The sequence below is a fragment of the Accipiter gentilis genome, chromosome 6 (assembly GCF_929443795.1).
Source record: "Accipiter gentilis chromosome 6, bAccGen1.1, whole genome shotgun sequence".
NCBI lineage: Eukaryota > Metazoa > Chordata > Aves > Accipitriformes > Accipitridae > Astur > Astur gentilis.
The window spans coordinates 29,899,990-30,119,029 of NC_064885.1; the positions used below are offsets into that span (position 1 = coordinate 29,899,990).

At 48.1% G+C, this 219,040-nt stretch overlaps 6 protein-coding genes across 30 annotated transcripts; 5 read left to right on the forward strand and 1 right to left on the reverse strand.

Moving 5' to 3' along the window:
- The first annotated feature begins 783 nt into the window (after positions 1 to 783).
- PPP1R2 (protein phosphatase 1 regulatory inhibitor subunit 2) lies at positions 784 to 16,093 on the forward strand. Of its 3 annotated transcripts, XR_007506320.1 has the most exons (8): positions 784 to 973; positions 5,699 to 5,806; positions 6,287 to 6,367; positions 6,672 to 6,775; positions 8,021 to 8,203; positions 9,467 to 9,675; positions 11,223 to 11,273; positions 12,601 to 16,093. XR_007506320.1 is itself a non-coding variant. In XM_049802565.1 (7 exons), the coding sequence occupies exons 1-6, from the start codon at positions 816 to 818 to the stop codon at positions 11,225 to 11,227; spliced, it is 639 nt and encodes a 212-aa protein (XP_049658522.1). In that variant the 5' UTR covers positions 784 to 815; the 3' UTR covers positions 11,228 to 11,273; positions 12,601 to 16,093. The 3 variants fall into 3 exon arrangements, 2 of the variants coding, with proteins under 2 accessions (XP_049658522.1, XP_049658521.1); XM_049802565.1 differs by lacking the exon at positions 9,467 to 9,675; XM_049802564.1 differs by lacking the exons at positions 9,467 to 9,675; positions 11,223 to 11,273.
- Positions 16,094 to 18,527: 2,434 nt separating this feature from the next.
- On the forward strand, positions 18,528 to 89,001 carry ACAP2 (ArfGAP with coiled-coil, ankyrin repeat and PH domains 2). 15 transcript variants are annotated; one of them, XM_049802069.1, is made up of 26 exons: positions 18,528 to 18,763; positions 37,990 to 38,047; positions 40,142 to 40,261; positions 41,584 to 41,637; positions 45,358 to 45,416; positions 45,922 to 46,105; positions 48,395 to 48,439; positions 49,561 to 49,656; positions 54,172 to 54,246; positions 55,608 to 55,619; positions 61,065 to 61,177; positions 64,997 to 65,017; positions 68,244 to 68,295; positions 69,709 to 69,809; positions 71,030 to 71,135; positions 71,574 to 71,782; positions 71,999 to 72,068; positions 73,452 to 73,546; positions 74,896 to 75,098; positions 75,432 to 75,536; positions 75,907 to 75,999; positions 77,314 to 77,501; positions 77,827 to 77,936; positions 78,964 to 79,074; positions 79,318 to 79,379; positions 84,219 to 89,001. In XM_049802069.1, the coding sequence occupies exons 1-26, from the start codon at positions 18,711 to 18,713 to the stop codon at positions 84,320 to 84,322; spliced, it is 2,499 nt and encodes an 832-aa protein (XP_049658026.1). In that variant the 5' UTR covers positions 18,528 to 18,710; the 3' UTR covers positions 84,323 to 89,001. The 15 variants fall into 15 exon arrangements, with proteins under 15 accessions (XP_049658026.1, XP_049658029.1, XP_049658028.1 ...); XM_049802072.1 differs by having other exon boundaries at positions 74,896 to 75,080; XM_049802071.1 differs by having other exon boundaries at positions 74,914 to 75,098.
- A 58-nt stretch (positions 89,002 to 89,059) lies between these two features.
- XXYLT1 (xyloside xylosyltransferase 1) lies at positions 89,060 to 126,827 on the forward strand. Its single transcript, XM_049803064.1, has 4 exons — positions 89,060 to 89,510; positions 96,218 to 96,365; positions 111,728 to 111,860; positions 125,670 to 126,827. Exons 1-4 carry the CDS (start codon positions 89,082 to 89,084, stop codon positions 126,064 to 126,066), a joined length of 1,107 nt encoding a protein of 368 aa, XP_049659021.1. The 5' UTR covers positions 89,060 to 89,081; the 3' UTR covers positions 126,067 to 126,827.
- A 55,095-nt stretch (positions 126,828 to 181,922) lies between these two features.
- Positions 181,923 to 183,303, reverse strand: FAM43A (family with sequence similarity 43 member A). The gene has a single exon (XM_049803579.1). It carries the CDS (start codon positions 183,045 to 183,047, stop codon positions 181,959 to 181,961), a length of 1,089 nt encoding a protein of 362 aa, XP_049659536.1. The 5' UTR covers positions 183,048 to 183,303; the 3' UTR covers positions 181,923 to 181,958.
- Positions 183,304 to 193,983: 10,680 nt separating this feature from the next.
- LSG1 (large 60S subunit nuclear export GTPase 1) lies at positions 193,984 to 207,128 on the forward strand. Its single transcript, XM_049803155.1, has 14 exons — positions 193,984 to 194,071; positions 194,153 to 194,270; positions 194,584 to 194,704; positions 195,296 to 195,382; positions 196,266 to 196,352; positions 198,417 to 198,477; positions 199,185 to 199,361; positions 200,568 to 200,993; positions 201,301 to 201,402; positions 202,207 to 202,359; positions 202,674 to 202,788; positions 203,355 to 203,434; positions 204,685 to 204,858; positions 206,195 to 207,128. Exons 1-14 carry the CDS (start codon positions 193,991 to 193,993, stop codon positions 206,372 to 206,374), a joined length of 1,962 nt encoding a protein of 653 aa, XP_049659112.1. The 5' UTR covers positions 193,984 to 193,990; the 3' UTR covers positions 206,375 to 207,128.
- A 2,080-nt stretch (positions 207,129 to 209,208) lies between these two features.
- TMEM44 (transmembrane protein 44) lies at positions 209,209 to 216,921 on the forward strand. 9 transcript variants are annotated; one of them, XR_007506310.1, is made up of 9 exons: positions 209,209 to 209,429; positions 209,520 to 209,643; positions 209,906 to 209,999; positions 210,288 to 210,454; positions 210,845 to 210,978; positions 211,266 to 211,431; positions 211,574 to 211,673; positions 212,188 to 212,292; positions 212,609 to 212,717. XR_007506310.1 is itself a non-coding variant. In XM_049802509.1 (9 exons), the coding sequence occupies exons 1-8, from the start codon at positions 209,296 to 209,298 to the stop codon at positions 215,632 to 215,634; spliced, it is 1,017 nt and encodes a 338-aa protein (XP_049658466.1). In that variant the 5' UTR covers positions 209,209 to 209,295; the 3' UTR covers positions 215,635 to 215,672; positions 216,191 to 216,306. The 9 variants fall into 9 exon arrangements, 6 of the variants coding, with proteins under 6 accessions (XP_049658466.1, XP_049658467.1, XP_049658464.1 ...); XR_007506312.1 differs by having other exon boundaries at positions 211,356 to 211,431; XR_007506311.1 differs by having other exon boundaries at positions 210,892 to 210,978; positions 211,261 to 211,431.
- The last annotated feature ends 2,119 nt before the right edge of the window (positions 216,922 to 219,040 follow it).

Genomic DNA, 219,040 nt, shown 5'->3' on the forward strand with positions numbered 1-219,040 from the left:
CCGCGTTTCAGCCACCAGCCCTTTAAAGTTCGAAACCCTAACGCCACAGTTCCTGCGACACAGACTCTCACACCCCACCCGCATGGATGAGGGAGGACGCTGCCGGCTGCGCGCTGGCTCCCGCGTGTGTCGGGTTTTGGGGGTGGGTCGCTTCATCGCTGCTCCATCAGGTTCCCATTTTCCTCCTCCTGCGGACGGCGCTGCTGTAGCCCACATCCCCTCGCAGCCGTGCTGCCAGCCCACGGCGGGGTGGCTCTGCCGGGCACCGAGCCCCCGGGGCTGGGAACCTGCCAGCCCCACCGGAGGACGGACACCTCGCCGCCTCTCCGCCTGCGTCACGGACACCCGTGACAAGCGGGTCCGCGCGCGGGCCAGCACCGCCCTTTCCTGCGGGGCACCCCGCGCGCGTCGGCCTCGCTGGCGGGCGGGAGCCCCGCAGGGCCTGCGAGAGCTCCCCCCGCGTGTGGGAGAGCCCCGCCCGCGGGCGCGTCACAGCTGCCCGTGGGGCCGCACGAACCTCCCCGCCTCCTCTCCCCTCCCCACACACGCACCTGCGCGCGCAGGGCGCCTCCCAGCGGGCGCACAGCGGGCGGGGATTTGCCGGTCCGCCGGCCGCCAGGGGGCGTGGCCGCGGCGGGCCGAGGCGGCGGTGGCGGCGCGGGCTCCCCTCTCCTCCCTTCTTCTCTCCTCTCCTCTCCTCTCCTCTCTTCTCCTCCCCGGGCCGGCGGTTCTGACGCGCGGCGGGGCGGGGTGGGGCGGGGCCGGCCGAGGCGGCGGCGGCGGAGGCCGGAAGCGGGCGGGAGGGCGGCGCGGCGATGGAGGCGCCTTCGGTGCCGGCCGCCTCGACGTCGGGCGCGGCGGGGCGCGGGCCCATCAAGGGCATCCTGAAGAAGGGCGGCGGCAAGCTGTCGGGGGGGGGAGCGGCCCCCGGGGCGCGGCGGGCCAGCCCGGCCCGCGACGAGGACGAGCACGGGTGAGGGCCGCGCCGACCCCTGCCGGGGCCCCGGTGGTAGTGGTGGTGGTGGTAGTGGTGGTGGTGGTAAGGCGGCGGCGGGTCTCAGCTGGGCCTCGCCGCCGGCCCCGCTCGTCCGGGGCCTCCGCGGAGCGGGGTCTGCCCGGCGGCGTCCCCAGCTGGGGGTTCGTGGGCTGTCCCGTGTTTTGGGGGTGATGTGCAGCGGGGCACGCGGGTCGCGCCCGTGTGCTTGCCGCGCCGTGGCGGCCGCGGAGCACGGTTCCCCCCGTCGGTGGCGGTCAGGCAGCGGAAGCAGCCGGCTGAGGCAGGAGCGCTGCTCGGGGCAGGGTGGTCTGTGCGAGGGAAGGGGCTGGCGGGGCTGTGGCCCTGGGGGGAGAACGCGAGGGCTGCCCGAATGGGGAGAACCGAGGAACTGTAGTCGTGACTCTTCCCAGGCGTGCAGTGTGGCACCTGGAGGAGCTGATGTGATTCTTTGCTGTTTAGGTAGTACTAGCAGAAGCAGTATTCGCCTTAAATGCTCGTTCGGAAAGACGAACAGAAGGGTTTTACAGTAGCTGCGAGGACAGTTTACAGTTTGGGAAATGCACTTTGCCATGGGACACTTAGTCGCAGCCTTCTCAAAGGTAGCTTATTTCTCTGTAACCAGAAGCGTGTCCTTGGGGAGAGGACCTCTTCTGGGTTGGAAACACAAGTAAGATGTATTCTTGCTTGTGCAAGATTCATCTGTGAAGACCTCACGCCTGAGAATATGCACTGGCCATGTGGTTTCTGTTTTGAATGACAAGAAAATCTTGGTTTCATTGTAACATGATGAGTTAGTCCAAATATGCAAGAAGTGGTCGTTAGCCAGCCAGCAGCTGTCCCTGACCAGTAAGAATTCTTGCGCTTTTCCTGATGTTAGTTAGCACCCAGTACGTGCTGCCTAACGTTGCTCTGAGAGTCTATCACGTTACAATGACCAGGGTTTGACCTGAACTCTATGTTTATGAAATAGCTTTTGACTGTTCTTTTCATTTGGGACCTCGCTCAATATTGCAAGGAGAGAAGTAATGATAAAATAAAATAGACATGCAATTATTTTTTTGTATTGTAATATTTCTTTCCTCTTTGCCTAGTTAAGTCATGAATATAGTCTAAAGTCAGCAAGGTAAGACTGAAATTTTTTGGCTTGCTGTGTTGCCTGTGTTAGCTGCTCCTGCTTTCCAGGAAGAAATTATTGCAACTGAAGAAATGAGATGATGTTTTTGAAGGGGGTGAATGTAAGTAGCCATATGCTACACAAATGTTGTGATTTTTCCCTGTTCTTTAGTTTTAATATAATGTAGCACAAGGTCTTTACTACCACACCAGTCTTAAAGTAAAACTGGCTATTGGTAGCCTCTATTTTATTTTCTGCAGTCTCTTATGTACCATCTTGAAGAAACTGATGAATTGAGTATATGGTGTATTGGTTATAGTACACAGTAATTTCTTGCGGAGCAGTTAAGTGGGCAGGAGTCCAGCTTCTGTTTCCTGTTTACCAATGTGAATCAATAAAGTCAATTAGATTAATTCTGAAATTGCCTTGCAAGTTAAAGGATATTGGCTGCATTAGAAGATTTCCTGGAAAGATCAGTATAGGGTATTTAAAGCTGGTTTATGTGCAGGTATTGTTTGTGGTTGGCAGCACTTCATTAAATCAGTGTTATTTCTGACTTCAGCAAAATAATTTTGTACTTAAAAGAATGATAAATAGTATAGCTGTGATTTTCTTTGAAGATTAAAAATTAGTTTATAAATTCAGGTATCTGCTTTCTTCATGTGCCTCTTAGCAGCAGCCTCCCTGCTTATTTCTAATATTGAAATTCAGGTCTGAATACCTTTAAAATAGCTGCAGATGAAAGAGCTCATTGTGTGAGCTGTCATCTTTCAAAGCACCACGTTCAGTAGAACTCTCGTGTATTTGCATCATTATTGACCTTGCACTGTTGTCAGTGATGGTAAAATTATTTGGAAAACTTCCTCATTGAAAATATGATGCAAGAGGGAAGTTTCTGAAATTGGCACACCACTGGAACTGGATCCTGAGAGCTGAGATCACAGTTTAATGGTAGACACGTTCTTGGCATTCCTGGTATACGGTATTTTTTGCCTTAAGGCTCCTGTAAGAGTCCCCGAGTGAGTTGATCTGATATTTTACAAAATAACTAAGTAACTCTGTGCACCTGTGTGCAAGCTCCTGTGTCAGAACAGGCAAGAGAAGAGTCTGCTATGGTAGGAGCAAGTGAGGTGTGAGGGTGTTCCTTTCAGTAATACTGCTGCAGAAACTTCTTGCCTGTCAAGGTGTGGTGTCAAAATAAATTATTATATATGTTTAAAGAAGTGAAAGAATACAACTGAGCATTTCCGAGTTTTTTTTCAAATCTGATTTTCCTAAGGAAGATTAGATTTCCTGTTTCTATGTCTGAGGGGTGTCAGGAAGCATTTTTCTGTGATGGTCCTAAGCTCCATCATTCACCTTACGCTGCTCAGGCATGCCTAAGCATGCTAAATTGGAGACGGTCAAAGGAAGTGTGGGTTTTTAGAGCACTTAGTCACTCTCCTGTGATGGCTTTTTACATGGAGAGGTGAAATGACGTGTTTGTCTGTTTGCCACTAATGATAATTTTTTTCCTTAGCTAAATTCTAAATTGTGCTTTGGGAGGTGTTCCACAGCCAAGGCTTTTAGTGTTGGAATATGAGTTTAAAGAAATGAGTGTGAAAAACTAAACCACTAAAAGCTTCCTCAATTTTCTATTTATAACTTACTGAATTGCTAGTTGTAGGTTGTCTAACTTCAAGAGCAGTGTATGCCAAAAAGGTTCTTATAAGGTTGCCAATATTATTATTGGGTATTGAGTTGTGAGCCCAGGCAATAAACGTTGATGCACTCTGGGCAAGTGTGGTGAACACAAAGCATGTGATAGGAGTTTCTCCCATCTGTTACATTTCCCCTTCAACTAAGCTCTGTCTATTTGCAGGGGCTGCGTACCATTGTCCAACTGCTATGGCTAGTAAAAATTCTCATGCGCTCACTATGTAACCATACGATCATCTTATGTTAGTCATAGGTGAACTTTAAGCAGGTGTTTAGCTGATGTTTAACTGGTGATTTTTTTGACTCCTAAATAGATAGGTTTGAATAACTGCCATTCCTAGACTAGAGCTCTTGCTTTGTCATCATGAAGCTCATGACTCTCCACCCTGCCAGAGCAGGCAGTCTGACTCACGTGTTGTCTGCTTAGGTTGCAATCCTTGTGTTACAGTTCCAACAAAATGATTAAATAGATCTGAAGCCTCAAACATGAGAGTTTGGCATCGGTTACTATATGCTAAGGCGATTAAGCTCACTTAATTTGTATTCATTTCTGGAGTATAAGTCTGTGGCATGTAGGATTCTGCATCAACTCCTACATCTGTTTGGTTTTTTTTTTTATCCCTTTAGGGTTTTTTTCCCATTGTATTATATACAGTGCTCTCTGTAAATGTAAAATTTAGTTTGTGCTTGGAATTTTGCTTTATAGGTTTTGTTTTACTTCTGCTCAAGAGCAGTTGCATTATTGAGATTGAATAAGTTTTTCAAATTTGTTATTGGAAGGGACTGTGTTTAAATAAGAGTAGTTACATTAAAGTCTTCCAGCCAACTACCCCCCTCAAACTCCCCCCTGCTCCCAAACAAAAAGAAACAACAAAGCTCTGTAACATTTGCTTCCTTAAATAGTAATTTGCAACAGGAATATGTTAATGCATAAGGTAATATTAAATAATGGAATTATTTTACTATTGTGAAGTTAAATTTCTTGGTTTAGTTGAAGGGAAAGACCACCTCGTATGAAGCTTGCAATACCCTTTATAGAGAAAATGTGGAACCTTGTAGTTTCTGTTGGTTAAACATTTCTGTGGCTTTTAGATCGGTGGAGGGGTGACTCTTCCTCTGGCCACAAGGCAACTGCTTTCCCTGTGGCTTATATATTTTGTCAGTCTGGGTAGGATTTTGTTTCTGCAAATATACATAAAATGGTACATTATCTGATTGATTGAGGAAGTTCTAAATAATGTAACATCACTGGTGCCTGTCTGTAAAATGTGAAACTTCCTCAGCTTAATTACAGCAGTGAATCGGTTCTGGTTTATGATTCCAATTTAGGATTACAAAAGCAGTATTAATACCCAGCTTGCTCAGTGCTGTTTATTTTACTGCAGGAAGTTATTTGTTTGTTGGTATTGTTTATGTAACAGTTTCGCCAATAATCATAGCAGCTCACTGAGCAGAGGTGAGGTGGAAGTTATGTGGTTTTGTTGAAGTGTTGTGGGTTGTAATAAGAGGAAGAATGATTTTACAGTAACTTGTAACAAAAGTGGACAGTTAATGGGACAGTGATTTGAACAAGACTGGTAGTCTCTTGAGAAAAACATATGTATGTACATGAATAAGAATACAGTTATAGATCACTGAGTTTATTTAGCTATGGTGAATTGTTAGGGAAATTAAATTGCACTGATAATTTGTCATGACTTCACTAAAGTATGTATAGAACAGTATTTATTTAATAGCCATACTTCGAACATGCCTGTGTGTCATAACAATATTTTTTGTGCTTAGTATGCAGCAGAGGTCAAAAGATGTTCTAAACATTCCTTCTGTGGCCAAACAGAACTAACTGGTTTTAGAATATAAGAAAATTTAACTTTGTTTTCTTATTTCAGTAAAAAATCCCAGAAGTGGGATGAAATGAACATCATAGCTACATACCACCCAGCAGGCAAAGATTATGGCTTGATGAAAATAGATGAGCCAAGTACTCCTTATCACAGGTAGGCTTGCTGAACTGCTGTCCTAAATGATGCCAGGTGACATAGTAGTTTTACAGCAAAATTGTCTTTGTGGATGATGTAGTGTTTACTATAGCTGATTGCCTGACAGACTGTGCAGACCTGCTGGATATATGCAACATATTCAGATTTACAAAGCTTCTAAATAAAAGCTTATAGCTATCAAGGAGAACTGTCAAAAAGGACAAAGTCAATTTTTAGAAGGTTTATGTCTAGCAGGTTTTAGGCTTTAGGCTTTGAATGGAATAAATAAGTCAGACTTGTATTGATTTTGGTTTTTTTCAGTTAACATCTATGTACTAGAATATAAAGTTGTCATATCAATATTTAAATTAGATTTGGAAAGTTTTTAAGGTGTTAAAGGAGTCTTTTAATTGAGTGTTGTAATGTTTTGACTGTTTTATCAAGCAATTTTTAAGCAGCAAATTATTGATAAAGGCTACTTTTTGTTTGCTCTCCAAGCATGGTAGGAGAAGATGATGAGGATGCAGTGAGTGATTCAGAATCAAATGAGCCCTTAAAAGCAGATGTCTTGAGTAAAAAGTAAGTATTGTCATAGAAAATTGACTAAATGTTAAGATAATTTGCTCTTTCCTGGAGTAGTTTTTCTTTATGGAAAGGTGTTGCTGGTTTCTCTAGAAGTCAGACTTTTGCTATTTTCAAATTAATTCGTTTTCAGTGTTTGATAGGGCCACTGGTACTTAAAACCTCTTGCAGGTTGTTACTACACATAAATATGGCAAAAAATAATGAACAAAGCAGTTTGTATGAGTGTTCTGAAATTTAATGTATTTTAAACAGTGAAAAACTTGCTGTTTCAGCATTTTGTATTGCATGATTTATGTAGACTGGCAGCTGCAGCTGAAGGTAAAGGACCCAAGATCATAGCAAAGCAAGAGGAAAGCAGTGAGGAGGAGGAAGAGGATGAAGAATTAACACCTGAAGAACGAGGTAGGCATAAATTGTTTTCTTTGTTTTGTTGTTTTTCCTACAAATGGTTTCAGATTTTCAGAAGAAATATTTGGGAAGAAGAAGTACTATCAGAAAAATGTTGTGATTTGAAAATGGAGATAAATAGTCTTTGAAGGGTAAGTAAAAGATTGAACAAATACACTGTTTGTTTCTGATCAGGACTGTTTGGTCTGGGATCTACATATAAACAGGAATTTGCTGTTACTGGCTGCCTGCTTGTATACAAGCCTAAGGTGTGGGAATTCCTCTTAAGAAACCTAGACTTCTCAAATAAGAAGCTCTTCCAGTTTTGGCGTGAGGGCATAGTTCTTAATCTGAACATATTTCAGGTAGACTTAACAATTCAATGAGTACCACTGCAGTCAAGATGCTACTAATTTCTTGCAGACCTACAGATGATATTTCTGTTGTTTTCAAAGCAACTGGTAGATGGATCCAGCAGGAAATCTACATTTATTCCAAAGCAAATTGCATCTTCAACAGAGATATTGTTTTGTGTTAGCTTGGGCTAGAACATTTTGAGGAAACAGTCAAACAACAATACTTCTAAGGTTTCAGGCTTGCATTATCTAGCTGTTCCTTCTCATCTTTCCTGGCCTCAGCTTTGAGCATCTAGCCTTACTATTCTAAAGGAAGAAAAAAAACAGCATTGGGGCTACCAATAAGAAAAGTTTAATTATAATGCGTTACTACTAGACCTACTAGCATTTAATATGTTGAGCAAAGTTAGGCCTCAGGCTGTGGGGAAAGTGGAAAATATTTTCTTCTACATGTGGTAAATATATCTCTTATAACAGGCCTTTGGTAGTTAGCCAGGAGTCAAGTCAGACATCTGCAAAAGTTCATCTTCTATCCCACCAGTACATCTCAATTTGTCCTTAAGTTTACTTAGAAACAAGGCTTGCGAAACTTTGGAATTTTGTATGCTGTTACTAGATGCTGCTCTTGGTTCAGACTTGCTCTTACTTGCAGACAGGTTCTTTTAAAAGTGCTTCAGCCATTCCAGTCCATTAATTACTAGCCTTTTTGTAAGTCAGGCTCATTTAAAAGAACTCTCTGCTGCTTGAAAATTCAGTGATTGCTTGATCATATAATCAATGCACTTTCAATAGTAGGAATAAATTTGACATAGGATGCAGTTAGTGCCTCTCTGAAGAGGAAATAAGTTGATTTTTTTTTTAAAAAAAAGAGAAGAAAGAAATATTCGCATTTGTTTGTCCACAGAGAAAAAGAAACAGTTTGAAATGAAGAGAAAAATGCACTACAATGAAGGACGAAACATCAAACTGGCAAGACAGCTCATTGCAAAGGAACTACATGGTGAAGAAGAGGATGATGAGGATGAGGATGAAGAGATGCATGATGCTGCAGATGTAGAAACAATGAATACAGAAGCTACTGAACATGGTGAGCTGCTGATTAATCAAAAAGCATGTTTGAGTGCTGGTGGTCCGTTCAGCTGTTGGGGAATGAGTACACTCAAGTATGAGAATAAATAGAAAGGGCACAGTATGTATGTAATGCTCAATGTGCAATACTGCATGCTGTGTTGATAGGTTGCTTTGTAGCATGGTACCAAAACCATCAGTATTGCTAAGTAGCATGTGGGCTTTTGTTTGTTGCGACATAACGGAAAAGCAAACACCTCTGCTTCATACTGTTTCCCCAGCATAACTGACTCTTGGTAGTGAAGTTGCCAGCATCCTTTTTAAAGGAAGAGTTGTCCTGTACAGAACACTTAAAGCTGTGGCCACATGGGAGAGCCTGGCCTTATGTTGTGGTTCAGTTCCCGTTCTGCTCCCAAACTATCATGTAGCCAGCAATGGGAAACTAGCATGCGTGCTTCCTCCCTGTTGAGAGGAGTGCATCTAACTTCTGAAGTAAGAACTTCTGCCTTTCTTACTGTAAGGTAGAACTGCTGTTAGGACTTCAGTAGGCGCTTGTCCTTAAGCAGTAATGTTCATTTCTATAGTATGGGATAAGATCCTCAGCTTTGCTTTTAGTGCAGCTACTGGAAGAAAGTCTGGGACTTTTAGCTGGGAGCTGTTTCTGGAACCTGCTTCAGGGCTGTATTTTGATAGAAAACTCGTAAAACTATAGAGGCTGACACCTTCTCTTTCATCTTTAAGCTTCTTTCTGGGTGAAAAGGGTAGACTGTACAATAAAAGTCTTTGGTTTTTGTGGTGGCCTTCTGGTGAATAACTACAGCTGTTCACTACCCACCTCTGTGTGTAACAGTGCTTCAAACAAGTTTTTGGCATTAAAAAAATTGACATTTGTTGCTTATGAGACTAGTGGCAATGAAGTCTAAGCCACCTTCATCTGTTGCTTGGCAAAACTATGAAATGTTAGCACAGTCTGCAGACTTGGGAAGATGCTGCATGGGTTTAACTTGGTTCACATTTGCTTTTCACAACCATGTGAACTAGAAACTCTTCTAAAATTAGTTTAAATTCCACACAATAAAAAGGTGATTTGCAAAGTTGTGTGTTTTTAAGTTCTGTGGATTGCACACTTTAGTCCCATTATCTATTACAGGAGGACTAATGCCTTCATAATTGCTCCAAAAGGGTCATTTGGTATGTGTCTGAGACCCATTGATGGACTGACTTTATCCAGTAACTTAACATACGCCTTATAATGGCTATTTACTAGAACTTCACTCTCCAGGGGAAAGGAGTGCTCCAATAGGCAACCTTATGACCTTTCTCCATGGCTTGAAGCTGCCATCTCTCTGCACTCTGCTGTAAAACAGAGGCAACTCCGCTCCCCAGCTGCATTCGCCAGTGGAAAGAAGGCACACCTTTGCAGCATTTTTCCATCTCTATTGTTGAAGTCCATTCCACCTTGCCTCATAACCAGCTTCAGAGCCACAACTGGTAATTATCAATTTTGGACTGCTCATGGCCAATAGATTCCATAAACGTAACTGTTTGCCAGTTTATCAACCCATTAACTAACTGGTTCACCTCCACACCATGGCATATAGAAATACTTTCCATTAACTTGATGTAGTTCTCAAGTCTTCACTTTTGTTTTGTATCATTCTGCTTAAACCTTGATATTTCATTATCTCCTAATCTCTGTATCAACTATCATAGCTTTTGGTCTGTGTACGTGATCAATTTTTCTGAGGTTAAGTACTGGTCTCACTTTTGTAGCAGCTGGTGACTTGAATGCCCTCAGACTGATCATGTGTGATTCTTTGTGGCAGGGTTGGTCAAAGGACAATGGAATATGGACAAAACAAATAATAAACCTCTCTGTCTTCTGCCACTGCCTGTGTTTTAAGAAATTCCTATGCTGAGGTGATAAATGTTCAGCAACAAAGCTGTGTTAAAGTAATGTCAAAGTTTTACTGAAGTAACTTTTTTGAGAGGACAACTCTTTATCACACTCTCATCTGTATTCTGAGGGCACAGAAGAATCTCCTTATTCATAAATGTTGATTAAACAGATATTAGGGCTACAGAACGTTTCTTAAATAGCTAGTTTTAACAGTAGCTACTTGGGTTTTTTGCTAGTTTGCTTTGGGCCATGCCATGCTTTTGGTCATATTAAGAAATTGCGTATTTAAAACAGTATTTTAATTTGGTTGTTTCCTTCATGGAAGTGGATTAAAATGCTATTAATATTCTTGTTCCTGAGGTTCCCCTGTTAGGACTGTAAGCGTGTGGAAAGATTTTTTCATCTGGATAGCTTTTGAAGAGCTCTTTGACTTCACATCATTGTATTTTAAAGTGCTTTTTTTATAGAGCAGAAAAGGAGGGTTTTTACTCAGCGTATTGGGTGATGCAGGAGCTGATTTTTGTGATGGCTTATTTTGGCTTCACTCCGTTAAACTGACTAACAGCTCTGACACTTGCCTTTAACTGCAAAGGAAATGTCTGTCTTTTTCTGCATGTTGTATTGTAGATACATTTTGATAGTTTCTTCCATTTGACTTCAGTTCTTCTGAAGTTACCGAGATCATCTGGTGATGTTGCTACCACTCACCTACTATGTCTGAGACTGTAAATCTACCTAAGTGAGAGCAGTGTCTTTTTATTCCAGTGGAATAACATGATTTCTATAGTACTGATGATCATTCCAGGTAAAGATGTGACATAAGAGGTATTTCTTAGTGGTCTGTTGTGACTCTAGGGCTCCACTGGCTCCTGGATTGTTTTACAGGCAATTTGAGACCCTCTTCTCACTTGGAATTTTATTTGTCTGTGAAGATCCCTTAAAGGTTCTGTCCTTCTCTTACCTGATGTTCCTTTCTACCCTCTAATCCTGTCTGTTTTGTATTTGAGTAAAACTAACAGTATTCTTCTAATCCCTACATTCCCCTTTTGAAGAAGGGACTAAAGACTTAGGACAGCTTTTTAAGCAAGTTTGTCAGATACCACCAGGTCTGCTAATGAATTGCGCTTCTTGGTTACAGACTGAGATTTCTTGCTGATTGAAATGAAGATGGCCAGTCCAGTCAGTAATGGTGAGAACTGTTTGTATGTTTTTGCCCGTGTCTTCATCGTGGGCTAACGAGTGTTTTAAATGGATAGGCGATTCTTTGCTTGCCTCAAGTAGCTGTACCTTTATCCCATGCACATGGATTCTAGCAGCCAAGCCTTTTGGTCGAAGAGAAAGTTAAAGTTGTTATAGACTGCATTAGGATCACTTGCTTTAGCGTTTCAGCTTCTCTTGATTTTTCTCTGGCTACTCCTTATTTATGACTCCACAAACGACATAAATAGACTTTGCCAGCAAAAGTGACCTTTGTTCCTTTCCATAAACGCTTTTCTTTTAGAAATTCTCTTTGAAATCACTGATGGAGAGATTCCTGATGTAGGTAGCTTTAAGCGTGATGATTTCAGCGCAGACCTGTTTTTACTTCTGCTACACAAAAGTATCAGCTACAGTGGTGTGATCTACAGCAGTTCAATTGACAAGCAGCAAAACTATTGTTCTCTCTTTTATGGTTCATTTAGCATTCATTGCTATGATAACTGCTCATCAGTTTAGCTGTCATCTGACTGGGTGTGCCCTTTTGGCCTTTGGTAGACACAGATTACGTTGTGTTTTCTTAACCACGGTGAGCATCACCCTAAAGATGATTTAAGTGAGAAGGCTGGGAGCATACACAAATTGGTTATGCTTGTTAGCTATGCTATTCACTTGTTATACTGCGCTTGTTACCAAGTCTAACTCATGCCTGAGCCTAACTGGCCTTTTTTAAAGATTATTATCATCTGGACGTGGTTTGATTTGACCTTTGCTTTATGCCACTGAATATAAATATATATAGTGGGCTTTTTCTTATGAAAAGCACTGATGAGAGAGAGCTTTTTCTGATTTGTTGCTGTTCATTGGCTCAAAACCATGAGTTTAATGACTTCCTGAAAAACACAACAGACTGTGCTCCTTCATTTATAAGCTTGTTTTATTTTAAAGTGTCTCATCTGGAAATGAGATTTGACCGAAAAGTACTATGCTTGCTTGTGTTTCAGGAACCTTATATGTTAGTTCTGCAAATTGATCTCTCTCAACTCCTCGGTTAAATCCTCCCAGTTCCAGGGGTGGTGAGCATTGAGTGCTTGGTATGCTGAACAATGGTGCTAGCCATTTCTTCAGAACATGAAGGTGAAATAACCGTTTTAGAAGTTTCCACACTCTCAAGCTAAAAGCTTGTGCATTGCTAAGATGGGTTGGCAAACATTACCTTTGGAGAAGCAAAGATGATTTCAGGAGGATATTTGTGTGCGTTTTGAAAATATTCAATGAGTGTGAAGAATTACCTATTTTTTGTAATCTTTCTTATGCAGCACATGCTACTCGTGACCAGCTGGAAAGTAGAGCACACAGCATAGAAGAAATCTGTCCAGAACTGTAACTGCTTGTCAAAGTCACAAATATAAACATCGCTTCATGATTTTTGCAATTAAGGCTCTTAAATATTGAGAAGCATATCAGTTACAATGTTGTATTGCCAAGAATGTTAATTTTAGACTTGTCCATTAGGCAGAAAAAACTGTCTAATTGATTTATTCTTGTGCCTAGTATTTCATGGAGAATACTGCTTCATAATCTGTTCAACCAGAATGGCATTCCCTGTATGTATAACACTTATTATCTTGCATAATATACTGTTACTCTTCATGCTTCAAAACAGACGGTATCTTTTGGTTTTTCACTATTTATTTGACAGTGTTCTAGGTCTGGTATCTGTTATGGAAAGGTTTGGGATTTAAGAGCCAAACGGTACAGCATATATCAGATTGACATGCAAGCTATTTATCAGATGTGTTGAGCAGTTTAAAAAGGGATTATTTAAGTCTTACAACTTATTTGTAAAGTGTTGACCTGTTAATCTAGATTTCAGTACGTTATTACCTGTACTTCCCCAGTCTTTAGAAGAGCTGTATTATTTTTTGAGTGGTGTTCAGAATCAGTTGTTAGTTGACTAAGGCAATACTAACATCTGGTGGAGGGAATGTTTTTACACTGGAAATGTGTTAACTTGAACTTTGCATTTAACTGTCATTATCTCTTCCATCGGGACTGGATGTTTTGTGGAGCTCTCTTTTGACTTATGAGAACATGGAAGTTCCCTCCAACTTTTCTCTTAAAACCACATCCACTGTCACTCTTCCAGCTCTTGTTTCAAACTTTTGGTCCTTTCCAGTTGCATGAAGAGTGCTTGTGCTACTAGTACTTGAGGAAAAATGCCCAACCATGAGCAAATCCACATCAGGACTGTGAAGATGAGCTGAGTTTAGGCTCTGGCTGTTCTTTATGTAAAGATAACTGCTGATGATCTCCTACTCATTTGGGGTTGGCAACCTGCGTACTGAAAACCACTGGTCTAGATCTTGCTGTACCCATTGCAACTTACAGCAGCTGCTTTTGTAAAATGAAGGCTGTTTGGAAGAATAGAAGGGAAACTGCCTAATTCAAATACTTGTTTACAGTGTGGTTGTACAGCCCCTGTAAAGAGGGATTCTGAATCTCCAAATTGCTGTAAACAACTTCCCATTTGGTGGAATTTGACTGGTGAATGTTCCAGTATTCAGAGTAGTTCCTGGGTTTTATTACACAAATGAAGTATACACTTAAGCTTTAGTTTGGTTATGGAATACAGTCTATATCATAATTTTGATCTGAATTTGATATGTTGCAAAAATCCATATAATTATATGGATCTATTTTAAAATGTCTTTTTGTCCACTGTATATGTGAAGTTTGAATAAAGGAATGAAAGTTATTTTACAGTTATATGCATTCTGAATTGTGAGCTTTCATGAAATCCCAGAGAGACCGAGAGTGAATAAAGCAATAAGATGCTGTCCTTTGAGAGATTTATACAGAAATAATTCATTAGAATGGATGCATCGCCAAAGATACCTGTGACTTGTGCTAATTGGGTGTTGTAGTGTGCCTTTCCCAACTATCTCTTCCCTTTAGTAGGTAATGGGGTTGTCAGTTGTGGGATATTTAGTCTTCTAAGGGCCTGAATCAAGTTTAATAGCATCTTTTCACAAGAAAGAGTTGAACTCTTCATTCAGTCCAGTGTGGTGATGCTAATTTTTCAATACGGAGAATGCTATTTCTTCCTGTATCAAACATGGTCATTTATGTAGAATAAACAGGGACAAAGAGTAAGCATTTAGATACTTCTGACTCCTGAAGTCACTTACCGTAGCTTTAAATTTGGCTCCCAAGAATAGGACATCAAAACTTAAAGTTTGCACCCTTTATATACCAGCTTGCAGTGTTCAGACTGTTGGAAGGTCTGCACCAACCTGTATTTCAAAGTGACCAGCTAGCTGACAGCCTGGTCTGCCCCAGCTAGGGCAGTTAGGTCCTATTGAGAGAGTGGCAGCACTCAGCAATCAGACTGGAGCACAAATGGGTCAAGATTTGACCAATGTGTATGGGTAATGCAGATGTCTTCTGCAATGCTGTAAAACAGATTACTTGCACTTTGTGATGAGTACAAGTGGGTACTTTGTACCCGCAACTGAGGCAGAATCCATCAGAAGCAGCTCTTATATGAGCTACTACTGTCCTGCCTTACTTCCCCCCGCCCTCCCTGCCACATTCTGTGTCCAAGACCTCATTTGCATTTTGGTGCTCAGCAGGGGTATTTTGTATCCTACAATGCCTGCAAAGCATTTTGTTTAACAAGCAAAAAAACCCTTTGCTAACTTCCAGTAAAGACCTTCCCTGTAATGGCTCCCACAATCCTGGATGAAATGGGTATGTAATTTTGAGGGAGATACGGTATATGTAGATCCATGAAGATGGTTTTAAATGAACCTCAGAATGTACAGTAGGTCCCTTCATTAGTTGGATGATTTTGAGCTCTCTGGGCGATCCCACCTTTTCCGTGCCACCAACCTCCCAAGTTTCAGTTAGATGCCATTTTGGAACTTGTACTCCTTTTAGTTATGGGTTTTATTAAAGGCTTTGTTCTGCTCTTCATTCTCTTCAGTGCTAGCAAAAATTCTGTTCGTGCTGCTTTGTCTCGCTCACTTGGGGTGCAACCTGATGTACCTGATGTACCTGATGCTGCTTTTAACTGAAAGGCTGGTTTACTTGATTTTATCGAGGCTTACACCTTCTTGCATTTTAAAAGCTAAAATAGGCAAGCTGACTTTGCAGTAACTACAGATACTCTGTATGGGTTTTTTTACAAAGGGATGTCCGCTTTCCTTCTATTCTGGAATAGCAATTATAGTTCCCTGCTGAATGGGGACAAGAGAAGAAATGCCTTTTCTCTTTTTACATTTGATGGGGACTTAGCTTGCATGCATGTCTTAATCATGAGGTGCATATGGTAAACGGTCATTCGTACAGTAAAAAGTGGTGTAAAGAGAAGACAAAAGACATGCAGCCCTTACTAATGTGGACATTGAGCTCCACAGCATCATCATTGTGAAGCTTCTTGCACAGGTTTAAGTCCTCAAACTGCACCCTGTTTAGAGAAAATATTTTCAATATGCTTCCAAAAGGAAGATCACTTGCAAATAAGAGCCTTAACTCTTTCTTCATAAAGTTTTTTTCTGTTCTTAAAGTTTCTTTCACACAGAGTTGTATGTAGTTCATGGAAACAGCAAATATCTTTTTCCACAGCTTGCTCTCTCATGTTAAACTTGTGTATCTTACCAGAACTCTTTGTTTCTGTAACATGCTTTTTGTGGTGTTTATTATGATACCACCTCACAAATGTAATGATTCTGTTTGAAACCAGTGTTAAGTGTCACAACATAAATAAAACCAATGTTTTCATTAGTGCCGTCTGGCACTAATACTAGATGTATTGGTTTGACTTCTTGGAGCTTTTTAGAAGAAACTGGCAGATATTGTAAGGTTTGCAGGTGTGTTCATAGATGAATACTTTATCCAATATTGCAGTTTCCTCATCGTTGCAAACAAGGAAGTACTCTATAGCATAACTTTGATATACATCAGTTTGTATACACCTTCACGTTTTGTGGTGGCTTGGCTACCTAGATGTGAGGGCAGGTATGCGAACCTGAATCATGAATTTGAGACAGCAGCACACCAGAAAAGGTTGCATTTTTCAAGGTAGTTTTCTTTGCATGTTGTAGGATTAAAGCAAGACTGGTCTGTCTCTTCACGGTCACCATTGAGTAATCACTCATTAGCATTGTGTAATGGAAAATGCTTAACACCAACTAATTCTTAGGAAGTAAAACTGTATTCCAAAAAAAAGATCTGGGCTTTCTTTTTCAGTTGCACACTGTACTTGAAAAGTGGATTTCACCACATAAACAAAGCCTAAGTGATACAAAAATATCTTAACTTGATGTTTTTTCTACATGGGTGTGATGGATGCACCTGACTCCTTAACCAAACTAGTGGTAGTTTGGTTAGTTTTGGTGAGGAACAGACAGTTCACAAAAATATACAATTGTTGCATCTGTGTAACTTGTAGTTTGGATCTGACATTTCACCAGTCTTAAAAAAACCCCCAGCCTCCCCCTCCCCCCCAAAACCTAAACCACTACTGACTGAACCAAAAAGCTTCCCTTCTGCGAAAGGACACCTTAACCAAGGGAGGGACAGTTCAGGGTACAGCAGGCATTCAGCTTCTTGGAAAGAAGTCTTATGTTCCCATCCATCCTTCCATGTTGACTGTTTATTCTTGTGAGACCAAAAAGAAGTCAGCGAGAGAGGGTAGGATAAGAAAGAGGGAAAGGGATAAAAAAATAGAGGTGAAGCTTGGTGTGGATGATGGGGCACTGGAGGAATGGAGGGTGTGAAGACTGCAGGGGGTGAGCAGGCTCGCTGGGGGCAGGTATGGCAGCTCCTCAAACTCCTGGAGGAGCTGAGAGTGAACGTCAGCAACTTGGGTCAGCTTCCCAGTACTGTGTCCCTGTAACTGCAGGATGGAGCCTGTGACTTGGTGCGACGTTGCTTCATCCTTGCCCAGTTTAACCTGAATAGTAAGTTGTACTCCTCTGTCACTGCCTTTGAGGGTGAGGGGATGGCTGACACTCCTTTGCCTTTGTCATTTTTACATCCGGGAACACTAAGCAATGCCAAACTTGTTAAAGCTGTTTTCTCTTAAGGGATCAGAAACGTACGATATTTCTGCAGTCCTTCCCTTACAAAGTGGGAGAGAACCAACACGGTCCTTTTCACTCTATCATACAGCCCTTTCACTGTCTGAAAAGCCTTCAGAAAGTATTCTCAGGCAAAGCTGCCATACAAAACCCAAACACGCACGCTTGATATTCCTTCTATAGACCTCCCCCCCTCCGCCCGCTGTTCGCGTTTCTCCTTCAAAGACGACTTTGAACCTCCCCCAAGTAACACCAATCTACAGTTATCACCAAGACCGAGCACGGAAACACGCTGCAGAGCACCCGGAATCCTAACTTCTCCACGGCGGCCCCAAAGTTGCCGCTGCACCCTCAGCAGGCGACACCGGCTGCCCGCCGGGGCGGCAGCCTGTGTGAGCCCCCCACACCGCAGCGAACGCCTCGCCCGCTGCCCGGCCCGGGGCCCGGCCGCCCGCTTCGGGCCTGAGGGCTCCTCCGGCGGCGGCTGAGGGAGGGGCCGCGCGCCAGCGGCCCTCACCGCCTCAGGGGGGCGCCGCGCCGGGCCGGGCCCTCCCGCGCCCCTCTCATCCCTCAGGGAAGAGGTCCCCTGCTTAATTAGTGGCTTTACTTTACAAAAATCAAGCAGTTAAAAACGATTAGCAGGGCGCAGACCGGAGAGCTCTGCCAGAGCCCGCCCTGCCGCCCCGCGACCCGCCCCACCCCCAACGGCGGCAACGTCAACGGCCGCCAGCGCGGGCGCACCCGCTTATCGCAGCGCTGGATCGGCCCCCTCGGTGCCTGCGAGCGCTGGGATTGGTCTTCCGGTGGCCGTGGCAATGGCGCTTGCCAATTGGTGGGAGGCCAACGGCGGTTTTCCCGTTGGCTTACCGGGCTGTCACTCTTTAGGACGCTCGGTGAGGAAGTAATCCCTGCGGCACCCCGCGGTTGGCTGCCTCCCCTAAGCGGCCCACTTATTGGGCGGTCTTCCTGTTATGCTCCTTCCTCTCGCCGTGTGATTGGCCAGAGGGCTCCCCTGCTGGAGGGGCTGGCCGCCCTTCCCCCGCCCTACGCCGATTCGGGGGAAGCCCCGCTTGCGCCAGCGTCTTGTTGGCTGTTTCTGCTGCTGGCTGCCGCCTATTGGCCGGCCGCGCCGTCAGTCGCGGTTAGGCGCGGGAGGGGGGGCAGCGGAGTTGCTCGGCGCGGCGATCCCGCAGTAGCCGCCCCGCCGCCGGGCCCCGCCATGAGAGCCGCCCTCGCCTAGCCCCGCCCGGCGGCCGGCCTCCGGCCTCGCCTCGGGCTCGCCCCGCCGCAGCCAGCAGCAGCAGCAGCAGCGGAGGCAGCGACGCGCCCCGCGGCAGGGCAGGATGAAGGTGACCGTGGACTTCGAGGAGTGCCTGAAGGACTCGCCGCGCTTCAGGTACCGCCGGCGAGGGGCCGGGCCGGGGTCGAGCGGCGGGAAGGGCCGCGGTGGAGCGGCAGGGTATTGGGGGCCGCGCAGGGAGGGGGGAGGAAGCAGGTTTGGGTGCCTGCGGGGTTGACAGGCCGCGGGGCGGCGTGGGGAAGGGGCTGCTGGGGCGGGCCGGGTTGTGGGGGCCCCGGAGGGTGACAGGTGGCGGCGAGCCGTGGGCAACCGGCTCTGAGGAGAGCGGCAGGCTGGGGACAGCGTTTGGGGAGTGCAGGGTAGCAGGGCAGGGGCGGTGTGTGGGATGGGGGTGGCTGTGCAGGGAGATGAGGGGGCCATGTGTGGGAAAGGGGCTGTTGTGGGTCTCTGTAGAACGAGGGGCCTGCTGGGGTGGGGGCTCTGAGGAGAAGGGGGGGATGCGGGAGGCGGGAAGCGCAAGGAAAGGGGGCAGCATCTGTGGGACTGGGTGGGCAATGTGCGGGGTCTGGGGTTCATGGGAAGGTAGCACAGTCTGCAGTGAACGCTGCTGGGGTCACCCACTTTTGGGCAGGTGTGTGGTGGGGTGAAGGGTGGCAGGCAGCTGGTGCAAGAAGCCATCAGCAGCCAGAGCAATGCCTGCTCAGGCTCAAGAGCGTGAACTCCCTAGTGGTCCATCTCCGGTTCTTCAGAATCGTGCTTATACTTCAGCTCCCAGTGTCTCTTGCCTGCGTCTGCTGCATGCGTCCATGCTCAATCTGCCCACTATTGGGGTGCCAGTACTAAATCAGCTTAGTATAATCCTACTTCCCGTTGTCAGACCAAGGCATGTACTGTTTTGTTTTTCCATGCTCGAGCAACCACTTGTCTGTCATTGCTGTAGGCTTACTTCTGCTTATGTTGGGCAACTCGCCCCTTCATCTTTCCCTATGCTTTTATCCATTCTATATATGTATTTTGCACCATTGTATCTGCTTGACATAATTCTGCCTCTCTGTGGGATGCATGGCTGGTCTGTGCACACAGGCCCACTTTCCGTGCCTGGTATCATCACCCTGCTAGCTGAGGGAGAGGCAAACAGCTCCATGACTTGATGTGATGTGTCACTGCTGTGCCCCTCCTGTCCTGTGCTGAGCCCGTGTTTGGAGTGCCTGTGGCTCTGTGGTTGGCACAGGCTGGGTGCGCTCTGGCTGTTGAGAGAAATAGTCCTGCTCTTCCTCTGGTCTCTGGCTGTGTGTTCATGCCACCTCTTTGTGTCAGCTTGAGCAATCGTGTGGTTCTGGGATGTGGAGGAAGTTGGAGAAGGTTTGAATGGCTCACCCCTGGCAGAAGTTGGAGTTCCTGTTCTTCCCTTCTTTGCTCCTGTCTCTGCTGCCAGCTTGTCCCTGGCTGCTTCAGCCACATGTTTTTCTGGTGACCGTGACTGGTATTGTTGGATCCTTTAAGGAGCTAGCTGCCCTGGCAGAAGAGACTGGGTGGGTTTTCTGCTAGGTTAGTGAGCTGAGTCAGCGTTGCAAAGGGTGCAAAACCTACTAAAGCTTATGGGGAGGAGGAAGAGGGAACTTCACTGCCAGAAGCAAGGCTGGAGGAAGGCATTAGGGAGTGAGACCTCCCCTGAGGCAGCAGGGAGCTTTTACATTGGCTTAACTGTTCCACAAAACTTTTTGCCCCGAGTTGGACATGCTTGCTAGTATATGTACTTTCTGGCACAACTATGTTTAGTGTGGGTCCATCCTATCTGGTGACAATGCAGTCTTAGATTGGCTTAATTTAACCACAGAACTATACCATTAAATATAATTTTGTGGTGGTTTTTTTTTTTAATTCCTGATACCTGCTGAAGTATAGAGTACACTTGAGAATGCAAGAAATTGTGACTAAAATTTGTAGAGACAGCAGCACACTTCTGCTCACAAGTTAAGACATACTAGTTCATTTGAACTCACTATCATTCTCCTTTTGTCCCTCTTGATTTCTTCTTTTCAAGGAGAGAAAGTGTGGAAAACCCTTTGTCAGGGTCTTCTACTACATTGTGGTCTTTTTGACAGTCTCTGATACTACTGCCTCTGAAGAAATTGCAGAAAATCTTATGGTGTAATCACTTGATGCCCACAAAACATCCTTCCAACCTTTAACTGATAGGAGGCAGTTAAAATCGTGAAGGAAAAATCTTGTAATATTTCTGAAAAAAGTTCATATCTTTTATTATTAGTCATTAGTACTTGCTGTTATAATGTTGCTCATGAATTGCCTAAATCAAATACTAGAAATCTTCTAAATGAAGTTTACTGCAATGGTTTTATTAAAGGATGGTAGAGACACTAATGCAGAGCAAGGTCATTACAAAGTCCTAGCATACTTGCAGGGAGCAGTGTGGACATAAAGCACTTTCTTGTGCTGTGTCCTTTATAGCAAAGCAGAGCTGCAGCTTTCTCCTGACATTGCTGTGCAGGTGGGTGTAGTCTCTGTCCCTTCCCATCAGTATACCTGTTGGAGCAGTTAAATAAACCTGTTGGGAGGCATATAGTGTATAGAAATGTCACAGTTTACTTTCTTATAGTCGTGGAGAGAACTGGGAGGACATCGGTGAATCAGAGTTCCTGAGTCACCAAATCGCTGTTTTCACAGGGAGCTATTTAAATCTTCTAAAACATGCTACTACATACAGCTTCAGACACATGGCTTTCTTGCTTATCTCTTTCTTATGAAGTTCAGGTTGGTCTCTTTTGGCGTTGAGATGTAACTGAGAATATCATAGTTACCTGAATCAAAGAAATAAAGGTTTGTTTACTTGTTTAAAATGCATATAAAGGGAGCATGGGTTGTTGCTGTTGAGTTGCTGATATGTGATTAGATAATAATGGCTATAAAGATTCATGTCAGAAGTATGGTGGGTTATTTCATAGTAAGGCATGCTTTTTTTGTTCCCCCAGTAGATAAAGAAGTCTTTGAGTTATAAAACCTGAAGCAGTGATGGCCTATTGCATCACTAGGTTTGTAAACTTATGACATACCAGATCAGTTTGAGGTTGGAAGCTTGAGGTTTAGAAACTGATTTCAAAAAGCGTAACGAAAAGGCTATGAATTCAGGCACACTTGCAAATTTGCAATTTTTTTTATTACTTTTTTTTTTAAACCTACTTTGAAAATAATCTCACTGAAATCACATGCTTTTCCTTCATGACTCCCTCTCTTAGAAGTGTGGACAGACCAAAGATCTAGCAAGGAAATGCGTTTGCAGTTCTCCTACAGTGTGTTGATGACTTCCTATCAAATGAAGAAGTTGCTTGGGGAGGGGCCTTGGAGCAATCCTTGAGTAGTAAGAACTGAGCTGTGCTGGCCAAGTTCTATATATATAATCAGGAATTCCTGGAGTGTTTTTTGATATGAAAATAGTATTGTGAAATAATACGTTCTCCTTATCTTTACACAATGAGAATTTCAGTTTCAGAGTTCAGAGGAACAGGCTTTTAGATTGATGTTCCATTTTTGTGTTTTTCTTGTAACTAAAGAACGTTTTCTCTTAATGAGTGAGGTATGCAGTGTAGCAACCATATGACTCACTCTGAACCTAGATTTTTAGAAAGGAGAAGCAAGTTTAAGTGGTGGGGAAATACATCTGCTGTAAGTAACAGTTAACAATCTTGATAAACAACAAATAACAGAAAAAGCAAAATTCTGTTGCTTGCAATGTGTGCAATTGTAAGAACTCTATAGAAAAACTTTCAGTCTGTTCCAGTCTTTAAAAATGCATCAGTAAAAAGCTGTGTATTTTTGAGATAATTTTTTTGTCCTTATCTGTTAAATTTTTTTTATTTAATTTTGTATTCACTTCCTGAGAGCCAGCTGCAGAACAGATGATGGATGACCAAGGTAGACTAAAGAATATAAATGAAACTGTTGCCAGCTACCATTCTTACTGAAGTATATAATGGGTAGTTTTTGCGTAGAACTGGTGGTTATAGTGTATTTCCTTCAAGCGACTTGTCTGAGGAATCTTCCACTTAGATTGAACTAAAGCACTGCTTTGTGTAGGCAGGCCTGCAGTGTCAGTAAGGCTGACTTGTCACTGAAGTTCCCTGCTTTTGTGTGTTGGTTTTCTTCTTCTGTGGCTTTGATTCTGGTCTATCTAAATGGGCCCAGCTGAGATGCACCTCATGCATATGTAGAGGATACAGGCTGAATAGTTCACTCATGCCACTTTATGGCTTTCTAGATTTATGAATTTTTTTCTCTCTTCTTTAGTACTGTGTAACCAAAGTTTAGTCACTAAGCATCTGTTTCCCAGGTAGCAGGAAGTGTTTTGTCACTTTAAAATATGAGTAATACAAGAAAGTGACTTATTTAACCTGTTTGGAGTAGGTCTTGTTCAGTGGTCAGAGAAATTATTGTTACGTGCCTAACCCATATGCTTTGGCCTGCTTATTACTTTCTGAAGAAAATGTAGAAATCGGAACATCAGTAAACTTGTCCCTGCTGTGTTGACTTCCAGTGGGTATGGTGCTGCAGTGCAGCCTGCTTCCTAACCTGCTGCATTACAGAACTACGAGTAGCAAGTAAACCGCTCTTATTTATTCAGCATGGGTTTGTAGTGTGGGCAATCTGTGTGTGGTTACGGGATCATTGAAATCACTGAGGTTGCTCACTTGGGTAAACTCAGACACATATAAAGGTGCTAAGAGGTATGTGACCAAGAACTCTGTCTGCACACAAAAAATCTGTTTGTTTTGCTGAGACTTACCTAGCTGTTCTAGGAGAAATTTCCAAAGAAATGTTTGGTCTAGGCTTTCTGCCCTCCGTGTTTGGGACTGAAAAGCAAGTTTGTAACTTACTTGGCAAGTCAGGGTGGAAAGTGTTGCAGAAGAACAAAAAAAAAAGATACAGTAAGTCTAAAGAGAAAGCTGCCAGACATTTGCTTGTAAGTTTGCATTTACCATTTTTCATACTTATACTGGAAATTATAAACATAACAACCACATGTGATTGTAGAACAGCACTTTTCATAGCTGACGTGTAGTGACGTGAAGGACAATCTTAGTGGGATGCTGGTAAGTTACACGTGTACAACATCTCCATCCATACTGCTAGAAGTCTGATGGAGTTATTTAAACGGAGTGCTTCTACATTTCTAATTCTTTGCTTTTGTGGAGATTACAGTGAATGTGTTGTTCTACTCAGACTCTAATCAATGATTTATTTATTTTTAAATCTGTGACTACATCTTTCAAATGTACATAAAGAAAATAATTGACCTAAGGAAAGGGGGATGTATTGGAAGATAGGACCCAGTGTTAGAGCGTTTTCTTCCAGGTAATTATACTAAAGAAGTTTCATCGAAGATCCCTCTCAAATACATTTCATCGAAATCTCTCACGCTGAAATCTTTTAAAGCCTTTTCAAATATAATAGTAAGTTGTTACAGTCCTTCCTAACGGAGATTAGAGAAACGTGTCCTGAAGTCAGGTTGTCTTGATTTGGTTAGTGCACCTACATTTTTTTAATGGTGATTCTGATTCTGTTTCTTTGTTGTTTGATTATGATTTACGGTAAGTAACAGCAAATTGAAAAACCTTAACTATATCTTGGATTGCCAATAGGAACTTAAAATGTTAATTTCCTTGATCTAAGTTTTTATCTGGGAATGTTTAAAAAACCCACACACACTGAGAAGGAAGCTTACAGTGGAAGTAGTACTAAAATCTGCTAGCTATCATAATGTTGCTGTAGCACAGCAGCAGGATCAATTGCTGAAGAACTGATATTAATTAAGCCTGTGCAAATGATCTTTAATGAGTACTTGCAGAATTACAAGGACAGCTTATTTATGTGTGTCTGTGCGCGTGCAATGTAACTGTAATTATACAAGCTCTTATAGTCATTCAGGTTTTAAATATAGATTTGAAGAGGTTTGGTTCTTTAGCCTGGAGTGTCTCATATGTTGGCTAAGCACATCTCATGTAATTACATTAAGAACTAAAGTTATGGAGAAGATAGTTTTATATTTAGTGGGTGGGGGAAGGAATATCAATGTTAAAATATCTGGAAAGCAGGGTTAGTAAATAGAATATTCATTAGGAAGTCAGCAACTATAAAATAGAAATCTGTCTATCTTGGGCTAGGTGGGCTTTGGTTAGCGTTGTTTTTTCCTTTAGGCATCTGTGAAATCATTGGCCACCGCATAGCAAATGTGCTGATTTAGCTATGTTAGCAGTGTCCTGTGATCTTTTTTTCAGGCTTAGCTTCTTGACAACCTTGTACTCAGAACTGTATTATTTAGAGTCAGCATTTTTCCTGTTTTTGCTTCGTGCAGTGAACAATATGACTTAAGTTATTGGTAACTTTTTAAATTTTTACTATAGTAAATCACTCTAAAAAGTCACCAAAGCAAACTCCATCCCGATAACCTGCTTTGGGAGAAAAAGGAAAGGAAAATATCTAATTTTCATTGACTACAGAAACATTCCTACTGAAATTACAGTTTACAGAGCCAAGAACCCTTTGCCTGGCTCTTGATGCAGGCCTTCCTGGCTAAATCAATTAGTTTAGTATCTTGGGGAGATGCAAATGCAGCAGTGTCATAAGGGAGTAAAAAAAAAAAAAAAAAACCAAAAAAAAAACCCACCAAAAAACCCTATGTGGTTACTTAATGTTATGTCTCATAGTGCCTTATGTTTAGGTGGGCAGGAAATAGAAAAACAAATTCTGACTGATTTAGTTACTTTGTTTTTGCCTCTAACTTGTACATGCAGAATTCAGTTTAGAAACATGTATAGAAGTTTAAACTGTGTAAATGCATTTGTGATCTCTTTGAGCAGGTACTATGCTGTTTGAGATATAGATAATCCTGTGAGTTTAGGTAATAATTTAGGTGGTTTGCTTTTTGATAGTGGCAGATTTGTAACAAAGATAACAGCTACAGTAGCTGTCTGTAATGGAAGACCATTATGAGGAAATGCAGATTAGTATGTGGACTGTAACATTATTTTAATATATGCAGGAGTTTTCCATGCTTCTCTCTGTGACAGTATAAATCCTGGTTTTGTTGCTACTCTTTCATATGACTGAAAGGTTAGATCAAGAACATGAGAAAGAGTAGATATTATTGTTATGATCATAAACTAAACAATTTTAAGCAGTCCAGTAAAGTAGACTAAACCATTGTTTTGCCTTCCTAATGATCTCTTCAACAGGAGTCCTTGCATGTGTGGCAGAATAATTACTTTACAGTTAACGTTTACTTTATGAATATTAAAAGTAGCCAGGCCTCAGACCTAGAGTAAATCAGTTGTTTTGTTTTGATGGGCTGTAAATAACTTATGCCTGTGTAGAGGAGAAATCTAATTTATGGGATGATGTCCTGTATACATTTTCAAACTGACAAGACACAAGGATAGACTAAGAAAATAATTTGCTGCAAAATAGTCCCTTCACATGTTTTATGAATGAGAGGAGGTTTTGAACAGAGAAAATGCCTGTCAGATGGTTGGCAAACTTGCTCGTGTGGCATGAATCTTTCTGTGAATCAGGCTTTCTGTTTGATATTCTAAGTTTTCTGTTTGAAATTGTAAGACTACAATATGCAGGCACGATGCTCTTGAATAATTTTTAGAGTTTGTACGTTAATAGTAAAAGGGATTTAAATAGTTATGGTTTTGCATGAGATTTAGTTTAACAGTAGTCAGTGCACACACACAAACTACCTTTTTTCTTTTCATGAATTTGTGATATGCCTTTAGTAACAGTCATTAAAGGAAGATCTGTGCTGACAATTTTGTATGAATAAACATAAAGCAGAGCTAGTGATCAGTTTGCACATGTGATTTTGGAGTTTCTAAACTTCCAAAATGTATTTTAAGCTGGATATAATACGAAGAGAAATTGGAGAAGCCATATGTAGTGAAATGTATTCCGTCTGACAGAATTTAAAAACACAAGTTATGTGCAAGAGAATTCCAGATTTCCATCTTTCTGGGTCCCAGATGTTAATTTAAGTAGGAACACATGGATATCAAACATACTCAACATTTCTGTGCATTTTAAGTATCCTAGTCTTCAATTAGGAGTGATCTTGTAATTATTTTAAAAAATGTGTAGCTTATGTAATGCTGTAGATCATGTAACAGATTTTTGTGTATGGATGTTTAGAATGACATTTTGTGGATTGAAATTTGAATCAAATTCACTCCTTTGGTACAAAGGAAAGGCGTGCTATATTCAGAGTCTGACTTCTGGCCGTGAATGCTATCCCTTCTTCCTGACAAAACAGAGGTGTGGAATTTGAGCTGGGACATGGGGTTTGGTTTTCTCCTCCATGGACTCTGCCCAGGGAGGCACTGAGCCTCTTCTGTCCTCTTCCTCGCTGCCCCAGTGATCTGAGCTGGGTTCAGGGGTCCCTCAACTGCTTTGCACGGTGGTGGTGGCTGGTGTGAGTCGGTGCCAGGAAATCCGTTCTGCTCTCTGATGCCTTCCTATAGACTCCAGCTCTCCAGTGATTCCCTTGCTGCTATGGCTGCTCGTCAGCGGGCAATAATGGGAAACTACATGTTGCTTATTGTTAAGATAGAAAGGCGCAGCTTGTGTGTTTGTTTGTTTGGAGTACTTTGTGAAAGTAGTCAGACTCTGCATTTGACTTGGATTCTTCTGGTGAACTTCAATGTAAAGAACACGTGGTGGTATTACAATATCATTGGGTTTATGTAACATGCTGTTGCTAATATACTTGAGGTTTAAGATGACCTGAGTAAGAGCTGAGTGGGTGAAGAAGAAAAATAATGTAGGTGGAGCAGCGTTGGGCCTTGTGATCTTACTGGGACTAGCAAAAGGCATTAAAAAGACTCACTGCTTAACTGGAAATGTAGGTTATATATTGCCTTTCCTAGACTTGCAGCATTCACGTAAGTTGGTTGGAATTGCTGTCTGTATAAAGAGTTCAGTAATTAATGAAATGGGCCCCTTCTTTCTTAACCTCCTTAGACAGGAGAGGTAGAGTTCATCTCATCTACTGTATAGCCATCTTTCTTCTTAAGGCAGATTTTAGGCTTAGGGTCCTTCAAATCTAGTGAAGATTAATAGTTGTATCCCAGGTGCCTCTTGATTTGTTTTAGCCACGTATGTCAGGATAAGGTAAACTGCGCCCTGGGAGTAGAGTGTTTCTACTCTATTGTTTCCAAAGGTGATTTAGATGACTAACTTGGGTATCTATGCATAGATATCAGTATTTGATCAGATAAGGCACACTACAAGAATAGAACAAATGTATTGGCTTTGCCAGTCAGAGTTGTTGTTGAAGACAAAAACTGTTGAAGATGACTGAGGAATCTCTGATGTTTCATTGAGGATGCAACTTCTGGGTGAATTTGTGTGTTGCTAAATTGAAGTCTGCTTAAAAAGTATATGCATATATGTACACCCTCTCTACAGGATTATTCTCCAGAGGAATCTCCAGTTGTGGAGAATGATTTTTTAAAAGTACTTGTTTAATTTTCTGGAGTACTTTCTTTTGTTAAGTGTCTGATTTTGAAGAATATATCTGCCTGTTTATTCTATCCTACTTGACTTATCCCAAAATGAATGATGAAAAATGACAAGATGAAGTGTTAAATGTGCCAACTATTGCAACGTATCCACTATATTGTAAGTATCGATCTTGCAAGGTTTTGTTTGAAAATATTTGCAGTTGATTTGAGATGAAAAATCTTTAGTATGTAATTAATAAAGGATATGTAAGCTTCTGTTTGGTTGAGAAATAGCTTACCTGCAGTTAGCATCGATAGATGAATGAAAGCCCAGGGTCTTTAAAATCTCCTGATGACTAAAAGTGGTGGGAGAAAAGATACTAAATGTACCCAAAGAATATTTAAACCTTTTCCAGGGTTGTGGGTGTACCATATGCATTTTGTAGTTTTTATGTTATAATATTCCACCCATTATCATTTGAGAGGGATGAAGAGGAAAGGAGATTGGCTTTTCCAAATGTGAAAACATTAAATTTGAGGAAAACACCAATATACTGTATTTCTGTATTCTCCTACTCCTAATGCTTATGTACTCTGTTATCTTGAGATTGGATCATTTGACTGGTTGCTTCAGTACAAAGGCATAAAGGGCAAACAAAGACTGTTTCTTTGCAGTATGAGGGAATAATAAAACTACACAATAAAACTATTAATTTACATGTAAAATACACTTATGGTAACTGAGTGTGAGATATGTGTATGTATATATACCTACAAGCTAAACAAAAAATTCAAGTTCAGAGTTTGTCTATTGCAACGAAGCTGCAACCTCCCCTCTGACTGTCAAATAGAGCGTTCTGATTTTGTGGAAGTGTATTACCAAAATATTCAGCTTCTGAAATGGACAAAGAGGGTAGATACTTGCTGAGGACTCAGTCTTCATAGCAAATCTGAAACTTTATTCTGGTTTTGGTAAAGCAGATCCACCCAATATAACTGGAATTGTAGAGAGTTAATGGTCCTTAGCTCTTCTGAAACATGGTGACCTCTTGTTATAAAGGCTTTGCTATCTCATGGTGGTTTGGACACAACAGTACTTTTCTAACTGTAGTAGGTGTAAGTTACCAACTAAGGAAATTACAAAAAGAAAGGGACAGATACTGCCTTAGTTTTCTGAAATCAAAGCAAAAAAAAAAAGATTCATATTAAGGTTATATGATATGTGTAAAGAATGTTCTTTGATTAATTACAGAGTACTCTGATCTCCAGTTGCCTCTACTTTATAGGAGGATTTCTGTACAGGTGGTTAAGTCTTGCTGTATCAGTTCTGAACATATTGATACTGAGAATCCTATACCAGGGGAATCTAGTGATATTTACTCTTTCTGTTTTTCAGGCAGTGCTACCCTGTCTTTTTATATTGGCTGCATTTGAGGTACATAAGGGCTGTCTTTCCAAATCAGGGATTAATTTCTTCATTCTTCCTCAGGTTGTTATTACTGATAGCTTTAAAAAAAAAAAAAAAAAGTTGACATGACTTCTTAGCATCTAACTGGAACTCCACATCTTGAGGCTGATGGGGCATAGTGTTTAGATGGAGGGATGTCCTCTCTTGTATCCCCTGCAGTTCGTTGCTTGATGGTTATATTTATGGTTCCACTTCTTGACCTTACTACATACTTGAGTTTTCAAATGTTGAAATCCTTCATTCATTCTGCTGCTTCTGTGTTTGAGCTCCTGGGTAGTTGCTGAGATTTAAAAGAATAAAACAGTCTTGTGATGTTTGCAAGTTTTCAGCAACAAGAAGTTTCTGCATAGCTCCACCAGCTTCTTGAGCTTGTTTCTGCTGCCCTTTTATTTTGTTGCAACATCTTGATACTATAGTCCTACTTCCTTATCTGATGGCAAGGCCTCCTAAAAAGCTTTTGACTCAATCTTGAGATGTTCGAATTACTAGTCAGTTGTGCAGGATAGGTATTGTGATGTGTTGCATTCCTATCTGAGTTTACATTTAGCAATGTTATCAACTTCTCATATGTGAAGCTTTCATGGTCACCTTTGTGTCCCCATCTTATTAACAGCCGTCCCATAATGAACAAAAACATGTAAGTTGAAAGGTGAAGAAAATTCTGCTTATCTTTGTGGAAGAAAAGGGTTGCTAATTTCCTACTTAGGCTTACTAACTACCAGTCTCTCCTGGGGTAAAAAAAGCATAGGGGAAAACTATTAGGCAAAACTATTGGGAAAAGAACACTGTTGGGCATTTCTGACAATTTGCTGCAAAAGAGTAATGAGAGAAAAAGCTTGAGAATTTAGGGCCTGCAGGTAGCACAGATGTCCTTACAGACTGTGCATAATACATTAAATGCTGCTGCAAGTTTGGTGGTAATCGGTTTGACTTTCAGCCATGTATATTAAGTGCAATAGAACTTGTTCCTTTTTGAAGGCTGATTCGTTTATAATGTTCATTATCTTTTGAGCCATGTGTAGTCTTGCAGTGAAGAACAAATCAGCTCAAGCATACATGTTGGAGGGATTTGTCCTGTTTGTTTGTTATAGCAAAGACCATATGAATTGCTGTGGATGAACTAAACTTTGTAGATGAAGACAACCTTAAAAACTGGTACCTACAAGCAGACTTTTGCTTAATGATTAAGTGAATTCAATAAATAGCCTTGTCTTATTTTATTTGATTGTTTTATAAGAGGAGAATTCTGACTTGGAAGGAATAGAGGAATGGCTCTTCTAATATTGAGGACTTGTTTCTTTTCTCTGGGGGAATTTGGAATGTGGATAGTGCTTGCTAGTGACCTGAGAAAACTTGGCTTTTTCATCACCATGATAATCTTCAGTTCAGGAAATGCATTTCTGTATTTCAATCCACCAAGCTCATAGAAAATTTCTAGGATTTTGGGGTGGGGGTGAAGAGGATGTCACACTTTGATTCAAAGTCCTGCTGTTCATGTTGTAGAGCTTTTCCAAGCGATTGATAAAGTGTTTTGTGGCAATGACTGAAGAACTAGTAATGTAAGGAGTACTAGCATGACTGAAGAAGTTTATCTCGGCATGTCAGGGAGCATTCATCATCTGTTCCTCAGCATGGAGGGGCTCTGTGCCAGCAGGGAAAAATCTCTGTGGTGCCAAACCAGGGCTTCAATGGGCTCTGTGACAGGCTGCAACAGCGTTCTTTCTTCAGACCATATTAATGGTTATGACACATCTCATAAGTTATAAAACTCTTCTTGTATGTATGTATCTGTGCTGTTATCCAAGGTTATTAGGCCTTATTGTTCAGTGTATGACTTCTTTGTCCCTCCATATGTCATGTTTCTTTTTTAATCTGTGTTTGCCTGGTGCCATTATATGTGTACCAAATGTATTCCTTTTTAGCATGTTTAAGATGCCTCTAGATACCTTTTTATATCTAACTATAGATGAGGGAAATCAAATGGGGTACGCAATGATTGGAGGGAGCGGTTGATATGCTGGAGGGTAGGTCTGCCATTCAGAAGGACCTCAGCAAGGTAGAGGAAAGAAAGCACTGGTAGAAAGCTCCTGAAGTTCAACCACGAAAAATGCAAATGTTCCTCTGAAAAGGAACAACCCCATGCAGCTGTGCTGGCAGACAGGGACCTTTGCGTCCTGGTGAACAGCAAAGGGACCATCTATCAGCTGTGTGCCTGTGCAGGAGTGAAAACTGCCAGTATATTGGGCTGCATTAGCGAGAGCATAGCTGGCAAGTTGAGGGAAGAGATGATTACCCTGTATTTAGCTGTCATGAGGTTAACTCTGGAGTGTTATGATGAGTTTGAGGCCCTGCCGGTAAAAGAAAGATATTACCAAAATGAAGGACGTGCAGCTAAAGGCAACTGGGATGGAGTACATGGAGTTCAAGGGGAGGATGAGGGCTGTGGCCACCTTCAGGTGAAGAAGGCTCATGGAGGATCTAATTGCTACCTTGAGTTACCCAGTAGATTATAGAGTTCAGGTAATAGGTGTAGGTGTGGGTTTTTGTTTTTAGGTGCACAGTAGGAAGAGATGATGATTGAAAGATGCAGCAATTCAAATGGCATGCACTGAGGGTTAAGCATGGGAACAGGTTGCCCAGAAAGGTTGTGTTACTTCCATCCTCCATTCTCATTCAAAGTGGAGAGGATCGGGAGTATTGGTTATAAAGTAGTTTCAACTTGTTTTGGGTGGAACAGCATGATCAAATTACTCCCTTTTTAGTGTTTTTGCCATAGCTGTGTTATGTTACAGCCTCTTGTAGGTGAAATGTGTGTTGATCCTTGGGTTTTTTAGCAGAGAGGGCAGTCTGGATATGGAGGCTTGAAGGGTGTCTCCAGTAGAACTGACTGTTTACTTGTTTGGTACAGTGTTGCTATTTTGTCTTTTCTGTGATGTTCATAACAGATCTCTAGTTGGAGGACTTTGCTGTCAACATTGTATTTCTCTTACAGTGGCATTGGTGGTGTGTGTGTTCCCCCAGCCTGATTTTACTCTCAGCAGTTAGTCTGTGGCTGTTTCTAAACTAATTTGTTAGTTGTTGCTTATATCTGGATTGTATTACCAAGGTGCAGCTGCTATGTGTGCAGAGAGAGCGAGCGAGAACACAGACCAATTAGGCAAGCAAGTATAGTATCTTGTGTGGTATACCTGCATTTTAATTTGCCTTTACATCATACTTACAGCTTGTAGCTCATCCTCTGATTAATGTCTGCTGGCCTTTTTGCTGTCACCTGATTAGGCTCTGGCATACAGGAGGAGACATTCCTGTAAATCATCAGGTGCATTTTCTTGTACTTCTGTATCTCATCCTATTTCCACTTTTTCACATTCAGTAGTACTTTTTTGCAAGTTGTCTTTAAGATGTTTTGAAGTTATCTTGCTTTGAAGTCTCTTATAATTATATGAAGCAGCAACTGATTTCCTATTTCCCTCTGTCACTGAGGGTGCTGAATGCAATCACTGTCAGGAGTGGTCCATAAGCAACTCCATTGCTGATTTTGTTTCAGTCTGATAATTGGGATCAAAGGTATCTTGTGACTATCTTGTTGGCCTTTTCATCTGACTCTGGTAGCACAGGTTGAAAACCAAGTCTGGTATCATGTAAAGCTATAGCATGAGGGCTTGGTAATTTTGATATAGTTTGATTTTTACATGCATCTAGAACTGTGATACCACTGTGGGATGCACAAGTAGCTTGCAGCTAATCTCTGCTAGTGTCTGTATTGGGTTTGTATGTATTATGAGAATTAGAATGATCAATTTCTTTTACTTTAGCCAGTTACAAACCAGCTTTATCCAGTTTTGGCCCTTGCAATTATTGAGCTGTGCATATCTTTGTAACCACTTTTCAGTTTTTGTCATGTCCTTAAATTTCAAAATGAAATGCAATTGAAGGGGACAAAGGGGTGCTAATCACAGTACCATTTGCTTGTTGGTTCATGTCCAGTGTTCTCTGTCCCTCCGAGGTTGGATTGTTCTCCACTGGCAGTGGAGCATGGTAATGCTTCTTTATTTACTCTTCTGATATACAGCTGGTCTCATGAAACTATACTGCAGTAAATGAAAGAAAATGTGACTGTAGTCATACTTGAATATGTGTACTCAAATACTTTGATTTAGTTATTGATAATTTGTGGCTAGTCTTGCACGTCAACTTATACTATTGAACTGTAGTGGATATTAGTTGAAAGGACATGTCATCTTCAGTGAAGTCCAAGTTGTGCATTAAGGGGCTATTCTGCACAGAATACGTGCAGGTAGGAGAGCTGTGTCTTTCCAAAATTTGAAGACAAGACTTCAGCAGTAATAGTATTGAAATTGTGATGGTGATAATCTATTATTCCTATTTCATGAGTCCAAATACATGAATGTATTCAGAAGTCCCAGTCTGAATAGCAGTTGATTTTGTGTGCTTGTTCCTATTCCTCTGAAAGTATATTCAAGAGGTGAATCTAAGATTTAGGCTTTAAACTTTCTTCAATTAAAAGTAAAAGAAAACCAAAAAACAAACAAAAACCCAACAAACCAAAACAACTCCAAACTATGGGAAGATACTTTATTAATGGGCTTTTATTCTTTTGAATAATTTTTATAGTGGGACGTGCTAATTCTAGAATTAAAAATAATTAATTGTTAATTATCCATAGCACCCTTGACTTCTCCAGTTTGTTGTTTGTCAGCATGTAATTTATAATGACTGCTGATTCCAGCCTCACTTTCAGGAATGCAGTCTAAAAATGCAAGGTAGAAAGTGATGAATGAGTGAAAGACTAAGGCAGGGTGTGACTTTGATGGCAGTTAGATATAATTTGAAGAATAGCTGACTTTAAAAGCATTGACCATTGCCACCTTTTACACTGTAAGAGTAAACAGGCCAAGCAGACACTTGTCTGTGGCCACAGTGTGGTTGGGATTACAGTCAGCAGTGTGTAGTGGTGTAGTCCAGACTTTTTCCTTAACACGTCTACTGCTCGTGGCCTAAGAGAGACCAACTCTTTTTCTAGAGGAGAGTTTAGCTGTCATCTTTCTGTTTGGTTCCTGGGACTCTTGGAGTCCCATAGTACCTTAACCTGGAAGCACGTCTTTCACTGGTCACTTGAGGGGGGTGCTGTGATGGACACCAGAGTTCAGCTTTCCTTTGTCTTATGCTAGGCTAGGTAACTGGTGATGTTATCCTCATTTAAAAAGGCTGTTAAGTCAGGTCTTGGGTTTTCTTCCATAATCTCCTATATTCCTCCTGCATTGCAGCTGCAGCTGTGGAGGAAGCTGTATCTAGCAAACTGAACTATGTTTTAGGAAGGGGGGGTGTGGTGTGTGGAGGACAGAAGGAACAGCAGAGGAAAGAAACACATTCCTGAGAGTCCTTGTTACGGAGCATGAAGGGTATGGGAGGCTGCTCACTTATAAAAGTTGTCCTCCACCCTTAAGCAGCTGTACTGGTTTTGTGTGTTGCCATGCCGTGTTTGAACATCTCGGGAAGCCACAGATGTTTGACTTTGATTCATATACTGAGGCAGATTTGATCCTTATTCCTAATGCCAGAGCCTTCTGGCTAAGATTACCCTGACGCAAATCCTGCTCCCAGCTCCCACTTCACTAAGGAGCAACATTTTTGGTACATGTCAGGTCTGGCATTTGGTCCTCAGCTGTTTTATGGCCACTTCCTGTGTTTATATCTGGAGATTTTGTCTTGGCTGTGGACATGAGATTTACTCGGAATTGTGACAATTTTCTGTGAACTTTAAGTAGTTCCTGACACAGATGTTTTAGAGAGAGAAATGCACCTTTCTATTCTGTGGCTTCAAGAAGTATTAAATTAAGAAAACCAAGTACATTAACAGCACAGCTCAGATCAGCTGTTCTTAATGTGTTCCAGTATGAAAACAACTTTTGTGACTAGATGGTGTTAATACACTATTAGATATAAGTGTCTGTATTCTGATAGTCTGAGGGCATCCTCTCCATTGTTCTTATGCTTGTAATTCAGTGTTGGTCTAATACTGTGAATATGTTTGCATGAGAATAAGTTTTCTACTAGTTTTTATATGATGGAAATAGTGAAAGTAGCCAATTCTATGCAATGAAAGAAGGAGTTGAAACAGAGTTTGGCTGGAACCTAACAGCTGTTTGATCTATATCCAACTGTAGGGCCCAGATGTGCCTTCCCTCCATCATGTGGTGGTGGTGGGAAATAGCCCAGAGAACCAGCCTGGTGCTTCAGGGGCCTGTGGTAATTCAAAGATGATCTGGAATGAATCAGGTGGTGGAGGGGCTGTATGTCTCCCTTCTCCCATGATATCTCTTTCTGCTTTGCTTTATACTTCTTTCTTGACCTGCCCCTCATCTTGTCAGTCATTTGATGTTTTGTTTTGTACTTCTTTTTCAGTTGAGCTTATTCTGTCTTAAAATTTTCCCTTTGGAATAGAGCTTTAATTGCTGAGCAGATGTGTTGTCTTCATTCTGCCTGTGCTAAGTGCCTTTATGTCTCTCCTTCATCTTGAATCTTAGACTTTTAGCTCATTAAGTCCTGTGGAGCTAGAACTCTTTGCTGGTTAAAGACACTAAAAAAAAATATTCTTATCAGATCTTGCTGCAGTTCTGTAAACAAGCTATTTAATCATGCTTTTATGCTAATGCCAAAGAAACAAATAAAAATTGGTTGCACTGTGATTATAAACAAACAAATACAAAATTGCAGTCTAAATATTGAGATACTTTTCCTTCCTTGGTTGTGGTTCTGCCCCCCCGTAATGCTTTCTGAAACAAGATTAAACTCTGGAGACTTTAAGATACTTTATTTTCTTCTCTAAATTATTAAAAGAGAAATTGATGTTGCCTGAAATCCTTCATGGTCTGAAGCTAGAGAAGAGGCAGAAGCCAAAATGTAACTATGCAGGAATGTGCTTAGATATAAAACCTAGGATGTAACTGTGGGAATGCCTTTAGATACAAAAACTGGAATGCAACTATGTGTTAGTGAAGTCTGCAAAAAGCTGGGAATGTCATGCTCAATGTTTGAGCACTTCAGGCAACTGGCAGTGTTTTTCGGAACTATTCTTATAAAAACTGCTTTTCCTGAGTTTGGGGCCTGATCCAGTCCTTTTTTTATTTTTTGTTCTTGGCTTGAACTCATGTGAACTAGAATGGAATTAGCAAGAGACAGTAAAGTTGTGGTTCTGGGTACTCTGTCCTCAGCGGTAGGGCTCACTTAAGAAATTCCTGTTCCAAATAGTACTTCCCTGTCTGTCTCACCTTTTCCAGGAAGAGTTTTTCGTAAGAGTGAAATGTATCCCATCCAGTTTTCCAAAAAGCATTACAGAAGCCTTCCTATAACTTTTTTTTTTCCCAAGGCGGACCACTACCAGGGAACAGTGTGGCTCCGTGAACAGTTATGCTGGAATGACTGAAAGAATGAGGCACCCTGTGATGAGAGCAAGGAATGGGAATACAGCTGTTCCTACCAACCTCAGTGTAATGTGAAATCTGAGCCTCATTGAATAGATTTCAGTAGTGTAGCATTCATTGCCAGAAATTAGTACATTTAAGCTATCAAGGCAATAGCCTGATGAAACAGCAATGTTTATGAATTCTCTGAACAAAGTGTCATCCTTTCTTAGTCTTCTGTTTTTGCAGGTAGCAATAAGCAAGGAAGGAGGTATCAAAGGAAACATGGGCTCTTAAGCAAGAAAAGTTATACTTTAGAAATGGTTCACAAAAGAAGTTTTTGCTGGCAAGTAAAATTTGACTGGCCTGAAAGTTGCAACAGTCTAGACTAGAAGCAAATGATATAAACAAGTGTGCCATCTGAACTTACTGCTAAGGCAGTTGACTTGTGGCAAATGCTATGTTTTTCATAATCTTGTTGCAAGGTCCTTCATTAAATAGCTGTAGGTTCGTAGGTTTTCAGGTTTGAGCCGGATAGTCACCAAAAGAATTACTTAAGAAATTTCACTCAGACTTTTAGTTTCTTTCCTTTGTTATTACCTTAAAACATATAGACCATTGGTTATACAAGAAGAGAGGAAACCTATTTCAATGGGACAAACGTTAGGATTAATAAAATTTCATCTCAAATCTTTATTACTAAGCTGTATGTTTTATCAGCAATGTAGTTTTTCTTTGTGCTGTCGTATTTCCTGCAATTCTTGTGGTTCTCTAAAATCTATGCTTTTTTATAGCTGATACTTAAGTGAAATTGTGATGGCAGTAAATGAGTTAAATTAACGTGTCCCTGCCCCTTCCTCTCAGTCCTAGAGTATTTTTATGTAAAGTTTTACAGGAAAACATTTTTTAACCATGCAGGGCAGCTTTAGAAGAAGTAGAAGGAGATGTGACAGAACTGGAACTGAAACTTGACAAGGTAAGCTTTTTAATTCAAGCATGTCTGCTCTGAAAAATATAAAAAGATCTGTTTAGGTTTTGTTTTAAAGTTCACAGCTGGGAAGTGGCAGTGGCTGTTCAAGCATTCTGCTCCTGCAGAGGGAACGGATTTGGGTCGAGGGCACAGCTGGGCCTCAGAGACCCAAGCTTGAGTAACAGCAGCAACAGCCAGTGTGAACTTGCTTTCTCCCCCAGCCGAGGTTTTGGATTGTGCAATACCCTCCTGACTGCATGGCCCCCTCACCCTCACGTGATTCAGCTCCACAGTGGGAGACACATGCAAACTAATTCAGCTTTCAAGTGAGTTAAAAGTCAGGGGTTGGCCATCCCTGCACTTAGAGCTTATGTTTTATGACAACTGCATACTGTGAGGACATCTGGATACTCTTTGTTTGAGAGATTTAAAGTCAGTGCTTTCTGTCTTTGGTAGGCTCTGGCACAGTCACAGCAGGATAGGTATAGAAATCCTTCACTTTCGTGTGGAGGACTTAACCACTGTAAAATTCATCCTGCTTTTTGTCATGCTTTGTGCATGTATATAAAAGGTTATATGTCGCACCTTCTCCGTGCCTTACAATCAATTATTGGTTTTGTTACCAGGAGTATTTGGAGGCTTTTGTTCCTTCTTTGCTAGTATTTCGAGGGTGGCTTACTTTTGTTTTACATCTGTACAAAGCCTCCTTTCCTTAGTGTTTTATGTGAAATGTTAAAAATTTTTTTTGCCTGTGTTTTAATATGGTAGGCAGATGTCATTTGTTCACCTCCTTAGCTACTTTTTTAATATGAACTTCTGTTTCTACAGCAGTGAGTTGGCTGCAGAAAAATAGAGACGAAGTCAGTGTCCAGTGTTAAGTCTGAAGACTTTTTGTTACTACTTGTAATATTTCTACCTTTTGTAGTTAATAATGTAACCATTTGCTCTTTCAAAATAAATTTAAGATACTTGATTTTTGATTTGGTGTGACTGTTGGTGAAACTGATGGGCATAAGACACATTTTTACTGTATGGGTGATGAATCTGTTTTGGTAGATTAAACCATGTAAGTATTTAAAGGATCTGAAAAAACCTATCTTGGAAGTTTGTGTTTTCCACTAATCTGAAAGGGTCATTTTGGGGGAAAAGAATTCTCAAATTCCATAAGGGGTGCTATTCAGGGCCTTGTCCCTAACCTCTTGCACGAAGCCAGTGCCAGGTATACCATTCTACCATGTAAAAGCTATAATTGTAGTATTACTCTTTGCCTTGAGATTGTATCCTAGTATTCTTTAAAACAAAAACACCCAAACCCATTTACTTCCCTGACAGGAAAGCAAGTACACAAGGTAAGTATTTAAGTAGTTCAATTGTAATGTGAAGTCATCTAGTATAACACTTAAGTTGAAAGCCAAGCTTCTTGTGTGAGCTGAAGTAACTATGGCCTGAGGGTAATGATTTGTCTAGACTGGTTGGTGACTTTTTCTGCTCAGTTATACTAAACTTATTTTTATTGTTCCACAATTGTGACTTTGGGCTATATTATCTGCATTTTTTTTTTCCCCCTCTGGAAGAAAGGACACTGGGTTCAGGGTTGTGAACCACAAGAAAAAGTGAAGGGAAAAAAAAGGATCATGTTGGTAGTGGTTTTTCTGTCCATTGTTCAAGCAACTTGGCCATTCATCAGAATGTGGGAGATGATGCTCAGATTTCTTCTTTTCCTAAGAGGGTCTGAGCCAATATAAAAATTACTGGGTAAATAAGGAAGGTCACTTGGGTGGTTTCTTTGCCCCAGCATAGGATCAAGTACTTCTGTGTTGTTCTTGATGAAAATTTGTCTAACATCCTTGAAGTAGTAGCCTTGAGTAGTAGCCTTTTCAATGGCGTATCAGTTGACCTAGAATAGTATTTTTATAGCTAGCACTATACAACAGAAAGCTTTTCATAGAATTTGGGGCTCTGTAAATTTGGAATTTAACTTCTGAAATCCTTGTTTCTTAGATGTAACTAAGCTCAGTGTGTTTCATGGTTATATGGTGATGTAACAAATAAAAAACAAACACCAAAGATTTCTGCTTTATCATTTTTTCCTCCTCTTAGCTGGTGAAGCTTTGTATTGCAATGATTGATACTGGGAAAGCATTCTGTATAGCCAACAAGCAGTTCATGAATGGAATTCGAGACCTTGCACAATATTCCTGTAAAGATGCATTGGTTGAGGTAAGCTCTTTGAGAGATGAAAATGGACGGAGAAAAACATAATTTAAAAGGGGTAAAATATAGCAGTTGGCAAGAGTAATAGTTGAAGTTTATACTATTATTTACCTCTTTGCTCTTTTTGTCTTTGAGATGTCTTAAGAGTGAGCTTTTTTGACTGTGGTGCACTGCAAGGGTCTGTGCTATTTACTTTGAGCTTTAACCTGCAATGTCAAGGGTTTTCCAAACTGCAGAAAATATGTGTTAGGTTAGGAGTAGTCATCTTGGGAGGAGTGGAGAAAGTCGGGTTGAAGCTGTGGACAGCTGCCCTGTTTACTTTGCTAAATAAAGGGGTTCTAGATGAGGTCCTAAAAGCCAGTTCTCTGCAACTAAATTCCTGGAGTTGATCTCTTGTGTCCTGGAACTTGCACTCTCTAATACACAGAAATTTAAATGTTTAAGCGTACAGAGCCCACTTTGATGGTGTAACCTCAGACTAATGTCTTGTTAGGCTAATTTGGAACACCTAATATTTCCTGTCAATGTTACTTTGAAATGAGGTATGAAATTGTGTAATATGCAGGTATAATTATGTGCACATCTCTGTGTATATTATCTATGTTTAATGCATGTTATGTAATAGGACATCAATTGAATATATGCATCTTCACACACTAGTTGAAATATGCCTGTGAACTTCAACATAGTCTATGTGGAACTGAAAGTGTTGTCTGGAAATTTACTTGCTAGAAACAGTGCGATGGCAAACTAGTAAAACTTATATTATTTGATTCCAAGTAGGTTTTTGTTACACTTGTGTAAGCAATAAGCTGTTATACAAATATATTAGGGGTTGTTGTTTTCTAACTGTTTGAGACGTTGATTCTATAGATTGATGTCAGTGTTGCTAAGCATATCAGCTGTGAGGCAGTAGTTCCTACAGTGTGTGTGTACTGATGACTACAACATGTTAAACAGGTTTTTGGTGTTAGAGTATTGAACATTAATAAATATTAAGTAGTATAATATTAAATATTGTAAATTAATGTGTTTAAGTTGACTAAACTATGGGAAGTTCACATAATTTGAATTTTTCCTACTTTGCTTCAGTTTGGTCCTTTATATATAGGTAGGTAGCAGTAACATTTTTGTTGCTTGTAGCTTTCATAGATTTACTTGATATTACCCGCATGTTCTCCTAGCATAATGGTTTTAGTTTAATAGTCATGCTAAGGAAAATCAACTCCCAAGTTCTTTACTGAAAAGCTGTAAACCTCTGAAACATTGGTTTTGTGCTGTGTATTTTGTAGGGCTTAACTTAAACCACTTTGTTTTTCTCTTTACAGACCAGCTTGACAAAATTCTCTGACACCTTACAGGAAATGATCAATTATCACAATGTAGGTATTTCTAGCTGAAACATGACTGATAGCTTACCTCCAGTTATATTTGATAACAGAATAATGCTAAAGTTTTTCTTGTTGATAGTATTTGCAAAGTCATGGTTTAAGTGGTATTAAATACCTCTCATTTTATACTTGTAAATATTTTATTTATATTTTGTTTACGAAGTATATAAATAGCCCCTTTTCTGCAGATTTTTATCTCGCTTTATTTTTTGTTTGGAGCTTGTAAGCTTTACTAAAACCCAGTGCTGTAAGACAGAGTAAATACTGGATTGTTTCATCTTTTTTAATCAAACTGATGGGCAGTAGTGACAAACTATGAGCATATTTCTTTGCTGGACTGAAATAATGATTACCTCTTCCATAATTTCTACTTTTTTCCCCCCATCCGTTATAATGCATAAAATGAAGCACCTCTGATTTGTGTGTAGTTTTCTTTTTGGAAGTATGACAGCTTTAGACAAGTGTAGAGAAAGGAGAAAATGCTGGGATTTAAGACTAATGGTGATTTTTAGCACGTCAGGCTTTATTGGAAAGCTCAGTTTTGCCTGGATTGAAAACTGATTTATTTTTTTCTCCTCTGAAGAGTTTAGTCTTGTATCCTGAAAGCCAAAGGGATGTGTTTGTTCTTCTGTTTTCTTCCTCTTTCCTTGGCCCGTATTGTTTTTCTTTCACTTTCCTGCAAATTGCTGGAAAGCAACTGAAGTGTCTCCAAAGTGCTGAAAATATGCAGGACACTCAAATTTTTTTTTATTTTTTTTTTAATACCACTAGGAGTTTAAAATGTAATGAGATACAGAGGATGCAGTTCAAACAGCTTCAGCTGAAAATAAGTTCGTTAGCATTAACTTAGCTTCTTAGAATTGTCATCTTAATTTTTTTGAAAATGCATGCTTTTAGAAGGGAAGGGAAATAAAGGGAAGCAGGTTAGTGCTGTTGAGTTGGATTTCCTTTCCATTATATGAGGTGTACATAGCTACACCTAATACAATGAAAACTGTAAAGAGGGGAGGAAGTGGACAATGATACTTTGATGGTATAGAAAAGCTAGTGCAAAGGTTCAAAGCAGCAGTAGTGGGAGAAAGTGTTACTTTCATGTCAGTGATTTCTGCAGATTAGATTGAGCAGATTAATCAAGTTGGCTGTCCCTATTTTAAACTCTTCATCACACTTCTTGCTGCTGGTTACCCTCTTAACCATGTTTTTGCTATATGGTATGCTCTTTGACACATCTGACCTAGGTCCTCTATTCTTGCTGCTGTTATCGTTCTACGTGATTGTGGATTACAGGGCTCTGGTAAAATTTGGCACAGCACAACTGTCCCTCTAGGGAAGCTTGAAGGCAGAAAGCAAAGAACAAGCTATATTAAAAGAAGATTTATTTGCAGACTTAAGTAGGACCACTCTGAGTTCTGCCCTGCTTTTTTTCCCTACACTTCCTTGCGGTGCTCGAGCACAGTCAGTAGAACAGTGCCTTTATCAAAAGGCACAAACATAAAAAGTGAGGCATGTTATGGTGTTCTGATGTAGAGCTTTGCCAGACAAGTTGTGGTCCCTGCATTGCTTTTTGTGAATCTATTTGGTTCAGCTGGACTTAATAGCTCAGAGTGTCAGCTCTGTTGTTGTCCTAGTTGGCAGGAGAACCATCATGAGTGAGAAGAAGCTAGAGGAAGAAAGAGGAGGAGCAGGCATCTTCCAGAAGAAGGAGGGAAGGGGTAGGAGGTGGTCCCACTGAGATCTGGATGATTGTCAGCTTTCTCATATGAGGCTTTGCTACAAATAAGGCTAGGAACCAGACTAGTGCAGCATCTTCACTGATTCAGTAGTGGGGGAGTAGCTTTGACAGCTTACGGCAAATAGCAGCTTTCTTAGACTTGGTTTGGAGTGTGTGAAAGGTAATGTGTTAGGCTGTAAATCTAGTCAGATTGTGGTCTGGGCACTTTTTTTCTGTTCTTTTAAGGGAAAAAATGTATACATATTTTTATGCCTAGCACTTTTTTTCTCTTCATTACTGTAAGCAGAATTTCAAGGCTCATATTTCTGGGAGTCCACTAATCAGTTGAGTTCCCATCTGGTTATACTCTTTCTGTATTGATCTTGATTGGTACACTCAGGCATTGGCAAGCTTAAATGTCAGCAGTGGGAGTAGTCCCAGCATGCTTTCCAGCTTGTCAAGAAGTTCTTTATTCTAGTTGTCTGTTTTTCTGGTTTCCCAAAGTGGGAATACAAACAGGATCTTCCATTTGTTACTGTTGGATATAGGACAATTCAGGTTGTAAAGGGCTGCAGGAGATGTCTGGTTCAACTGCCTGCCTAAATCGGGGTCAGCTCTGAGGCTGGAGCAGGTTGCTTAGGGTTTTATCCCATTTGGTTTTGAAAACCTCCAAAAATGGAGACTGGATGGAGGATATAGTACCACTGTTAATGAGTGACTTGGACTCAGTCACCTCCTTCCCTCAGTGTTTCTAGAAAAGAGAAAGAAGCTGGTAAGAGTTTTGCTGTCAGTACTTGGCATTGCATGGCTTTTCATCCCCAAATTTTGTGAATAGGGAAACTAAGACTGAGAATGTTTAAAGAAAACATTGTTTGACCTGAAACTTTGAGTTCTTGACTTGCTCTTTCAATAAAATTATTTAACACTTCAATATCTGTTGCCTTTTGGAAGAGATTCTATTCAATTGGGCCAACTACGACTTCCTTATATTCTTTCACCTCTTTAATTTTTGTGATCATGCCTTGTATATTTCCATAATGCAGAATGGGAGGTGTAGAGGAGTTGAAAATTAAGGCATCATTTGTGGTTTGCACAATAAGTGGCAAAAGGATTTGTCCCATAGCCATTTACATGTTCCATTCTGTCCTAAAACTCAGAGGGTAGATGTGAAGCTGAAGGAATGTGTTTTCATTCCTCAGTTAGAATTTCTGGGGTCATAAGAGAAAATACAAGTTGTCTAACATTCAGGTATGCTTTGGCCTTGGAAACTTAACAAATTTTTCAAGCTTTACAATTTGAATGAGTAGATTATATTCTACATCCCCCCCCCAGCCTCCCCAAATCATAAGAAATTTGAGAAGCATGGCCTAGGACATTTAATCTTAAAAAAGCAGCAGCCATTCTTCTTAGCAGTTCAACAGTGGGTGTTTTTTTACAAACATATTGTGTAGAGGAGATGGTACTAATTACTAATGTATGTTACATTTTCAGCATTAATTTCAATCTGGTTTTTTTGCCAGAAGTTAAGGGCATGTTCTTTCTATGGTTTAATATGTCTTTTAGTTGTTGGTTAAATTGTGAAAGTCTATAAGAATTAAAAAAGGTTGTTACTTAGCATTCAAAGTTGTTTCTTCAAGGCTGTTGGTACAGTAATATTCTTGACTGTTTAATAATCATAATAAATATGGTCTATGAAAGTGGACATGTCTTACATTGTCAGGATGAGAGAGTAAGATGCCAGGAGCTTTTGTCTCTCCTTATAACCACAGTCTTTAAGAAAAGACCACCAAAAGGTGTTGGGTTTGTGTTGTTTCCCTTACTTTATTCCATTTTTTTAAATTTCAAAACTACTTTGAAGGGGTTTATATTTTGATATTAGACACACATTGGTTTAGTAATAATTCTCATCTAATTCTGCATAATAACCATGTGTATGTCTAAGATGAAAAGTTATAAATACCCTTAAGTTATTGACCTACATAATAATGAGTTTCTTTCAGATCCTGTTTGACCAAACCCAAAGATCAATTAAAGCACAGCTTCAGACTTTCGTTAAAGAGTAAGTTAATTTGCACTTGTAATGGGAAATTTATAGGTAAAATAGAATTTAAAAACATCTGATTTGAGTGGGTTGGTGAAACAACTTTCCTGAAAATCACCAGCCCTAAACTGAGAAGTTGCATAATAAAGCTTGTCAAAAATCACCCTAAATCAATGAGGCTTTAGATCCAGCTGCAGGAATGTTGAAATAGTATGAATTACTGATCTTAATTACATGTTGTCATTGTCTAAACTTAGGGAAAAAAGTAATTACCAAAGCTCTTCCCCAGTAAGCATGAGATGCATTTATTTAAATTTCAATTTTGTCCTTTCCTCAGAAGAGAAGGACAGAGAAGCTTCTATCATACTTTGTATAATTTTCATTTGATCCAAGCATTTATTGAAGAATATGAAAACAAAGAAACTAGCTATAACAGTCACGAGCATGGTCTGTCTAATCTATCTTTAAACACATTTTTCATGCTCTGGAATTAATTTGTTATCCATCTTTCCTTCTTCTTTAGAGATATTAGGAAATTTAAAGATGCAAAGAAACAGTTTGAAAAAGTTAGTGAAGAAAAAGAGAATGCTCTAGTGAAAAATGCCCAAGTTCAAAGAAATAAGCAACATGAAGTGGAGGAAGCAACCAATATTTTGACTGCAACACGGAAATGTTTTCGACACATAGCTCTGGATTATGTTCTTCAGGTAAGTGCAGCAATAAAAGTTATTTAATCTGTTACATATAGTTAGAGATCTGGCCTCTAGCAGTTCTTATTGTAAGCTTCTCAGAAGCTGTGGAGATTCAGTGAAAAAGGAATAACTGCCAGTAATTTCTTTTTTTAATGAAATCTGAGCAAAATTAGTTTACTGGATGCATTCTTATTGCCTAATGCTTTGGTATTCAGTGCTGTTTCTGTAATGACACAGTTTAATTTTCAACTTGAACATTAATTTTGGAAAAACAATGTTTTCCTGATAGTTACCTAAATCCATTTCCTGAGTTGGCTATGTTGTAGTTCCTTATATATTTGAGGTAAAAATGTAACCTAGCCTAGGAGATACAAATTACCTGAACAATTCTGATATAGGATGTTGGCTACTACTATGATTTCAGCTGTTTGCTTTGGGTTTTATTTAACAAATCCTACTTGTCTAGAAGACTTGGGGTTTGGCATTGTGCCATGGGGAAATCAAGAACATAACTCTTTTGCTTTTTAGTACAGATCTACAGAGTGTTGAGAGGTGTTCTTTCTCCTACTACTTTGAATTCTGTGAAATAATAAGAAATTTTCTGTCAATACTTACAATTCATCTGTTTCATAGTTACCCACAACTACAGAAAAACAGGATTATTGTAACTCAGATGGTACAAGGGGTTAGGGGATCCTAAACGGGTCTGGGGTTCTCCTACGATCAGATACAGAACAACCCTTCAAAATTATGTTGGTTTTATATTAGACATCATCAACTTGATTTGCAACAGTCTGGTCAGTTATTTAAAGCTTAGTGTAACTTTTCTTTAAATAGCATGTGTTTACCTGCAAAGTGAAGTGGAATTTATCTGATTGGCCGATGCACATGTACAGATACAGTAGTCAGTGGTCAACACTGAACTCCTGCCTTTTGAACACTAAGGACAAAGTTCATTTTGATGTTTAAAAAGTCATGTGAATTATATACCACTTGATTATTTGTACTAACATCAAATTAGTAGCGGGGGGGAGGGGAAGCTGGCAGTCATTACTGTAGGCCAGTTCCTTGTGTATGCATTGAACTGCAGATCGTTTGCCTCTTGGAATTGGTATGTTTGAAGTGTGAGCAGTTCCTGTGATAAAGATGCATTTAAAGTAACAAGGAAAAGTTTCAGCACCTCTTAATTAATGTGAGCAAAAATTGAATTCAGCTTTAGGAATTCTTTTTACTTGGGTGACTCTTCTGGGAAAGTGGCTTCACAATTATGGTCTCTCTGTAGCTATACTTGTCTCTAAACTGTATTTCAAAACCTTTGCTTTCCTCTTAATTTTTTTTGCTTCACAAGTTGAGGGTTTGTTCTATACAAACAAATCTTAATTATTTTTGCTGCAGAAGGTTTTCCAAAATACTGACTATTTAGGTATGGAAGTACAATCTGGCTTTGATTATAGCTTCAGTAGTTTATTTCTTTTGCTGGAATTTTAAACTGACTTAGAGGTATTAAATTACAAGAGCATGCATGTTTCTGCCAAATGGGGCTTTTAAAATAAAATCTGTACTTCTGGATGACAACCTTAAAGATTAGGGGACAAAGAAGATAAAGGAACTAGGTGAATGTGAAAAACCAGTTATTTTTTCTATATAATGTGAAATTCTTCAAGTTCTAAGGTAACACCATTGATCAGTGGCTTCAGCTAGCTTAAAAGTGCAAGTATATCTGAAAAGTTACTTATTGAAGCTATTATGATCTTGCTTGTTTCATAGGCTGGGTCTGTATCCCAATTTTGGGACACCTTAGACAATGTCAGCCTGAGGGGAAAAAATAAACATACCCCTGTCCTTTCCTGTCCGCTGGCAGGAGACAGCAGTGGTGCTGAGTGCAGCTTCTTAAAGAAGTTGGTGGGCTGGGTTAGCTCATACTGTCAGATAGGGTATTTGAAACATGTTGAATTCAGTTTCTTGAAAATGGGTACCAATTTTCCTTGCTTGAAAGGTGTGTTTATATTACTTCCAATTAGCATGTGGTGTCTTATATTTTCCCTTCCAATATAAGAAAATTGTGACTATCACTGTGAAATTCTAGCTTTGCAAGCTTTTTCTGATTGCATCACTTTCATGTGACAAAACTAGTGTGCATCTTCTTCTTTTAAAAGTGCTTTGTGAAGTCTGATACTGAGTTACGTTCTTCCAATGTTTTAAGCTTTGTTATGATTATTTGGAAGTAATACAAATTTACTTCTGTAGGGAAGATTTGCAAGTAGAATAAAATAAGTTGCTTGCTTGTGTTTGTTTTTTTTCTAGATCAACGTTCTTCAGTCTAAAAGGAGAGCAGAAATCTTAAAATCAGTAAGATACACTTTATTTTCTGTATAGAAAATATTTAAATACATCTGAAATTAAAAATGTGACTGCAAAGCATCATATTAAAAATTTATTTCTTTTACCCATCAAAACATTACCAGCACACTTGGCACTTTGGTCACAGTTTGGCCTTTACTATAACTGGTCATAGATGCTTCACTGTCTTTGGGAATCCTTTTGGTTTGGAATTGAACACTTGAAGGTTTTCACTGCTGTTGACTCTTTGGTATGCGATTCATGGTTAAAATCGAGCTTTGCCAAGAATTCTGCTTTTTAGATCTGCTGTATTCTTTTATAAGCCATAAGTACTACTTATAATCTAGTCTAAGATGGATTCAGCTTTTTCTACAAAAAATTGTATTTTAATGTAAATAGCATATTGTAATAGCAAATATACAATAAGCTTCAGTGTAGTATCTGCTAAATTAATATTCAGCTGTATCTGCATGATAGTTTTCTTCTGATTGTATTCCCTTTTCTGCTTCACATTATCTCTGTAAAAAGCTTACTGAGGTAGAGACTGTCAAATTCAACGGTGCTTTTTTTTTTCCCAAAGGTCTAAAGTTGCACTCCCATAATTTCCTTAATTCCTTTAAATAGCAAAAACTTTAGTTGGATCACAGCTTTATAGCTGCTTGCCCTTCTGCTCTGCATCTTCCCAACTTGTTTTTTTCTTTAAGACTAGACAGTCTTCTCAGCTATGTTCATAAAGGTTGTGGTTTTGGATCATTAGTAAATATATCCTGTAGCCCCTCTCTAATTTACATGTCCTAGTTAAACAGGAGATAACAAAAGTTTCAGGTGACATGAATTAGAAGTAATTTTCTGCCCTTAAGTAGATTTGTTTGTTTTGTTAATGGGGTTAATCCTATTAACTAGTTTCTGAGATTTTTGGCTTGGTTCTTTGCTGCCTTTACCTTGCATGTTTATTTGCAACATTGGAAGCTCTATGTGATATCAATGTAAAATTGCCAGGACACAAGAGAGCAGAAATTAAGCCTGGAATTGCATTTTAAGTTTGTTCATGTGGATTAGTTAAGTGATATATTTATGGGATATCTGATAAATATTTGTCCTTTAAAAAATATACTTCTTTTTCCTTCTAGATGTTATCGTTTATGTATGCCCATCTGGCTTTTTTCCATCAAGGCTATGATCTTTTTAGTGAACTTGAGCCCTACATGAAAGATCTTGGTGCACAGGTAACAATTTACTGTAAAAATTTATAACTATATGCTGGAATGAATAAAAACTTGATATATGCATACGTATCAGGTACATCATAGATTAGTCAACAAAAAGGGAACTGTAGTGTGATAAAGGCAAAGCATAAAAATACACTGGAAGTAGTTTGAATGAAAATAGTTAGAAACTGAAAGTTGTCTGTTTACTAAAATTAATACCACGTTTAGGATTTACATACTTAGCCATGTAGTGATGTTTGAGGTACTCTATGGTATTCAGGAAACTGGATTATTTTGTTTTAAAATTTTTATATATGACTCATGTTATAAATATATTTAACAATAAAAAGTAGATTTTTTTTCCCTTCTGCTTATATACTTTATTTACTGTATAAATTATACAGTGTGCCAAAAAGAACATTGATGTTAGCAACTTAGACCATAAAACAGAATTCTGATTTTAATAAGTAGTGCAAAACTGAGTTCATACAGTGAGTCCTTCTTGTCCAGTTGCGGTGCTTAAGAACATACAATGGCAACTTCTGGGTTTTCGGTGAGGGACTCATGAAAAGGTTAGATGGACCACAGCCATCTGCACACAGTAGGCATTGAAAATGGTTATGCAAAATAGATTAAGAACATATAATATTTAACTATTTAACTGAAGATCTGTCTGTGGTGCAGGAATAAGGCTCATCAGTATCTTGACTTGTTTTCAGTGCAAGCTGAATGGGCCTGGAAATAGTTGTACACCACTTTTTTTTTTTTTTTTTTTTTTTTTTTCTCTTCTGAGGACTAGCAACAACTGTACTGATGCAAACCCCTCTATTGCTGCTTCCCAATCTGATCCACAAAACAAAGCCACCCCAAATTCTAAGTGTCTGTCCAGATACAAAAGTCAATGAATGACAGCAAACATTTATTTGCATTCATCTCAAGTGGATGTATCGCTGAATATCTGAGAAATGACATTGTTCTGAGCTGGTAATTCCTGCCACAGTGCTGTTGTCATCTGTGCCCCACAACCTGCTTCTGTGTCTGTGCAGTGATGCAGATTGGGAACTGTAGAAAACTCCCAACAATCAAATGTCCAAATAGTTACTTTTTTGCTAGACTAGTTGGCAGTCAGGTTACTGTGGGTCTTAATTACTTTTACAAACACACATCAGGGAGGTGTGTGCATGTGTGTGGCAAGTGATGGAGCTGAGAAGAGAGACAGGCTGCTTGAGCTGGCATTGCCATCAAGAAGGGAAGTGAGTGTACAGCTATAGCCCTCCGTGTTTGGTGTAATAGTGGCACTTGAAGGGTTCAGGTGCACATGACTGTCCTTAGCTTCTTATTCTTTCACATCCTTCCATTTTGGGTTGTAATTATTGAACTGTAGTATTTTGATAGTTTAGAATGTGTCCTGTACCTCTGTAGAAGAGAGGATGGGGAAAGGAGACTAAAACTATGGAGTTGGTAGTGGTTTATGCTACCAGCTAGCCTTCAATGTTTCCATATCATTGTGTTCCTTGCTCAAATAATCTCAAGGTTATTTTTCAATGGCTCGTCATCCTTTTGTCTGATGTGGTAAGGAGCATTGTGTAACATTCATTTTGGTGCTGGTATCATAGCAACGGAAAGAGTTAAATTTAGAAAATCCAAAGCTGAGAATGTTTAAAATATATTGTAACTGGAGCAAAGATAGACTGAAGACCCTAAAGTTGTACAACCTGCTGAATTATTCTTTTGTGGCAGACCTTGGCATTTAAGTAATGGATATTTTTCATGACAGAAGTAGACTTGTAAATAGCTTATGAAAGTTTAACAGTTAATGGCTTTGCAGTTTGTATTGGTTGAAGCTTCTGCCTTTAACAGGTCAGAGAGAAGGTATGTTGTGACATAAGAAAACAGGGATTTGCTAGATTTTTCTGAAAATACTGTCAGATTCTTTCTGTTGGTGAGTTTTCATTCCCACATAAATTTTGTGTATGATCTTAATTACAAGGTTTAACACCACCTGAAGTATTAAAATTGAAGTGATCTTAAATAGTATAGTTATAATTTTTAATTCTTTTGGTTTGCATTTTCAAAATAACTGGTTTACATGAATGGAATAGGATTGAGCAATTTTGCTTTCTGGATGTTTTAGGGTAGGATTACTTGTGAATCAGATCATTGTAGGGGAATTTGTAATGGCACACAAGTGTAATATAAACTTTTTGATGGAAATTATGTTATTTTGACACTTTTCACGTGAAATGTGGTGTTAGTTTAAAAAGAAAACCTACCTGAATTTCTATTCTGAGATGGCTATTTTAAAAGCTAAACATTTTAATCTGATCTAGTTATCTACAGAATACCACTTATAGCACTATATGTTTATAAAAATACATTTACTGGTAAATGCAGTGTTTTGAAAACCCTAATTTTTTTGAAGACCACCTGGTAGTGATATAATGACTGGGATTTTGGTAGTTTAGTGTGATTGGCCCCAGCTCTTGATAGTTGTATGCTGTTGGTCTTTTTTGTTTAAGACTGTTGATGTGCTGCTCACCTGAGTGAAAAGAAGAAATTCTGGCCTGAGCTTGGCAACTGGAATGATGCAATGCTGTCTTGATAGTAAAAAAAGTAAATGAGAAATGAGCTGCTGTTAAGAAATTTGTTTTGGCACTTACGCTGTAGTAAATGTGTCCTCAAACACTTGCATTTAAGATAAATTAGAGGTAATTGCCCTAATCTGAACGTGGCTACCTTCTGTTTCATCTAGCAGGGTAGGAGGCAGAACTTCTTGGGGGCCACATGCAGATTCCTGAATCTGAGGTTTTAGCAAGAAACTTGATTCCTATAAAGTCTTGAACAGCCCTTGGACCACAAAAGCCCTTTTATCACAAAAGAATGGGTTTCCCAGGGTTCTTGGTGCCAAACAGTCTTTGAGCACAATGGCAGCCCAGCCTCTGTTTTAGAGGCTCTTCTATCATTTTTAAGTCATATAGCTACCTAAATAGGACATCTGGACACTTCAGTCTTTGATGTGTTCATATTCACAAACACCTGTAAGGTGTGAAAGTGCTGCTATAGTCATTTGGACTAGAGAAGAAGCCAGGGAGAGACAAGTTAAGGAAAGTAACAGAGTATGAAATTGGATCCAGATGTCCCAGTTATCTGATGGCTCCTTAATTGCTGGAGGCTCTCTAGCATAAGGGCATAGGAGCCAGTTATTGTCTCTTTTCTTTCATTTGTATCATTTCAAGCAGGGGAAATACAACACTGGCAAAAATGACCAGAGTTGGCAGGGGTTCTCACTCGTGGTTATGAGAGTGGATGGAGGTGATCCTATTTGTGTGTGAACTGGAGGTTCTGTTAGTCATACTGTGCCCTCTGCCACGTGACTGACTTCAGCTGGAAAACTGGTGTTGCGCACTTTTCCGGGTCTACTTGTTCTAGGCCTGGAGTAGAATGAGGTCTGTCCCACAGATGTAAAGCTGCGCACTGTACTGCTGTGTTTGGTATTGTATCTGCATCGTTATTCAGTAAGGTACTGTGACTGGCGTTAATGGCAGTCTTGTATTAAAGGCTGGATAAAGGAGGAGTTCGTCAGATGCCATAGCATGTCACACAAGATAACTGGTCTTTCAGGCAACATCTGTTCCTCCACTTCACTGTATTTCCTATTTAAAGATCAAAGTCTGGAAAAAAATGAAACAAACACACACACCCTGCACCCCACCCCTAAAAAACCCCTGCAACCCAACCAAAAAAAAAGGGGGGAAAAAAATCCCAAGCAAAAAAACCTTACTCTCTTACAGGATATCTTACATTTCCTGCCTTTTTTTTCCTTCTGGTTTTAAAAGGAGAAAGTTAATAAGGTAGTGCTATAGACATGCTTGCAGCAAGTTTTTGGTAGTGTTTTTTTTAATCAGCACAGACTTTGTAAGGACGTTAACTTAAATCCTCTCTGTTGTGACACTCCGTCTTATTTGCAAAATTATATTGTTGTTATTTCTTAAACTAGAAACAGTTTGAATGATTCTACCGAAGATTTCAAGGAATCTTGCTCAAATACTGCTGGTGACCTGATCAAAGCTATCAATACAAAAGCCTGGTTGAGGCAGTTCTCCCATTTTGTGTAGGAGAAAAATCACTAACATTCACTCCTAGTTTTTGCTGCTAGTGCCAGTGCTGCTGCATAGGCCAGTCAGCCAGCAAGAGCAGCTAAAGCATGAGTCATTCTCTTCAGAGACTGAGCACCAATGCGGTATAGTCGCATATGCTTGGCACCATGCTGTTCTTTCAAACATTTCATCTAAGGCTTACAAGAAATGTACACCTTTTGTAGAGGTTAATTCAGGATGGTAGTGCAGTGCTTTAAACGAGGCTTCAGTGGTAATTCAAGGTAAACACTTTGTGACCAGAGAAGTAATTATACTATGCAAATAAAACAAGTCATGCAATGTCTAGACATGTGTTCTTTTTTGTCAGCATTATGAAATCTACTGAGCCAAATTTCTCTTTATATCTAAAGATCCAATTTTCTGTTTCTCTTTACAGCTGGATCAGTTGGCTGTAGATGCTGCAAAGGAGAAGAGAGATATGGAGCAAAAGCACTCCACTATTCAACAAAAGGTACTTGAGACAATGTAAAAGGCAGACTGCACACACATTTTTCTATCTCTAATATCTCTCCCCAGCAGTGCATCTCTGCATCGGAACTGTGAGGGGTGGTATCTTTAGTGCAGAGAAATAGACTTACCCATCATTAAGCATAGGGTTGGATTGTAGATAAGCTTTTTGTATTACAGAACAGAATATTATGGTTAGTTTTGAAACATAGTACAGTAGAATTTATTTGAATGCTGGGACTCAAACATTTCATTAGAACTCTTAATCCCTATTACATCTTGGATTCAATATAGTTGTAAAAGTTGCTATCTTCCCCTCTTGCGTGTCTGTAGAAGAGGTGTATATGCTGCACAGTCCTACAGTCATAGGACATGTTCTGGACTGTGCCAAATATGAGTGCAGCACTTTGAGGTAGTGTGGCAGCTGCTATTGCATATAAAGAGCAAAAGTAAACTTTTGTAAAGGTTGCATGGTGTTCAGCTGTACACAAATATGAAAATGATAATATTAAATTGCTGTTTTGGGAAGATTTGTACGTGCAATAATTCTTATTTTTGCTTGTTGAGAAAAATTTAGATAATTCATTGGGGGGGGGGGGAATGACTTCTGTTGTTTGGATGTTTCAGAAGCTCTAGATCAGTATTGGTTTTGCAGGTATAATGCTAGAAGTTAAAAATATTTCCACTGAACTCTCCGGTAGTGAGCTAATACTGCAGGTACATTTGAAAGGGAGTAGATACCAATTTAAAGGTAATGCAACACTTCTTACTCTCATTCAAATACATTCTGTATTGGTTCAGGTGGCATAAATTAAAAAAGCCTAATGTAAATGAAATCTGATGAGTAAATAAATTCAGGAATGAAAACATAATTTAGGTAGCCTTAATAGAAGTGAATATTAATACTAATGGGAAAAGGTAACATTTTTGGTTGCTGAAAATGTTTTTGTCACTTCATCCTGTCACTCCTGCAGGAGTTGGTGGGAAGCATTAGGATTGCTGTAACCATGAAATTGAGCAGACAGGCTGATGGGTTTTAGGGCAGTGTTGATGTGCTGTTTTAGGAGGCAGACAGGAGATAACTACAGGCAAAGAAGGGGAAGAAAGAGGGGAAATTGGAAGGAGATGGAACTTGAGAATTAACATTGACATTCAAATTTCAATTTGAGCTCAATAGGCCTAGTTTCAGGAGTGGGCAGTAGCTGAGGGTTTTACTGTTAGAGAACAGCAGTGCTTGGTGAAGGATGTAAGTTATGAGCAATTCTCTTTTGGCCATAAAAATAATAACTTGTTATGGTGAATTATGGTCATTGCTGTTGCCAATGGTGTTTACAGTCTTTGTTTTTTCTTCAAATGCTGCTAAAGGCTGCTTTACAGGTAAACTGTTTCTAATAGTATCAATGGTTATTGAAACTTTAAAGCTTCATGAAACTTGATAAGCTGTATCTGTGTGTAATATAAATATTCTTGGTTTCTAGTACAAATGGCAATCATAATGAGGTTATATTGTTCCTTATTTTAATTGAATGACAGTTTTATGCTGTCTCTAAAATATAACCAGGGCAGTCAGATTGTATCATATGTTGTCCTCTTAAAGTTCTGTGTTTCACGTTGTTTATGTTGTCTCCTGTCCTTATCAGTGAAATCACTGATGCATTTTTGTGATGATAATGCCTAGATTAATGCATTTAGGCTTTGGAGGGCATGCTTTATTGGAGATTCCTCTTATAACTTCTCTAATCATTTTCTTGGTTTGTTACTCAAATCATGTTGTCTGTTTGGTTTTTTGTCTCCTCCTACTTGCTTTCCCCAACCTTCCCACCAAGTTTATTTCCAGCTCATCAGGATTTCAGAATCTTGAACTGCCTTAGACCTTGGATCTGATTCTTTATATCATTGTTTGTCATCTGGTCAACTTGACCAGGAAGGCTACCTTGTTCTCTGTTCTCTTCTTATGGCTTCTCATGTTGCTTTCCACGGGGCTGCCTCTTAGGCATGTGTTCCCAAATATTCCAGTGCCAAATCCTTCCATGTTTTATAACTACTGAAACTTCTGCTTCTTGTGTTGAATATTCCATGAGGTATATATGTATTTAATATACTGAAGTTTTAATCTAATGCTTCAGAATGATGCCTTTTCTTCATTGTGTGGATAAAGAACAGTTCCTTTTCTGAAATGTATAGGTAAGTGCACATGTGCACACACCTACCCACCCACTACCTGTGTTTGCATATATGTGCATATGCATGCGGAATAATTGCACTAATTAAGTAACTCATGTCACTTTTCTTTATAATCATCATCCTATTTAATTAGGCTGTTGTCTGAGAGGCTAATACAAAAGTCATGGAAGGGCTTGGTCACCACTATAATTTGACTTCTATTTTAAGAGAACTGATGTCTGTTTTTTTTGTTTGTTTGTTTTAACTTTTGTGTTCTATTTACTCAGCAAATACGCAGGAAACGATTTTTTTTTTTTTTTGGTTTGTGGGGTTTTTTTTTTTTAGTGTAAGAAATTATTTTTTCCATATTAATCTGGAGCAACACCTACTATGAATGTAGAAATGTCATGATCATTCTGGGAACTTTTTGCAATATATTTTTACAGGGAAAGATTCATATTAAAAGAGTGGTGTCATGGTGTCAGTATCACTTAAGACTTGTAACTGTTGTTTTCTGATCAGTTTGCAGCCCATTGCTGTAGTAACATGTTGAATTAAGAAAATTTAAAAATGGGTTGAGCCTGTAAACAGCATTATGGCTTTTTGGTTTTGTGACAGAGCTAATATTTTTTTCTAAAATGGGGGAAATGATCTAGGAAAAATGTTTGCATGAACTTCAAATAGTTTTCGTTGTATTCAAATTCCTTTTTCATGAAAAAAAACCCCCAAAACCAAAAGCAAACCAAAAAACTGCATCCAAAGAACTGTTCAGGAAACAGCTGGAGTGAGAATGGTTTAAAATTTTTTAACATCTTGAGTAAACAAGGTCATAGGAAACCAGATGCTACCACAGTCATAAAGCATGCATAAACCAGAGCTGCTGATAAGTAATGCAAACTAATTCCTCTCTCAAAAAACCAAGATATGCCAGTATTTCAAGTATCTTGTATGCTCAATGACTCTCTCACCTTCTTTCACTTTGTCTTGGACTGTAAACCTTATTACTTGTTGTATCTGTTGTTGTTTTAAGCCCTGCCGCAAGGGACTTCAAACTTAAGCATGACAAACATCTCTTTTGCCGATGGGATGGGAAGGGAATGGAAGCAACTTTCTAAATGGGTGGGTTGTACAATTAAGGTCTTCTGTTTAGTAAATGCTGGAGTAACTTTTCAGATTAGTGTTTTCTTTAGTACTTATGCTTCCCCCATTTACTGCCTTTTTAAAAACTTTAAAAATTCTGCTTCTCTAAAGTAAAAAAACATATTGAATGTTGAATTCAATGTTAAAATGCTGATACTCACTCTCCCTAAGATGTACTGGTAAAATGCCTTGAATAGCTTTCATGACCTGCTAGCAATCTTTATATTGAAAGTACATCGAAAACGCTGCTGCTGAAAACTATGGGGGTTTATGTATTGGTAACAAAATGATAAATTGATAAGCTCGTGTGAAAACGCATTCACTGAAACACTGTCAAGAATAGTAAGTATTCTGTGACCCACCAGGTTAGTGTTAATTGTGGAAATGAAAGTTGTTTTTCCATTGTCAAGTGGTTTGCTATTCCTCATGGGCATTTAAAGAAGAAGATGGGAGGAAAAAAAAGGGCACGAAAGCATGCTGTACGTTTCAGTTATATAACCTACTTCTACATGTTTCTCTTCCAGTAGCTGGCCACCCTTGAAAAATGAGTATCAGAATAGAAGCCATAGATTTTTCCTTCCTTCAGAACTGAGTGAAATGTGTGATAATAGCACTTCAGTGTACCCTTCATAATACCGGCTTAATTTTCTTAGTTCTGGTTAAGTGAAATGTACTTCAGTCCTAACTGACACCTAATTAGTAAATAAATTATGTTTAAAATTCAGTCTTTATCAACTGTGTGTTTGCTTAAGGAATGTAAAATTCTGAATCATGTGAAGTGACTGGGTTTATTAACATGTGATTCTCTTATGCAGGTCACTGGAAAGATATGGATGTATTTCTCTCCACCCCCTGATTATTTTTTATGATTCACTAAACTTTTCCATGTGCCAAGATAAAAATAAACTATAATGTGACTGCTTTTCTCCTATTATTTAATTACAAAATAGCAGAGACTATAAGATCAGACACAGCTTATCGAGTTCTTTTTTCTACTTTTATCCTTTTAATTGAAATGAAGCGTGGGGGTTTTTTGTTTGTTCATTTTTTTTCCTGACCACAACTTTATCAATGAAGTGTTATGGATTAAAGCATATGGAAGCTTTATTCCACACCCCCACTCCACGCCCCACCCCCTTGAATTGGTAGCCTGCTATGAATAGTTAGAAAAATATTCAACATTTCTCTGTATGCTCTTGTGTCTTTATCTGTTCTATAAAGGTGGAAGTCAATCAGGGAAGCCATTAAAAGTGACACTAAGTGTACTTCATGAGGAAGGCTCAGTATTTTAGACAATTTGGACTGAGTGTAGCATGATAAATGATCCAAACGAGTTTCCTTGTCATGCTTGTATATGTCTTCAAAGCGTAAATCTGGATTCATTGGAAAAGACAGTTGCATTGTCTGCAGCAGTTCTCCAAACCTGGAGGAAAATGTGATTACGTAGTAGTTTGGACAGAAGAGACTGAGGGAATGTATATTGTCTTTCACTAGACAAGGAGTTGCAGGCATCACTGAGGCAGGAAGATGCAAATCTTTAGCAGGTTTCATTATGTTTGGGAGCTGGTAAGTTAGAGAAATTTATCAGTTTTTTGGGGAAGGAGGGAATGTGACATCAGTATTTCTAAGTCTGTGCTTACAGGGGTTTTCTCTCTCTCTTTCTTATCCTCCAAAAAAAAAAAAAAAAAAAAAAAAAAGAAAGGACTTTTAACACTTTGAGAATGTTTGTTTATGTCATAAGTTGTGACATACACCAACATTCTCTAAGTTAAAATTTTACTGTGATGTTTGTGCTTACCTGAAGTCTTTATTGTTCAGCATGTTCTGATCTAGAAAACAGAAAATCAAAGTTATTAAATGCTGAATAATAAATGCACAAATTTGTGATTTTTTAGAAGCTTTTATTTGCAACCTATATGTTTATACAGATGAGTATATGGTAGTGATACAATAGTTCCATTTGCTTTTGGAACTCTTTTGCACTGATCTTCTGCCAGTGAATTAATAAAAATCTAGATTTAATATTTCAAATTCAGTTAATCTATTCAGATTGATAATAGCTGAAAACACTGAGTAATTTTATGGAATTAGGTGCTGTGCTGGCCTGGGGGTGTAAAGGACCCATTTTGATATTTATAACTGCTTCACTGTCTTGTTTGTTTAACCTTGGATTGGACCAAACCATCTGCATGTATAAGAGTTAACATTGTGTGGAGCAGAAAATTTGTGTTCAGGCTGGACTACTACATAGGGCTAATGGTATTGTTTTGGAAGCTGACTTTTTTTATTTTTTGGTATAGCCTCTTTTCCCCTATGTACAGACAAATTCCTAAGGAGCAAAGTACAAAACAGATTTACAGACATGCTTTTCACACAAAGCTGATGTTTGCAGTTTACAAAAAGTACCTGCTGAAGGTATGGGAGAGTGACATTATGAAGTGTCCTGCATCATCAGTATTTAACCTGGGTTTTTTTTGTTCTGAAACCTAATTTTCAGTGATGTTTCTCTTCTGCCCTAGTTAAGGGGAAGAAGCTGTGTGTTAGTCTACTTTAAGGATATGTTTTACAGTGAAATTAAATAATAACGTTATTATTTTGGTCTTTGGACATAGCTTATGATAAATGATGTCACTCCATGTGTGCTTTTTCATGTACCCCTAGCAGCTGTTAGGCACCCACTCACTGAATACCTGAACTCTGTAGCTCCCTGGGAAGAGTCCATGCTGTTTCAGATGATATGAAAGCAAATAATCACCACATGTATTGCTACTTAGTTTACCTTTGCTGGAGATGTGAAGTAGTTAACCTTTCTAAAACTTTTAAAGCTGTTATTAACTGTTATTAGCGTTACTATTTGTTATTAGCTTGACTGAAATGTATATTCCCTTGTCTTGCTTCTAGCTTCATATTCTTGTCAGAGATCATAAAGAAAAAATTACTGCTAAGTTCTTGTCATCGTTGCCAGCACCCTGACTGCTATAATTTGGAGATAACTGATAGTGTCATCTTTGTTTGGTTACTTGTCTTCTAAGTTCTGATCCGGCTCACCTGTCAAGATGACAGAGCTGAAGAAAATGCTAAAGCATGACTGGCTCTATACAGTTGTCTGCAACAGGCTGCAATTGCTTTTCAGTTTTGACTCCTAACTCCCATTGCCCCTTTTCCTCTACCTTACTCTTCCCTTTCTTTGGAATATATGTGAGACCATTTGAGCAGACACTCGAAGCATCAGATGCTCTGTCAGTAGTGTTTGCCCTCCACTTGTTCATAGAGGTCACCAATACCTGAGCAAGAAATTCCCCTTGCGTGCAGGTAAAGTAAAAATCTTTAGCATTCTGATCTCTTTAAAATGCTTTTTAAAAAAAATTGTCAGGGGCTGAGAGAGTCATGGCTTGACTAATCACTGTTGCAAGCAAAACATTATTCCTACATGTTTACTTTTTGACATTAATACTGCCCATATTTGAAGTTTTATTTGAAACTGCAATATCTTTTTCTTCTCTTGTTCCTTTGTACTAGGATTATTCCAGTGATGATACTAAACTAGAATACAATGTAGATGCAGCCAATGGTATTGTTATGGAAGGTTATCTATTTAAGCGAGCCAGCAATGCCTTCAAGACTTGGAACAGGTAATTATTCAGAACCTCTATTTACTAGCTCATTAAGATACTGCTTGTTAAGCTAAATTCTGATCTGACTTATAACCTATGCAACTCACTGATTCCACAGTTTTGACAGAACACTTGGATGACTCTGTTAATTGGCATAGAGATGACACTTCAAAGCCGTTTTTCCTTATTTTCTGTCCTAGTTGTTTGCAAGCCTTTTTCTAAGAGTGTATCTTAGTCTGGAGAAGTCCTATGTATGGAAAATGTGCTTTGCTATGCGCGGTCTGGCTCTGTAATTGTGTTTTGGCCTTACTTTGGAGTTGAAACAGAGCAATCCTTATGATTTTATACAATAAGCTATCTGAATGTATATGCTGGGAAAATAATTACTAGAGGACAAAGTAAAATGGAAGTTGCGTAGCCATTGGAAACTGGGAAACACAGTGAAGGACTCTAGTACTCAAGAACTCAAGTTATTTTTCCTGAAAGATAAGCATGTAATTGTTAGCCTTTACAATTCCTGTCCTGTGCAGTGACTTCTGCTTAGTAGTGTTGATGGTCCTGTTGAGATTCAAAATATGTTGTTAGTCATGTCTCTTTAACAATGTATGTTTTACTATTTTTAAAATATTTTTGTCCCTGAACAGGATTTCTTTTGCATTTCCAAGGGTGTATGCTTTTTTCAAGGAAATATAATAGATGCTGGAGCATTCGCAGTGTAGCTGGAAACAGTTCTTGAATTTTAAAGTTAATTTGTTGTGATATAGAGCTCTTTTTATTATCTTATGCTCTGTAATTTTTGCAGGAGTGCTTCTATTAAACTATTTGCTGTGTTTCAAAGGCCAGAATGTACATTTGGATATGTGATCCCTTCTAATCTTAATTATTCTATAATTCCTTGAGCATCTCAGAACATCACAAGCCTGTAACAAATTGGGATTGCTTCACTTAAATCCGTAGACTGATGCAAGGGCCACTGGTGTCAATAAGACTGTATCTGTATTAGCAAGTCATGTGCAACTAGTATAAGAGATTTTGCTTCAGACTACTAGTCTGGTGCTGTGGTCTGATTATCCGTTTGTAATTGTAATGTATCTTCTGTGTTAGTTTCATCCAAGCAGAATTCAGAGTTCTCCCAAAACAAATCTGTGAGGCATCAAAGGACAGTGAAGGGAGAAAACTGGGAGATATGCTTCAAAACCATGTTCCTGGTCTGAAGTAAAATGTTAGTGTAAGCACACTGAGAAAAATCCACAGTAACAAGGCAGGAGATTGTCCTTTACTGGATTCTCAACAGGCTGAAAGGGTCCTTTTTGCTATGTGTTCTGCAGGATTGACTGCAGCCTCTCGATAAGTGACCGAAGGCAAAACTCTGACTCACTCTGGGTTCTTCTTTTGGATAGCTTGAAGATCTTGCTCTGAAGGGAGGTGGCAGGAGGGAGCAGGACAGGAGTGTTAGAAGGTAGCTGAGAAATACTATTCTTCCACATGGCTTCATACTTAGTAATACTGTACATGTATCTTACTTTAAGGTGGTTAGGGAGTAGGATTCAATTAAAACTAACTCCTGTATGTTGGAAATTTAAATGGCCACAAAATAAGTACAGGGAAGTCCATAATTAAATCAAGATACACAATGACATTCTTTCAGGTTAAGTTAAAGGTTTGAACATATATAATAAAAACATATCCAAACAATAAGTTATTTAAGTGAGCCAAGGTAAACAGCTCAGTAATGAGTCAGAGCTACCTACTTTTACTATATAATTTATATTTGCTTTTAGTTTTTTCTTCTGTTTGTCACAAGAGTATTCAATAAAGCTAAACCTGTAACCTTCATTTAATCTGAGATTCTTGGTAACTTATCTCACTGTGATAGGCTAGTTGGATGCTTCAGAATTAGGCAAAGAATAGCATTGGATATGCTATCTGTAAACATAGTTTAGAAATTGAATCAATCATTTTAATTTTGTACTTCACAAACCATTGCTGGTTGTTATGAAACTACTACTGCTATTATTATACATAAAATATATGTTTAAGACCTCCTTCATGAAGACAACTATTAGTTTCTGAATCTAGCCCTGTTTTTCATGTTTTAATAAAAATAGAGAAGTATTTTTGTCTTATTTTTATTTCTGAATACATTTGTAATTGCTTGCTATGTTGTAGGCACTGAAGTGGTCATTGCCACTTTCCACTGCCTGTTTCCAATGATGGAATGCTTTACTTGCGTACTAGTGCAGTTTCAGCTGCAGGGAGATAATACTGATTAAAGTTTAGCATATATTAGAGGTGAGTGTGTTTTTTCCAGTCACTAGGTAGAGTACAAGAAAGGACTGTGTTGTTGCATTGAACTGTTTTGTGCCTAAAAATATACAATGAAATACCAAAGGAGGAAACATTTAGAGAATTATGTATTTTATGTGAGGGAATTCAGAGCTGAAGTCAGAGACACCAAGACAGACAAGATATTTTCAGTATTCTTATCAGATAGGTAGTTTGCTGCTTTATTGTATGCCCGTCTTTGGGGGAGATGGGTAGAAAATCAACCAGCTGAAACAAAACTAGAAGAATTTGCCCAGAAGGAAATAACTGGAATTTCCTCATGTTCTGAGCCAAGGGTGACGGCACTGATCTTCCTTGCTAACTGCTGATTACGATGTCAGTAGTAAGAGGTATTTAAAATGGTAGTTTCTCTTTTCCTACTGTGGGTATCAGTTGGTGTTTTGATGGTTCTAGACCTTTTTAAGTACTCCTTTAAAACTGAATTAAAGGCACCAAAAATCATTGCAATTACCGCTGTTAGTGTATAATTGCCACCATTAAAAACATAAGAGAAAAGGAAACGGTACAATGGATTTTGTCTGGATTTGACACGCATCAGTATGGTTCTAGGATTCTAGCTGGCAAACTCGATAATTGTGATGCTTCTGTGTGCACATCTTGGTTAATGAATTCATGGACACCGTAGTGGATCATCCTGGGGAGTCTGGTTGCTGGGGGAGAAAAAATCAAAACCATGTAATGCAGCCCTTTGAAAGGGGGTAAATCTGTTCTGATGAATGAAAACTTATTTTGTTTCCAATCCAAGCTAATTTCTTGCTAGGATGTTGTAGTTTCTTCTTGGGCAGCTGGCAGCTTGGCTTTAATTGTCTGAAGACTAGTTATTTGGGCTTTTGCTTCAGGTTTCCTGTTCTTGGGATATTTCTGCATGACACTGGCTTGAGAAACAAATAGTGTTTGAGCAGGTTACAACGTAAGCCACAAGAGCTATTTGCAATTCAATGTTGCTGTGTTTTGAAAGAGCTGGAGATTTTGCAATCTCTTTTTATTGTGGCTAAATGGATAGTGTATAATGTACATGAGTATTTCAGATAATATACTTTAACGGAATCAAAATGATATCTTTATACTGGAAAGTCTTACAGTAACAGGTATGGAGACCTATTTTGTGAATGTACATCTGTCTGTTTGTAAACGATGTATCTTATTGTGCACAATTTTTCTTAAGGCATCAGGAACTGAAATCAGATGCATTTATTATTGTGGAGCAGTGGGTGGAAAGCTGTTTTAGTTCCTAGAAATTCAAATGAAAAATAAGTCCATATCATAAAGAAAGATATGCATCAATAAATGTGTATAGGGAGAGAAGCATTTATCAAACACTAGTATGTTCTAAATAGGTTTTAGGTTGGATGCATTAAATGTTTTCCTTTTTAATTCTGCTGTATTTTCAGATCATGCTAATTCTTTGCTTATTTTGCTCATTTTGCATTTTTCATTCCTTCTCCTCCTTTCCCTTATGTTTTAATCCTACCCCATTTTTTCACATGACAGGAAAAAGCCAGATCACATCAGGTACCAACCAGCTTCTTTTATACCTTCCCAATGTTTCTTTGGCACGCAAAAAGCTCTTAATTAACCCTGCATTTAATTTTGATTACTTGCAATGGATGTATAAGTGGCTCAGTCTAAGAAAATAACAGAAGGATTCTGCCTGGGATGCCAGTATACCTGCTGCTCAACACCTTTAAAAGAATTAGAAAGATTGAGTTAGTTTTAGCTAAAAAGGAATTACAGCAAAGTTTCTGCACACAAACTTCTGAGCTTACAAGATCAGTGTTTTGACTTTTTCCAATTGACGTTGGTGAGGTTTTTCTTACCAACTGCATTGGAAATAGAAGTGTAACTTTTAAATGTTGTGCATTCTTAATCACTCTGTTTTATTTGCATGCTGATAGCAACTAGTGAAGAAAACTGTTTCCTTTTGAGAATCAATAAGCATGAGTCATTTTTTTAATGTAAAACTCAATTTAAATTTTATATTTCTTTTTGGTATTACTCTCAGTTCTCAGAAACTGGAAATGTTTTTCAATGAATTTTGTATTGATTCGTACTTAAATACTCTTTTGGATTGTGTAGGTATAAATGATGGAAAACATTCGGTTTCTAAACACAAACAGCTATATTTAAACACTACTGAGTGAGGCAGTGCAAATTACTTTAAGATTCCCCAAGTATGTTTTTTCCTTCACCATGCTTCTCTCCTATTTTTGACAGAATGACACATTTAATGAAACTTTGATATAATGGTCAGTACTTACCGCACACATGTTGCATAAAAGTTTATGAAAGTTAATTCTTAGAACAGGATAGATGTGGTATACCCTATAACAGCACCTTCAGTACATATACTGTACCTCAGAAGTTCCTGGCTGTTACTGCTGTAGACCCCCAGCAGTCTGTTTCCTTATGGTAATGAGTTTACTGATGATACTTGGTTAATAAGAAATAATTCAAAGTTTTTGGCCTGAATAAAACTGCTGTGGTGCTGACATGTTGGGGGGAGTCTGCCACTTTTCTTTTTTCAAGCATACAATAAAATGTATTAACTTCCATTGACACCTACTTCAGAAGTGTGATCTACAAGTTGTACTACATTCTAAATTGTTGATCTTGTTCAATAAAAGTTTCTAAAAAAAAAAAAAAAAAAATAATCAAAACCCCCACACTTTGGCTGGACTGAAAAGTTCTCTTAGACTTAATTTCTGTACTAGAAAAAGAAAGGGGCTAGAATACTTCGAAAAATTCTAGACGAGGCTTTAAAGACGACACAAATTTGTTTTACAATTTGTGTGCTCACTTATATGCAGTTGGTCAGATTGGACCTTATTTACTTTAGTAACTCACTAAATATTTAGCTGTAGAACAAATGAAGCATTGCATTAATGAAGTTAATTACACTACCTAAGGCCATTATTGGGGTTTTGCTCAATTGCATGTTATCTTGGGGCAAGGCTCCGTTTTTTGGTTTGTTTTTTGGGTTTTGTTTTTTTTTTCCTTTATCACTTAGGTACTGCTTTTCATGTTTTTCTATTTGGTGTTACGTTCAAAAAAAGCACATTAAAAAGCCTGGGTTTATTTTCCTTTTTGACTCTGCTTTTTTTGTTGAGTTATATATTTAAATATTAGCAATAACCTGCCTTAGGCTCATATTTGAGACTTGGTTACCTCATCTATGGTTTTTTTTAAATAGATGGTAAAGGTGATACCTTTTAAATAGCAGTGACAAAAACTACTGCTGCTAATAAATTGAGAAAGTAGTTAACTTCTTGCATTTTTTGTTCAATTATTTTAATCCAAAAAGATGACTTTTTATGTTGGAAATCCAGTATTAAAAGAAGATCCTGTTGTTGCTTTTTAAATTAAATATATCTGCACAACATTTGAAAATATTGTTAAAAGGTAGAATCTCATCTGTCTACTGAGTACTAACTTTTCTAACAAATACTAGATTTTCTGATTTGTATCTAACTTTTCTGTATATCTTAATTTTTCTTAACAATCTTTGTGTGCTTCTTCTCATGAATGGCTTGTGGTGGTTGAATAAATATATGGAGCCCTCTTGTTACTAATTGTAGTAAACTGTAGCTTCAAGTTCAACAGCCTGTGGAGAATAACAAGATATGTTGCAATACAATGTTTTGTATACTGTTACTATTCAAAATAATTGGCAGTGCAGAAAAAAGTAGTGTGGCATAAAGTGGGGTATTAGAGATAATTGAGTAATTATGCGATGATAAAGACAGGTTCACATTATAACAAAGTAATAACAAAATAATGAACAAAACAAAGTAAGTGTAGCAGGACTGAATTATTTTTTATGTTACCTTGATTTTTGTCAGCATATCAAAACCAGTGATGATTGGTTAGCTTTTATTTTGTGCATCCCCAGAAGAGCTAGAAAGGGATGGTTATATTTGCTGCTTTTTTATATTCAGTGGTCTGATAAAATGCAGTTGTTAGATCTGAGGCCCTCATATTTTTTTCCACAATATGAATGATCTTTCGACTCTCCATGAATTGTATCCTATCTGAACAGTGAGTTTGACAAGGAATGATACAGTTCAGAGGAGTTTTTAAGCATTACATTATCTCTTAGATTTTATAGGATGCCTTCATTAAATCTTTTATTTGTTGTTTTCCTACAAAGCTGAGGCTTAAGTTAGGATCCTATGTAAAAGATTTTCCTTGGTTTTGCTTTAGTTTTTTGTATGCAATCTTTTTATTTCAGTGTCTAAAATTTTAAGAAATGCCAAGCATAGATAGACATTAAACATGCATGGGATAGCAACATGTAGTACTTTTAGTGCCTTAGTAAGTTATTTCTTAGTTCTACTCAAAAATATTTCAGGAGTAAGTAGTTTACATATTTTAAGTATCTTTGTTACTCAAACTATCTGAATTTGTGTTATCAAACAATTACTTGTAGCTTGCTGCTAAAATACAGCAGTAAATGTTCTTTGAAATGAAAATGTTTTGTGTGATAGCTTAACTAATGTTGCCATAACATGAATGCGTTTGTTTAGGACTCAAATTATTTGAACCTTGCTTTCTTTTCTGTTTTGTCTTTGCTTTCCCTTTTTTCATTTTTCTCACAAAATAGTTGCCAAAACTGACTGCGGCATTACTTCTGTGAATTCTTTTATGCAGTCTCTCTGTAGACTGTATGTTAGTGCATTTTGGTCAAATAAGCACTGTAAAATCAGTTATGTATTCTCTGGATGTCTCTTCATTTGAATAGGCGCTGGTTCTCAATACAAAATAACCAACTTGTGTACCAGAAGAAATTTAAGGTAGGTATCAAAAACTGGCTTGGGATAGTTTGGGGTGTGGGTGATGGTTTTCCTGATTGATCGGGGGAAGGAGAAGCAGTGCTGACATTGGCATCCTGGGTGGTCTTCAACAACCTACTGCATTTTCTAAATTACATTCTCCTTCGAGAAAATGAGACTTCTCCCCTTGTAAAATGAGACTAATTGCTACACTTCCAGATTTTGAGATTCCTGCACAGTGACTTGTAAGCTCATACTTTATTTGCTGTGGGTTTTGTTACCTTGTTGCAGAGAAGGTTTATGAAGAGCCTTAAAAGTTGTTGGTCTCAAAAGGCTTGTAGGCTCCTGATGGCAGTGGAATATTCCATACTGTTTTTTGAGCAGTTGTGTTTAACTCTTTCAGGACTTGCTCCTTCCAGTTGCTTACTGGGTTCACATATCCAATTTAGCAATTGGGGAGAGAGGGGGGAAAAGAAGGCATGAAAGCATTTATTATGAAACAGTCAAGGATGTTATGTACATGTATTTGATACTGCAAATGTGAGGCGGTTCAGCAGCCAATGTCTGTCTGCTTGCTGGTGGGAAAGTACAGTTGTATATTATAGCGATGAGTGCAGCTCTGCCCCAAGCTGTGGAAGCCAGCCTTTTCAACCAACATTTGGGCCTGTGCTCCTTTATTTACTGTTCTAGAATCTGCTTATGCACCACATGGCTGTAACTATTCTTCGTGTTGGAAAAACACAGAGAACTGTATGGAGATGGGGGGGGGGGGGGGGGGCAAAAGACAATTAATTTCTCTTCAGTGTTAACAGATCAGAGGCTATTCCTTGTTATCTGATACTATCTAATTCAGGGTTTTCATTTTTGTGGTTGGAAAGGAAGGAAACTGTTGACTTTGAGCACATTTGAGTTGGGCATTTTGTGTTTGTGAATTCCAATTACATTTTTATGTTTTTTAAAAACTCCCATTTAACATGCCATTAGCTTAGAATAGAATTCTTATGAATGGAATCAAATTTTCAAAACCACTGCATCCAGCTTCTGGGTTTTGTACTTGGCACTTATAATACTGCTGATTTAGGTGTAATCTTTCTGATTTATTTGTGATTTAATTGCATCTCTTAGAAAGTATCTTTGAATCCTTTGAATATTGTTGTTTAATTTAAGGTGTTGATTATTTAGTAGATTGGATTGCAGGTAAAAAGTAATTCTCCAAAGTTTGCATTAAATTTTCATTAAATATACAACTAAACACTAAAATTTATCTAAATACTTCGTGCTAAGTATCTCTGATTCTACCTACCTACAGTTATATTTTTGGAGGAAAAATTTGTGTAAACAAGCAAATATAATTCAATGATAAATAATTTGGGATTATTAGCAACTTTATTCTCTTTCCTCTATGTGACATTTTTGTTAATTTTTGTCTCTTAGGATAATCCCACGGTAGTTGTTGAAGACTTGCGGCTTTGCACAGTTAAACACTGTGAAGACATAGAAAGACGTTTCTGTTTTGAAGTGGTTTCTCCAACAAAGTAAGGAGAAGTGATGGAACGCATTTATTTAAAAATAAAAAAGTCATTGCATTCAGTTGTCTTGAAATGCAAGATTAACACTTCTCTTGGAATAGATCAAAACAGAAAAAGTATCTGAACAGTTCTCTGAAATATTTGCTAAGAGAAGTGATGCTGTGAGAAGTGTTCCTAGTATTCAGTTTACTTTGGCATTAACATAAACATGCATTCTTGTGCTTTAAGCATAAAAGGCTTGTGGTCGTGGAGCTGTTGGGGCTTAGTAGTAGCTGATACTATCAAACTGCATAGTAATGTAGAAAATAGATCTGCTTCTCCAGATTTCTGATTGGTGTAATGAGAGAGAAACATATTAACAAGCTGTTGTCTCCGGTAGTGTTATATTACATTTGAGAATGCACTACATGAAACTACCAAACAAAAATATTTTTCAGCTCTAGCAGTGCAATGTATTGGTTTGGTTGTATTTGGAGAAGCATGGCAGTCCTGCCGCAGGAAGGGCAGGACATGGATTTCTTATTAATGATTTTGAGATGTGACCATATTTAAGTTTTTTATATAAGATCAACCTGCTTTTAGGTCTGGATGTTATCTACACTCCCCACTCCTACTTAACGTTTCTCCTCTTAATAGATTGCTGTCCTAGTGTTTGCATCCTCATTTGTGGTTCGCTTTAACGTGCATTTTGCTCCTGCTTGCCTATGCTTTTTCAACCCATAAGTGTTGGAACACTTTTGTACTTCATGACCTGTTTCCTTTGATTGTTGGTGTGAAAAGTAGTTCACTCTTTGTCAGAGAGCTTTAAAATAATTTTCTCTTGATCTCAGTGAATGAAACTGTTTTCAGGGACTTGTGCCTGTATCTTGTGTAATTAGACATGGAGGCAAATTGCATGTGAGGATATAAAAATGAAAAATTTGCAATAAGAAAAGAAAGGGAATAGGAAACTAAGCCATTCCCTGGGTTACTTGAGAAGTCATATTTATATGTTTTAGCATTACCTGCAAATAGTTTTGAAACAAGGAGTTTGCAATTCATAAAGGGTCAGCTGCTTTGTTATCTCAAAATAAACAGGTTTATTAGATGATGCCTATTAAACAATATACTTGTGGTGATAGCGAGAAACTTTCTCAAGAGTCTGTATTTTATTGAACAATGTGTTATTTGATGTTAGCTGCTTGGTCAGTCTCTTTCAATCTGAGTACACATGTGATTTGTCACAGAAGCTGCATGCTTCAGGCTGATTCGGAAAAGCTGCGGCAGGCATGGATTAAGGCTGTTCAGACCAGTATTGCTACAGCATATAGAGAGAAAGGGGATGAATCTGAGGTGAGTTTAAAAACCAAACAAACAACAACTGCTCTTTAGATCCTGAAAATTAAAAACAGAGAAAACCTCTTTTTATGAGAGGGAAGGAAAAAAAGAATCCGTTGTTTGTCTTCTGGTGGAAATGCAATGAAATTTTGAAGGCTATGATTTATATCTAATCTATCTTTTACTCCATCTTACTAACGTTACTTTGGCCTATATGTTTTGATGGGTTTTTTTCTGAAGTGTGATTAAAATTCATAGGACACTCCTATATTCAGTTCTAATATTTCTTCTAAAAAATGAAATATTTTTTCAGTTCTATGGGTTTCCTTGTCCTTAAACGCAGAAGTTATTTTTTCTATGATTTTAGTGCACAGTACGTATCCGTAGGACTTTTATTTCTTTAATTTAGTGTGTGTGTCTGTCTTGTTTGTTTGTTTCTTTCTTTTCTTTTAGAAACAGGAAAAGAAATCATCCCCTTCTACTGGAAGCCTAGAGTCTGGCAGTGAGACAAAAGAGAAGTTGTTAAAGGGAGAAAGTGCTCTACAGCGAGTTCAGTGTATTCCTGGTAATGCTGCCTGCTGTGATTGTGGTTTGGCAGATCCTCGCTGGGCCAGTATCAACCTAGGAATCACACTGTGCATCGAGTGCTCTGGGATACACAGGTTGGGGAACTCTTTAGAACTGTATTTAATTTGTGCATTGACTTTAATTAGGAAGGGTGGTGTTTGCCTCTTCAAATGTATATTGAAGCACGATTAGAGACCCCTGTTTGTAGACAGAATTAAGGTAACTGCTTTATTTGCATAAATTATTGGTAAAGCTGTCTGAAGTGAGACATAGCATGCAGTTACAGGTTAATATTTTTTCATGCTCTTTAGGAGCTTGGGAGTCCACTTTTCAAAAGTAAGATCTTTAACGCTGGATTCATGGGAACCTGAACTTCTAAAGGTATGATAGTAGTTTTGAAACAAGTTTCTATTTGGTGCTTAGATTCTTGTTCTAAAGCTTCTGCATCAGAAAGTTCAATGCAGGAAACACGTGCATTTGTATCCAGTGTATGTCTTGCACTTTTGAGTAGAAAATGTTTATAGCTGTGTGTTGGTTTTGGGTTTGTTTTTTTTTAATTCACACTTTCTTATAATACATGCAGTAGCAATAGTTATTCTTGTTACAAACTTGTGAGTCAGAACAGCTTAGGACACCTTCAGGTTCACAAATGCAATTTGAGTAGTAAGTTTCATCTGATACTTTCAACATATAAAAAGGGAAGTCTGTTTACAGACCAATAATGTAGTGGGCTGAAAAATTTTGGAAGTGCTATATCAGCCTAAAGCATGATCATATTTGAAAATTCAAATGCCAGCTCTTACAGTGAGATCTTGATTTTGTACTCCTACTGGCTTATAGGAGAACATTCATGCAACTGCTCTTGTGTGCTATTGGTGTGCCAAAATTCTAGCTTGAAACATGGTTACGAAAATCATGTTGATATTGAAATACCAAAATAGAAACTCGTGCACCTACGCATGTGTGCAACTGGGTAACAGTTGCAAAGCATTTGTTTCTAGGTGTGATGTTCTGGTACTTAGGTATTGCTTCTCTGTTCTGAACAATCAGAAGACAATGTGAAGAGGGGTGTTCCTCTTGCAGTTTGACCTTAAATAGTTTTAATATCAATGTGTTCATGCTGAGGAAACAAAAAACAAACACCCCCCCACCCACCCCCCCAAACTATACCTCTTATCCTGTTCATGTAAATACCAGAGTTAAGTGTTCTATCTGGTATTAGAAGCAAGAAGTCTGTTCGTTGCCATCAGTAAGTTTGACTTCATGGGCCAAATTCTTTTTAAAAGTAGTATCTGCAGGCTGCTTTTTGTCTTTGATCTTTTTCTATAGACATAGCAGATTATGGTTTAGCAAAAAGTATGTTGGACAAGATGGTGTAGAGTTGATTGAATTGTCTCTTGCTGACTGATAGGATAAGAATAGCTACTGGCAAAGCTGGAGTACCTTTGTTAATGAGGCTTGCAGATGTCACTCTAGACAGAAAAGATTCTTGAATGACAGATGGTAATTTTTGCACTCCTTTTTCAAAAGGGAATGGCACTTTAAAAGAGTGACTATATTTTTTGCTCTCTTACTCAGAATTTGGTCTCTCTATTCACTGATTGTTTCATTATCATGATGTAAACCCATGCTTATTTCTGTAAGTGTACTTTTACCAGTGAAAATACTAGGTTGTAAAAATAGGCTAAGTGAGGTTAAAACCAACTGAATAGGTAGATAAAGCCTTTTGCAACTGTATTTGAGTTTGTTTACTTTGCTTCACAGCTTATGTGTGAATTGGGAAATGATGTTATAAATAGAATATATGAAGCAAAGTTGGAAAAAGTGGGAGTAAAGAAGCCACAACCTGGAAGCCAAAGGTAGTAATTTACCAGCAGTGCCTCTTACTTCCTTCTGTTGTTGCTTCCTTCAGCCTCCAGCTTTAAAAGATGCTGCTAGTTAACTATGTAACACTCCTTTGATTTAATCTTTGTTTCCCCTTATCACCAGGGGATAAACATATCACTAGTATGTTTTGCTCTCCCCCTTTTCTCACTCTCTGTCTTTACTGGGTATTGCTTCTCTTGGTTACTTTTGGCTTCTCTTGTTAATTTGTTCTTTTTCTGATCTCAATCCCTCCTTTTGGTGACAACTTTATAGCATTCTGTTCTGTCTCATCAATGTGGGCATGTTAATTTTGTTTCCTGTTTACTTTGTACCATTTCAGCCAGCTGTACTTTGTGAGTGCTCCTGGAAGGAGCCTTTGGCTGTGCCTTTTGTTTACAGTGACTTTGTTCTTGAGTTTGACTTTTGTTCCCTGATGCCCAGAATGCTCCCTTCTTTCTGCCTGCATTGTACATGATGAGCTCTGCTGCTTTACAGCAACCTTTTAATTGATTCTACTGCTGTCTTCCATTTCTCTGATGCTAATTTGTGTTTGAAGGTAGTTTCCTAATGTTTGGTTCTGCTGTATAAGATGTCTTTTAAAGCTTTGTTTTTTACCGGCTTTGCAGTTCTGTGCTGCTTGTTGTCAAGCAGTTTTATGGTATAGAAAACAGCGTTTTATAAAGCATTGGTAATTTGGAGGCAATGATAATGATATAAGTAATGCAAGAGATTTGCTAGATATTCCTTCTAGTGGTAACTGCTTTTCAGCAGTTTCAATAGTAATACTTTTATAGCCCCTTTCATCAGGTTGTCACAACTGATGTGTATGTCTTAAGAGGATAACCTCAGGTTACAAGAAGAAATATTTCAGTATGCATTATGGAACTGGTGGCTGTGCCTACCTGAGGCTTATTGTTGTTACTGTTCTCTTGTGCAAGCTTGATGTTCCTTTAACAAATGTTGCAATTTATATTTACCTAAGAAACTAAATATATGCTATATTAATTGGTTATTAACAATGTAAAATATGTATAAAGGATTAATGCCAAGAAGTAACATACAGTGACTAATGCTTATTTCTTCCACATACCACTTTCTAAAGTCTGCCTGAAAGGAAACATACATATATGAATTTAACAAAATTACTTTCTTTTGACCCTTATGCAAAATTTAATCAAGAATCCAGAAAGAGTTAGATAGTGTCCTTTTCATATTTCTGAAAATGTGCTGTAAGTGTGTCTTATGTGCAATGCCAAACTACAGTTTTGGTTACTGGGTTTAGTATGAAATAGATGTTCTTTTAATACTTAAAGATACTAAAATATTAGCTTACTAATTCCAGGGATTTTGTATATGACAGGCAGGAGAAGGAGGCATACATCAGAGCAAAATACGTGGAGAGAAAGTTTGTAGAGAGGCAGCCTGTGTCAGTATCTCTGCTTGAATCTGGAACAAAAGTTTTGCCTCAAAGTCAGGAAGAGAAAAGGCACAGTGGCCCTGAAAAATCCCTTTTGGCAGGGGAACAAGGTGCGGCATCCCTAAAAGGTATTTACATGCTTCTCTCCTTAGCTGTACAACGTATGTTCTTTAAGTAACATATTTTTTGTATTAATTGATTTCCTGCCTCATGCAGAGAAATCAGAATCTGTCTTCTAATGGGTCATAGCCTAGTTCAGAAGTATAAGGGAGAAAAGACTTGTTCAGAGATGTGTATTTTTAGGTGGGGAAGAGTTTGTAGTGGGGATGCTTATCCTTCAGAAATGTATTAACCACCTTCTTTCCTCCGTATTTTCATCCTTAATTTTTCCAATAACGTTCTTTCCTGCCCTATCCCTTCCTTACTGCCTGCTTTGTGCTTTGCTAACTTGCATGTCCCAGCGGTTGCTGTAAGTAGCGACGAGGCGAGGCGGGAGTCTCTGTTCTGTCCTGATGAACTAGATTCACTCTTCTCCTACTTTGATACCTCTTCAAAACTACGTAGTAGTAAGTACTACAGCTACGGCGTGTTCAGTATTTGCACTAGTGATCCATTGTGTGTTGTGGCCATCTCCCTGCCTTTAATCTATTGTCTCCCAGCTACTGGCATTGCTTAGTGTTTTCATGAAATAATTTAAGCTTTTTTACTTATCCTGATCTTTTCCTTTCTAATAATCTTTGACTATTATTATGGTTGCAATATGTGACTTCCTATTTTTCTATGGATACATTAAGAATATTGAATAATTATTAGTAATTTTTTTAAAAAAATCATGTATTCAGGACCAAGTATAAGAGCTTGCTTTATTATCATGGTATCTATGAAGAGTAGGTAACTTACGGTCTGCATAGTAATTACAGTTTCTCCCCAAAACAGTACGAAGCAGTGACAGTGGGATCCAGCAGAGTGCTGATGACAGCAGAGAACACCTTGTCTCTACTATATCAGCTAACAGTTTGTATGAACCAGGTGTGTTAGGCTTTGCACTTTAAGATGAAAATTTAATCATTTCTTGGTAGCATGTTCTTGTAAAAGGAGTTAGTACTTGGTGATATAATTCATGTCTCTTCTGTCCTGGTGGGCTGAAACATTTTTAAGAAGGGTAGTAATTGCTTGAGTGACCTTTCTCTCCTCCAGGCATGGTAGCAAGAATGACATTGAATTTTTCTAAATGAATGCAGAGAACTATGTTTTTTCCAGTCAGATGATACTGAGCCAGAACTTTGGGTTTTTTTCAGATAGAGCAATGCTGCATTTTGATACAGACAAGTCTCCACAGAAATGCATAATCCTTTTATAAATAGTTAAATCCTTGGAGGTAGAATTCCTGTTAAGTCACAGATAATAGGCTTTTATGTGTTATTTGAGCATTGTTGCTTAATTTTTCTGTTTTCTTCTTATGTGGAATTGACCATGTCTTTAAACACTACCCCCTCTTTATTCAAAGTTTTATAAATTGATTGATGAAATTATTTGCTATCTAATATTAGCATCCTGGTCTGACGGATATTTTGACAAGCTATACTCAATACATCTAAAACATTTATTTATAAAGCAATCTTATTCTACATCACAAAACTCCTCTGAGATATGTTTTAAATCCAGTAGTTCACAGCTGTGCTTTACAGGCAAGCAGCATGTGGGTTGGATCCTTTCTTTGACTGCATTGTAGAAACACTTATGATGCTGTAACTTATGAAAGCTTATATATAACAATGTCTTTATCTCCCAGACTTCACTCTCTAAAACTCTTATTGAGATGAAAAGAAAGATTATGCTTTAGTCCAGAAGATTATAGCCACAGCAAGTAATTGGTAAATGACAATGGTATGTGCTAACGAAAATTAGGTCAGAATGGTATTAGCCTCGTATTCAGGTGTATCAAGCTGTTGCAGATAAAGATATATTTGTATGACTACATCACTGCAGGAAACTAGTTTTATTCATATCTTGCAGTATAGGATAAAACACACTTGTAATCTAAAATCATTTCTTAGAAATGACATGGGATATGTAGATTGAATGATATTCACATGTGCCAGTAATGTAGAGAGAATGTTTTTCGGGCAGTAATAATTCTGTGAAGTGGCCATGCCTGAATGCTAGAACAGGCAAAAGGGATCTGTGACTTCTCCTGGCAGAATGGGGCAACAATGCACAGCATTCTGCAAAACCTGAGCTACCTTATGCTGGAGAAATGACATTTTGGTCAGAATTCCAGGAGGTACCTTGTAAAAACAGGGATTAGATAAGCAATTTTTTTTTCCTTTTTTTTTTTTTCAGAAGGCGACAAGCAAGAGTCTTCTGTGTTCTGTGACTCCAAACAGTCTAGTCCAGGATTGCAGCTGTATCGAGCTGCCTTTGAGAAGAATCTGCCTGATATGGCAGAAGCATTGGCCCATGGAGCTGAAGTAAACTGGGTCAACGTAGAAGAAAACAAAGCAACACCACTTATTCAGGCAGTGCGAGGGGTATGTGACATACAGCACTGACTGACATGGGAGGAGGGGAAGGGGAATAATAGGGATATTTCTGTGTCACTGTTCCTTTTGAACTGCTTGCATCACTAATGAATGATAATGTGGTGCTGAAGTCGTCTTTACAATGTTCTCTCAAAGTTGTTTATGAACTATTTAATGCTTTGTTTGGAATTATATAACCTAGTAGTGTTTAAATTTGATATGGAAGCAAATCCATTTTGTTTAACCACATGACTCAGTGGTGAGAAGGCAAAATGTGTTTGGCTCTTACTGTAGAGATCTGGTGATGAATTGTTTCTTTGCATTTATTCCATAGGGTTCGTTGGTTACTTGTGAATTTTTGCTGCAGAATGGGGCCAATGTGAACATCAGGGACATGAAAGGAAGAGGACCCCTGCACCATGCCACAGTCTTAGGACACACTGGGTAACTGTCTGCTCCAGAATTTGTAAATGGCCATCCTTTACTGTAGTTGTTAATGTGAAGCTTCTTCATTTCCCCAAATATTCTGCCATTTTAATATATTTCAGGTGATCCAGGTTTTTCTCTAAACTTTTGTGGTGAGAGAGGAAACAACGTTTTGAATTAGTAGTCTCATCTGCTAGCAAAACACATGCCTATAAACACACTTTGGTCCATTTTGTAAAAACATGTATTTAATAATGCTTTGAAATAGCATGAACTTTTGGTGAAGACTCATGAGATTATTTTTTTTTGTTTTCTTCAGAAATAAGATACAAATTGGAGACATAGTGGTGTGTGAGGGCCAAGGCTTTTTCTGACTCATCCCACCTGTGTGTTGCACTGAGAGTGTATCTTACTTCAATGTACTGCATTACATCTTGAGTTTTGGAATCATGGCTTTTAACTGAAAACCCTGTACCACCTCACTTCAAGTGAGGACATAGTAATCTGGTTGGTGGTGCCCAAACTCTTTGCACGCATGAATTCTAAATAGCGTGAGTGCAACAACTTGGGAGAGTTTAAGACGTCAGCTTAGTCAGTGTGCTGTGTTTATAAAGATGAAGAATTATAATAGCAGAGAAAAATGAGATCAGTTTCTGTTGGGTAAATCAGGCATCTGTGAACTGTATTCTTTCCTGTATTGATTTATCCTGATCAGTGGTTCTTGTCTCTTGTAGTAAAAGGGATGAGGATTTTTGGTTCTACAACCTAAGGTGATGCAGAAGGGGACAGTCTTGCTTCTAAAGGGTTCAACTCCTTGCTGCACTAGTGTGGTTTGAGTTAGGCATCTTTCTAATGTGGATTAAATAATTAAAGGTTTTGCTTACTACTGTGTTAACGTCTTAGTTGTTCTAGATGAACAGCACTGTTTTGAGATGTTCAGGAGACTTCTGGCAATTTAAGCCAAATATGTTGCATCCAGCTTGAATTTATTTGCTTTTTTCCGTTATTGTTGTGAAAATTATTCTTAAATGCTTTTTCTAAACAGACAAGTGTGTTTATTCCTAAAACGAGGAGCAAACCAGCATGCCACTGATGAAGATGGGAAAGATCCATTGAGTATAGCAGTAGAAGCTGCAAATGCAGATATTGTAACATTGTAAGTTGTACGTTCTGTTTTTGACTGACTACCTGGGTTTTCTTTTTCTGTTTCAAGCTAAAAATATAAGAAATGTCAGAATTCCTTTACATAAACACAGGGAGAGCAAAAGAAAAAGCAGAGTGCACTATCCGTAGATGACCTGACTGGTGTGAGGTTCAGGAATGCATCGTAGGTCTTGAATTGTAGTCTTTTTTTAGTGCTTTAAAAATGACATTGTTGTTCTTGTTTCCTAAATCATAGGTTGCGTTTAGCAAGGATGAATGAAGAAATGCGTGAATCAGAAGGACTCTATGGACAGCCAGGTCAATACTCTACTAATAACCATACTGAAATGCAGTATAAGAAGTGTATTCAGGAATTTATCAGTTTACAATTAGATTCTTAGGAGCTGAGGGAAATTGAAGATAGCTTCATACAATAATGTTTTTTATAAACAACTGACATATGTTAACGCTTCATTGAAATTCACTGGTGTGACTTTGTCAGACTACTTAGGGGACTAAAAGGAGAGTGTTTAAAGTACATTATTATAGTAGTGTATGTAACTACAGCCATTACCAACCTGTTTTGCTGGTAGTTGTCCACAGTTTTCTCCTATTGATGTTCCATTGACATTCACGTGATGTTAGGATTTACCTGATGTTATTTAATAGCAGCCTTCTGTCCCAGGTTGCTCAGAGGCAGTTGAGCAGTTCATCTTATTATAGGATATCATTGTCCTTCCTGTGGAATGGTCCTCTTTTTCTTTTTAAGAAAAAATGCTTGCACACCAATGTAAAAAATGTACATCAAATATTTCAAAATAACTCCAGACAGAAATAGGAAAGTATTATTTCCTCAAATTTTATTTTTAAATATTTTTATTTGTTAAGATACAAATAAGAAACAAAGCAGTCATTCTTAAGTATGTATTTTTGTATGCGTAGTATCTTACCATTTGATTAAAAAAAAAAAAAAGAAAAGAATTGGCAGACATTTGAGCCAACTGGTACAGGGAAGTAAAAAATTACATTTAATGAATATGCGCAACTTTATTCTCAGGCATTCAGCCCCAATTTACGCTATGTTTTGATGTGGTATTTATGCAAGCCATTTCTTCTATTATGGTATGCTTCCATAGGAACCTAATTTAATCTCCTGCAAATATCAATAATGAAGGTACACACAACTGTCGAGTTAGCTAAAAACACGCTGCTATACCTGGCAGTAGTGAAAGGCAAGCCTTCTTTTTAAGGTTTAGTGTTGAGTACGCTTGGCTCACTCCTATAAAGCCCTTATGTACTTTCCACTGATTCAAAAGGATTATGTGTGACTATGTCTTTTACCACATTGGGGCTGGAATACACTCAAGGGGCAACACTGAATCTCATGTCAATATCCCCGATGAACTCTATTAAATAAACCCAATTTGTTTAGTTTCTCCTTAAGAACAGATGTTTTTCAAATTTATTTGTAAACAAATCATGTAGGAAATTCAGATTAAAACAATAGAAGTACTATAGACACTCAGAATTCAAATGCTTTCTTTGGTAGAGGAACAGATAATTTAAAAGTATGTACTTGGTCATGAGCTTAAATGAAGAAGAATTCCCCACTCAGAAAAAGCAGCAGGCTATGTATATGAAGAAAGTCTATTGCCAGTTTGGCCATTTTACATGTAAAGCTGTTTTCTGATATAATGCATACTACTGTACCAACAGGCTGAAGGTAACAAATACTGGCGTATTTTTGAGTCTCCTGATTTTTATTTTAAGAGGTAATAACTATCAGTTTCAAATAGTAAAATGCCTTTGTTTGAAGGGAGGGTAGGTATTTTGATTCAAAAGCTCTGCGCTAAATCATAAATTAATATTTGGGGTCATTTAATTGACCTGTCACAAATCCAAAATTATTATAAACCAGAAAATATGTTTCTATAGTTCGTACAAAAAGCCTCAGTTGGTTATTAAATGTTAAAAATGTTTAGTAAAATGTTTCTTTAATAACAAATACAGGCACTAAGATGAAAATATGAATGTGTTTAAACTGGAGATGGGGGGGACTGTTTTCCCTGACACCTTGTAAAAATTTATTTTTTTAGACAGATTCTTCAATTAGGTAGACAAATTAAAAAGCTGGCTAAGTCTTTCATTGAAAATATCTTGACCTTTTTATCAGTTTGTATTACAGTAGAATCTAGAGACTGCAGTTGATACAATCTGATGCAGAATTCTTACAGATAGGATCAGATCATTGTAAACAGGCAAGATTGACAATGGAAACTAGAGCTTGCCCAAAATCAGGGGGAGGGTATCCTTAGAATAGTTTTTGAAATTCAGGCCACAAGCTGTAGCACAGTGTCCCAGCCGCAGATCTTGCTTTATCTTTGGATAGCATAGCTCTGCTCTCCTCAATTCTTTCCTTGCTGAAGTCTCTTTTAAAAGTTGAGGTAAATATTTGTGTATTTTAAATGTTCATATCTGCTAGCCTGCTAGAAGGATTGTGTAAATGTGTAAGTGTATGCACAAAACCTCTCTGCTGTTGCAAGGTATGATATCTTTACCTGGTCGTAGAGGAGGCAGGTCTTTTTCACTGCATATACATGTTCAATTATCTGCACTGCCCTTGTTTTAGAACTCTTCTCTTCCAAAATTATGGTTCTAGAAGAAAATAAGGATTTTCAAGACAATTGTATGTTTGGTGGGAGCTATGTGAGGGTAAATATTGATGTACGAGTTCGCTGTCATCAGAGTGAAGCCAACTGCCTATTTCTCTGCTTCAGTAATGCAGTTGATAAACAATTACTAATGTAGCTAATGGCATCAACATTTCTAATTTAAATGTACCTGGCTGGTTTGAGCTACTGAGAGAATGTATATATTTCTCTGTGAGCTACAGTTGGTCTTCCAAAATATTCCTAGAATGGGAACTAGCTGAAAGTAACTTGTTCAACAAAAAGTCCATTTCTGGTGGTAGAAGCCATATGCACCATTGTACTGTTTCTCATACAATACTTGAGTGCTTATCTTCTGGTGCTACAGTATGTCTGCTAAATATTTGATATTAGTTTTGCTACTTTTTCTTCCTATCTTTTCTTGAATGTATGATGTGTGCCTTTTGAGTTACTGTGGTGTTAAATGGTAAAGCAGTGTTATAGTATTTTTGTACATAAAATTTGCACTTTAGGGAAAACATTGCTTGGAAAGGGAATTTCCAGAATTCAATTTTAGAGTAGGATTTTAAAATAATTATAAGGTTTACAGTATTAAGTATTTTAATGCAGCATACAAACTAAAGGGACACTTTATTTTAGTCTATTTTTGTATGCAATATTTTTGTTATGTAAGAGCCAGAAACAGAGCCACAATGTATCTTGCAAAAATCCTTTGTTTTTTCTTTCAAGTTAATTTGAAAGAACCAAATATATAGCAACTTGAACTACACTACTAGTTCACCAGTGGAACTCACTTCTGTATTAAAAGCATAATCGCTTTTATCATACAAGCTTGATTCCGATTTGTGCTCTTCGTAGCTGTTCTTTTGGTGGATGCTAAAACTCCCTTCATTCTGTGCTTATCTCTCAGTGTAAGCAGTTATCAGAAACTGTTACAATAAAATGTGTCCTGTGCCTGCTTCATCTCTAGAACATACTTGAAACTAAATCTGAAAACCAGAAGGGAATTTCACTAGAACTGACTTTTCCTAGTAGAGCCATATTGAATGTGTTTTATCTTTTGAAGTCTGGGAAGAATTGTGTCATTACATTTTTAAATAAACCTACATGCCATGCATGTTAAATATTTCTGGAAGGTCAGTTATCATTTCTGGAATTATTTTCAAATGAACGGAGTCTCATCTCCAAAAGAACAATAGTTCTAATATTGGAAATGTGCATTAGAAGATGGAAAAAGAAAACAGTTTAATTTTTCACTATAGTGCAGACTTTTAAACACACAAATATTCTTTTTAAAGCTGCTCTTTGGAAAGAAAAGTGAAATAATACTTTTCTTCTGCAATCATTTTGGAAAAGAAATCTTTATGTTCAACATACATTATAAGAGAGATTTGGGGTTTATTTCTTTGTCATGCTACGCTAAAGCTGTCAGCAAGGAACAGTAGTGCTGGGCTCGTGTCCTATGTGGTCGTGTGTGTTGGGAAGACAGCAAAATTTGGATGGCTGCATAGTTCCTGAACAGACCAAATGTTTTATGCAATTAATTCCCTTTGAAGGCAATAGGGTATGGTTAATATTTAAAATGAAACCTGAACTCAAGGCCCAAAATGCTGCAGCAGATGAAAGAATGTGAAAATGTCCATTTTAAAGTGGCAAAAGAATGACTTGGCAATGACTCAAGAAGTAATCATTCCTGAATGTGCTTTCCTGTGTAGACAGGGAGGGGGAGGGAGATGGGCCTGGTGGAAATTGCTGCCATCCTGCATTTTGGAATATGTACTAGTAGTCAGGTTGTGTTTAAGCACAAAGCGTGAAGATTTAAAAAAAAACAACCAACCAAACAAAAACCAAAAAAAAACCCCAAAACCAAATCCCAAATGAAAGATCACGTTTATAAATAAAACTAAAAGATGCAATGAATGTTCAGTAATGCATGTAAAAATTTATATTTGCTGAAGTAATAGACCAAAAGGATTTATGAACAATAATTTCTCTATTTAGGATTGCTTTTTTATACTATTGCTTGCTGATTGTTTCTTTCATGGAGACTTCTGTCTGGCTATAAGACTTCTGACCTCTGTTTCCAAGTAAATCTTCATGCCATAATTCCACTTTTCTGAAGAGAATCTTGGTTAGCACTTCCTTGCAAAAACAAGGATTTTATTCTTTAATAGCTAATAAACATTTTTCTTTTTACATTGCTTTAAAATGCTTTTGTTTTTCCTTTCTAACTCTGAACTTTCCTCTATGTGGCTGCCTGTGAGGTACAATTTCAGGTATAGTTTGGCTTTGTTTAATTTGCTTCTACAGAACATGCATGCAAGTTAACAGTCCCAAAGAGTTAACATCAGCATCATTCCATCTATAAACAATCTTTATACATGAATAAGTGTTTTACAGTGGTAGCACAGTAGGGCATTTGTGCAATGGTGGGTGATGTTAATTATCACAAATGTTTAAAATTGTTTCCCTTTTCTTTTCTATCTAGGAGATGAAATTTATCAGGACATTTTTCGTGACTTTTCTCAAATGGCATCAAATAATCCAGAGAAGCTAAACCGTTTCCAGCAGTCAGATTCCCAGAAGTCTTAAGTGTCAAGAAGGAAAAGAACCTGATTCTTATAGTGCAACTCTTTTTTTACTTTAACAAAATGAATTATATGCATTTTGTTAGATAGTTTGGATAAAATGACCACTCTAATGTAGCTTTAGATTGTGGTAGCTGGGGAAATGTATGAATTGTTTTATGTTCTACAATACGTATACCTCAGCAGCTGAAGAAAATGTTTAAAAAAAGGAATACCTGCTAGCTCAGTATAAAAATAGTACCTGTTAGCAAGTACCAAGTTTGTCTGTGGTTCGTACATAAAAGTTAGCAGAGCGTAGCTGTATGCGTTGCAGACTCCCGATGGCAGGACGAGCACACCAGCTTTGCTATTTAGTATTGCCTACTGTCATCTGTCTCCCTATTGCCATAAAGAATGTGCCTCTGACAAGAAGGTCTGGGTTGCATTTTCTGGGACTGTTTGGAAGGGAAATCGGATAATGACTTCTTGAGTTGTCCTTCTGTTTGTGGGCCTATAACTTAACAGGTTCTATTGTTCCTGTGATGACTCTGGTTAGAGGTAGGCTGTTAATAACAAGACATGGCAACTCCTGCTCTTTTGTAAGTTCTTTCACAGTGGAAGCTTTAACACCAGGCTGGCCTTTATGCTGGTGACTGCGGGTCAGTCACAATAGGTATACATCCTGGAGGACCAAACTTCTAAGAGCAGTCTGTTTTCCTTTTTTTTTTTTTTTTTTTTTTTTTTTTCTCTTAACTTAAACTCTCTGTGCAGCAAGTATACTTTTAAATGAGCATGTGGAACCTCTCATGAAAAATAAACTTAATCATTCTGGACATGATGTGGGGTTTGTTTGTAGTATTTTGACATCAAAACTTGAAATTTGAGACATGAAAGTAAATATTGAGCCAATGGAGTTTGTGTAGAACAGTCATACGAAGGCTGTTTGTTACCTTTTCTTTTTGCTGTTCTCACTACTAGCCATAAGCTGAATATATAAAATCTCATATGTAATGCAGCCATGCTAAATTGAGGGCAATCGATCCTCTTTACCAGGAAGCAGTATCCTTTATATAATCTGCAAAGATGTTTATGTATACGTGTTGTCTAAACTAATGTGTGCACAAGAAAACCTAGGAATTTCACCACACATTTTAGGGAAGTAATGAATGAGCATAGTCTCCAGCTGTATTCTGAGGGCAGCAACACAATTTGCTTTACTCAATAGTGAGCTCTACTCTGCTGATACGCATGCATAAATGGTGTCTCTAGATACGTGCTTATGTGTCAGGTTATTTAATACCTAGACAGTAATCACCTGAAGCCCCAAACTAGCAGATGCCATTCTTTATGCTCTATTTGTCTGCCCTGTGGACAAATTGAGAATTTTTAGGTAACATGCTATCAATGTGAGTTTTTAATAATCCTAATAGCCATGGCATTTTGCTAACCTGCTGTTTAAATGTATTTAGGAAATTAATTGGCTTTTCTCCAAGCTGGCTAAGCAAAATTGGGTAAACAAATTCTGTAAACTATGGTAAAAATAAACTTTCTGGCACGTTAAATTTCAACAATTTATTTCAAATATTTATAATTTTGCATCAAATGTATAATAATGCATCAAATCTGAATGATTATTGCTGCAAAGCTAATAGCATTTTAGAATTGTCCAATAGATTCTTTTTCCAAGCATAAGAATCTTACAAAATAGTTCTTTTTTTGTGTATGGTCTAATTATGCTAGGAAAAGCAGATTCTGCCCATTTAAAGAGTGCATTTAGTCTGAATAATAAGAAACTTAGGAATATCACTTGTAATAAGCAGTAATTTGTAGTAAGTTGTTTTTTAAATAGCTGTCTGTGAAATTATAATATACTTCCTAATCTGCAGTATTTAACAGCAATGGATGTTTTAGTAGATCTTAGAGAAAGTAAAATTCCCAGTGTACAGATGGGACAGTGTAGGATATGACCATGTATAGTATACACTTCAGACATAGGTTTTTCGAAAGATTTGTCTTTTGCAGCCTACATGACAGGCAGTATATAGTGTGATTGGCTGTAATGTAAAGCTAGCTACAGCTTAATGGCATAATCGCTATCTCAGTCCGTGCTGCTGAAAAAATGTCCAAGACACTTATTTAAAATCTCCACTGGTATTTTCCTTCCTAGCCGCAAAAATCTGTGACAAATTTTGCAGGATAACTTCCTGTAGACAAAAAAGTTTCTTCCCAGTAGCTCTGCAGATCCATGTGCTGCATTCCCAACTCTCATCTGTCTGGGAAGCAGTATCAGTCTATTTATGCTAAAGGACTAATAACATAACATACCTGATCCACAGACTGTATAACTCTTGTCAGGAGCTCTGGAGTTGTAATGGTTCAGGGAGTAAGTATGTCACTTCTGATGCTGCAGCCTCGTTCCCCTATCCTTTTAGGTACTCTAGGATGTCTAGTGCAAAGTGCATGCAATTAAAGCTTTTTTTCAGGTCAGGTGCAATACATATGTTTAATATGTTGCTCATCAGCAAAAATGAATATGCCATTAAGTTACATGAAATTCATTGAGGGCTTAGTCCTACCAGACACTGGCAAGCTCAGCGCTCCAGGGCCTCCGTAACTCACAGGATTCAGCCCTCGGTAGTACAAAGTATGATTATTACCAGGGCTCTGAAGGTCTGGATTCTATATCAAGTTCTGACTCAAGTGCTAATCTGCTGCTCAGTAATATTAGGAAACTTCCGTTTTTATTAAAATAGGAATCTGAGTATAACTAGAATACTAGACAGTAAGGCTCCATTGTGGGTTAGCATCTTGTACTCTGTACAAGACGATGGAAAGCTTCAATTCCAGTTCATGTTTCTCTGTAGGTATGAAACATAGTAGGTCTTAACTGGTGAGGTACAAAGCAGTAGGTTCTTAACAGAGTTTAAAATCAGCTTTCACATGTATTTATAGTAATTTACTAGATATGAAGGATTTTATAATATTTTTTCTAGCCAGAGTTAGATCATATGTTCTAGAAGTCTCTTGGAAAGATGTATGTCGAGGAGCTCAATGTATATTCTAATGCATCTTGATTTCAGAGGTGTAATTTACTTAACATTACATGTTGATTCAAAGAGTGTCCATGGGGTCTCCTTAGTGGTCTGTATTGTTCTGATTGTTCATAGGGTTTCATATTTTATGTTAATGTCAGTACAGGGCATATAAACTTAAATTTCTTAATTATCATACTGAATTATGCCACTGAATTATATTAGACATGCTGGACTTTATTCTCATAAATTTGGGTGAAGGCGGTAGATGGTAGAATTCCTTCTTTGCTTTCACAAGCTGCACATACTGAACGCACAGTCTGAAAGCACGTTTCAGTTGTTCATTAGTACATTGTGGACTTCAGCCTCCTTACCAATTGGGACCTAATCCAAGCAGTCACTGAAATCAGTGGCAGTATTTCCACTGATTTCAAGAGCTTTATATTGCACCTTTGGTGGCTTCTAATGTTAGTGGGTTAAAGGATCCTGTATTAATACTGTGTTTTTCACTCTGTGGGGCTTTATATTTTAACCCTCTATATATGAGCTGCAATAGTTTTAGAAAATGCAACCAGACCTTCCAACTGCTGTCAGCAAATCACCATACAAGAGGAAGTTTCTCCTGTTTTGCAGTATGACATCAGTACACACATGTCCGAATTATTAGAGTTCTCCTTGATATAGAGCAAAAACTTTGTAGCACTAAAGAAAAAAGGTGAAAACTAGAATTAGCACAGGGTCGGCTGTGATGTTTTCAGGACTTCGGTGCTTCCCTGCAGCCATCTGTTTTACAGTGTGGATGTTAACTCTGCTTCTTGACGATGAGAATCTCAAATGACACGGTGACTATCAAAGGACCATTTGATAGAATTACAAATAATGTGTGAGTGCTAAGGACGTAACGTTTTTATACTGTCAAAAGGACTAAGCTGATTATTCTGGTTATTTAATACATTGAAAGCATTTTGAGAGTCAGTTTTGCAGACTAGCCTCTCTGCCCATTCACAGATGGACGCTTTTTCTGAAGTTAGAGTTTATGCCGCTTGTTTGTGCAGCCTGATAGCTGAAACGTCTTGCTTGCACAAAAGCGCATTTTTAAAATGGGGACAACTCCAGAAAGGCAATATGGGCCGGGGGGGTGGGGGGAGAAGGACAAATGTGCCGCTTTGGTGTACCCCCTTTCAGACGCTTGCTTTATCTTCTGCATACAGTATTTTCTTGTTTCTCTTCCCATGGAAGGAGATGATAGAGGAGGAAAAAATCCCGCTCACTTTCTTTGTTAGGATGCCAGATTGTTCATGTTTTAATAGAGAAATTGTCGTTTCCTCAAGCAGAGAGGTAACTCTGTCTGAAATAATGAACTTTTTTTTTTTTCTTTATCCACGCGTCTCTCTGTACTTGGGTGTTTTTTAAGCATTCCAGCAGTAAAATGCTTGCGTTCCCCTGTGAACCCTTTCCCCCTCCCCTTAAGGTGTAACTGTAAAGAATGTATAACCGGCCCTAGTTCGCATTTATGACGTCTGTAGCCTCTGTATCTAAAACTTGAATGTAGTTTTCTGTAGTTTGCCGTTGTAAATGAGAGAAGCGCGTTATTACCTTTGTAGTTCCTTCATCGACTGTACATGCTGTAAGGATTGTAAATACCGGACTCGATTAAAACCTTTGTACGCTGCCGGCGGCCTCCGTCTGTGGGCGGGGCGGGGGCGGGGCCCGGGGGGGGGGGCGGGGCGGGGCGGCGGTCCCGCCCCCGGCATGGCGGCGATGGGCCGCGCCGCCCGGGGCTGGGCGCGCTCGCAGCCCTGCGCCCTGGCGCTGGCCGCCGCCCTGGCCGTCTGCGCCTTCTACTACCTGGGCGGCGGCGGCGAGACCTTCTCCAGCGCCACCCGCCGCCTCCGCGCCACGCCGCCCGCTCCGGCCCACCGCCACCCCCAGCGCCCCGCCGGCGAGGCGGCGGCGGCGGCGGGGGGCCGCGACCTGCACCTCCTGATGATGTTCACCAAGGCGGAGCGGAGCCCGGCGCTGCGCGCCAAGGGGCAGGCGGCCCTGCGCTCCCTGCTGCGGCACGGCCGGCTGGGCGGCGGGGACGCGCTGCACCTCCACCTCGTCACCGAGGGCGCCAGCCGGGACATCGGCCTGGGGCTGCTGCGGGACCTGCTGCGCGGCGCCGCCTTCCGGCACCAGGTGCGACCGGCGGGGCGGGCGGCGGAGCCGGGCCGCGCCGGGGCCGGGCCCCTGTCCTCTGCGGGCGGCGGGGCGGAGCGGAGCGGCCCCGCCGGCCTGGCCTTCGGCGGGGCGTCCCGCGGGGCCTGCGAGCGCGGTTCTTCTTCCCGTGAGACAAAGGGAGCGGCAGCCGGGCGGGAAGAAACTTGCGCAACCCACAGCCCGTGCTCCGGCTCCCTCCGGCGGGGGCTCCCTGCGGCGCCGCTCCCCGGCCTCTCCGGTCTGCTGGAGGGCTCGTTCCGTGCGAGCCGGGACCCTCCTGCCGCTGCTGCCGCTGCTGCCTGCCGGAGGTGTCCCGGCGCGGCTCGGCGGTTGCCTCGCCCGGGGCTGGGTGGCTGCGTGGCTGCGTGGCCTGGGGAGACCTCTGGCAAGCCACTTCTGCGGGAGAAGAGCAGCTGCTCTGAGCGGTGCTGCTCCTCTTCCAGAGACCCTGCTGTTGGCCCCGGTTCAGCCTCTCGGCGCAGGGGCCAGGCGTGCCCCGCGTGGAGGTGCCTTCCCAAGCGGTCCCGCGGGACCGTGATCAGAAAAGGCTGCCGCCCTGCTGCTCGTGGCTCTTGGAAAGGGGAACGGAAAGTTTGCAGAGGTCGGAGTGCTTCCGCGTGCAAATGTTCACCCGGCTACCTGCCGGAGAAACGGTTCCGCCTCCCAAAAACGTAGTCGGTGCAGTCCATGCAAAGTCAGGCTTTCCTTCACGTTAAACACAGGGTCTGAAGACTGAAGGAGCATTAAGTCGAGAGACTCCGGGTAACTTGACTCTCCTGTCCTGAGGCGCTGCTGCAGGGTATTGCCTGGAAGCGTCCTCTGCTTCTGCTGTAACTTTCCATTTCCCATCTTTCAGGCGTTTAATATTAGCTGAACTCTGCTGAGACGTAACCTCAACGTTGTTCCTACCGATCATTTGTTGGTAAATAATCCCACCTCTCCTTCTCCTTAAACAGCACTTTACTAGTGCTGGTGCCCAGTCAGGTCACGTATCCCTCAGTGAGGGGTAACCTGCACCCTGCCGGCAGTGCTCAGCTGTCTGGAGGGGGTCTAGCACAGCCACCTTCAGGAGCATTCCTCCCTGCTGCAGCGGGGTGGACCAGCCGCGCCCCATGACGGTGCAGGGCAAATGTGCAGAGCGACAGCCCAGCTCCAGTTTGCGGCACCGTGTCCCCTGGAGTGGGAGGACCCCCGGGCCACCACGGCGTGCAGATCCCTTGCAGACGCCCCTCTCTGCGCGCGGCTGCCTTACTGCCATCTGCTCTTCCCAGAAACCAAATTCTTCTGCGGGCGGCCTTGCCGGCATTGCTTCTCCAGGGGGACGCGGGCTTGCGAGTTGAATGTTGCGTGAGGTGGGGGCACGCGGCGATGTGTCTGTTGCGGGGTGGGCCTCTCTCTGTAGGTGCCTGTGGACTCGTAGTAAAGCCTGGCTCATGGCTTGGTGAGTAGGTCTTGTGCCAGAACTGATCTTCTGGGTGTAAGCAAGCAGCGTGCTCTGGCGGGCTCAGGTGAGATCTCGCCTGGGATCTGCTCAGTGGGGCAGCTTCTTTCCTCTCTCCTGGCAGAGCCTGACGTATCCTTGTTTTATTAGCTGGCCTGTGGTTGGCAGTAGACTTCAGATCTATCCGCTTTCCTGGTTTTAGGTAGAGTTCCTAGTACAGAGCAGAGGCTGTTGCCTGCTCCTCAAGCATACAGCCTCGCCCCTAATACTGCACCGGTTTCTGGTACGCCAGCAGGTGACAGCACCTCTTTATTCTTGCTGTAGCCTACCCTATTCCTCCTCTCTATCAGCAAGAAACATCACCCTAACTTGGACTTTTGGTGCTGCTAAAATGTTGCGGGCAGTTGATCCTGATACTCGGGTAGCCCCTGCAGTAGCCCCTCTTCATCCTGAGACCTCTCCTTTCCTGGTTCTCTTGGAGTCCCCAGAACGCTCTCCTGGTTCTTCTGCTGTTCTCCTAGAGCAGGCCCAGAGATGAGGCTTGATAAAGTGCTCAGAGGGCAGCGTGAGCTGCCGAGGCAGGATTGATAAAAACCTTGAGCTTTACTTTTTTCTTCGTGAGGATGTGATTCAGGCTCTGCTTTTGGAGCTGTCCTTGCCCTCCCCTCCCAGCGGAGCTGGGATCGGTTGGGTCCTCTGTTAGAGTGAAGCCCAGGAATCAGACCTAGATCCTAGCCCTTGGGGAAGGTCATGGGCCAGCTCTTGTCTCTCCCTAAGCAAGTTCAGAAACTTTCAAGATCTCCTGGAGACCGAAGCAGCCGGCTGCAGCCTGCCAGGCAGGGCAGCGTGCGGAGGGTGAGAGCAGAGGGGCTTTGGGATGCACCGCGGTGGGGTGCGTGGGAGCAGCTTAGGCACAGGACCCTCCCTGCCACGCAGGGCAGGGCGGACCTGGGCTGCCCCAGGCGTGGGGGCAGCCGTGACGTGGCATCACCGGTCGGTCCCACGGTGCCTCTGCAGATGTGCCCCAGCTGCGGAGCTGGGAGCGCAGCGTGCCGACGGCGAGCGGCAGATGGAGCTGGTGCTCTGCGATGTGGTGCCTGCGTGGCTTTTTGGCGTGGGGTGGAGAGTGGTGGGGACGGAGGAAGTTGGCCGGGAAGCACCCGTGAGCGGCGGGGACGGAGGAAGGACTCGCCGCACACCGGCACCCAGCCAGGACCTGGCCGTCCTGCCCACGCCTCGTCCTCCGAGCCTCGGCTCCCGGAGGTTCTGCTGGGCTTTTACCAGGGCTTATCCTCGCAGTCGCAGGGAGCGTGTCCTGCCCCGTGGGTTGCAGGGTGATCCCTGCAGCCTCTCCCGCTTCGTGGTGAGCGGGAAGTGATCCGGAGCGAGCCTGGGCATGTCTCAGCAGACGATACTGTGCTTACAAAGAGACCCGACTCGCCTCGTTTCCTGCAACTCTGGGCTGCACGCTCTGACTCCTGATGCTGATTCATATCGCTTATTTATTCCGTTCCCCTCTGAGAATAAAATTAACTGCGCGTTCTGCTCGTTGCTCTTCCTGGTTGCTTGTTTAGATCAGCCCCGCGGAGGATGCTGACTCCTCTGCGGGTCTGGTGCTGTGCGAAGACGCGCTGGGGTGAATTTAACTGAGCTGCCGTGACCCAGCGCTTACAAGAGAGCTGCAAAGATACCTGGCACGAGAAGGAGGGAAAGTTAAAGACAAACAAAACATGGGGGTTTTTTTCCTAGTGAATCAATTGAAGGGGCCTTTTCTCAGTGCGGGACGCGTGCTTATAAAACTGCTTGCACAGGAAACCCCTAGAACTTACTTTTCTTAATGTTCTCAGCAAATGTGGTCGGATTTAGCTACAGGGATTTACTGAAAGCTGCTACACAAATAAATAACGAAGCACAAAATTAGCAGCGGATCAACAAGCTGTGCTAAAGTCAGCAGTGGGGAGAGGAGAAGCCCTTGCGGTCCTGGAGAGACTGGCCGGCCTGTGGCTGCGGAAGGAAGGTTCAGCTGCTCAGGGGTTTGCTTTGCAGAAGTGCCTAGTCAAAGGGTGGGCAAAAGACACAAATTTTCCTGTTTTCTTTGGCAGGGAAGGGAAGGCGGATGATGCTGCGTCTGGAGTTTCAGGAGTATTTTTCCCATGATTTTTGCCCGCTGGTGCTTGGCACTCTGCTCATTTCAGAGGTGACTGGAATTGGTTTGACTTATTTCCCCCCCTGCTCAGCTGTTTCCCAAGTGCTGTGCAGACCTCAGGCTGCCTTTGCCGGATGCGGAGAAGGGTGGTTACAGGTGCTGTATTTCTCCTCCGTGCTTCTCCAGTCCAGCCAGACCCCGAAGCTGCCCCTACCGCGCTGGGCTGGGAGCAGAGCGTCGCGCATCCCAGTGGTGGTGGTGCCTTTGCACCTGGAGAACAGCAATGTTTTGCTCTGTTTTGTCACCTGGGATCGCTGCCGGCAGCAGCGCTTGGTGCTGCCGATCTGCTCCCCGCAGCCGTGCTGCTCTCCTGCCTGTTCCTGCGGCGCTGCCGGTGCTAACCGCGACGGCGAAGCCGGCCGCACAGCTTGGCAGGGCTGGAGCGAGGCGCTGCCGTAACGTTACCGGTAACGGCGTTTCCTCCCCTGCGGTGTCTTGGGGAATATGCTGTGCTATCCAAAGCCAGGTGTGGCTGCTGATGAGCTCTCCCAATGCACGTTCCTGGTACATGTTGTTCTGTGTTTTTCCTGCCGTCCTCCTGCAGGCGCTTGGCCCTGAGCCCAGCAGCCGGGACACCGGCAGCACGGCCGCCCCGCCGAGGGACATGCTGGCCGCGGAGCCTGCACGAGGGCTCTTGGATGGCACCCGTCTGACAGCAAGGGCCAGTGGCTGAGGGTGGGCGTTTGGGGTGGTCTCCCCAGGAGGGGAGGCATGGGGACTTTGCTGTGGCTGTCCTCCAGCGGTACCCCGCTGTGGCTCGCCCGTTGTGCCGGCGGTCAGGAGGGGCCCGTCACCTTGCCTCGTTCGGTGTACTGCAGGTCCCACGAGCGGCTCCCCGCCTCCGGCAAGCTCTGCTCTGATGCGAGAGCACTTTGATCTCGGTAACGTTTTCTGCAAGAAGGTGTGGGAGGAAGAAGCTCCAGACTGCTCACTGCCTCCATCTCTATGCCAGCCTTGCTGGGTGTCAAAGCAGGCCTTTGTGCATCCCATAGAGAGGATGGTCATTGCACCAGCTCGGGCTCCAGAGCTGCTTTTTCCTTTGAAGCGCTTGACTTGGTTTAGGGTTGTTTTTTCCTAAACAAACAAACGAACAAATGCTCTATCCTGCATGTTTAAGTGTGTAGTGCAGGGCTCCTTGCTGTTAAGCAGATGAAGTTTTAGTAGGGAAAAGGAGAGAAACCGCAGAACCCTTGATTAGTTTAGTTTGGAATGGACCTACAGAGATTGTGGGCTTGAGTTCCTTGCTGAAGGCAGGGCCGGCTTGGGGAAGTGTCTCGGTATCCCTCAAACAAGGGATATAGGCTCCGCTTTCCAAAATTCAAGTACTGCTGCAAAGTTGTGTCCTTGCTGGCCTTCAGTTCCTGTGGGGTTCTTCCTGCTTTCCCTGGCCTGAAGAAGGCAGCGCGACCTCGAGTCTCCACACTCGAGTTCCTGCACTCCCCCTTATCCGCACCGGGGTCGTGTCCCTCGTCTCTCTTAATTGCCCTGAAAATCCCTCTGGTTATCTTGCGTGATTCAGTGACCTGCATTCTTCTGTGTGTATAATGAGCATCAGGCTGCATGAAAGTTCCTGTTCATCGGACTTTGACCAAAATTAATTGCAAGCTTGTAAAATTTCAGTAGCTGACAAGGTATGTTTGCAGTTGCTCCTGTTTCTGGCTGTCATGGTTTAACCCCAGCTGGCAACTGAGACCCACACAGCTGCTCGCTCGCTCCCCTGATAGGATGGGGGGAGAATTGGAAGAGTAAAAGTGAGAAAACTCATGGTTTGAGATAAAGACAGTTTCATAGGTAAAGCAAAAGCCACGCATGCACAAGCAAAGCAAACCAAGGAATTCATTCCCCACTTCCCATGGGCAGGCAGGTGTTCAGCCATCTCCAGGAAAGCAGGGCTCCATCACCCCTAACGGTTACTTGGGGAGACAAATGCTGTAACTCCAAATGTCCCCCCTTCCTCCTTCTTCCCCCAGCTTTATATGCTGAGCATGACGTTGTATGCTCTGGACCATCCCTTGGGTCAGTCGGGGTCAGCTGTCCTGGCTGTGTCCCCTCCCAACTCCTTGTGCCCCCCCAGCCTGCTCGCTGGTGGGGTGGGGGGAGAAGCAGAAAAGGCCTCGGCTCTGTGTGAGCACTGCTCAGCGGTAACGAAAACATCCCTGTGTTATCAACACTGTTATCAGCACAAATCCAAAACATAGCCCCACACTAGCTACTGTGAAGAAAATTAACTCTATCCCAGCCAAAACCAACACACTGCCCCATAGCCATGACCTGCACAGGTGTGCCAGGGCCAGTGCTGGTGCGTGGGCTCCAGCAGGGCTGAGATGTACAGAGCGTTGCTGGCTGAGTGCAAGCAAAGCTCCAGCACAAGCGGGCTGAGATCCGTCTAGAGAAGTTGCTCGGCTCTGCTGTAACTCCTGATGTTTGGATTTTCATTGGCATGCTGTGGCCCATCCTCCCTTTCCCCCTCCAGCCCCGGCAGGACGTGCTGCAGACCTTGCCTCCATGCCGGGCTAAGGTTCAGGAAATCCGGGCTGCGTCCCTGGCCCTGTCGCAGCCTGCCTCTGGAGCAGGGAGCAAGTTTTGGTCCTTAGGGTAAGTGACGTGGTCTGGCTTGCCTCAAAATGGCAGGATGCCAGAGCCGGGAGCGAACCATCACCTCTTCTGATGGACTCCATATGGGCGACCAGATATGTGGTTGCATTAGGCAGTGGGAACAGACCAGAAAAAAACCCACAAAACATAGAGCATGCTTGATTGTGTGAGTGGATTCGAGTCTGCCCATCTCACTGTTATGAAATGGCTGTAAAAATCCTTCCCTCCTTTCCCTGCTGTGCTTAGCTGGCTCTTGTGGCAGGGGGACGTGCAGGGGCCGGGGCAGTTGGGCCCCTTTTTGCAGCTGCAGTGCCACCACCAGTATTTGGGCTTTAACAACCTTCCCCCCGTCGCCCCGTGTCGGTGCAGGCTGAGCAAAGGCTGCCAGCGCTGGGCCAGTCCCTAGAGGCGGCAGCTCAGTGGTGTTTCTGGTGTCTCTCCCAGGTAATAGTCCATGATGTGAATGAGCTGACAGAAAAGCTGTTTCCAATCGTTGAAGCCATGCAGAAACACTTCAGCGCTGGATCGGGGACCTACTACAGCGACTCGATCTTCTTCTTGTCAGTTGCAATGCATCGCATCATGCCCAAAGGTAAGCCTCTGCTCAGCTGCCGTGGCAGAAGCCTCCAGCAACACGGGCTCTCTTTTTCTTCTGCACGGAGATGTTATCCAGTGCTATTTGAAATGCCAGGAAAGTTAATAAACTTTTGGGGTGGGCTCCTGGGGTTCTGCTCCTTCCTGCAGAGTGAAGGACCCTTCGGTCCAAGACCGCCCACATCCAGGTCTCCACTGGCGTGAGCGGCAGGAGGTTATCCATGCCGCACGGCAGCTGGCCCTGCCCTTGTGCCCTGAGATGGTAGGAGAGGTGAGACAGGAGCAAGCGTGCTTGCTCTGTGTGTGTTTACAGCCCCCCTTCCCCTTGAGGTGTCAGCAGAGAGAGGTGCCGCACGCTTGTGGTGCGGCTGCGCACTAAACAAGCAGCAGCAGAGAGCGGTTGTCGAGCCTTTCCTCTTGGCTTCGGTGAGCTCTTGGAAAGCTTTGCTGATTAGCAGCCGCTGATCACTTAAGTTTCCTTATTGTGCCTTTGCTCTGCTGTTACTGAGTGCAGGAAAACAACAATAAATCTGCAGGAAAACAAGGCAGCTGGCAGAAGGGGCTTGGTTCAGTTGATGCCATGTTTTCCTTCCCCGGCTGCACGTGGGTGCTTCTCCTGGGACCAGCGTGCTCTCTAGCCTTGGACCAGTTGTATGAGGAGGAATGTTGCATCCCTGGGCTCCAAACCCCTTCCCTGGAGCTCCCCCAGCCCCGCCTGTCCTTTCCCAGCGCAGGTCCCCGGGCAGTCCTTGCCAGCTGCCTGGCTGGCCCGACGCATCGGTGATGGCATCGTCCCTTCCCGGGCTGGCCACGTGCCCTCCCTGTGCCCTGGCAGCGGTGGCAGAGAGCACCAGGGTCCTGCCTGGCCATAGAGCTGCCCCAGGAGGAGGTGACCAGCCTCAAAGCTGTTTGCGGATGGCACACGGTGGTGGCCCGTCCCCAGAGCTGTGTGTTGCTGAAATAGCTGTTCCCATGGCCAGCACCACCAGCACCAGCAGCTTTCTCGGCATCTGGAGCCTCTGCCCAGCCATAATATTCCCTGTAGACTTCCCGCCATGGATCTCGGGTGCAGTCTTGCTCTTTCTTGCTGGAATGTGGGCGGCTACGACTCCCCTGCGCCCCTGCTGAGCCCTGTCCCAGTTTGGCTCTGCCCAGTAACTCCTGCCTCTGCACTGGTTCGTGGGGCTTCCTCTGGGCTTGTCCCTGTCGTCCTGGCACAGCCGTCCCATGCTAGCTCATTAAAGAGTAGGACAGTAGTGTTTAATTTGCGCGGGCAGGCGTTAGGGAAGAGCAGTCAGGAAGGTGGCCTGCTTCATCCCCCGGGGGCTGTGGGGTGAGGTGTCCCCGAGGGTCCCGTCCAACCCCTGCCGATCATTACTCTGTGGGCTCCAGCGAATGTGCTGTACTTTGGTCTCCGTTAGACTTGGGCAATTTTTTTGTGTGTCTGGTGATGTCTGCATTGCGAGTGCTTTGAAGTACGCTGAATACAAACGACGGTATTAATGCTGGCTAATTCATTCCTCCCGATTCCCTACCCTGTCTTTACCGCATGCTAAAGATATCCATGTCGTGCCGCCTGCCAGCAAGAAGCTGCTCAGTCTGAAATGCCTTTTTTCGGTTTGTCGACTCGCGAGTTGTCTCGTCTCTTGGAAAGCTTGTTTGCTCTCCCTCAGCCTGACGGGGCTTTCAGTGGTCTGTTCGGGGCACAGGATGTTTAAAGAGGCATTTTTACAGTTTCATGAGCTTAGTTTTTGTTTCAGAAGCTGCTAGTAAAGCTGATTTATATTTCCCTTGCAAGGGAGGTCAGATTTACTGTGCTGGGCGCCTGGTGATTTATGGGGCTGGCGGGGCTCCCCGGTCCCTCCCGTTTCCCTGGACAGCCGGCACTGGACAGGAGGCAGCAGGGAAGGCTGCAGGTCTGCTGCCCGCTTGCAGGCTTCTGGGTGGCGTGGGAATGGCACTGGGCTCCTGCCGCTCTCCTGGCACTGACAAACCAGCCGCTACTGGTATGAAGAAGCTGCTTTGCTAAGTTGGAGGAGAAAGGACTGAACCTTCCTTTTCAGGCAGTGTTAGCATTTTTCCTGGTGGATTTCTGTGCCATTTCACCTGCCCTGAGTACTGCATCTTTTTGTGCACCTCTGCAGGCACATCTGGCTCCGTAGCATTAGCACCTTTTTTGTGGAAGCCAGGTTTGATTGGAAGCTTAAGCATCCTCCAGCAGAAATGAAGGCCCTGATCTGAATATTAAACTCTCTTGTGTGTTTGATTGCATTTGTATTAATCAGTCTATAGGTTATCTTCAATAGCTAGCAACCTTTGCATTGAAGTTGCCTGGCTTTAGTTTCCCAAATTTATCATTTTTTGAAGGGAGGCATTTCCGTAGCATCATGACTTAGTGATTTGTTTGGAGCCTAGGGGCTGTGATGGGGCACTGACTTTGCAGAGGAATGGCACTGAAAACTGAACATCAGGGTTGTTGGTTTTTTTTTAAAAAAAGACTTTTGTGGAACACGTGCTGGCTGCGTGCATACTGCGCTGAGAATAAATGGGTTTTGCCACTCAGCTGCTCTGTCTTTCACTGTTGCTTGGGATCCTTGCCCAAAAAACTTGAGATCTAAAACCTGCAGCTGCCAAACTATAATATAACAGCTTCTTAGCTGGTGTAAATCATGGAACTCTCTTGCCTTAAATGTCTTACATCAGTGGAGTTAATCTGATTTAAACCAGCTGGGGACTTGGTATGCAGCGTGCAGAAGTGCAGACTGCATAACTCTTGTCTGTGCTTGAGGCTCATAAATCCCATTTTAATGCGGTGTGGCCAGGCCCAAAGAGCTCGAGGAGGGCTTGATGCATTGCAATGGTTCTGCAAGGGAGAAGTGATGGGAAGGTTACACAGAGAGAGGACAAGCAGGGTTCAGGCTTAGGAGGAGCTGCCAGGATGAGGACGGTGCCAGCATGAAATGGTCTTGGGACTTGCAGAGCAGTGCTAGGAGGAGGGGGGAGGACAAGGACTCGGACCTTTCTACTTTCCTTCTCAGCATGCCCATCCAGAGGTGGCGGCCTCTCAATTCCCAGCTGGCTTCGATCCCTCTAATCACTTGTCATTTTAGTTGTGTAACTTAAGAGGACCCAGCAAGCTTTTTATCACTCTCCTTATGGACACATGAAGCAGTAATGTCTGGGCAGGTCTGCCTGGCAGGCAAGATCATGGGACAGAGTCCTGGTGCTGCGGGCGAGGGGAGGAGGAGTTGGGGTGGCAGAGAGGCAGCCTGGGGAAGCTGTGGGCTCCCCAGGGAATTCTTGGCCCCCATCCCTGGCCCAAGTCAGGTAGTTTTCAGGGAGAATTAGTTTAGCAACTGGGTGTCCTCAGCAGCTGGTGGGGTGAGGGAGAGACGTCAGCATCCAGCAGCTTGAGCAGAGCTTTGGAAACTGCTGTTCGGTGTTTGACTCCATTGGTTTTGCTGACCATGCTGCAGCAGGATGACCCTGTGGGAGAAGAGCAGAGGGAAAATGGGACAGGACAGAGAAGCAGCTTTGTAGCTTATCTCTGCCAGCTTGGACAGAGGAGCGGAGTCCGTTAGCTCAGGGGAGTCTCTGAAACCTGGCTGGAGGTACCGTGCCTCACGTGGAGTGAGGTTATTTAGCAGAACTTGACTGAAGATGGTATTTGACAAATTGGAGGCAGCAGGGTTTCCTGGCCTGTACGAAGAGCTGGCAGTCTTCCTGGGGAGTAGCGTCATCTCTGAACATGGTCTCCTCCTCCCTGCCCGGCAGCGTGTGGGGGAGCCCTCGGGGTTTCTCTCTCACTGACTGGCCCAGCCTGAAGGTAGAAGCCCTGACGAAGGGTGCGAGATGAGCGTGGGGTGCAAAGGGCCCGTGGGCTCTGCCATGCATGAGGTTAGCCCTCGTGCAGCACGCTGCATCTTTCAGGCGCTGGCGAAGCACCAACTCGTTGATCCTGGTATGGCTCTGGGTGGGCAGGGAGAGGAACACGGCTCTGCTCCCCTGAAGCTGGTGGGATGCAGCTGATCAGAGCCACAGCTGGGATGTCTGCCTGGAGAGGGAGTGCCAGCCAGGATGGGCCCCCTGCTCATGCCAACATGGCTCTGTGTCTTCACATGGGCGGTGGAGGGAAGAGCGCGGAGCCGGATGGCGTGTGACTGCAGTGTTTAGTTCCACTAATGGGATCTCTTAGAAGCATATGTATAAAATCAGGCTTGGACATCTCCAGAAAAGCAGCTGAGCAGGATGGTTCCTCCTCATGCCCAGCCTCTCTTCTGCTTTGATGCCTCCTGCATCCCAGAGATGACGCATGTGCCTGCAGAAGGCTCCAAGAGCAGACAGCGAGAGCCATCAGAAGGTGTCTAGCTAACAGGTGGGGAGAGAGGCAAATGCTGTTCAGCTCATCCCCTGCCTGTTTTAAATACTTTGAAGGCATGGGACCGAGAAGGGGAAGAGAGCCAATTCCCCACCTGGTTTATTCTGGTGTTAGGAATTGGGGTAGGAAAGTGGATGTGTTGGAAAATATTTGGGAGAGAATACTTGGTGAGGTAATACTTGACATAATTATCACTATAGAAATTGGTAGGATGAGATACGACCAAATTATTAAGACCACTGGTTGCAGTGCTTATGAGAGGCGATGGATAAGAGAAGTAGGAGCTGGGCAGTACTCTACCATGAAGACACACCTGGGGACTTGCTGACTGAAAACTCAGGAGCTTGGTCTGCAGATATATTTGATAAGATTATTCATCAAAGGGAGGTAAGGGAACTAAGCAGCAGTGGGAGAAGTGGGTAAGTTTCTGTGTGACTAAACAAAGATGAAGAGCTATGAGGAAAGAGAACAAAGCAAGAATGATCATTATGTGTTGCTGAAATTTATGGCATATCGACATGGTCTGTTGGAAAAAAACTGAAAGAGGTTCAGAGAAGAGCGGTAAGGGACAAACCTGGCTGACTGGGACTCTCCAGCCTGGGAGAGGGCCGGCCGAGGGGGCTATGGTGTGGTCCATGAAGCCATGAGCTGTGCAAGGCAGATGTTTGTACAAGAACTGGGAGGCATCAAAGTTGGTGAGAGGTGGGTTTATAACAGAGCGTGCGGTGATCTGTGGAGCTCCTTGCTGCAGGACGTTGTAGATGCTGGGCTGCCTGAGGGAAGAGGAAATCATCGCAAGCTGCTGCCTGATAGACACCAAACTTCAGGATCTCCCCGAGCTGCAAGCTGTGCAGGAGCATATCGGAGGGGACGCGGCTGTGTGTGGTGGGGGGAAGCACAGCCGGCTGCTACAGGTGAATAAGCAGCATCGTGTCTGGGGAAGTGGCTGCCGGCTGGGGGCTGTGCCATCGGCTTCATAGCGGGTATCCAGTATCGGCTTCATAGCGGGTATCCAGACTTCAACGTCTGTGATCACATGGGAGGTCCAGTGATATCCCTGGCCTCAGACTCTGAATGGGGCAATTCCTCCAGCTCATTATCAACGGCTGTACTGATTATTAAGCGTAGATCAGATCATAATGATGTTTGTCCAAGCTGCTTCTTAATGACCAAGCCCCAGGCGGCTTGGGGTTTGGTGCTGCTTGCAGCAGGCTCCAGCTGCTGGCTCTGGCTTGGTCTCCCATGAAACTGATAGCAGCCTTTGCCTGCTCTGGGAGCCCTGGCCCCGAGGCAGCAGCCTCTGTGAGCATCGGCTTACTCCTTTCCCACCGAGCAGAGCTGGAGGAGGGCAAAGGCCAGGGAGGAGACGTGTCGGAGCGAGCGCTGAGCCACGCTCTGCCTTCTCGGGGCACCTTGCCTCCGCCGAGGCCAGGTACCCGGAGCACTCCTGCCGCTGGCTGTGGAGGTGGAGAGCCTGGGAGCCGGGGGGAGTGGGTTAAGCAGAGAGGTATCGGGAAAATAGTCTGTTGCTGGAACAACACCTTGACAAGTAACTGTCTTCTGCTAGTGCGCTTCTGTGAAAGCAGGCAGGCAGCGTCCTGAAAACATTGTCTTTTGCCTTTGTAGGTGTGCGTGTGTGAGGGTTTGCCATTGCAGCTGCAATGTTCAGATCCATAATGCGGGATTGCCCGAGTCGGGGTCTGTTTGCCTGCGGGGGTGCCAGGTGACTGCACACGATGTTTCCCCTCAACAGCACCTGTGTGCAGGGAGTTGCAGCACACTAATCCTGCGTCACACGATGAACAAAGAAATGTGCGTTAGAGGTCTGTAAGGTGGAGCCCGGCTAAGGGAGCATCACCTCCTCTTCTTCCTCCTGTCAGCTGCAGAGCAATTCCTGGTGCATGGCGCAGCTACCCACAAAACTCAGTGACTTGCACTGTAATAAATGAGCATTTTGAGAGCACGTCACTCCTGATCCTTTCCTGCTAGCTAAGCATTGCCGTTGTTGCTGAGCCCCACCACATTGGGGCTACGCAGAGACGCAGCAGGTCGGGAGGGTGCTAGGAGGAGACTGCCTGTGTCCCAGATGCTCCAGGCCTGATGGTGTGTTATCGAAGTGGAGATGTTGTAAAGAGGCACAGAAAACTGGGGTCTGTGCTGAAGTCGTGGGTGATGGCCCCAGAGCCACGTGCTCCCAAGCCGCAGTTCCCACGGGGTGCTGCAGTAGCCGAAGGGTTTATTTTCTGGCAAAAATGTTTCCATCTTTACAGGGACGGAGGGAGTGTTAACAGTTTCTGGTGTGCTCTCATAACCTCCCTCCCTGCTTCACGCTGCCGCAGCCATGTGAAAAACAGCCAGATTCCTTCCCCAGCCTGTCTCTGGGCTGCACGCACTCATGTCAGATCCTGCGATGAGGAGAGAAGAGGCTGGAGTGATGGATTTGCGAGCAATAGGGAGAGCGGTGCCAGCCATTGTTCCTTGCTGGGGCGAGCCTGTTGTGCCGTGGGAGCTGTTTTCGTGGTGCTTTTTGGGAGCCAGCAACAGCAGACCTTTAAATAAGCCCACCCCAGGTAAATGCCAGAGGTGGTGGCCTTGTAGGGGGGTCTTCACCTGCCGAAATGAGAAGCTGACCCTGTCCGGCTGCCTGCAGGACGTGCCTCTCCTGGCAGGAGAGCCCCTGAGCCCCAGCCCTGCTGCGGAGATGCCGTCGGGAATGGCTGCTGAGACGAGGGGGATGCGGCTGCTGCTCCGCAGGTGCCCGGCAGCCCCCCGGGCGCTTTGGCACGGCGGAGACCCCTTCCCTGCGGCACCGTTGCCGATGGGGACTGGCGCGACCCGCAGCCCCCGGGGATGGTGTCACTTCTCATCATTTCTGCTGGCCGCCCCTTGCTGCGGTGCCACCATCGATTATTTTTGGATGTCCTAGATCTGTCAGGCCGGGGCAGGCGCGTTTGGCTGTTCCCCCCCAATCCCCGCGGAGCAGCAGGGTCCCTGCGCCCAGCGCTGCGGGTGGGTGCTGCCCTCCTCCCTCCCCAGCCAGCCCCGCTCCCCGTCCCCAAAGAGTGGAAGCTGCTGGGGGTTACTTGGCGTTGATGCCGGGGCTGCTTTCCCCCACGGCCTTGCTCCCCGCTCTGCCGTAGCTCATTAGAGCTTAGCGGGAAGAAACAAGGACAAAATCTGCCTGCAGCCCTGCAGCCCCTTCCCCCACCATGTGCAGTTAATCGGGACGTGAGCTCATCTACCTTAATGCATTTATTTTCCTGTATCTTTTTGGTTTCCCTTTCCATCTCGTCCGCTCATTATTTCGCAGCTTTCCATCCACAGCGCTTTGTAATTTATGGCAACCTGGAATTAAACCTTATTTTGTCTGATTAAAAGGTTTCCTGCTGCTCTTCCTCCAGCTCCAAAAAGTGTCTTCACACTCCTCCCCCAGCGGCACTGTATATTAAATACATAGCAAGCAGCACTTCCAGCTCCGTTCTGAAAGCTGTCGCGTGCTCAGCAATGTCTCTGCCTTGGAGTCAGGTTAAGAGCCGAGGTGTTGAGCACCGTTAAATATTAGTCCCTCAGACCTTGATGGATTACAAGGAGACACTTGGATGCACAGGAAAAATTAATTTCCTGGAACAAAACGCTTCCATCTCCTGCTGAGTCTTCCCCATCCCTCTGGAGATGGCTGCGTGGTGTGGAGCGAGGCGAGCAGGGCGATGCTGCCGTCAGTACCTGGGGCCATTTCTGCTGCACCAGACCCCTGAGCCCACCCAGGTGCCTGCCCTGCATGGGTGGTAGTGATGATCCGTCATCTGTCTCTGGCAGGTAGCCTAATTTTTAATTAGCTGATAGGCTGGAATTGCTGTGCAGCAGTTGCTGCTCTGCTCTGCTGGATGCCTAATCGGTGCTGCAGAAACCTGGTTAGCAGCTGGGGCGCTTGGGCATGCCCCCCCTTGCCTCCTGCCCTCCCCTGGCACCCTGTTTGGAGGGAGGGCAGGCTGTTTGATGGGGAGGGGGGCTGCTAGGCTGCCCCAAGGAGCAGAGAGGACCCTTGGCCGCATGGCAGAGGCGAGGACCTGTGTTTAAGCGGGCAGCTGGAAGGTAAGCTGCACCTTGGTAAGCTCTGCCAGTGCAGGGCTTCGTAGGATCGTCTTCTCTTGGGAAGGTGGGCTCCAGAGCACCAACAGGTCCTAGGAAGGCGACCGCAGCCCCCCTAGTCGCCAGCACACTGGCAGCAAGCTCTGCAGAGCGTGTTGTGCTTGCACGCATGCGTGCGTGCCCCTGCCTCGGGTGCCTTCCTCTGGGTGAGGCTCTCGGTGCTGTTGGGGTCAGCTGTGCGGGCAGTGGTGATTAATCCTGGAAGCAGAGGGGGAGACTTTATCAGCGGAGAAAATAAGGCCTGGCAGGGGGAGCGCGCAGCTGGAGAGGAAGCTGCTCACAGCCCTGCTGAGAGCAGGAGGGAGAGCGGCTGGGGGCAGCCGGCAGTGTGTGGGGGCCGAGCCAAACACAGGCAGCATCTAACGAAGGGCAGGATGGAGGACTCAGCGCGTTTGTGTAAATAAACCGTGCATATCCACGCTGGGCTTGTTGTGGCGCTGGCATTGCCGCCCAGCACTGCAGCTGCACTCGTGCTCTGCTCCTTGCTGCAGCCGAGGCTTTCGGGGATGGCCAGCTGCTGCTGCTGCTGCTGCTGCTGGGCAGCACCCTCTGGGTTGCACAGGGACCCTCCGGAACCTGTTGCCCACCCTGCGCCCTCACCCGGTCTTGGTGCTGGCTGTGGGAGTGGTGTTTTTCTTGGCCGTGGGTTCCTCTGAGCCAGCAAGGGTGGAGGACCCTGGTTTCGCAGCCAGCACGGGCGACTTTGCAGACTCGCACGTTGCTGCTGGCAGGCATGCTGCCCACCGGAGCAAGGGCTGCTGCTGCCCTGCTCCTGGAGGTTTATCGCCTGGAGTAGTGATCCAAAGGTCACTGCTGGTCCTTCACAGCTCCTGATTTCCTTGGGATCTCACCCTGTCGTGATGAGGACAGCTAAAAAACCTTCCGGCTAAAAAAAACCATCGGTCATCGGTAGCCAGAGCCAAACTCAAAGCGATGGAGAGAGGTGGAGGGGAAGCTGTCCAGGTGTGCCCAGCTTTTGCAGACCAACAGACCTGAGCCCTCCAGCCCTGCTGACCCCAACTCGGAGAGCCTGGGCTGCCCAGCCCTCTTCCTTCTGATGGTTCAAATCAAGTGGCAAAATGCACAGCCACCCCCTGGCCCTCCCCAAGACCCCGACAGCAGCCCCACAACGCCCGGAGCTGCAGCCAGCAGGGGACACTCCCGACCCTTCGCTGTGCGGTGTCACCCATGCTGGCTGCACTACTGCTGTCCCTGCAGAAGGGTCTCTGAGCTGCTCTGCATCCACCAGCTGTCTGTCCCTGCCCATCAGCCTGCCCTTGCGAGGCCACTGCTCCCCGCGCTGTCTCCAGAAGGACGGAGGGGGCTCTTGCCTCCTTGTGTTGCAGGACTCGCTGCTGCTGGCTCCGTGGGGAAAGGCGAAGCGGCGTGCCTGGGTCGCACAGCACGGTCGGCGATCCGGGTGGTGTCCTCCTTGATCCCACCTCTTCTGCTCCGCATGGGCGCAAGGCGCCAGCCTCCGGCCCCAAAAGTCGCTGCTGTGATGCAGAGGAGGTGCAGGGAGGTCGGGGTGCTCCCATCCGATACGTGTCAGAGGAGTCTCTCCTCATCGGCATAGTGCACCAGGGTGCGTAGGTCCTTAAAAACACGTTTGTTGAGACACATGGAGGCCCTGGTGCAGAGGATGGTGGGATCAGAGCCAAATCACCACCAGCATTGGTGACGGGCATCTGCCTCAGGAGTGTGTGTGAGATTTGGGCGCAGCGCAGCCTTGCAGGGCAGGGGCCTGTCCCCTCCTGCCATCCCACCGCTGCCTGCAGCATCTCCCCTGCCAGACCAGCTGCAGGCAGGATTTTGTACTCTGAGGAGGGAGCTGAGCTTGTGCCAACATGAGCCTGCCAGAGGGCTGGAGAGCTACACCACCTCCAGGAGGTTTCAATTCTTGCTTCTTCTACTCTAAAGCTGTTAAACCGCTGCTCAGTTGACAGCAATTAAGACCATGCCATTTGCTGGACAGCTTCTGCCCTTTGCATTGTGATGGCAGCTCTCCATTTCGCTATTTGTTCCTGGGCACGAGTTGTTATTATTTTCACTCTTTTCCCCTCTCTACAGACTGGTGGCTGCTGGTGGTGGCATGCCTCTGCCCAAGGTCTGGAGTGGTTTGTATGGAAGAGGGTTTGGAGACGAGGCCAGCGCCTACGCCCCAGCCCCGTGCCCGCCGTCTGGGCTTTGTCACGGTAGCAGCCCTCGCACAGAGAAAGTTGTTGGGATAAGTGTAAATGAGTTTGCCTGCAGAACAGCCTGTGCTGCCTGCAGAGGCCAGGCTGCGGGGCTGCAGGAACTTGCTCTTCAGCCTTGTCTGTTAGAGCCCAGTGCACAGTTGGTGAACTACCCTGGGGTGTCTGGTGCCCAGGAGTTCTGTAGCTTGCCTCTCAAATCGCATGTCGTACACCAGAGACTAGTTTTGGCCATCACTAGGTGACCTGGGGATGCCCTGCCTGGGCATGGAGGGTGTCAGCACCGTCTGTGCCACGGGGAATGCACACTGCTGCTGCTGCTGCTGCCTGCCTCTGCCCTGGCTGCCTGCAGCACTGGGGAGGCAGCGACTCGCTGGTGGCAAAGGCACTGGAGCAGGAAAAGGCTCCCATCAGGTTTGGAGCCGGCAGCTGGCATTCTCGGAGCAGCCACGGGAGTTGTGTCCACAGGCTTACATGCTTGGCAGCTTCTCCCAGGCTCCATGCAGGCTCCTGCCTTTGCATCTCCTCATCTCCTGACCCTCCATCTGTCATCCATCCACTTTCCTGTAGTTTTAAATCCGCTGTTTAAATCTCTTGCAGGCTAGGGGAAAGTAGTCCTTGCCTACAGGCTCAAGGCTTCCCATCCGTAGGCTGCTCCAAACAATGGCTGTGGGTCAAGAAGGGCTGGAGAGGTAATAGCCGCTGCAGGGTTGCTCGCTGCACAGCCTCCCCAGAGCTCTGGCTGGGTTGCCAAAGCAGCACGCCTCCTCCCCGCGACCCCCCTGCTGCCGCTGCTGCTCCCGCCTGACTCTTGTGAGAAGAGTAATTTGCTCCTAAGAGTCACACTACGTGTTGGTGGGGTGGTCTAGCTCGCTGCACGCCCGCCTGCTCCCGTCCCACTCTGTCCCCGCTGTGCCATGGGGCAGGCTGTGGGGTTGCTGCCTCCTGAGAAGGGCCACCAGACCGCACCTCACCAGAGGGGCTCCTGGGCTCTGCTCAGAGCATCCAGACAAGCCGCCGGGCCCCTCGGCACACACCTGGGGTGCCTGCCCGCATGCCAGCATAGTTCTGCTGGGTCCTGGCCGAGGATGCTGGGCAGCAGGGCACAGGGAAGTGACCTCTGCCTGCCTGTGCCCCCTTGTTGGGCTGAGGCTCTTGGGGGGGGAAGGATGGAGCGCCTGCACGAGAGGGGTCTGCACCGGCATCTCTGTGGAGTCCTGCTCGGGGATAACCTCGATTCTCCCTTTCTTCGGCAGCTGAGCCCCGGTGCAAGGCAGCTTAGGCACTGGTAGTGGCTTTTTCTCCTGGTTTGCAGCACCGCAGACCCTGCTGTGGGATCGCGCATCCTTGAAGCTGGTCTTTCTCCTCTGGACGTGGCTGGAGGGAGGGTTTGAGCCAAGCCTGGAGAGCAGCCCTACTGTGGCTGCTGGTATGAGGCTGCAATAAAACATTACGAGCTTTAAACGGGGCCAGCCTGTGCTGTAAAGCTGTCACTGCTAATGGAGATCATCTCCGCTCTGAGTGGCATAACTCCCCTTTACAAACTGTGGCTGGAAGAGCTGGAGTTGAACAAAGCAGAGGGTAATGTACAGTATGGCAAAGTTAGAAAACTCGCTTGCTGAGCAAAACACTCTCAGCCTGTTCCCACATTTCCAGCTGGACCCCTCCAAGCAGTTTGTGCCTAAGAGAGCATGTGATTCCTCCACCCCCACATGGCAGCCAGGACAAAGCACTTGGTAAAATGGTGAAAGAGCATGATACGTCATAAATATTAGCGCCTGGCCCCTTGCCAGTCACAGGCAGAGAAATCGTCTTGGCCATTAATCTATCCGTGCAAGCTGCATCTGGCAAAGTGGTGCTCGACGTCACCCGTGCTCATTTTTGTCTCGGTGTTGCAGTTCACGCTTGCTTTAAAAAAAGAAAAAAAAGGAAAAGTATTTTGTGCTCTCCGGGACTGAATTGTTAGTGAGTTTTTCCTGGGGGGCTCTGCCATCACAGTGTGGAACCAGTGCGGGGTGCTGGTGCTGGGGCAGACGGGGCTGGGAGCTTCCCCCAAGCTCAGCTTTCATTCTCTGCTGTGATTAATTGCAGTTAGTGCTCATCTGTAATTTTAGAGAACAATCGGATGACGTGCCTCGCGGTTGATTTAATTGAAACCTGATGAGGCATCAGAAGGCTGCTGTGCACCAGGGTGAGCTGTGCTGGGATCCTCCTGAGAACCCTCTCCCCATCCTCAGCAGTGCCTTGGAGGGCTCAGGCTACACCCCAGTTTCACTTGGGCTGAGCTTGTGGTGTAGGTCCGGGGTCTCCTTGCCCTGGAGATCTGGGTCTCCTCCCCTTGAAGTCTTGTGACCAGTCTGGATGTTCTCAAGTGCAGTAGCGTTAAGGATTTGGGGTTTTGCACCGCTGTGGTATGGACCACTGGGGAGGTTTAGGATATTTCCGATACATGTCTCATTCCCCATTGCAGAAATCCTCCGCTCTGCCTATTCATCTGCTTGAGTTGTGCTAGCAATTTCTAAGGCAGTTAGGAAGGCTGAGGGAAATTGCTTTCAGGTCAAGACCTGCTTTAGCCTGTAGTGAATTACTATGCCTGGGTTTTAAATCTTTGCAAACAGAGGATTATGGTGGTGGTAAATACTAGGTAGGCCTGGGGATTGCTGTGCTGCTGGTTGGAGGGAGTGTGGCCTTCCCCTTTAGCATATAGAGAGTGATGGATGTTAAAAAAATAAATTGAGATACAGCCTGGGTTGTAGCTTCGATACTATTTCTCCTTGATTTATATTTCTGCTTGGATGCTTTGCAGAGTAAGCAGTATATTTCTTGCTTAACCTCACGGGGCTTTTTCCTTCTTAAATGAGGACAGTGTGGTAGATACAACCAATTGCCGAGAGCCCTGGATTAGTGCAGGATCTGCAAAAAATTCAGAGCTGCTGTACAGCCCAGCATCTGCTTGAAACACAAGTGACGAACGCATTTGAAATGTCAAAGCTGCATTCCTATGCCGGAGGAGAGCTGCCCATGCCTGGCTGCACTCAGCGTCTCTGGTCCCAACGGTGGCTTTAGGGGCTGAAAACCGCGATTGCCTCCTGCTCTCAGCAGACCAGGGGTAGCCAGCAGCCTGTCCCGAGCACGGCGGGACGAGGGGGTGAGGAACCAGGGTGGTGTGAAGGCTGGAGCCTGGGCAGCGCTGCAGAAATGCCAGCCTGATGGGAAACCCTGCCCGTAGCCGTGGAGGGTGCAGGCAGCAGAGGGTGAGGGCAGGCTGGGGTCGTCCTCCTGCCTGCAAGGACTGGGCAGGAGGAAGGAGGAGGATTTTGTTTGCTGATTGCTGTGAAAGCAGTGGTGACACACACATCTAGCCTGCAGAAAGCTGCAACGGCACCTGTGCACCATGAATGGGGGCCAAAAACAGGTTGACACAGTCTTTTTAATCCAATTAGTGCCGAGTGCTAAGCAACCCGGCCAATTTGCTCTTGGCTTTTATAACACATATAAATAGCGTTGGCATTACATAACACCATGGGGAACGGCTCCACTCCGCTCGCAGCCCCCAAGTAGAACTGAGCTTGGCTGGCCAGAAGATGAACATGGCTTTGCCTGGGGCTGGAGGAACCCATCCAGTGGTCCGATCTCTCATAGCATTTGCGTTCGCTGCATTCCACTTGGCCTGCTGCAATCCATACAACATCCCCAGATCCACCTGGGACAAGCAGTCTTGACAAGGCATGTCTCCTGCACCCCCTCCCAAGCAACATCTCCATCAGTCGATCTTGTGTGCTGCAGAGGAGGCTATGACAAATGCAGGCAGGGGCCTGACTCTGTTAACGAGCTCAGGCCTGGCCTTGACCCTGTTAACGAGCTCAGGCCTGGCCTTGATAATGATGTCCTCCAGCTGCTCTCAACTTTCCCACTGCAAGTGGAAGATGCTTCCATGTCTGCACGACCCTCCTTGTCCCTGACAGAGTACCACCACCAATAATAAAGTTTCGCAGGCTGCCGCAGCCTGTCAGCAGTTTCGTGCAGGCAGGGGGCTGTAATCTCTGCCCTCGGAGAAGCCCGAGTCAGGCCAATGGCAGCTAATGAGCTTGTCCAGGTGTTGCTGAGGGTGTCACGCAGCTGACTGAATTATTGATGTTGTCCGTCATGGGAATTGCTCTGATGCTTCAAGCCAGAGATGCTGTGGGGGAAACGCTGGGAAACGCTCATGGAGTTGGTAGCTTTTCCCAGAAGTAGGTAGCAGAAGGTAAGCATGGGGTTTTGTGTGGCTGCTCCTGCTGAAGGACTTCAAGAAAGGGAGAGGCTGGGTTGAAGCTACCTCTTGCTTTTGTCAGTTGTATGGCAAACCGGTCTTCTGGAAGGAAGGAGGGACTGGATAGAAGCAGGAAGTCACCAGAAATGGTTTCTGAAGTATATCATGCCTAAAATGCGCAGTGGTAAATGCTGTCACAATCATTGAAGGTTGGTAGCTTTATGTAGAGGTTGCAGTTGGCTTGTGTTTGCCCTGAATTGGCTAAGTCTTGCCCACGGGGTTGATCGCACCAAATCCGCGTGAGGTGTAATTCCTCAAGTTGCCGTTAGTAATCGCTGGTTACAATTTTGTCTTATATAGCTGACTTTTCCTCTTTGTGCTTTCAGAAATAACACAGATCATCCAGGTAGACTTGGACCTGAAGTACAAGACCAACATCCGAGACCTGTTTGATGAGTTTGACAACTTCCCAGAGGGAGCAGTCATCGGGATTGCCAGGGAAATGCAGCCAGTGTACAGGTACAGCCAACTCCCCATGGGGAACAAGGGGTGGGCAGTGGGCAGCTGGCATGTCTTCTCTTCAACTCAGGTTGGTCTTTGGAAGAAAATCTGGGGGGAACCAGTCTCCCTGCTTTAATCCCTGCAGGGGGACTTAATCTGAAACTTGTACATTGGTATGAAAAAAGTGTTGGAGTGGTTTCCCTGTTCTCACACGCCATCACAAGGCTTCCAGAGCCAAGTTCCTGGTCATCGGTGCCAAAATCCATACCTGGATTATAGCACATCTGCTAGAGGTGTGTTTGCCCAGCCATGCCTGCTGACGTGCTGTGATTGCATTCTGGAGCGTCAGCTTGTATGTCGGGGCTCAGAGGTTTTGGCTGTGAATGTTGCAGAGAGTAGGGGTTGAGTCTGGGCAACAGTGAGGTTCTGGGTCCCTGGAGTGTCAGTGCACCTTCTCCTGAAGAAATATTCCCCCAGGGAGGACTGAGTGGGCAACTCTGTTGGTGACCTGGGCTTGCAAGCATGAGGATAGCCCCATGGTCACTTGCTCATCAGACCCTCGGTCGACCAGCCAGTGCCGACTGTGGTGGCAGCTAGTGGTGGGAGCTGCGCACCGAGGGGTGGCCCAGCCCTTCCCACTCATGGGCTACCGGTGGGCTTCAGAGACATATAGATTTCCAGGCTGGTGCTTAAAGAAATTGGTTTAGTTTAGCGTGCATTGCTCCAAGGATGAACCTCAGGTTTTGTTTTAATCCAGGGTGAATCAGATCATCAGCTCAGGATGCCTTAACGGCTTCTCAGCTGAGCAGAGTTTGAGTGTCTGAGATGGCTTGGCTGGATTTGCTAATCCTAATGGAAATGTTCTTGGAGAAAGATAAAAAAAGCTTAAGAGCTCCGTATGTCTTTTCCTTCCCTACTGGAAGCCTTAGTAGTGAGATCAATAACTGAACCTCTTAAGACATGTCCAGCAGCACTCTTGGGCAAAGGCTGAGCTGCAAAGATCTGGAGCAGCCGTTCCTGCTGCATGTGCATCCAGATGGGATGAGGGTGGAGACAGAGGGAAGTTCACCAGCAGGGTATTGATGGTCATTAATCGCCACCGGTCGTTTCCTAGAAGCCCAACCCAGCTGAGAGCATGCTCATGAGACCATTTCTGGTTGCTGAAGCTGCAGAAGTCGCCACTGTTCCCGGGCTGGAAAAAGACATCTCTGTGCCTGTGGCAGAAGTGTCACCTCCCCTCCTGACTTGTGCTCTTGGCAGGGATTGCTGGGACCAGAGGAACGCGGATGCTGAGGTCTCGTCCCCATAGAGTGGCACCACGCTGAGAGTATGGAGGGCTCCTGTATCTGGTTTGGGTGTCCTGGCAGGATTTTGGTGCCCAGAGTGGTAAATCCAGCCCCAGTTAATCATATCTAATCATTAGAACTTACAGCAGGATGGAGGGAGCAGCAACAGCTGTGTGCGGCTGCGTCGGACTGGCAGCCTCAGTCAGCGCTGCCCAGCAGGGCAGATCCCATTCGTTAGCGGTGCAGCCTCTAACAGGATAAATTAAGTTTTTGTTTGCTTACAATTAGTCCATGGTGGAATCGCTCTGTATTTCTGTCTCTGCAGGGATTGGCTTTGCATTATTTCCATGCATAGCTAGGGAGCAGGGATGGTGTTCCAGTGCCTGGATGTGGTTTGTGGGACCAGGTGTGCCTGGAGGGGACTGCGTTAAGCTTTGGGGTGCTCTGCTGGAGGGAGAGATCTCCAGCACGGCAGGGGACAAGGCATGGGACCACAGGGCTGAGCACTGAATATCTGACCCGAGCCGAAGCCGTGCTCTCCCCCCTCCTGCCGCCCGCGGTGGGGACAAACAAGCCAAGCAATAACAGCCCTCACAGGCTGCATTTTTGGGCTGAACTTTCTGTTGTTGCAGTTTTGACGTTCTGGGTCACTTTGGGCTATGTTGTGCTTTTCTTCTTGTGCTGTTTTGATCTTCATGTGAAAACAAGTTCTGATCCTTCTTGTCGCCAGATCACCCGGCGTGGGGCGAGCTATGCAAACGCCAGCCTGCTCTCCCACCGAGCCCTCTGCCCCGCGGGGCTCACACCTCGCTGCTAAAAGGGTTTCCAGACAAAAACATGAGCTGACAAAGCATGAGCGTCTTTGTAAAAAAAAAAATAATAATCTTTGCTATTTTTATACTTTTAGCAAGATAAAACCACGTTGTAGGTGTGAAATAAGAGGTGCCAGCTCCAGCCGTGTGATTTGCCACGTGCGCAGGCTTGAAGCATCAGTTGTGAAAATGGTTGTGGGGGTGAAGGAGGGTTACGGGGCAATGGTGGGGTCTCTCCATTGCCACTTGTGTTTTCCTCCCCGCTTCACACAGCTCTCTGCGGCACCAACTTTGCCCCAGCATTGGGCAAAACATCGGAGGGCTTGCGGGGAGTCAGCAGAGCTTTCCTAAGCTTGGTCACGGAGCTGTGGACTGGCACCCTTGGGGCAGAGTAAGGCAGTGGGTGGCAAAGTCTGGATGCCATCTTCCCCTCTCTGTAGCAATGGGGAAGATGGATTGGGATCAATCCACTTGGCTGTGTTGGATCCTTCTTACCTGCTTGGCCCGTCAGAGGAGATAAATGGGTGCAGACCAGTGTATTCTGTAGACGATGCACGCTTTTCTGGGAGGTAGTGCTGTTCCTGCCAGCTGCCCGTTGGCTGTCCAGCTGTAGGCTGCACTTTCCCGGCACAGCCTGGGGCTGCACGAGGCTCAGGCTGCTGCGCTGGTACACTGAGCAGTGCTGGGCGCAGACGCTTGCGGGAAACGGAGGAGTAAGGGAACAGCAAATAGGAAATGTCCCGGAGCCTGCCTGCACATCCTGAAGGTAGGGGGAAACCTCCAGACAGCAAAACAGGATGGCACGGGGAGCGTTTCCACTCGTTTGACTCATGCTGAAACAATGCCCGGCCACTGTTTGTCTTGGACAAACACATTTCTCTGAGCAACAGGATCTCCTGGCCCTCCTGCAAGGCAAACGCTGGGGTTTAACTGTTATGCAGCCTGGGGCCGGCCTGTCCTTTGGGGTCACTCGGTGGCCTGTGGAGAGCGGTATCTCCTGCTGAAGCTGTACGTGGATCACGCTGCAGATCCACCTCCCCGCCGTGCCCCACAGGGCAGTGTCTGGCAGGGGGTCCTGGGCGCGGAGGAGGAGGCTGCAGGAGCCCACGTGAAGTGCAGGAGTCAGTCTGAGGTCCGAAGCTGTTGGCATCAGGTTTGCTTCTCTCCAGCCGCAGTGGGGGAAGCGGCACTCTGTCCGTGGGTCAGGCGTGTTGTCCTTACTGCGGCTTTTGGATCCGACGTGTGACATGGGGTATGGTCAACACCTCTGTGGATGGGGTCGCAGGCAGAGCTTCGTTCCACAAGAGGCTGCCCCCACTGCCAGCATTGCTGGGGACACCGGTACTATGCACTAGACTCGTAGACACTTGTGGGCTTGCCATGGCAGCACTGGATGCCTCCTGCCAGGTTGACGTTTGCATGCTGGCCTGCAGGCAGAGCCTCTTCCCAGCACTGACATATGCCTGCTCATGTGTCTGCCTGCACAGGATCCACACCATGGCCAAGACCAGGAGCTCCTGCTTCAGCAAGAATGATTTTGATGGAAAGATTAAAATCTGCATCTGAAGTTTGCCTGGTCCCCGACCATGCAAGGAAGTACTCTTGCAGAGTCATAACCTTAATTAAAAATCCTGTTGTCCCCTGCAGCGTTTCAGCTATGCAGGTGTGCTGGCGGTGTCCTGTTCACCAGGCTACAGAGGGTGAGCCATGATGATCTGTATAAATATTTATGTTGCACTGGGTCTTCCATGCCAGATCCTGGCCAGATGGAGAAGTCCAGGCCCTCCTGTGCTCTTTCTTAGCCCTGCAAAGGAACATGCAGGCTTAGCCGTGGTCTGGGCTGCCGCGGGGCTGAGTGATGGCCGAGTGAGGCACAGCTTGCTGCGGGCTGACCCCCGACCAGCACGCTGTGCCGTGCTCCCCACTGCCATCCCCGCAGCCATCCCTGCCTCTTTGTTTCCTACATGGTGCCGGTGCTGTTACTGGCACTGCCACGTGGCGGTGGGCTCTGTGTGCCCGCCGGTGCCGGCACCATCTGGGGCCCTCAGCGCTGCCCCGTGTTGCTCCCCTTGGAGGTCTCACTGGAGAGGAGTGGTCTGCTGGCAACAGGGAGGACCTAACCCACAGGTCCTCAGATGGGTGCTTTTACCCTCTTGCTGCAGCTGGGAACAAGGTACCTGCTGTGATGGTGGACATCAGGTGAGGTCCCAGACCTTTTCAGGTCCAAGGGTGCATGTAGCTGGGGCTGGAAGGGTGGCTGCTGCCTCCACTCCTGCCGTTGGGTGAGATCTTAACTGCTGTCCCCCATGACAAGAAGCTAATGACGCTGGAGGCGTCTTGGGAATCCACAGTGTGGGAAAAGATAACAGTTTGTCCTGCAGGAAAGGATCTACATCAAAGGGACAGCTACAGACTACAAAGGGCTGACAATTGAGTCCTTGTATGGCTGCAAGGCCGTTTGCCTTTGCTTCTGCCTAAAACCTAGGGAGAGCTTGAACAGGACATTATTTTGTGGAAAGGGAAAGCTTTGTTTCTGCTTGTGATTGTGTGGGAGCTGCTCTAGGTGTGCGGTGTGCTCTGTCACACAGGTTTTGTTTGTTTGAGAGCTGGTAAAATAACCCTGAGAAGTCCGTTAATGAGTGGAAGCTGGACCCGGAGGCACGGCACTTGCAGCGCTCGATGTTTGCTGGGAGCTCAGCAGCAGCAGTGCTAAGTCACTTTGTCAGATGTTTGGAAGAGGAACGGAGTTATCCTGGGCTGTGAGCAAGCTAATGCTGAATCCACAGCCAGGCTGGGCTGTCAGCGCATCTGGGCTGAGACGGTACGTCCTGTACCTTCTCTTGGGATTTACAAAAATCACAAAGTACTGCTGACAGCTGCGAGCAAGGAGGAGCAGCTGGATTCCCTGGGGATCAGCCGAGGCAGTGGTGGTGGTTGTAAGATATAGCAGTGCAGGTGGGCTGTTGCCTGGGATGGAGCTTTCTGGAGTTGGAGATAACCATCTCCAGCAGGCAGGTCCTCCTGCCTGAGTTTGCCTGGTTTTGTGGGCTCCTCATGCAGGCAGCTTGCCCTGATTTGGAGACTTTGCTCATTTCCAAGTGCTTTTGCCCTGGGGGAGCAGGGAGCTGCCTGCCATGACGGGCTCTGTGTTTCCCAAGCCCCTCAGTCAGCAAAGGCAGGAGAATTTGCCTTGCCTGTGCCCTGCCAGGCGTGGTGATGCTAACGCTGCCTGCCCACAGTCCTGCAGGCTGGACCCTGCGCACTTTGGATTTGAAAGAATTTCGAGGCTTTGACTTGATTTGTGGCAAGTGCTGCTGCATGATGCACGGCGGGAATGGTTCTAGGAATTCTTTGGCAATGGCTGCCAAGAAGCAGCCAAAATTACAGAACAAGCAGAACCTGCAGGGAACTGGCAACAGAATTGATTTCAGGAATTCAGCGTTACTTTCTCATAAAAAACATTATCCAGGAAGGCAAAGGGGTTTGTTGTTCACATCTGTACACATCATTAATATGTAGGACCCATTGCACTGATTCCCATTACCAAGCAAACTTGAAATGTCATTTAAAAGCAATGAATAAATTGGACAAGATCTGACAACCACAACTGTGCATCGATTAGCACAAACACTATTAATAATATTAATACTAGTAACTGTCCCTTTTGAGATATTGGACATTACAGACATGATTTTTTTCCAACAACCAAAACACTTGTGTGTGTTTGGGTAAGGCAGTCAGGACTCTCCAAGCATGGGTTCAAGTGTTGCCTCCAAGGACTTTGCTGTCCTGCAGAGAGCACGTGTGGATGGTGGTCCTCATTTGCAAGGGCTGCCTGAGAAGTTTGCTATGACTTTGCTATGGGTAATTTTTTTGTTGGCCATAGCACACAAGTCCAGGGTGTGTCGGGTGAGCATGTATCAGTTACCATACCCGCACTTGTCTTCAACTCCTGAACTTCTCAATTTCAGCTCCCGAACATCTTGATTTCGGTGTCTAGAGGTAGGCGTTACACTGGTGGCATCTTGGCGTTGCTGGAATACCTGGCTGCACTGGTAGGTCATCAGCCCCTGCACGCTAAACATCACGAGCAGGTGGTTAGATCCAGCTGGGCATTTGCACAACTGCTGTCATCTTCAGTGGTTACTTTTTTGTCTTGGGAGAGCATGAACTGAAGAAAGAGCAGGTCCATGCTAGGCAATGACACTTTTTGGGAGGTCACAGCTTGGTTTGGGGCTGCTCAGCAACATGCTGTTCATGGGCAGTGGCAAGGCTCAAGCTGGCCTGTGTGGTGCAGGTATTCCTGACTCCTTGCACCCCAGTGAAGGTTTTGCAGTGTGGTAAGGAGGGGAGTCTGGGCTGTAGATGCTAGCAGAGGTCTCAAACCAGCCCAGCATGGCTCTTGAGCCTGGTCTGGAAAGCAGCTGCTGGGGCTGAGCGTGCAGAGATGGGCCAGGAGGAGTGGATGGGGCCACTGGCAGCTGGAGGGCAGCTGGTGCCGCTCGGCCAAGGGCTTCCTCACCAGCACTTGGTGGAGAAGGAGCTTCCAAGAGCTGAAGCGCTTTGATGGAGGAACAAACAAACAAACAGCAGGAAATTGAGAGGTTTTGCTGCATAGCTGGGATGCTTTCTGGAGTGATGCGGTGCTGGGGCCTCACAAGGAAGCTCCTGGCAATCCTCTGGAGGGGTTCCCGCAATGCCCTTCCTCTGAAGCTCAGTGGCGATTCCCTACATGCCAGGACTCCCCCATGACAGCACAGTATCCCATGGCTGGGACTCCCAAACAGGGATGAAGGGATGGAAGCCTTTTATTTCTCCTCCCCGCAGCAGCAGGTGAGCATCCATGGAGGGAGGGCATCTCCCCTGTTCGTGAGAGCCCCGTTGGCAGGCAAGGGTGGCCTGGGGCAGGCTGCCTGTGCCTCCGAGGCAGACAGGAGAGCACTGCCCGAGCAGAGTCCATGCACAGTTGTTAACAGAAATCTGCCGTTTTGACAATAACTAGGTGCGGGGTGTTTTAGAGTACCCCTGTGAACGGGCTGCCCCCCGTCCTTCCCCAGCGCTGAATGAGCAGACGGTCTGATGCACACAGCCGATCGCTCTGCACTGCCACTAGTGCCACGGGCGTTTGATCTGTAGAAGGAAGAAAAGCGATGCGGCCCAGACAGGGATTTATGGTCCCACCTCTATTCGGAGGGTGATTTTAGCACTGGCATGGGGCGCAAAAATTTTAGATGGTGAGGGGGACTGGCCTTGAAAATCCACATCCCAAGGAAAGGTTTTGCTTGCAAGCTGCGTTTGCAAGTTGCTACTAATCATCTATTTAAGTGTGCCCGTTTTTGGACTGCTAAGTCCATGCAGGAATGTAATCATTGAGAATCAATTTGCTGCTCCAAATACAGGCCTTTTGAAAGTTTGGCATGCAGACTGTGCTGTACTAGAGACCATCACTGTACAGACATAATTTGTGCATTACGTGAGAAGTTTATTAAGGAATTACTGATGTCTTCATTGAAGACCTCTGTCCATCGGTTCATCAGCGTTTTCCACAGGAGGGCTGGAGGTCCTGCCAGAACTGGACCCTTGCCCTGAACCCATCAGAAGAGGGTAAGGTGGTCCCAGTGTGCACACCGGCAGATCCTGCCCATTGTCCTGGGCTGGGAACCGGGGTTGCTTTGCCCCAGGCTGACATTTCCCCCTGCAGAGCAGGGTTACCGCTGTGTTGGCGATGCCATTGCACACAGCTGGGTGCGTGGTGCTCCCGAGAAGCACGGAGCCGGGATTTCCTGGGTTACACAAACTGCTCAGCCTCAGCTAAGGCGCTCTAGACCAGGCTGGTACCGAACCTGCCGCTCCAGCGCCTTAAGGGGTTTAGCGTTTGCACATGGGAAGTAAGTAATTAGCAACAAGGGCCACTTTGTTGCAAAGCCTCGGTCTGCAGGAGGGCTGAGCATCCTGGCCGAGGTCTGGCAGGACTGGAGCGGGAAGGGGGAGCGGGTTGGATGCTGCTCTGGGTGCAGCCCTGGGGTGGATGCCTCCCTCCGGCTGCGGCAGAAGCTTGGAAGGGCCGGTCTTCACTGTAGCAATGGCTTTTGGGGTGGGGTGGAGCTGGAGGAAGGGGAGACGGCCTTTTCCTGAGGGTTAATCTTGGTCAGTGGTATGGGGCCAGCAACTGCCTGCCACAGTGAGGTTTAGCCAAGAGGAGGAGAAGGGTGCGGGGAGTTTTCCTGGCTGTGCTCTTACTTCTTGCTGTGGATTAGGGTGGAGAGCCACCGTCATCCCCTGGACAGATGATGCTGTCGTCCCCGTGCCATCACTCTTCCCTCCCCACCGCGCTCACGCTCTCCTCTGGGCTGGACAGAAGCTGCTGTCAGAGGGTCCTCCAGGCTGCTGTGGGAGCCAGGTTGCTTTTAAGCCTGGTAACTGCTGTCCCCAGAAGCCTTTACAATTATTTACTCCCTCTGTTTGCTCTCTCCCCCTCCATTTCAAACACATCCCCCTGTCCCCATCATTGCTGCATACTTCCCATTGGGGCTCCCATCCCGTCCACCTCCTCAGCCGACTGGCTGGGACCCCGCAGGTACTGGGCACCAGGCAGATGGGCAGCTCGGCCGGGGATTGCGCAGTGGGACCGCAGCCGCGCGTCGTGACCTCCTGCCCATCCTGGGGGAGCACTGGCAGTGGTACAGAGTGGAGGAGCACGGTGCGCTCGTGCCTCGTTGCTTATTGCAGAGGAACAGTGGCGTTTTCCAGCAGCTGCAGCTGGGGATAACACTGCCGGCCGTCTGTTTTCTGGCTCAGGAACCAAAAAGTGTATTTAGAGGTAGCAGGAGCGTGCACTTGTTTTAGTTGGTGTTTGGGCTGGCAGGGCTGCTGTCAGAGTGGTGCAGAGAGGGACGGCCAGCAGCCTGTGCCTCCCTTCTGCGCCAGGAGCCCTGTGCCTGGCTGGATAGGACTCGGGGTCCCCCAGCCCCTGACCCCCATGAGATAGGCTTGGTGACAGTGTATCCTGAGCTGCTGGCCCGCTGCTGCTGCCTGTCCTGGCCTCCCAGGCAGCTGGCCCAAACTCTGCCACCGCTGGCAAGGGGTGGGAGCAAAGCAGTGAGCTCCAGCGAGGAGTTTACTAGTCCAGGATGTTTATTGCATCCAGAATCTTGCAGACCCCTTATTTTTGTGGGTTTATCCTGTGGTTGTTGGCTTTGATTCCCCCTTTGGTGAGGGAGAGGCTGTGCAGCCTTCCTCCCTAGGTACTGCACTGCTCAGGTTCATGCAGTGCACACGCATGGTGCACAGCGGTGTTGGGAGAGCCTGCAGACTTCCAGGAGCATCCTCTGACCACAGCCACCCTGGGGCTGGCCCGGCATCTGGTTTTACTTCGTGTCTTTTTGACCTGGCTCCTTGGTTCCCCAGCTGCGTGGGGGGGGATCCTGCAGGCTGTCCGCATTTCTGGAGATGCGACCGCATGGTGAGGATCCACATCCTCATCAGCAAGGCCAGCAGCGGCTGCGCAGCTGGTGTGGCAGGCTTGCAGCCTCTTGAACATCTCAGGGGGGTACAGGCACACAAGTTCAGTCTGTTCCCTGTGGGCCAGTGCTTTGGGCTTGCCGTTGGTCTCCCAGCTGGCAGTACCTCCTCCACCCTGCCTTTTCTGCCAGCAAGGGCACCCTGCTGCTTTACCAGTGCTTTCCAGCTCATCCCATGAGGTTGTCCCGTAAGCCAGAGCTGAAGTAAACGAGTGGAAGTTCACGGATTTGGACAAAGTCTTCATCCCACCCAGCGTTTGCCCCTTGGTGTACATGAATGCGAGGGAAGGACCTGCAAAGTACAGCTGGGAGGTGGAGCGGTCCCTTCTCCCCCTGGCAGCTATCCCCAGTGAGGCATTTTAGAGGGTGCGATGGCAGCTCTGCGAGCTGGGGCTCGTGACCGCCGGCCTGCGAGGCAGGGGAGGTGCGGCCGGAGCGCCCTGTGCTGGGCCAGCAAGGGAAGTCCTGGTGGAAGCGGGTTTTTTTATCTGGGCTGCCTGGGCCCAGCGTTTGAATGCTTGGAAATGCTCTTCTCCAGATGTTTCCTAGCACACGCCGGCTCTGTTTATAAACAGCTCCTCAAAGCAAAGCCCATCAGGGCTGCAGGCGGGTGCTCACAGCAGCGGCCCCGCATGGCTCCCCGCACCTTGCTACGGGGTCGGGGGCCCAGGGTCACCTCTTTTCCCTCCCGTCCAGAGGGGCCGGGATGGTTAACAAAAGCCCGAAATGCCTCCTCTTCCTTTCTCCTCCCCTCCTCCCGGCCAGCAGCTTCCTGCCCCATTGCATCCCAGCAGTGGCCAGCATCTCCGGGCTGCCTTCCTGCCCTGGCTTTTGCTGCTGGGGGGGCAGGGAGGAGGGCACCCCAGAGCTGAGGCTGGTGGCACGCTGCCCTGCCTGAGCTGCCCGTCCCAAGGGAGATTCTGGCTGCTCCAGGAGCTTGGGGTAGGGAGATGTTTCCATTGCATCCAGCTGGGGTTCAGTTCCTTCATGGTTGTCTCGGGGGGGGGGGGGGGGGGGGGGAATGCACCCCCAGCACCTCCTCCCTGCATCCTGGCAGCACGCTCATCGAGCCTCTGGGGTTTTCCCCCCAGGTTTTTGCCAAAATTTGAGGTGGATGCCAAGGGGAGGACAGAGCAGCGCGTGGCACAGGCTGGGTTTAGCTGTTTAGCTGGTGGCTGTGCTTCCCCAGCCCCATCTCCTCCAAAGAAAATGATGCTTTCATACCCACCACTCCTTCCACTTCCAGCTGGGTGGAGGTGCCTTTCAACCACGCTCTTCTCTGTCCTGGCCCCTGCAGAAGGACAGCGCCAAAACCCTCCATTAGAAGGACAAAAGCCAAGCAAAATCCAGGCTAAACAGATCCTGCCAGCAGCCCTGCCAGAATACCTTTCCCTCGGTTGGCCCGAGCCCAGCACTGGAAAGGCTGTGGTGCGGTGCTGCGAGCGGGTTCCCGAGCCATCGGCGCTGCGGAGCCACCCACAGCTCGTTGCATCCTGGATCTCGCCCCAGCATCACTCCCCGGGGACAGCCCTGTCCTCCCCCCAGCCCTGCGCCCCTGCGGTCCCCACGCACGGCCGGGAGAGGATGGCCCCGTCACGCCAGCGCCGGGAGGAAGGGCTGAACAATTGCTGCTTTGCCGGTCTGTCTCCTCTCCTCGCAGAAAAAGGCACGTTGCTCCCTTCTCGTTATCAGCCGTCGCCGAGTAATCCGCTGGGGAACGGTGTTGCTGAAAAATTGAGTCATTTGATACAGATCTGCTTTCGCCCCACTGCGGCCTGGTGATGCTGAGGGCTTGGGCACTTGCGTTTTTTCCTGTTTTAGCTGCTTGCAGGGGCTGTAATCTCGTCCCTTAGCTTGGGCAGCATGCTTCTGGAGGTAAGAACATGAAAGGAGTCGGCTCCGCTGCTGTGGAGCCGGAAAGGTGCCTCCCTCCATGACACTGCTCCCCCTCTCCCTCCTGCCAGCTTCCAGCATAATTTTTGGGGCATGGGGGTGGCTTTGCTGGCCCTGCTAGGGAGAGGCAGAGAGAGGAGGAATGCAGAGGTGGGCTTGAGTCAGCCTCTGCTCAGACCCCTGGGCCTGAGCACCTCAGGAGACATGGCTGGGTCTTGTCATTGCAGGTTGAGCTTCATGGAGAGTGCTTTGCCTGCCTTTTCTCATGAGCATCCACGAGTCGTCTTTGTGGTGGCCTGGTGCCTGTCCCCAAGACATAAGTGCTCTTCGCAGAGGCAGAGCCCTTTCATCCCTTCCCTGCCCTTTAGACCAAGCGAGTGCTGCTGCCCACCGGCTCCGATGAGGCAGCCAGTCCTCCACTCCCCTTCTCCAGGAGGCGTGGAGACGGCTGCTCAAAAACTGAGCATTTCCTTCTATGGAAAACTTGCACTGGGAAAAACCCTTTCTGTCCTGAATCAGGTGACAGGGAGTGGTGTAAAGACCCTTAATGAAATGAGAAATATCAGAGGTTTGAATCTAAAGCATCTAAATAGAAAGTTGTAAGGAAGCAATGCTGTGTGATGGTTGTGGTTCTCCAGATCAGGAAATAAAAAAGGTGCTCACAGTTGACATCATTAACAGGTCCACATTTTCTGCTGGGATAATTCTGCTGGTGGCTGTTGAATCCTGGCTTTCGCCTTGGCCAGTCTCACAATGCTGTGCTGGGGATCCAGAGGACAGGCCAGAAGGATGGATTTAATAGTCTGATCTCTGTGCAAGCTTTAGGATTGCCTGAACAAGTGCCTGCTGGAGCTCAACACAGCTTCTTACAAGAAAAATTCCAATTTAGACATTTTCAGTGTGGGAGTACCCACCGTGACTCTGGAGCTGTCCCAGGGGCTAATGTCTCTGCATCTTCTTACATCTGAATTAGCCCCGCTTCAGCTCCCAGGCAGGGGACCACTTTAAACCCTTGGGTGTTAAACCCACACCATCTACCAAAAAATTCTTGTTTCCTGGAGATTCATGGAGACTTTGGTCAGTGTCTAACAGATTCAGAGAGGAACCAGCAGCAGGCTTGGCTTATTTTTTTTAACAGTGTTTCTCCTTGACATCTTCACAGTGAGGTGCAAAAAGTGCTGTAGCTTTACCTTAAGTGTTAGGGCTGGAAGGAGAGTGCAGTGCTGGTACCCCATGGCTGTCAGGCGATGGAGTGGGGGCTGTGGGTCCCTGCTGCCCTCCTCTGAACCACAGGCTTGGCCAGCTCTCAGCTGCCTGGCTTTGCAGCAGAGGATGCTGCTTGGGGGCAGAAGACTTCCAGTCTGAATGGGAGCAATTTTCTGGGACAGATTCAACCCCAGCTGCTTGGGTAATAGCATGGGATGAATTCAATTCCTGCAGGTGGGAGCAACCAGTGTGCGTATGGTGGGGTGTGCTCACTGCCCCAGGGCTGAGGAAGGAGCCAAAGACATTTTTGGGCTGCTTGTTTAGGTAGGCAAAATTTTTCCCATTTAAATCACCCGCTGGAGTTAGTTTTGAGTATTGCTAGACTTGCACTGCTCTCTTCTTCTTGGCAGCTGGAAATTAGCTGGTGAAGATTGCGTCTGCCAGAGCTGCTACAGCTGAGCCTTCCTAGGCTGCAAATGCCGAAGGCAGTGCTTGTTTAGTTAATGAGATGTTGCCATTGGATTTCTTTCTTTATTTTTATTTTGAAGAAATATTTCTGTCACTCAGATTTATTCCAAGCCTTCTTTTTGCACAACCTCAAACTGGGGCCCATCTTTGATCCAGAGCTTCCCCATAATCAAGTAATAATAATAATGATGGTACGAGCTCTGCTGCTGAGATTGCGTTAACTGCAGGACATTTTCCTGGTGCGTACCAGCTGTAGGGGGACTTCTGGTGGTTCACCCTAGACACTGGGGATGTGGGTTTGTCTCCCCACACAGCCGTGTGAGCAGTCATGCGATCCTGTGTCCAGCTGGATCATCAGAGCGATGGCTGGTAGAAACAAAAGAGGCTTTAGGAAAGAGCAAGAAGAGTGGTTTGAGGTCTGGCCAATATCCCCTGCAGGGGGATGGAGAGGGACGCAGCCCGAGAAGCACTGGGCCGCTCTGGGAGGCTGGGTGCTTCCAGCCAGCAAAGGACAAGCACTGTGAGATCCTTTGGGTGGGTGGTAGATCCTGTGCTGTCATCCAGACCTGCCCAGACCTGAGGTGGCTGCTCTTCGGGCTGCGCTCCCTGACTCCCCTGTTCCTGTTTTTCTTCTCTTTGCAGGCACACGTTCTGGCAGTATCGCCGCGAGAACCCCCAAACCAAAGTGGGGGACCCCCCTCCTGATGGGCTGCCCGGCTTCAACAGTGGCGTCCTGCTCCTGAACCTGGAAGCCATGAGGCAGTCCAAGCTCTACAACCAGCTGCTGGAGCCCACCATGGTGCAGAAGCTGACGGAGAAGTACCACTTCAAGGGCCACCTCGGGGACCAGGATTTCTTCACCATGGTGGGGATGGAGCACCCAGAGCTCTTCCACGTGCTTGACTGCACGTGGAACCGGCAGCTTTGCACGTGGTGGAGGGACCATGGATACAGCGACGTGTTCGACCAGTACTTCCAGTGTGAGGGTGAGGTCAAAATTTACCACGGGAACTGCAACACCCCGATCCCTGAAGACTAGGGCACCCGCCGCCCCCGGGGAGCAGCTCTGACTGCAGCAAGCCCTGCAGAGCCGTAGTGGCTGCACCAGCAGTCCCTCAGGAAGGGTAGCCAGCCCTGATCCTTTGCATCCCAGGCAGGTCCCTAGGGATCCCAAGGGCGTTCAGTATCCCATTGCCTGTAGCCTCACCCCTCCAGGAGGAAGTGCAGTCCGGTAGTTGGAGCAGGACGTCCACGGTCACCATGCCTGGGCTCAGCTCCTGGCTCTGCTTGGGGCAAGTCCGTGGTACCTGTCTGTGCCACAGCCGCTGGGACATGGGGACAGCCAAGGGGCCATCCGGTGACCGCTGCTTTTGCACATGGCAGGGTGCCGCTCCCTGGGTGCTGTGCAGCCTTGCCTTGTCTAATGATCGGCAGGAGTCCACGGCCAGGCAGTTGGGTTTCATTTTGGCACTCCTTGGTGGCCCATTTCTGCATCTCATGCAGATCATCCGTCTGGTCCCTCTGGAGAGCAGATGCCGTCCTCAGGTCATCTTCCTTTCGAAGCATTCCGGAAAGGTGAGAGGGTTTTAAAGACTGAAAAGCTGCTTTAAATTGGGTTACGTACAAACAAAAATTGAATGCTAGATGTGCTTTAAAGCCTTCTGTTGGTTCTCCCTAGCAATAAAAGTGTTACTGCCCTATCTTGTCTTAGAAGTGTTTGGTGAGCGTGTACCAATAGGTTCGTTTTTCTAGCTTTGCCTTTAACCTTTTGTACGAGAATAAAGCTGCAGATGCGAAACACACTCGGCTGTTTTTCTGCGGCACAACTGAAGTCCTGTGCAATAGGAGGTTTCATGCTCTTCTTATCATGATTAAAAGGTAGTTGATGTATATCTGTTGGGCAGTTGAATGTGGTGCCCCGCATAGCTTATCACTGTGATTATCCCACGTCTGTCCCGAGTGAGCGATGCAAATAAACAGGCCAGTGCACAAACTGGATTTTAAAAAAAGATCATCATCCCCATAGCTGGGCTTGGTTTGGAAGGAGTGGGGAACTGCCTGTGCTGTGAATGAGCAGCCTTCAGACGTGAGCACTCTGCTCCCTAAAAAATCCTGACTCGTCTGGCCTGGCTGGCAGGTGCAAGCTCCTGCGCAGGTCTCTGTCAGAGGAGGCGCACAAGCGCATTAACCCACTTTCAGCCTGCTTTTTTTACACCGAGCCAGCGTGTGCCTGTGTGTGCAGCTGTGTGACGTGCATGTGCAAGAGAGAGGGATGGGGACCTAATTATGACTTAACCTAATAACAGCACATGCGGTGTGTGGCAGGAGTTTCCTGGGCTCCTTGCCATGTGTCCATGAATGAACATTGATCTTTACTGAGGGAGAGGCTCTCCTCCCTCTAACTGATGCAAAGGGAACAGCAGGCTGCAATGCAGGCTGCAGCCCTAACCCTACCCTCTTTAATTTGCTGAACCGATCCATTTCCAAATAGCATAAAAGCTCGACTTTAAGTATTTTCACATCCCCAGGGAAGGAACAGCGAAGAGGCGATTAAAGGTGAGTGAAAGAAGCAGTAGCCTGCTGTATTAGACTCACATTTTCACCCAAAACCCAGGTGATGAGGCCTCATTGTGCAAGGCAAGGCAATCAGCCAGGGAGCTGGAGGCTGCAGTGGGGCAGGATTCGGGGTGGGCAACACGCCATGATGATGCACCCTAAGGATGAGGAGGGTTTGCAGCGGCTTGGATGGCCAGAGCTACTGCCGTGCCCGGAGAGCACGTACCCTCGCAGGGACTCCAGAGGGAGACTTTGCTCGGTTGGTGCCCGCTCTCATTTGCCATCCGCCTCACCCCTGCCCTAGCGTTGCCACACTGCTTTCCAGGGCTTACTGGGAAAAACAGAGAGACGGCAGGGCTTCCTGGTGCGGTGTCACGGTACCGTGGTTGGCATCGGTGCTTCGTCACCACCGTGGCATGTCCCGAGGCCCCTGCGATTGCCCCGAGGAGCTCCTGGGGCTGCCCCACGTGCACAGCCCCTGCCGTGCCCAGGATGCTGCTGCTGCTGCGAGGGCTCAGCCCTGCGCTCACCAGTCAGGGTACACCGGTGGCACCAGTGACACACACCGGGCCTTGCGTGCCAGGGCAGGACCTCGCCATCCGCTTGGAATGGCCCTGCTGGAAATACAGGCCAGGCGGCTCGAGTCACCGGCCCTGGGGGCTCGCATCACCTGCCCTGGGGAGCGGTGGGGCAATGAGCAAACGTGGGTTTTTCCCGGGGCTGAGCGGCTCTGGGGTGGCTCTGGGTGTTGGCACTGGCACGAAAGCACCGTGATGGGTTTGGGATGGCAATGCCACAGGGTGATACCGAGGCTGGTGGCTTTGGGAGCCAGGGCTGCATGGGGCTGGGTGCTCCCCTGCCCCGCAGCCACTCCTGGAGCCAGGCCAGGCGCTGGGCACCCTCCACCTGCAGCCAGGGGATGTTCTCTGCAGGGTTGGGACCACCTTTCCCTCTCTGTGGGGTCCTGAGGGCTGTGAGGGGCGTACACCTTCGTGTGGCCGCACTGGCCCCAGGCTGAAACCTTTTGCTTAGGTATTTTAAAAAAAAAAAAAATTTCCGTTCTTTTTTCCTGTTCAAAATGGCAGTTCACTGGGAAACTCATTGCATTTTTTCAGCTGGGAAAAATGTAGTAAGTGAAACATTTAATTCAGCTTGGGGTGGTTTTCCCCAGGCACCACAGGCGGGCCAGTGGCGCAGCTCCCGCAAAGCAGTGCCTGCCCCATCCCGACCCAGACGGTCCCCGGGGCCGTGACTAAGCACCGCAGGCAGCGCAGACCCGCACGGTGCTATATATAGACCCTGCACGCAGCCGGGGCCATGCTGCCTGTGTAATTATCTCCCCTTCATGCCCTGCTGATTGCAGGCACTAACGAGCTCAGCTGCAGAAGCTGCTGTGGTAGCCTGGGGCCGGCTCAGCCTTTTCGAAGGGTGCTGCCGCTGGGTCCGCTTTGGGGCAGAAGCAGAGCTTGCTGTGCTTGGCCAGGATGGCAGCATCCCTGCGGGCACTGCCTGCCCGGGGAGCCTTCGCTCCCCCGCAGCCAGTCCCTATGCTGGGCCATCAGCTGGGCCATCCCATGCCCTTCCTTCCGTGGTAATTCCTGGTAGAATGGGGACTTTCCATCCCCATCCCTCCTCGCCCTCTGACACCCTCCTGCTGCGCAGCCCAGCCTCGGGCAGATGCTGCTCCAAGCGCACGAGGCCAAACCTGAGCATCCCCTCCTGGTCCCCAGGTCAGACCCGAGCATCCCCTCCTGGTCCCTGTGACGCTGCCCTGGGACCACTGCAACCAGCACTAGCAACTGCCAGCACAAGTATGATAAAAGATGCTCGGAAAGCATTAAGCAGCACCAGTTTGCCACTGGGCGCCGGGGGTTTGTCGCCGTGACCCTGCGGCAGCAGCTCTGGGGCTGACGGGCAGCTCCTGGTCCCCGGGGGCTGGCGCCATGTCCTCCGGCCAGCGCTGGTCCCCTGCCTGGCAGAGGGGTCCTGCAGACTCCAGAGCCCGGTTTTGGGTTGGATGGGACCCCTCTGGAGACGAGGCAGGTGAAAGGCAGCCCTAGGCAAGCGGCAGGTGGGGACATGCTGCTGTGACACATGGTGATGGGGGGGACGCAGCAGCGGGGAGCAGGGGACCAGCCCTGTCAGCAAGGGCTGGCTGCAGGGGATGGGGCCATGCCCCGTGGGCTGTGGGCATTGCACCCATGGGAGAGCTGCAGTGGCCTTGGCCAGGGTCCATGAAAGGGGGTGGTGGGTTTTACACCAAGGTTACTCAGCCCTGAGCTTCTCCATCACAAGTGTGGGCTTCCTACTCCTTGTCTTCTCACCCGCTTGCTCACAGCAAAGTGCTGCTTGTGCCGAGCGCCCTGTGTTTTTCCAGGATGGAGAAGGAAGTGGGAGAGCAGAGAGGTCTCCTTGAACTCTTTGTAGAAGATTAGGCTGTGGAAAGTAGTTCTGTAGCTTAAGCTTAAGGAGAAAATTCCATTTGTTTTCTTGTATCGTTCAGCAATCGTGAGAAATTGCACATAGAGCAAACAGTATCCCCTATTTTCGGGCCAGCTTTGCTTTCAGCCCTCTGCTTGAGCTGCATAGGATTTTTGCTCTCCTCTCCTGTGTTTCGTAATGCTGTCAGTGTTTATTCTTTTACTCATTTGTACTTCTTTCCTATTTGAAACGATCAATTGTTGGTATAAACTCACCTAGGGAGCAATTACTGTAAGCCTAACCCAAACAGGCGCTGGGGGTGCTCCATTAAGCAATATAACCACCCTCCCCTCTCTGCTGCTCCCAGAGGATACAATATTTACTTTTCAGCTCTCTGCTATTCATACCGAGCGCACTTCGGTCAGCGTGCCAAGAATAACACAAACCATAACAACGGGCTTAAGCACTAAGATGGAGTTCCTGACTTTGAAAAAAAAAAAAAAAAAAAAAAAAAGCCAACCTATTATTTCGCCTTTGCTAAGAAATGCCTGGCTTCAGCAGAGCGAGCAGGCACCAGAACCACCCCTCTGCCTTCAGCAGAGCCATGGGGAGCACGAAATCTGCCCCGAGGGAATGCAGAAAGAGGCAAAAAAAGAGCAGGAAGCCTGGGACTTGGGTTGGCGACTGCCAGTTTTTCCTTTTAATGCAGATTTTTATTAGGTTGTTGCATTGTTTTGTGAGCTTTTCCTCAAAAGCTGTGCAGAGCCATGGAGGGACATGTTCCCTAGCACATCACTTGTGAATTTTTCAGCCAGGTTTTTAGTAGCTCCGTCTCTGACTGTCATGAGCCTTTGTGGCTTTAATTACTAATTGCACAGAAATTGCTGCCCGGTCCTGTTAGTCTTTTCAATGCTGTCAGAGTTCAGTTTGTGCAGTTCTCCTCTGGAAATTATTTATTTGCTAACCAGCTGCTAATTGGGGGAGCACTTGGAGAAAATTACCTTACTGAGGTGCTTCACGGGAATTAGCTGTATTGTACCTACAGTCTCAATGTTAATTTAGGCAATTTTCCTGTTGGAGGAAAAAGCAGAAACAAAGCAGAGTCTGGAGCTGCCAGAATGGGCCACGAGTCTGGCCCTGGCAGGAGTCTTCGGCATTGCCCACCTGGGGAAGGGGGTGCTCAGCGGTTTGAGGGGTGTTCCTGAGAGCCAGATGTGTTTTTCCTGGGGCAGATGTTGCTCACACTGCTCTTGTGGCAGGTAGGAAACCATGCCCTGGCTCTCCAGCTCCCCTCTGAACAGCCGGGCACCTTTGAGCTCTTTCTCCCGGCTCGCTCCAGATGGATTTGGCACCCTGCAGCCCTGGCAGGGCACTTGTCCCTGGTGCCAGCCTTCGCCAGCGCAGCCCCGGTGCCAGCTTCTCCTCCCATTCCCACTCGGCCATCGTATAGCAGCAATTTGTGACCCTGCTAGTGACAATCCTAAATTCGTGCAAGCCACAGGCTGCATGCAGAGCCCTGTTCACAGAAGGCACCACATGAAATATCTCCATTTATCACCTACAGATTGCTTGCTCTAAGTGCATTTTGCAGCATTGGAAAGGCTTGGTGCCTTTGTCATAACATATCCCCTCCTTGGAGCTGGTCAGGATAAATAGACCCTTTTAAGTACTAAGGACAGTCTCAGTTTAGGGAACAAAATGCTTGCAGGTGCCCTGTGGCACATGGGGCTCTAAGCAGTATGGCAGAAAGAAAAGGTGTATTTTCTTTTCTGCATGCTTTTTACTTTCAAACGCACCTCTTTTCTACGCTGCAGGACTTCTCTGGCTACCTGGGGAACACAGCAAAGGTGTACCCTTCCGGCAAGATCTGCCAAGATCAAGAGAGAGGGACATTTTATATAGAGTGCTTAAAAACACCAGCACTTGTAGGGAAAAAAAATGAATGGGCACGTGAGATTGAGCCCCTCGGCTGTGGAATAGGGGCATGGAGAGCTGGCCAGGTAAAGGATGCTCTGCTGAACCGACAGGCCCTATCGTCCTGGGGCAAAACCAGTCAAAAACCATTATCTGGAAATAGCGGTGAATGGTGACAAAGCAGAACCCGCCACTGATGCTGAACTGTTCAGGAGAGGGAAGTGTAGAGCCAGTGTGAAGAGCTGCAGAAAATGTGGGTGATAACGGAGCAGAAAGGCAATGAAACGGGAACCAAATTCATCTTCGACAGATGCCGGGTAGTGCAGATGCGGCAGGGCATAACCTGAGGGTACAAGGCAGAGCCCCGGAGAGCAGGAAGGCGACCTGGGAGACGGTGCAGGCAGCTCCCTGTCGGCATGTCCCCTGGTTCCTCACCTTGCTGAAGCAAAGCACCCCAGCACAGGAGGGACCGGGGTGGGATTTCTCTCTGCTTGCTGCCCGTAACAAGGTGTGTGCCCCGGCAGGCTCCTGGGGGAACCCGCTCCAGCCACCGATCCACGGGCACAGGGCAGGAGAGCAACCGCCTGCTCTGCACTAGCCACGGGCCACGTGGCTGAAGCCACCAGTCTGTGCTCTGCCTGGCTGTGCATATTCCTGCAGGCCGCGTTTACAGAGCCCCAGCTCCGGCCTTGAAAACAGCCTCGGTCTCCCCTCCGTTAGCCCGCCCGAGCTGGCACAGAGGCTGTTTTCTGGGCAGAGCGATGTGCATCAGCTGTGGGTGCCTCCTCATGTCACACCGACCGCGGTCCCTGCGGCAGCAGCCATCAACTGATTCTGCCAGCGAGAAAAATCTTCTTTTGCGGATGAAATTCTTGGGCTTTCAGCACCTTCTCAGGGAAAAAAATGACCAGGATTGGTCATGGAATATCTGCAAGTCCCCTGGCAGGGACCCCGCTGGGTGCTGCAGAGCCGGGGTCGGGTAGGAGGGCGGCAGCCCACCTCTCTGGGGATTAAAGCAGTCTTAAGGTTATGGACAAGGATGGTGCAATTGAGCACAATCAGCAACGTTTGCACCCTCTCCTGGGAACAAATAAAATTCTGCAATTATGTAGGATCTCTGCTTAGCGGTTTGGGAAACTCTTTGTACTACAGAAAAGGCAGAGGTGTCCAGCAGCAGTTTTTGTCCGGTAATGGAAAAGATGTCCTGGCACTGGAAACCTCTGCACACAGCAGAAGCGAAACAGCAGTGTCTGGATTCCAACGGGGCTGGGGCGTATTCCAGTTAAATAACAGGAATAAACTATAATGCCTATGCAGAAGGCAAGGAGGATGCTTGTCCTGTGCCAGTGTTCAAAGGAGAAGGCTGGCAACTCCAAGCTAGCACTACCAGCTTGACTCCCAGGTTGGGCAAAAGGATGGGAAAACTGATGTAACATTCACTAGATAGTAAATTTTCCAGGTCAAAATGGTTTTACCTGGAGCAAGAGAGCAGTGAGCAGGTCTTTTGGACATCACATTTTTTAAAGATGCAATAACTGATCTAGAAGAAAATACCATACAGTGGAAGAGAAACTGGAGGCCAGCACGCTGTGCCCATGCTGACACACCAGTGTTTTGCATTTTCAAAGCAGCAGACGTTGCAAAAATAGGAAATACAAGAAGTCAGCGCTATTAAACCAAATGTAATGAAATATCCTATCATGAGTCATTTACTTGTAAACCTCAAAAATTTTTCAGCAGATGCCACTAAATTTCTTTTGTCAGTCATTGCTCTGGTGAAGTTTTTCCAGCAAAGAACAAGGAGGATATAAAATGTGCAGTGTATCATCTTCTTCTTCCCTCAAGAGCTGTGTGTAATAGGATGCATTATCAAATAATAATAGTAGGGGAAGCATTTAAATAATGCTGGGCTGAGTAGGGAGTGCCAAGCCAGTCATATACTCATCATGAAAACAGAGTACCAGGTTCTTAATGAATAAATGTGTCAGCTGAATTTGGGCAGGAGCATCAGGCAGGCTGAGTGAGTGCCGGTAGCATCACATACAGATCCTGAAAAATGACTCTGGTCTCCAGTATGAAGTAACTGGTGTTTGCAGTTCTGCAGCTCCTCCTGCCCATGGGTTTCTGCAGCCTGTGCTCAGACAAGTCTCCCTGCGAAGGGACCATATTGTCCTGATTATAGAGAGGAAAAAGAAGCAGAGGCTAAGAAACCACTGTCTGACATGGAGCTGGGAGGAAATTTCTAGATTTTCTGGCCATCCTTTCAGCTGCCAGTCCCAAATGTCCCAGAATAGAGGGGACAGGACGCTGACCTGGGAACCAGGTGTCCTGGGGTGATGTGGCTTCTTTTCCCTGTTTCATTTTCATATCCCTCACAGGGAAGCAATGCCCACAGTGCCTCTGGTGGGATGGGCCAGTTCAGCAGGTACCCAGAGCATCTCACGCACACTGGGAAGGATGTGGTGCAGGGTGCTGGGGACAAGCCTGTAAAAAAAGCACCAGGTAGGGTGCACATGGGCACCCAGAGTGGTCTGGGAGGGTGTCAGGACATGCTCTGGGGAGACCTCTTGCCGTCAGAAGCCCTCCTGGAGAAGCAGAAACACTAGCAAGTGACATCCCCCTGCCCCCAAAGTCACATCTGGGACAGGACATGGAGTCTGAAGTGCCACTGTGCTCAGCAGAGCAGGAATGCTGTGGGTGGACATGAATTATATATAATGGTCTTGGCTACATTTATCCTTCTCGAAATAACTTTGCTTTCTGTGGATCAGTTGTCTGAAAACCATAATTGATACCCTCTGAGCCCTTTATAGTCGCTCGCAGAATAGCGACCTTCTGGTAATGCAAGAGCAGGCATGGACCTGACCTAAGCTAAATCAGTGCTGAGGCCAGCAGCAGGGAGCGGGCTGAAGGAGAGGACATTTGTGGCTGTCCCACACCTGCTCGGGGAAGGTGTTTGTCCCACGGGACCCACTCTGCAGGCACCTTTGGCGGCTGGCAGCTGCAGCCGGTGCTGGTGCTGGGATGTTAGCGATGTCCTGGGGGTCGCAGCACCACCGCCGGGGCTGCCCGCCTGCACGCTGCCCATCGCACAGGCATGCACTGGGCTCTCAGGGTTCCTCCTACAGACTGTCCAGGTTCAGACTGCTGTCAAATTTCAGCCTAGTAAAATGCATACCAGTGCCTCTAAATTCCAGATGTGGGGAGCACAGGTGAACCAGTTCATTTTGTTTGCAGAAGCCAGAGGCCTGGGTGCTACGCAGTGTCGTTACAGGAGGTCTCCTGACAACGGTGTGCCCCTCTGCTCTCTGGTTTTAGCTAAGAGCCAAGTTCATTCGCTTTTTTCTAATTTCCCCCTCAGAGAACAGATGTCACAGTCTTTCTTATACAGAAGATCAAACCGTGTTATTTTTAACCAGATCTTGTAAAAAAACCATACGGTGCATTGTGGAAGAAGTTAAGAGTCATGTAAAGCCAATGGAGAGTTAAGAGGCTCGGCTTGGCAGGGGAGGGGGCAGGTGCCTGTCCCCAGAGAGAGGGTCTTCTCTCTGGGACACCTGCCTGTGCTGGTACAAACAGAACTGCAACATTAGGTGAGAGAGCATTTATGCTAATGAAATGCTAAGTTATGCTGAAAAAGATAAATGGGTGGCTTCTGAGGTTTGTAGCATAGGAGTAATTCATTGCCAATGTTGCATACGCAGTGGGTGATGCCAGGAGGAGATGCTGCCCCTTGCTCCGTGAGCTGCTCTGAACAGGGGCAGAGGGAGCTGCGCCAGGCTCGTGAGCTTTAGAGTTGTGTTCAGCTCCAGTCGGTGAACGGGTGTCCTGGGCTAAGAGCCATACCAAAGGCTGCTTTGCTTCCCGCTGCCCGGTTTTTGCAAGCGTGCCCGTCGTGGGGGTCCGCAGCACAGCGCGGGCTGGGCGGCAGCACCGGGGAGGATTCAGGCATTGGCGGCTTCTCTGCCCGGTTCCCACCATCCCTACCTTGAACGGTGCGGGTCAGCAGCCCTCGCTTCACGCAAGAGGAAACGTCTGAGCTGGGAAACATCTCAAGATCACTGCAGATGGCAAAGCATAAAGATAACTGGCTTGTCAGGGCATGCCTCTGCATTTCCATGTACCCAGAGCCGAAAAAAGGAACTCTCCCCTGTAATCCCGAAATTCTTTTGATGATGAGAAAAGGCAACTGAAAAGTTTTGTTGCACAACCTTCAAGATCAAATGATGATTTATTTAGAATGCACTTCGTGGTATTACATGGCATACAGGCTCAGCAATTAGCTGGAAGCAAATATTCCTCCTCATTTTCCGTGAGTGTGTCATTAGGATAGTGTCTCTCCAGTTGAACATTATCATTATCGGCTGCAAATATTGTTGAAGTTCAAACCATTTGCTTGTAGTTTACTTTTTATATACTGAAATATTGCTAATTCAGTTTCATTGCTGCCTTGGAAATAATCAGATGATGGTTTCTTCTCCTTTCAAACTGCCATAACAAACAACTGTTGGAAATATTCTGGTATTTCTACAGCTGGAAGTATCAATGGCAATCAGAGAAAATGCCCCTTTCAAGCAAATCTTTAATAGTTTATTTTCCAGATGAAAGAAGAACTAAGGTATTGTATCCAATGCACGTAACTTCTGTCTGCTGCTCATCTCCTATGTCTCCTACAACCTTCACAGCAGCTCAGAGCCACCAGCAGCCACCTTCAGCACTGCTACAAACCCTGGCTTGCTATTGCCTTCCAGCCCTTTGATAAACCTCTGCAACAAAACGGAGGGATATTGGGGGGGCATTTATATACTTTTTCCATAGTTATGAATAAATATAAATCTTTACCGTACAATTTCCCTGTCTGGATTGGCAGTGTGAAAAGCAGAAATGTGGGGTAACCTCACTGGGTAAGCCCAATGCTGAGCACGACATTTCAGCGTGCGCTCTCCCCAAAGAGAGCGGCTCAGGGTGCTGTTAGGGCAACACAGAAGGAAAACTGCTGCTGCCACGGTTTGTCTTGGGTTGTGTGCAAGGGTTTGGGTTTTCCAGCCTGACTCCCATGCCAAGCGTGAGGTCCCCCTGGTGCTGTTTGGGATTGACTCTCCGGTCGTTCCTCTGCTCGTGCCAGTTTTCTCCATGTTCAAACAAAGCAAATTACAGAAGAGGGGTATTTTTAGGAAAATGTCTCACCCCTTTTCAGCCTGTTGCCCATGGCCAGCATGGCGTGGGGAAGGCTGTGGGGCTGCTTCCCTTCCCTCTGCAGCATTCCACTATGGGGCAGAGACACAGGTCATGGCCATCCCTCATCCCTTGTGAACAGGCAGTAGCTGTTTTACTGTTTTAGGAGAAAATTTGATCTCAGCTCTTTCGGCTCATTCCCAGCCCTCTGGCACCAGTGCCAAGCCTGTGGGACATCTTCTGAGCACCGCTGTTAGAAAGGGGAGCAGGTAGGTTCCTGGTCCCCGGGAGCATCTCATAGGAAGGTCCACGATGCCTTCCTGGCTCGTGGGGTGGCTCTTGCTGGGGAGCGCTGCAAACGCAGGCTGAGAGCGTGCCGGGGAGATTCCCAGGCCTAGGAACTCTTCTCCTGGAGCTGGGCTCCTCAGGGGTCTGCAGAGGAGGATGGAGGCACCACCCTGAGCTCACCACCCCTGCATCCTCCCCCTGCTTCAGCCTCCCCTCTGAGAACAGCACGTCATGCCCCACAGAGTATACTGGACCAGCAAAACTCCTTGCCCAGCTGATCTGAAAACTGTAATTTTCTAGCAACATGAAATTTGTATGCGTGGGAGAGTGTCGCACGATCTGTGTTTGATGGGGAAGAAATGCTTTCAGATCGGGCAAAGATCTTTGGTCACAGGCGTTTGATAGAAATAAAGATTGAGGAGAGCTGTATGAACAGTGATAAATGTTTCTCACAGAAATGGTGGTTAATCCCAGAGGCCTCAGCTATTTTTCATCTTTCAGAACAATGCCAGGTGAAAATACCTGCCAAGAGTGTCATCTTTAAGGCCTTGAGAACTTGAGAGGAAACTAAAAACCTGCTGCTGGTCGTATTAAGTCCAGTAAACAATTTCAGCCCTGAAGAAACACTTCCCATGTGTGTTGTATGGGAGGCTTTGCATCAAGAGTCTTCAGCTATAAATCAAAAAGCAAAATAAATCAAGACGTGGTGCTTTATTCTGCCTGGTCAGGTGAAAGCCCCAAAGATTGGCCGTTCCTTGCTCGCAGGCCATGCCATAGCCAGGGTTCCTTTTCTCCACAGTATATCCTACATTAGGAGAACATCAGCTGAGCTTTCTGCATGGATCTATGATCATACCCTGTGAACCTATGCCTCCAGAGGGAAAAATGATAGCAGGAAAGATAATATCTGCTGGCAGCTTTTGCACCCGCCAGGAGGAGGCATGAATTATCTCCAGTCGTTATCGGTCACGCTTAAAATGCAAGAGGATTCTTTCAAGATGTGGTGGGACACAGGCTTTTTACACATTAAATGTTAACAGGAAGTGTCAGCTTTCACAGTAATTTAAGGCTGGTGTTTCTTCCTGCCTTATTCTTGCTTCCAAAGTGCACCAAAGGGCGTCTTTCATCTTTTTAGGAGGCTTATTGTTATTAGACATCATAAGCCAAAGGCTTTAAACACTCACGTTTCTTATAGACTGGCTTCATTCAACACCTGGCCCAAAATGCAGGGTGTCCCTTTTGTCTGCACTATGGGACATGTGGCCAAGGAAAATGAGTGCCTGAGAGAGGTCAAGAGCACGTGGGTGTGCACTAGTACATGGGCGTGTGGGTATCTGAGATTTTTCATGTCATCCTCTCCAGTCTTTAAAGCACAGGCAGTGTCCTGGAAGAGGGTGGGACGGTGCTTTTCCTGGCACATGGGCACGTGCGGCTGCATTGCAGAGCAGGAGCGTGGGTGTTTGTATGTGCAGGCAGGTATTTTGCTGGGGGAAGCTGAGGGAGAAACCTCAGGGCAGAGCTGCAGGTGATTTGGAAAAAAAAAAAAATTTAAAACTGAGGAGGGAGGTGCTCGTTGCTGTTAAACACAGGGGCAAGCAGCAGCTCACCGCACAGTTGTGGCCCTGCTGTCTCAATGCACCTTGGAGGAACTTTCTGGATATTGTGGTCTTTGTTTTCCTCCAATGTGTGAGATGCACGTGTGAGGTGAGACACAGATGGAAATTTTGAAGGGTTTGGCTGTGTTTCTTCAAAACCAATGTCGATCCACAGAGTTTAAAAGGAAACCACCCTCCAGCAGCAAGATTTTTCCAGCCCTGGCACTGGTGGGACCCCTCCTCCCCCAGCAAGGCCTGAGCCCCCTCCCACTTGACCGAGCCAGTCCCACGTGGAGGCTGCCCAGACCTCCCTATTCCCGGAGAGCGGCCGCCCAGACCTCTGTGCCGGGCCTTTCCTGGCAATTAGCAACCAGCCAAGCTAATCAACACCTCCCAGCAGAGCACCGCCGCAGCCAGGAAAACAGACCGTGCGTTTGATCCGGTGCTGGGAAGCGCCACAAGCTCTGGCCAAGTTGGCACTTGACAACTTGGGTCCTGCCTGCCGAGGGTGACATCCCAACTCCCCCGAGAGCAGCAGCCATGGGGAGGAAAGCCCTCCTTGTTTGCAGCATACATGCTTTTCATCAGCTTATGCTCTGGGGTGCAGGGAGCGGGATTGCTACGTGCCTTCTGAGAAGCGATAAGCAGCCACATACAGGTCTTGCACAACGTCACAGTCTGATTTCCAGTGCTGCTGAGCTCCTCTGTCGGGAAGAGGAGCCACCGAAACTGGGCTGTGGGCCAGTCTGCACCCTGTTGCTCGTGGAGCACGGTCTTCCACCCTTTGAGTTTCAAAATACGCAGAGCACCCTCCTGTCCCCCCGGGATCTCCCACATCTTCACGCCTGTCAGTGCTGCTCTTAGCGTGTGCTGGAGCAGGGATAAGCAGAGCTGGGCCAGGTCCCTCTGCCCTTCTTGGCCATCCCACCAGCTCCGTGGTGTGGGCAAAGCCCTGCCAGCAGTCGCTGCGGGCAGGGCAGAAACGTCCCTTCCAGCCGCTGCGTCCCCCACGCTGCCCAGTGTCCTCTGCAAGACACGCTGCTCGGCTAACGTTCCCAAGGTGGCAAATAAAAGTCCTTGTGTTGCCTTGGCTGGCGGAGCTTCGTCCGTGATGCTGTTCTGGGGGACGGAGGCTGTGGCCCTTTGCCGAGACACCCTGTGGCTCGCACCCAGGAGGTGCCTCCAGCCCCAGGCTGGCACACTTAATGGGATGCTGGGGAGGTTTGTCAGCCGGCAGTGCCCAGCGGCTGGCCAGGCAGGGAGGCAGGGGATGCTGCAGGCTCGCTGCGCCCACATTGCTCGTCTGGGGACTGGTCACCACTGGGAACCCAAGGGCAGCAGCCCACAGACCGATAGCTGGGATTGCCCTAACGAGCATACTGTGGCAGGCTCGTTATGCCTTCACTAACATGAGCGGGCATTACTGCACCACCGATGGATACTTTGCCACCAATCGGCAGCACACTGCCGTGGCACATCTCCGAGCCGCAGGGAAGAGGCAGCCGGTGGCGGAGGGCTGTTTAGGAAGGATGTGCTGAGGCTGGAGAAGAGGGAAGTGACCAGGAACAGCAGCTGCCTGCTGGAAGGGATTGGATGCAGCTCTGAATGCGGAGCAGGGATTACGGGTAGCCCAGCCTGCCAAGCGGTGCTCATGTAGAGGATTGAGGGGAAAAGAGGAGCATGAATTAAATGATTGCCGGGCAATTAATTTCTGGGCACTACCTCTGCTGCCAAGTGCACTGAGCTGAGGGACTCTTGCTCCATTCCTGCAGGCTGGATGCAGGGGCCAGCACAGTCCTGCTCAGCTGTGGCCCTGGTGCACGATGACAGTGGCACGGAGCTGCCCTGCCCACAGCCAGCTCCTTCAGCATCACACCCAGGTACTTAGAGGGAGCTGCCACATCACCAGAGAGAGAAACAACCCGACATGATGTTCCACCACGCTTCTTAGGGTGAGCTCTGAGTAATTACTCCAATTACACGCCAAATTACAGAGAAGGCCGTAGCCTCCACACGAGGACAGATTGCAGGATCCATCTTTAATCGTGGCTCAGGTGTTGCGCTCTGCTGCCTCCAATTTGAAGTACATGTTCATTTCCCCCTGTGGGTCTCTAATCATGCTGCTTATCATCACTTTTTTATCCACCCCTCTACTTCTAGCATGCATGTCAAAGAAGACAGTATATTAATCAGCCAAGTTTTCTTTATTGCTTCTTGTCAGCAGCAAACTGTCTTCTAAAAAGGAGCAACCAAGTGTCTTCACCCGGATTTGCCTGGAAGGAGGCGTCCATCAAAACCCAGCAAGTGACAAGCCCATGGAGACCATGATTTGTTGCTCCAGGTAAACGATGAAGGATGGGGCTCAGCCAGGCGGGGAGAGGACAGCCATAAATCCAGATCCCTTCCTGAGGCTGTCTTTATGCCAATATTTATAAAAGCCCATCAATAGCTTCTCCATCTGCCTGCAGCCCTGGTGTAGCCTGCCAAGCAGGGCTGGCACAGGAAAGAGCCCCATGGCAGGGGGCTGGTCCATAAGGACGGATTTTGTCCATAGTGGAGCTGCAGGGCTCTTTGCCCCGCCTGAAACGTGTTCACCCCTGTTTAATCTAAGGTAAGACCAATGAGGGCAGTCATGCTGGGGACCACCATGGTGCAGGAACAGGGGACCCACGTCTCCTGGGAGCTCATCGCTATGTGCATCTGTTTGCTTCACTATGACCTGCCCAGGTGTTGGTGGCTGCACCCACGTCAGCCGCAGTCCTGCCCTCCGGCCACGTGCCCTCCATCACCTGGCACACACAGGCCAGATGCGTCCCCATCCGCAAGGAAACAGCTGCATCCCTGGTGGGATAACAACAGGCCAGAGTTTTCGTCCAAGCTGCAGTGCGTGTGTGGCTGAGTGGGACATCCCCTGAGGGCTGGGGCTGCTCAGGCACCGCAGGCTCCCCCCGGGTGGAAACGGACCCGCTCCTGATTTCTCCATAACACATTTCTGAGGAAGACCTGTCTCATGCGCAGGGACCTCGCGCAACTTCAGAGACAAGCTGGCAGGACAGCCGGGTCAGGGGCACGCAGGCTGAGCCTACCCAAACCTCGGTTAGGGCATTGTCAGGGGTGGGGAACCCACCGCTGGCTTTGACAGAGTGTTTCAGGGGCCAGCTACCCTCACGCATTGAAATCCATGCCTTATTTCCCACCGCAGCCTTCTTTCACCCTTGTCTGCCAAACAAAGGCACTGCCAAAGATTTAATCACATCAGAAAGAGCTTTAATAAGCTGGGATCAAGTTAGCCCTTTAACCTCTTTTTCTGGCTCGTGCAGATGGTGTCCTGAGAATTTCTCTCCATTAAAAGTCTGTCTTCCCATCCCTCCGTTGCTCCTCAGCTTCCTCTTTGGGCTTTATCCAGCTTCCCTGCCTCCTCCTGAAATGCTGCTGACCCCGCGCTGGGCTCGGCTCTGCAGGGGCGCTGCAAACCCCTCCTAGGTGGCTGCGTTCAGTCCCTTCCCTAGGGAGGCATCTTTTGGCAGGGGGGAGTCCCCAGCCTCCCCGGCTGTGGTCCCCCCTTACCCAGGTGTTGGGTGCCGTGCTAGCGGTACAGCCTGCTCCCGGGGCTCTATCTATGCCAGGATCGCCCCACCAGAGCCTGGGCATCTTCTGCCTTTGCCGAGAAACCGAGGAGCTGTTAAATAATGGAGGGAGGAGAATCAATCCCCGCCGGAGGCCCCTGGAAACACCCGGCTGAGCTGCGGCGCCGTGTTTGCAGCAAGGCTCTGGGACCTCTGGGGTGTCTGGATTTCCAATGCACTAACTCCGCACGCTCGCTCCAAGCAGCTGGAAGTGCCAAAGGCCTTACACAAACTTCTTACATCAGCTCCGTCACAAGTTTGAGTGATAGGGGCAATCTCAAGAACATAGATGTGCCAAGATCTCTTTTCCATAAAATGGTTCTAATTGACGCTGATGATAATTCCCAGCTTCAAACCTTTATTGATCGAACCCGGTTGCAGCCGTTTCACCCCTCCGCACAGGACTGATGTCAGCTGGACCGGCCTGGGACATCCTGTTTACTCCATGGAGTAAGGGCAGCGCGCCAGCGCTGGGACCCCGGGGGAAGTCCCAGGGACCCGCAGACACTAATTAGACGGCTCCTTACCCGGCTCCTTTACACTCGCCGATGTGTCAGACCTTCTGATTTAAAAATCTAACCTCAGTAGCTATTGTTTAACATCTTCCTGAAGCCCTCATAGGATGGAATGTGTTTTATAATGATTATATTTTATTTTATAACGTGTTGTATTGTTTGGCTTTTGCCTCCTAAATGCTGAACAGAAATATTTATCAACTACCTCTCCTTTTCTGGGTTGCTGCCTACATTTGTCACCCTCTGCCTTTTTGGTCTGGGCAGAGATTTCTCCTTGTGCTCACTGCTTCTTTCATCGGTCTTGTGGGCTCCTGACGTTCATGCAGTTTGTCATAAACTTATGCTTTTTATGCTGGTCTTTATTTTTGCAGCTGCTTTTATCTCGAGAAGCTTGTGATGTGCAGCCCGCACCTTCTCCCAGTCGGAGCTTTGGGGAGCCGGCCGACGCGTGCTGGGGCAGCTCTCGGCCACCACTCCGAGGTTTCTATTTGCACACCCCGTTCCTGGCCGATCATTTCCAGATTTCACAGCATGACGTTTTCCATCCCACCAACTGCTCCGCTAGGCTGCAGCATCTGCGGCACTATCCTGCTCCCCAGCCCCTCTGTGTGGGCACGAACCCTCGGGTGCTGCTCCCCTCGGGCTCTCCAGCCATCGCCACAAGGCAGCGCCTGGCAGAGGAGAGGTGGAGGTGGGCGGTTGGGCAGGGGTTGGGCAGGTTCCTCCTGGGTGGGTGGGATGGCTGCCTTTCACCCCCAGGAGAGGTAGATAAGCCTTTCGCACTACCCCCACACATGCTTAAAAGCACAGGAGCCAACACCCAAAACCCACCCACGTGCAAAGCACAGGGAGGGGGCTCCTGTGGGAGTGGGAAGGTGGGCACCCTGCCAGGTGATGCTCCAGAGGAGCTGCTGTGCTGCACGGGGATGGGGCCCCTGCATGCAGCCCTCCCTGGGCACCACATCTGCTGGATTGCTAGGACTTTGCACAGAAAACATGTTTTGGTTCCAGTAGCAATAAGAAAATACAAAGAAACTTGCTTTCAAAGGTGTGTTGTGACAGCCTGAAGAGCTGAGACCTCAGCATGGTCTCAAGCTGGGACCTGTTCCAGCTCCCTCCTGCCCCTAAAGAGAGCACAGCCAGAGCAGGCTGGCGGTTGCCCGACAGGGGCTGTGGCAGAGGGTCCCTCCCATGTTCGGCATCTAGGAAGTGTCCTTCTCCTGCTGCAGGGAACGGGTGCTGTAACCTGAATATCTCTAACTCTGGTGTGCCCGATGCACACGTGTGCATGGCCATGGCTGAGGCCATAGGGCGAGTGGCATCTCCCATCGCTGTGTTGGGCTCCTGTGGTTCCCTCCCCCGGTAATTACCCTTCCCCGGGAGCTTCTGAAGTGGCGTGTGCGCCAGTCATCACAGCAGGCAGACTGAGGCAAGGTACAGGCAGCAATTAATTTTTTCTCTACAAATTATCAAATTGCAAACTTGCTTTTTAATTGTACACTCTTTGAAGGAGGCCACTGCATGGCTGGGACGTATTTCTGCCTGCAGATCACCAAAGAGCTGTGTGGCAGCTATTTTTTGTGGCTGGGAAATGGCGAGCTCTCCAGCCAGGCTAAATGGCAGTACCCCTGAGCTGCCACCCTGCTCCAGCCCCTTGTTCCTGCCTTGACGACCTTCACCCCAGCAAATGCATGGGTTGCTCTGCATCCCAAACGCCTCTTTCCACCTCCCCGAGCAGAGCCTCATGCAGAAGCAGAGCTTGGTGCGACCCACAGGCTGCCCATCCACAGAATGGGGACCAAATTGCGCAGCAGCCCCTGGGCTGTGCATCCAGCTTCACTTGTTTTCCAGCTTGCTCCCCTGTGCCCCAAAAAGGCTCACCACCCGTCCCAGCCCCGAGGCACTTCCCACAGGGCTGCAGGCTCCGTGCGAGAGCTTGTGTGCCTGGTTCGCTGTCATCACACTGGGCTTGCATGGGGACTGACTCAGTCGTAAGAAGGGGGAAGGAAATAAGAAGATGCCCACGGGAAGGGCAGCATCCCAGAGCATAGGATGCAGCTCCCCAGCCACTGGTCCGCACACCCACACCCTAGGAAGCTGTGATGACAGATGCCTGTAGGTATGAGCAGGACAAAAAGCCTAACAGAGGTATGATGGAAGGCTGATTCAGCAGGTACAGGCACTTATGTCAGCAGCTACTTTGGAAGGGCTCTGACAGCTGAATAAGATTGACAGCTCTCACGGCACCCAACCCAATGCTATACCACAACACACCTGTGCATTGCCCTCACTTGCTTTTTTTATTGGCGATCCACTGGTTTCATGCACCCCAGCTGGTCCTGGTCAGGCTATTTAGGCCATGGAGGCAGGCACAGGCTTTCTGCTGTTTGTGGGTAAGGGCTTGCTCTTCCTTGTGCTCAAGACCTGCAGTGGCAGTTGGTTCCCCAGCCCCTGGTAAGCTGGTCGGTGTTTGATCTATCTCACTGTAGAAAAACCGCTAGTGATTTTCAGGTTGCTTTTTTTGAGTGTCACGCTTTAGCCCTGAGGTGCTGTTTGGTTTCCCCTTGCAGTGATGGAGAGCTCAGTTTTCCTTCCTGGGTGTCTGTGTCCAACTGTGCCTGCAATGTCTTGCCCCTCATACCATTTGCTTTGGAGGCTGGTTTTGCTGGTCAGGCACCTTCACCCCATCTTTCTGTGCCGGGAGGCTGGTGTGGGGTTGGACCAGGTCACTAGAGAAGTGGCTGTGTGCAGGGGTCTCTGTTCTCGGAGGTCTCCAAAACTCAAATCTCTTGATCCAGTGTTTGTAATAGTCCTGCTGAGAGCAGGAGGTTGGACCAGAGGCCTCCAGAGGTCCTTTCTAATCTATATTTTATTTTTCTCTGGGTGCTGTGTCCAGCACAGGACAGTGATTTATCAGTGGCCTCACCATCGCAGGGCAGCCTGGTTCCTTTCATCAGCTGTGGTCCCTAGGTCATGTCCTCAGCCATTGCTTCCCTGTACCAAGTCTCTCATCCTTTGTAGCACCCGTGCCCTCAGGTCCCAGCCTGACCCTGTGTTCATGCTTTCAAGGTGTATTTGGGGCTGTGGCTGTTCCCTGGGTGAGTCAGATCGCTGGCACTAGCAGCATGTGCTCCTTGCTGTTTATGGCACCATCAGCCTGTGTCATCTGCTTGTCTTACCAGGAAAGATTTTTCTAGTCATTTAGTTAATTGGTTAAAGTATTAAATTATGCAACACCAGGAGCTGATCCCCTAGGAGCTGCTTATAACAGCCAAATAGCATCTCTAATTCTCTCTTGCACTTCAAACTTGGTCAGAGCATCTGTTTACATGCAGTGTTTTTGCTCAGAATGTCAGGTGGCATTAAAAACCTTGAGGAAACTGGATTGCAAGGCAGCTGCCTAGCTTGTCAGGCAGGGCTGTAGTTTGTGGGTTTTGTTGGTTTGGGGGGGGGGGGGGGGGAGTGTTTGGTGGTTTTTTTGAGAACACAACAACTGTTTTGCCATGCTGGCAGAGAGGTGCTTAACTGTTTGGGCACTACCTTGTACCTTGGTGCCTTGGCCGTTTGGCTACAGGGGGAATTTCCCACAGCTCCTGGGTACCACGCTGCATCAGCTCCTCCATCGCACAGGCTTTGACACAGCAAAAATCAGTGGCAATCAATTAAAAGTATCAATGGGAGAAGCAAGTTCCCTCCGTGGACAGCAAGGACTGTTTGCTGTCTGCCATCAGTTCCTGGTGGTGCCTTGCCAAACATCCTCGGGGGTAGGCGACGGTTACGAGGCTGTGCCGGGGCTCGCTGATGGTGTGCGCAAGCAGGGCCACTGCTGTGGTGTTGGGAGAAATGCATGAGAAATGACTGTCAGCAGTGCTGCACCCCTGCCCCAGGCACAGCTGGGTCTCCCCTCCCTGACAGGTAGGTCCCATAGCTGGACATGCTTTCCTTGGGTGAAGGTTGGAGGCTCCAGGGCTGGGGCAGTGTTGTCATTCCCTGGGCTGATAGACTCATTTCCAGGTTAAACAGCTGAGTGGGTTGATGCGGGAAGTCCTGCCGTGCCTGCAAAAGTCATCACCCCCGCGGGCTGGGGAAGAGGCGAGAGATGTCTGCCGCCCCGGCACGGGGGAGGACACGGGCTGGAGCCGGCCATCCTGCCGCTGGTGGGATGACAGCGGCGGCCCCCGGGATGAGCGGAGTTATCAGATTCCAGTGAACTCCTATGTGCCGAGGATGGGGAGCTGCAGCTGGGACTGGGACTGCCTGCACCGGGAGTGCAGGGCAGGGTTCCAGGCAGGGGCTGAGCCGGGAGCAGGCAGCGTGTGTCCCGGGACAGGCCGAGCTCCGTCCTCCCGGCGGGTGGAGGAGGTGGGAACGTGGCGCACGTGCAGGTGGTCCCGTGGGAGCTGTGGAGGCAGCAGGGGAGTGCTGGCACCCGGAGCCCCTGCTTGCGTTAGCACCTTCTGGGAAATGAGCCCTTGCGCCGTAATTCCTGCTGCTCTGCACAGATATTTTCTGGCTGGTTTAGTCTGGCTGTGGCTGTGAGTGCGTAACCCTCCCCCAGGAGGACACCGGTCCAGCACACGCTGACTTGCTTGGCTCTGCAGCCCGTGGGGAGGCAGCGGCAGGGTCGGTTATACCCATCTGCAGCTGCCCCTCTCTTGTGTCCTTGGTCAGCACGTAAGGGAGCACTGGAAAAGCAGCAGGCTCTTTGGGGAAGTCTCCGCTGATGTACTGGGGTCCTTTCTGGTGCTCTGTGGTTAGAGCAGCGTGCCAGGGAGCAGCGCGAGGTCTGGCATGTACGTGTTGCAGGCAGGGGATGCCATCTCTGCACTCCTGTGCCGGACCAAGGTCTGCTCTGAACTTGGACTTTGGTCTCTGTACAACTCATTTTGCTTGTGTGCTGTGGAATAGGGTTGCTCAGATTCCGTTCTGAACTCTAAAAGCTTTTTCTAAAGTAGTGGCTGCTTGTGGGGCCACAGCACAGGGCCTTCTAAAATGAAACCTCCAGTTGAGAAAACCCCTTGCAAGCACTTCTTGTCTCTCCTCCCTGGCAGCTCAAACACCCAGAGGAATAAGCTGCACAAGGACGGCCCCAATCTCGATGTAACGTGATAAATTATGTAACGCAATGTCACAATTATGCATTTCTGAAAGAGAAGTAGGGCAGGGAGCTGCCAGAGATGGCTCTACTCTCTGGGTGAGCAACACTGATGGGCCGCTGCTGAATGAACCAGAGTCTGGTGGGGTCACCTCCCTCTGCATCCTTAATGCCACAGTTCACTGCAGAATTGGTGGGAGCTTTCAAGACCCCTTTTTTTTTTTTTCCTTCAGAGCGGGGCAGGGGGGACACACACCTAACAAAGGGAATAAGCAGGTAATTTCCGCAGCCAGCAGCAGGCTGCCTTGCATGATGCTCGCACAGCCCCTTGGCAGCCCTTGATAAATTGTTTAACCAGGGCCCTGTGCTGGGTTAGGTCAGAGCCTTTCTGGATCCTCTGACCATCACATTTGCAGAGCCTCTCTTCACAGTTTCAGTAACAATACACTGAGCACTCATGTTTCATCTTCCTCGCTGCACTGGGAGAAGAATAAATACATCATGATCTTTGCAGAGCTTGTCAGAAGTGGGCAAAGAAATGCAGAGACTGAACAGAGACAACTGGTTTGGGTGATTTCGGAGCCCGCAGGAAGAGTCAGCAGCCTGTGTTTCATCTCTGCTTCCTCTGCTCCAAACACAGATGGGGAAAACCAGGAGGGGGAGGGAGGAGAGGCAAAGAGAGAGCGAGAGACAGGAGTGAGATCTGGTACAACACTAACAGTGGTTTTGGAGCAAGCAAAGCATTTTGGAGCAAAACAGTGCTCTGGAATAATGCAGAATTAGGGAAACATTTTTTTGGATTTGCTGTTCTGACTGTCTTGATCTGAGGGACTAGAGTCAATTGCTAAGTAAATAATTCAAATATTTCTTTCTCTTCCTCTAAGAGTAAGGAGTGAGCTCTGGCTGGTGCTGGGCTGGTAGGGAGGCTGTGCTCCTGTGGGTGGGTGCCCAGGTGTCCACAGCTGTAGAGGTGTCAGGGAGCTGTGTGAAAGCGTCTGGAAGCAAGTGGAGCCCAGGGCACACTGCAGCTGCCTGGTGTCCCTGCAGGCAGTGATGTCCCCCATGATGTGCTTCAGGATAAGCATCTGGGTTATGGGCCACAGAAAGCACATTGCGCAAAAGTGAGGTATCTGGGATGAGAAAGAAACCAGTACCTGTGCTGGCAGAAACTGGGGAACTGAATTTCCACTCCTTATTCCCAAGAGCAGAGACAAACTCTTTCCCAGAAACTCTCCCCTGTGCTTTTCTTTTGGGCTCACCCGGGTCATTCACATCCATATCGCTGTCCCTGGGAGCTGTGGGCTGGGTCGTGCATACGTGCACGGGGCTGGAGGAGCAGGGCTGAGCACAACCCCCCCCCCCCCATCATCATGTACCTCCCCCATGGCCCTCTGCATGCCTGGAGAAGAGGAAATCCTGTCAGAGGTTGCCAGACACAGAGGGGAATGACCCAGACCCCCAGCAGACGTGACCTGTTCCCATCCCCAGAGGCGTACAGGGCTGTGCCATGCATGTGAGCGCTCGCGTGATGCCAGTGGAAGAGTAGAGGCACTCATGCGTGTGGGTATGTCAGATCAAGTCCTGAGAGCGCTTGTTCGGGGTGGAAGAGCCTGAGCCACGCTGCTACTTTTCTGACTCCTCCAAAGGCTACCAAAATCCTCCAGGTAAAGCAGGGAAGTCAGGACGTGACAGCTCTAATGTAAAACTGCAGGAGGAGGAGACAGCTGCTTTCAAAAACAACCTTTGCAAGGTCGTCTCTGAGCAAGGCGAAGCAGCAGCAGAGGGCTAGAGCACTTTTCTGCAATTCAGCTCAAAAAGACTGGATCTTGCCCTTTCTTTATGGGAAGGAAAGCATGTGATGACAGGTCCCCAGAGCTTTTATTTTGAAGCCAAATGCTTAGAGTGCATGAAGACAGCAAAAGCATTTTCCTTTAGGCAATACAAATCAAATAAATGGAGACAGCGCACTGCAATTCAGTGCAACATACAATGCGAGCTGCACTCGTATCTCGGCATCGCAAAGGCATTGATGACAGGAGGTGCCCAGGACTGGCGGCGTCAGCAGCCCTTCTGTCCCAGACGTTTCCTACCTGCTTGGGTCCACATCTCTCCCATGGTGTAACTTTGTGCTGGAGATTTTGCAGTGGGGTTTTCCTGCCTCCTTGTTAAAGATGGGTGTGTAAAGCTGTCAGTAGTGTTTAATTATACTATACAGAATAGGCTCCAGGAGAGGCTGTCTGCTTTAATTGACTCTCCATTCAATGTGCAAAGCTGAGTGGTGTTCCTATGGGAATATATGTATTTTTTTATTGTCCTTGTGAGAGAGGGACTAGGATTAGCATGGGGCAGTGCCCCACTCCCCCATGCCCTCTGCAAGTGCTGTCATACCATGGTCCAGGCTGCTGCCCCATACAAGAGAGGAGCTGCAAGGGGACCTGCCTGCATGGGCCGGGTATTGCAAGGTGCTCTGAGCACTGTGGAGATGGGGGGGCTAAAGCCTGAAAGGTGATGCTGGGACTCTGCAGAACTGCCCCAGGCACCTATGAGCACCCTGGGGCGGGGAGGGGGGGGCTGCAGAGGGACAGCTGGCTGGTGTGACCCAGGGGAGCTGCTGAGACCAGCAAGCGCCAGCTGGGACCATGCACACCGGTGCTTGCGGTAGGGAGAGGCTGTGTGCTGGCCCTGTCCTGGCAGGGCAGTCACAGCTGCGCCCTGTGGGTCACGCAGACAGGGGTTTTGGGAGCATGTGGTTGTACCTTGGGAGTGAAGGAGCGCTGGATGCAGTTAATTCACCTTTGCTGTACTAATGTCTGCTAAACAAATGATCTTGAGAGCAAATTGAATTGTAAGCAACACTAAAGGCAAGAAATGAGCCAGTGGATTTCGTAACAGCTCTAGAGCTCTTATCCTCTCATTAATGAGGTTTTACAGCTGTCATAAGTGAGCCATCTCCCTGGAAATAAAACATTTATGTTACAAACAGCCCTTTAAGTGTTGCAGGCCATTTAATAGATGGGGCTTGTTTCTAATTAAAAGAATCATTCCCTTCGCTTGTGTGGTTTGTGGCTGGACTACCTGCCACAGCTGCAAGCTGGAGCAGTCCAGCAGAGGCCACCAGGTCTCCTGCTGGGTGAGGGGGACCAGAGCTCCTGTCCCATGCTGGTTTGGAGTAGCTCACCCTGATTTATCCCCTGTTTTGCGGAAAGTGGTGTGCAGCACAGATGCTTGGTGCTGCTTTCCCCATCCCTCCAGCCAGGAGTTTGTGCTTTGTCTACCCACATCACAAACAGTGCAAGGAAGAAGCTTTTATTTAAAGCCCCTGGAAATGAGTGAGATGAAGCAAGGCTCTATGGCATAGCACCAGTGAGAAATACATTTAATCCACCATGAGGAGTTTACTACATCTCCCCATTTGATTTATAGGGCCAGTGCAATGTAGACTTTGAAACAACCAGCAGCTCTGCTCTCCATCCTGGCCAGCTCCTGTCACAGTTCCTGGAGCTTCTGCCAGAGGCTGTAAACCAGCTCCCCACATCTCCTGGCCCAGCTGGCTTTGCTGGAAGGGTCTGTCTCCCACTGGCCTCTGTTCTACCTCATGCAGGGGCAAGAATGCGGCTGTCCCGCAGGTGGCTGTGACCGTGTCACACTGCCTGGCACTGTCTCCAGGTGTAAAGGCAAGGGGCAGCAGGCTCTGGGGTGTCTCTTGCCCAAGCTGGGGTCCTATGAGCCTATCTCAGCACCTTGGGACTGAGAGCCATGGGTTTGTTTGTGAACCACTCACTTCCTTAATGCATCTCCCTTCATACTGGGTTGGACTGTGTCCAGGCAAAGGCTTATCTTCCTTCCCACTGGAAGCTGTGCAGGCTCATGCCGGCTGCTGTCTGAGGAACTGTTCTCCATTTCAAAAGAAATCAAGCCAGCTTTGTTTCCAAGCCTCTATTAATCATCTTTTCCAACTCTTCTTGTCTTCTAGCAGCAGGCTCTGCTTGACCATTTGAGCTGGAGAATGTAGGAACCTTGGCTGAGGTTAGCCTTGGTCTAGCCCTGCTCTTTAAGCTCCTTCCTCCTGACCCTGGTCCTCTGCAGAAAACCCTGCCAGGCAGGATGGGTGGCACTGGTCTGGGTAGTTTGCTGGTGGTAGGAGTGGGCACCGGCCATTTGCTCTGCTTCGAATATCCTTATAGGTCAGAATGTGAGCTCCCATGCATGTGAGCTTGCCGAACGAATCATCGCAGAAGGACCCGGGGTCTCTCCAGATCATTCCCGATGTGAGTTTAAAGGCTACAGTCAACCCCAAATCTGTACCTGGCTATCTGCCACAGCTGCCATGCACCACCATGGGTGTGATCTGCTCCCACATGGGGATTGGGAAAGTCTTTTAAACAGCAGAAGTGCCCATCTGTCCCTTGTTAAGCAGGCATGGCCTCCACAGCTGCCACTGTTCACAGCAAGAGCTCACGTGGCACCTCTGCTTGGTTGCTGCAGCTGCATCTCTGCCAGCAGTGCTCCAGACTCAGAAAAGTCACGGGTCCTCCCCCTGGAGTTGATGCACCACAAAGGCTGATGTAGCTGTAAGAAACTGATGTTAATTACTGGAGGCACTTGTGGCTTAGCTGTACCTTGGGGAGATGAGATCTGTTCAGCCCCCACAAGCCTGTTGGCTGCAGAACAATCCCCACCACGTCCCATCCTGTAGCAACACCTGCAATACTTCTGGTCTTTTTGAGAAATAGCCTCGCTCTCTGCACAGGCCTGTGGCTCTGCTCCTTGAAGCCCATTCCCTCGTGCCAACAGATGTCTTGCCCCGCTCCACCCTGTGACAGCAGCGGTGGTGTTCTCGCTGCCAGGTGTCCTGAGACTATCTGCAGCACCCTGCACACTGATGGCATCCAAGTGCTGCTTCATGCATCAGCTGCCACCATGCAGTAGAGCATATACCTGCATAAAACCACTGTGTGCCCACATCCTGAGTGCTGTGAGCAGTCCCAAGGATGATGAACTGGAGTCAGGGAGGATCCATCAAAGGGTAACTACAATCAGCCTCTCCTAGAAGCCGCAGTCTTGACACACTTTGTGCTGTGGAGTTGAGAGGGTAGGCGTCCTTCAAAAGAGCCTGGCCCTGGATGTGAAGAGTTAAATCATGGTTGACATCCAGTCCTGCTGTGATTTGTCAGCCTGGACACATGTAGTCTATGGAGAAAAAACAGGCAGGGTAATTTCCTGATTTAAATTAATTTCGGAGACCACCGCAGGAAGGAACTTGGGATGTATCCAAAGGGTAACCAGGCCATGGAAAAATACCAGGCAGGGGAAGGGGCCAGGGGAATCAGGACTTGAATTTTCCCCTTTGTCACTACAGAGGTGATAGTTGCCATTGCATTTTCCAGTTATGAGTCCAGTTTAAGGAATTTAGGACACTTTAAATGTCAGATTGTTGAAGAATCAGCTCTTCCTAAGGGGAAGCTTCCCTAGGAGCCTGAGTCCTTCCCAGCTGGCATTTCATTTTATGTACGAAATTGCTTATTGTACCTGTGTCCTGAGTATAAATCAGAAAAGCTCTTTGCTGCCTGCCTTGTCCATAGACAAGACACAGTTTTTAGGCAAGGCTTTGTTCGAATCACCTCTGCATTCCTGCAGCAGTGCCAGGGACCAGTCTACCCTGTTCCTTCTCTCCATGGCGTGCTACAGACACAGAGTATAGTGGTTTTCTGCTTCTCCTCGCTTATCTCCTGTGGCCCTGGTCTTTCAAGACATTGCTGCTAAGGCAATTGTCAATCTCTGCAGGGTCCCCCTGCTACATCTCCCCTTGCACCCTTTTTTTGGAGAGAGAATGGCTCTGCTTGGTGGAGATGAGCTGAAAATGGGACTTCTGCTTTTTTTTCTAACCAGATCATTTCCCAAATCAGCATATGGCATTGGAGAAGCATTCTGGGAGCAGATGCACTGCTGTGGCCTGTGCTGCGGGAAAGGAACTGGTGTGCTGGGGTGGAGGGTGTGCTGTGTGCGGCTCCCATTCAGACCTTGTCTGAAAACGCCTGTCTTCCTCAGCGCCCCACTGCAGTGCCGCTTGCTTTCATGAGGATTGCATTCCTGGGAAAACTTTGCCATTTGCAGAAGACGCTTTGTGGGCAAAATGATCTTGGTTGGTGTCCCTCACCGGGGCTGAATGCCAGAGGCAGGCAGCTGACACTGCTGTCCACTGGAGGCTATGAAGACAAGACATCACCTGGTTCAGGAAGTCCCAGTGCCACAAATTCTTGATGACTGGTGGCACATCCTGGGACATCCCATTAAACTTACCCTCCTGTGTGCTTCTTTGGGAGTCTGCTGTGTGCCACAGCTGGAGCTGGGATGCTGGGTGAGGTGGAATCCTGAGCAAGGTAGCCCCTTGCTGCGACCCAGAGCAGCTGCTCCTCTGCTAAGTATTTTTTATTTCATTGTAGCTCACAACAGTGAGTTTTTTGGGGTTTTTGTTGTTGTTTTTTTTTTTTTTTCCCTAGTAATTTCCAAGGGTCCCAGGCAGAGGCGGGTCCTCAGGATGCTGGTGGTTGTGCAATGAAGCAAGGTCTCATGGTGCCTGCTCTCAGTGGCCTCACTTGTCAGCATGTGTCCTTGTCACCATTGCAGCAATCCTGGCACAAGCTTGGTGATAGACCAGGTGTGGGATATAAATGACAGTTCAGGGGGTCAAGAAACTCCTAAATGCGAGAAGGTCTGAATGTAGAGAGGAGAAATGAAGCTGAACCAGGTTGCAGAGACCAGAGGGCTGGGATTATGAATGTGCTGGTCCATGTCCTGGGGACTCGGGTGATATTTCTGTACAAAAAAGAACTGGCAAAGCACAGAGTAGCAAGACATAAAGGCATGTCCCATTTATTTTCATCCCAGGGACCAAAACTTCCCCAGCAGCAAAGCTTCTCAGTCGTTAAAAGTCAGTTGAATAGAAAGGTTTTTTGCAAGTGCTCTTGGCACCAGCCCAGGCTGGATTGCAGAGACAGTATCTGCAGAAAATACAAGCTGTAAGGAAAAAGTGCTAATTGACCACTACTGAGTGAATTTATCATCCTGCTTGAGATGTAGGAGTTAATAGAATAAAAGCCTTGTAGACAGTATGAAGGTTATTATTTCAGGCTATCATGAACCTTAATTCAAAACTCTCATTCCAAGGATGCCTGAGTGAACACTTGTGCTACATTAAAAGCTGAGTAAGCCTGGCTTTTTTTATAAATTCTCTCACTATTTTCCTGTGTCTCATGATGTAATTGCATGGTTATACCATCATAATAAATTGCCTTTTTTTAGGTTTAGAAGTTTGTATGAAATTTAGCACCATGGTAAAGGATTCAATTTGCTGGTCTGGGCTTGGATTTTGTTTAAAGAAACTGAAATACATGTGAGAATCCTTCAACACAAAAGGCACCTCAGCCTTAGGGAACTGTATCTCCCAGTATTTGCTGTGCTGGGGTCCTAGGGTCTTCCAGACTGTGACTGTGAGTTAAGGAGCAGGGGCACATACAGGGGAAGAGGAGGAATAGGTGGTGTTGTGAGCACTATGCTGTAGACCCCTCATTCCTATTGCACTAGTGGAAGTTATGGGAAGCAGTGCTTTTTGGGATGAGACCTGCAGGTATGTACCCATACGCAGGGTCCGAGTCTTGTGGCAGCATCCTGAGCATGCCACTGCAAGTTTCTGCTGGAAGGGCCTGGAGCCCCTCTGGCAGTGCGGTACCAAGCTGGGACATGCAAGTATTTGTCCTGCATGCAGAATAAATCTGCATTTGCAAAGTGTGGAAATGGGTGTTTATAGGCTCTCCTAACAAGTCCATATTCATGAGTGTGCTTTTCATGTTAGCTTCACGCTACAGTCTCCCTATTTCTTCCCAAGTCAATTCTTTCTTTCACATGCAAATCCTCCACTCCCTCTAAGTATATTTTCACCCATGCTGGGTTCCTAGGGCTGGAGCAGGATTTTCTCAGAGGTCTGAACCCTTAGCTGGAAGAAGCAACCATCCTCTGGTGACTTGGGGAGTCTGAGGTGGCTGCCTGAACGCTGGGAACTCTCTGTGCTGATCCACATCAAAGTGCTCGGCTGCCTTTTTCACTTTCTTTATGGCTCTGCATTGAGATAAAACCTATGAAAGACCCAACAGTAGATTCTCATGCCTGTCACAGGGCTAAAAGTGGTGATCCATCAGATGGCAGCCATCCTTCCCTCCCACAGCGCAGCATGGGGGATATGGCTGCGGCTGCCAGGGCGCTTTCCAGGCAGTTCACTTCAGAGGGAGCAGTGCATTACAGGCAGCACTGGTCACAACTGGTAGTTGTGTTGTCTCCTAGCAAAAGCTGGGAATATCACAAGAGGTCTTTCGTGGGGTCGCTTTAGACTGGGACCAGACTGGCCGCAGGAGTGGCAGCAGTGCTGTGCACTGAACGGGATGCTATGGTGGGAAGGCAGCTTGTGCTGGGGAGGATGCTGTGAAAAGGATGCGTGCGGGTGTCGAATCACTTGGCTGGATGTGACATTTGTTGTGTCAAAATAAAACATACACTTGCTTTGCTTTGACTTTGCAATGCCTGTGTGCTTCAGGAGGCGTCTATCCCAGCAAAGTTAAATAGCAAACTGAAGGTTGATGCTGTAGGAATAAATACTCCTAAAAGTAAAGGAGTCTGAAAGCGAGTTCTGTTCCAAGGCAGGCAGCTCTGGGAAGGGACATGATGTTCCTGTCCCATGGGAGTATGTTTGGAAATGCTACACTGGCGGCACTCACTGAGTTAACGGAGTCTAGGGAGGGAAGCGACTGTGGGTGCAGGGCCAAAGCTCAGCTGGTGAGCATCCCACCCCCAGGGTCCTCTCTAGGGCAGATGCATGGCCTGAACTGGAGAGCTCAGTTTGTTCCCACACCGAAAATAAACGTGTAGGAACACAAGACCTGGGAGGGAGACAGGCAGCAAGGCTTTTCTCATGGTACCTCAGAGGAAAGAAGAGCAGATACCTGCAATAACTTGCAGTATTAAGCTTAAGGGCAGCTTCGGTGTCTTGGAAGCAAGTGAAGTAATTTGTGGTATCCCGTTACTGCAAATATGGTTCTTTGCAACCAGAAGGAACGAGTCATTAGTGACACTGACAAACCACTTGAGGAAAATCTATGTGGATTCATCTGCTGTTGTGGATGAGATATATTCTGCTGTCTCTTAGCAAGAGGACACATTTGTGACAGATTCCTACTTTGTATGTGTTAAGGATCCCACTGAAACCTCCAGATTTACTTATGAAAACACTCCTGGGGCACCAACTGCATTCTATGCAATTTCATTCAGGGTTTTCAGTGGGTAGAGCTTGAATTAAGTGTGTAACTGCCCACAAAAAGCCATTCAATTTATTGCTGTCCTGATGAGAGGGAGCAGAAGCCATGGCTGGGGTTTGGAGGCCTGCATATCAAATCCACCAGTGTCTAGACAGAAAGTAAATATGGTGCTGGGAGGGATGTAGAGGCCTGACCCTTTGTTGTGCAGATGCGGTCTGGGGAGGGTGGTGAGGACAGAGGGATGGGCTGGGGAGAGAAACACAGCTGAGGATGCAGGGCCTTGAAGGCCCTGGAGGGCTGCTCTGCTGTGGCAAAGAGTGACTGTGCAGGGATGGCTTTGTGCTGAGGAATTCCCTCTAACCTGGCTTTGACACAGTGAGGCCTTAGAGAGTTTAACCATTTACCTGCCTTGAGCTTTTAAGACCTCTTTGATGGCCTCAAGTGTTCATCTGCATGAAGAGCTTAGGGTGTCCTAAGCAGCCTTTTGTCCTTTGCGAGGCTCAGAGCTACCCCTCAGTGCTGTGGAGTGTTTAATGGGATTTGTGCTGGCTGGTATGTCTCTGCTGCCTACCTGCCTGGCCTGGGAGAGGGGGCTGGAGCAGGTCCCCCCCAGGACAGCCGTGGCAGGCCCACCCTATGATGGCTGGAGAGCAAGGGGTGGGTGATGCTGCCTGTCAGCTTGCCTTTGGGGTACAAGAAGGTCCCCAAGAAGAGCCGGGTACCGCCAGGAGCAAGGGCCAAGGATGCCCCTGAAGGTTTGCATTGACCCAACATAGCCAGTCCGGCTGCAGTGCAGCAGGGACCCAGCCTGGAGACTGCACAGCCTCCAATGTCCTTGACTTCATCTTTGCTGACCAGAGCTCCAACAGTGCCCCTGCTAACGCTTCTTCCCTGCTGCTAGGGAAATAGTTAAGTAGCTGATAGGAAACAGCCAGAGGCAGGGTTGAACTTGTGATAAAAAGCCTTTGGCATCGAGGTCGGTGTGCATTGATTGCCCAAGCAGGCGTGCCTGGAAATGAGCAGGTCTCTGCCGTGAGTTTCACAGAAACCACAGCATTTCATGGCAAGTGTTTAACAAATTCTCCCCTGTCACCCTCCAGCCCCAACTGCACCCTCCCCAGCTCAGCTGATGGTTCCCAGCAGCCTGGCCAGGCATGTGTGGCGTGGCAGGATGGAGAAACTCACTGTCCCTCCTGCCCTTTGCTCATCAGAGGTGTAAAGCCAGCTGGTGGGCAGCACATGCTGTGCTTAGCACTTCCAGTTACTGCCTGCCGCAGCCACCAGCAGCACTTCGAGGATGGGTAAATGAGCAGCAGAGCTGTCGGCACAGCCCAGCATTTGTGGCTCTGGCCGCTTTTGGGAAGAGCTGCCAGCCCCCTCCTTGCAGGCAGGGGTTGCAGTGCAGCACAGCCATCCCCGGCTGTGTTCACAGGGACCGACCCTGGCTAGTGCAAGCCTGTGGACTGTGGCTCTGCTGCCACGGCCATTGCAGGGCTCTTCTCTCCCAGTGGGACCAGGCGACCACCCCCGGCACTGCTCGCTGTCTCCTCCAGCACGCCCCATCCCTGCTTTCATCTGTTTGGGCAGAAATAGGGCTGCTGTTGTCCTGGTTTCCTGAAGAAACAAGGGTCATGCAACCATGGGTGCCTGCCTGGAAATCTCCTCCGCTTCCAGGGATGTCTACTGGCATGTTTGATTTCAGGGCCCCAGAGGTGAGCAGGAGCAGGCGCTGTGTGAGGATCCCCGTGCCCTGCAGGGCTGCAGCAGGAGCCTGGCACTCACCCATCATGCACAGACTGCCCGGGGCACAAGCAGCCCCCACCCAGCCTGTGGTTTGGGGGGCTGGAGGCAGCTGAGGGCAATGTGGGATGGGGCTTTTGCAGGCATTGCAGCAGCGGAGGGTCCATGGGGAAGAGGTGTGGTTGTTGTGTGGGGCATAAGGTGTTTGTCATGTTTGTGAGACGTGCTTTGGGGCAGAACAAGCAAAACCATCCTTGGTTCTGCATAGAGAAGCCCTGGCGGTTAGCTGATCCCCTGCTTCGTGAGGCTGTAGTAATCCAGGGACCCTGGGGATTTTGGCAGTAAAATAAGAGAGGCAGGGCACAGGAGTCTGCTCCTCCCAGAGGCAATACTCGCGCAGCCTGCAGAGCCGGGAGTGTTTGCAAGGGAGTTTCACGCGTCCTGGGGATAACAAGCACAGCAGAGAATGTCAGAGCCCACTCATGGGTGATTTATGGCTGGGAAGAGGCAAGGCTCTGATCCCAGGATACATTATCCACACATGGCTTTTTGTTTCACTGCAAGGGGTATGTTTTGCCCACAGATACTCCTGCTCAGCCACACATGAGCTGGACATCTGCTTTGTGTGCAGTCAACACCTTTCTGGGAAGCTTTTAACTCCCAAATTTAGTTTAATAACTGATTAATAGACTTAAAATCCTACGGTCCATGTGAGGGCTTTCTGGGGCTCTCAGAAGTACAGTAACATGGGAACGAAGGCAGGACTGGGAAAAACAGGATTATCACCTCCTCTTACCCCATGTCTCCCTGCTCCACCCAGGACAGAGCAGGTGCTGCTGGGAGGGGAGCAGGTCCGAGTTTTCCCTTTCCCATCTGCACACGCATTGCATGAGGGTAGGAGACCTATGGCATGGTGCATCCTCCAGGCCCTTCTCCCCTTCCGTGCCACAGCTGGCACAGATTGCCTTCCCAGCTTGGCACTGACATCTCTGAGGACCTGAAGCCCCCCTTGCCCCTGGACCAGCACGTGCCTGCTGCACCCAATGCAGCCAGCTCCCCACTCCTCCTGCCTCCACTGCTGCCGTGTCCCCAGGGCTGCCTGACTGTTGTCCAGACCGTGCTGACCTACAGAGATTGCCTTTGCTCTAATGGCACATCTCTGCTGATCAGCACTAATTAAACACCCCAGGGAAAAAGCCCTCCCTGTAATTAGAAGTAGCCACCTGCATCGCATGCTCTTGCCACCCTGCATAAGAGGGAGTCATGGCTAAAGTTGGCTCTTGAGCAACAGAGAATCCTTGGCTGTGCTGAAGCAGGCTGGCTTGGAAATGCCACTCTGGAGGGCAAAGATGCCAGTGTATTAATAGACATGGCTCCATCTTTAGCCCTCAGGCTGAATGTCATTAGCATTTCTCTTTAGCAGTAAGACTAAACCTAATTTTATATTGTCTGAGTATCTTAGACAAAACTAGAAAGGCCCCAAAACAGCCCTGGATGACAACAATGTGCCAGTTATTACCAGGGCTATTTGGGTGCCCTGTCTGGCAGCACATGGTAGCAGGGGCTGAGGGGCTGCAGGGGAGATGGGCTGGGGTCTTGTGGGAGCAGCTTCTTCCTCTTTGCTCTCAGGGAAATCACTGCCAGGGCTTTTCAAACTTGAGGCTTGCAGTGCAGCAGCCGGAGTCAGTGCTGTTGCTTGAAAATGAGGATTATCTGGTTAAATGTGCTGGTGCCTATGTCCCTTCCCAAGGCCAGCGTCCCGCCTGCTGTTCTGCCTGTACCAGGACATCCTCCGGGAGAAACCCAGCCTGGCTGCCCCTGTGCTGGGGGTCCCTCCTCTTCCTCCATTCCCAGCAGAGGTCCTGGCATTGCTCTGACTCAGCTCGCAGGTTTTCCAGCAACAGCTGCCTCGCCAGCACTGCCACAAATCCCAACGGCACAACCCCTTGCCTCATTAGCAGCTGCAGGTATGAAGCCAGTCTAGCTGGCCCAGATTACCTGCCCACTTGGCAGGATAAGACAACTTCTGGCAAAAGCACAGAGGAGAAATCACATCCCTGTGCTGGAAGTCAAAAACATTAATTAAACCTGCGGTATCATTGATTGCTATCTCAGGGGAGAGGCAGAGGGTGAGAAAAAGCTCGGGGGAAGGAAACCCGGTGGAGGATTTGCTAAGAGCCTTCCTAACCTTTAAAAATGGCTGGTTATTTCTGGGATGTGGGCATCTTCCTATGGGGAGGCCTTTGGAGCAGGTCAAGCTTGTGCTGGGGGTGTGCAGGGAGTGCAGCCCCCTTAGGGCAGGGGGGACACATGGCCCGGTGTCCCAGGACCCTTTCCAGCTAAATATTTGATGCTGCCCAGGTAGGAGCCTTGCCCGTGCTGGTACTCCTGTGGCAGGCACCCTAGCAGCAGGGATAGTCAGATCCTGGGAGAATCAGCCCTTTTTGTCTGGGAGTGGAAACTGGGCACCCCCTGAGAGCTGGGCCAGGAGCACTGTCACCAGGCATATAATGGGATAGTGCAAACCCATTTAGGCTGCCTGTGTTATCAGGCAAAGCTGCAATTACTCTAGAAATACTCATCCAGCTAAACTCCCTCATTATGAGCCATTTGCACCTAGTGGCTTTATCTAAGCGCAATTGCTTCAGCTGGATTAAGCTGTGCCAGAGGCTTTCATCTTATACTGCAAATATCCAGCCCTCAAATGGCATGCGAGGTCTGTGGCTTGTGAGCCTCCAGCAGCCTCTCCTCCTCCGTGGATCCTGCTGTCTCCCTGCTCATGGAAAGGGTGACTGTGTGGAGACAAAGTCCCTTTTCCCCCAGTGCTCTATGTGCTCCTGACTCGGGGCTGCGGGCACAGTCCTGCCTACCTGCCCATGCCCAGGACAGCGTCCTGCTTTACCAGCTGGAACCAGGTAACCTGCTTTACCAGCTAACCAGCTTTACCAACACCAGCTAACACCCCCGGCCTCACAGGGTGTCCCCGTGTTGACAGTGCATTTGGGGAGAGGGTGCTGTCCCCATGCCCCAGCACCCTCATGGGGGCACCCAGAGAGGAGCTGGGCACTCCCACACTGGTGGCCGTGGTCCCCATCCCTTCCCCTGGGGACAGGCAGCGGCCTGGTGCTTGTGGCGGCTGCTTGGCGTCCGCCATGCCCTCCTGTGCCAGCTCTTTCACTGGCGGTGCTGCCCCTGCTGTCCCTCTCCTTCCCATTGCCTGCTGCATGCATGGGCAGGGGACCAGCAGCCCTCAGCCCTTCCCCTCCCTGGGATCTGTTTTCCAGCTACTCGGGCTTATTCGTCTGGTGGGGGATACAATGAGCTACTCGGCTGGCTTTGCTCTTTTACTGGCAGTAGAGATGCAGGAGCAGGATGAGGAGACAGGACTGAGCATGAGGCTGTGGGGCAGGATTAGGTGTTGGGCAATGGGCTGGTTGGCTGCTGGGCACAGAGTTGCACAGCACCCGGGCGATGCCAGCATCCACCGAGCTGGCGGGGCAGCATGCCGGCGTCTGCTGCAGAAAGTGCTGCAATTATTGGGTATCTGTTCTAGTGGCACCGACAGATTGGGCAGCCCGCCAGGAGCCAGGTGAAGGGGAAGGCAGGTTATCTGCCAGAGCCAGCGTGGAGAAGAGCCCCGGCTTGCTCCAGCCCTGTGCCCGTATGAGAGCATGATCAGCACAGGAGTGGCAAAAGCGCAATGGCATTTGTAGGCAGTGGTTCCTGCCAGCCAGTCCTTTCATCCTGGCTTGTCTGACATGAAATGGTGCGAACAAACCTCCCTGCTTGCTTTGATTGCTTCCCAGGGATTCCTCCATTTGCATTATAATGAAGTGATATTTTGCTGTATAAATAAACCTGAAAGTTGACATAGAAAGGACTTGTCAGCTCTAAGGGTATTTGCATGCTCCCCAGAAGGAGGGAAAGAGCCACACAAGGATTAAGTAGGGACAAACTTCAACTGCTGGTGAGGACAGTGAAGATTTATAGCAAGATGCTCTCCTGGTGCTTTATAAGAGAAGTTGTGCCTAGGGCTGTCACGGAGCAGCAAGATGGGGGTTGCTGCTGGGGTTAATGCTGTAAATACTGGCCTGAGCCACCCCTGTTGGCACTAGTGCTCCTCTGGCTGAGTCTGCTCTTGTCTGCACCCAAGGGTGGGATGAGGCAGTGAAAAACATGGCATATTCTGGGTGGGCAGTGTCAAACAATTTATTTTCTCTTGGCACAATCCCCATTTCCCACTGACCACACGGCTAGGTTTACAGAGGGAACATGAGCAAAGAACTGATCACGCCAGTGCCTGTCCTTGGTGGATGCTTTGCCCCAGGTCGGGGTATGGTTCAGATGCTCTGGACAGGCAGGTGCTGGTGTTTCTGCTCATGTTACCCGAGTTCTTTGCTTTCTGCCAACACTAAAGAGAGCAGAGGAGCCAGATGGGGGGGGTCAGGTCAATCGGTGTTGCTCGGGGCGGGGGGGACGACCCCCCCCTTGCTTTGCAGATGTGTGTGTGCACCCCTCCTGCATCCCCAGTGCAGGTCAGGTTGGTGCTCGCTGGGTGTGACAGTCATGCCAGCCTGCTTTGTACCCTCTTCAGGACCTTTGCCTGACTCCCACCAAGGCCCACTGACACCGGTGGGTTTGTGGTCAGGTTAAGACATAGTGGCACATCCAAAACCACAAATACCTGAGTGGGTTGCACTCGCCTGTGCTGAGCCGCGTCTGCAAGTGATTTCTGATTCTGTCTGCAAGGAAAGCAGAGTGTTGGGCACGATCTCTCGCAGGCATGCAGCTCTGAGCTCTGGCTGGTGTCTGCAAGAGCTGCTTCCCTAACCCACTTACTCTGCAGCCACGCATCTCGCCAGAGACCAGCTCCTGCTGGTGCTGACGGACCTGTGTTTAATCCATAAAAAACCAGCAGAATCCAGATTTTGCTAAAACACTTGATAGGACTGTGGTATTGGAAAGCAATGTGCAAGCCAATTGGCAAAGCACGGTGCCACACCAGCTGCAAAATCAGGCACGTCGACAGCTCGCAGGGCGAGGACAGGTTGCCCTGGCACAGCTGTGGGTCTAGCCCACCCAGCTCCAGCCGATGCCATGCTGGCTGCTGGAGAGTGGTCCATGCTCTTTCCTTTCTTAATCTCCCAGTTCTGCAGACAAGCGTTAGGGGTAAAATGTCCCTGTGCGGAGCAAGGCACAGCGGGGAGTGAGTGTCTCCTCTCCTGGGCGTCGGTGAGGCTGCTCCTGTCCAGCTTTGAGCTTTCCAGTTCAGGAGGAGGCAGGGGAACTGGAGAGCGTGAGAGGAGAGCTGGCATACTGGTCGGGGCTGGAGCGTGGGGGAGGAGAGGCTGCAGGAGCTGGGCTGCTCCGGGGAAGGGCAGGCTGGGGCGATGGAGGTGCAGCCACCGGTTCTCACTGCAGGCAGCTGGCAGAGGATGGAGCTGGCTGCTCCTAGCAGTTGAGCAGCAAGGGGCAGCAGCCCCAGACTGGGGCTTGGGGGAGTCCAGCTGGGCATCAGGAGAGTGGCTGGGACACCCCTCCTCTCCCCCGGGGACTGCTGCCACCCGGCCCCATCTTGGGCTGTGCCCGGGTGACCCACATCCCCGCAGCAGCCCCACCATCCCTGGGAGATCCAGCCGGTGCTGGCTGGCACAGTTACACAACCCTGCCGCAGCCCGCCGCCTGCACACTACAATAGGCACTATTTTTATTCCCTTTGTGGTTGTCACAAGCAGCAAAAAAGTCCTTGGGGTGGAGGCTCTCCTCCCCCATGGTGTTATGTAGGACATTTCAGCCACTTGTCCTCGTGCCCTGCTTGTGCCTGTCCTTGCCAGCCCAGCATACTGGGACCAGCAGGGACAAGACATGGGGTCAGTGTCCTGCGGGGAGTGAAGCCCTGGTTTTGGGCACAGCTCAGAGCCTGCCCTGCCTGCTCGGCCTGCAGACACCAGCCTGAGGAGGCATGTATTTCTGGGGAGACAGTGCTTTTGCCCCTACCCCACCCCCGCAATGGCATCGCTCCCCGGAGCGGCAGGAAGCAGGAGGGCATCACGATGCTGTGCCTGCCCGGCCCTGGGCCGCGCTGGTCCAGACCTGCAGGTGAACTTCCCACCTTGACCTCAACGGTGGGGCTGCCTGGGGCTGGGGCTGCCCCAGTGCCCTGCTCCAGGGTGGCGGGACGGGCCCGCTGCGAGGTCCTGCCCTGCTGCCCCGGGGGGTAAAGCCCCTGCCCCCCCCCAGCACCCTTACACTGCCTGATGTTCCCGGGAAGCAGCTGTCAATGGTGGGTCTGGCCACTTGTGACAGCCAGTACTCAGAGCAGAAATTCCTCATGGGCATGATGTGGATGGAGCAATTTTCTGCACAATTACTCCAGTTTATTCAGGGTGATAAACCGGTATTAAAGAAGGAGATGAGGCATGGGAGCGATGTATCTTCCTTCTGAACCTATTTCTTGCCATACAACACAGCCTGGACATTTCCTAATGGGGCTGGAAGAAGTAGGGACCTGCGGCATAGGGATTAGATCAGACTAGAAGTATGTTGAAGCATCCGCCTATGTTAGACATACATGTACAGTGTTTTCACACATTTTAGGCTTAAAAAAATTATTTCTCCCTGCGTGCTTCATGCAAGTACCAGGAGGGGAAAAAGCAAAAGGTGCCGCTGCACAAATAGCTTTGCTAAGGAGAAGGACACGGAAAATGAACCTCTCCTGGCAGACGGCACTGATGCCGTGTGGTAAGTGGGAGAAGGTGCCGGGGGATGAAGGTGCAGCGCGAGCAGGTATGGCAGCGCAGCCCCTGACAGAGTGAGTCAACGTGGTGCCTTCCTGTCACAAAGCCTCCTCCCAGCAATGCCGATCTCCCCCCAGGGAAGAGCCGAGGAGGCTGTAATTCCAGCTGGCTGACACGACATCAAAGCGCTTCTCCCCACTGCCTGCCAAGTCATGTTTTGCACGGCGCGATTCTGCGCCACCACATTCACATGTTCTGGGCAGGTTCTGGGGCGCTTCGAGCAACCCCCGGCACGCTGCCAGGCGTGTCCCGTCGGCGGTGCAGTTTCCAAAACCTGGGGCTTGCAGCACCCCTTGGAATAGTTCTGCTCTCCCCCAGGGCTTCCCTGCTCCCTCTGGAGTCTCGTGTTTTCTACTTCCTCTGGCTGAAGGCACCAGGCAGGCAGTTTCCTGGGGGGAGCCCAGGGTAAAATTCCTGGCAGGGCATGCTGAGGGAGAAACGTGGCTATGATTTCATCGTCAACTGGATGGACCTTGTTGGCGCAGGAGCCAAGCCGAGGATGAGGAGAAGAAGGGCCGCCAAAGACAAACCCCAGTGGCTTGGCGTCTCGTGGCTGCAGAAGCACAAGACGTGCTCTCGGAGGCACGCTGCCAGCCTCCGACCTGGCTTTCCCACCACTGCCTCCTCTTTCAGCTCCCCTCTCCTGACCTTCTTCCCTGTTTTTTCTCCTTGAGCCTGGATCTGCCCCGCAGCTCCTCGGAGCCGCTTGGAGCTTCCCCTCCCCGGGGCAGTGGCTCCCCGCGCCTTGCCCTTCCCGGGGGCTTGTTGCAGTCTCTTGTGGCATGGAGCCTTGCTGCGCTCAGCAGGAGTTATTCCTCCTTGCCCTTTGATGTGCTGCGCTCCACCGCTTGGGACTGCTGATGGGGACGAGCCCTGGCCAACGATCAAAGTCTCCCTGCCGAGCTCTGCCACTGCAGCCTAGCCCGGTCCCTGGGATTTCCAGGTGGGAAATCCTTCGGTGTTGCTCTGGGTGGTGGCACAAAGCACGGTGTGGTGAGTGCTGAGAGCTGCCTGCGTGTCACTGGGACCAAAGCCAGCGTGGCACGGTACCCAGCTACTGATAACTGGGCCTGGAACAGAAAAAGGGTTATTCAAAAAAATCACAAGCCAGGGCAGCCAAACCCAGCCAGTGGAAAAAGTCCAAATATGTCAATATGTTACATCGGCGTCTACCAGGCGAACTGGCCAGGAGCACTTGGTGGATTGGCACTTGGTCGTTTGCCGGCGTGTGCTGCTTGCCGAGGCTGGCTGCCTCTGCGCAAACCGGGCTGTGCTGCAGGCTGTTGCAGGGGCATCGGCGCTGTGCAGTTCACAGCCTTCTTGGTGAAGGCCAAGTTAAACAACAGCCCTGCTAAACCGTTCCCACTTCCAGCACTGCGTTCGAAGCCAGCTGAGAGCGACCTGCTCTAGAAACCCAATCCTTCAATATTTTGGGGAAAAGCAACCCCTTCCTCTGCACCCGGTGCTGAAGCACAGGTGCTGGCCCTGGCTCGCAGGCTCTGGGGCTTCCCGAGCAGCAAGCACCGAGGGCAGGCACTCCCTGTGCTCCCCGGGGAGAGGGCTGCATCACCCTGCGGGCTGCCTTCAAGCCCAGGAGGTCCCTGGGTCCCCAAGGGTCCCTGAGGCTGCCGTAGGGAGCAGCACATGGTGGCTCCATGCCGGTGGCAGGGCTGGCGGGACCCATGGATTTGCTCGCATCCTGCTCAGTATCTCATGCTTTTCCAGTGGGAGAAGCCACCTGCCTAATTAAACAGCAGTAACGAGCTTGGCATCGCCAGCCATGCCTGAGCACACTGCAAACTCCACTGACACTTAGAAAAGAAAATGTGCTGCCTTCTGGGTCTCTCTGCTAATATTTAGAAGGCTGACAGCTGTGTCCCGAGCCCAGTCGGCACAAGGTATAATTAGAAAAGCTGCTTGAATAGTGTTGTTATAAAAGTGATGTTAAAATAATGGTGTGGAAGGAAAAGCTGGGGCCGTATGTTTCTGGGGTGTGCATGCTACGCTAGGCACTGTGCCCAGTATGCTGCAGTGATACATTTAAGGCAGCCTCTGCTGAGGGAAATTAGCATCTTTGTGCTGTACACAAGGTACGCTCTGTTCTTTGGATGCAAGTTGAGAATCACATTTAAAACCAACCAGTAGAACATTTTCCAATTTTTATTTATCAACAAGCGTCTACACGTATTCCTGGAGAATGAAATATTTATCTATAGACACACGCATGCGGAATGTGAGAGTGCCAATGTATTATTTATCGCCGCTTCCCTCCTGTAGCTTATAAATAACTCATGAAGCCTGGCTGCCCAGCACAGCCCGTGGCCAGCTACCTAAAGCAGCTCCAGCTGCCGCTCCATGCCAGCTCCCGGCATCTCGCCCCAGGCAGAGCATCCCCTGCCTCCAGGCCGTGCCAAGGAGAGGGCTGGCAGAGGGTGGCAATGCAGGGCGGCATCGGCCTCGCCGTCAGACGCCTCCGTGCACATCCCTGTGAGTCCCGCTGGCTCTGCCCACGGTGGCTGGTGCGGGTCGTGGTTCCCTGCCCGCAGACAGGGTGACGGGACCCAGGAGCCAAAGGGAAAGCACACGAGCAGCAGGGTCTTTGCTGTGCTCCTGTGGAGGGAGCCCGGAGGGATGTGGGTGCCGGCTCCTGGCTCAGCCATCAAGAAGGGAAACTGAGGCAGCACCAGTGGTGAGCCACACGTGCTGTGCTGGGCCCTGTGGAAACGCTATCATGTCACTGCAGATGTCAGATGATGAGCTGTTGCGTAAATAACATCCCCCCCCCCCCCCGCCGATATGAGATACATCATTTGTAATGAAGCTATGAGAGCTGCAACCGAGCAAGACACGCTGTCTGGGAGGGAGGAATCAGATAACAGCAACTCAATTAACTCCCAGAACGGGAGGCTGAGGCAGGCAGCCTGGCCGCGGGGCTGGAGCCTGGGTCAGAAGCCAGGCTGTTCACATGCAGCCTTTGCCTCCCTGGCCTCCGTGAGCAATGCAATAGGCCTCGTGGACAGTGAACCGGGGAGGGCAGAAGCACCCAGAGCCTATTCTGGGGTCTCTGGGGATCTGTAGGTGCAAATCGGGCCCCCATGGTGCTGATCTGGGACACTGTGGATGAACAGGAGCAGACAAGTGTCAGACACGGTTTATGGCTTTGCACATATAACTCTATTTTCAATCACATAACAAAAAAAAAAATTACCCTTCTGCTTAGCTCGACTAACACCTTTCTCCAATGCTTAGATGTTGCAGATAAAACAGACACCAGGGAGCTTTTTGCTTCCCCTGAAGAGTGACTGCAGACAAATCAGTGCTGCTGCAGGAGCCCGGGGCCATGAGCTGGGGCAGTTACGGAGGTCAGGCTGTTCCTGCTGCGCTGCAGGGGACAGGTCGGGGTCTGGTGCTGAAGGCACAAAGGGAGAGGGCCTTTTGGCAAGGCCATGCAGCGGCTAAGAAGCTCACGCATCTCACAAGCAGTGCTAACGCAGTGCACAGCTCTGACTCTCTGGGATAGCATGAGTCAGAGCAGGGGAGAGATTACACAAGACCTAAAAGAAATAGAAAGCACAGTATTAATAACTAAGAATTGCAGTAAATGACTTGATAAGTGGATTATCCTCCCTTCATTACCTGCTGACAGCAGGAGCATCCCTGCCTTCTCTGCAGAGGGAGGATGGATGGATGGGCGGATGGCTTTCTTGACTTTGACACTCCAGTGCTGCTTGTTGCTTGCTCCGTGCAGACACGCTTGTGAATGGTGCTCACGTGGGCGAGGACTCGCTTCGTTCATTGATAAATAGTGGCCGCCTGGGAACTGGAAGTGCAGCAGCTGTTGGGCTTTGCATAGCCATCCTGCACAGCAGCCAAGAGCGTGGATCTGGCTGGGGTGGCAGGAGGAGCTCGGTCAGCAGATTGCATTTACCTTCGCTGTCCTCTATCCAGGCCCAAGCAACCAGCCCATTCCTGGCAGGGGTCGGGGCTTCTCCAGCAGCCGCCTGGCACCGGGTGCAGGAGGACCTCGGGGGGGCTCAGGGGACAGCTGCCCCACAGCCGGCTCAGGGGAGCGGCGGCAGCGAAGAGGGTACGTGGAGGGCTGGGAATGGGGCTGGAGTGGCCTTGGGTCTCATTTGTGGGAGCATAGCTGGCCCCGCAGAATCCAGCGGGGTGTGCAACCCAAGGCTGAGCAGGACTCAGTGACACCGGGAGGCACCAGCCGGCACTGCCGGGATGCTTCTGCGGAGCACCAGTGTTCTCCGAGCTGGAGGAGCTGCTGGAGCTGAGTCCCCTCCCAGGGCCACATCTCCAAAGAGAAATGGAAACGTGATCCCAGCGGCTCTGTATGCTGGACTTGCTCAGGGAGGCAGAGCCCCCAGGGAGGCCAACGCACCCGCAGCGTTTGCAGGACCAGAGATGGGTTTTTTCCCCTCTGTCCCAGGAGGACCTGCTCGCCTAGCCAGCTGAGCAAAGCTCAGCGCCCATCACTCATGGGTGCTGCAGGTCCTCAAGCCAGGCCCTTGGTGCCGGTGAGCTGAGGGGCAGTGCTGCTGGGTGGGAGCCAGCTGCAGAAAGTCAGCAACATCCATCAGCCTCCTAAGAGCATTGTCTAGCACCAAGTTATTTCTAGGCCACGGCAGTTATTGGGAAGGCATTACAGGGCTGTGAGGTACAGCATGTCTCAGCTTGGGAGCAGCACGCACCGGCTGTCCTTTGGGGGCTCGCTGGCTTTTGACTTCGCTCCGCTTCAAACCCCGGGCTCCTTATGTGCGTTTTAGCGACGTTCACACACTTCAGGTTTCTAGGCCAAGCGAGAGCTTTGATTCCATGGTGCACTCAGCAGCTCTGCGTGAAGGTAGCCTGCGGTTAAGTAAGGTGAGAGGCTGAAAGTGGTTCAATTTTGCAACAATAGCTGAGAACAAAGTACAGATTTTACCATTTAAAACTGGGACAAAACAGAGCTGGAAGGTTTTTGTGGGAATTTTTTTTTTTTTTCATTTTCTTTTTAACACCCAGTACCCTTTTTTGAGTTGAATTAAATATATGGTGTCCGTGGCCTTTGTTTCACACTGGAGCATTCCCATTCGCTTCTGAATGGCAAAGCCAGGACAGGGCAGCAGCACCTGGGGAGGGAAGGAAGCAGAAGAAGGGGAGGAGAGGAACCTCAGCTCAGGCTTGCTCTCCTGGCCAGGGCTTGTCCTGGTCTCTGCTGCTGGCTCCTCTCAGCACTACTGTTTTTTTCTTCTTTCGTCCTGAACCTAGCACATCCAGCTCATGTCTGGGCCTGGGGTACATAGGAGTGACACCAAGACAAGTAATTAATCCTAACTGAGCTGGCCCGGTGGCTTTTGTTCTCCTTCCACCCTGGGCTGACCTGCAGAGCATCTTCACCTTGCCAAAGAGTATTTTTATGTTAAATGGCTAAAAGTCATCACCGTAATGGTTCTTATGGCAACCCAGCAAACTGAGCTCTTAAAAGCTCTTCTTGCTTAATGCATCTCTTGTACCTAGGCCATTGCACTTACCTCAGGAACACGGGCAAGCCCAGGGGCTGAGCCAGCTCCTCTCTGAGCTGGCCCCCCAAATGGGAGAGGGGGGCTCACCCATGCCCGTGGAGGGCACCTGAGTAGCAAAGCAAGCACAGTCACTGCCACCTTAATCACCCATCGCTACGTTCCTTATGGATACCATACGGTCCGTAACGGCCTCAGAATCACTTCCCTCCTTACAGTCTGAATTTTAAATCACCCCACAGCCTCCTCCTGAAAACTTGCCGAGCTGAAGCCGCTGCAGGTCACGTTGTGCAATTTGCTGTTGCAAGACAAAGAAAACAAGTTCTTCTTTTTCACAATTACCAAACCACTTCATCGAGCAATTTCCCTGCCTCTGCGCTTCGGTTTCAGTTAACAGGATTCCTCGGGGAGGGAAAGTCTAACTGCATCTCCGAGTGACTGCTGGTTCTGCCATTACAGACGATTGTGAGAAGTTGCTTAAGTGCCGTAACTGCTGGCAGCAGCTTTTCCATGCCTTGCACTAGAGCCGAACCCGGACGAGGCTCGCTGGGACTACAGGCAGACGCTGGCTGCAGGAGCCCGCACAGCCTCGCCTCGGGTGCCAGCCCTCCAGCTTTCGGCTCCCTCTCCCTGGGGTCAACCCCCACCTGCCTGTCTGAGTGTGGCTCTCGCTGGGGGCTCTGCCCTCATGTGCGAAAGCCCCGGTCCCGGTGAAACAGCTCCTGCCAGGGGTCCCAACACAGCCCCAGGTGTTTGGCGGGGGCTCGGCACCAGCCAGGGAGGGGGGAATGTCACCCCTGCTTTGGGGCGAAAGACAGGGAGGGGGCTGTCCCCACAGCAGACAGCCGTTATGGGGGAACCGCAAGACTCCGTATGAAGCAACTCTCTGTGGCGGCTGCTCACGGCCCAGGGCGTCCCCGTCACCCCATGCATGGTGCAGCAGGAGGAGCACGGCTCACCACACCGGAGCAGGCACTGATGCCAGCGGCGAAGCTTGGCTGCACCGAAGCAGGGGACGCCAGTTTCCTCCCCATCGCCCCACAGCAGGAGCTGGCACCGGGGCTGTTCAGGCGGGTCGGTGGGTGCTCCCGGGTGGGCTGCCACGGCACCGGGAGCAGGCAGGCCAGCCCACCACCACCAGCTTTTAGGACCGAGCCGTGCTGGGGTGTGGGGTCTGTGTCTCCGCTGTCGCCTTTCCCACGCTTCAGGGCTGCCCCGCTGGTGCTTTCATGGGAATGGGGGGCAGCACTGGGGCCAGGCATGGGGAGCGAGGGCCAGGACCCCCCATATCATCTCTTCTGGAGTGTGAGGTCACACCCCCATTTTGCGGAGGGCAGGACCCTGGGTCATGGCTCGCTGCAGCTCAGCTGCCAGCCTCTTGAAGCCCCAGAGGCCCCGAGGAGCCCACGGGGGTGCCCGGGCTCCGACCCCTCCAAACTTCCTGCATTTGTTTTGCTCAAGCTATTTGGGGGAAGTAGGGTGTTGTTATGTCTTCAGCTCAGCGTCTATTTAGAGAAGGATAATGCCATTGTGGGGGAGGACAATGAGAATATTAAATACCTAAAATTCTCTGTCTCTCACTATTTTGACTAATTTTTTATTATTTTTTTTTCAAATGGGTATTGCCTTGGAAAAGTACAGTGAGATTTGATGGGCCCCAGTGTAGGGTGTAAAGCATGAGTCAAGCCCACCAAGATGAGCCCAGACTGATCCCTGCTTTAGTCCTACTGCAGGCAGGTGAATCCCACCTGCTGCCTGTTCAGGGGCAGATCAGAGGAAGGTCGGGTTATGAAAGAGAAGGGATAGCCAGTGCAGGAGCAGACCTCCCCAGGAGACCTCGGTGCAGAGGACAGCAGCCACCCCCTCCTGCCACTTTCCCAGGGCTATGTTTAGCTCCTGGTTTGCTTGGGGAACCCAGATGAACACCTGGGACGTCTTAATGTCATTGTCCCACCAGAGCTGGCTTTAGGGGACTTTTTTCCCTTGCAGGATATAGCTAATTAGACCTGACATCGGGGAGATTCATGTTGGGTCCTGAAATAGCTTTCTGCCCAGCGTTACTCATAAAGGTGCCCCAGGGAAGCGTGGGTGTAAGTGTCCACAGAGCACCTGAGCTCAGGTCATGTCTCAAGTCCTGGCAGCCAAAACTGGGGAGCAGAACTAGCGACTGTCTAAGGCCTGGCTGATGAACCCCAAGTCCGGGTTAGCCCAGAGGTGCCATAAGGACTCTCAGCCTTTCTACAGCTGCACAGCAGGTCCTTGCAATACCCTGTGCCTGCAGCAGTCCTCGCTTTTCTGCCTCGCTCACCAGCGGCAGCGTGGAGGGTCTGGTTTCCTTGGCCTTTCTCTCTTCAGTAACAGCAGTGAAAGCTGTGTAGAGGCAGCGGGTTCAGCTCACTTCCAAGCAGCAGTAATCAAAAGGTCTCTATGGGATTGGGCTGGGAGTCCAAAAAGGAAGGCAGATCTCCCGGTGGCCTTTCCTAGCAATGGCTGTGTACCTCCTGGCTGCCAGCTCCAGCAGATCCTGGTGGACCTTAGGGTCTCCTGCACAGCTGTACCATGCTGTATGCTCTGCTAGAAATCTGCTGAGACCTGGCTCCAGCCACCGCTGGAGCCAGAGGTTTTTTCCAGCAGAGTCATGTGTGGGGGATAACTGCTGTACTGGTGGAGGGGACCCCGCTCCTTGCCGTGCAGGGCCTTTGCATTATGAGACACTCTCTAAAGCCTGAACATTGCTTAAGAAAGTAAAATTAGATCAGAGCAGCACTAAAGATAAGCGGCTCAGTTCTCATCCCGCAACTTGCTGGAGCAGTGTGGCAGACAGGAGGCAGGACAGGACCCAGTGTCACCTGCGGGGACAGTGGCAGACTGCCCCGGGGGAGCCCGAGCTCAGAGACCTGCCCCAGCCCTGCACTGATCAGAGCTGGATGTGCGGAGGTTTTGGGGATGCTGGGGGGGGGACAGGACATGGGCAAGGGCTGTTCTTGCTGCTGCTGAGCGAGGCCGCAGCAGGGCAGGGACCTGTGTGTTGCTCTGCACTGGGGATCCCTCCAGGTGGGTCAGGCTGTGTCCCAGATGAAGGCGGACGGTAGGGTGGGGAAGGGCTTCCCACAGCCCTGGCAGCTCCTCAGGGGTCTGCGCATGATGGAGACACAGCACATACCCTGCTGTCTGTGCCTGTATCCTCCCCATGCACATTTGCCTCCCGGCCACGGTGCCTTCGCTGCTGGGGCCTGGCAAGCTGCCGTTGGCTCGGGCTCTCCTGAGACCCCCAGAGAAGGTGGTGGGCAGGGCACAGACCCCAGGACCTGCCCCTGCTGCTGGGAAGCCCCCATTTCCTCCCAGGTGGACGAAGGCAGAAGCAGGCTGCAGGGCTAACACGGTGCTGTCCATGTTCAGAAGTCATCATCGCTAACGCCCAGGTTTAATTAGCTATTGCCAGTGAGTGTTCCTGCCAGTAGCTGCCCGGGACCTGCTCTCTGCTTGCACTGGTTTTATCTCCTGGGCCACTGTGGACAGGAAAGGAGCTGCTGCTGGGGGCCAGCAACCACAGTGTGCACGGGCAGGGAAAGCACAGGTCTCACTGCTCAGAAACAAATACTTCCAGACTATTCTCCTCCAATTCCAGAAGAGAAGATGTTTTTGCACCAAAGTGGGCTGCTCTCAGATGATCCCATTGCTGATCCTGGAGCTGAAGTTAAAATCCCTGTGCCAGGCAGAGGGGAATGAGACTTCCCAATGCCCAGAACAAGGTGCTGGGGTAATACCGCATTCCTACCCGCTGTCCCTGCTGGCTGCCTTGCCATCCCGCGGGCCTGCTTCAAGCAGCAGAATGAGAAGTCACTGGTAGGGAAAGCAGGCAGCTGCATTCACATTTGGCTCTATTGTTTCATAATTATTAGCAGAGAGATTGAAAATGTAATTATGATAATTAAGCTAAATCGCAATCTTCCTACAGGAGCTACCAAATTATTTATACCAACTTTTCATCCTAATTCCCTTAACCATTCCCTGCCCAGAGGAGGAGCAGCCCTCACCGCTCCAGGCTGCCCGCACTGTGTGCCAGCACAGGCAATCCTCACCAGCGCTTGCTGAAACAGCAGCGAGTGGCAGCTCTTACTCAGCATGAAACTGGGATGGGAAAAGAGCTGTGTGAGCGACAGTGGCCCTCAGGGCTGGAGCGCTCCTGGGGCCAGGAGCCACAGCAAGAGGGGAGAGCCGGAGGGGAGCGAGCAGGGCTGGGAAAGGCAACGCGCGGCAGCAGGCAGGGCTGGCTGGAAAGGGCAGAGCGATGCTGGGCAGATGCTCAGCAGGAGGCAGCTGCCAGGGCTGGATTTGGGCACGGTGTCTCCTATCCTTCGGGGCTGAGAGCATACCCACCACCATGATTTTTGGAGCCGGAGTGAGCACAGAGCTCAGCGCAGCAAGACTCAAGGGCCATGGCATGCCCAGGCCAGCCTGCTGCAGAGCCCGGCTCTGCACGCAGACCCAGCAGCAGCGGCTTCAGTGCTGTTGCTCTGCCGGCTCCCTCCAGGAACGCTGTCAGCTTTAATTAATGTCACAGTTTAGCTTGCTCATTCATCCGAGCAGACTGCGTGCAACTTCACGGTGCCGTGGGAAGAGCGATGAATCCCATCCCGGAGCCTTTTCCTTGCGTCCCCTGGGGTCTGCAGAGCGCCCACACCAGAGCAGCAGGGATTTCCAGATCCAGACGTGACGCTGCGTGTGTCACCCCTCTATGCGGGGTGGCAGCAGGACCAGCTGCAGGAGGCAAGCTGCTCAGCTGCACCCCATTTTGGAGCAGGAGAGCATGGGAGGAGCTCTATAGGCACAGCCTGGGGCCAGTTCTCCAGGAGAGAGCTCACATCCTTCCCACAGAGCTGTGGACATGTTCGGGGCATGGGGACAGATGATGTGTGCCATCATGTGCCACTGCCTGGTCTAAGGCACCTGGGACAGAGCATGAAAGCCCAGATGCCTGCAGCAAGCAGCCCCTGCCCTTTGGCAGTCCTGGGCTATCCCAGTGAGACCTTGCCCAGCTCCTACCATCAATGGGGCTTGGTTTAAGCCCACAGATGGGAGCTGGGCTCTGGCTTACTGAGGCTGAGCAGGCAGACCACCTCCCAGCTTGGGAAAAAGCATTTTGCAGCCTTTCTCCCGCCTCCACCCCTCAGCAGTAACACAGAGCACAGTCACCAAGGCCGGATCCTGGAGGGTGCTGGGCAGCTGCAGCCTGGAGCTCAGCTGCTTGCAGAGCCGCCATGTCAAGCTGAGGGCAGGATTGGGCCCATGTCCTTCATTATATAACTGTTTCTCCGAGTGTTTTCGTAGCACTCAGCCCTCCCGCCGGGCAGAGCCCCAACCGGCAAGGGGGAATGTCATGTTTTTTTGAATGCATAGCTTTGATTTCACACCGGGTCATAGCGGCGGCCAATTCCCCCTTCGCCCACCCCCAGCTCGTGCACCTTGCAGGGCATTAACCATGATGCAGCCCCCTGTGAGCCACCAGCCAGCAAGCTGGAGGTGTTACCTTGCTTGGGGTGGGTGATGGAGCTGCGGGGAGAAGAAGAACCCCAGAGGCTAGGCCAGGTCGGTTCATCCGCGGGGCTCGAAGAGCCCCGCGGATGAACCGACCTGGCCTAGCCTCTGGGACCCCACGCTGTCCATGCCCTGCCCTGGCTGCCTGCCCTCGCATTCCTGTCCCCGCATATCATCTCCCTCCAGCTGCTGGGGAAAACAGCCCCCGCTGCTACCAGCAGCTGGGGTGAGGAGGGGGAGCCGCCTTCACGGCACGTGAGCTCTGTGGGAGCTGGGGCTGCTGCTGGCCTTGGAAATGCAGGGTATTTTTTCCTCCTGGCTCCAGGAGAAGCAGGAGGTGAGGCTGAGCCGGCTGGCGCTGCGCACCGCTTGCAGCACTGCAGGTTTTTTCCGTCAGTGGGACCCTGGCCACCCTCGCCCAAGATAACCAGGGGCTGTGCAGTGGTGTCACTCACACCCCCTTGGATGGTTTGAAGGTGGGAGACCTGCCCTGTGCCTCCTTTTGCAAGCTGAAATTTGGGGGTTTTCCCCACTAAGTAATTGGGGGTTTGGTATGATGGCCAAGAATTGGGCAATAGGACAGTTGTGGTGTCTTGGGGATGACTAACAGCAGCGGGACAGGTCTGCTGCTCTTCTCTAACACACTGCTGAGGAGGAAATCCTGACACCTTCCTGCTTCCCTATGACAGTCGCAGCATGTGTGCTGAAGGTGACTCGGAACTGCCCGAGGGGCTGGAGCTGTACTCAATACTGGGTATTGCCTGTAGACCCCCAAAAGCAAGAGGTTTTCACCACTGACCTGGAGGTGACGTGCAACTAGACCTTGCACCTGAGAGTCCTAAGCAGCCCCCCAGCCAGCGGTTCTCGCAGCGTCCCCCTTGGCCGGGCAAACTGGATGTGCCCCATGCAGGGCATGTCACCAAACTGAACTGCAAATAATTCTGGATCTAAATCAGTACTGCAGTCTGGGCTAAAAGTCATTTTGTGACCTGGCACACTCCATTTGACCACTGGCTAATTTTTCTGGTTGTAGATGATATTTTTTTCCTGTTGCGGATGAGGAAGATCTGAGGACAGGAGAAGGGCATGCTAAGGGCAGAGAAAAACAAGAAGCTGCATGTGGGATCCTGCAAACAATTCCATGTTTGTGTGGCCCCTCTCTAACCTCATAGCCCCTAACTATGTGCAGGAGCAAGTCTGTAGTATACCCGCAAATGCACAAAGTCAACAAATAGTATTAGCAACAAGTGCTCTTCTTCCCATAATATCTTCATATTCTGGAAATCATTGTTGTTGCCTGGAATAATCACATGCTCTCTTTAGCTCTGGAAATCTCAGGCACCTGGTGCGGTACCTAAGCTGACTTGCCAAAGCATCAGCCCCGTGTGCCGGATTCAGACCAGCAGCTAGAGCCTGTAGGGCAGGATCATTGCCTTTCCTGGTGTTGTATCATTTGTTACGGGTATTTTCTGGCCAATTCATCACATGCTGTCTGCTAGGTCAGAGCTGTGTGGAGCTCAGTGTTCAACCTTGCCGTGCTGGAAACTCCAAGAGCTGCCCGAGCCCGGGCAGGAGCATGGCCCGCTTAGCCCCAGCTGATGTGTCAGTGAGCAGGGCAGTGATTTACACCCGTGGCAGATAGCAATGCTCGACTTGTAACTCTGCAAATGGCTGTTCCCACATTTGACTGCTCCCCACACAGTCCAAACCTACTGGCAGAGCAATCAGGCTGCCTTTGCTCTCCCTTTGCAGGCCCATCCCTGGGAAAGCAGCAGTGGGATGGGGCTGCTGGCTGGTGGGGAGCAGAGTTTCAGAGGCTGCGCTGCTCTTTGCACAGCCCACACGCCTCAGCTGCGTCAGGGGCTGATTCACCATCCCCAGCTGTAGAGCCAAGTTAGCACTGATGGATGGAGACTGATCGATGGGGGAACGCGCATCTCCGCCGACGTCCTGAGCAGGGGCCGTGCCGTGCTTGGTGGGATGCTGCACCTCGGCTGCACCCAGCGCTGAGCAGAGACCACGGGACAGTTTGTGCTCTACCGATGGGAGCAGGGCCTGGGACTGCAATGGCCTCGCGGCAGTCAGCAGAGCCTGCAGGTCCTACAGAGGCCTTTCCCAAAGCCCTGCGCTTCTCCCAGGCTGCCTCCCCATCAGCCAGCAGCAGGCTTTTCAGCTCAGCAAGAAGCTACTTGTTTCAAAGGAAAATCAGCAGCAGCTCAGCCCTTTACTCAAACCTGTTGCAGAGGAGGTCTTGCTCTCTCCTCCTCTCCTTATCCTAGGGAGATACTCCTTCAAACTTGCCATACAGAAAATATAATGACCACCTTCTCCTCCCATGCACTTGTTCTCATTTGCAGGCCCATGCATGCTGCTACGGGAAGGGCACAGCAGTTAAGCACACATGAATAACTGTGCACGAGCACTGCAGACATCTGTATGATTTTTTTTTTTTTCAATGGTTCTAGTATCAAAATATCCCAGGCATAAAGGGATTTGGACCCTACGTTTACAGCTAATGATCTGTACAGGCCTCTAAGGAAACGGCACAGTAGCCCTGCTAATGGCTTCAAGGAGAAATGCTTCAGGCCCTGGCTGCTGCTCGTGCTGCTCAGGGAACTGTGCTTTCAGCTCCTGCATGCGATAAAAACCTTTCCTCGCTGTTGCAGACATGATGGCTCTTCTGGAGAGAGGAAAGGCATTGACTGAGCTAATGCCGTTAACTACCTTTAAGCACACACAGAGGATGTAAAGCAAACACGGCCCGGTCATTCAGCAGCTGGGCTTAGCTCAAACCAGCCTGTGAATTTCTGGGCATGCCCTGCTCTTGGGGTGCTCTCTCACTGCCGGGCTCCAAGCGCTGCCTGCTCCCTCCATCCCAGGAGAGAGCAGGCAGTGATGGAGAGCCCTGAGCATAGACCTGGGGCACTTGTGAGCTCTGGGGGACTGCAGCCTCCCCCCCCCCGCCCCGCCGCAGGCAGGACAGCCAGGACAGCCTCACAGCCCCCACACCGGGGAAAGCACTGCAGGACAAGCTTTCCCCGCTGTTTCATTTCCCCCTCATCACCTGTGCCTTCCCTCCCTGGGAAAGGCAAGGGGAGCTTTGCCTGAGAAAGAGCAGCAGGATGGACTTTTTCTTTTGCAAGGTGTACCTCAGCAGTGCCAGCCCGAGCGTGCTCAAATCCAGCAGCGGCCACTGTCACCTGCTGCATCTCGCTGTCCATCATGGGCTGAGCGTGACCCGGGCAAGAAGGTGACCGTTCTGAGCGGGGCTCCCCCCTCTCACCATTACCCCTTCCCACGCAAACCACCCTGGCATGCCTCCCTCCTCAGACTGACTCACAGTGAGGCAATGGTAAAAGCTTCTCGCTGGTGCGGTGGCAGATTTTGCAATGTTTTAATGAGATATTTACAAGTTCAGAGGCTGGCTCCTTGCACAAGGAGTGCGGCCTGGCCCAGGCAGCTGGTTGGGCTTTTCATTGACATTCCTGCAACTCGCCCGATTGCAGCACAGGCACAGTGGAAAACATTTAGACATCAGAAATGCCAGATTAATTATCTCTTAATTGATACCTCCACTTGGGGACAAATGAAACCGGAACATCTCTACTGCCCTGGGAGCCTGCCACTTACAAACAGATTTACAGCTAAAAATACCTCGGCAGTCCCATGGCTAATCAACTTCGCTGCTTACCCTGGGTGAGGTTATGAAATTGTCACAGGCTGGCACTGCGATCAGAGGGACCAGCTGCAGCGGCAGTTCCCGAACGCAAACCCCGCGAGGGCTGCGCGGCGCTCCCAGCGCCCACGAGCGCGCTGCCAAGCAAGGGGCAGCTCGTCCCACGTCAGACTCGGAGCTGCACAGTTCGGTTTCTCGAGCCTGCGATCCAACCGGAGAGCCCCGACACGAGGCTTCTCGCATGTTCCTGCCCCTGTCGTTAAGAGGCTGGAGAGAGAAAAACCTCATCCCTGTGTCTTATAAGAGACCTTAAGTTCCCCGGTGCATTTTCCCGCAGTCTAAGATTTCCAGCTGGCTCAGGAATCACGCTCGGTGCTTGCAAGGGCCTTTCTGTGCAGAGCCCTCCTGCAGCTAGAACACATCCCAAGGGATCTCTTTCCCCCCCACACCCTCTCCCTGCAGGAACGCACACACAGAGAGGCCAAATCGCCACAGCGACCCGTTTCTTTTAAATTACTGTCATCTTTATTTTCTTCACGTATGTGCAAACAGAGGAGATCGCAATGGTGGTGTTCTTAAAAATAACAAAATGTATTTGCATACATTTCCCTATGTACAGGTGAACAGCCACAAGTAGAGTCTTCTTTTGCACAGCAAAAGATCTAGAGCATTGAGACCGGGGACAGGACCGGGGCCCAAAAAAAGGGTCTAACTTAAAAATAATAATAATAATTAAAAAAAAAATTCACAACAGTGCAAACCTCTCGGACACGACAGCACGATGGAGTGACTTTAATGGAGAAACCGGCGGGGGGGGGGGGGGGGGGGGGGAGCCTCTCGGATGTGAGATTTCTGACTGTAAACAAGGCGCAACACCTCCCTCCCGCCGCCCTCCCCGGGGAAAGCTATTCCAGGAATTTGGCAGATCTTCAAGGGCTGAGCCGGAGGTAAACAGCCCGCGGCCGCCTCCCCAACTCCGGCCGCGGCGGGCTGGGGCCCGGCTCCGGCGGCCACCGGCACCGGGCGCGGGAGGGGGAGGGAGGGGGGGGCGGCGGCCGCTCCCCGGGATGCCGCGGCTCGCGGGGGGGGGGGGGGGGGGGCCGGCGGGGCCCCGGTGCGCCCCGGCGGCGCCGCGCACGGCCGGAAGGGACCGCGCAGCCCCGGCGCGGCCGAGCGCTCAGCCGGTCTCGGGGTCGCCGGGGGGCGGCTGCTCGGCGCCGTTGCAGGGCGGGGCGGCGCCGTCCGGGCCGTTGCTCTCCAGGGAGGACTCGCTGCCCGTGCTCTCGCCGGAGAGCAGGCGGCGGACGCGGAGGTCGGCGCGCAGCGAGCGCAGGTCGTTGCCCAGGCTGAGCTCGCCCAGGTCGCGGAGGAGCTGGCCCAGCTCCGCGCCCTCGCCGCGGCCGGCGCCGGCGCGCAGCAGCTCGCCCTCGGGCTCGCCCAGCGCCTCCAGGATGTCCTCGCAGTCGCAGTGCATGGCCCGCTCCTCCTGCTCCTCGCCCAGCAGGTCCTCCGTGATGGAGCCCAGCTTGGGCGCGCTGCGGCTCCGCTCCACCGGCGGCTTGTAGCAGCACTGCCCGTTGAGCAGCTTGCGCAGCGGCACCAGCGGGATGCTCTGCTCGCCCACCAGCTGCTGCTGCTGGTGCCGCGCGTCGTCCCGCTTCTTCAGCCGGCGGAACTCGGCCAGCGCCGTGGCCGAGGTCTGGTAGAGCAGCAGGGCCATGGCCTTCGCCTTCTCGGGCTTGGAGACCAGCACGGCGTGGCAGCGCAGCATCACCGCCTTGTGCTTCAGCTCGTGGCGGTAGATCCAGGCGAAGACGCGCGGCAGGCGCGGGTCGGCCACGCAGTAGGTGACCCGGTGCAGCAGGTAGAGGTGGCCGGGCCGGCGCAGCCCCTTGTCCTCGGCGTGGGCCATGCGGATGCCCTGCGCGCTGATGGTCAGCTTCATCTTGGTGCCCTGCCGGCCCGCCTCGCTCTTGCTCCAGATCTTGCAGACGGCCAGGTCGGTGCAGCCCTCGCCCTTGGACTGGATGGTGGTGGCGTTGCCCAGGTAGAGCACGGTGTACGTGGGGTCCTCGCTGGTCACGCGGAATTTCCGCCGCTTGGAGCGGAACATGCTGCCCACGCGGTGCAGGGCGCTCTCGGGGCAGGCGCGGGCCAGCGAGGTGAGCGCCGAGTAGTGCACGCTCACCGCGTACCCCTTGGGCTTGCTCTGCCGCCGCGCCTCGCCCGCCACCAGCTCCACCTTGCTCCGCTTCCAGGGCAGCATCGCCCCGCGGAGCCGCGGCTAGGCGCCGCGCCGACGGCTCCGGGCGCGGGGGGGCATGCCACGGCGGCGGCGGCGGCGGCGGCGGCGGCTGGGCTGCCCGCCCGCCTCACATCCTTGCGGGCGGCGGGCCGCCGCGGCCGTAGATATAGGCGGGCGCCGGCGCTCCGCGGGCGCGGAGAGGGGAGGCCCCGCGCACCGAGGGCGGAGCGCCCGCTGCCCGCGGCCCGCCGAGCCGGCGGCGCGCTGCTCGCCGCCCGCCCGCCGCCGCCGCTCTGCGCCGCCCGCCGCGGCGCCCCGGCCCCGGCCCCGGCCCCGGCCCCGCCGCGCCGCGGGGCGGGCAGGGGGCGGGCACGGGGCGGCGCCAGCCCGCCCGGGCGGCCCCCCCCGCCCCCGCCGCTTTCCCCGCTCGCCCCGGCCCGCCGAGCGCGGCCCCCGGCCGCTGCCGCCCCGCCCGGGAGGGCGCGAGCGGAGACACCCCCCCCTCTTCCCCACCCCGGGGCGTCGTCGTCCCCCCCCCCCCCGGCGCCCGGCGCGCTCCCTATGGCGCGGCCCGCCCAGGGTCCTCCCGCGAGAGCCGTCCCCACGGCCACGCGTGGAGGGTGGGTGGGTGCCACAGCGCTCCCCTGCAGCCTCCAGCAGCGGGGGCGGGGCGGGGGGGGGGGGGGGAATGGGGGACAACCGGCAGCACAAAACCTCCCCAACTGACAGAAATCCCGAGGCGGCTGCGGGGCCCCCGACTCCGGGAGTCCCCAGGCCCCGAGAACCCGAACCCCAGCAGCCTTCATGGCCAGGGCGTGCCGTGGAGGAGTCCCACTCTTGCAACATAATCTTCCCTTTGATTTGGTTAGTCCGGCTCTGAGAGCCGAAGGGCCTGCAGCAAATAGAAGCTATTATGTATGAGTAATGCTTTGCTCTTTATTTATACGCAGCAGCCGACTAACAAGAAACTGTCTTGTAATTTCTTGCTGGGGTTGCTCGAGTACAGTCACGGACGTAATGAGAAAGTTGGTCTCCGTGTCGTTGCTGTAGCTTCTCGTGTCATGTATCGTAGCCTCTGCCAGAAAGAACAGAAATTCCAGGGCTGCAGAGAACGGCACTTGGTCAGGGTTTGAATCAACGCTTGACAAAAGGGGAGCGGTACGTACTCGTGCAGTAAAGTGTGTAAACACCTGCTTAAATTATGTGACAAATCATTTCTAGAGTTTGGATCAATTAAAACAAACCCGTGTGTCATTATCGTTATTACCATTCTTATTATTATTATTACATTATGCCATCTAGCAGATTACTTGGGAACTGCAAGTAACCACAGTGACCGGCGTAAAATTATCAAAATCGCTTGCCTGTTTGCTTACATTTCAAAAATGCCCCCTCAGTGGAGGGCAGCGTCGTCACCGCCATCCCCCGAGGCTGCTCAGCCACAGCTGGTACCAGGGGACGCCTGACCGCATCTATGGTTTCCAGAGGCTGGTGGTGGGTGTGGATCTGTAACACGCTGCATTTCCTGTCTTTGGCGGCTCTAGCACAGCACTTTTGCAGCGTTAGGAAGGCTGTTGCTGGCCCTGAGAAGTGAACGTGCTAATGCTCCCATTTTCCTATCGGAAAACTGCAGTCGGAGAGCTGCATGGGCCAGGCGCACACCGGTCAGTGCACACGAGCTGTTGCGTGGCTGGGGCAAGCTGGCCGGGCCCCTTGGTGTAAAGCTCAGCGCCCACTGAGATGCTTGTTTGGGCTCGGCACCGTGCTGAACCGAGCCCTCTGCCTCTTGGCTGGATGGTCGCACTCAAAGAGTTGCGGTCAATGGCTCAGTGTCCAAGTGGAGAGCAGTGACGAGCGGTGTTCCTTATCCACCAGTCGATATTGGGACTGGTGCTGTTTAACATCTTTGTCGGTGACATGGAAAGTGGGATTCAGTGCACCCTCAGCAAGTTTGCCGATGACACCAAGCTGTGTGGTGTGGTTGACACGCTGGAGGGAAGGGATGCCATAGGAAGGTTGAGAGGTGGGCACGTGCGGACCTCATGAAGTTCAACAAGGCCAAGTGCAAAGTGGGTCGGGGCAGTCGCAAGCACAAATACAGGCTGGGTGATGACTGGATTGAGAACAGCCCTGAGGAGAAGGACTTAGGGGTATTAGTGGATGAAAAACTGAATATGAGCTAGCAATGTGCACTTGCAGCCAAGAAAGCCAACTGTGTCCTGGGCTGCATCAAAAGAAGCGTGACCAGCAGGTTGAGGGAGCTGATTCTCCCCCTCTGCTCTGCTCTTGTGAGACCCCACCTGGAGTACTGCATTCAGCTCTGGGCCCCCCAACATAGGAAGGACATGGACCTGTTGGAGCGAGTCCAGAGGAGGGCCATGAAGATGGCCAGAGGGCTGGAGCACCTCTGCTATGAAGACAGGCTGAGAGAGTTGGGGTTGTTCAGCCTGGAGAAGAGAAGGCTCCAGGGACAGCTTATAGCAAGCAGCCTCCAGTACCTAAAGGAGGCCTACAATAAAGCTGGAGAGGGACTTTTTACAAGGACATGTTGTGATAGGACAAGGAGTAACGGCTTTAAACTGAAAGAGGGTAGATTTAGATTAGATGCAAGGAATAAGTTCTTTACCATGAGGGTGGTGAGGCACTGGAAGAGGTTGCCCAGAGAGGCTGTGGATGCCCCATCCCTGGAAGTGTTCAAGGCCGGGTTGGATGGGGCTTTGAGCAACCTGGTCTGGTGGAAGGTGTCCCGGCCCATGGCAGGGGCTTGGAACTAGGTGATCTTTAAGGTCCCTTCCAACGCAAACCGTTCTATGAAAGTCCTGCTGGGACTCCACCGGAGGGCAGGTGAGGGGCTGAGGTCTGCCCTGGCCAGAGGTGCTCAGCAGCAGCCCACCCCAACGGGGGGGGGGGTTCCCTGCTTTTGTCCCTGCCTGGCCTGCTGCAGGTGGGGTGCTGGGCACCCACTGGGAGCCCCCCCATGGCACTGTCGGTGCAGAGGGCAGGAGGGGCTATGTGCCACGCTGCAGCCCGTTGCAGACAGCTCCTGCCAGCCTGCAAGACCATCCCGCTGTGTAGCAGGGAGAGAAAGACTTGGGTTTGCACAGCTGATTCATTTCATCTCCAGAAGCATCCAATGTGCTTTTCCTTTGTCTCCTTTGTCTTGCAAGGTGAAAACAGAAGATGCTGCTGTGCACATAAAATAAATCCAGCGGCTTAGGGTGACATGGGATACCCACATGTGGTGTGGCACTCCCACAGTGCCTGCAGAGCTGCCTTCTCCCCTTGAGGTGTCCGGCTGAACTACTGTGCTGAGAGCCCGCAGGTCCCCACTCATGTCCCCAGACCCACACCTGCCCCGTGCTCAGCAGCTGCAACCTCCCTGAACAGTGCCTGTGAGCTGCAAGGCCGAGAGCAACCCTGGCTGCTCCTCTGAGACGCGTGGGCATGGCAGCCTCTCCGTGGGAGAGGGAGTTGCCTTGCCAAAGCCCTTCCTGCCTCCGGCTGTGGGCAGAGGAGCCCGTCCTGGGTCTTGGGCTGTGGCTCTGCAGGCAGTGTTTGCTGTGGGTGGGACAGAGCAGGCAAGGAGCCCCCCCCATGCCTCCCTGCAGTGCTGCCTCCAGAGGGAGGTTGTGGGGGGGGGTGGGTGGCACGGGTACACAGACACTTCTGGTAATGACTCCCACAGAGCTGTTGCAGAGCCATGCTGGGCCCTGCCATCCCAATTAGTGACCCATGTTCAGGAATGAAGACCTTGAATTTTCACAGCATGGCTCGCACAGGCTGCTGAGCCCCGTGCCTTTCCAACAGCCCTTGGGCATACATGTCTGCAAACCCCAGCGGCATGTAAGGTGAGGAGGAGCCCCGACCCCCTTGCCCTCCCCACCACCTCCCCTGCCCCCAAGTCAGCAGCACTTCCATTTCTGCGTCGCCTTCTCGGGGCGGAGGTTTCCTTACCAGCCCCTCAGAGACCCGCTGGGGGCTCCAGGTGGTGGTCGGGGAGCAGCAGCACCACTGGTATATCCACCTGCCTCCTGGCTGGCTGGAAGTGCAGCTGCAGGGAAGGCATCTTATGGTTGCAGCACTGCTCGAGGATGGAAACTGTCTCAGCTCAGTTCCTCACCATGCTTTCTCACCAGCTGGTGGGCCAGACCATCGCAGCCTCACTTGATTCGTTAATGGGCCCAATTAGCTTCAGGACTCTCTCTTTCCTGCTGTGTGGCAGCTGCTTCAGTTCTGGGCATGGAGGACCACCGCACGCTTTGGCAACAGAAGAGCACATTGCGAATCGTGACGGCGGTTCCCAAACGAAATGCTGACCCCTCCCAGTCCCGTGCTGGGCTGAGGAGTTGTACCGCAGTGTTTGGGTGAAGTCTGGCAGCAGGGAGCAGCCCAGTTAAGCTTGGGGCACCTGCCCTAAGCATGGGGTTATTCCTGTGATGTTGGATGTCTGTATTTCACTGCCAGGAGGAGAAGCTGAGGCATGATGAGATGGGAGCTTGCCCTGCAGGGCCAGGGCATGCTGCCTGGTTCCCATTGAGCACGAGGCTCCCTCCCCACCTGCGAGGCCAGCAGCACTCGTGCTGTGTAGGACATGGACGCTGGGGGCTTATCTGCACGGCCCTGTAGCCTGGGGGAAGCACAGCAGCCTGCTCTCTATTTATGCAATACCCCAGCAGCTACCGAGCATCACCTGCCTGCATGCACGTGCCTGGAAAGCTTGGCGAGGCGTGGGAAAGTCTGCAAGATACCATCTCTCCCCCGCGGCCCAGCCTGTCCTGCACCGGCAGCGCAGCGAGCGCTGCACTTGGCCCTTGGCAGACCCCCCTCCCGGTCCCGCTCCATCCTCCTCCTCCCCTGGCCGCTCTGGTCTGCGCTGGAGCCTGTGGTTGCATCCCACCATGAGCCCGTAGGCTCCGGGGAGCACGCTGCCCGGCTGGGGTGCAGACAGGCGGGCAGGTGCCCACCGCCTCTGTTGGAGGGGGATGCCAGGCTGCCCGTGCTGCTTGCCCCTTTACCACATGGGGAGATGCTGGGCCCTGCCTGATGGGAGAGGGTAAAACCCTGCAGAGAGCAGCCCTGCTTCAGGGCTGGCTTTTGTGCCCAGCAGCTGGAACTGGAGGTGATGCAGGTCTCCGGTTGGGGAGAGTAACGGGAGAAGGTGCTGGCAAAAGTTGATATGACAAGACCAAAATAATTCATGGGAATGTATCGATTTTGTCAGCGTATGAAAACATCCCAGGCTTCCTCTTCTCAGATAGCAATGGAGCTTGTTGTGTCGCAGCAGCCAAAGTGACACAGTCAAAGCGAAACATTTCAAACCGGCATTTCAGTATTTTCCAAAACAAAAAGTACTTCAGAGGCTCTGTAACTATGCTAAATGTCGAAGTTTCGACTCTTTGCTCTGAACTGGGACAAAGGAAACGCTGAACTGTCAGGATTTTCCACAAACGGAAAGGCTGAGCGGCACCCGGGCCCCACGGGCCATCGATGGGGGCAGGCAGGGTGCCACAGCCCCCCAGCGCCGCCGGCTGTCACCCAGGTCTCACCGGCAGTGGCTGCAGATGGCTGCCTGCTGCCGGGAGCTGGGGCAGCCTGAGATGAGTCGGTGGGGCAGGGGACAGCATCTCCCGCTCAGGGAGAAAGGTCCTTAACAGCCCTTACTGGATGCCTCATGCCGCCCCTGCTGCCTCCTGCCTCTCCGAAGGGAACCAGCAGCCCATCCTGCCGGCTGCCCTTCCCCGGCAGGGCTCCGGACGTCGGGGCTGGGGGCACAGGCGATGCCGGGGCGGTGCGAGGACCGCAGCGGGGTCCAGGCGGCGACGGCCCCGGATCCCCGCCGGGTGCGCCGAGGGCGATGCCAGTGCAGCTCGTGGTGCCGCAGGCCGTGGGCAGCCGCGGGGCCGGTGCCGTGCTGCTCAGCGGGGCCGTGGCGGTGGTGGCACACCTCCGCCGCGGTTGTTTTTCAGTCGCTGCGGGCGGCACACCCCGCTTCCTGCACCGGCGGCCCCGGTGCTTCCTGCGCCTGCAGCTATAATTAGGAGGGCAGCCGGTGGCCCGGGGGGTGCAGAGCCCTCCCTTGGGGGTCAGGGCACCCTCAGGGGGAGCTCGCTGGGCCAGTGGGGCTGTGCCGGGCAGCTGTCCTTCCGCCGTGCTGCCAGCCAAGCGGTGCGGGGATGGTGTTGGGGCGGCATCCTCCGCTCGACGCCCCGTCCTGGGGGCTGCCGCCACGGGGCCATCCCTGCCCGTGTGGAGGGGGAGCCGGTGCAGGCGGCGGCGGGCAGGGGACGAGCCTGCCCAGGCAGATCCGGCACACCGAGCGCTGGAGAAATCCCCTGCCTGCTTTGCGCCTTCAAAGGCGCAGGCAGCTCTCTCTAATTAACCTTCCCCCACCCTGCCAGGCGGGGAGGCGATTTTATCTTCATGGGGCTGGTGGAAGAAGCGGAGTCTAAAAAACTTGCCCGAGGGCCTGGCGGGGTCGGTGCCTTCTCAGGGCTCAGCCTTGGCCAGGCAGCCCTGCTTCAGAGCCTCCCTAGGGTGCTGCAGTTCCTAGAGGGGACTGAGACCTTCCCCAAGCCTTCACGGCTCCCCCTTTCCTACAGTGCCAGCATGCGTCTGAGTACGGCTGGAAAGAAGGGGGGTCAAGCAGCTGCTGTTGTGCATAGAGCAAAATTGTCTTGGTGTTCTTAGAGGGGTGCTTTTCGGGGGGGTGGGGGTTCTTAATGGGTCTGCTTGTCAGGCTGAGGCTGGCAGTACCACTGAATCGAGCATTGTGAGCCTACATGAATAATGAATAGCCGTCACATGAATATTTTAGAGACACAGTCCTGAGATCTCCCAGTGCTGCCTTGGAGGAAAATGGAGGAAAAGTTGTCCAGAAAGAACAATGTTTCCTTTAGGCAAAAATGCACTGGTGTCATTGACTGTTGAAAAAGAGCTGCTGCTGCTTCTAAATAATTCTTGGGATTTACATCAAAAACTGGAGCAGTGGTTTGGCTCCAAGGCAGAAGTTGGGAGGGAAGCCAGCCCTTTTGACACAAGTTGATGATTACAGTGCACTAGAAGGACAGCAGATTTTACTTTGTCTATGCAATGGTTTTGCAAGAAGTCCAAAAGCTATGGCCACCCTCCAAAGAGCCGGCAGCGCTGGGCACTCAGTTAACGCATTTCAAAGGAGCGGCAAGAGGTTTGGTGATGCACGGGGGGTGCTTGCTCTCCTGGGACAGCATTGCGCACCAGCCCAAGCACTGCTGTCAAAGAGCTGAGTTGTAAAAACAAGGCCCAGCAGTGAACGCTGTGTTCATTTTGCATATGCCGTGGTAGCTGCTGCATCGTACGGGAGTGGGCTGCAAATCAACAGGTTTGCTGGATTTTGCAGCAGCATGCCCCTCTCCTCTACACTCTCCTAGGCTGTCTACGCTCTTGACATGCACACACAGGTGCCAAGCCACCTCTGTATAGCTCTTGTGACAGTGTCTCTTCCTTGGTGGCCCTTTTCACTGCGTGCGATTAATCCACGCATAAATGTCTTCGAGGAGAAGCAGGTTGTGGTGTTCAGGTAAAGCCAGAAGAAGCCGATCTTGCTCAGGTAGGCACAGCAGAGCAATAGGAGTGGGATGAGAAACACTGCAATTAGAAATAGGCAATTAAGACTCTAGCCAAGGCTCTGATGTCTCTGTCACTCAGGTCATCCAATCTGTATCCCCTTCAGCATTGCTCTGCTCAAAGCGATCCTCGCTGTGCTGCTGGCATCAGCGGACAGAGATAATTCCTTAGTGTTTATGAAGCACCCAGAAAGGTATCCGTTGCAAGAAGGAGGGCAATTTGGGCATTTCTTCAGCAGACCCCACAAAGGTGGCAGAAAATATCTGCCGTGACTGTCCCTGGAGCGCTTCAGTCTGGAAATGGGGAACGGTGTGGGAAAAAAGGGCAACGTGTGGGAAGAATATCCCAATCAAAATGCACAGACCTTTGCTCTTCAAGTTACCCTCAGACCTCACTGCCCCCAGGATGCACAGAGGGTTGCAGGTGGTGGAGCAAGCCTGAGCCTCCTTTTCCCACCACGCCAGCACTTCTGCCTGTCCCTGAGCGTCTCTGTTTCCAGTTCGTGCCACCGGCCATGGCTGCCCGTGTCCCACGGAGGGCCACCGAGCTCTGCGCTCTGTACTGGTGGCTGTGTTGCCAGCCAAGGACACCGGCGGTGCCGAGGTCGCGCTGCCGGGCCTGCGCCGATGGGGTTATACGAGTGTTTTGCCCCTGGTTGGGCAGCCTGGGAACGGCACTGCGCGTGCCTCGGCTGTGGGGTTAGAAGTGCTGCCAGACCCAGGGCGTGGGGAAAGGCCGGGCTGGCTGGCTGCGCTGGTTGATGATTATGCAGTGTAGAAGGAAGGTAACTTTTAACTGAAGTACAAAAGAAATACAATAATGAGTACTTATGTTACTGCCTCAGTGCCCACATAAAGACCTGAGATGGTTTTATTAAAGGTGACTTGATTAAGAATGAATTTACTAAATCGCTGCGTGCTGTCTGCAGCCCACCAGCCTTGCACTGAAGCACCTCATGTAAATGAAAAGGTGAACGCTGAGTCCCCTTTCATCTGTCTTACTTGCCTTTAGGAAGCAAAGGAGGTGCCAGGCCAGGCTGGCGGTGGTGGCAGAGCCTGGAATGAGCATGGCAAGGGTTCAGACATACTTGGGCAATTTATGCCATACGGTTGCCAGCTTTGAAAAGGAGAAGAAAGGAAGAACTGCATCTTCTTAATGAGTGTTTATCATGGGCAGGCATCACGTAGTGCTGAGCATGAGAAAAGACCACTCCTGCCCATGGGGTTTTGCATGCTGCCATGCTGCTGGCAGCCAGCACCTGAAGTTAAGCTTTGCCTGCCTGTGTAGGCGGTACCTGTGTTTTCCGGGGATTAGCCAGGTTATTCTCCGATTACAACTGATGCACATTACAGAGTTATAGTCAAAAATGTCTGGCCTTAACCCAAGACCCATAAAGGAGAAATGGTTCATAAATCAGTTCGCTGTGCAAGAACAGGTTGAGTTGTTTATTAATTTAACCTTCTCTCCCATCTTGACCCAGACCAGCCGCAACCGCTGCTGCCAAAACCCGTTTGATGGTTCCCTGGCTGGGTGGGCAACGTCCTCTGTCCTGCAGCGATGCCCAGACTCTGGCTAGATTTTGGCAGCTACCTCACAGCACACCTTCCACCGCCGCATCCAGGATCCCTCTTTGTCACCGTCGTTCCTCGTATGCACTGTTTGCTGTGTTGGGACATTGGAGATTGGGGACAGCGATCCTGCATTGGGCTGGGTGTGTTACAGGGTGCAGGGGCAACCTCAGCCCCGGGAGCTTGCGGCTTTCCCCAGAGGGACACACAACCCCCCCGCAACCATTGCCGGCTACCGGGACAGGGTTTCTCATGCCTTGCTGCCGGCGCTGTTTTCTTCTCGGAGATAGCACCTGCGCCAGGCCGAACCGGCGAGCAAAACCGGCCCCCGCAGCCATCGGCACTGCCGTGGGCTCTGCTGGGGCTCGCAGCCCTGTGCGTCGCCCCTCTGCCAGGGCCTCCTGCAGCAGCACAGACCCTGGGGCGTTGTGTTTAGACGTGCCCCGGGTGTTAACGGTGGGGCTGGTGGCTGCTGTGGGAGTGAGGGGGTCAGAGCTGGGCTGGGGGATGGGAGCGTTGGCGAGGTGTGTGTCTGTGCTGAGCGCCCTGGGGATGGATGGACGGACGGGGGGATGGATGGATGGATGGGCAGGGCAGCATGAGGTTGGATGGATGGACAGATGGATGAATGGATGGATGGATAGATGGACAGGCAGAACAGTGTGGGGATGGACAGAGGGATGCGCGGATGGACGGGCAGGGCAGCGTGAGGTTGGATGGCTGGCTGGCTGGCTGGATAGATGGTTGGGCAGGACAGCGTGAGGTTGGATGGATGGATGGACAGATGGATGGGCAGGGCAGCGTGGGTATAGATGGATGGAGGGATGGAGGGATGGACAGGCAGGGCAGCATGAGGTTGGATGGATGGATGGACGGACAGACGGGCAGGGCAGCATGAGGTTGGATGGATGGACGGACAGATGGATAGGCAGGGCAGCGTGAGGTTGGATGGATGGAGGGATGGATGGGCAGGACAGTGTGAGGTTGGATGGATGGATGGATGAAGGGGCAGGACAGCATGAGGTTGGATGGATGGATGGACAGATGGATGGGCAGGGCAGCGTGGGTATAGATGGATGGAGGGATGGAGGGATGGACAGGCAGGGCAGCATGAGGTTGGATGGATGGATGGACGGACGGACAGACGGGGAGGGCAGCATGAGGTTGGATGGATGGACGGACAGATGGACAGGCAGGGCAGCGTGAGGTTGGATGGATGGATGGATGAAGGGGCAGGACAGCATGAGGTTGGATGGATGGATGGACAGATGGATGGGCAGGGCAGCGTGGGTATAGATGGATGGAGGGATGGAGAGGCAGGGCAGCATGAGGTAGGATGGATGGATGGATGGATGGACAGGCAGGGCAGTGTGAGGTTGGATGGATGGATGGACGGACAGACGGACGGGCAGGGCAGCGCCGAGATGGACGGAGAGACGCGCGCGGGTGCGGGCGGACAGATGGACGGGCGGACAGATGGACGGGCAGGGCGGCGGGCGGGCGGGCGGGCGGGTGCCGGACGGACGGTCCGCGGGCGCCCGGCGCGGCGGAGAGCCGGGCCGGACGCGGACGGCCCCGCGGCGGCGGGTGGCTGGCGGCCGCGGTCACGTGGGGGCGGCGGTGCCGGTGCCGGGGCGCCGCCCGGCGGCGGGCGCGGGGAGCGCGGGGCCGCCCCGGAACCCGCCTGCCCGGAACGCTGCTCCGCGGGCGGCGGGGTGCGGCGGAGGAGGGCGGGGCGGGCACGCGGAAGCGGGGCGGCCGCCCCGCGCCACTTCTTCCGGCTCCGGCGGCGGCATGGGCAAGAAGCGGGGCGCGGGGCTGGGTCGCTGCCTGCAGCGGCAGCGCGGCCTGGAGCGCCGCGGCGCCTCCTCCTGGGTAGGGCGGGGGGGGCCGGGGCGGGGGGCGCGGCGGGAGGCCGGGGCGGCCCGGGCTGACGGCGGCGTCTTGTCCCGGCAGCTGCACGCCAGCGAGGTGGGCGGCGAGCGCGGGCCGGACCTGCGGTCGGCGCCCGAGCAGAGCCCGCTGGAGGAGTTCCTGGCCACGGCCGAGCTGGCCGGCACCCGCTTCGTGGCCGGTGAGGGACGGGGACAGGTCCTGGGCTGCGGCTGGGCCGGGTGAGGGGTGGGGCGGGGGGTCCCTTGGGGACGGAGGGGGGTCCCTTGGGGCTGGAGGGGGGTCCCGGGGCCGGGGACCCGGCGGGGGGCCAGGACCCGTTGTGGGATGGGGGCGTGGGAGTGCGTCTGGGGCTGGCCGGGCAGGGGCCCAGGGGACAGGGTCTCAGGGGTCCTGAGCCAGGGGATGGGGTGGGGTGGCAGGGGCCAGCAGGGCTGGTGACGGGCAGGGACGGGGACAGCTGCCTTTGGATGACTGTCCTTCCCTCCCTGCAGAGCGGCTGAACATCCAGATCGTGTCTGCCCAGAGCCGCACTGGCCTGCTCACGGCCCAGGAGGCCCAGCGTGTCCAGCAGCTGCATGAGGAGAACCGGCAGTTCCTGCGCATCCCGCGAAGGTGAGTCCTGCAGGGCTGGGCCTGGTTCCCTCTCTGCCGAGCAGCCTCAGCCCCTCGGTGGCCGCAAGCCTGGGGACAGCCCTCTGCTTTGTCAGTTCCCTGGCTCTGGGGAAGCCACTACATAGCCTGCATGGGCCTGCTGTAACCTGCAGCACAGGTGCCTGCCTGCCCTGCAGGTGCTGCCAGCCCCAGCCCATCTGTCCTGATGGAGTGGGTTTCTTACTCAAAGCCTGGCACCGCTGGAGCTGCTGCATCCAGGCCACCTAGTAAGCCTTTCCAGAGCTTAGTGCTTGGTGGACAGAGAGAGGAATCTCTCATCTTAAATGCCCTGCAAATCTTAGCTCGAAAAAACAGCCTTGTGAGATCTAGCGTACGTAGGATAGTGTCCCCAGCTAGCGGAGTTTAGAAGGAACAAGGGAAAAAGGCGTACTTAAAGCTGCTGAAAACAGGTGCCTGCATGTCTGAACTATAAACATCTCACTAGAGCTGAATGTGTGGCGCCTGTGTTCTTTGTGGATGTTTATTGCAGTAATGTAACTGGTGTGCCTGCTACTGAGTGTGACCACTCCCTCCAAAATGTGCCTGTTACAGGCCGCGTTGGGATAGGACAACCAGTGCAGAGGACTTGAAGCAAGCTGAGAGGGAGAGCTTTCTCGAATGGAGGCGACAGCTTGCCCAGTGAGTATGCCACTTGTGTCTGGGTAAGTAGCTGGTGGCATTTAGAGACACAGGAAGCAGTGGGTTGTGTTTATCCTTGCTGGACCAGTAGAATTAATGTCTTGTCAGTATCTCCCTGTACTTGTTCTGGAAGGCTGGACGTCCCAGCCACAGTCCAGACACATCTTTTTGGAGAGCTCTGCAAAGCTCTCTTGTGTGTGCATGTTCTTGTACTGTTTACAGTTACAATTCTTCAGGATGGAGTGTGATGTTCTGCTTTTGCCTGTGAGGTGGAGGAGTGGTGAATGTGTCTTCTAAGAGTAACAGTGCTGCTCTGAATAGAGTGCAGTGCTGCCAGCCTGCGTACAGCAGCTTGTGCGGGTCTGGTGCTGGATCTGCTGGCCTGGAGAATTAGGTGGTATCTGCTCACAGCTTGCAAACCCACGCTTGCCGTGAATAAAGTTGTTCAGGTCAAGGGTTGCATAGAGTCATTTCAGGTACCAACCCCAAGTTCTGGTTTTTGTTTGTTTTGTTGTTTTTTTTTCCCCAGGTGATACTCGATTGAGTAATAACTGCTGGCATTTGGGATAAACTCTGTGGTTTATTATTGTGGCTCTGAAATTTCATGGGCAGACTTTTAATGAGTTTTTGCTCTTTCCATTGTTTACTGCTTCTCCATTGGCATGATCAGGAGCCTTTGCGACACCACTGAACCAGTGCCACTGACGCCAGTTTACCCAGGTGCTTGATGTATTTGCAAAACTAGTAGAAATAGTATCTATATATGAGTTTGATTTGATAGCTCTCTCTGAAACTAAAGCCTCCTGGATCTACGGATGAGCTGGTGGTGTGGTTATTGCTTGACATGGGCTAAACAAGACATCTTTTTTCTGTTTTGCCTTAGCCTTGAGGAAGAAAAAAAGTTAATTCTAACCCCATTTGAACGAAACTTGGAATTTTGGCGTCAGCTTTGGAGAGTCATTGAAAGAAGGTAAAGTATATCACTATCTGCTTTTTAAAACTCCTCTTTAATGTGTTTTTCTGAATTTAAGCTTTTGAGTCAAGCTTCAAGTGTCTGAGCACAGGAAAAACAATTACAGTTTTGTATTGAAGTGATCAAAATGCGATGTGAAGAACGGCAGCTGCTTAGTGGTGCGTGCTAGCTCTCAGCACTGTGATTCTGCAGGCCGTCTGCTGCAAGTCCCTGATGATCCTTCAGATGCTGCTGCTCCTGGCCCCTTTCAATAACTCTATGTGGGAGGCCTCTTTTGAGAATGTGTCTTTGAGGTCTTTTGCCAAGACTTACCCTTTCCCCTCTTTCTCAACCACACAGCTGCAGCCTGACGTTCAGGGGCAGGAGGCAAGGGAGATCAACTAAATAATGTTGGGAAAGAAAGAGCCTCTTGGTCTTTGGCCTCTTGCCATGCAGAGAAATTGCAGCAGTGCACAAAAGACAACAGCCTGTCATATCACAGAAATAGCTTTGTTTGCTCTGCTGAGCTGTAATACAATAGGAGTGCTATCTGCTACGTTAATCTAACTGGGGCATTTAATTTCACTAGTAATTAATTTTGAGATCATCTCATCTGATTTTCCTAAAATTGAAAAATACTTCACCAGTGAGGTCATGGTGAGCTAGTCCTTTCACAGAAGTGGCTTTGTACTGGGTGCTGCTGGGCCTTTGGCTGGAAGAGAGCTGGGTCAGAAGCATCCGCTATAGGGTATCATGATGTGCAATGTGAGCATATGATGTGTTTTGAGGTGGCTGTAATGTGTTATTAATGCTCTTCTGCTGTTGTTGGAGCTTTTTATTTCATGTAGAGTGAGGATGCTGTCTCAGAATTGAATGAAAAAGTCATCCAGTCCCTTACCTTGCCAGATAATTTGATCTGTTGTCAGCCTTTTCTTGTGTTTGTTTTAAACTAGCTCCCAGCTGTGTGATTTGGTAACTTCTCTGTATCCCATCCGAGTACCATGGTGTCACCTTTCTCTCATATTGATCTTTGAATTTCCGTAACTGTTCAGTACCTCTTTGTACCCATGTGGCTTATTAAATGACTCCCTTGGGGGGGTTATTGATTTATTTTATTTTTTTTTTTAATATGTAGCCAACTGCCTAGTGAGGCTTGAAATTCTTTTATTCAACCCGTGGTGTTCTCAAGCTGTCCTGAGTTAGGAGAAATCCCTGTCAAACAAATAAAATCAGCATGTGGTCCACCAGTATTTTAAATTACCTGCCTGAAGAAGTTCTAGTGGAAGAGGCTGTAATTAAATTTTCCCCCTCCTTTTGAAAAAAGCATGGATACCTCTGGTGTCTGAAGGCAGTACATTTAATTTGTATGTAGAACTGATGAATCTTGCTCATATATGTGGTAGCAACCTGGTGTCTTGATTTGGAAGCTGTTTCCTAAAAGCATGCTTGCAAGGCCTTGCTTGCATGGGGGACCAACATGTTTTACTGGAGTCTAAGACTATTCTTTTGACTGTTCTATGCTTTTTGTGACAAGAAAAGCACAAAGAAAATTCTGAAAATGCCTGATAGAAAATGCTTATAATCTGCAAGTCATTTGTGGGAGACTTTGTAGATCTTCCTCCATGCAGAGGGGACAACAGTGTTCCAGAATATCTTGCTGTGTAGGAAAACCACCTCTTCTTCCTCTCTGTAGCCACCCTGCTACAGTTTGGGGATGAGAATAGACAGAAACAAAGTCATGTTATCACAGTTTTTAGTAACATTCTAAAGGATAGAATACCAATACTCTGGTTCTTGCCTGCTGAGTGTTTCTGAAGGGTAGAGGGATTGGCAAAACTCACATGCTTCCTTTCCCCTTGCTGGCTGTACAGGAGAATTAGCCAAGTGAGGGAGAAATACTGTACAGCAGTACTGGCTTGTAGCATTAAGCATGGTTCTGTTGGGGTATGTGGGATGCTGAGATGCTTTGTTAATTCAGTAAAGGTACTTAGTAGGATAATACAGTAACATGCTGTGCCTTGCTGCTTTCTTTGAGGCAAGGTAAGAAAGAGTACTTTATGGGGCTTTCTTTTATTTTTGCAGTGATATTGTAGTCCAGATAGTAGATGCTAGAAACCCCCTTCTGTTTAGATGCCAAGATCTGGTAAGTAAACACTTTCTTGAATGTTGTCTTCATTATATTTCTTAGAGTTCATATGATTTGTTTAATACATTTAGCCACCTCGAAGCTGTTGTGCCTAACTGGATACCTTATTTATGCAAGTATTCTGGCATCAAACTATTTTTCTTCAATGTTTTTTGATATTTCACACAGTGTTGCAGATTTAGAGGCAGTTCTGCAGATGTTACATTGCAGATATTATATTGCTTCTCATTACCCGCTAGAATTCTCTGCACTTAAAGGAGTTGTTCTGTTTAAAAGCACAGTGGAATAAAAATGGGTGAGGTTTACTGTGCTGGAAGCGAAAGATCAGGAATTATTGAAGTGATAACTTTGTAATGATAGTTTATAGAACACTGTACATCTATGAGATATGAAATTGCTCAAATAGTTAATCTTTAAGGGTTTCTGCTGTGAGGTGCTGATTAATATCTTGTCATGGCTCTAAGCAGACAAGGTGTTTGCACATGTGGCCAGAAACAAGCTGTATTGCAGTAGTTGCATGCTCCAATTTGTTCTTGTAGCTTTCTGCTAAACACCAGTTCCATCTAGCCCAGGGGATGGTAAGCTTAGCTACAGTTGTGTGGAGCTGGATGGGGTAACTTGTCTTGCTGCTCTTGTATCACCTTGGGAAGAGGAGGAGAAGTCCAAACCAGAGTATGAACTGATCCTTCTCTTGTTTTTTTCAGGAAAGTTATGTTAAGGAAGTCAGCAATGACAAGGAGAACATGATCCTGATAAACAAAGCAGATCTGCTGAGTGAGGAGCAGCGGGCTGCTTGGGCACAGTTCTTTGAGAAAGAGGGTGTTAAGGTGGTGTTCTGGTCAGCTTTGGCAGAGTGCAGACGGCTATCCGGAGAAGCAAAGGTACTGTAGATGGCCAGTTTCAACTGGATATGCGCTGGCTGCCTGTGATAACTTGCTTTGTAATTATGCTTGTGATATACTTGAGCGCCTTTCTAGGAAAGGCACAGTCCTTGTCTCAAGGAATATTATTCTAAGGACCGATGCGGTGTAAACCAGCATTTTAATGATTGATTCAGAGGCAAAAGTGAGGAGAGTAAAATGGTGAACAAAGTGGTGTGCTGTTCAGTCGCTGTTCATAGTGCTTACGATTTCTCTTTCAAGGTTATTGATATGATAAATAATACTAAACTAGAAGGTAAATTTGTTCCTTAAGGCTACCTATGAGTAGCTACAGAAACAGGCCTTGTAGGTCTGTTCGCAAACTCTTAACTGATTGGTAGAATTGGAATCCTTTCCAAGAGGGATGCTGTGAGGGTTGTGGTTATCTGTACAGAAGATTTTTCTCTTCTGGAGAGGGGAGATGTTTCTTAGAGAACCTGAAGTACCTGAGAGCCTTTCTTTGCCCAGCAGAACAAACCATGCTGCTGCCCCAAGTTACAGGTTATCAATAGATGGCACCCAAAAATACCAAGTCTGTTCTGCTGGTTTACAGTCCTTGGATAAAATGTTTTTACCGATTGATTTAAAAGCAAGACTGAAAGTGTTAGTTCTGTTTTCTTTTTTGGAGAGAAAGGTCAAAATACTATTGTTATGAAAAGGTCTTCCTTTTTGAATGTTTGCAGGGAAGAAAAGTAAAGAGTTGAACTGAAAACAAGACAGCTTGAAATTATTTTAATGACATACTTAGACCTGAAACAAAATGGCTTTGTGTTCTGAACATTTTCAAAAATTTACATTCATTCCTATTGCTAGGAACACTTTAATTTAAAAAAAATAAATAAATTGCTGGGCTCTGTTCCTGCTGTGTGTAAAGATGCTGTGGGTACGCGTGCGTTTAGAGTTGTGCTTCTGGAGAGAAACCTCTTAATGACTTCACAATGAAGCTGACAATGTCTCTTGGAATACTTTTGCCATTCTCCTAAAATGGGTTAGTTGTTTATGCATCCTGGTTAAGACCCCTGAAAAACCTGTGTGATGTAAGCAGTGAATTGTCAATCCTTGGGATCTGGCTGATGAAAACACAGTTGACTGTGCTGCAGCAACTGCAGTCAACAGCAAGACTTAGTGTTGTCTTTGCATTTCATCTATGAAATACTGTTCACACAGGAACTAGACACTGAAGATATAGCAGAGGACCCGAGTGATTCTGAGGATGAAAGCTCCAGTCAAGAAGATGATGACATAGCACAAGATAGCACAGAAAGCACATCCTCAGGCAGTGCTTTGCAAACTGTAAACCAAGTTCTGATTAGTGATGATGAGAGTAGTGATGAATATGAAGACTGTGAAGAAGATGAAGAGGAGGCCTGGCAAACCTGTTCTGAAGATGAAGATGGGGACAAAGTAAAAGCTATTGCTCCAGAGAGGATGGAAAGCAGGACTGATGGTGCTGCAGTGCAGCATGTAGTACAGGAGCAGAACAGGAACATCAGGAACTTCAGCCATCTGGTACAGAGAAATGAGCTGCTGGAGATATTCAAAACCATGCATGATGGATCAAGGGTGAAGAATGGGGAAGTAAATGTTGGGCTGGTAAGTTGGACTTAGTGCTTAACTGGAACTTGCTTAATCTAAATTTTAATTCCATATGCCTTCCATGGGAAAAATTAATCCTGTAGTCTGACTTCCTATAAGGGTAAAAAAAAACCTAGTAAGCATAAGTCACTGAGGGTTTTGTGCAAAGATTAATTCTGAAGTTCCTGGAGCCCAGCGTTCCCCGCTGCTTGCCTTAATTTTTTTAGTAAGTTTTATTAAAGTACTTTTGTGTCAGAGCCCTGCCAGTCTTCTGGCATCACCCTGCCTGATAGCACTGTTACCATTCCACTTCTTTGTCTTCTAGGTAGGTTACCCTAATGTTGGCAAAAGTTCGACCATCAACACAATCCTTGGAGATAAGAAGGTGTCAGTGTCTGCTACGCCAGGCCGTACGAAACACTTTCAGGTACTGCTAACAAAGAGCATTGATCTTGTCCCCCCCACCCCCCTTGCCCCAGTGGAAGAGAGCTTCATTATGAACTAGTTGTAACCAAGTGGACTCACTGAGAACTCTGTTTGTCAACCTGAACTTTGCCCAGCAGAGTTTAGGTTGGAGAGGGGTGGGCTTGATGTATATAATTTTGGAACTATAGTTCTTGCCTCCAAACTCTTGCTGCAGTTTGAGAGCCACTCATGGAAGCTGCTGTGCAATGGGAGATATTTTCCATCTCCTGATTTTAAGTAGCTTGGCCCTTCTTTTCTGAGCACCAGTTATGAGGAGAGAACCTCTGAAAACTTAATGCTCCTCTGAATAGCTTAAGGTCAGGCTTTCAAACCATCCATCTCGTTCACAGTCATTGCTGTGAATAAGTCTAATTATGCCACCATTTTTATATTGATCAAGCTCTTAATTTTGAGGTAGCAACTCCAGTGCTATAATGAGCATTATGGATTTGTACTTGTGCAATCTACCTGTTTCAAAAGGTCCAACACAGTTAAAGGTTTGTGGAATGTTTTCTCCTCTCTGAAGATCTTGCTGCCCCCGTCTGGACACCTTATTTATGAACTTTGGAAGTGCTGCTGTCTTCCACATCAGATTTCCTTAATTCATTGGCTGGGGCCAGCAGGGCAGATGTCTGTTGTAGTAGAATTTCTGCTTATTCTTGTTTGCATCCTTGTTCCATCTATGCATTTGATTTTTTTAATTTTTTTTTTCTCCTTCATGGACACTGACTTGCCTTGGTGAACTCATCGGTTATTTATTGTGTAGACCCTGTATGTGGAGCCTGGCCTGTGCCTATGTGATTGCCCTGGTCTGGTGATGCCATCTTTCATCTCTACCAAGGCAGAAATGATTTGTTCTGGAATTCTGCCTATAGACCAGATGAGGGACCATGTCCCACCCATTTCTCTAATATCCTTTGTATGAGGTTTGTGAGAATGTCTGCAAGTGTTGGATCTGGAGTATGCAGCGTAACGTGTTCCAGCCCTGCTAGGGGCACATGTGCTCACATGTCGAGGGCAGTGGGGACACACATTGGATGAAACAGCCCTGCTGTGTTGGTCTTTCCCCATCTCATTTCAAGTTTATCTTGTTGTCAGACTGTCATCGTTTTTCTGGTTTGTGACAAAATCTAAAAGTCAGTCTTAATGTGTGCTCTTGGAGTGATGAGGGCAAGATTACTTGTGTAGCTGAAAATCACCAGGTGGTTTCCTTCACTAGCTTACGTTTGCCAGCATATCCCACGAAACATTTTGGAAGCAACCTATGGAATAAATATCATAAGGCCAAGGGAAGATGAGGATCCAGATCGAAAACCAACAGCTGAAGAGCTGCTAACAGCATATGGATGTGAGTGATGATCCCTTTAAAACTTAAAGTTAGGCCCAACTCAGGCTTGTCGTGCGTTGAACCTCTCCATTAGGACTTGCCCTCCTCTCGGGAAGGGCCTTTGTTAACAGCTAATCTCATGTGTTTGTTGCAGTGGTGCTTGGCCAGTTTTGTCTGACATGTAGTGATTGTGTTGAGGATGCTGAAATGCCTTGCCAGTCTGTGTAGTGTGCTGCTCTCATTCTTTTAGATACCTCCCATCAGCCGTGTCTTGAAGAATGCAGTGAAGGTTTATCTCCCTTGTCTGATTCTCTGATCAATTAATCTTCTCTGGCCTTAAAAATAAAAAAACAGCAGGTTTTCTGGTGGTAGGGAGCTGTCAGCTCTCATCATTCCTTTCAGATTAGGATGCTTCTGCAGTACCTCTACAGTCATCAGTGTTCCCTTTTTTCCCTGCTTTCCCCAACAGAAGCCTCTTTCTAAGGGAGTTTTTTTGAGAAAGGACACAAACGTACAGTTAGGCAGCAGAGAATAATATATTAATTCTCTTGTACTGACACAGAATGTACTTTGGATTTGTCTTCCAGACATGAGAGGCTTTATGACAGCTCATGGACAGCCAGACCAGCCAAGATCAGCTCGATATGTGTTAAAAGACTATGTCAGTGTAAGTGCTTCCTGCATCTGGGTTTTCTTGCCTGCTAGGAGGTGATTTGAAGGTTTCACTGGAGCATGAAGGAGCACAATAAAGTGAACTTTATTTCTCTGGATAAAATCGCCATATGTCAAAATAAACTTTAAATGGGGCTATTTTTATGTTTTAAAAGAATACATTGAATTTCTCAAGCTGCTTAATCTTAAAAAGATTGCTTAAAAATATGGTGCTAGCTAAATAAATTATCACATCTCTAAAATAGGCAGCAGATATTCAGAAAACAAACCCGTATTGTATAGTTGGACCAGTATTTGGCACTAAGGACTGTAGTTCTGGGTTGTAATACTGCATGCTTCTACAGCACATCTTGGCAACTTATTGTGGAGTATTTCTTAATAGGATTGTTGTCATTTAACCCCAGATGGCAACTAAGCACCACACAGCTGCTCACTCATTCCTCCCTGCTCCCAGTGGGATGGGGAGGAGAATAAGAGGGGAAAAAAAAGTAAAACTCCTGGGTTGAGATAAGAACAGTTTAATAACTAAACTATAATAACAACAGTAGTAATAAGAAAATATAATAATAATTGTAATGAAAAGGAATATAAGAAAAAGAGAGAGAAATAAAACCCAAGAAAAGACAAGTGATGCGCAGTGCAGTTGCTTACCATTTGCTGACCGATGCCTGAGCAGTGATCTGCCCCTGACCATCTCCCCCCTGGCTTATATACTAGACATGACGTCACATGGTATGGAATAGTGACCAGTTTGGGTCAGCTGCCCTGGCTGTGTCCCCTCCCAAGTTCTTGTGCCCCTCCAGCCTTCTTGCTGGCTGGGCATGAGAAGCTGAAAAATCCTTGACTTCTCAGTATAAACACTGCTTAACACACTGATGTGTCCAGTTGTTGCTATCAGCATTCTTCTCCTACTAAACCCAAAACATAACACTATACCAGCTACTAGAAAGAAAATTAACTATCCCAGCTGAAACCAGGACAAGGATCCTCCAGTACTCCTGAGAGTTTTGCACTGTATTGTTTGCAGCTGGACGTAGCAAGTAGAAATAGAGGTGGAACAGTACTTTAACTTGGAAGTTGAGCCAGTTGTTGCCTGGGAAGAAAAATAAAGTGTACTGATAGTTAGACTGCCAGTGCGAGCCCCTGGACTTCTAGGGCCCTTCTTAAGTTTGGAGTTGTTTTCTTACCTCTCTGGGTCTTTTTATGAGGATTTTTGGTAGTAACTGTATCCCATTGCTTTCACAGGGGAAGCTGTTATATTGCCATCCACCTCCTGGCATTGACCCAAATGATTTTCAGCACCAGCATCAAAGATGCCCAGAGAGCAGAACTGTGCAGGCCAGTGGACAGGTGAAGCCTGAGAAGAATACCAAAGCAAAACAAATTGAAAATGTGGTGGACAAAACATTTTTCCACCAGGTAAGTTCTGGAGGGGATTTGTTCTAGGAGTTACTACAGCACTGGTGTGTCATACTGGAGAAAATAGCTTTGAGAATGGAGGGGTGCTGGGTTGAGTTAGTGGTGTTAGATGCCATTGGCATCTGCAAGTAATTTCTGCCCAAGAGCGCTCTGCTCTTTTTAATATCTCCTCAATCACTGGGAATGTCCTAGTTGAAACTCAGAGATAGCTGATGAGGTGCACACAGTTGATTTTGAAAAGGTCAGCAGGGTGACCCCTCATTATTATGGGCCTAACATCAATCTTGAGCAAATGGCAGAGTGACTGGGAAGAAGGACAAGGAAGGAGGGTGGTGTGACACAGCAACTGACCAGGAACATGGTTTTGGACTAACAGGTCCTTCAAACTAACTTTCCTTTCTTGAGATGATGTATTTAGGGGTCATGATAAGCTTCTTTAAGACAATTGATTTAGTACTACATGGTTGTTTTGACTCAGAATCTGAAATCAGATGAAAAGAACACAGAAATGGATTTAAAATCTAATTGAGAAATCTCAAAATTAAGTGGAAAATGGGAATTTCTCTTAACTTGTATGCTTCTTGTTAGGTCCCACAGGGATCTGTTTTGCCCCTACGCTGCTGAAAAAATTTATTAATGACTTGTAATGAAACGTCAAATCCATAACTGATTAAGTCCACGTACCTGACAAAGATCAGAACAGTGTTTAGCAGTGAAGAGGATGGGTCATAGGATAGTGTGATCTGTTCTGCTTGGTTAGCTGGATATGAACAGTGTTTGTTTCAGCACAGCTAAGGATAGTCATGCATTTTGAAAACAAGGACTTAGGCCCTTTTCAAAAAACAGTGAGCTGTTTCGGAAAACTATGACCTGAAAAGAATTTTTGGGATTACCAGACTCTTCTTCTGGCTGCCCAAAGTGCTGGCACGAGCTGTGAGCCCCAGCAGTGCTACCCACGCTCCAGACTTGAGCAAGTTATTTTAGTCTCTAGCTTTCACAGATGCCAGATTTATTTGCAAAGACAATTTGTTGTGTGCAAAGCAGAAACTGTGAGAATCAATCCTAGCGCCGTAGCTAATGTCTGTCAGACCTCAGTGTCTTGTCAACACTCGGCCTCTGCTTGCAGAGGTAGGTGCTGAGGACCTGGCACAGTGAGGCATGGCTGCAGACAGAACTGGAGTGTGCTGGCGGGCTTTGACTTGGCTGTGTGGCCTGACCTTGTCCCCAGCTCTTGATGAGTTTGAGCTTGCCTGTGTCTGGATTTATTAACATATCACAGTTCCTTGTGGTTAAGTATCTTCTCATTGGTCACTGGTGATTATGTCTCTTCTTCCAGGAGAATGTTCGTGCCCTGATGAAAGGGGTCCGGGCTGCAATGGGATACCGGCCCGGCAGTGGCCTCGTGCCTGTGACTACACCCAATCCTGGCAATGTGGTAGGAAAGCCCTGGAAAAAACACGGAAACAGGAACAAGAAGGAGAAAATTCGCAGGATCACTAAGCACCTGGAGGCTTAGCTGTGGCACCAGTTTCTGGCCTTTCCAAGGCAGGGACTGCACTGTCCTGCAGGCTTGAACTGAGGGGAAAAAAAAGGATAAGTGGGCGTTGCTAGCTCACCTGGGAGCTCCGTGCTATGGATTGGCCTTGGCAGGAGATAAGAGTGGGCCCTGATAGTTGGAGCTCATCCCTTCTGAGAACAAAAGAGACCTGGCCATTCATGTTATCTGGAAGCCAGCCCAGACACTTGACTGCTGCTGAAACATCCTTTCAATGGGAGCAGATGGAGCCGTGCGAGAATGTTTTTTCCTTCCATAAAGGATGTGTTTTATAGCTGTTGGGATCAAAGCAAGCCCTGTAAAACTGACTAAAATCTTTAAAGAGTTGAATTTCAATGAGTGATGTTTGTTACATTTTGAGACACTATTGCTCCTATCTTTTTTTTTTTAAAGCTTGTTTGTTGATTTGACAGAACACTTTAATATGTGTTGAAAAATGAGGTAAAAGGATCTTTATTGCCCTCTTCCTTCTCTGCTATACCAGCCCTATTCTCTAGAATCCGGTACTGAAACCACTCCCTATTTCCCAGTTTAAGGCAGAGCAGAGCATGGCACACTGCAAGGAAAATGCTGCTTTTATGTCCTTCACACTGAGCTGGTATCAGTTGTTTTTCTGTGTGACTTCCCATTGGTATTTTAAAACATTAGCTCCGCATGACTGGCCAAAAATCTGGTGCTAATTTGTCCTTAAATATATTTGAGATTTTACTTCCTATATGGCATCATGTTCCATCTGGCTGACCTGTCATTGACCTAGTCACGGAAGTGTCATAATAGCAGACTTTAATAAGTACATTAGTATTTGATGCTAAAAAGACAGTATTTACTTGGGGTCAGATTTAAGTGAGATTCACTCCTTTGTTGCCCTCCTGAGAAAGTATTTGTGCATTTGGACAGTGCTCTTCCTTCGTAGTCCAGCACAGAATGATAGGACTGGAAAGCCTTGCAAAGACAAGTTGTGCTTTGTTTTTAGGTGGTGAAGCAGACTAATAGATGATGCTGATCTCTGATACTAAAAAAGGGATTGCTGTCTTGTAATTTTGTACTTTTTTAGGCCTTAAGTGTGGATGGAGAGATGAAAGCAACTGCTGAGCAAAGCCACAGCAGATGTGGGGTGTGCAACCAAGCTGGTTTTGGCTTTGTGACCCTTGGTTTGCTTGTCCTGTACACAGTGCAAACTGGCTGTATGCAGAGTGTCCTCTGACAGCAGAGCTGTTGCTTCGGCTCCTGCTTCCCCTGGAGTCCCTGCTCTCAAGTTCTTAATTACATCATTGGAGGGAAGATATTTCCCTGCCACCTGTAAAACTAAAGCATAATTATACTGAATGAATATGGTCAATGGTATTTTAAGTCAGTCTACCATAGCGTAAAGTAGATTCTCAGGAGACACTCTTTAATCTGGTTCACTTGGAGAAGGTGACTTTTGCCTTTGTTTCCTAAAGAGGTTGTGCCCTAGCCAAATCGGTCTCTGGTCAGACTTCCCCACCCTCCTTGGAGGAATGGTTTCTGCTTTTGTCCCTTATAATACTTTAGGGACCTGATTGCTCGGAAATGTCCACTTCTTTTTCCCCTGTCTTATGTGAAGCTATTACCTGTCAAATTGAATTAGGGGTATTGTTTATTGAAGTTTTAAAATATTTTTTCTATTCTATTTCTCTACTTGCAAAGCATTTTGAATTCTTGGATCTTGTTGCACGTACCTGAATTTTCTTCTTTTGCATTCTCAGCCCTTTCCTGCCAGCTGGATCTCCATGAGCCTCCTTGCTAGCCAGGCTGTGTCCTGGTGTAGACCCTTCCAAATCTAGTGAGTAACAGAAATCCCCAGGGCCTGAGACTTGGGATGACTTTGCTTGTTGCGCACAGAAACGTTTGGCCACAAGACCTGCCAAACCACTTCCAGTGTTTGCATGAGTGAATGGAGGATAATATAAATACAACGGAGCAAATAATGTTTGCTCAGGTTTCTTAAATGCAAGCTGCTCCTTGCTGTGCTAAAGGACCCTTGCCTCAATAGAAGAAGAATCATAAACCAGAGTTGTGGACCTAAGGGCTTGTTAATATTTTATGCTGAGCAGTGGGCAAACTAGGTAGTAGGTGAGGACCATGGTTAAATTAATGCTTTCCTGTGGTGGTTTGGTCTGTTGCTGAACTGCATCCGCCCTGCCCTACCCTTGCCGGTGAATGCTGGCCGGGCTGTGTTGACGGCTCAATCCAGCGCATACGAGCAGCTGGCAGGCGTGAGGCAATGTGGGGACTGCTCTGTTGTGGAGAGCCTGCACAAAGGGGATATTGTGCTTCGCCCTAGCCACCTGCTGAATGAACCTCTCTCGGCTGCTCCTGTTGCTTTCTGCAGAAGGCAAGTTTCCATTTGTGAGTGCTGTTTTCTTAAAGCGCCTTGTGCATGTAGAGGGAGTGTGTGGGCTGCAAGCGGTTCATTTGTTCTTTGGGATCCACAGCACTTTCAGCAATCCAGCGGTCTGCTTCCCCTTTTAGGGGGCTTTGCTTCGTAGTGCAGGCAGTTCATTTTTCTGGCTCGTGTCATTACCTGCTGCACTGATACCTGCAGCAAAAACACAGAGCCAGCTTGGGAATATGGTTTAAAGCTGAACTGCCCTTTTTATGATACCTTGTGCTTGCGTCATGAACTACAATTCTCCTCCCTGCAGGGCAGGAGCTGCCATTCTTCTCCAGGTCTCTTGTGCCCAGTTTAGGGAGCCCTAGTCCATCCCGGAGTCTTTTCCCAGCAGCGCGCGGTGCTTTCTACCCTGGGGAGCTGCTGGGTGCTGTACTGTGGACAGAGGGTGGTGCTGGGTGCCGCACCTGCGGGGCGGTGCTGGCAGCCTGTGGTGGCACTGCCTGCCCAGGGACGCTGGGAGCCAGCCATGCTGGGGATGCTGGCCATGGGGCACAGTGACTCCGCTGCCTGGCCAGCAGCTTGCCTGGCTGGGGAGCCGAGCTGCGTGTCCTGGGGGCTCTGGATGCTGGCTGCGCTGTGCTGGATCGCCGCCCGCTCCCTGTAACTCCACAGGGCTGGGATGGGCTGCGGGAGGCCACGGGGCTGCTCTGCTCTGAAATCCCGCTGGAGCAGGCTGTCCCTCTGCCCTAGGCTGTCCTGTGAGTGCCCAGGGAAGGGCCATCGGCAGCCATCTGTCCTCTGCCTCCTGTACAGCTCCCTGGGCCACATCTGCAACACGGTTGGAGCGCTGCTTGCCAGCCAGCTCGGCATCCAGGTGGGCAAAGCTCTGTGTGGCAGGGTAGGGACCCCCCTGCGCCCTGCCCACCCTCTGCTGCGGCCATGGGACTCACGCCTGCCTGCCAGAGGTGCTATTTTGCTGTCCTGGGGTGCTGGGCCTGGAGGGGGGAGGATTTTGGCAGCCTGGCTCAAGGTGGTATGGCAAATACAGCTGTTGTGGGGGGCTGTGAGCTGCTGCCTGAGGTTTTGCATTTTGGGGAGGTTCAGCCTCCCTGTGCCTTCGTCGTGTCTCTCCCCAGATCCTCACAGGCGCCTACATGGCCGTGGCCGATGTCGTGCGCTTCCTGCTCACCCTCTTTCCCCCGTGCCCGCCTGAGTCCCGTAAGACAGCAGGTTTGTGCAGGTATACCCCTCCTTGCCATCGGTGCAGGTTGGCGGCAACCTGCTCCGAGCTGAGGGCTTCGGGGAGTGCCGTGTGCCCCCGGCTGGGCAGCCCGGCACAGGTACCTTGGGGACAAAAGCATCTGGGGCGGTGATGTGGCACCCTGGGCAAGCAGGGGGTTGTTGGGTGGCCCCCAGGACAGGTGAGGAGTGGGCGACCCAGTGCAGCCCACAAGGGCAGGAGGGGGAAAACCTGTCTCCAAGGATGACGCCCTGAAAGCGAGCCCGTGTCCCATGCAGGTCTGCCCCGCCGGAGGAGGAGGTGGCAGCGGCTGCGGGGTGGTCTGCTCGCCCTCACCCTGCCCTTGTCTGTGGGTGCTGGCAGGTCTCTGCTGGTGCCCGGCCCCCGGCCCTCCCGGGGGCAGCTCAAGGGAGCCTGGCGGAGGCTGCTCGGGGCCGTGTTTGAGGTGAGCTGCCCCCTCCTCGTCCCCCCAAGGCCGGGTGGGCACAGGCAGCTGCCAGGCTCTGAGCACTGGTGGGTTCGGTTGCATTTTCCCTTTTAGCAGCCTTGGGGCCGCCCAAGCTGGCATCTCAGCTTCCCAGGGCTTCAAGTCCCTGATGTGCCCAAGGCTGGTCCAGGGGTGCTCTTTGGTCCCCCAGGACCCACCCCAGCCCCTGCACCCCAGGGAGTGGGGCCTGGGAGAGGCAGCCCCTGCACACCATGGCAGGAGGGGGGGTGAAGTCCCTGGGGTCACCGGGGGTGGGTGGGGGCCTGGAGCAGCTGGTGGGGGCAGTGAGGACAGGACTTCTGCTGGGACATGTGTGCTGGGCTCTCTCCAGACCCCTTCTCTGGGCAGGCTGTGAAGGTGTTCCCTGCTTCCCCTGTTTCTTCTCCCTCCCTCAGGACAACAGGGAAGCGCTGGGCTTTGTCCTGGGGCTGCTCTCTGCCTTTGTTGCCCTCACGGCCAGGATCCCCGCACTCCTCAGAGCAGTAAGTGTCTGCTGGGCATGGCTGCCCTTATGTCCCCCGGTCCCAGGCAGGGTTCCCCAGCCATGACAGTGACTCCTGCATCCCGTTGCAAAGCTTTGGGAGGATGCAGGCTGCCCATGCCCCCTGCACAGCCCCTCCCGGCTGTTCAGTCCTTGGGGAAGCTGCAGGGTTTGGCATAGCAGCCCCCTTCCCAGGGGGTTGCAGGGTCCCCGTGCTGGCTGCGGCAGTGTCCCCAGCGGGGGACAGGGTCCGTGGCTCCAAAGCAGGCTCTGGGTGGCTCAGTGCAGGGGGAAGCCATGCCAGTGGAGGCAGCTGTGGGCCACCCTCTGCTCGGCCGCAGCCAGCGTCCTCTACGCAGCAGCGATTGTCACCTACAGCCAGCAGCCTGCGCACGTCCTGAGGGCCCTGCCCTGGCTCCTGATTGCCCTGGGCTCGGCTGCACTGGATGTGGTCGTATCCTTTTCCAGCTCCTCTCCCAGGGCTCTCAGATGGCACATGGAGGAGGATGGGGCATGGCTCCTCTCCTGACCTCGGTGCCTGGGCGGGGGGAGCGGGCTCCGCTGTCACTACAGAAATACCCTTAATGGGGGCTCAGCTCCTGTTCATCACCTGCACGGCCAAGAGCCAGGTGGGCCAGCGGCTTGTACCAGAGGTCCCTGATGCTTGGGCCTCCCTGGCTGGAGATGGAGAGGAAGGTGACAGAAGAGCAGTGGAAGAAGAGGTTTTTTTCCTCTCTTTGGTTGAAGAGTGGAAAGGAGAGCTGCCCTGCTCAGCAGTGTTACTGCTCTGCCACCCCAGGGGAGGGTGGAGGGATGCTGGGGGCCGGGGCCACACAGAGCAGGGTCAGCATGCTTCAGGGCATGGCTGGCACTGGGAACATCACTCACCACAGGACCACAAGCGTTTTCCTGCTATGCTGACCTGGGAGCAGCTTGGCACTGGTGTGCAGCCCCTGGATGCTCCCTGAGCCCCAGTGGTTGCTGCAAGGGGGGAGGCTGGTGGGGGTCCCTTGCCCCAGCCTGCAGCCTGTGGAAGGTGGGGAGGGCCTGGCTGCAGGATCCAGATGTGTCATCTCAAGTCCCCAGTTTGTGGTGTGGCTGGAGCGACCCTGCTGTTGGGTGGGGATGGGTGCTGTGCCCCTTGGGTGCAGGCTGTGGTGCAGGTGCAGCTCTCCTAGTTGTGGCTGACATGGCTCACTCTCCTTTGCAGGCTGTGAACTGGGCCCCACTTAACATGTTTCCAAAACCCAGGTCTGGGCCCAGAATGGTGACAACCAGCCACTGCTTAGACCTGATGATCAGGCTGGTGCAGCAGGTGAGAGGCTGCCAGGGCTCAGTGCACCCCCCTGGGCTGGGGCAGGATCCGGGGAGGTCAGGGATGCTCTCACCCCTCTGGCAGAGAATGGGCTCTCTGTGGATGGCTGTAGGGTGTATGCCCGGATTTGGGGGTGGTGGGGAGTGGATGCATCTGCCTTGCTGTCCTGTACAGCACGGAGAGGCCAGCAGCTTGCAGATGCTGTTGCAATGTGAGCACCAAGGTGCTGTGCATGTACCTGGGCTGCTGGGTTTTGGTGCTTTCCCCAGTGATGTCTCCGTTTGACGTCCTCCTCTTGCTTTCTGTCACCTCTCAGACTGGTCACAGTGTGGCGAGGCTGCCCAGGGATGCACAGATGGGTGCAGCAGGCCCCGTGCCACCACAGCCCCCTGCCTGCCCCCCGGTCCCAGCCCTGTGCGCTGGGCTCTCCTCATCTAGCTCTTCTGATGCTGCCTCCGTCAACTTGGAGCTTGAGGTCAGTGCCTGCTCCTGGCTCTTTAGATGCTGTTTCTTCTGTCTTGGGGCTTTGCCCTGCTGCAGTGTGTACGTTAAGGCGTCCAACCCATATGGTGACACCCCGAGTGCTGGGGACAGGTCTAGAGCCCTGTTTGGACAGGTCCATCCCAAAGCAATGCCCAGGATGCTGCTGAGGTGCACAGGCTGCTCTGTAGAGTAGAGCTCAGAAAAGGAGTGTGGAGACTAGCTTGTTCTGTCAAGGCACGGATGAACCACCACAGCATCTCTGCATCCACTCGCACAAGTGTGCCAGCCCTGCTCGCAGCCTTGCCTGCCCCCCTGGGGAATGCCCATCCATGGCTGCTCCTGAAAAGGCTGGAACCAGGGTGAGCTCCTGGCTGTCCCACTCTCACTCAAAGAGAGTGTTTTTACTCTGAGCTGTAGCTGATGTGATCCTGTGGAGAAGCTGCTGTGAAATGAGGGGATTTCAAAGGACCCCTCTGGGTGGTGTTACATTGGCCCTTCTCTGCCTACTAGTTAGTGGAGTTTTATTATCAGGAGAGGAGCAAGACTTGTACCTTTTCAGAGCTTCCCTGTTACCTCCTGGTAGTTTTGCTTAGTTTCTCCTAAGGGCTTTTTCCACTCAGGCTGCGGCTGTTGGCTGCAAGACAGTTTCAGTTCAGGTCGCCCTGGTGCAACACTGGCCCCAGTTCTGCCCTGGAGGTCCAGAAGGTTGGGGCTGTTCTTCACACAGAGGACTCGCCACTGCATGTCAGAGCTGCTGCCTAGGCCACCCATCTACTAGAAAACAAGCTTTGCAGAGTCTGTTTTGGGGTAGAGCAATATTTTTTACTCTGTCCCTGAAAACGGAGGTGTCACGGGTGAGCAAGTGAGAGGGGTGCCAGAATGCACTCGCCAGCTGCAAATCCCTGAGCCGCTCTGCTGTGGGGTCCTCTGGCTCTTCTAACGCTGCAGTCCATGGCAGGTGATGTGCGAGCCTCGCGAGCCTCAGCTTGGCAGAGCCAGCACTACACCAAAGAGTCCTTTTCCCGTCACCCCCCTGCAGACCCCGCGGTGTGGCTGTCAGGGTCAGGTGTCTCTGGTCTTTTCCCGACATCTCAGCTCCAGGGTCGGTGGGATGCTGAGTTTTGCACCAGGGAGTCCTGCAGCAAGGGGCTGCCATGTGTGCGTCTCGCCAGCTTTCTGCAGTCTCTGCCTGTTCCAAAAAATACTTCATTACTTCTCTGGAGGAGGCTGAAATCCTTCCCTACTGCCGTTAGGGGCCGGCCTTTCCAAGGCAGAGGGAGAGCAGCCCTGGCCGCACAGGCGGGTGTCCCCAGCCCAGCAGCATTGGGTCCTTTTCCAGTTTGGGATTCCAGCAGAGGGGCAGGTCCCCAGGGACTTGCCCCCCCCCACACGCACCCCTGCAGAGTGGCACACGAACTAGCTATCCCAGGAGCCTGCCCAAGGAGGTGGTCAAGAGGACCACGGTGGCAAAAGTGGCTCTTGCCCTGGCAAGTGAGGAGCTGTGTTCAGGGCCTCTCAGGCTGCTTCTGTGAAGTTAAGCAGCTCTTTCCTGGTTGTCCTGAAACACCATTGTTTAAAGTAAGACCCAGCTTTTTTTTTTTTTTTTTTTTCCTTCCCCATCTGCTCACAGCTCTTTCCCTGCTCCTGTGAGATTTACTCCATTGCCTGGCCTCAGCAGGTTCTTCTACCTGACATGTCTGTGAGGAGCAGCATTGTACTCTATCACCCCCACTGTGTGGTGGCTCTACTCCAGCTTTTTTCCTGAGTTTTTTTTCTTTTCTTTTTATTTTAATTTCCTTTTGCAGGAAAAATACTGGGGAAAAATATCACTGGGCTGCTGGGCGAGAGGCAGGGAGCAGCTCCCCAGGGTATCTCAGAGTATGATCTCTCAGGGCTAAATGCCTGAGGTGCCCAAGACATCTTGAGACATGAGAGGTCATGGTGAGGACAAGAGGAAAAGAAACTGCTCCTGAGTCAGAGGAACTCTGCCCCAGTGTTTTTTCTTGCTGTGGCTGTGGGAAAAGGGTCTATCCCGTGGGTGGTGTCAGGGCTGGAGGGCTGTGCTTGCTAGGTGGAGCAGACTTGGGTTTGTTCTCCTGGAAATGTCCCCCCCTGATCCCCAGACCCTTGTCATTTGGGAGTCATAGCAACTGAGGCAAAGAAACAGAAACATCGTTGTGTCCCTGACGGGAAGTTCCCACAGTCCAGCCAGGCTTTTGCTGCCTGCACAGAGCAAAGGGAAGCTGGAAGCCTCTGCAGATCCCCTTTGTGTTGGCCGGTGTCGGTGAACCAGCCTGAGCTTCAGCTGGGGCTTCAGAGTTCTTAGCAAGAGTTGTCTCTGCTTGGTGGCTCTCAGAACTGGCTGGGCTCACGGCAGCGCGGGGGGATGCTCAGGAACTGTTGCTGGGGTGGTCCCAGGGAAAAGGGATTCTCCCTCTCTTGACACATGCCATGTCTCACTCGGCCACCACCCGGTGTGCTCCTGAGCCCTCTCCTCACAGTGCCTGGGTGGGAAGTGCATGAGAAAAATGGAAACCAGTGTTGTTCTGCTTTGAGCTTTGCTTGCGTTCTTGTGGAGAAAGGGAGAAGCAAATACTTTCTAGTCTCAAATATAGCCAGTTCCCCTTTCTGGAAGGAGGCGGTGCAGGCCCAGTGCTGCCCAGGGCTCCCTCGCACCCAGCTGTGCCACTGCCTGCTCCTTGCTTTTCACAGTGGGACTTTGAAGATGCGACAGTGCAGTGGAGCCAGCCCAGCCCCGCGGCTCAGCCTTGCACTGTGCTGTGCCCAGGCACCTTTGGACAACCTGCAGCCCCTCCGAGATGCCCCGAGCCCCCATCCCCCTGGCTGAGCAAGCAGTAAACAGCAGAAGGTGCTTCCTCAGGGCTCCCCTGGGAAAGGTGATAAGCTCTGGGCTGCCATCACAGGCTGCCATGCCATACTGTGCCTGGAGCACTGCCTCAGTGGAACAGTGGCAGCTTCCAGCACCTCCTTTCACCCTTGTCCTGCTGCAAAGGGGTGTGGGGTCCCCCTTCTCCGACTCCGTTGGCTCTCTCTCTCTCTGTTGGCTGCACTTCTCGGAATTGGGGCTGAGGGAGGGATACAGCCTCGTGGCTGGGTTTAAGCCCAGCAGTCTCCACTTTTGGTTGGGCTGGTGTTTTCCTCAGCATTGGGGGTTACAAGCCCTGGCCAGTCATGCTCTGCAGACTCTGGAATTGAAGCCCATGGATCTGCCCAGCACGGCAGGAGACAGGGACAGTCCCCTCTGGTGGCTGCCACACTTCCCAGTCATCCCTGACTGCTGAACGCTAGCACCGCGAGCCAGGGACGAGCGAGACAGAAACCCACCTGGAAGGTTATACGTGTCTTAAGTGCTGTATGTGGGGGACTGACCCATTGCTCATGGTCTGCCTTGCAGGTGCTGGCTGCCGTAAAGGAGACTGCTGCTGATTCCTGCGATGGGGAGGTGAATTTCTTGCCCTGGGATGATTTTGTGCCTCAAAATGTGTGTGGTGCAGACCAGAGGAAGCTGCAAAATGCAGGAGACAGTGCAAAGGTCAGGAGGGAGCAGCCAGTTTGCATTCACAGGGCTGAGCACGTTCAAGCGCCTTGGGCGACGTGGGCACTGGTGAGGCTGCAGTGCGGGGATCCCCAGGACCCTGCAGCCTACGTTGATGGATTTATTGCACATGAAGTACTGCTTTGTCTCAAACCTCCTCTATCTTTCAAACTCACATGTTGTGTCCTGCTGCCCAGCCCTGGGATGCTGGGTGGAGAAGCCCTGGGTGGCCTGGACACTCAGCTGGAGCAAGAAGATCCAGGATGGGGGCTTGGGGACCTGCTTGGCTGCTATCCTGCTCCTCTCTGGTACAGAGCACAGGGGAAGAGAAGAGCTTTCCGCACAGGAGAGCAGTGGAGAGCAAAACTGGGGCCGGTTTGTTCCCTGCAGCTGGAGCTTAGCTCTTTGCCCCAGGGTGGGTGGTGGTGGCTCCTACAAGGAGCGCATCAGGGAAAGAGCCTTTGCTATAGTCCTGGGCTGATGATGTCTCCCATGGTCTTTTCTGAGGTGCTGGTGGCTTGTAGCTGTCCCTCCTTCCCAATGGCATGCATCCTCCCCTGGCTTCTGGACTCTGCTCTGGCTAAATAAACTGGAAGGAAGAAAGAAACAGGAGACCGTAGTGTTTCAACACCATGGTGAAATCTCATCAAGCCACGCTGCCTGGCACTCCCATCGCTCCAGGTGAATGGCTGAGCTGGCATTTGCCTCAGGCAGTGGAAAATGCACAGCTCCTTAACAGGGTGAGGCTTAGCAGGCTGAGGATGGGGCCCTGGAGTGGCCAGACCCTGCCTGGTTTGCCTGCAGCAGCAAAAGGAGCCTTTGCAGAGCTCCTGCTGATAAGAAGTGCCTGCATTCACGTTTCCAAAGGCCCCAGCGAACTGCTGAGTGGCGAGGCTCAGAAATCCAGACGCCAGACAATGGAAAGGCTGGAAACATAAAGGAAAGGAAATTCTTCTGCTCTATTGCCTTTCCTATGGCGATAAGATAACCCAAAGTGAAACAAAAGTCTCCGCTGCAGACGGTGGGGTGGGCACCTCAGCTGCCTTCTAAAGCACAGGATGATGTCTGCATGAACTGGGATCTCGGGAGCCGGCGGGGCGCAGCCACTGTATGTGGCTGTTGCATGGGCGCGCAGCAGGCAGCAGTGTTTGTGGTGCTTTGCAATGAGTCTTGAAGCAACAGGTAACCTGGCCCGCTCCTGCTCCATCCCATGGGACCATCCGTGTCCTTCATTTACACACTGATTGAGAAATCTTACTTTAAATGCTCTGGAAGAGCGGAGGAAAGCGAGGCCCCAAGATTTGCTAGTGATACGTAATTATTGGGTGTATGAACATCCCAAAGCTGGTGGCAGAACGTGTTGAAAGGGTCTAGCGCTGCTGAGTGGCTGGGGGACAGAGTGACAGGTGATGTTACGTGTCAGAGTGGCGGGGACAGGGACAGAGAGCGTGTTCACGCAGGTAGGGGTGGGAGCAGGATTAGCTGCTGCCGTAGAGGAGCTGGTTGTGGGAGCGCAGCGCTGTGTGGGAGCTGCCAGGGCAAGGGCTGCAAGGAAATCTGTGCTATGCTGGTGTGTGTATAGTGCTGGGCATCCCCCCCTCCAGAGCGCTTGGAGCTACATAGGCCACAAGAAGAGGAGCAAGGGGCACGGATGGCATCTGAGTGAGGTTGGAGGTGAGCCTCTGAAGAGGTGTCCTGTCCCGAAGAGGAGATGTGATGGGGTGGGTACCATTGGGGTAGCAGAGGAAAGGAAAGGACAAGTGCCTCTGCTGTGTCTCAGAGCATGGGGACAGGGAGGTCTGAAATGAAGCTGGCCCGAGATGAGTTCAGATTACAGCCTGCAGGCTCAGAGCAGGCCCAAATTAACTGCAGAAATCATTGTGGGCTATTTTGGGCAGTGAGACTGGGATGAATGATGAGTGCAGATCAGGGAGGCAGGCCAGGGCTGCCCCTCCAGCTCAGGAAGCCCCTGGGCTGTGGCCACTGGGAGCAGCAGGGCAGGCTGCAGGAGGTCACCCTGCTCTGCCCTGCTCTGCTTTGGCCCCAGAAGTGAGTCTCTAGTCTGCCCCAAGGGCTGCTTTTGTGTCCCGTCATTAACAGTTGAACTTCAGACAACAGCGGGATGGGTGCTGTGCCTGGTGGGGGTTCCCAGGATGGAAGCTGTAAAGGGGCACGATAGCATTTGCTCAGGCTGAGGAAAGGGTTGTTGCAGGCTGCAGGGACCCAGGCGAAAGGAGAAGCTGTGTGGGAGGGTGCTGGGGCTTAGGCACATCACACATTACCGTGGTTTGCACCTCTGCAGGGGCTACATTTGCTCTCTGCCCCGGGGTGCAGCAAGGGGAGATCAGTGTTCTCAGCCCTTTCAGATTTTGTATTCAGTCCACCTGTTTTTTTTCCCCTTTGGTTTTACACTGATGGCCCAGCTCTGGCAAGTGGAGGACTGAGCTGTAGGCATAGGGAGATGTGCAGGAATCAGGACAGCAGCAGCTCTGGTCAGATGGTTGTGATGCTTGCAGCATCTGGCAGTCTGTCTCTTCATCCTACCTTGGGGAGCAGGACCAGACAGCAGACCAAAGAAGGGCACAAAGCACCGTAAGACCAGGCAGGTGTTGCACACCTGTGCAGCCCAGTTTGCTGTAACCTCTCTGCCCACTCCCTGTAGTCCTTGTTGGCTGCTTCTGCTGGGGTACTTGGGGAGCTACCACTGGC

Coding starts and splice junctions, on each gene's coding strand:
- PPP1R2 (XM_049802564.1), top strand. CDS start 816: ATGGAGGCGCCTTCGGTGCCGGCCGCCTCGACGTCGGGCGCGGCGGGG. Junction 974..5,698: donor CGCGACGAGGACGAGCACGG/GTGAGGGCCGCG, acceptor TTCTTATTTCAG/TAAAAAATCCCAGAAGTGGG. Junction 6,776..8,020: donor ATTAACACCTGAAGAACGAG/GTAGGCATAAAT, acceptor GTTTGTCCACAG/AGAAAAAGAAACAGTTTGAA.
- ACAP2 (XM_049802069.1), top strand. CDS start 18,711: ATGAAGGTGACCGTGGACTTCGAGGAGTGCCTGAAGGACTCGCCGCGC. Junction 49,657..54,171: donor TGAAAGATCTTGGTGCACAG/GTAACAATTTAC, acceptor TTCTCTTTACAG/CTGGATCAGTTGGCTGTAGA. Junction 79,075..79,317: donor AATGCAGATATTGTAACATT/GTAAGTTGTACG, acceptor CCTAAATCATAG/GTTGCGTTTAGCAAGGATGA.
- XXYLT1 (XM_049803064.1), top strand. CDS start 89,082: ATGGCGGCGATGGGCCGCGCCGCCCGGGGCTGGGCGCGCTCGCAGCCC. Junction 89,511..96,217: donor GCGCCGCCTTCCGGCACCAG/GTGCGACCGGCG, acceptor TGTCTCTCCCAG/GTAATAGTCCATGATGTGAA. Junction 111,861..125,669: donor GAAATGCAGCCAGTGTACAG/GTACAGCCAACT, acceptor TTCTCTTTGCAG/GCACACGTTCTGGCAGTATC.
- FAM43A (XM_049803579.1), bottom strand. CDS start 183,047: ATGCTGCCCTGGAAGCGGAGCAAGGTGGAGCTGGTGGCGGGCGAGGCG.
- LSG1 (XM_049803155.1), top strand. CDS start 193,991: ATGGGCAAGAAGCGGGGCGCGGGGCTGGGTCGCTGCCTGCAGCGGCAG. Junction 195,383..196,265: donor TGGAGGCGACAGCTTGCCCA/GTGAGTATGCCA, acceptor GTTTTGCCTTAG/CCTTGAGGAAGAAAAAAAGT. Junction 196,353..198,416: donor TGGAGAGTCATTGAAAGAAG/GTAAAGTATATC, acceptor TTATTTTTGCAG/TGATATTGTAGTCCAGATAG.
- TMEM44 (XM_049802507.1), top strand. CDS start 209,296: ATGCTGGGGATGCTGGCCATGGGGCACAGTGACTCCGCTGCCTGGCCA. Junction 209,430..209,519: donor TGGATCGCCGCCCGCTCCCT/GTAACTCCACAG, acceptor CCTCTGCCCTAG/GCTGTCCTGTGAGTGCCCAG. Junction 210,979..212,187: donor TCCCCGCACTCCTCAGAGCA/GTAAGTGTCTGC, acceptor TCTCCTTTGCAG/GCTGTGAACTGGGCCCCACT.